Source organism: Schistocerca gregaria, chromosome 1 (genome assembly GCF_023897955.1).
Source record: "Schistocerca gregaria isolate iqSchGreg1 chromosome 1, iqSchGreg1.2, whole genome shotgun sequence".
In the NCBI taxonomy this organism is placed as follows: domain Eukaryota; kingdom Metazoa; phylum Arthropoda; class Insecta; order Orthoptera; family Acrididae; genus Schistocerca; species Schistocerca gregaria.
Window position 1 is genome coordinate 745,218,731 of NC_064920.1, and position 288,358 is coordinate 745,507,088.

Sequence of the window (288,358 nt, forward strand, 5' to 3'; positions counted from 1 at the left end):
GAGAACCGCGAGACCACCGCGGCCGGCACTTCTCTAACAGAAGAGTACGCAGTTGACGACAGGAATCAAGAGAAAAATTATGGCAAGCTATGTAATCATGTAAATAAGGTTCTGCAAAACCTAACATTCTAAAGAATGAAGACACGAAGTACCCAATTATGATGGCACAAAGATGTCGAAATACGTTCGGACAGTAAAAATATTACTTTTTACCATAAAAAACAAAGTTGTTGGGGGAACAAATTTTCGCTACGAGTACTTAGCCGGCAAGGGAGGGAGAAGTTGCTTAAGTTCTTGATTACAAGTCATTCCGCCAGCGTACTGATTTAGGTTCTAAGCCTTCACGTAGTATAATTTAGGTTAGGGCAGGTAAAATCGTTGATTGCAATATGTCAGTTGTGCGGAGTCGAAAGCTCAACAGAATGATGACCTTACATTTAAAGTGTCGTCGACATAGGTCATACTTACACTACTGGCCATTGAAATTGCTACACCAAGAAGAAATTCAGATGATACACGGGTATTCATTGGACAAATATATTTTACTAGAACTGACATATGATTACATTTTCCCGCAATTCGGGTGCATAGATCCTGAGAAATCAGTACCCACAACAACCACCTCTGGCCGTAATAACGGCCTTGATAAGCCTGGGCATTGAGTCAAACAGAGCTTGGATGGCGCGTACGGGTACAGCTGCCCATGCAGCTTCAACACGATACCACAGTTCATCAAGAGTAATGACTGGAGTATTGTGACGAGCCATTTGCTCGGCCACCATTGACCAGACGTTTTCAATTGGTGAGAGATCTGGAGAATGTGCTGGTCAGGGCAGCAGTCGAACATCATCTGTATCCAGAAAGGCCCGTACAGGACCTGCAACATGTGCTCATGCATTATCCTGCTGAAATGTAGGGTTCCGCAGGGATCGAATGAAGGGTAGAGCCACGGGTCGTAACACATCTGAAATGTAACGTCCACCACCATACCATCATGCCGGGTGATACGCCAGTATGGCGATGACGAATACACGCTTCCAATGTGCGTTCACCGCGATGTCGCCAACACGGATGCAACCATCATGATGCTGCAAACAGAACCTGGATTCATCCGAAAAAACGACGTTTGGCCATTCGTGCACCCAGGTTCATCGTTGAGTACACCTTCGCAGGTGCTCCTGTCTGTGATGCAGCCATGGTCTCCGAGCTGATAGTCCATTCCGCTGCAAACCTCGTCGAACTGTTCGTGCAGATGGCTGTTGTCCTGCAAACGTTCCCATCTGTTGACGCAGGGATCGAGACGTGGCTGCACGATCCGTTACAGCCATGCGGATAAGATGCCTGTTATCTCGACTGCTAGTGATACGAGGCCGTTGGGATCCAGCACGGATCCATACTGAACCCACCGATTCCATACTCTGCTAACAGTCATTGGATCTTGACCAACGCGAACAGCAATGAACGGCAATCGCGATAGGCTACAATCCGACCTATATCAAAGTCGGAAACGTGATGGTACGAATTTCTCCTCCTTACACGAGGCATCACAACGACGTTTCACCAGGCAACGCTGGTCAACTACTATTTGTGTATGAGAAATCGATTGGAAACTTTCCTCATGTCAGCACTTTGTACGTGTCGCCACCGGCGCCAACCTTGTGGGAATGCTCTGAAAAGCTAATCATTTGCATATCACAGCATCTTCTTCCTGTCGGTTAAATTTCGCGTCTGTAGCACGTCATCTTCGTGGTGTAGCAATTTTAATGACCAGTAGTGTATTAAGTTATATTTGTTTTAGGATTTTATTGTTTTATCATTACAACTTGGCGTACGAAGTGTGTCACCACTTGTTTCGTACATAATTTATGAGTCGCACTTGATATTCAGTTGAGCATCTCAACAGCACTAGCAGCAAAACAAATGAGTTACGAAATGAAGCGTATTTCACAATACCTTCCCTAGGAGACTAATGTTTAGAACGTGGCCAACAATGGACGACTAAAAATGCAGCAGCGATTGGCACCTGCATTACTATTCACGAAACGAAAAGTCCTGTTGTGACTCAGAGGAGTTTTCGACAACAATTTAAAACGCGGTGAACCCCTTGCAAGAGCACTATTCTAAGTGTGTATCATCAATCTGTAGGGATGGATCAACATTGCAAGCGGAGCGACATCGGTCGATGTCCAGCGGAGAATATTGAAGTAGAACGAGCTGCTCCACAGAGAAGTCCCAGAAAATCGTACAGCACTCAGCAGTCCAACTGGGCATATCCAGAAGCTCCGTTCAATGAGTTCTTGTAGGTGATCTGATGTATCCGTACAAGATGACCTCTGCTCAGAAGCTGCTGAACACAAGCGACAGAGATTACTGTTCGCACGCTGGGCGGAGGATAGATAATCTCTCAACAACGTTCGACTTTCAGACAAAGCGCATTTTCATTTGGACGGTGTAGTTAACGAACAAAATGTACGCTTTTGGGCCACTAAAAGTGCACAGATGCTTTATGAACGACATCATGCTCTGAGGATTACAGTGTGGGTCGCAATTTCCAGTCATGTATTCCTTCGACGTTTTTTTCTTTTACGAATCTTTGAGCAGTGCGCGTTTTTTGAACTTGCTCCGCAATAACTTCGTTCCACAGGTTCTTGCTACTGCGTTGTTCTTCAACGCGCAGTGTTTCATAGAAGATGGAGCAAGGTCACGTACTGCAAACACTGTGCTGGATTTCTCACACGGGCGTTTTGACATGCGGGTCGTTTCACTTAGACAGTTTTGGCCTCCTAGTTGTCCAGACCTCAACCCATGTGACTTGTTACTTTTAACAATTTTCTCTAAAGATCTACTTGATTTAATGGAGCTCAGACGCCTAATTCTTCAAGCTTGCTTTGAAATCACGGAGGACATGTGCCGTAGAATTATCGCTAACATCAGTACTCGTATGTAGGAATCAAAAATGGTTCAAATGGCTCTGAGCACTATGGGATTTAACATCTATGGTAATCGGGCCCCTAGAACTTAGAACTACTTAAACCTAACTAACCTAAGGACATCACATACATCCATGCCCCAGGCAGGATTCGAGCCTGCGACCATAGCGGTCACGCGGTTCCAGACTGAAGCGCCTAGAACCGCACAGCCACACCGGCTGGCCCTATGTAGGAAATTAGGTATCAAAATGGAGGACATATTGAGCATGTGCTGAGTTAGATTAATTCTCCACAGAGTGCTTTCCATGGTAGTCTTGTATATTCCTTTGAGTCCGTCTTGACATTAAAGTGTTTACTCAAAAACAAAATGGTGACACATTTCGTGCGCCAACTAATATTATTTGGGAAAGGCATGCATATAAAATATTAAGATGTTTCATAAAATCACACTTGTTTTGTTTCATTCATACACATACTAGAAGTATTATAAAAATATTTGAGCAATATAAATTTACAAATATGAATTTACTGGACTTGTAAACAGGGTAAAATAAACCAGCTAGACGTATTTTTTAACTGACTATCAGGCAGCAGTTGGAAAGTTGTTTGGAGTAACAGTATTCAGTGTAACCGGCTTGGCGTTCATTTGAGGCAACTGTCGCCATTTACTCAAAACCGATAAGAATAACTTAGAAAAGTTAAAACAAAGAGCATGTGAATACTCTTACTGAAGAATGATTTTAAATACTCTGATTCTGAAACAAACAGTCATCACTAAATTCGCTCTTTGAGTAGGGATGTCTTACCGTCAGAAATTTTATCCATGGTCATGGCACTAAGATGTCGATTGCTTCATGGAGAAACGCACTGTAGATAGAGTGCAACAGATGTGATCGTTCCGTTTCGCCACTTACACATGCTCTCTGTGCAGAATGACGATCACCTTCACAGGGTCATTAGGCGGTTTTCAACCCAATGATCAAGGACCCTAGAGTTTTTCTAGTGATAATCAGCGCTGACTATTTGAAGGGTGTGTTAAGATTAGCGACAACCTCAAACCATCTCCATAACGAGGGCAGGCAGTGCCATAGTTCTGCAGCACTAAATTTTGCAGTTAGCTTTCAATCCACACACAAACTGTCCTACAAATCATGTCAACCGCTTTTTGAAATGACAATGAGAAAAGAAACTGCGTGTTGCGTATGTAGGTAGATTTCATGGAATATTCCTTAATAATTTGTCAATAGATGGGACCTACTAAATGGGCTACACAGGATTAAATCCCATGGCAGAGTACTGGTAATGTAGCAAAAGGTCAGGTGATTCTTGGGTTTTTTATTATATACGAACGCGGCAGTCAAACGTACGACATTAAGAGGATGCGTTGCAGAGCCTCAAACTGTGGAGAACTATACAGCGGTCGGTCACGCCGGCTTCAGGTCAACTGTCGCTCTTCCAAGAAAGGTATGCGACTGCGGCATTCAGTATAACCTGGTGTTTCAAATTTCAATTATACATTACCGGTACTTTTACAGATAATTAGAAGAGGAAGGGGATCTCCACCGTCGTCCTCCGAATAATATTCACTTGCCGTCAACAACGAAGCTGAAAAGTGGACATATTCATGCGACGATTTTTTTAATGATATAAAAGCGTATCTGCGTATCAATCAGAGACATATCTGACAGCAGATAGTACCAGTTGAAAATGAAAGTCGTTCGCAGAGGATACTGTTATACATAAGGAGGTTCTGTTCCATTAGAACTGTAATAATAACTACTTGCCCGCCTCTGTAGCTAGGTAGTGAGCGTGGCTGACTGCCGTGCAAAGGCTCCGGGTTCGATTCCCGATAGCGCCAACGATTTTTGCCTAGTGGGAGGACTGGAGCGGCATCCACTCAGTCTCGTGAAGCCAGATGAGGAGCTAATTGACTAGGAAGTAGCCACTCGACCAAGTCTGCTAACCCGCGAACGGACGAGGGAGCGGTGTGCTGACCCCAAGCCCCTCCATACTGCATCAACATGACACCATTGGTTGATGGGTGACACGGCAGTCGGTAGAGCCCGACTGGTCCATATGTGGCAAAAAGGCATTACTTATCTTTTATCTGTGGTGACACACATATCAGGTCGGACGAACAGAGGCATCGAGCATACACGAAGAAGGCTAGCACGAGTGGTCGTAATCTGGTTTGCTTATGGGGAAAATGTAATCTTAAATAGCAGATACACTCTAAAAGGTGCTGCACATCTCGTAAAAGACACTTCAGTTAGCAACGTATCGATCGCATACACAACGTGAAAAAAATAACACTAATAACAAGCTATAATTCTTGATTCACTAAGTATAGATATAGATCCCTCATAGGATTTAAAGATGATCAGTCTCGATCTCTTGCTCGTTCAACGAAATCAGACACAACAGACACTCTCTTCAAGACTGAAGTCACTTTGGCTGCCGAACACAGACGTTCCGTGACCAGAAAATATTGTAAACTGTTGAGGTCGCCCGCTGCATCAACAGCACACTCAGCGTATCCATGCAATTGGCCTGCAGTCATTCCAAAGATATTACACGGTCAATATCAGAAATATTTTCAGCAGGATGTTATACAACTCCTAATCCAGGAACAGCAAGCTCAGTGCTTGACGTGCTACCAACTGCATGATGGGTTTAATTCTGTCACATCAAATCAGTATTTAACTTCTTAATTGCTCACTCCATGTCTCATTCTGACACAGATGCCAACTAATTATGTCGCGATGATGTCAGTTTTGATAACTGTCGCTTTTTCTCCTGGCCCTAATGAGCCATTCAGTTCCGACCGGCCGCCGTGTCATCCTCTACCAAGGTATCATTCGGATGCGGTACATTTTGATAACTGCCGATGTGAAGTGAAAGTGTAAGTTAAGCATTTTACGTGGTGTTACATTAGGCACGTGTCCGCATTGCACGCAGGGCCATTCTCTTCAAGTTTCAGTCCGTCGAATCATTGATCAGCTTTTATTGTAAAGTCCGTTGTCTACTAACGCCGTATGCCGCCATTCCAGTGTCTTGGTAATTACAGCACACCTATGATAAAAGCGCCTAATGTTGTCGAGAATGCATGTTAGTATAACCCGGGAAAAATAAAATCTATACATGGTTCATAAACTATTCCTTCGAAATCCACACCAATATTTTCATCCTTTCACGACGAATTTTCTCCCACCGCGTGAGGTCGAGTAGTGGTGAAAATACGACTGTTAAATCGCTGTCTCGGCATTAGGATTTAGTTACATCATCGTGCTTTCTCTAAATCAATTAATGCAGATACCGGGATGGTGGCTTTGAAAAGGATACAGCCAAACTGCTTCCCCGATCCGAGCTTGTGCTCTGAGTCGTCGACGGGATGAATTTCTTAATGGACTTCTGAAGCACTTAGGGTAATGTGAACATAATCCGATATGGAGATTATGGTGAAAAGTGAAAGTTTGTTGTAAGATATTTATTAATTTTAACAAACATGGGAGGTCGTAATATCGTCAATATAGATAACTTGTTCCGACTTTACTGTCCAAACGATATCTGGCGTGGTATTCTGTTCTCCTCATGGTGGATACATTGCCCAGTACACAGCTTGATAGATTGCCGTAGCCATGTTCGACAGCTGCCAGAGCACCGTTTCGAGAGGTTATTAATTTTACCGTTATTGTTTATGAATATGTGCACTAACGTTTCCTGTTCCTGGAGACATCTGGTGTTTGCTTCTCGTATGTATGACGCTAGGGTGACGACTACATATATCTACGGACACTCACGCCACATAAATTTAGTATTCTCTCGTACATTCATGGAGACACTATGGTGGAATATTTAATTATTACTTGACCAAGAAGTAGACTCCCGCGTAACCGCTGCGCCATGCCGAGAGTAGATTATGTATTACTAGTGATTTCAAGAATGGACAAAATCTAGCAGTTGAACGCTTTATCCTTGTAGAATGTAGTTATATACATCACAAACATATACAGTCCAATACACTAGAAAATAAAACCTCGTTTCCATAAGCGATAGTTGTTACGCTAGCTGTTTCTTTGCATGTGTCTGCAGGACCAGCGGGAGTGTGGTAGCAGACAGCTATTTACTGTTTATGTTTGGGAGTTTATGCAACATGAGCAGCCCGTGTTGGGCTTCGGTATATATGGCGTTGTTGATAACCAGCAGTTCCCAGCCAAGCAAGCGCAGCGCGTAGAACGTGCAGAATGCGTGCTGTATGTAAAACATAACGACATGCTTCCTCTTTATTCATATGTAGGATTTACAATTTCCCCTCTTTCCTCATTCAGGTACCAATTACCATCGAGTAGTATGTTCGACCAAGATAACTAGTCTACTCTAAAGTGAGCTCCTTTTCAACATTGCAAACTCCTGTAACGCTACAGAAGGTAGCCAGTGACTAAATAACGGTAACACCAAGGTGTTAACACTCCTAAGTAATTAAATCTACATCCGATGATGAAACTGTTCCAGTCGTCGCAATTTGGAAGTGAGAAGACGCGGTAATGAGCAGTTCATAATTACCCAAATGTGCGCCAAATTGGTTAATTAAAACTCAGACGAAGGACACTAGAGGTTTTACATCGCATAAATGTCGATGCCATAAGGTTCTTTCTTAAAGGAAGTAACACATTTGTGGTCGATTTTTCCGTTTGCCTTCTCCCAGTAGCATACGATATTTATTCCAAATGTTTCAGTGTATAGTAAATCCTAAAGGGACGCCAACTTATTAATTTTCAAGAGCCCTTTGTTTTGGTGAAATCGTGTGGTACTTTGTGACACTGTTAGTTTCTTGTGTTTGTCTGCGGATATTTGCGAGAAACGGCAGGCGTGTTCAATGAATTATTCAAATGCTTTCGTTGGTACGTATTGTTATTTTCTTGGTGGCAGAGCCTTAAGTATCTGATGTAGTTTGTTTAGATGTCATCTCATAAAACGTTTGGTTATTAAGTACTTCTTTACATGGGAATTTTCATGATGTGTAGTGATACATAACAACGATGGCAAGAAAACAATCTTCATGTACCTGTTAATGTTAAATCCCAGCAGATGATCTCGTTGCTGAGTTAGGGACGTGACCATAAACGAACGGAATAAATCAAGCGAGACCGAAGACCTGCACAAGGGCACCTGCTAAAAACAAATGCACCCTTTTTATTATTCGTCAAGGAACTGCAGCTTTTGTTAACTTTTTAAAACATTATATGTTTGGATTAGCTGTATGGGTGCAAAACGCCAATAAACAAACAAAAAGTTTCATAACTTGTTGCTGCTACACTAGAAGATTTCCACAAACACGCTCGCCGGATTAAATATTATTCGCCGGACGCCCCCTAAAATGTCTTTAAAATTCTGTGCGCGCGACTCGTTTTTTGCTTATCGCCCTTTTACATTTCCCCGTTCGGCCTTGTTTTTCCGTTTATGTTTCCTCCTGTAGCGTAAAAGACACAGCACCTGCTAGTTTGTCTGCTGTGTCTCAGACCGTCTACAATGTAGAACTTACTGCGAATCTTTTTTTTTTTTCTGATGAGCTCGTATTTATGTTCTGTGTGTTTGTTGCTTCTCGTGTTTGTCTTTCTCTTTGTATGTATTTGTGTACATGCGGTTGGTATGCTGGTTTTCTAATAGTCCAAACAGAAATTGACTATACAAATGAACTCATTATCTACGTGTGATTCGATCCACGGTACAACTTTGTATTTTTCTCATACACAATCATTTCAATCTGCAAAAATCGCGTTTTGTTTAAAAAAAATTCTGCCAGTACAGTTCGAGCTGGCACAGGTACAATGTGGTTTAATAACATTAAAATGCTGTAACGAAGAAAGCTGCGTTTAAAACTTGGCATAAGACTGCGAACAAGCGGAAGCTAAATGAAATCAAAATTATTCCAAGGAGTGTTTTGCAAAAACTTCCGAAGCATTCTGTATACAGAGTAACAAAGAAAGCCAATGGTGAAATCAGTGAGTTGGCGGTCGATAAAACCATTAACGATCATACGACAGAGAAACAGAGGTTGAAATTCTGAACAATCTTTTTGCGATTATTAGTCCGATGCATACTGTCCTTGTCGTATACCGTAGTATGTACACTTACAAGGAAGATGTGGAAATAACTGGCTGCGGTGCTTAATAGACATAAAACTTTTTCCAGGCAGGACCGCAACGAAGACTGTGACAACTATCACGCCAGAATGCACAGGGTGTCGGAACACATTTTACCTAAAGCAACATGGATTTCGAATCCGCGGGTAGATGCAATCGGTTCTTTCTGCATACATGATCGTCGGTGTGACTGTACATTCAGGGTTTCATCTTAATGCTGTGTTCCTTTTTCTTTAATTTTCGGAGGGCTTTTGATGTAATTCCGCATTATTTTTTACCCAGTGAGGTATACACGCTTGCGAAATATTCGATCAAATATTTGAAATATGGCTACTTAATCAAACTAATGAGATTAATTGTTAAACATACTGAATATCATTGTGTGTCCTATCTGAAGAAAGCAACTCTTGTCAAAATGATGAAGATAATTAACCCCAGCTCGTTATTTTGTAATCAACCTTTTAGTCGCAACAACTCAAGATGTTGACAATACACAAAAGTAGTATGGTCTCGAAATAACGTTGCTGTCACATAAAGCAGAGATATCGTGTTCGATTCCCATCTGGGGCATCCGTATGTGTCTTTTAATGCACTGTATCTTTGTGTCCTATATAGCTAATGTGTATGAAATGACAATATGGGAATTATTCATGATGAGTAAAAATGCACATATAATGTGATGATGTATGTTATCAGATAGATGGGTGGCAACGAAGAGTTAATGACTGTCAGGCTACAAGACATTACCCAATATATTTAAAAATACTGATGCTCCCCATTTGATAGACAAATTTACATTCCGTCTTCCATCGGCACATAGGTGGCAGGGCGCAAGGTTTTAATCACATTGTTTGCCGTGAACATTGCCTCAACGACAGAACAGTGATCGATTTCCAAAGCAGGTGATCGTGTACGAAATGCAAATGAGTACCTGAGGGCGAGACTGGAACAGAAGGGAGAACCGATAGAGGTACTCAGGGTACCCTCCTCCACACACCGTCAGGTGGCTTGCGGAGTATGGATGTAGATGTAGATACCTGACACCAAATGAAAGATAAAACATTTTACATACAACGGTAAATCGTCCATTCTTTCAGCACTAAAAATAGCCACGTTAGTATCGTACACTCGTTAACATCGAAGTCTGACAGATCTCTGATAAATCTTACATAAAATACAGCTTTCATAAAAGATATCACAAAATTATGCCAGCAAACGAGAAATGATTTTATAAAAAAATTTAATAGGATATTTGAAACAGTTCTTTTACAGTGTAGTACTATCCTAAGCCAATGAGCAAAGGGAAAGCCGAACGCAGTTATACTCCGAGCCTACTTGGCAATTTAGCGTGTAATAGGTTAATTCCAAAACATATACTATCCGCAACAACACATCCACATCGAAGTTGAACCATCACAGAACGAAGAGGTAATGCTCGAAAGGGGTCACAGATTTAAGGAAGTAAAACTACTCCAACTTACACGTGACTGTCTGCCATCTGTCCAATACAATCTGTAATTCATTGCTGTTCTTCCAGCATATGTGGCTGATTGCTGTCATTCCAATACGACCTTTATTTCAAAACAGTTGTGGAATTCCTTTGTCTAAAATGGACAACATATTGAAATTGGATCATATTAGCCAAAATTTCTTCGAATCAATTACATAGTTTCTAATCCTTCACAAAGACACGCGGAACATCCACAGACTTCCAGAAAAATGTAATAATTTCAAATACAAAGAATGCAAATAGTGACAGTTGCTAACTTTACCGGAGGATCAGTTTAATATACTGGTGTCAAAACTTACGGACGACAGTAATTTTCGCATAATGTGTCATTGCGAAGCTTGATAAACTGGGACCATACACAGAAAGAGCTGCTACAGTACAGTACAGATGGTAAATGAAATAATTAGGCAACGAAACGAACAGAAATGACACTTTTGTTCAAAAATAACAGTTACGTTGAACTCACCGCGATTTATGATGGTCATGTGGACACTACAAAAGGCGTGACATAGTTCTTAACGAGGTGCGTGATCACTACCGACGGCAATACGTGTCTTGCAAAGTGTTCCCATGTTGACCATAAGGTTAGTAAGAAGTTCTTGTGGTAGGGCGTTCCATTCCTCCACCAACGAGACTGACAACTGCTGGATAATCGTCGGTGCATGTGGACGTGCTCCAGTACACCTCCCCTTGTATCCCACCTACGAGTAATCGATGAGATTTCAGTCGAGGGAACGGGCAGGCCAGTCCATATTCGCCGAATATCCTCTTGTTCTAAGATCGCAATTCGATGCGGTCGCGTACTTTCATCCATAAAAATGAAGTCAGGGCCGAATGAACCCCTGAAAAGATGCACATGGGGAAGGAGTACAGAGTCAAAATAACATTGACCGCTGAGTGCACAGTGTTTAAGTAAGGTCAGTACACCTATGCAATATTATCCTAACACTATAACACCTGGACAACCAAAACGTACATGCTCGACTTGTTCCCTCGTATGGCGAGAGGTGGGAACACGTAATGCACCCAGAAACATCGTCGAACATGATCGTTTTGGTGGGCTAAGTGTTATGCCGTTGAGAGACATAATGTTGCATGAGCATACTGACCATCGAATCTTTGAACACGGCATGCTTACCGGCCAACGTTGTAGTGACACTGCACTCGTTGCCAATGTGCCCCTTTTCAAGGACGCGTTCGGCCCTGATTTCATTTTTATAGATGTCAATGCGCAACTGCATCCAACTGGGTACGTACAGGAGTTCTTGGAACGAAAATATATTAGGCGAGTAGACTGGCTTGTCCCCCCCTCGCCGGCCAGTGTGGCGGAGCGGTTCTAGGCGCTTCAGTCTGGAACCGCGCGACCACTACGATCGCAGGTTCGAATCCTGCCTCGGGCGTGGATGTGTGTGATGCCCTTAGGTTAGTTAGGTTTAAGTAGTTCTAAGTTCTAGGGGACTGATGACCTCAGATGTTAAGTCCCATAGTGCTCAGAGCCATTTGAAACTTTCTTTTTTTTTTTTTTTTTGCCCCCTCCCTCACCGATTTAAATCGCATCGAGCATGTGTAGGATACGGTGTGGAACGTACTACAACATGCCCACATGCACCGATGGCCATCTAGCAACTTTGTGGCTAGCATGAGAGCATGTTGCAGAGCATGTCCTACTTCTTGTAAATGTCCAGCGACTCATCACAAATTGCGGATACTTCACTGCAAGTATTGTCCTTGAACAACAAAAGCATCATTTCTATTCTTCTCACCGCGTATTTCTCTCAGTTACCTTCTTTATCATACGGTGCCACTTCTTTCTACACAGGATTTCAAAATACTGATAGGAATTATTTACTGAAGAAAGTAGAAACTGCTAGAAGCTGATCTCTGGGAAGGTTAGTTGGGGTTTCGATGAAATGTAGGAACACGTAAGGCCACACCGACTCTTTGACCTACCTTGGAAGAGATGCTGAAGACAGGCAAACCTTAATTTACAGCATTTGTAGACTTGGAAAAGGTTTCTGACAATGCTGGCCGGAACACAGTATTTGAAATTCTGAAGATAGTAAGGATAAAATACAGGGAGCGAAATATCATCTATAGCCTCTACAGACACCAAACTGCGTCGGGAATTAACAGACTTTGAACGCGGAATGGTAGTTGGAGCTAGACGCATGGCACATTCCATTTCGGCAATCATTATGGAATTCCATAATCCGAGACCCACAGTGTCAAGAGTGTGCGAGATTATCAAATTTCAGGTATTACCTCTCACGACGGACAACGCAGTGACCGACAGCCTTCGCTTAACGATCGAGAGCAGCGGCGTTTATGTAGAGTTGTCAGTACTAACAGACAAGTAACACTGTATGAAATAGCCGCAGAATCAATGTGGGACGTACGATGAACGCATCCGTTAGACAGTGCGGCGAAATTCGGCGTTAATGGGGTATGGTAGCAGATGGCCAGCGCTAGTGCCTTTGCTAATAGCACGACTTCGCCTGCAGCGCCTCTCCTGGACTCGTGACCATATCGCTTGGACTCTAGATGACTGGAAAATCGTGGTCTGGTCAGCTAAGTCCCGACGCAGTTGGTAATAGCTGATGATACGGTTGAGTGTGTCGCAGATCCCACAAATCCAGGTTGTCAACACGGCATTGTGCAATCTGGTGGTGGCTCAACAATTGAGTGACCTGTGTTTACATGAAACGGATTGGGTGCTCTGATCCAACTGAACGGATGATTGACTGGAAATGGTTACGTTCGGCTACTTGTTCCCAAACAACGATGGAATTTTTATGGATGACAACGTGCCATATTATTGCGCCACAATTACTCGCGATTGGTTTGAAGTACATTTTGGGCAATATGACGGAATTATTTGCCACTCAGATCGCCCCACGTGAGTCTCGTCAAACATGTATGGGACATAATCGAGAGGTCAGTTCGTGCCAAAATGCTGCACCAGCAACACTTTTGCAATTATGGACAGCTGTAGAGGCGGCATGTTTTAATATTACTCCAGCGGACTTTCAACGACTAACTGAGTCCATCCCGTCGAGTTGCTGGAGAACGTCGGGCAAAAGGAGGTCCGATGCGATATGAGGAGGTAACCCACGACTTCTATCACCTCAGTGGAAAGTTCACAGGAAAAGGTTAAAATATTTAAGTGAATTTGTAATTCTACCCAAGATCAGTTCAATGGAATGAATAGAGGCTTGTTAATATCAACGAAGGTCAAAGATGGGTAATGGAATATAGTCAAATTATATCAAGTGATACTGAACGAATTAGATTACGAAATGAGGCATCAAAAGTAATAAGCGAGTTTTGCTATTTGGGCAGCAACATAACTGACTATGGCTGAGTGCAGAGGGTGAAAACTACACACTGGCAGGAGCAAGAAAAGGTTCTGTGAGAAAGAGAAATTTGTCAACATGAAACATAAATTTAATGTTAGGAAGTGTTTTCGAAAAGTATTTGTCTAGGCAGTAGCTTTGTACGGAAGTGAAAGGTGGACGACAAACAGTTCAGGCAAGAAGAGAATAGCAGTTTTTGAGATGTGGCATTAAAAAATGCTAAAGATAAGACAGTTGTATCGGATAACTAATGAGGTTCGTCTTGGGGAGAAAAGAAATTTATGATACATCTTGTGTAAAGTAAGGGAACGATTCATAGAACACATCCCGAGGCATCAAGGGATGACCAGTATGGTAATGGAGAAACGTGTGTGTCTGGGGTGGTGGAGGGGGCTGGGGAATGGCAGAGGGAGACCAAGACTTCACTACAGTAGGCAGATTCATATGGATGAAGGCTGCAGTAGTTACGCAGATATGAAGAAGCTTGTACAGGATAGACTAACTTCGACAGCTGCATCAAACCAGTCTTCAGACTGAAGACCACAATAACTCCGTACATTTATACATTACTTTGTCGTCCACAATTCGGAACACATCTCTAGTGGACTGGTACGGAAAAAACACGTTGCCCGTGCATAAATACGTGCCGGCGACGGCGGGGTGTTACCGCCGAGTGCCGCCTCTGCCCGCCTCGCCTGCCGGCGGCCGCTTCCGCGAGCCGCGGACCCCGGCGGTGGCGGCGTTGCCTCGTCTTCTGCTTCTCCTTCTCCCGCTCCCGCGCCTCAGCCACAGGTAAGCCGCAGACACCCACGCGCCAAACCAGCCCGCTCAGCGTACATCCCGCCCCACTCGCCATGAAGACTCTTAACGGCAGCAGTGCAGTCCGACACATCCCTCTCTTCCTACATACATGATGCTATCTTTATCAGACTCCACTTCTTCTGCAATCATCATATGACTTGTTATGCTATTCAGTAAACTCAGACGTTAGCGGATGATGCAGGTTTCTATAACGACGTACGTTCTGTTCAAAACTGCATAAATATCGCCACTTCTCGATAAAATTTCACGATAGTGCATAAAAACTGGCAATTTGCTTTAAATATTTAGAAATGTAAAATTGTGGACTTCGCAATATAAAATAAAAACAACTGGTACCAGTCAAATTATACAAATATCTACGTGTTCAAATTTTGGGGAAATGAATAGGAATGATAACGTACGATGAATCGCCGGTGAAGCAGATGGCTCACCTCGATTCATTGGTAAAATACTGTCAGTATACAAGAAAGACTTCTTAGAGAATACTTGTGAGGTCTATCCTAGAATAGCTCTCAAGTGTGTGCGACCCGTACCAAATGTGACTAGCAGAGGATATTAAATGCATACCAAGACAGGCAGCACAAACTGCCACAATTTAGACTCACGGGGGAATGTCTCCGAACTGCTGAAAAACCTGAAACGACAGACGCTTGAAAATATATTCTCAACTACGATTTCACTGCAGGCCTACTAACTAGAGGCAATTAAACACTCGAGCGGTCTGAGGCGCTGCATTCGTGGACTGTGCGGCTGGTCCCGGCGGAGGTTCGAGTCCTCCCTCGGGCATGGGTGTGTGTGTTTGTCCTAGGGATAATTTAAGTAGTGTGTAAGCTTATGGACTGATGACCTTAGCAGTTAAGTCCCATAAGATTTCACACACATATTTCACACAATTAAGCACTCTTCCCGGGCTCCATACACAAATGAGATGGGAGGATCCCTAGTGTCTGGCACAATGGGGAGTACGCTCTGCCAAGCACTTCACAGTGGTTTTGCTGAGTACGGATGTCGATGTAGATGTAGAAGTTCTTGGCCTTTATAGGCCAAACGTCCAACGCTAAAAACAGTCGCAGAATCTGGAAACGACATAGCTTATCTTCTGTTAACCGATAAATATGACCCGCTGGAAGCCATGTCATAGTGACATAGCTACATGTATTGTTTTATATTTTCTAAGAAATTAATAGAATTTTCTTTTTTTTAATACCATATTTAACAACTGAAGTCAGCAAAGCGAACTTCTGACATGCTAATAAAAATGTAAATGTCATGTGACTAGGGCCTCCCGTCGGGTAGACCGTTCGCTGGGTGCAAGTCTTTCGATCTGATACCACTTCGGCGACGTGCGCGTCGATGAGGATGAAATGATGATGATTAGGACAACACAACACCCAGTCCCTGAGCGGAGAAAATCTCCGACCCAGCCTGGAATCGAACCCGGGCCCTTAGGATTGACGTTCGGTCGCGCTGACTGCTCAGCTACCGGGGCGGACGACATGCTAATGTAATTGGGTTTCTTCTGAAATGTAACATTCTCTAAAGAAATTACTTCATTATCATTGCAAAGAATGCAATGGGAGAGACAAAGCAACGAGCACTGACTGTAGAGTCTTAACAAACGGCCAATCTAGAAAGGGAGGAACAGTTATGAGATTACTACTGATAAGACCGCTATGTATGCGGTGCTGCTGTTTGGAGGAATCCGTGTAACTTTCTGATATGGAGTAAGGTAAGGACTTTGATAGTGTAGTGAAACATATGTCTGCAGATACTAATTCAGACGTGCCAATGGAGCGCCACGATTCTCCTTGAGAGACGCCGATTTTCCAGTTACTGCAGCTCTAAACTTTAGGTCTGAGGTAGTTTCAGAGGAACGATCTGTTAACTTCACTACATAATAAATCACTAGTGGCGATAGCTTAATAATCGTGGCCCAAGTGAAGGTAAGCCCTTGATGTGGACATCAAATTAAATAAAAAAAGAGCAGAGTAGCTTATATTATTACAAAAACAATTTACGTAATGATAACAACTTGTAGCTTTATATCACTACTACTACTACTACTACTACTACTACTACTACTACTAGTAGTAGTAGTAGTATTACTACCACTATTATTATTTTGTTTGTAAGCTGCGTAGAAAACAGCCGTATCAAGTTTGTTCCCGAAAGGACAGAAGCCACGTGCAATACTTCCATGGAGTACTTTCCCCTGTACCGATTAAGATCTTTTTTCGCTATGTAAAACACAATTAGAACGATCGTTAGAGCAGACTAATAGTATGCAAACACACAACAGCCATGTGATATAATTTCTCCTTTCCAGCAGCCAACTGCTTACTGTTTCTGCCTGAGAAATTACGACTACTTCTTTCGATTCTTTTTAATTACATCCTTCGCGAGCACCATGCTTCAGAACCTTGTGTCAAGCACCCGTCTTTTTTTAATAAAAGTAATAAGCGATTCCCAAATGATTCAAAAGTTTGTGGTAAGTTTAAAGATACATTTGATTCTTCATGTAATTTTCGTAACATCAAGGTCTACTTTGTTTCGGTGACAGCATGAAAAACAAAGACACGCTATTAAAAGATACTGTAGTCCTTCAAATGCATAAGCATTTTTGTGTGTCGGAAACAATTTGAAAATTAAGACTAGCCACTTTACAAATCTGTGCTGGACGGAAACTTGCTTCAGTCTGCCACAGGCGTCTATCCATTTCTCCCTGATTCGACAGAACGTTGCACGTTATGCAAGTATCAAGCAAATGCATTTCTTCCAAATTTCACAGAAAATGTGCACATTATATAAGTAAAAAGAAAAAACTGAAGAACATAAGCTTACTTCGTACGACATCTACAGTGCTTCGTTATAAACGTGATAAATCAGCGATACGAAGCAGACAGCCGAAGAAGAAAAACTCATAGATCATAGCGTATTTCATGAGAGTAGTCTGTAATCCATATGGTTAGTTGATCATGTAATACTGTCACGTAGGTGGATAAGGGAGCTATATCAAAAATGGCTCTGAGCACTATGGGACTTAACATCTATGGTCATCAGTCCCCTATAACTTAGAACTACTTAAACGTAACTAACCTAAGGACATCACACATACCCATGCCCGAGGCAGGATTCGAATGTGCGACCGTAGCGGTCGCGCGGTTCCGGACTGTAGTGCCTAGAACCGACTGGCCACACCGGCCGGCGTTAGTAAACAAGTAACGTAAAGTTTCTGTTGGCAAAACCAACACATAAACTGGTTTTCTATTGGTTTATCAGACTACGCATGCAGAGAGCAAACTGCTTGAAGGCCAAATTAGTTATTAAGGCTTTAAATATCAAACATGGACCACCAGCACAAAATATCAAATGCGAACAAATTTGTGTGTCTGAGTGAGAGAGAGATACAGAGAGAGAGAGAGAGAGAGAGAGAGAGAGAGAGAGAGAGAGAGAGAGAGAGAGAGAGATATTACGTAAGTGTCTTAACTACGAAACTCCTCAAAGATATTTTATAAGTTTTCTACAAAAGAGTAACTGTGTGTCTTACCGGGTATTCGGAAATTATCGTAACAAACTTCTACAACATGTAGAGATGAGTTAGTACATAATATTCTGGAAAGGGGCCCAAATCCGAAAACGTACCGTTTCCGTGTACAGTTGCTTGAAAACATGTTTGCTAGGTAGGTAAGGGCAGTCATGGTGGGAGGTGGTTACGTCGGATCGGCTGATGTCATTTGACGTCAATCCTACCTCTGACATAGTTCCAGCCTCAGCCACGTGTCCGTGCATGTTAGTGATACATGTTTGAATATACGTTTGCAGAATAAACCGACTTAATCCTTCTGAATGGCGAAGCACATGGTAATAGAAGAGCTGTTCGTCGCTTTTACCAACATTGTTCTCCACAACATCCGACTCCATCGCATACGGCTTCGAGAAAGGGGAACTTCACCGTCAGCAGACGTGACTGGGGTGCTCCAAGGAGACGCCACACACCTGAATTTGAAGAGGCCGTACTGCATCACGTTGAAGAGAAACCATCTATGAGTACGCGAGCAATTTCTTTGGCCGTTAGTGAGCGGAAATGTAAAACAAGTGCCGCGCGGGATTAGCCGAGCTGTCTCCGGGCGCTGCAGTCATGGACTGTGCGTCTGGTCCTGGCGGAGGTTCGAGTCCTCTCTCGCGCATGGGTGAGTGTGTGTGTTTGTCCTTAGGATAACTTAGGTTAAGTAGTGTGTAAGTTTAGGGAGTGATGAACTGAGCAGTTAAGTCCCATAAGATTTCACACACATTTGAACATTTTGTAAAACAAGTGATGTACTGGGTCACGTCCTATCAGTTATTTGTAAAAGTGGTCGCTTTACCAAAATGTTTTCAAATGGTTGTAGCACAGAAACGGTACATTTCCGGAATGGGTTCAAATGTAAAACATTATCTACTCATTCCCCTCTATATTTCCGAGAAGCTTGTAACTGGAATTTCCGAACATTCTGTATATTACAAATGCGAAAGTTTATATGAGCCTTCACGCTGAAACGTCTGGACGAATTTGGATGAAATTTAGAATGGAGATGGCTTATATCCTTAATTAAAACACAGGCTACCTGATGCATATCTACCAATCAAAGGTGTGAGGATGGAGGTGAAAAAGAAGTGTAGCCCACGACGAGCGAATAGCCAAAATTCATTCACTCAGTATTTGAGAAGGAGCGTACTTAGTGACTTGTAACAAATTTTACACATAATATCAAAAATTTACAAAACTTTTTCTCCCTGACAACCGCCACAAAATGATGAAAGGAAAAAAATTAACACTTATTATATTTTCACCGTTCACAATGTAAAACTGCCACTTCCAGCATGACGTTTCTTTACTATTAATTGTATTTACGACACATTTTGCAAGCAGTTTTCAGAAGTACCACTGATTGTACCAGCATACGTATATATCATTGTACGTTGTATAGTTCAGGAAATACAGCGTCATAAAAATTGAGCTGCGTGGAAATGAACCTGCAAGGTGAATTTCGCTACAGATAAGTGAAATATGTGTACAAATACGTGTGAAACATTTTATACAGATACGAAATATATCTGACATGTGCGTATGCGGGCGAAGCCACGGGTACCTCATCCTAAGCCCCGGAACGATTTCTGCGAAATTTGGTATAGATATTACTTAAGATCTGGAAAGAAATACTGCGTGGGTAAGAACCACCAGCCTTCTCTTGGGGTTAGGGTAATAATGTGGGAAAGAAGGGAGGGGAAAGCGATGAACAGACAAACGAGATAAGGAGGAGATGGGAACTGATAAGGGGAGGAGGAGATGAACGGATATAGGGGGAGGGGGAGGACGACAGAGAGAGGGGGGAGGTGGAGATAAATTGAGTGTGGAGGCTGGACAGGAACATGGAGGAGGGGCTGGAGGAGATGGACAAAGAGGGGGAGGAGCAAGGAGGAAATGGACTAATAGAAGATTGGAATAAATACGTACCGGGCATTTAACCGCGGATAACACCGCGGGTCGCAGCAAGTTGTTTAGAATTTACTAACACAGACAATTTAGTTTGGTGAACAGGCCGTCAACTGACAATCTTTGAATCAAGTGGCCCTGCCTCGCGATGTGGCGCAGTGGTTAAGGCGCTGGACTCTTATTTGGTAAGATCCTGATTGCTTTACATAAATTCACACGGATGCCAAGATGAATTCTCCTCACCTGCAATTCTTATGTGTCTATGTCCATCTCAGCTATTATCCAGTCTTTGTTATCGATGCTTCATTAAATTCTAATATTCCTACAAACTGTCCAGGGAAAGAGTTGTAGAAGAAAAAGAAATAGGGTAGTGACAAGTTTCTATAACGAAAATTCATAATGAAAGCTGAAAACCAGAGAAAGCGAAACTAAATCTGAGAAGAATATTCAGGGTGTGTCGTGATTGATTACGAAAACGGCTACGGGTGAAAGTGTGAGGTGATGGAAGCAAAGATCTTCCAGTAACCAAGAATCGACATACGAGCGGTTGGCGAGGTAACTGTGAATTCACCATTAACTTCAGAACGAAATATTCTCCTGAATAAAATGAACGTATTTGAAATGGGAACTTTTGGATTATGTCCCTATCTAACCGGGCTCAAATTTCACCCATTATCCGCGTCTGTGAATGTAGTAGATGCATGATGGGGCACCGGCACATTTTGTCGCTGCTTTAAGATGGATAGATCGAGTAGGACCTGTACCGCGACCTCCGTGATCACTTCACATCAGTCCTATTGATTTTTGTGTCTGGTGCCATCTCAAATGTGAAGTGTACAATTCCTTCGTCAGCACGGTACACGAAAAGTAAAAGCGTACTGTAGTCTTGTCAAGATATACGAGATAGTTCCGGGGTGTTTGTAAAATTACAAGTTCTTAACCGAACCCAGAGAAGAGTGCAACAGTACATCCAAATCCGAGGGCACACACGTGGAACACTTCATGTGACACGTAGGGGTATGGGTGTATAGTAATTACAACATTTAGCGTTATGGAAAAGTGCTGTATTTCTTCTTAAGGTAGACCATGGCTGAAATTTGAGTTCAATTAGATGGGGGCATAAACGAAAAGTTTCCCTTTCAAATACATTTGTAGCAACTTGGACAGTATTTCATACTGAATTCAGTGACGGCTCATAACCACGCATTCGCAATGAACTCGCGAATAGCTCGTATTCGGACTCATATTTATTGCAACGCTTTTCTTACTGTCGTTGTATAGAAGTGTCAGTTGTCACTTTAATGACGAATACCCTCCATGACGTTCTCGAACTTGTCATATAAGGTTAAATACGATGCGCGCGCTTGAGTGTAATTTCAATATGGGGCCAGTAACTGTTACGAATGCTACTGTTATAGCAATCTGCCTATGGTGGTGCTATGGTCCTTTCTTTGCGTTCCTAATTAAACACAAACGTCTACCGCATGAACTGGCGGGTAATTTTTCAACAACTATCTATTGATTTATGGTTTCGCCAATCCAATTCCTAGCATCCACCCGCACCTGTAGAGGGAATACGGAAGTAGGATAAATCTCGAGGGCACGACTGTAAAACTGCCGGAATACGTATTAGAGGACGCTACGCGGCTACGCATATAGTCGGCGACGGCCAGCGCGCGTCACTTGCTCACAGCAAGAAATTACGTTACGTAAATGGCGGGCAAACACGGCGCGACGGCGATAACTGCAGGCGACGTGCGCATAGCGCGAGGCGGGCCGCTGCGCCTCGCGTGCTTCTGCTATGTGCGCCGAGTTAAGGCTCCTACCTATCTCAAGCACGCCCAAACACATGGCGCAAAATTGCTTGGAACTCACAGAGATTATTTCGAATTTTGCGAAATAGATCGTATAATTAGAGCATCGAGTTAACAATATAAGTTTCAACATTCTTTTCCATTCGGACACGGCCACTGCCTATGCTTATAAAAATGGATTTCGTCGGTTACAGTATGCGTTCCGTATTATACAGTACAAACGTCGCCACCACTGCAAATCACACATGTTTTAGAACTCTGGTTTACTATATCCAAAACATTTCGCTTACTTCTACACTGAAGAGAGGTACTTCGGAATGTTCCGTACTTTTGTGAAGGTTCCTTTTGTCCTGAGTACAGGAGTAATTCTTAATATTTCACTTCGAGGCACAACATGACACAGTGATGCTCTCAGAGTCATGTCACACTCTTCGTTTAGTTAGATTTCACTGTAAAATTAGAATTAGTTGTATGAGGCCTATATTCGTTTCCAAATTCGTGATTCTGAACGTGGATTTGCATGCACGTACATCCGAATGAACTTCGCATCGTACTTCTGAACAACAAAGACACTACAATATCGTGTTTATCCACCGAAAGCGGGCAAGCGACTTTCAATAAAAATGCTTCCCCTGTACGGAAATATACACAGTGTACGTGCGAGTGCAGGTTGTAGAGGCATTGTTGACGACAGATGGAAGTTCGGGTCAGGCCGTGAGCTGTGCTTGGATAGCCTAATGACAAGGCGACTGCCCTCGATAAGCGGGAAATCCGGGTTCGAGTCCCGGCCCGCCACTAATTTTCACTGTCGTCATTCCATGATACAGCTGATGGTTGTCCATATTTACAACTAGGAATAGATTTCATGTAACATACGTCATTTCCACATCCAAATAAACGAACTCATTTTGTATCTACAGCAAAACCAAATTGTACATATGGTGTAATTTTCCTACTACCGATGACTTGCTATTGAATTTTGCTTATTGCCAAACGCACTTGAATAGTCGCCATTTATAATGCAAACATTGATGCCGATGAGATAAAAATAAAGAAATTAATTACATTAATCAAAAATTTAAGGTTGAGCAAAATTTTTGTCTATATATGTAACAGTTTTACCACATTAATGAAAAGTTTCTTCTCCAAATAGAGAAAAATTGGATAGTAAATCAAAGTGTCTTACGGATACAAACGTCCAAGGGGGCGAATGTGTCTTTAAGGAAAGTACTTCATAAAAATTTACAAGAGCTTTCTGTCTATCATTACCGAGTAGCGTGCTACCGATAACAACACAACGACGTACCCATTTGATGGAGAAATTGAATCAGTAGAGATTAGTTACGCTTAGCGTCTAAAAGCTTTCCAATACCCGCACTTTATTTGGAATGAGCAATACGTAAGGAAGATTAGTTTAACGTCCTGTCGACAGCGACGTCAGAAACGGAATACAAGCTCGGATTACGTAAGGATAGCGAGGAAATAGGGCTGCGCCCTTTCAAAGGAATCATCGCGGCATTTTCTGGAGCGATTTAGGGAGATTATGGAAAAACTAAATCTGGATGGCTTGACGCGGATTGGAAGTGCATTTCAAACGTCGTCCTGCCGAATGCAAGCGCAGTGGCCCATACGAAGTAAATTTATGTTGAAATTAAGTGAAGTCTAATGGTTCCTTAAATTTTTTATGACAGTTTTCTCGCACACTAGACAATCTAGAAACATTTTCTCTTGATTAAAAAAAAGGAAGATATGACGGTTTATCTTTCATCGACGACGAGGTTAATAGAAATTAGGTCATTAGGACTGGGGGATGACGGAGAAGGAAATTAGCGGCACCCTTTCAAACGGAATCATCCTTGCATTTGTCCAAAGCGCTTTAGGGAAACAATGGAGAATGGACAAATTCTGTATGGCCGGATGGGGTATGAATCGCTGTTCTACCGAATACGTGTCCTGTGCTTCAACACCTAGCCTCTTCGCTAAGTCCTCTCTTGCGGCATCAAGTGCGGCATCGACAGAGCGAAAGAGTGTTGTTCTGGATAGTGAACCGAAACTGCCGTACTAGTTCACTCACAACTTTTGCAGTAGTTCCAACAATACACTAAAACCAGAAATTATGCCTGTTCTGGCATTATGAAACCCCTAGCTGTTACTGGAAGTGATCTTCAACGTGAAAGTTCCCGAAACCGGTCAAGAATCCACAGATATTCCAGTTATTTTGACAATCGTGTTGCTTTCGATTCAATATTTACTTCAAAATCGAAAGTACGTACAATGACGGCAGTAAAGCAGTGCCTGAAAAAATAATAATGGTTCACTTTTCAGAAACTCTCAAGACTAGCAGTATTTAGACATGTGTAATTTCTTGGATTCTTTGCTCCAAGTAGCGCAATGACCCTCGTGATACAGTTTAAATAAAATATAATATATCAGAGTATATCACCGGATTTTGCGTACACCTTTCTGACTCTCACGTAAGTCAACAAAAATGGCGAACACACATGCAACCACAGCGATGTCAGAAAGTTTCCTCAGGCAATACCAAAAAATATTACTGCGAAAGTATCGGTGATCTCATTCATCTATGTGAAGTACTCTGCAGCACAGATTTTCAAAGAAGTCCTTAGGCTTTAGCTCTATAAACATTCATATCATATCACCGCACAAAGATAAGAACGCCTCCAACAATAGTGAGTCCAGAAAACATAAACATTCCTTCTCGTCTCAGCAGTGTTTTCGTTATGAGTTTTGATTAAATTACCAAATGTCACTGAACTACGAAAGTTAATCGTAGCAGACTAACAGGACTCAGGACTGACCTCTCTCTCTCTCTCTCTCTCTCTCTCTCTCTCTCTCTCTCTCTCTGTGTGTGTGTGTGTGTGTGTGTGTGTGTGTGTGTGTGTGTGTGTGTGTGTGTGTGAGAGAGAGAGAGAGAGAGAGAGAGAGAGAGAGAGCGAGCGAGCGTATTTTGGTCACATTTCTTTTCGATGGGCTATTAACGGCCATAGAGACTAATTTCGAATCTCTTTGTTAAAAAGAAATCACGTATCACAACCAGGTGGAATCAGTTTTCTTTGCATGTTTTCTTATATTGTAAAAGTGTATCACTTGTAACTACTGGCGAGTGTAGAAAAAACCTCGTAGTGTGCAGCCACAGTATATCAATTGTGCTGCTAAATGAGTATGAACACACACTGACAGATAGTGCTTCCCGAATAACGGTAGTGTGTTCACATGTCTATCGGCCGATTCTTCCAATATCGAAGCATCTATGAAAATATCAAAAAAATTTCAGAACCCAAATTCACAGTCACGATCTTCCACGTCGAATGCAAAGCTTCCGGTGAGGAAGAGTTGCTGAAACGACACTGTAGAAGAGCACAATGTTGACGATGCGTGCATCCAAGAGACCCACAGAGACACCAACTAAGCACGTTCCAGAATTCATGCGACTCGCGGCTGAAAGACCTCATAGTACACGTTGCATTAGAGAACAAGATCGAAAATATAATAATCAGACTTTGCAACTCCATAGTTACGTTAGTCTATAAGCTACCAATCTCCGTTTTCTTCTTCAATATACAACTGAACTTCAAGAACAAGATAGTAAAATATGTGATTAGAGATTTTAAAGCCATGGTACGAAATGGGAATATGAACACAATGAAGATAATGGTGACCTACTACAACAATGGGCAGATGCTAGCGAACTATATCTTATTCATGATAGTAAACTGCCACTTTCCTCCAATAGAGGCAGTTAACGAAGAACATATAATGTAGATCTAATTTTCATCTCTTAACAGCCTAATACAACAATGCAGCCCTATTCTTAAGTCTCAACCCAGATCAATGCTGTGTCAGTTTCATTTGGTTATCCGACCACAATGTGTTCCCTTTCGTATGAGACGTAACTTAAAAAAAACATATTGGCCAAAATTCTCTTCTCTACTGGATCAAGTCGTCCAAAACATCAAACCAGCTCCAGAAACATTCTACCAGTTCACCGAGGCTGTTTAGTAGAGTTCCAGAAAGTCTAATCTCTGCAGATGTCGCACAAATTACATCAAGTTTCTCAATGCAGGTGTGGTGTAGCAACTACGAGATTACTATAATCTGTTCGAACTGAACATAATTGGAAAGGAAATAAAGGACGCAGCACATGCCCTAATTTCTCTAAAAGAGTATTCAAAGAAAGAGAGAGAGAGCTGGTCAAAATTGACGGAAGAACTAAGTATGTCGCGGAGTAGTCAGCTGGCCTAAAGACTATTAAAGAAGTTCAATAGAGACATGACTATGAGTTATACCACTTAGATGTAACAGCCAATCGAACTGCCCTTTAACTTCTCATGAATGGCAAAATAAAATAAGAATCTAAACCAGGCAACCTATGTGGAAGATATCTGCAGATAAAAATGGAGAAACATCTGAACTCATCCAAAAGTTTAACATTACTGAATTGGAAAACGCAATAATCCAGTGCAAACAAGGTAAATTTGCTGGTTTGGATGAACAAAGAAATTCGGAACGTCTACAACGAATGGTTGCTCCAGCTTTACAATAACTGCCTAAAGACATCCAAGATTACAAAATAATAGAGGAAATCTCTCGTAATTACCATTCTTACGCCTGGAAAGGATTGTAGAGACCCGAGGAACTACAGCCCAGTATCTCTCCAGTGCCACCTACAAAAGATTTTCGAAAGCTTACTACTCAAGAGACTCATCCAGGCTATTCACCAACACCTCATTCCACATAAAAAGTGCTGTTGCCCAAGTTCTCAACCTTACTCCGCACACGGAGGACGAATTTGCAGACTGCCAAATCACAGGATTAGCTTTCATTGGCCTAGTGTTGCCTATGACACAAACAACCACAGTATACTGTTACAGAAGATGTTTTCGCTCACGAAGGACACCATACTTACCAGACTGATGACAACTATGCTGCAGAACCGCAGGTTTTTCGTTTACTTTCAAGATCAAGAAAGTAAATGTTGAATACAGATAAATGGATTGCTCCAAGGAGGCGTACTGTCTCCATTACTATTCAATATTTACACTAATGACCAACCACTCCCCAACAACACAAGGACGAAGTGGCATTAGCTTGCTGGGGTGCAACCTTCGAAGAAGTAGCGCTCTGGATAGCGTTCTGAAGAAACTTGGTACATGCTATGTAGCTAACGACCTAAAGCCCAAGCCATGTAAATCCCAACTTTGTGCTTTGCATCTTACGTACAGAGAGGCTTTAACAAAATTACATTTTTCCTGGAATGGAACTCTTTTGGAACACTCTTCCACACCAAAGTATCTACGGGTAATATTAGACCACTCCCTCACTTTCAGAACACACTGCTCCAACATCAAGCACAAATTCAGTGCCAAAAATAACGTCCTGAGGAAATTAAAGAGGCGCTAACTATGGCGAAGGAGAGATGTTATGAGAATGTACATTTGGTCAATTCCTTTCTCTTGTTAATTAATTTTCTTTTGTAAGTTATGTACATATAACTATGATTGTTATGCAGCCATGTATAAACGAGGGCTATCCACAAAGTACACTACGTATTGGAATTAAAAATAAATAAAGTATTGGGAATTTTGTTATTATTTACAGATGAAAGCCACATTTATATACTACTTTTCTACATATTTGCCATTTAAATTAAGGCACTTATCGTAGCGATGGACGAGCTTGGAAATTCCTTCGTTGCAAAATTCTGCCGCCTGCGCCTTCAACCACGTGGTTACGTCTTCTTGAAGCTGTGCGTCGTCATCAAAACCCTGCATAGCCAACCACTTCTTCATTGCTGGGAATAAGTGGAAGTCGCTCGGTGCCAAGTCGGGACTGTACGGCGGATGAGGAAACAGCTCCCACTTAAAAGATTCGAGAACTTCACGAGTGGCATTTGCCGTGTGGGCCCGGACGTTATCGTGAATCAGCAAGATCTTTGAGCCCAACTTTCCCCTGCGCTTGTTTTGTATTGCTCTTCTGAGGTTGTGCAAAGTTTGGCAATACCTTTGAGAGTTTATTGTATTGCCTCTTTCCAGGAAATCCACAAAATCACACCTTTTCTGTCCCAAAAGAGGTAACCACGTGGTTGAAGGCGCAGGCAACCGAATTTTACGATGAAGGAATTTCCAGGCTCGTCCATCGCTACGATAAGTGCCTTAATTTAAATGGCAACTATGTAGAAAAGTAGTATTTAAGTGTGGCTTTCATCTGTATATAATTACAAAAAAATTCCAATACTTTATTTATTTTTAATTCCAAAACGTAATGTACTTTGAGGATAGCCCTCGTATTTAACTGTATTTACACTGTGTAGTCACGTTAATGTGACAACCTGTCCAAAACCTGAATAATCACCTTTTGCAACGCGGACCGCTGCGATCGTGCAGCGAGAAAGTCAATGAGGTTCTGGAAGGTACTAACAGGGATGTGGAGCCACGTCGACTCCAGTGTCGTGTCCAGTTGTGCTAAGTTTCTCGGTTGAGGTTTCATGGCGTGAACAGTCCGATCGAGATGGTCCCACAGATTCTCGATTGCGTTTGAATCCGAGAAATTTTGGAAATTTATAGTAAGATCTTATGGGACCAGACTACTTAGGTCATCGGTCCCTAAGCCTACACGCTACTCAATCTAACTTAAACTAACTTACGTTATGGACAACACACATAGCCATGCCCGAGGGAGGACTCGAACCTCCGACGGGGGAAGCCGCACGGACCGTGACAAGGCGCCTGAGACCGCGCGGCGAAACCGAGACGTTTGGTGCGCAGGGGAGTACGGTAAACGCATCCTGGTGCTCTTCGAACTACGCACGTATACTGCGAGCTGTGTGACAGCTTGTACTGGTAGATGTCATCGTGAAGAGAAAAACAATCAAGGGTGGACGCATACTTGTGGTGATCCGTTTGCCTTCCATTATGACGAGATCACCCAGGGAATGCTCTCCGGCCTGGACCCTTCCGACGTTTATTGCAGAGCGTTTGCCTTCATACGTTTCACACCTACATCCTGTCCATCTGACCAAAGGAGATTCTTCTGTAAAAGCTACCTGTCTTCACTCAGTGGATGTCTAGCTGCGGTACTGGTGTGCAAATCCTAGCTTCTTCACTGATGAACAGCACATGGGTGCATGAACCAGACTCCTGCTGTGCAGGCCCATACGCAGCAATGTTCACTGAACGTTCGTACACTGTTGGTAGCACCTTGGATGATCCGGGTAGTCAGCTGCTCAACAGTTGCACATCTATCCGCCCGGACGTATATCCGCAGATGTCGTTCACCCCTGTCATCTACGGCCCGTGGTGACCACAGTTGCCTAGGCGCTGGACTTGAATAGCGCAATTTTGCCATGCACGGTTTACTTTAACGACAGCGGCACGCCAACAGTTTACAAACTTGTCCGTTTCGAAAACTCTTCCACACCCTTGGCAGGAAAGCCAATGATCATTCCCTTTTTTTTTGGACGTCAGATAAATGGCTCCGTTTCCGCATTACGATAACAGTGCAGTGTTTTTTCTGCCCCCCCCCCTCCCTCCCCCCCCCCCCCCCTCCGACTTGCTTTAGATACCCTCCACTACTAGTGCTAACAATTGCAGTCTGTGAGCGGTTATCGCCAAGTTGGCCTCGATCATGGGCGGTGGTCATATTAATGTGATTGGACCATGTATTTAGCTTGCTTCTGACGCAAGTAAATAAATAAATTTGAACTACATAGTAATCTTTGTTACGTCAATCAACAATGACAGCTTCAATATGCACTGTAGTTATATCGTAACAAGTCTACAACGATTGTGAAGTGCACTGCAATAAATATACGTAGTGTGACATTTTTGTTCATCTAAATATTTCATTTTTTTCTGTTCCTTCTTTTTACTGAGCAGCCATTCACAGGTATTTTAGCTTTTACATACACTGTTGCGAATATTTGCGGTAAGATAAACCAACGGATACCATGTCAGGGCACGTTCTTTCATCTGTTACAGCGAGAGACCTAGCCTATTGGGACCACTTGCCACAGAGACGTGTCGCCTACCTCGTCGTCTGCTCCGGCGCCCACGCACTCCAGACTCTGGACAGACGCCGCTTTCGGCTCCACAACACTAGTGAGGCCAAAAACGATGTCGTCGGCATTTTAGGAGCATTCATCCTAGTGTGGCACACATGTGTCGACAACTTCTCCACACTTATCCGTTCCTTAATTTTATTAATTTTTTTAAATTGCTATGGTACTTGCATCTCCACAGACTTTGATATATTGCATCATCTTATGTCCTTTCTCCCATATGAAGTATTTTCTTCTACCTTCAGTTTTACAGCAGTATGTTGAAATGTTAGGATAAAGCACTAAACGATATCTTCTTCTTAAAAAATAAAAATAAAAAGGTGTGCGCGTACGCGTGTGTGTGTCGGAGAGAGGGGGAGTGGGGGGAGGAGGAGGAACGAGGAAAGGTTGGAAAATATAGCTATCCTCAATTCTAAAGTAGGTTTGAATATTACGGGCATAATCCTACTGAGGTGCAGTGCCTTTGCCTTCCTCTTTCCTGTGACTGAATTACCCAGATAATTACAGACATATATATTCCCAGAATGAGATTTTCACTCTGCAGCGGAGTGTGCGCTGATATGAAACTTCCTGGCAGATTAAAACTGTGTGCCCGACCGAGACTCGAACTCGGTACCTTTGCCTTTCGCGGGCAAGTGCTCTACCAACTGAGCTACCGAAGCACGACTCACGTCCGGTACTCACAGCTTTACTTCTGCCAGTATCCGTCTCCTACCTTCCAATCTTTACAGAAGCTCTTCTGCGAACCTTGCAGAACTAGCACTCCTGAAAGAAAGGATACTGCGGAGATACTGTGGCTAAGCCATGTCTCCGCAGTATCCTTTCTTTCAGGAGTGCTAGTTCTGCAAGGTTCGCAGAAGAGCTTCTGTAAAGATTGGAAGGTAGGAGACGGATACTGGCAGAAGTAAAGCTGTGAGTACCGGACGTGAGTCGTGCTTCGGTAGCTCAGTTGGTAGAGCACTTGTCCGCGAAAGGCAAAGGTCCCGAGTTCGAGTCTCGGTCGGGCACACAGTTTTAATCTGCCAGGAAGTTTCATATCAGCGCACACTCCGCTGCAGAGTGAAAATCTCATTCTGGAAACATCCCCCAGGCTGTGGCTAAGCCATGTCTCCGCAGTATCCTTTCTTTCAGGAGTGCTAGTTCTGCAAGGTTCGCAGAAGAGCTTCTGTAAAGATTGGAAGGTAGGAGACGGATACTGGCAGAAGTAAAGCTGTGAGTACCGGACGTGAGTCGTGCTTCGGTAGCTCAGTTGGTAGAGCACTTGCCCGCTAAAGGCAAAGGTTCCGAGTTCGAGTCTCGGTCGGGCACACAGTTTTAATCTGCAAGGAAGTTTCGACATATATATTGTTTAACGTGGACTTAGCATCATGATGCACCTTGGCATTTTTCACGTGTACAACCTATTTCCAGACATGAAAAGCGATACGTCTTCTTTCTAAGGATTTTTAAAGAGGGCTGAAACTAACTGTTAGCTTTCACTCCTTTTTGTATTAGGACTCATAGAAAGTTCTCAATGATGATCTCAAAGAGAATGCCGCCAGTTTCACAATAATGTGTCTTTCGTTTCTGTCTTATTGCAATACATCGCGAAAGAACGAGTGCCATTGAAATACTGGTGTGAAATGTGATTGGCTGAAGACGTCTCAGTGGACTGCGATTCGTGACGTCATGCACATTTTGCTATCGCTACAGAAGAACTCCTGATCCTTCCCTTAACCCATACACTTCTAACAAACGATTGACTCAGTGTATCCCTAACATCTCAAACAGGCAGTAATGTAGTTCTATACACTTTTATTCTTCTAGACATCTCACAGTGAAAGGATTTTGTCGTTGTCTCCCTCAAATTTAAGTGTGTCCTCAGATGATACTGGGGCATGTTACTAGTTTAATGCGTAATAAGAAGCAAAGCACATTTGGCATTCGTCATACATTTGGAAATTTTCTCGAAATTACAGGTAGTTTGAAATTTGCACGAGGCTCAAACGGGAAGCCTGAAACCCAACTGAATGCCTTAGCAACTGATACCAGAACACGCCCGCAAATGCGTAAGTAACTAGTTAAACAGAACTAATTTGTTTTAAAATATAATGAAAGAACCTGAGAAACTACGGAGATAAAATTATTGGATAGCTTTCAGAAAATCACTGTTAGCAAGCGGACAGCGTTGCGTTTGGTCTCCTTCTATGTTCTGAAACAGCCACATTCGGTTGTCTTCATAGTACGTAGGATAACAGTACACACACCGAGTATTTTCCGTGACACATCACCCGTCTCCAACCGGCGGCGCAGCTCGACACTTCTCGCGCTGGCCCCAATATCTTATCTTCCCCCTCCCTGATGGTGTCAAGTGTGGTAATATTCAGAGCGAGCTCAATATATGGCTCCTGTCAACTTCCGTTACAAACTGCAGTGGAAAACGAGGAAAGCTTACTGTCGATTTTAGCTCTGACGTTTTCAATTTTCAAACGCAGTTCGTGTCTCGATAGGCTACAAAATTCTTATAACAACGAAGGGCTCTCCAAATCGACTGAAAATTACACTTTTCCCAGTAATGAACGAAATACCTTAAAATTATGATCTTGTAGCGTTACTAACAGCTCCTGAATATTCGTTTCATTAGTTTGGCTGAAGCAAAATTATGTCAAAACGCCATCCTTCCTTTAATAGAACAGGTCCAAACTATTCTTGCTACAAAAGGCAGCTACAAGAACGTAGGGACCCGTTAACATTAACTACATCATTCTCTGCATCTTTTCTTGATATGAATATTGACTGGGAGAGGGATTAAAGATCGCCAGACAATTTTACACATCTTTAAATGGCTCTGAGCACTATGCGACTTAACTTCTGAGGTCATCAGTCGCCTAGAACTTAGAACTAATTATACCTAACTAACTTAAGGACATCACACACATCCATGCCCGAGGCAGGATTCGAACCTGCGACCGTAGCGGTCGCTCGGCTCCAGACTGTAGCGCCTAGAACCGCACGGCCACTCAGGCCGGCATACATTTTTAAGCCATACCTCTTCCGGCAAATATTGCCATCTCTTTCCTACAGACGTTAATGCACATCCTTATGATTCATTGTCAGTGTAGAGTTATTTCTTTTGATGAGTTGTTTTATTCAAGACACAAAGTAAGTAATGAATTATCTGTCATTGGGCATTGATTTAAATCAATGGAAAAAGTTGAAAATTTGTCCCGCATCGGAATTTGAAGCTGGGTCTCCTACTGCACCACGGCACCATGCGGACACAGAGGCCGTCGCAACTGCACGGACTAAGTATCGTGCCGGTGCTAACATAGAAGTACTCTGTTCGAATCCTGGTAGTGTAAAATATTCTATCAACAGCACTTGGTTGCTATGGGGGGGCATGTAGTTTCTGATCAGTGATCACTATGTTGGTAATACGAAGGTCGGAAATATTAGACTCAACAGCGTGTTTCGTGCAATAGTACTCATCAGTCACTCATATTATTCAACACAATTTAATAGACAATAACGACACTTCTCACAGGGAAGACGCCAGTAACCTCAAAAAAAAAAAAAAAAAAAAAAAAAAAAAAAAAAAAAAAGTTTTCAACTACGCATCTGCATCTATCCCCTAGCGTCTCCAACCTAACAATAGCATATTACCTGACCAGCCGGAAGTGCTTCACAATATTTAAGAATTAGTCTGCGGCACATAATTAAAAAGACAGATTCGTATTCTGGATCACGGTATCAGACTCTAGCACTGTCTGCAGATTAAGTTCATCGTGTGTTCCTTCAGTGTGCCCAGCCACGTTCTCGGATATTTTGTTTGCCCAGTCCATACGCGATGTCTCCCGCTCCTCTTGTCAAAAGTGAACAACAAGTGCGCCATCTCTGATGGACACACTTCCACAGGAGGGAATCAAATTTATTTGTTTACTTAATTCCTTCGATGCCTCACTCTCACCGAGCGAGGTGGCGCAGTGGTTAGCACACTGGACTCGCATTCGGGAGGACGACGGTTCAATCCCGTCTCCAGCCATCCTGATTTAGGTTTTCCGTGATTTCCCTAAATCGTTTCAAGCAAATGTCGGGATGGTTCCTTTGAAAGGGCACGGCCGATTTCCATCCCAATCCTTACCTGACCCGAGCTTGCGCTGCGTCTCTAATGACCCCGTTGTCGACAGGACGTTAAACACTAACCACCACCACCTCACCCTCATAACTAATATTAGAGACGAGCATTTTCTCACGGTGCACAAAAACTGAGAAAAGGGGTTGCGTTCACTATAATGATCTCAGTTCACTATGGAATACCCAAATAAAAATTATCAAAGCGGGTTTCGAATGAGTTTTTCCAATCATTGCTAACTCGTAGCACTGTGGAAACTATACAAAGGAAAGTTATCGACAGTGACTCAATCAAACTTTTGGTAAAAGCCAGCAGTCTTCAACCCGAATGTTGGCATGTACACCACATTTATTTACTGGGGGCGGTCCTACCGAATTTGGTACGCCTCCGATCTGTGAATTAATTTTTCCAGTTATATGTTTAGTTGCACACTGGCTCGGATTCCACGCTAAACTGTATGTCTTCTTATAACAGAAGACACTCGTACAGTTTAGCGTGGAATCCGAGCCACGGTTCAACCAAACGCTCTTCACATACCTCAAAATTTTCCAAAAGTGATAAAAACGGTAAGTGAAAGAAACGATCCTTGAACCGATAGGGGAACGAATCCCCAACCTTGGTATTCGTAGTCAGGCACTTACTCAACTTCAGACTAGTTTAGTGAAAATGAAATGCAAGACTGTTATTGTGTTTTTCGAAAGGGCGCACTATGGTAAAAAAAGACCTTAATTTGCAACGACAAAGCGCCCTACCACAAGGATTTATAGTGATTCATACGTTCCCGGACCGAAATTTTACAGTCTTCTCATTAACTCATTCTTCAGGCTGCTACTGTATAATGTAGTTTGAAAGTGTATGGATGCCTGATGTAGCCTGGTGTTGTCGAAATGTATCTACATCTACATTTATACTCCGCAAGCCACCCAACGGTGTGTGGCGGAGGGCACTGTACGTGCCACTGCCATTACCTCCCTTTTCTGTTCCAGTCGCGAATGGTTCGCGGGAAGAACGACTGCTCGAAAGCCTCCGTGCGCGCTCGAATCTCTCTAATTTTACATTCGTGATCTCCTCGGGAGGTATAAGTAGGGGGAAGCAATATATTCGATACCTCATCCAGAAACGCACCCTCTCGAAAACTGGACAGCAAGCTACACCGCGATGCAGAGCGCCTCTCTTGCAGAGTCTGCCACTTGAGTTTGCTAAAGATCTCCGTAACGCTATCACGCCTACCAAATAACCCTGTGACGAAACGCGCCGCTCTTCTTTGGATCTTCTTTATTTCCTCTGTCAACCCGACCTGGTACGGATCCCACACTGATGAGCAATACTCAAGTACAGGTCGAACGAGTATTTTGTAAGCGACCTCCTTTGTTGATGGACTACATTTTCTAAGGACTCTCCCAATGAATCTCAACCTGGCACCCGCCTTACCAACAATTAATTTTATATGATCATTCCACTTCAGATCGTTCAGTACGCATACTCCCAGATATTTTACAGAAGTAACTGCTACCAGTGTTTGTTCCGCTATCATATAATCACACAATAAAGGATCATTCTTTCTATGTATTCGCAATACATTACATTTATCTATGTTAAGGGTCAGTTGCCACTCCCTGCGCCAAGTGCCTATCCGCTGCAGATCATCTTGCATTTCGCTGCTATTTTCTAATGCTGCAACTTCTCTGTGTACTACAGCAACATCAGCGAAAAGCCGCATAGAACTTCCGACACTATCTACTAGGTCATTTACATATATATTCTGAAAATCAATGTTCCCATAACACTCCTCTGTGGCACGCCAGAGGTTACCTTAACGTCAGTAGACGTCTCTCCTTTGAGAACAACATGCTGTGTTCTGTTTGCTAAAAACTGTACAATCCAGCCACACAGCTGGTCTGATATTTCGTAGGCTCCTACTTTGTTAATCAGGAGACAGTGCGGAACTGTATCGAACGCCTTCCGGCAGTCAAGGAAAATGGCATCTACCTGGGAGCCTGTATCTAATATTTTCTGGGTCTCATGAACCAATAAAGCGAGTTGGGTCTCATACTATCGCTGTTTCCGGAATCCATGTTGATTCCTACAGATTCTTCCTTCGACCTATGTAAGGCTGAGACACCACGCGCTACTGATGAAATGCTACGCGTGAAACGACGTATTGTAACACTGACTCGGTATGGAAACGTTCATCACCGGACTGGCATCAATTCTTGTCACTACTGCACCTGTAAAACAGTCTTAAGAGGCACATTTTACGCATTGACCTACGACTCAGCGTTAAAACAGTCACTAGTTCAACAGCATTCAGAAGGACTAACAGATCTGATCAGGGGACTGGGGAACGCTAACCGCTCACAAATAACACACTTTCTGGAACTTGTTCCTTGCAATTTACGCAGAAATACCAACAAAGATAAAACAGGACAGCAGTTCACAACAGCATAGATCTCCTGTAACACCATGAAAGAACGTAAAATATTCACGGGAACCAACATAATTTATTTACCTTCATTATACCTCGCCAAACCTGTCTCTTACGTCAACACCATCTCCAGCTAGCTAATAGCTCCATAGTCTTATGAAAGGCCTCCACCGACTGCAAACATCTGAAATGACTGGCCAGAACGCAACACCCGAACATCACCTCCATCCCAGAGAGAAAACAATTCGCTTCTTATACACAAGAGCTTTCAAAGGGTACCCACATTTCGCGAGGTTCAAGCGACTCACGAAATTATTTAACCATTCAGGCTTCCAGCCCATCAGCTCAAGATGCATAATGATTGCCATTTGAGTCAAACGCGGGTCTCCTCATTGGTCAGCCAGTTTCTTCCGAAACTTTGTCCCATTGGAGGAATTTCCGAATTATTATTTGTCACCTAATAGACGGGGTACAGCAGATGAATGCCATACAAATATTAATTCGGAGAAGAGCATAGTAGGTTCGGGCCTAACCTTCACTATCTGATTCTCCATGACGATATACTTTTCGTGTGTTAGCTAGCACCATTCTATAACTTCCTGATTGCAGACCAAAGTGAACAGCTCTAGCCCACAGGCCTTAATTATTTCGTGAAAGGTCCACCATCTGGGGAGAGAAGGAACACCATGTGCACTCAGCGTGTGTGTCTGGGAGAGTAGTTCATTCAACATGTTGAAGAAGCTATTCTGGCAACCACCGAGAGAACATGGTGCAACCAACTCCAGATTGTGGGCTCCGACTTCTACTTGGACGACACTGACAGCGACTAGCCGAGAAGTTGATAATATCAGCCTTGCTCATGAAGTTCCAACGAACCTCACTATCTGCATCACTGTCCTCAAAACTGATCGTGGCCACCTGGTCGTGAGTCGAGTGGGATACCTGAACCAGAAATTACGAATGTTCTGTGTGCGCCGCAGGGTCCCTAAATGTGTCAGGTGTGCACTACACATAAGAGGCTGACACGCAGTATAGGCGACTCTCCATCCAATCCAGATAACAATAACTGTAGGAGACCCGAATATAGTGTTAAGATTCAAAGAAATGCCCTCCAAAGGCGAGAGTATTGAAATGCAGAGTTGAAGCGTTCGCAACAAAGTGCCAAAAGTTTGAAGAGCTCTTAAAATGCTGGGAAGCTCACATAATACTAGGTATAGGAATCTGGTTAAAATCAGAAATTGATAGCAGTGATATTTTGGGGGAAAACTGAAGCGTATTTCGAAAGGATAGTCTAATAGACAGAAACTTAAGTTGCATGCGACAATGTTTGGAAAAGAATCAGACTCAGGGGAGGGCATAAAATTACAATTCAATTCTCCTATCGCCCACCAGATTCAACTCCTGAAGTAACCGAAAATTTTGGAAAAAAGAAAAAAAATTCGCTACTACGTAATCAGTAATACTGTAACCATCGGCGGAGACTTCAATCATCCAGCAGTCGATTGGGATGATTATAATTTTGTTAATTATAGTTGTGCTACGACATCTGCGAAACATCTCTGCAAACCCTGAACAGACTGCTCGCAAGCCCACTCGTGATGAAATTATATTTGATCAGATGGCAACAAACAGACCTGACCTCTTTGAGAACGTCCACACTGAAAATGGTACCAGTGATCGCAAGGCAGTTCTAGCAACAACGATTATCGAAGTTCAAATAGCAGCAAAATGTTTATGTTAATAGACTACATAAAGAAGCAGCAGTGCCATATCTCAATGAAGAACTTGAAACTTTCAGCTCAGGACAGGGGCGTGTAGAGGAATTATGAATCAAGTTCAAAACAGTTGATCACGAACTAGACAGATACCTAGATAGTACAACAGTTCATAACAGGACATAATTCCCCATGGTATAGAGTCATTATAAAGCAACTTCCACATAAACAGGCCACTGGATAATAGGTGTAAAACAAAGGACCGTGCTATTGAGAAAAATGTGCTGAATGAAAAACGTTTGGCTGTCGACAGGTCAATCCGTGAAGCCTTCAGTGACTTCCATAGCAGAATATTATCGAAAGATCTTTCACAGAACCAGAAGAAATTCTAGTCGTACGTAGCGTCCGATCACTCACGAACGAGACAGCAATTGAAATACTTTTACAAAGCAAAACCCCAGCGTAATGCCCCAGTTTACTTCTCGTACCACTGTAAAGATAAATGAAAAAGATTTTTGTATCACTGGAGTTGGGAAGCAGCTTAAATCGTTAAAACTGATCAAAGTTCCAGGGCCTGATCGAATCTTATCAAATTCTACACCGAACGTGCGGCTTGACTTAGTCCCTCTTCTAAGCATAACGTAATGAACATACTGAAAGTCGTGGATCATGACAGTCAAGTTAATGCAGGTTTCTTGAGTTCCGAACGGCGTCTGAGTCAGGACCACACATACGCTTATTATCGAAAATACTATCATATGGGGTATCAAGTGTGATTTGTGACTTGGTAGGGAGGATACAGCACGCTGACTTGGATGGAGACTCATCGGCGGATGTAGAAGTAACTTCAGGAGTGCCCCAGTTAGGTATGTTGGGACTCTTGCTGATCATGTTGTATATTAATGACCTTGGAGATATTATTAATACAAGCCCCGGATTATCCGCAGATGACAAAGTTATTTAAATAACGTACGGTTTGAGAAAAGCTGCACAAATATTCAGTTAGTTCTTGATAACATTTCAGCGCGGTGCATAGACTGGTAACTCGCTTTGACTGTTCAAAAAGATAAAATTGTGCACTTCTTAAAGCGAAAAGAAGTAGTATCCTCTGGGTACAATACCAATGAGTCACAACTCGCGTCAACTTATTCAAATAGCTGGGTGTGACCATTTGTAGGGATGTGAAAAGAGGCGCTCACATAGTCCAAGTCATAGGTAAAACAGGTGGCAGACTGCAGCTCACTAGTGGACTGATAGGGAAATGCAATCAGTCTACAAAGTAGATTGCTTACAAAACGCTCGTGCAGCCCATTCTAGAATATTGCTCAAATTTGAGACACAGAGATCCTGAAAAATCTGAACTGGCAGACAACTGAAGACAAAGTACCCGATGAGAGCCTACTTAAAAAGTGTTTGGAACCGCTTTTAAGTGATAAATATTTTGTCGTGTACCAAGCAAGAAGTACAAGTGAGACCGCAATCACACACGCACACCCATTCGCCTGGTCTCTCTCGGTTCCGGGCAGCAACCTCCAGAAGACTCCCACAAACCTGAAACTCTTCCTGCTTCCGCACACTTCCTCCAGCGCGTCGTATGTGTCAGCCGATAGTGTGGACAGCCGTCATAGGGAGCGCTGTCAACCACGGACTATATTGTATCTGCCTTGTACGGGCGAACAAGGGACTTCTTCCATCCACAGACACTAAAATACGACGCGCCACAGATACTCAGACAGTTACGAAGCAGCAGTTACACTGTTCAGTTCAGTGTCTGCAGTCAGCACAAGGCGTACAGTACTCTGAACTAACTTCCGACTTAGCAGTCGCTGTTTATGGAGAAATAGAACCAGTAACAGAGAACCCGCACAGTTAAATTCAGTTATAATGACAAATCCCCCCCTTTTTCTGTGTCCTCTCCCTCCATCGCTCCCCTCCCCCTTTCTGTTTTTCCCACTCATCTGTCCTGGTCCCCCCCCCCCCCCCCTCCCTCCCTCTCCCCATCTGCCTTAGGCCGTGGTGTGTTATCTTCGCACCTAATCTCTGTGCACTGTTTGAGTGTTCAGTGTTGTGCGCCCCCTTTTTAAAGTGTTGAGAACAAAATCCACACTGTCATCGTGTTTTTTTTTTAATTGTGCCTGCCTACTTTCTGTGTGTCTTCATTAGCATCGTCAACCCCGTGTTTTTTTCAATTTTAACTTCCACAACTTTCTACCATTTTACTATTTTTAACAAAGTCACTGTTCTATCACCTTTTTTATATTGTTTCTTATCTTCTCATTTTTTTAACTCTTCTATCGGCTGTAGAGTGGCGTATTCAGCTGCTGTCACCCCATCTAAATTCAATAAAGAAAAAAAATGACAAATCATAGACTGCCAAGAAACAACATAGTTATTTACAGAGTGCTTCAAAAATGACCGGTATATTTGAAACAGCAATAAAAACTAAACGAGCAGCGATAGAAATACACCGTTTGTTGCAATATGCTTGGGACAACAGTACATTTTCAGGCGGACAAACTTTCGAAATTACAGTAGTTACAATTTTAAACAACAGATGGCGCTGCAAGTGATGTGAAAGATATAGAAGACAACGCAGTCTGTGGGTGCGCCACTCTGTACGTCGTCTTTCTCCTGTAAGCGTGTGCTGTTCACAACGTGCAAGTGTGCTGTGGACAACATGGTTTATTCCTTAGAACAGAGGATTTTTCTGGTGTTGGAATTCCACCGCCTAGAACACAGTGTTGTTGCAACAAGACGAAGTTTTCAACTGAGGTTTAATGTAACCAAAGGACCGAAAAGCGATACAATAAAGGATCTGTTTGAAAAATTTCAACGGACTGGGAACGTGACGGATGAATGTGCTGGAAAGGTAGGGCGACCGCGTACGGCAACCACAGAGGGCAACGCGCAGCTAGTGCAGGAGGTGATCCGACAGCGGCCTCGGGTTTCCGTTCGCCGTGTTGCAGCTGCGGTCCAAATGACGCCAACGTCCACGTATCGTCTCATGCACCAGAGTTTACACCTCTATCCATACAAAATTCAAACGCGGCAACCCCTCAGCGCTGCTACCATTGCTGCACGACAGACATTCGCTAACGATATAGTGCACAGGATTGATGACGGCGATATGCATGTGGGCAGCATTTGGTTTACTGACGCCTTCGTCAATAAACAGAACTGGCGCATATGGGGAACCGAAAAGCCCCATGTTGCAGTCCCATCGTCCCTGCATCCTCAAAAAGTACTGGTCTGGGCCGCCATTTCTTCCAAAGGAATCATTGGCCCATTTTTCAGATCCGAAACGATTACTGCATCACGCTATCTGGACATTCTTCGTGAATTTGTGGCGGTACAAACTGCCGTAGACGACACTGCGAGCACCTCGTGGTTTATGCAAGATGGTGCCCGGCCACATCGCATGGCCGACGTCTTTAATTTCCTGAATGAATATTTCGATGATCGTGTGATTGCTTTGGGCTATCCGAAACATACAGGAGGCGGTGTGGATTGGCCTCCCTATTCGCCAGACATGAACCCCTGTGACTTCTTTCTGTGGGGACACTTGAAAGACCAGGTGTACCGCCAGAATCCAGAAACAATTGAACAGCTGAAGCAGTACATCTCATCTGCATGTGAAGGCATTCCGCCAGACACGTTGTCAAAGGTTTCGGGTAATTTCATTCAGAGACTACGCCATATTATTGCTACGCATGGTGGATGTGTGGAAACTATCGTACTGTAGAGTTTCCCGGACCGCAGCGCCATCTGTTGTTGACAATTGTAACTACTGTAATTTCGAAAGTTTGTCTGCCTGAAAATGTACTGTTGTCCCAAGCATATTGCAACAAATTGTGTATTTCTATCGCTGCTCGTTTAGTTTGTATTGCCGTTTCAAATATACCGGTCATTTTTGAAACACCCTGTAGATGCCACTGTATTAGGTGTAGAACATGAAGTGCCACGTATCAGATTGTACGAAAGTACCATTTTGTAACACTTTCTTCTTAAATGTTATTTGTTATTTCTTGTTGTGTTGCCACATATCTGTTTTATTGTGCCATGTAAAACAAGTGCTTAATAATCATAGCACGCAAGGGCTGGCATTAAGGACCCATAGCAGGGAAATATTTTTCTGCTACCGTGGATGTTTGAGCTGAATTAAGAGTAGCATTCAATTACTACATTCCAACAGAATATACTACAACCCCCTACATATTGCTCCCATAGGATTCGTGAAGACAAGATTAGGCTAATTACAGAGCACACAGATATTTTTACGCAATCATTCGTCCCGTACTCGTCACGTGCAGGAATGGGAAGAGCCCTAATAACTTGTACAATGTGACGCGCCCTCTGCCACGCTCTGCACTGGGGTTTGCAGAGTATGGACGTAGATGTTGACACCTGATCTTGCCTCTCTGAGAGCTAAGATCACGTAGAAAAGCGGGACCGTCAATCGATCAACTAAAAAAAAATGTAAAATCAATATTTTAATTACGATCAAAAGCGGATAATTATCCCTCAGGATAACCATCTCTGTAGGTTCGGACATGATAAATTACATTATTTGTGTGTGTGTGTGTGTGTGTGTGTGTGTGTGTGTTATTCAACCTTTGGAACCCAATAAAGCAGCGATTCTGTATAACATCGTCTCGACAAGTCCTTTTTGGGTTTCTGTATATATGTGGCATCGGATGTCTAAAAGGTCACGCAGATCCCGAAATTGCGAGTCGGTGGTTTTTGAACGCAGAGTTGCCACACGATTGCGTCCCTGACATGTTCCAACGAATTTGTTTGCCAAGACATCAATAAGAGTTTTTATTAAGATTTTCAATTTACTACAGCACGATTCTGGCTTCTTGAGGTCGGGGAGGACATCAAGCACGAAGGGATGCAGTTGGTCTGCAATGATGTTCATATAGCCCATTTCTGTCAACGCCTTCGATTACTGTCACAGATCCCTTGGAAACCCAATATAATGACCTTCACAGCATAATAATGCTTCACTAGCAGACGTCCACGGTGCAGCGCATGCTTCGAGCAGCCGTTCTTCGGGATGGCGGCACATCCGGACACGACCACCCACTCAGTGGGACAAGAAACGTGATTCATTCGATCAGACGATACGTTTCCGTTATCCGTCGTCCAATCTCCATCACACAGTGCACACTGCAATCGTAACTGACGACGTCGTTGAATCAACATGGAAACACGATGGAGTCGTCTGTTGTGAGGACCTATGTTCAATAATGTACGCTGAGTGGTAAGCACCGAAGCACTGCATTAGCATTGTATTCTGCCGTCAAATCTGCCACAGATCACTGCCTATCCTGCTTTACAGAGCGGAAAAAACCTTCCTACCTCCGCGTTTCATGATGGGGCCTACACATCCAACTTGGCGCCTACTCGCGATTTCGCTGTCCTTTCAACCACTTCCCAGATACGCACATGGCAGTAACACACGATCAGTTCGCCGTTTGCGAGATGCTCGTTCACAGGTGCCGGGCCATAGTAATGTGCCCTATCCCCTATTGCGGCCCATATTATTTCTACAATGAGTCCCCAGGCGGCATTCAGTCTCGCGGTGGACAGTGGTCATAATGTTTTGACTCATCAGTGTGTATACACTGCCTGTGTCAATGTGATTTCGTACACGTACACATTGTCGGCGAGTATGTAAATATTAGAGTTTTAATTATCTGTGACAGGTAGAACGGACACGAGAGTGCATTAGTGTTGTTCGTGTTCAGTGTTGTTACCGGCCTCGTAAGGTATGTAAAGCGTGTGAATAGCGTCAGCTGTTGAGTGATCACTATGAAGGGCACGAAGATGCCGCACGCTCACGTGAGACAGCGTGACTAGCACCTGACAGTTTCAAATGGGCCTCACTGTGGTCTCCATTTGGCTTTCTGGTAGAACTGTGCACTATCCAGATTTGTTGGTCATTCGGATGTGACAGGGCCCGGATATTGGACTGCACTAGAACGCGAGGGTAGGTTTACTCGTCTTCAAAATCCCGGCTCACCATCACGAAGGAGGATCTCCACACTGTGCACCAAGTACATGCCCCTTCACATCTCACTTGCCGATCTAGAACAAGTAATGGGCTCTCTGAAAGACTGGTCAGACAGCATCGACAGCTGGATAAGGAATTACCATCCCACGCTTAGGCTGCCGCCAAACACGCTTGGAACAGTTCCGTGACTGGGAAGCATTGACTGCTGATGAATGGTATTGTATTGTTTTGAGCGACTAATTCCGATTATGCACTACCACCGTCGTCGAGTAAGGCGGCGATCTGGGAAAAAGCCCCTTTATTCCAATGTTTTGGAGAGACACAGCGGTGAGGGGAGCCAACGGGTTAATATTTCAGGTCACAACTGGAAGTGACTGAACAAACTATGACAGCGCAACGACATGTCACTGACATCCAATGTCCTCATGTGTTATCTCTCATGCGACAGTATCGTGGTGCCATTTTTCAACAGGACAATGGTCTTCCACAATTGGACCTGTCTCTATGAACTGTCTGCTTATGTTGTGGTATTCTCTTGACCAGCGATATCCTCAGATTTGCAACCAATAGTGCATGTGGAGGACCGGCTCGGACGTGAACTCCGTTCCAGTGCCAGTACCCAGGATATCAAGCAACGGGTCTACGACATCCTTCCCATCCGAATTAATGCACGCAACCAGGCAAAGGGGGGGGGGGGGGGGGTTGCAACGTCATACTAACAAGTGAACTCATCATACTGCCAAATTATTAAATTATTTGTAAATTTGACTCGATTTATTATTTGCGTCTGGCAGTTTATATGTGAGGTGGACGAAGAGTAAAATAAGTTTAGTTGAATTCGTTGCAAACGAAACTTTCTAGTGATCCAGACATTTAGACTAATTCAGAACGCCTATGGTGTTGGTTGGTTTGTGGGGGTTAAAGGGACCAGACTGCTACGGTCATCGGTCCCTTTTTCCAAATACTAAAGATACCCACAGAGAATAAAAACGATCAACAGACGATAAGACAGACGACACAGAACAAGAAAAACGTAGACAAAGACCAGACAAGACGAACTAAAATCATACAGAATGTGACGGTGGTTGGCAGACCATACAAACAAAAAGGGAAAAGCCAACCACCGAGAAGCACAGGAAAAAAAATCTGACAAATCGTAGGCCATAGGCCAGAATCAACACAAAAACGAGCCAAAGGCAAGGGCGAGGCACACACCATGGGGGTGTAAGCAGAGGGGCCCGGAAAGGAGGTGGTACAGGGAAACACCCAAGCCCGTAGAGAAGCTGTTTGGCGCGTACGGCGATCGGAAAACCCGACCGGGGCCGACGTTCTGGCAGACGGACGACTGACTGCGGGAACAGGACACGATAATTTGGATGCCTGGGCGAGCTAAAAACATGGGCAGCATAAGCAGCCAGTAATTGTTGGCGTCGTAACCGCAGTGGAGGGACACCTGCCTCCACAAGTATGCTGTCCACAGGGCTGGTCCGGAAAACACCAGTGGCAAGGCGTATCCCGCTGTGGAGGATTGGGTCCAGCAGCCGCAACGCAGATGGGGATGTTGAGCCATAAGCCAGTCTCCCATAGTCCAGACGGGACTGGATTAACGCCTGGTAAAGCCGTAGGAGAGTAGATCGGTCGGCGCCCCACCTGGTGTGACTCAGGCATCGCAGAGCATTTAGATGCCGCCAACACGCCTGTTTAAGCTGCCGAACCGGGCATCAAACACCACTCCCAAAAACCTATGTAACTCCACCACTGTAAGAAGCTCGCCGTCAAGATAAAGCCGCGGCTCCGGGTGAACAGCGCGTCGCCGGCAGAAATGCATAACGCAGGTCTTGGCTGCCGAAAACTGAAAACCATGCGCTACAGCCCAAGACTGCGCCTTGCGGATTGCGCCCTGTAGCTGACGTTCAGCAGCTGCAATGCCAATACAGCTGTAGTAAAGGCAGAAGTCGTCAGCATACAGGGAAGCGGAGACAGAATTTCCCACGGCCGCAGCGAACCCGTTAATGGCAGAACAGAACCCTGTGGCAGACCGTTCTCCTGGACTTGGGAGGAACTATATGAGGCCGCGACGTGCACGCGGAAGGTACGATACGACGGAAAATTGCGGATATAGATCGGCAGAGGGCCCCGAAGGCCCCATCCATGAAGCGTAGAAAGGATGTGATGACGCCATGTCGTATCATACGCCTTCCGCATGTCGAAAAAGACAGCGACCAGATGCTGACGGCGGGCAAAGGCAGTACGGATGGCCGACTCCAGGCTCACCAGATTGTCGCCGGCGGAGCGGCCTTTACGGAACCCACCCTGAGACGGAGCCAGAAGGCCCCGAGACAACAGTACCCAATTCAAGCGCCGGCTCACCATCCGTTCAAGCAACTTGCAAAGAACATTGGTGAGGCTAATGGGACGGTAGCTGTCCACCTCCAAAGGGGTCTTCCCCGGTTTCAGAAAGGGGACAACAACACTTTCCCGCCATTGCGACGGAAACTCACCCTCAACCCAAATGCTGTTGTAAAGGTCGAGGAGGCGTCGCTGGCAGTCCACTGAAAGGTGTTTCAGCATCTGAGAGTGGATGCTATCTGGGCCAGGAGTGGTATCAGGACAAGCGGCGAGGGCACTGCGGAATTCCCACTCAGTGAATGGAACATTGTACAATTCAGGATGGTGGGTGCGAAAAGAAAGACTCCGACGTTCTATCCGCTCTTTAATGGAGCGGAAGCCCAAGGGGTAGTTGGCAGAAGCGGAATTCAGAGCAAAGTGCTCTGCCAAGCGGTTTGCAATGACGTCTGAGTCAGTACAAACTGCTCCATTCAGTGAGAGCGCAAAGACGCTGACAGGGGTCCGATAGCCATAGAGGCGGCGAATCTTGGCCCAGACCTGCGATGGAGTGACATGGAGGCCAATGGTGGACACATACCGCTCCCAGCACTCCTGCTTGCGTTGGCGGATAATGCGGCGGGCTCGCGCACGCAGACGTTTGAAGGCGATAAGGTGTTCGATTGAGGGATGTCGCTTGTAACGCTGGAGCGCCCGCCGGCGAGCTTTAATCGCTTCAGCGATCGCAGGCGACCACCAAGGCACAGTCCGCCGCCGAGGGGACCTAGAAGAACGGGGAATGGCAGATTCGGCGGCAGTAACGATGCCGGTGGTGATAGATTGAACCACTGCATCAATGTCATCGTTAGAGAGAGGCTCAATAGCGGCAGTGGAGAAGAACAAGTCCCAGTCGGCCTTATTCAGAGCCCATCTGCTAGGGCGCCCAGAAGACTGACGCTGTGGCAGTGACAGAAAGATCGGAAAGTGGTCACTACCACAAAGGTCGTCATGCACTCTCCATTGGACAGACGGTAAGAGGCTAGGGCTACAGATCGAAAGGTCAATGGCGGAGTATGTGCCATGCGCCACACTGAAGTGTGTGAAGGCACCATCATTTAATATCGAGAGATCGAGCTGCGCCAATAAATGCTCAACGGTGGCGCCTCGACCTGTTGCCACCGACCCATCCCACAGATGGTTATGTGCGTTAAAGTCGCCCAGTAACAAGAAAGGTGGCGGCAATTGGGCTATCAGAGCAGCCAGGACATGCAGCGCGACATCACCATCCGGTGGAAGGTAAAGACTGCAGACGGTATCAGCCTGTGGCGTCCACACCCGAACAGCGACAGCCTCTAAAGGTGTTTGGAGAGGTACAGACTCGCTGTGAAGAGAGTTCACGACATATATGCAGACGCTACCAGACACCCTTTCATAAGGTGCCCGGTTCTTGTAATAACCCCGGTAGCCACGGAGGGCGGGGGTTCGCACTGCCGGAAACCAAGTTTCCTGCAGAGCAATGCAGAGGAAAGGGTGAAGGCTGATAAGTTGGCGGAGCTCAGCTATATGGTGGAAGAAACCGCTGCAGTTCCACTGGAGGATGGTGCTGTCCATGGCTGAGAAAGGCGTGACGGGACTGGGAAGGGAGATTACGCCGCTGGGTCACCTGCTGCCTCCGATTTCGCACCTGTGATAGTGCTTTCCATGGCGTCTGATGGACTGGCGAGATCGAGGTCCTCAACGGACGCCAGAATCTCCACCGCTTCCTCAGACGCAGAGCTGGAAGGTTGCGGTGGGAGTTCCTTGGACTGAGAGCTCTTCTTGGGTTTCTCACGCCGTTCCTTGGGTCGCACCGGCTGGGAGGACTTCACCGATTCAGTCTCCGGGACAGAGGAGGATCGTGAAGCCCTACGACCAGCGGGCACTTACGCCACTGTTGGTCGTCAGCCTTCTGGCTGGCGGAAACCTGGGGAGGGAGGGACCCAAGGGACCCCTTGCGAGCGTGAGAAGCCGAAGAAGTTGGACACTTCTCCGGCTTAGAAGTGGGGACGGACGTCCCTGATGGGTGGGATGGTGTTACTCCTGAGAAGGTGGCGCAGGAACAACCCGGTGGGTAGAGCCCCCCACTGGCGAGGGGGCAGGAGGAGTTGTACTACTCGTCGATCCGGCCACAATTGGAGAAACAGACGGGGCTAGCACAGGTGTTGTACCAGCAGCGTAGGAAGATTGCATTCTCACAGGATGGAGTCGGTCGTATTTCCTTTTGGCCTCAGTATAGTTTAGTCGGTCCAGGGTCTTGTATTCCATGATTTTACGCTCTTTCTGGAAAATTCGGCAGTCTGGTGCTCCCCGCAGTTGACACAGATAGGAGGCGCGGCACATGGAGTATTGGGATGTGATGGGTTTCCGCAGTCTCGACATGTGAAGCTGGAAGTGCAGCGAGAAGACATATGGCCAAACTTCCAGCACTTAAAGCACCGCATCGGGGGAGGGATATAGGGCTTAACGTCACATCGGTAGACCATCACCTTGACCTTTTCCGGTTATGTATCCCCTTCGAAGGCCAAGATGAAGGCACCGGTAGCAATCTGATTTTCCTTAGGACCCCGATGAACGTGCCGGACGAAATGTACACCTCGGCGCTCTAAATTGGCGCGCAGCTCTTCATCAGACTGCAAAAGAAGATCCCTATGGTAAATAACTCCCTGGACCATATTTAAACTCTTATGGGGTGTGATCGTAACGGCAACATCCCCCAACTTGTCACAAGCGAGTAACCGTCGTGACTGGGCAGAGGATGCCGTTTGTATCCGGACTGACCCAGAGTGCATTTTTGACAAGCCCTCCACCTCCCCAAACTTGTTCTCTAAATGCTCGACGAAGAACTGAGGCTTTGTGGAGAGCCCATCAGCCCTCGTACAAACTGAGAATCGGGGCGAATAACTGCTACTGCCATCCTGAGACTTACGTTCCTCCCACGGTGTGGCCAGGGAAGGGAACGTTTTCGGATCGTACTTCTGAGCGTTAAACTGAGCCCGAGAACGCTTAGAGACTGCTGGCGGCTGGTCACCAGCGAGAGACGATGTACCACGCTTCATTGTGGGTCATCCGCCCTGATGCCACCTACTCCGACCAAGGGCCCTCCCCACGGGCGCCACCCAGCCACGGCAAGAGCCACCTGGCAAGCTGGCCGTTGCCTGGTGTCCCGATACCCCAGGAGGATAGGCATCTACTCCTTGGCATACGTGGGGAGTTAACGGCGCAGGCATCAGTAGCTGTGTTGTCAGGAGGCTACAACCAACAGGGTACATGGCGGCCCCACCACAACGGACTGGCTACCGTGCTGGATGTTAGGTAACATGTGGTCCATGGTCGCCGTCGGTGCAGAAAGAGGCACTGCACAGTGCATGGTGTAATCTGCACGCAGAAACAGACTCATGCCCAAGAGATGGAGAGCGGACAGGACTGCAATTCAACGGTGTATAAGCTGGCGAAAGGTCTGATCGCAAGATGGATACAGTGCACCAAGTAAGGCGCCCTTCCCCAATCGGCTCGCTCTTCGGAAAATTTTGAGAGATGGAGGTCAAACCCAACAGGGGACCATTATATAAGGCCGAAAAGTTTGAGACTCCTTTTAGTCGCCTCTAACGACAGGCAGGAATACCGCGGCCCTATTCTAACCCCCGAACCCGCAAGGGGGACCTATGGTGTGTCGAATCGAAGTCGGACAACTAGTTCTGAGTTACACAAACGTTTTGCGAGAGCCTGGAGGCAATGTATGACGACGAAAGCGCTGGCCGGCAGATACCAACGTGAACATTGGAATTTTCTCTAAATTCGTTAAGGGATATGGAAATTCCAAGTACCCTCTGTGATGAACGACGGTCGACGAGACAATTCAAAATAATCCTGTGGTGTTAAATTCAAATCTTTAATTTGTTACTGCAACAAAAAACATTTTCAACCAAGTCATAAGAGGAACTGTTACGCCTGTAACAATGACTGAACAAAATCAGTCTTCCGTCGCATAATAAAGAAAGGAATGTTAGGGTTTCACGTTCTGCTGTTGAGGTGCTCATTAAAATAGAAGCACAAGCTTCGATTAGCGATGGAAACCGGTCGTTATCATTTTCCAAGTTATCATCCTGGTCTTTGGCTCAGCGTTTTAGGGAAACCACTTACAACCTACATCCATCCCTTGTGAATGCGTTCAATCACTACATTGCCTCACTCGCCACATAACAAACGTTTTCTCTTTATTATTTCACAATGCTTTTCAAACCACGAGTGTTCATCTTTACACGCTGCTTACAGTCATAGCATTCTCTTACGTTAGTTTCTTTGTTTATTGTGGTGCTGAGAAGATTTACAGGTATACTTTTGCACATATTGCTTCTTCAATCGCGCCCACGTGTAACGTAGACAACAAATGAAGCCACTGCAAAGATTTTCTGACTTTTTTCAGCCGAGTGCCTAGTAGGCATGTAAATCGTGTGCGTAAGTTTAGTGATAACCAGTCTATATCTAAGAAACAATCGCGTGGGAATCACTTATCTCGGATTAACCTAGAATAGTACTGAAAAATTGTTCTTTAGAGAGTAACGTATTCGCCACAGTTAAATAATGTTTTGGTTTAGACTGGCGAATTTATCTGCGGTGAATAGTTTTTGTTACTGTGAGAACGTTGGTGAACTTTTTCCCAAACGTAAACTGCTATTGTGGATTTATAACGCCGCCATTAACCCAATTGCACTGCGATATAAACTTTCATTTTTAGTTCCTGTTAGCTCCAAATGTTTTTACATTTTAGCAAACGACTAGGAAAGAATCAAGTGGAGAGAAACAGGTGCATCGCCACTCTATCTGACAGACAGATCCTTGGGTAAGAAGTAAAGAATTAACTGAAAAATAAAGCAACGACCATAGACCCCAAGCAAGTTTCTCTACAATATTCCTATGTCCACGAATTAAGGATCTTCGTGGTCCACAACATGGGGCGCGGCAATAATACAATGAGACGCGCTGACAACGTTGTGACAAGTGACATATGATATGATACCGAAAACTGGCCAAGAGACACACTAAACATGTATGGTCTCCCTCGGCCAGTGGCATACACACAACAATACAGAGTGTGATGGCTAAATAGGCTGCCACCTCAATCCTCCCCACCTCCGTTCCGTACCGGTTGAGGCAAGGAGTGAAGCGTAGTGGCCGTGTTACAACTGCAATCCTTCGGCCAAGCACGTCTCATTGATACTCAGGCAAATACTTGGATGTTGTACGTTTCTCATGAACGAGGTCAGCCCAATGTGGTTTTGCACTGTTATCCACCCCAGACCCCTAGTTCCATCATAAAAAAGATACACATACAGTAGCAGGATGTCATCCCTGTTGCTTGCAGGTGAAGGAATGTACGTGCCTAAGGGAACATTTAGAGAGGCCTATGTTCTAACGAGATGCCATCACAGACGATAAAACAAGAGCAATGAACAGACGGCGAGAATTACTCTGCAGGCTAAAGGGAGAATCATCCGTGAAGGGGATACTACAGTCCATTTCCAGAGGATAGAACACCACATTGGGCAATCCTGCGGCTTTGTGTAACGGGAACGCAAGGGACTGGTCCGTGTGCTTGCAAAGTAGTCTCTCGAAGTTGATGGTAAACATACAAACAACAAAGAAATCTAATCTGACGACACACTGTCTGTAGGGAGATGTGTGACTAGACAGATGCTACGCAGGATCGTCATCTTCGGGCACTTAAGGTTAGATATGGACCCTGGCATGGGCTGTTTAAAGAGGTCCACTTTTACTACTTTGCCGCTGAATGTTTCCTCTCTACAGGAATCAGTCACACTAACCTTAAGGGACATGCGACACTCAACTCCCAGCCAAGCTCGATGTGACTGTGAGCGGTTCCTGATCTGCCGATATCAGCGCATGCTTAATGATCTTCACAGACTTATAAGCCATAACATCATGATCATCTACCTAACAGCCGCTATGGCCACCTCTGGCACGGATAACAGCATCGATGCGTGGTGGCATGGAAGCAATGATGCCTTGGTTGGTCGCTGGAAGGAGGTGGCATCATATCTGCACACACAAGTCATCTAATTCCAGTAAATTCCGGGGAGGAGGGGCGATGAGCTCTGACGCCATGTTCAGTCACATCCCAGGTGTGTTCGATCGGACTCAGATCTGGAGAGGTGGGGGGCCAGCACATCAACTGGAACTCGCCACTGTGTTCCTCGAACCACTGTGTACGATACCCCTTGGCCGTCATGTTGTCTTGCAAATGTTTCCCAGAGCACAATGGAGCCGCCGCCAGCTTGTTTCTGTCCCGCAGTGCGGGTGTCAAGGAGCTGTTCCCCTGGAACACGGCGAATTCTCGTCCTCCCATTGGCGTGATAAAGAAGGAATCGGGATTCATTAGACCATGCAACGCTCTGCCATTACGCTAACATCCAGTGCCGAAGGTCATGTGTCCATTTCAGTCGTACTTGCCGATGTCGTTGGTGATAACATTGGCACATGCACGGATCGTCGGCTGCGGAAGCCCTTTGTTAGGAGTGTTCGGTACACTGTGTGCTCAGACACACTTGCACTCTGCCCAGCATTAAGGTCTACTGTTAGTTCCGCGACAGTTCGCCGCCTGTCCTGTTCTGTCAGTCTGCCCAACCTCCGACGTCCGACATTTGTAATGAGCAGTGGCCGCCCAATCCCACGTCGTCTGGATGTGATTTCGCCGTGTTGAAGACACTCGCCACAGCATCCGACAAGTCGTGCAGTTTCCGAAATGCTCATGTCGAGCCTCCGGGTCATCACAACCTGCCCTTGATAAAACGCAGAAAGATCTCGCGCTTCACCCATACTATATACGGACAACACGCTCACTGATACTATAAGCATCGTGCGTGTCTCTGGCTAGCAGTCATTCCTCGCCAGATGACGCTGCTATCGCCTGGACGGGTTCACAAATGTAGTAGATCGGTGGTCATAATGTCCCGGCTGAACAGTGTACATATTCGTTGTTCGATCCTGTTTTGCGACGATTCTGATACAACGAGACAAACGTATCCAACACACCGTGAGAAGCACTACACCAAGACATCTGCCGACAAGGACTGTGTGGTTCAAATGGCTCTGAGCGCTATGGGACTTAACTTCTGAGGTCATCAGTCCCCTAGAACTTAGAACTACTTAAACCTAACTAACCTAAGGACTTCACACACATCCATGCCCGAGGCAGGATTCGAACCTGCAACCGTAGCGGTAGCGCGGTTCCAGACTGTAGCGCCTAGAACCGCTCGGCCACACAGCCGGCGGCAAGGACTGCACCAGGCACACTAAGAAATAGCGCACCGTCTTGTCATGTATGTCTGTTGTCTCCTCATTGTCCTGCCACAGTGTAGTCTAACAACTTTTGACATCATTTGGGAACAACAGCGATCATACATTACAGATTTAACACACAAAAACTGGAAACGTGCGAGGAGGACTCTGAGGGTTTCATACAAACTTACTTATGTATACAGACAATTCATCCAGCCCGTGAATCAATGGTCGCGACGATTTTTGCCTTTTATCGACCTTGATACTGGCAAGTTACCGGTTATGAGGAATCTCAAGAATTTCGACAATGTTTTAAGTTTGTAGTAAAATAACAAACAACAAATATTTTTGTGTGATATACTTAAAAATTAACAATTTTATGATTTTTTCCCTTTAATTGTACTATTAAACCTTACTCTTAAAAAATTTCATCGTTCCAGGTCAACGGGAAGTACCCTGTAAGTTTTAACGAGTGCGTTTGTGATTATCAAAATAAGTGACATAAATAAACGTGTCCTCTGACTGCGTTTATTTAAAAGCTTAACTTTTCTATACTACCAAAGGAACATAGACCTAAGCGTCTTACACAACATTCAACTTGATACATTGCACTGACATAGAGGCTTCAATTTTTACACCGCCAAGGGACCATAGATCTTAGTACGTGGCATAAATTTCAAACTGATACGACTACCCGTTCCTAAGAGAAAGGGGTCTTAACAGTCGGAGAGAGCGACAGACGGACGGATGGACAACAAAATGATGCAATAAGGATTCCGTTCTTACCAGTTGAGGTACGGAATCCTAAAAACGCAATAAATTGTTTATTTTTAATTCCAGTAACCGGCTTTGGTCTATATTACCATCTTCGGACCAGAGGCTCTGAAATGTATAACGTAATGGACCATGTAAGGCAAAACTTTTTCGCCTTAAAAACTAACATAAAAAACATAGCAAATAAAATAAAAATCATGCATTACGTCACCTGGTAACACAGCATTTTATTTTCTAGGTATGTTGCTTTTATGTTAGCTTTTAAGATACATAAGTTTCGTCATACATCGCTAATTACGTTATAAATTTCAGAACTTCTGGTCTGAAGATGCCCATACAGGCCGAAACCGTTACCGGAATTAAAAACTAATAGTTTATTGCAATCTGGACTGCTTTTTATTACAACAGTATATTCTGCACAGGGCCGACACGGCACGTATTGCCGGCCGGGGTGGCCGTGCGGTTCTAGGCGCTACAGTCTGGAACCGCGTAGCCGCTCCGGTCGCAGGTTCGAATCTTGCCTCGGGCATGGATGTGTGTGATGTCCTTAGGTTAGTTAGGTTTAAGTAGTTCTAAGTTCTAGGGGACTGATGACCTCAGATGTTACACCCATAGTGCTCAGAACCATTTGAACCATTTTGAACGACACGTATTTTGTCGTTGATTTCTGCAATTCTTTATCATATATCCAAGAGAGCAGTACATGAATACCATCGTTAGCTATTAGGCAGCAATGAACATTTAACGAGTGGTGAATAAATAAATAAAACACTTCCCATAGGACAAGCGGTCTAATGACGCCACTTACTTGTTCCCTGTTCCATGGAGAACAATATTTTTCATTCTACACGAAGAAACAGAACTGAGGGATTCTCTCGGATGAGCAACTGGCGCTGCGGCAGCCATTGTCGGTTGCCCAGGCAGTGAGTGAAGCATTCGAGGGCGAGCAGAAAGCGAGCGCGCGGGCGTCGAACTGGGTCACGCGATCAATTCCGGCGCTGACCCTGCTCCCAGGCCGCCGCTAGCGCAGGCCTTGAACGCCGCAACGGGCGTAGGCGCCGCCTTCCAAGCGCCCTCATACACTTACATTCCTCACTGCGGGCATCCTAACAGGAATACCATGGACGTTCTACTAGTCCTCAGCCTAAGGCAATGGGTGTCTCAGATAACTACCCAATAACAGTGAAAGGGAGTTTTATTTAGATAGGTAGACGTAAGAAATGTTGTTGTTTCTGCGGTTTGCTTGTAGAATGTACAAACAAACGAGGTTAGGTCTGTCACATACACTGACATGGGATAAACTCTAAGGAGTACGCTGACATGTTGCTGATGCTCGGCGAATGGTGACACGATGCCAGTTATGCTAGCCCTGATATACCCTGACTTTTCGTTGCGTGACACCAACAACTTTACATCTCGTCCGCAGGTCGTTCACAAAGCTCACTAATGAACATTCCGCCACCGGAAGATCAACCTGAACACAGGCAATTATTTACAGAATGTTGCATTCATCCCTAAAACTTTGAACTTTCCGAGCTCCCAAATTAAAATTAACATGTTTGATTTAAACCGATCTGTACGACGTTAGGTTAATAACACGAATGACGTAATAGAAAAAAATAGTGTTCAATTTAAAAAATTGTAAGTCGTTGCTTTAACTTGCTGGAAAATATCTACGTTCATAGTTGAGAGAGTTCTTGCGTTTACCAATTTAAATAAATTTTCCTTTCACGTATTATTTTGTAAGTTAGGGAGAAAAACGCCTTATCTGAAACATCCTGCACTTGGCATGACTGTGGTTGAAATAACGTCATGTTAGGAAATAATGACTCTTTAGACGACGCATTGTGAGGCTGTACAGGCGTACGTTTACGAGGGAAAGGTGAAACCACTCGGCTTCACAGAGAAAGGTTAAAACTTTGAGAAATTTGCAAAACATCCGTCTATGGGCACCATAACGTAACCATTGAATCGCAAATGTTTCTCAGCTCCAAATTTCTTCATATGCCACAAAAGGCTGAAGCCCGAAAGATTAAGGTTGGGCGCACAGGCATAAAACTGTGCGTGTTAGCGTTAGTTTTACAGGAATTTAAGTGTTCATTTTATTTGTAATACTTATATTTAGAGATGAATACACTAAGCAGATTCAACAGGATGTAGGTTGCAGTAGGTACTGGGAGATGAAGCAGCTTGCACAGGATAGAGTAGCATGGAGAGCTGCATCAAACCAGTCTCAGGACTGAAGACAACAACAACAACTTATATTTAGGGGTTTAACGGGAAAAAATGTGTTACACGTTTTACATAATGCCAGAAACACGAAACACGACAAATAAATTCACTTTCAACAACATCCTTCTACGTTTATGACGAATTATGCTGTAATAGAACCAATGTTTCGGTCGCTACCACCAACATCCCAATTTTGGAATCATGTGGTTTTCTTTTGAAGACACCACCGTGCAATAATCAGTTTCGTGAACAACGATAAAGTGAAATTAAAACTGTTGGCCTCTCCCGGTTTATTTAATGGAAATTTATCATGAAACTACGATTTCACGGGCAAGTGCGGCAATGATTTAGAAACATTTGACTACTTCTGAATATCGTAAAGCAGGTTAAGTGGGAGTAACGTAACTGTATTGCGTTATATTGTTTTTATGACGTTCCCGACTAGATAAAATTTAATTGTACATTTTAAAGGTCCGACTCACTTGCAAAACGAGAGGAATAACGCGACATCGCATGTACGTTGAAAATTGTCCATTAATATTCTTTGTATAATAAGTGAACAGATAATTCCAAACTAGAATTTAAATACGCCACTATTTTTTCAAACAAAATACCGCATCTAACTACATCTGGTATGTTCCACAGTATTAAAATAAGAACCGTTATTCTCACCTTTATCCCACATTCAGCATCAGTAAACTCTCGTGATAATGCAGCCTCATTTCACGTGTCTGTTAATGTCATCCAAACAGTTTGAATTTCGAACATCTTTCTAACACATTTCATACACCTGCACTCTATCACCCAGAAAGGAACAGTTGCCACTCAACAGCGCTTTATCAGCGATATTACTTAAATAGAGCAACAGTCAAATGCAGCCTGCGGATGTCAATCTTTGTAGAGATGATGTGGTCACTGAAACAGCTTCAGCCATATTTCACCACGCACAAGACTCTCTGACAAGCTCTCGACTTGCAGCACTCGACCAAGAGTGGTGCATTAAATATGGTTTCTAATTGATAAAAAGTTCAAATGAATATTTTATTAAAGTGGCAAGCATTATTATGTAAAGATTAGCAGATCACTGTGTGAATTCACTGTGTCGAATAGTTAACTTAAGAGTATATAAGGAGAAAGGATGGAAAAAAGAAATATTAGGGTTTCACATCCCGTCGACGACGCGGTCACTAGAGATGAAGTACACATTAGAACTCAGGAAGGATGGCAAGGAAATTCGACATGTTCCTTAAAGGGCACAATCTCGGCATTTGCGTTAAGTGATTTGGGAAAATGACACAACCCCTAAATCGGAAATAATCGTCTTAACCATTACGCTGCATCGCACGCTGCGAATACTGACAATCTGAAGTTATTGCACTGCCACAGTAAGCTTGACTCTATCTTTGTTAATACTTCGCACTATGTAGATACAATGTATCTTCGACTTTCACACCGAAACCCCCTTTTCCAATCCGACACCTGTGGCCTTAGAAAAATCAATATTTTCTCTTTACTACCTCACGTGATTATCTGATGAAAACGTCAGCAAAAACGTTGTTTGCAGGTCAAGTTAGTCTACGCCAAAAAGCAACCAGAATAATTAGTAAAAGCTTTCTGTAGGAGGCGACGTTAGTACTCTGCTAATGACTCGAAGTTATTTAGCTTACATGAAAGTAAAAAAGCTTCAATCCAAACACGTGCTCATTCATCGTTACTTCACATATACGATAGACGACTGTTTTTCCAGTGGGCATGCATTAACGATGTGACGAAAATGACCTCACTTCCAGCACAGTAAATAAATCACAGAAATAGAAAAGATCTAAATATTCCATTGGAAGTTTACGTAGAGCCAAACATCGACTTCTATAACTGTTAACATGTTATCGGCTTTTACTCAGAATCATTGTCCATTAAAGAGAGTACACACTTCTTTCTGCGCCACAAAAATGAAAACATTCGAATGCTGGTAATGTGCATCTGTTAAAATTCTCCTAATAAGAAAGAGTTGAGTTCAAATCGTTCTCCAGCCATCAGAATTTTCAATTACTTTCGCAACAAACTCATCCGAATGCAGTTATAAAAGAAGGCAAATTATTCTACATCTTGTGATATAGTTTTATTAAATCCTTTTTTCGTAAATTAGAGGTCTGTTATGGGGACCCGACCTATTTCTAATCGAGTATTTCAGAAATAAAGCTCGTTGTTCATCACCGCCTTTGTCGATGATCTACTTTTATTGAGGATTCTTCTAATGAATCTCCGTTTGGCGTCGCTCCACTTCGAATCGCTCCGGACGCATGGTCCTTGATACTTTGTTGAAAGAACTGCTTCTAGTGATTGTTCTACACTCATGTAAGCGTAAAATAACGGGCATTTCTTTCTGTCTATGTACACGCAATACATTACATTTGTTGACGTTGAGGGTCACCCGCCGCTCGCTGCACCAAGCAGCAAACCTCTGGAGGTCTTCCCGTATTTCGTCAGAGCGTTGCGATTTCTCTGTACACAAAAGCATCATCCGCGAAAACCCTCACGGAACTTCCAACGTTATATACATCACAGCTCAACGTATTTTAGAAGCTTTTTCTGAAGCAACTGAAGCATCACAGTCGATGGACAAGGTCGAACTGCCTTGTTTTATTCAAACTAAAATGCCCTAATTAATTACTGAATTGAGACATCATCAAACATATGAGATACTTTGCCGTTTCCGTGTCCATATTTGTAATATACATGTGAAACGCAGTCTTATTTATATGTACCTTATTTAGTTTTGATACTGAAATTTTTGTACTGAATTTCGTTTAAGTTTTTGCATGTTTAAGCCCTGTATCCCTACATCAACGCGATTCAGTTAATTTCATAAAAATTATTCGCATGCATGTAGACCCAGCGAATTGTGACGGTCCGTGAATACTACTCTGATCCATTGCCTGTAACATTTTCTTGTAGATTTTACCGACCTGTTACGATATTGGCAGCACCTCGTTGAATTCTTTTTAAGTCTGCTTTTACAGCCTCTTCGTTACCATCCCCAAACACTGGAAGAATATTCTAGAATAGGTCGCACTATAGATACTGTACATCGTTTCCTTAAGAAATGCGCTGTACTTTTCTTGGATTCTCATGACTAATCCAAGTGTGCCGCTGTCCCGAATAATATGGCGTGTTCGTTATTTTTCATACCGCTCCGAAGTATTTAAATGATGTGACAGTCTCGAGAAGCGTATATATTTATTAAAATCGGATACTATCCAGTTCTTTCCCGTTTGACGATCCAGAGTCAGGTCTTCCTATATACTGATAAACGCGAATACCAGAGTGATGAACTGGAAACGAAACTGCCGTTTTCCTTCCTCTTTTTTGCTCAGTTAGATGTTTTGCCTCCGTCTCTAACAACTACGTTAATCACTAATATGCATCCATTTATTCTTCATCTCGATTGTCCAAAATTTCACTTCCAAGGCGAGGAACCTATGTTTATTAACGTGACGGTGCCAACGGCCTTGTCACTTTGGTAACAACGGTTCCCTCCCGATCACCGCAGTTAAGCAACATTAAGCCCGACTAGTACTTGCGTAGGTGACCTTTGTTTTCAGGACACGCACGTCGCCGAAGTGGCATCCAACTCCAAGACTTGCACCAGGCCGTGGGGCCACACGACATTTCATTTGGTTTCGACGTGACGGTTTGTTTATTACGGTAATGACGGTCATAAGGAGGAAAAGGTTTCCGATCGTACTAGAAAGAATGGGGAAGTTTGGTTAGTTATAGTCTAACATTGATAAGATTTCTAAGTAAAACACAGATTGACAAGTTACTTTATATGTTTAGAAATGTAAAATTTTGCGTTTCACAAAACGCAAAAAATGTGGTATTCTATGACTATAGTATCAACGAGTCATGACTGGAATCATCCAACTTATACGAATACTTGGGTGTGAAGATTTGTAGGGATATGGAATGGAATTATCACATAGTCTCAGTCGTCGGGAAAGCAGGTAGCAGACTCCTGTCTACAAACAGAGGATACTGAAAGCACACAGAGAAGGACAGCACGAATAGGCTGGGTTTGTCCCACTCACGAGGAATGTCATGGGGACGCCGAAGAACCTGATGTGTGGATATAGATGTAGACATTTCGTCGATGTCAAAGTTATCTGGGACGGAACACGCTCAGGAGGATGGACGAAAAAAGTCGTAGTGGTTTTATTACAGAAACCATCCCAGTATTCGCTTGAAGTTGGAGAAGTTAATGCAGATGGTGGTTTATGGGAAACCCAACCCTTCCAGAGACGTATCTACCACGTATCCGACTCTATCGTTAGTTATAGTTGACTACGCTATTTGTGCTATTGCTGACTGACATACTGCGTGAATGCGACTGTGGGATTTGTGCGTGGATAGCTTCCGAATGTTTTGGTATAACGGATCCTTGGTCTCCGGTGACTCGTTAGAGAGTAATAATATAATTACTATGTATTTGGTTTGTTAAGCCAGTTAACGTAGTTTCTGTGGAAACATCTCACCGACGGTGGAAAAGTCTGTAATACGCTATCATTAAGACGTACAACACTAAAACAGAGTAATGCAACAACCCCAGGCGAAATAAGTTCATTTTTATCACAGTGTTCAGTATGTCCTGTCAGGATACGTTACAATAGCAGTACTGTGTCCGTACTGTTACTGTTGAAAATGTTGACGGTCATAATTTCAATAGAGTGTACAGCGATGCGCATTGTCTTACACCACGGTTTCCTAAACTGTGTTCCGTGGGAAGTGAACAAGTGCTCCGCGAAAAACATGGAGTCTTTTCGACATTTTTTCTTTTCTTAAATTTTTTATTAATATTATAGTGTTCCTGGTTATGATTTAAAACTGAAGTACTCACTGAATAAAACAGGTTTTTCTCATTTTTTAAATATCTTATTAATTTTACTAATCGTCAAATAAACAAGATGTTCCATCAGAGTACCAGAACCATCAAATTGTCACGTCTGTGGAAAAGTTTGCGAACCCCTGTCCTACACTGTTAAGAAACGCAGGAGTTTGGTGTACTACTGCCACAGCTGCGACGTCCGGGCCGTGTGAATCTAACACCGTCTCAAAGGAAGGCCTCGGCGCTTGTTGGTGACGTGTCGTGAGCTAGGCACGGCGAACGCCAGGTCTGTTGCTGGCAGAAACGCCTGGGCGTGCTTATCAATATAAATCTCTTATTTTTGGACAAAATGTTTGGTACTGTTTTGGATTCTGCAGTTTTATTTAGATGACAGATTTTCTTACTGTCGTAAAGCTACAAATGAAGATCATAGTTCTGTATTACTGAATCCTGTCGAAACAAACGTAGATCAATATGAGCAGATGCTTTGCCCCATTGCAAGCTTCGGAATTTTTACATTCAAGTAACTATATTTACTTCATCCATTTTCTTATCGAAACTTATCCCAACCCCCTTACTATTAACTCGTTTCTTTTATTTATTTATTTATTTAATTTCGTTTGACATGGTCATAGGAAATGTGAACTAATTTACATGTGTAAATAAATGTCCAACTGTTGCCAGTCATTAGATTACAGTAGTTTTCAACGAAAGGAATTCTAAACAGGAAACAAAATAGCTTCATACATCGAAAGTACTGCTGAGCTTAAACTTTTTTAAACATGCACATTAGAAAAGATAAATATTACTCTCCTTCAACTGAAAGAAACTTTATAAGATTTTTAAAAAAATTATTTGATAAAACAAGTATCTCTCTTTTGCCTCTTCTTCTGTCCCCCATCCCCTCCCCCAACGTGTAAAATCGCAAGATACTTCATTAACATTCAGTGCTCCTTACACCATAGTCAACCAAGATACCTAAAGAAGAGCACCAATATGTTCACAGTTTCTTGTAAAAGCAACCCAGTACAAACGTAACTTCGTCAGATTTACAAATAAGGTAAAGAAGCAGAATTCTGTTGCTGCTGGACCATGGAGTTGTTTTTGTATGTCAATCCTTAAAACAGGTGGAAATTTAAGTTCACGGGTACACTATTTGTTAAGAAGTGTAATGAATTGCACAATCAATTGAGTGCAGAAATCTCTCAGAACAAAGTGTGTTGGTCAACTACCGCCAATAGTTTCACATTTTCCTGTGTCAGAGAGGGAGACACAACCATTATGAGTCAGCCTGCAACAGACCTGGCGTTCGCCGTGCCTAGCTGACGTGACGTCACGAACAAGCGCCGAGGCCTTCCTTTGAGTCAGTGTTGGTGAATCTCGTAAACTTATATATGCTGCAGTATATCACTGATATACAAAGTAACGATTCCGGAAAAACAAACCCGAGACCAAACAGGGCAATACTGAATACAAACTTGAGGGCATTACTGTTGTCAACAACAAATATCGTGAGTACATTAGTTTGTATCAAAACAAAACACACAGCGCACACCGTCGGCAGTCGTACTGTTGTGCAATGCACTGAACATACGTGAATAAACGGTGCTAAGAAATCAAACGAAATGTAGTTACACTGTAACGAGTCCCTTACACAAAAGTACTCGGAAAAATCCCCGAACGGCCTTCAAAATAGTCGTCGGCTGAGTGGAGGTTTAACCCGTGTACTGAACCCCGCTCACTGCCTGCAAGCTTGAATGTAGCGGCCCAGTTTGTGCCCGCGGCTCCACAACAAGGTGGAAGTGAGCCCCCTCCCCTCCAAGCGACGGGAGGACGGGGCCCGCGGCCGCTGGCAGCGTCAACTCGGGGGCCACGGGCGGAAGTGCATCGTAAAGCGGGCGCGTGTGTACCTGCCGCCTCGCCTCTCCTCGCCCGCCGCTGTGACACAGCCTACACGACCCGACACGTGCGATAGCCCTTCCCCTCCGCACCGACCTCTCGTGGCGCCCCGTGGCTCCTGCCTTCCATTGTTCCGTCGCTTCCTTTTGCCTCGATGTCGCCGTCCTCGGAAGCAGTCATAACCCCAGAAGCGAAAATACGCCGACGGAAATGGAAAGTGTTAGGCAATGAACGCCTTGACCGATAACATCAGCCGACGACACGGCTACAGTGCGTCCGATCTCCTTCGTCAGTTTTTGGCGGGATCAAGGTTATTAGGTTAGAATAGAACCTATTTTAACCTCCTCGGGCAGGAAGGATGTCACCACGCCTCTGTGCTTCCAAACGAGCGCTGTATTGCGGCTTTTCCTACAACAAAAGACGCCGAATGCATGTGAATGAGCCATATCTGTTTCGAAAAGAACAGACAAGTTTTACGAATACCTGAGATGAAGAGAAGAACTTTCTATTGGATAGTCGAGATGATTCGTGATTACACTGACAAGCAAGATTACAAACTCTGTTCAAAAAAAAAATTCAGCAAAACACGCATGTCAGTTGGTAAACAAAAAATTAAGGCACATCGTTCGTAGACAGTACGTTTACTCGAAGAAGAAATAGGGTTTCGAAAAGGTAGGTCTTGCTCCAAATACATGAATACAGGTAAATATAAAGATAGAATTTGGGAATATCGCCCAAGGAAATAATACGGCGCTCAGACAAGGGCACCGTATTTCACCGATACTTTATAATTTATACAGGGTGATTTAAGATGAACGTCGGCAAAAGCGAAACAAGGATAATGGAATATAGTCGAATTAAATCAGGTGAAGCTAAGGGAATCGGATTAGGAAACGAGACACTTAAAGTACTAGATGAGTTTTGCTATTTGGGCAGCACAATAACTGACGATTGCCAAAGTAAAGAACATATAAAATGTGGGCCAGCAACGGCAGGAAAAGTATTTCTGAAGAAGAGAAATTTGTTAATATCGAATATAGAATTAAATGTTAGGAAGTGTTTTCTGAAGGTATTTGTCTGGAGTGTAGCCATGTATGGAAGTGAAACATGGACAATCAACAGTTTAGATAAAAAGTGAATAGAAAATTTCGAAATATGGTGTTACAAGAAGAATGCTGAACATTAGGTGGATCACCTAACTAATGAGGAAGTACTGAATGCAATTGGGGAGGCATGAAATTTGTGGCCCACTTTGACTAAAAGAAGGGATCAGTTGATAGGACACATTCTGAGACAACAAGATATCATTGGAGCGAAGTGTGGGTGGTAAAAATCGTACAGGAAGACCACAAGAGATGAATACAGTCAGCAGATTTTGAAAGATGTGCGTTGCAGTAGTTATTCGGAGATGAAGAGCCTCGCACAGGATAGACTGGCATGGAGAGCTGCATCAAACCAGTCTTCGGACTTAAGACCACAGCAACAACGACAAGGTGTCCGGAAATTCCCGTTATAAACTTCTAGGACTTGAAGAGGGGAGTGACTACATAATATTTTGAATAGGAATCCATGTCCGGAAACGTACTGTTTCCGTTTCTGAGAGCTGCTAGCACGAATTCTGGCCATTGTACTAGAAACTAAAGAGACACCATAGGGGATGGAGAGTGTGTACCACAACACGCTTCATAGGTCCAAGACTGTAACAATGTCGGTGGTCGCTCATTGGGCCGCTGTTGTAATCCATCAGTACTGTTCTCTACATGCAGTATAATGTGTTCTTTTTTGCTTTGGAATACTGTAAACACACAATGTTTAAGTGTTGTTACAAACAAATGCGCTTTGGTAATAAATGGATGTTTCGCCGTGTTTCCTTTCGAATTGTTACCTAATAATTGTACTGCGTCACGCCTAATTTAGTTACTCAAGAAAAAGTGGATGAGTTAAACATCTGAACAGTAACCGTCGTAGAAAGGAAACGGTACGTTTCCAGGAATGGGTTCCTATTCAAAATGTTATGTACTCACTCCCCTCTACAAGTCCTAGAACTTTGTAACGGAAATTACCGAACACACTGTGTTTTGAAGACGTTGAGAGCCAATGGAAACAACGGGTTATGCCATTTAATATAGAGGAAAGCTTCAAAGGAGGAAACACTCCGTTATGTTTGCTGACTAGCCGATTCTAGTTGCGGATAAAGCAGCGAATCAACATAATTTAAGTAATTCGATTAGTAAAACCCAGTCCATGACATTCTTAGGCTCACAAACCTTTGAGATGTAAAAAAGTAGAAAGTAAAACTATTGAACGAGTTAACATCGTTCGATTCTTGGATTGTAACGTATCGTATCTCGGCGAAGTAGAGACTGAAAAAAAGGTTAAGAGATTCTGTATAAAGTGTGGCACCATAAAAAGGACGCTTAGTGGAAAAGCACGAAAGGACACCATGCTAAAATTTAATAAAGTTACGGTAGTTACCTGTGGACTATATGGAAGCGAAAAGTGGCTATGAATTCTAGAAGATATAACAGCCGAGATGAGATTTTTTACAGCATCCAGAAGAATGTACGAATTTATAACTTAAATGAAAATGGTAAGGAATACAGAAAAGAATGGAAAAAGGGCATGTAGAAAGAGTGGGCTATGAACGTGTTCCAAGAAAGCTGCTACAGCACACCCCTACAGAAAGAAGGAACATTGACAGACCCAAGAGAAGGTGGATGGATCAAGAAGTCGCAAAGGACCAAATGGTCTAATGTTTGATGGAGAAGAAGAAGAAGGGCAATCCTACAGAAGAAGAATAGTTAAGAGTTCAAGATGGCTGTTAGGTTTGTCTAACGACACCTAAGCTTTTGCGGCGGTCGTCGCAATAAAGCAGGCCCACAGAACGTGCGTGTGCAGCTTATCGCCATCTTTCGGAGACTAGCAAAAGTCGAATCATTGGCACACGCAACACGGGAGCAAAATGTAGAAAGGTTGCAAAGACTTGGCTGCAGAACGAGCGGCGACAAGGCTGACTTAGGACGCTAGTGTGGCATCAAGGGTACACACCGGTCTTTCAGGAAAATAACACACCGAGAATGTCACAGAACTCTTCGACTGGCTCTAACGAAAAAACAGACGGCAGCAGCTGAAATCCGGGCAGCAATTACAGGGTGAATGTCACCACCAATAGTTTACTACAAGCTAGGTTGAGGTCTCAGGTTTTTGAGTCGTTTAGCGATAACACCATACCACAGATAACGAAGACGTGCGTGTTATAGAACTTGATTCAACTGGCACATGGAGTGGCATTCTGTGGTGTGCAGAGATGTGTCTCACCTCTGCTCGTGGAGGTCAGATGGATGCCAACATGTCTGTAGACGCCCTGGTCAGTGATCACTGGAAGCAGCTATTTTTGAAGACCCCTGCCTGTCTGACTCCTGGAATCAAAGTGTGGGGAGCTATTGGATTTGACAACAGGACTGATATGATAATTGTTGAAAGGAGGCTGAATGCTCGCCAGTATGTGGCAGGAATTTTAAAGTCTGTTGCCATACCTTTCACGACCAGTGTATCAAATGACATAATCCAGCAGGATACTGCAAGACTGTACACTGCAGTTCACGCCACAAACGCCTTGGGGGATGTAAAGATCCTTAACTGGTCTGTCAGTCCTCTGGTTTGTCACCCATAAAGCGTGTTTGGGATGTGATGGGACTTTCAGACCAGCCTCCACCCAGTAACCCTAATGGACTGCAGCTGTGAAGGCACGAAATGGCTCAAGACAACATTAGGTCGCTGTTCGCTTCAAAGCTACAACGAATGCAAGTGTGTATACTTGCCTGTGGTGGCCACACCTCGTACTCATGTTGATGACGAACGCTAGTTCTGAATGAAATGAAAGTTTTAATCATTTACCACGAGTTACGATATGAACAGACTCACAAAGTTTGATAAATATCGAGCTGCTTCTTCACGGTGTGGCTACTTCCATTTTCGTCAGTGCATTAACGATTCTTCAATAACCAAGTTTTTTTTTTTTATAACAACAACTTATTTCCAAACACGGCTCGGAGACTTGTACCTAGCTCTTCATTCGCTATAATGTGTTCTGTTTCGTCCGCAAGAATAGGATTCACTGCGGCTCAGCTTCTTCAACAGGGAGTTGGTTATTTTTTCATGAATGTGGCCTCGCCATAACGAGGCGCTCGCTTTTTTGTAGCAGTCGTAGCAAAAAATAATGCAGTATATATATATATATATATATATATATATATATATACGTTTTGTTTGCGCTGACTGCATCAACCATGTTCTGGAAACGGATAGAAGCTTGTTTATGTGAAACAGCACATATTTTATCTACAGTCACAGGTTTTTAAGAATACAACACAGAAAATGATGGTGAAGTGAAATCCCAGAAACTAGAGCAGTGGGGACATAAAAGGATTGCTGGAAACTTGTCTGTTCAGATTTATTACAAATTACCCGCTATATGTCACTTGCATATAACTTCATTAGGTACATATCATCATCATCATCATCATCATCATCATCATCATCATCAACAACAACAACAACATTATCATTATCATCAGCCATTTATCGAGTGTTGGGCAAAGGTCTTTTCCAGACCTCTCCATACATAACGATCTTCAGATTTTAGCATCCAAGCTTTCCTCGCTTGTTTCTTTACGTCCTCAAGCCATCTTCCATTAGGCCGTCATCTAGGTCTTTTCCTGCAGAGGCATCCAACAAGGACTTTCCTTAGTTCAACTGTCAATTCGCCTCACTTACGCCCCAGCCCATCTCCATTTCAGGTTTGTAACTGTCACTCACACGTCCCCAACTCTTATCCAATTTTCCCCCTCTGCACCTTCTCGTGCACCTAAGTGCAGCTTGCTACTGCTAGTTGGGCAACCCTTAATTTTTACTCTATTTGTGCAATTAACTTTCATGATTCAATTTGCTTGCTGATCTCGTGTATATTTGCATGCTGTACCATCTCGTGTATATTTGCATGCTGTACCATCGTTAAAACCGCCGCGTTTTGTGAGGGACAACGAACACACAAACGAAAGGTGTATATACAGTACATGCAGCATTCGACAATGGATTTGCACCCAATATCGTCCAGTGTCAAAGCTATTCATGTAGAAACCTATCATCTAAATCGAAATCTATAACCCACACGCCATCTTACGGTGTGTGGCAGAGGGTGCTTTGTGCTCCACTGTCAACACTTACCCCGTTTAACATGCCGGTTGCGAATGGTTTGAGGGAAGAATGACTAGTTACGAATCTGTATGAGCTCGAATACATATAATTTTTACCTTACGGTCTTTTTGCGTGACACACATGTAGAAAACAACTTGTTGGTTGGCCCCTTTAGGAAAGTATGCTCTTGGAATTGTAATAGTAAACCACACCGATATTCATACCGCTTCTATCATCTGAAGAAAGTATCAAACAAAACATGAGTGTCAGTGAAAGTGACAAAATTATGTGTAAATGAATAGAATATTTTGATGGTAATTGACATGGTTATTGAAAGGAGGAAACAAACGTCGTTATGACTTTATCGATGCACGTCCAGCTCTCAGAGGATTATAAACGCCGAAACAACAGTTGCTCTTGTTATGCACTATTTGTGTGTAGAACAGGAAAGGGGGGACAATGGCAGTGGCACCAGAAGGACCCACTACCACTTACTATACGCATATTGCGGAATATAGACGTAGATACGCTCATCGGCACAGTGTAATTGTTCAAGAAAACTGTACCTACCACCATTCCTTCTTTCAAAGGCTAAATATCCCGAATCACTAAGTTATATTCTGAGCAATGTGATGCTTCATAACTCAGTCGCTGGCTTTTATAATATTCTATTAACGAGACCAATAAAGAGGAAAACTTCGACAATCTTAACGCACAGGGACGAGTGTGCGTAACAGCGACGCGGCTACTCAACAGGTGGCAACCGCACTACGCAGCTTTGTTCAACACGTGGCTGCCTTGCTGCTCCCGTCGTAGTCTCACGTGGAATCCACGTGCGATCTGAGCATAATGTTTACTTATCTGTTGTTACTGCTTTAATTTGTGCTACACCGCCACCTCTTTTACGGGCCGTCTCGTCAATAAAACCATAATTCACGTCACTGGTTTATGTACATTAAAATAATTTACGCTGATCTCTTTGAGTGTAAAGGTTTATTTAGATTAACCACTTAGCGGTAAGAAAATAAAAACACTGGTAAAGCATTTTTATCCATTTATTTTTGACGAAACTTGCTGGTTATGGCGTTTACTACAATGGCGGATGATCCAAAACCGTTGCTTCAACTTTTCCATTGCACATCCACTTGACCTAATAAAATATCTGGGCAGAAGCTCCTCTTTGGAAATAATCTCAATCATTCGACTTCGTATGCCTTCGAATGAACAAATTTTCCAGTAAAACATACTTAATCGGCATTAATCCGGCGAAGAAACCAGTACCTGTAATAAAAAGCAAGACTGCATCGCTGTTGATGACTCATGGGCCATCAGTAAAACTTAAAATTTGTTTCTTTGCTACAGCCAAAATAGCACACAACGAAGTCATGACAAGCTCTACCAACACGCTATAATCATTTGCGTTAACACATTTCAAACAAATTAATCGGTGTAAATATATATAATATTTCGTGGGTGTGATGTTCCTGAATGTTTCTACCTACAGTTGGCTCGTTTACGGCACGCTTCATGCAACATTACTGTATTTCAAACAGTTTTTATTTCGTATTCTTCGACATACAGATTTCCAGCTATTTCTGTAATCCCACCAACTACAGACGCCTTCAGCAGTTTTAAATACTTATTAACTGTAAATAGTTTCTGTAACTTCAAATGTTTGGCGACTGTCTTCAAATTAACATAGTCTTAAAAGCGTTATATATAGTTCTCCTGAACATGGTAATCATTCATCTAAGAGGAATACCAAATCCGCACGTTAAGTACTGAGTACATTTGGCGGTAATCTACATGTGATTTATAGTGAGTGACCTTTAGATTTCAGATACTTTTATACGCTCGACGACGTGTCAAGTAGCATGACGGCACGAAGGAATGGAAACTATTTTTTATTGCCCGTCTAAAACAAAACACCACCAAGGAGGCGCGATAAAGCACAACGCGCTTAGCAAATTAAAACAGGCAGCTCGATGTTTTTATTACCAATAATAGTGAAATAATTACAGTCGTCACATCTCGATGATTATTCTGACGTTCTGAACGATACATACGTAAAGGCGAAATTGGATTCGTACCGTATATCATGTGACACAATTCTTCTGTTTGCACACTAATATAATTGTATGTTTACTTCATTCCAATAATACAAATCCCATGCATTCTAATACAGCTGACATGTTTCTCCTGCGCATGTTACGATAAATTTCTGCTGCAAAGCAAATTCCAATACCTATACACTTATTCACTTCTGATTTTCTTTTGGCGTTTTACACGAGTTTACTAAGCATCTTCTTTTCCACGCCCACCTGGAATGGCAAATTAATGTATATTGATATCCATATTATTTTTGTGTGGACTAACGTAAAGCTGTGGTAACCTTATTGTATCATTTCATATTCAGTGTGATTTCGTGAAATATGTGGAATGCACGAAGAAAATTAATAAGCAACGCATGCGCAGATGACTTCTACTAGTTCGACACTTGAGAAAATCGCACTATTTCTTTCCACAAATGCAAACAAAGCTGATGTGTGTTATGCATTGTCTTTTCTATCTACAGTTTATTTTTGTAATGATACTGTTAAAATCAAGAGGGATACCTCAAACTTCAGCAACATATTACCAGTACAGCTGCATGATGTAGAGTTGTTTGCACCTATAATTGATCGGATACTACTAACACAATGGCACAGTTTTATACTGTGCCACATTTGCGCTCTGCAGATAAAACGTTCACTGATAAGACTTAAGCATATGCTTGTAGCTGACAGCGCTCTGATTATGCAGTTCGCAAACTGTTTTTAATGTCTACGATCCGTGACAATGAAAGTAACTGATGTAATATCGAAGGACATGAACGTTTTACTTTCGCTGAAAGAAACCACTTTCGCGCAGTCACATAACCTGCCTCAACTCTTCCTTTCGCACGGCATGTCCTACTAACACGCTCAAATCGCCAGTTCCGGCTTCGCTTTTCGTTAGCGTTTGTACACACTAAGAAGTACAACACATAGTACGTGCAAATGTTTTGCTTTACAGGACTTCGTTTCAAAATGTGGTGGCGTAAATTAAGAAAATATTTCAAGCGTTATACATTTTTTTCTGCTGGAAATGTGATATCCTAGAAAGCTGTTATAAGTTTCGGTTTATCTGTGTGCAAGATACCCAAATATCCATAAAAGTAGTCACACTTGTTAATTAGACATTTTATAAACAGGTCACTTTGTAAACAATTTCACAACGGTGTCACGACACAGAACCGCCAAATTAAATAGGACGGACTACTGTGAAACACGGCGTCAAGGTTTACGAGAGATCTTGAAATTACCTGCAGAGCTTGAAGAATATGACACTTGTAGCTCGGCTGAATTGTGGTCCGTAGCTGTGGACTGTGTAGTCGTAGCGGCAACGGAGCTCGGAACGCTCATAGGCCTAGTAGCAGTCTCCTCATGCATGTTTTGACCAGTAACTGCACTATGTTGAACAACGTTCTCTTGTTCTTGAGCTTCAGGAAGCTCTCAAAAATGTCTCCGACGCAAAATTTTCACTAAAATATTCTTCGTTACGTAATATTTAAAAAAGTGGAGAGAGGATAAATGTAGGTCTCTAGGACACTTCACTTACACTTTGCATTCAGACATGGTTCCGAAGTCAAGTGAGCTCCTTTATTATAACGCAGTTAATTTGTGTTGACATTCCTTTTTGAAGATTGTATGTCTTTCCTACAATTATCTGTGTTTTCCAGAATTAATTAGTGTTCCATAACGGTCCACATTAAGCCTATGCGTAAAGTAAATTTTGAATTCTGAGCGAAGTTAATGCTCGTCCGGAGATGCCCAACAAAAACTTAAGTAAGAGGAAAAGTGAAATTACAGCACCAGATACAAGACATAACGGCATAGGAGAATTACTTTCAACGAAGATTTCGCTCAGATACTCTCTTGATTAAGGAGTTTTAATTGGTATTGTTAAATAGGTCACTGAATGACTAGAATAGTAATATTTTACCGAAAAGCATTTGCAGAGCTATCTGTTGGTGCACTTCGTAACTCGGCGCCTAGTGAGGAGAAACCAGGTTTGGTTATGAAGGATTGTGTGGGCAACTTAAAATACGATTTTCTTGAGCTTTGAATCGAAACTAATCATCATATCGTTTGATACAGGATATCAAATCGAATAATTTTTCTGCAGTAACAAGAAATTACAGCAACAGTGTTTCCAACAGATAGATGAACTACACAATTTTCCGAGCGTATGTCGATTAGTTTTCTGACGTAAATCCAGGTCTTCATTGTTTACGTGATTGCAATGTTAAAGTTGTGAGTGCCTGCAGTTGTGAAAGTGGTTGAAACATCTAGAACAGCCTGGAAAGACATTCATTCCCATTGCAAAACGTCCAGCGCTCTAATTAGTACTCGCCTTTCAATATATCAGGTTAGATTTGTATATACTAAACGAACATAACTGACCAAAAAGTAGGGTTAAAGGCTACACTTTTATTATTTTGGTACTCAGGTATGTTTAATTTTAATGGTACACTGTGTAATTATACACTGCGAAGAGTTTTGAGAGAACCATTGCAATTATGTATATTTCTCTAGTTGAAGTTTATATGTCATTTCCTTATTGGAAGATCAGTTATGTACACCTCATTAACTATACAACAGATGTTTTTTTTTTTTGTATAGTAGGCCTATACATCATCTTAAAACTGAAAGATGTATCACATCATACAAAAACAGCATTCACTTACCATGAAACAAGTGTTTAGTATCTCCCTTTGCTGCATCTTAAATTACTGAATATAAAAAAATCTTACTTTTCTGTTATTCCTGAATAAATACAATATACCATTTACCCTGTATGTGCATCCCGTACTTCCAAGTGATTAAGTCGCACAGAACTTGGCAATGTTCTGTGGATACTGTTATGTGCACTGCTTATTACATTCATTGGTGGAACAGGAAAAATCTGTTTTTTACATACTTCTGTATGTCGTGTACTTTCGTTGTGAATGTATGATCAGTACAGTTGACTGACATTCAATTAATATTGAGCAAACAAATCCATTACCATCTATAGTGCTCAATTCATTGCATTTTGTTTTGTCGACTCAGTTAAGAAATTATTTGTTTAAGCACCACTTAAGCGATGATACTGTAGGATCTCTCTCCCTCTCCCTCCCCCTCCCCCAGAGATACTAGTTCTTTTGTAATTGTCATTGTACCAGATTGTGTCATGAACTTTAGATATTGAGACAGTTTAGATTTGAACTTTTTCCTTTCTTTTTGTGGAATGCAGAACTGCAGCATGTAATGGAGCTACATGAATATGTCATGTAATGAAGCTGTGCCTAAGAACTTCTTTCACACACTTCTATGACGTGAAGTATAAGAACATGGAGGCTTACATGGCAAGCAAGTGGTGAAAAGAGCAAAATGTAGCATTAGTTGGCTGTCTGCTTTTGGGGCCAGACTTTAGAGTATTTATCACTTACTATAGGGTATGCATTAGGCCTATATATCACCATACGTTATTTAAATGAACTCTTCTTATGTCTTAAACCATTAGTTTGGTTAGCAGTAGTTTGCCATTTGTTTCCGTCTTTGGCCCCAGAGAGGTATAGGTAATGCACCTGGTCTCCTCCATGATCTGATTTACTAATTTTCATCTTATAGGAAGATCTAAGTGTGGTTTCCATATGAACCAGCATCACTTCTGGTTGTTCTGCATCTTCACTCAACACTGTGATGCCATCAGCAAATCTCAGCATGTCTGTTTTCTTGACATGAATTCTAACTCCTCCTACAGCCATTAGTTTCTCCCTAGCTTCATCTTTTGCCCTCTCAGTGTTGTTGTTGTTGTTGTGCTCGTCAGTCAAAGAATAGTTTAATGCAGCTCTCCACGTTAATCTGTCCTGTGCAAGCCTCTTCATCTCCAATTAACTACTGCAACCTACTTCCCTCTGAGACTGCTTACTGTGTTCATCTCTTGGTCTCCCTCTACGATTTTAACACCCCCTCCCCACTTCCTCCTCTTCCCTCCAGTATTAAACCGGTGATCCCCTGATGCCTCAGGATGTGCACTACCAACCAATCCCTTCTTTTTGTCAGTTATAACACAAAGCTCTCTTCCCCCTAATTCTATTCAGTACCTACATCTACATTCATACTCCGCAAGCCACCCAACGGTGTGCGGCGGAGGGCACTTTACGTGCCACTGTCATTACCTCCCTTTTCTGTTCCAGTCGCGTATGGTTCGCGGAAAGAACGACTGTCTGAAAGCCTCCGTTTGCGCTCGAATCTCTCTAATTTTACATTCGTGATCTCCACGGGAGGCATAAGTAGGGGGAAGCAGTATATTCGATACCTCATCCAGAAACGCACCCTCTCGAAACCTGGCGAGCAAGCTACACCGCCATGCAGAGTGCCTCTCTTGCAGAGTCTGCCACTTGAGTTTGCTAAACATCTCCATAACGCTATCACGGTTACCAAATAACCCTGTGACGAAACGCGCCGCTCTCCTTTGGATCTTCTCTATCTCCTCCGTCAACCCGAACTCCTCATTAGTTATGTGATTTACCCATCTGATTTTGAGCATACTCCGTAGCACCACATTTCAAAAGCTTCTATTCTCATCTTGTCTGAACTGTTTATCGTCCTTGTTTCACTTCCATATTTGGCTACTCTCCATACAAATACCTTCAGAAAGGGCTTCCTGACACTTAAATCTATACTTGATGTTAACAAATTCCTCTTCTTTAGAAACACGTTTTTTGCTATTGCCAGGCTACATTTTATATGCTTCCTACTTTGACCATAATCAGTTGTTTTACTTCCCAAATAGTAAAATTCATTTACTATTTGAAGTGTCTCATTTCCTAATCTAATGCCCTCAGCATCACCTGATTTAATTCGATTACATCCGTTATCCTCATGTTGCTTTTGTTGATGGTCATCTTATATTGTCCTGTCAAGATACTGTTCATTCCGTTGAACTGTTTCTCCAAGTCCTTTGCTGTTGTGTACAGAATTTGAATGTCATCAGCAAACCTCATAGTTTTTACTTCTCCTCCCTGGACTTCAATTCCTGCTCCAAATTTTTCTTTTGTTTCCTTTAATGCTTGCTCGATATACAGATTGAATGACATCGGGGATAGCCTACAACCCCATTTCACTCCCTTCTCAGCCACTGCTTCCCTTTCATGCCCCTTGACTCTTGTAACTACGTTCTGGTTTGTGTACAAATTGTAAATAGGCTTTCACTCACTGTGTTTTACCCCTGCCACCTTTAGAAATTGAAACAGAGTATTCCAGTCAACATTATGAAAGTTCCTCTGAGTCTACAAATGCTATAAACATAGGTTTGTCTTTCCTTAACCTATCTTCTGTGAGAAGTCATAGTATCAGCACTGCCTTGTGTGATCCTACATTTGTCCAGAATCCAAACTGATCTGCCCCAAGGTCTGCTACTACCAGTTTTTCATTTCCTTTGTAAAGGACTTGTGTTAGTATTTTGCATCTGTGACTTATTAAACTGATAGTTCAGTAATTTTCACACTTGTCAGCACTTGCTTTCTTTGGAATTGGAATTATTATATTCTTCTTGAAGTGTAAGGATGTTTTGCACATCTCGTACATCTTGCTCACAAGATGGAAGAATTTTGTTATGGCTGGCTCTCTTACAGCTGTAACAGAATGCTGTCTGCACCTGAGGCCTTCTTTCGACTTAAATCTTTCAGTGCTTTGTCAAATTCTTCACACAGTTCATCTTTCTCTTCCATTTCCATAATATTTCCCTCAAGTACATAGTCCATGTATAGGCCCTCTGTATACTGCTTCCACCTTTCTGCTTTCTGTTCTTTGCATAGAACTGGTTTTCTATCTGAGCTCTTGATATTCGTACAGGTGGTTCTCTTTTCTCCAAAGGTCTCTTTAATTTTCATGTATGCAGTATCTATCTTACCCCTAGCGATATATGCTTCAGCATCCTTACATTTGTCCTCTGCCCATTCCTGCTTAGCCATTTTGCACTTCCTGTCGGTCTCATTTTTTAGACATTTGTATTCCCTTTCGCCTGCTTCATTTATTGCGTGTTTATATTTTCTCCTTTCATCAACTAAATTCAATATCTCTTGTGTTACCCAAGGATTTCTACTAGCCCTCATCTTTTCACCTACTTGGTCCTATGCTGCCTTAACTATTTCATCCCTCGAAGCGATGCATTCTTCTTCTACTGTATTCCTCTTCCCCATTCTTATCAATCGTTCCCTAATGCTCCCCTGAAACTCCCTCCAATTTTTGGTTCTTTCAGCGTATTCAGGTACCATCTCCTTAAATTCCTGTCTTTTTCCAGTTTCTTCAGTTTTAATTTGCAGTTCATAACCAATAAATTGTGGTCAAGAGTCCAAATCTGCCCCTGCAAATGACCTGCAATTTAAAATCATGTTCCTAAATCTCTGTCTAATCATTATATAACCAATTTGAAACCTTCCAGTGTCTCTAGGTCTCATCCACGTGTATAGCCTTCTCTTATGATTCTTAAATAAAGTCTTAGCTTTGATTAAATTATGCTCTGTGCAAAATTCTACCAGGCGGCTTCTTCTTTCATTCCTTTCATGCAGTCTATATTCACCTACTACTTTTCCTGTTCTTCCTTTTCCTACTATTGAATTCCAGTCCTCATGAATATTAAATTTTTAGCTCCCCTAACTATCTGAATAATCTCTTCTATCTCATCATACATTTTGTCGATCTCCTCAAAAAGGTGGGAGACAGTGAGTAGCTCTGTCATACCTCCTAGCTAGTAGTAGTTTCTTCTTGATGTTCACCGCACCTTATGACTGTCAGCTCTTCTCTATACAGTCTCTGCATCTTCTTGCCTTGTAGTTTATGCCAATCTCTCTCAGGTTCTTAAAACACTGCCACCAGTCTATCCTGTCAGATGCTTTTTCTACATCAACGAAGGCAATATATGTGTCTTGACCATTCTTTAGTATTTCCTCCTGCATCAATCATAAGCCGAGTAGGTGTCTTGCTTCTCATGTTCCTACGCCTCTTCTAAAACGAAACTGGTCATCCATGAGTGCTGTATCTATCCGCCCTTGTATCCACCTTAGAATGACAGGCTAAGATCTTACGCATGTGTTACCAAAATGAGGGTCCTATATTGTTCACATCTCTTTGCAGATGGTTTGTTTGGTATTGGCACTCTGATACATTTTTTGAAGTCTGTTGGGAGCTCCCCATTTTTGTATAGAACAGTTGTTTACACAGCTGTTCTCCAGCAGCCTTGAGTTCCTCTGGTATACCATCAACTTAAGTGGCTTTTACAGGTTTTAGCAGCCTGACTGCAAGAACGAACACATTGTGCAAGATATAGTCTTCCAGATCGATTTCCTCAGTGTTCTCCAATTCCAGGTCTCCAGTATTTCCTGCAAAAAGTTTTTAAAAGTGTTTCCACCTAAGTCTTTCGAATTTCAGATAATATTTTCTAATCAGTACCAGTGTCTGGACCAGGGTAGCTTCTACAGTGTCTTATTTGATTCCTAAGCCTTTTTGTAATCACACTGAAGTCAATCTGATGACTCTTCCTACCTCCAAGGGCTTTCAGGTATACCTTCTCTGTGGATCGTGTTGCAACCATGTGCTTTTATCTTACTGTGCACTCTTTCCACTTTTCCTTCATCCTTGTAGGTTGTTGTCAGTGGGTCATGTCGAAAGAATTTAGGAAACCTAATGTCAAGTTCTGAACAGTGTAGCACCCATATTAGGTAGCTTACTCCTAAGAGACAAGGAAGAAGACAATTTAATGTTTTTTTGCAAATTGTCAGTTTGTTACAACATCCTCTCCCCCTTTTTTTCCCCTATCCTTTCAGTTTTATATAGCAAATAGGCTGCTTGCTTTCTGAGAGGACATTTCTGCTATTTGTATAATCTTATGTACAAATTTGAAAGTGATTAACCATAGTTTGATGCAGCCTAAGTAACATGTGTCTTAAGTACACTGAGTACTGTAGAGGCTGTGGGTTCAGTAGTACATTGGAATAATACTTATGTCATCCATCTTATTCAGCAATGAGGCTACCTTTACAAGGGACAATATCGTGAATCTTCACAGAAGCTACCTGTGGGCTGTGCAAAATCCCTATGGTAGGGTGATAGGAGGCCATCAGCACTGGTTCAGCCTCAATCTGTGGATGGGTGATATTGGGAAACACCTCTTATGACCAGTCACCCTTTCAAAACACCTCACAGGCTTGGCACTTCTGCACTTCCTGCAGGTGACCCTACCTTCCCTGCTGAAGACATACCTTCGGTGGTACAAAGGGTAATGTGGCTACTACATGATGGTGCTTCAGCTCACTTCCGCATTTACATTGGAGGCATCTTGGCATCTGTAAGTGCCGATGGATTGGACGATGTGGTGCAGTCACATGACCCACCCAGTAGCTGGATGTGAACCCTTTAGATTTCTACCGGTGGGGGCACATGAAAGAAGTCATGCATGCAGAGCCCATCCTAGACATGCAAACACTGGAACAGTGCATTCATCAGCCTCTGACACTATTCAGTTGCAAGGTGGCACATATGAAAAGTTACATCAGTTGGTAAAAATCTAAAAACAATATACTCACAAACATGGCCAAGAACTGTGGGGCTAGAAAAAAAAAAATTCTTAAGCATTTGTAAGTTACAGTACTCTGTAAGTGAAAGGGTGGAAATAGTGAAAGGTAGAGCTGTCCTCTAAAGTGTGTTATTCGCTTGTTTACATTTTTCCTCAATTTCAGCATAAGCAGTTATAAGACTTTGATAATGGATAACACATGTGATGATTGTTCAAATTAAAAAGCTGAAACACATGCAAAAACACTGTACTTGTTTGAAATTTCAGGAGATTTTCGTAAGTTTAATTTAATAACAAAACCTTTAATATATAGCTTTGAGTATTGGATTGCTAGAACAGATATTTAACTAGTGTCAGCTGTAGTCACCTCATTTTGATGGATGCATGCATGCATGCCTTTTTTTCCAGTGTATACTAGAATAGTTTGCATACAGGGTGTTACAAAAAGATATGGCCAAACTTTCAGGAAACATTCCTCACACACAAAGAAAGAAAATATGTTATGTGGACATGTGTCCGGAAACGCTTACTTTCCATGTTAGATTTCATTTTATTACTTCTCTTCAAATCACATTAATCATGGAATGGAAGCAAAGAGCAACAGAAGGTACCAGCATGACTTCAAACACTTTGTTACAGGAAATGTTCAAAATGTTCTCCGTTAGCGAGGATACATGCATCCACCCTTCGTCACGTGGAATACGTGATGTGCTGATGCAGCCCTGGAGAATGGCGTATTGTATCACAGCCGTCCACAATACGAGCATGAAGAGTCTCTACATTTGGTACCAGGGTTGCGTAGACAAGAGCTTTCAAATGCCCCCATAAATCAAAGTCAAGAGGGTTGAGGTCAGGAGAGTGTGGAGGCCATGGAATTGGTCCGCCTCTACCAATCCCTCGTTCACCCAATCGGTTGTTGAGAAACGTACGAACACTTAGACTGAATTGTGCAGGAGCTCCATCGTGCATGAACCACATGTTGTGTTGTACTTGTAAAGGCACATGTTCTAGCAGCAAAGGTAGAGTATCCCATATGAAATCATGATAACGTGCTCCATTGAGCGTAGGTGGAAGAACATGGGGCCCAATCAAGACATCACCAACAATGCCTGCCCAAACATTCACAGAAAATCTGCGTTGATGACGTGATTGCACAATTGCGTGCGGATTCAATTCAGCCCATACATGTTGATTGTGAAAATTTACAATTTGATCATGTTGGAATGAAGCCTCATCTGTAAAGAGAACATTTGCACTGAAATGAGGTTTGACACATTGTTGGATGAACCATTCGCAGAAGTGTACCCGTGGAGGCCAATCAGCTGCTGATAGTGCCTGCACACACTATACATTGTACGGAAACAACTGGTTCTCCCGTAGCTCTCTCCATACAGTGACGTGGTCAATGTTACCTTCTACAGCAGCAACTTCTCTGACGCTGACATTAGGGTTATTGTCAACCGCACAAAGAACTGTCTCGTCCATTGCAGGTGTCCTCGTCATTCTAGGTCTTCGCCAGTCGCGAGTCATAGGCTGGAATGTTCCGTGCTCCCTAAGACGCTGATCAATTGCTTCGAACGTCTCCTGTCAGGACACTCTCGTTCTGGAAATCTGTCTCGATGCAAACGTACCGCGCTACGGCTATTGCCCCAGGCTAATCCATACATCAAATGGGCATCTGCCAAATCCGCATTTGTAAACATTGCACTGATTGCAAAACCACGTTCGTGATGAACATTAACCTGTTGATGCTACGTACTGATGTGCTTGATGCTAGTACTGTAGAGCAATGACTCGCATGTCAACACAAGCACCGAAGTCAACATTACCTTCCTTCAATTGGGCCAACTGGCGGTGAATCGAGGAAGTACAGCATGGAAAATAAGCGTTTCCAGACACATGTCCACATAACATATTTTCTTTCTTTGTGTGTGAGCAATGTTTCCTGAAAGTTTGGCCATACCTTTCTGTAACACCCTGTATATAGTGGGGGTTTGATGTAATGTTGTGCAGAGAGAGAAAGCATAATTTGTGACCGGATCTTGCCCAGGACATCTATGCAGGATTACCGTATTGTGCCCAACAGTTTTGAATGTGGGACATTATGTTTTACACTTCTGGAGAAGACAGGTAAAATTTATTATTTTCTTTTGAACACTTGTCGTATGTGTTGAGTCGCACTGTAGGTGGCATACAATTTCAGCATTCAGTATTCATCTTAAACTAGTAGATTGAATAAATCTGCCCAATTGTCAGTATTTGTTTTGTAACAACCCAAAATGATGAAAACATCATCATGACAATAGGTTACTAAGTGATGCCTCACAAATGTCACCAAGCAGTCATTCAGGCTCTTACCTTATCTGAATGTTATTGTATAGAACTTAACATACATCAAATTACAATTAAAGTAATAGTTTGCCTCAGAATTCAGAATACAACTGCCTTGTGCCCACAGTAAATACAAGAACAAGTATGGCTGTAATTGGATTTTGTAGAGTCTGGCATTTTAAAATTTCCCTGTTGTATCTTGTCATGATTGGACTGATGATCATTGCTAAATCTGTAAAACGCTTTTGCTTATCGGTGCATAACAGTGTTCCACATTTCGCTTGAAATTGCAGAAGAGATAATATGTACAAAAAGTTTCAGTACTTTGGACTGCATCCCATTTAAATTTATCTGGTTGGGCTAAAAAAAGGTGTGTAAGAGAACATTAAAAATGCATTGTCAGGTTTGCCGTATACTATATTACCTTTTTAAACAGAATTATGTCCTTTCACCTGTTTTTGTGGTGGGCTTCAGTCTGATTGTCAAGTTGAGCCATAAATTTCCCCAATTCAATTCAGTTCCTGCTCATTGGTTATTTGATTTATCCACCTAATCTTTGGAATTATTCTATAGCACCACATTTCAAAAGTTTCTATCACCATCTTGTCTGAATTGCTTGGTGTTCGCATTTCACTTACATACAAGGCAACACTGCAGACAAATACCTTTAGAAAATCCTTCCTACATTCCATTGTTCTTGTTTTACTTTAATTGATGTTCATCTTATCTCACTTGAAGTCACTATCCAGTCTTTTCATCTGCTTTTCTAAGTTCTTAGCCACCTCTGACAGAATTACCATGTCATCGGCGAACTGCAAAGTTCTAATTTATTCTCCCTGATACGTAATTTCGTATCGTAACTGATTATCACATTTTCCCTTCAGAATCTTAATTTCATTTGAAAAACTATAAACAAATGAAGTCAAAAACTGATACAAATCTTTGTGAAGTCATGGTCTATTTGACAATTATGTAAGTGGCAGTACATTCAAGATAGGGATATGCATTGTGATGAAGTTTAGAGGCAAGTAAGAGGAATGCAATGGGCCTGAATGTCACCTGATACATCATATTAAAGCATAGATGAAGATTCTTAAGCATCAAATACAAGAAAAATAATGGGTAAAGATACTTCACAACATAATTTTTAAGGACACTTTTTTTTAGTTTAAAAATAAAATTTTATATAACACTGCATATAACTTACCAATTACTATACATTGGAGGCAAGAACTTGTTGTTCAGGCAGAAATCCATGTAGTGATAATAAAGATTTTTATTACTAGTACTCTCGTGCTTGATTTTTGTGTCCTGTTCATGGTTACAGAATTAAATAAGTAGTACTACTGGCAAGAGTGGGATGAAGAACTGATTATGATTGAGTTGAATGAGTGATACACCATTATAAACCAGTGAGAAATATTTGCTTGTAATCAGTTGGTTTGATTGTTGTACTATATTATGACAGATGATGTTACTATATGCCTAACTACCTAGTTTTAGCCATTCTTGTGGATAGCACTGAAAGTGTAGGAAAGGAACTAGGTTATATATATGTTTTTGTGGTAAACTTCAAACAAACTGTGGAGATTTATTCCAATTTGTTCAAGCATCTGATACAATACATCCACAGTCAATCATCTCTCGGTACGTGAGCTGGTAAACTAAAGACACAGCAACAATAATATTTAAGGTTTTGATATTCCGACAACTGATCAGATGTACATAAGGCTGTCAGCACAACAAACCAGCTTTTTACGCCTGGTTGTGCATTTTACATATTACTACCAGAACTGCTGTATTGTCTGCAAGAATGAAAAAAGAAAACTATTCATTACATCCATGATTGATCAAACACTGGAAACATCAGGTAGGAATATCAACATTGTAGGAAAAGACAGACTGATAGTTGTATTCCAACCCAAGATGCTGGAGTTGGCAGTCATGTGCGTGTCTATTTTATTGATGATGGCTGTATCCAAACACTTTAAGTAATTGTCTTTCAACTGTGCCTGTCTGCAACTTGACATGTCTTCTTTATGATAAGTAGCAGTCTGTCTTTTCCTAATTGTTAATAATTAAGTCAGACTTTAAAATTTGGTTTTATTCTTGTATGTGCAGCACAGTCATTTAATGGTTAACTCAGCTTTTCAACAATCATTCTCCCACCTCTTCCTTCTCAGCAATAACAACCTATTGTGTGAGGCTCATGTCATGTTTTTAATGTACACTATACAGGCTGCTAGAAGTAAGTCTCAACTACAAATACATTTTATGATAAACATCTTTCTCGGCATTCAGTCAAATTAAAGAGAGCCCCTGCTCATTGGCTGGCCGTGGAACAACAGGTGATGAATAAGCAAGACTCTGGACCTTGTTGTTGTTGTTGTGGTCTTCAGTCCTGAGACTGATTTGATGCAGCTATCCATGCCACTCTTTCCTGTGCGAGCTGCTTCATCTCCCAGTACCTACTGCAATCTACATCCTTCTGAATCTGCTTAGTGTATTCATCTCTTGGTCTCCCCCTATGATTTTTACCCTCCACGCTACCCTCCAGTACTAAATTGGTGATCCTTTGATGCCTCAGAACATGTCCTACCAACCGATCCCTTCTTCTAGTCAAGTTGTGCCACAAACTTCTCTTCTCCCCAATCCTATTCAATACCTCCTCGTTAGTTATGTGATCTTCCCATCTAATCTTCAGCATTCTCCTGTAGCACATTTCGAAAGCTTCTATTCTCTTCTTCTCCAAACTATTTATTGTCCACGATTCACTTCCATACATGGCTACACTCCATACAAATACTTTCAGAAACGACTTCCTGACACTTAAATCTATACTCGATGTTAACAAATTTCTCTTCTTCAGAAACGCTTTCCTTGCCATTGGCAGTCTACATTTTATATCCTCTCTACTTCGACCATCATCAGTTATTTTGCTCCCCAAATAGCAAAACTCGTTTACTACTTTAAGTGTCTAATTTCCTAATCTAATTCCCTCAGCATCACCCGACTTAATTTGACTACATTCCATTATCCTCGTTTTGCTTTTGTTGATGTACCTTATGAGGTATGTAAAATAAGACGTGGAAAAAGTGAAGGAAACTGTGTGCAGTAGCATCCTGTTGTACTGAGTCAAATCCAGCATAAATGTCGAATAAACTGTGCAACTTCGGCTTAGGGAAGGCAGACCAGTTTAACTGCTTTCAACACTCCAGGCAAATATCAAGCTGTGGTAAGGAGACTGCCATAAGGAGTGGCCTTGCGACAGATATGTACCTGTTAAAACATTTTTCAGTACACGTATTAGTGAAAGATGTATTGGAAGTCTCGGTTGATGCAGTAGGTAATTTAGGAGCAGCATAGGTATGATTAACAACAGTTTTGACATAATTATTCTGGTTCTTACATACATCTACAATTAGCATTATATACACTACTGATTTCAAACAGCTTAATTCAACCAGTACCCAAGAATGAAAAACCAAATGATCATGTGACTAGACTCATCATATGTGCAGTATCTAAGGCCGTAGAGTACGTCATTCATGAACAGCTGATGGACTACCTAAAAAAATATAATATTTATGATAAATAGCAATCAGTCTTGTGCAACTACCACACACGCCATTTACATTAATCAAAATGTCATATGGCATCAAACAAGCTATGGACAGACATCTAGTGACTGTTTTAACAGTGTTGGATCCCAGCAAGGATTTTGATAGTGTTAATTTAGATGTATTATTAATTAAAATAAAAATGCTGAATTTCCCATTGTAATACATTTGGACAACTGCCAGAAATTATGTATCAGTGAATTAGCTGCAGGCCAGAGAAGTCATCATGGAAACCTGCTCTCATAAATCCCTTAATTTTCAGTGTGTGTGTGCTGCTTTTCTCTGTGTATATCAGTTTCGTTTCATCTGGGTTACATTTTGTAACTGTCATTTATATCCCGATGACAATGCCAGTACTAAAAACATTGCTTCTACCACATCATATATCAGGTATGAAACATTAAACAGTGATTCTTTAAAGAATCAAGCTCCCATGTATAGAACAACTTCAAATGCCTGATTACTTCACAGATGAGTTATTTTTTTAAATATTTGACTTTAAGCTTGCAAGCGAGAAAAACTCAAGGAATGGTTCGAAGTTACAATTAGTCTGTTGAAAGAAAGTTTCCAAGTGTTCTCATTATGACACTGGATGAATATAGTGTGGATAATTTGCACTTCATTTTAGGCAAAAGTTGGTTTTCCAGGCATATAAATGTTTATGATGTCACATCTCAAGAACTGTGTGCTGTACAATGATATAATTTTGTGTGTACATTAAGTGATATATTTAGAAACTGCTGGCAAAGTTTGCTGCAAATAGAGTTTATAGTAAAAAAAGTATTGAATTGAAACATTGTGCATGCATGATGAAGTTTGATGGCATGAACAGCAAAAATGTAGTATGCAATAAACCTTTTTTTCTTTCATTATTTTGTGGTGGAGTGTCAGTGAGAGAATTTCATAAAGGTTTAACATTCTGTGTAAAAAGTCTGAGTATCTGCATGACATCAGTTACGCTGCCTCGAAACACACCCACAGAAAATTTCAAACTGTACTATTTGTCTTATTGTGTTAAAAGTTAAAATTCGGTCAATAATTACGTGAAGTACTGAAAACAATAATTTTTTTTTTTTTTCCTTTTCTTTCCCCCTGGAAGCCATTAGATAGGCAAGCTGCAATAAGTACCAGTTTCTGGGACAGTCACTTAGTAATACAGATGATCATTTTTCATCATCCTCAGAGTGGAAAAACTCTACTTTTTAATTTAAGCCCAAAAGTTTCACAGATGATTGCAATACAGTAATGGAAGATGATCAGCAAATTTTTCATGAAACCATTGCTCCCTTATTCCTTGATAGCCATCTAGCAGCAACTGTAAACAAAGTAAAATAAGTTGGCATCACCTCACCTAAAGTGGAAAGAAGAAATTATTGTAGCGCGCAGGATATCTCACTCTCGCATATGTGTGATGTAAATATTTTTCTGAATTTATTTCCACCTAAACTAAAAGCTCTAGTCCAGTCTTTAGTCCTCAGTCTTTACTTCTATGATGTAAATATGATACTGGTAAGCACAGGGTGGAATACCCTGTAGTTGAAGTGCCACACAGTCAACAGGCACAGAAATGAGATATAAAATAGTAATAATAATAATAATAATAATAATAGCTCCATTGACCAAGATGACTACAAGACTCGAGATTAAGAATGAATTCTTGCATAAAATATGTGTAAAACTGGATTTTATCATCATATGAGTCTTTCATACGCCCAGTTGTGAATGGATGTTACTAGACTGACAACATGATTTCTACACACTTTGATTTATTCATTGAATTCTTGATAATTGGTGTCCTTCGGAGGAGTACTATAACCTGTCCTCATTCTGTAACTGCACTGCAAGATCTGATAACTTTAGCTCTTTATTTCATATGTCTAAAACAATCTCATACACTACCTTTTCCACTCCAGCCATATAAAAAACTGTATAGTAACCTGCTTTTGATTTAAATTGGGCTTCATTTAAAATGGGATTTACAGTTTCTCTGTTTTCACTGGTATATCATTGCCCTTTGTATAACCGAGCTGTTTTCATTCCGTCCAAAAGCATAGCTGTACTTTTGTTTCATTATATAGTATGTATGATGTCTGTTCTTTCAGAAATGCATGTCTGACTGTGTGTGTGTGTGTGGGGGGGGGGGGGGGGGGTGCCACATGATGGCATTGCGATATTTCAGCGTGGATGCACAACAGCATCTGAGCCCTTGCGAGAATACAGTTAGGCTGCCCTTGCGAGAATACAGTTAGGCTGCGAGAAAGTAGATTAACGGTTGGGGGCAGTACTCTGTAGTGTGTAGCATATGAAGATTTGGATCACATGTGGGATGCACTTGGATACCCGAGACATTAAAGGTGACCATTTCCAAGAAGTAGGAAACCTGAGTTTGATTTCTGGTCCAACATTAATTTTCATCTGTAGTCATTGTGTTTGCTCAGTGCCCTTCTGCAGCTAAATTTCAGACATTTCTTTCGTCTTCTGTTACATTGTCAGCTTTTCTAATTCCCATCTCATTTGTTAACTTTATTATTTCCCAGTCTTCTTCAGACCAGTCAACTGTTTCTCTAGATCTGATCCCTCTTGTACAGTGGACAAGTTTTCTGTCATTATAGTTTGCACCCATTGACAGAAATGTTATGCCCTGAAAAAACTACTTAATTGAATGTAATTAATGTTGATACATAATCATTATTAACATTAAAAGTTTCTGTCATTAGAAGTAACGGTTTTAAATTAACAATTGAAACCAAGACACTTGTATATTGTGCTGTTATGTAGTGGCAGATCACACTACTACATCCAGCGTGCATCTCAGAAACAGAGTGATGATATTTATTAGAACATTTGATAAGTTGGTAATTATTGAGACAAATGTGTACAGAAACTGGATATTTAGACAATTTTGTTAAGGTCTTGTCTACATTTTCTGTAATTAGTGGCAAGCTGAATGTAAACTGAAACACACTCAGTCATTCTCAAATTAATTTAAAATATTCAAAATAGTTTATAAATTTGTTCTTGTGGTGCAACATAAAACATACTTATAGGAAAATACAGTGAGAAGGATTGCATTTTTATTAGCAGTGTAGCAGTTGTGTAGAAGTAACTCTGTAAATTTCAAACTTGAAAAACCTATTTTTTATTTATTAACTCTGTCTCATCTACATTGTTGTATCATTTAGAACATAAAAGATCTAAATCATTTCACCCAAAATTTTGCATTTTGTAACACACAATCTGCTGAAAAGTGAGTTTGCAAGAAAATTAAAAATCAGTGTGCCAACATTACAAGCCAAGGAAACTAAATTTGCAATGGAGACAAAATTTTTTATGCACTCACATATCAAACTAACTGAACGATTTTGAAACTTATCATTCTATAGGAAAATATGAACACACGGTGTCTGTTCTTTCGGAGATGTCTGAAGGAACAGACATCATGTGAAATCTGCAGGTGTGATACAATTATGTAAATTGAAGGTGGAGGGGAGAGAAAGGAAAGGAAATGTCAGCTGCTTCGGAATGTTATGCAGAATCAAGGGCGCCAAGTGAAAATGTGTGTTGAACGAGGAGTTGAACCCAGGATCTCCTGCATATTAGGCTGTTGCGTCAACCAATGCACCACCCAGACACAGTGCGGATTATCTCAGCACGCCTCTTAGCCGACTCACATTCCCACTCATCATCATCTATCTGTAGTCCCCATCCATGTCCTCCGTGCATGTTACTTTCAGATTCCTGCAGATGGTCAGACATAATTGTACATCCTCACTGAAGTTAGTGGATTCATTGCCCATTGAGGCAAATCAATTATTTAACTAGTTCACCTCTATGGGCAATGAATCCACCACTACAGTGCAGATGCACAATTATGTCCGACATCCTGTGGAAATATCAAAGCAGCGAGCACAGAGGGCATGGATGGGGCTGCGGATAGACGGCATTAGGTGAGAACATGGGTCAGCTGAGAGATGTATGCAAGGAGCAGTGGGGAAATGACTGCTTAAACTACTCTGTAAACAAAATTAGACTAATCACAGCACACACACACACACACACACACACACACACACACACACACACAGTCCCTAAGAGAGCAATATGTATGCAGCTGAAATATCTTCCTTGATTTTTCACTTAATATTGTTTCGTGGAACATTTTAAGTAGGCTTTAATGGGATAATTTGCATCTATTTAAAAGTAACAACGAATTCAGGGTTTTCAGAATTTGTGTTATACTCTTTCTTGCGTCAAGCAAACCTGCAGCCATTTGTGTAGCCCTTGAATAAAATTTTCACTCTGCAGCAGAATGTGTGCTGATATGATACTTCCTGGCAGATTACAACTGTGAGCTGGACTGAAACTTGAACTCAGGACCTATGCCTTTAGTAGACAAGTGCTCTGCTGACAGCTACCCAAGCACAACTCATGACCAATCCTACAGCTTCAATTCTACCTGTACGTCGTCTCCTACTTTCCAAATTTCACAGAAGCACTCCTGCGAACCACGCAGAACTAGCATTCCAGGAAGAAAGGATATTGTGGAATCAGCCACAGCCTGGGGGATGTTTCCAGAATGAAATTTTCACTCTGCAGTGGAGTGCACACTGATATGAAACTTACTAGCAGATTAAAACTGTACCAGACTGAGACTCAAACTCGGGACCTTAGTTTGAGTCTTGATCCTGTACGCAGTTTTAATCTGCCAGGAAGTTCTGTGTAGCCTTTCTTTGTACACATTCAGTACTCTCATCAGTCCTATTTAGTATGGGTCCTACATACTTGGGCAACATTCTAAGGCAGGATGTCTTAAATTATTTACGTTCTGCCAGAACTTTCCATGACCTAGACAGACTGTTAGATTACATCACTAGTAGATTCTGCTCTTATATCAACAGATGTCATTATTGTATCACTCAACCCATTGTGTAATTTAGTTCACAAATCATGCTGATTGTGTTTTCTCCATTTAAATTAAGTAACTTTCCAGTGGACATAATCTCTATTTTCCGTAATATATTGCCAAATCAAGACTTTCATTTTTCTCAGCTCAGAGGGATGATAATTAATGAATTTCAGTGAGCCCAAAATACTTTTATTTATGTGACTATGCGTGGAAACACTGAAATCAGTTCAATAATACAGTCATTGCAATATTATTCATCTATCACGACAGTTTAAAATTTGTGCCAGATGGTATGTGGTTTCTCACCACCAAAATATTTTCTTCCTTCACTGGTGCTACTCTGAGTATACCCATGGAGAACCTCTGATTGTAGTGTTCAGAAAAATAAGAGGGAAACATTTGTGATACTGAAAGTTTGAGTTTGAACCTTTATAACAACAATGAAAGGTAAAAGTAAGGGTAAATACTTCTCACAAATTAGTCCTTAGACTTGTTCCGAGTGACTGATTGTTTCCTGCAAGACAGTACAAAGAATGATATTGCCAATCCCTCCAGCCATTGTTTGCTGGTAGATGAATTCTGATGATGCTGCTGCTTCTTTATTTAAGCAGCTCCTTATTTGGCCAGACAAGGCTTAGTGGACCCCTTCCAGATCTCCGTAGCTCAGAAAAAGTGGAGGTACTGGGAATCAGATCCAGATCCTACACATCACCATTCATAAAAAGCAATCCATGTTTGTACTCCAATTTTGCACAAATTTTCAATTGTTGCAGTGGATAAACTTTTATTCATCCTCAGTAATAATGAAAGTAAGAGTTGCTTCTTAATATACTGGGAGAAGGAGGGAAAAACCATGAAATAACATGTTCAAGATTAATTCAGTTTAGTGATGAAAGCAATCCTCTGTGTAATAGCCAATTACAAAGTCCTACAGCCCTGTCAATACCGTGATGTGATCCTTGTAGAATTATGAATATGATGCAAAAGAAAGTTTCAAATTGCTAGGACTAACAGTTAAGTATGACGTAAAACATGAAAGGAACTAACTCTAAAGAAACTTCACCAATTGGAAAGACAATAATTAACTTAACTGTTTAGAACTAGATTATTGGTGGGGGGGGGAGAGAGAGAGAAACTGTAAAACAATAAAAATGCACTACAGTGCAGTTTTTGGAAGCACTGGCGACACAAAGCAAAGATGGAGGTGGTTGGTTGAACCGGAAAAGAACAGATGGAAGAGTACATCAAAGAGATTAATTCATTAACCATTTTCAAGGCACTTACCTCTTCCAACAAACTGCCAGATTTCCGTCAGTTCTTGCATTTCCATTGCTTGCCTTAAAATTAATGTTTGTGTTTGATTACCTAAAGTGACTTATGGTAGAAGTTTGAACATTCAACATTATGAAGATGTAATACTTTAATGTTATATGTATGTCATATTTATTTAACAATCATTACAGAAACAATACCATGTAATCAACTTTTCCAGATGTAAGTCAGTTGCCATACTTGACTTTTCAAACTTGCTGTTGGTGAACACTCAATTCTTTACTGGGAAAATGAAGCTGAAAGGATACTATATTAAGTCAAATAAGATGAAAAAGGCGTAAATTCTTTGTAATGGGGGGGAGGGGGCGTGGTGGTGGAGAGGAGAAATACAACATAACTAGAACACCCGGAGCTCCACAAGACTGTTTACGGAAAATGCTGTCATCTTTTGGGATGTTGCAACAGCAGAAGACTGTAGTGAAATGCAGGAAGTGTCAACAATTAGGGCAGTAGCAGTCAGCAGACACTCACCGTCAATAATAATTTCCAGTTCCATAAGCTACTTTTAAGTCCACAATAAGTTATTTCTTGATGAAAAAGATCAACTTTTGAAATGCTGTCCATTTCCATCAACTGAAACATTGACTCCAGCACAGAGGTATAGGTAACAATGTACTGAGACTGCATGTAGTTTTTTTGCATTTGTTCACCAAAGACACTTCTTTAAAAACTGTATAATCTTCTAAACCTATTTGCTGTTCCCTTTGCATACTGCAAGTGTTTTCTCTATTTGGTTAGCATTTTAATTTTGACTAACTTAAGAAGGGTAATGTATTAGAATCTCATATACAACACAGAAGTATAAAAATATAAATTTTCTTTAATGACAAGTGTGTCTCAAATACATGAATGCTGAGAAAGAGATTCAGGTTACTGAACCACCAAAATTGTTGTTAAAGTTAAGTGAAGTTTGAAGGTGCAGACACCATACTGATTGCAAATGATCACAGAACAGAGGCAAGAAACAATGTATCATGTTTTTCATCAGCACCTAGTTACACTTATGACTGTCTTTGAGACAGCCTAAAATTACAATGTTTCAAATTTTTTACATGTGATTTCACTTTTAATACTTCTCAGATTCACACACAGTCTCAGGCAGATGTTTTTGCCTTCTCAAAAATATTCCTGGAAACAATCAGGCGCTGAATTTGTGCTGTACCTTCATAAATTTGATATATCTTTGCATCACGCATTAATTTTTCAACAGGATATTCACTGTTGAAGCCATTACCACCAAATATCTGCAAAATAAATAAATACTGTTTAAAGTCAAGGTCAGACAAAGGAGACAATTATTTTAGAATATTTCTTTAGAAAAATTGTATGCCTTAACCCCTCTTTTTGCTATCTTGGCAGGTTTGATACAGATTATGCTGATATTCTTCTTTTAGTGTAAGGATACAAACTACAGATTTCATTTTCATTGGACAACCTGACCGACAAAACCTGCTGCTGTATGACACTGTTAGTATTTTGGTTTCTGAAATGGACAAGATTGTTACACACAGCCTTCCTGTAATTTATGTGCTGTGTTGCCTATCCACCCAAGCTGAGTGACTACTATGACAGGCAAATTATACTCTTCAAATTATGCTATCTAATTTTTGGTTCATCAAGATCAATTGCACCTCCAGATAAAGTAGAAATTATTAACACAAAGTCTTCCCATGTCAATGTACAAAACCCAGCAAACTTTAAAACATTTTCATTTTCCCTCTTAATCGTGAGACTGCAGTTGGCTTTCTGAATCACCTCAAAATAAAAACCTTCCATCTGTGAGGCAAATTAGAGATTTTGAATCTACCAGTACCTTAGTTTGCAGCATCCTTTTTCCTCAAGATTTATCTCTCTTCGTTGGCTTGCTGTCACTAGCATCTAGTTGACTTCAGACAATGTTTTTAAATTAAATGAATGGTCCAAGTGACAGAGAAAACACTATGCAATCCAGTAGAGTAATGGTTGTGCTGGTTCTCTGAATATTTGCTGTGTCTAAAAGTAATACACCTAGAATGCAACTGATCATTCCTCCAAAATTTTATGGAACAAATATGAGAATGGCTTGCAAAAAATTCAGATTTAATACACAGTCCTAATCATTCATGGATGTTCATTCCCATAAATTTTAATGACCACTGCCCTAACATGATATAAAATGCTGAATACTCAGTCACCAGAGTGCTGCTGTTGTTGTTGTTGTTGTTGTTGTTGTTATGGTGGTGGTGGTGGTGGTGGTGGTGGTGGTGGTGGTGGTCTTCAGTCCTGAGACTGGTTTGATGCAGCTCTCCATGCTGCTCTATCCTGTGCAAGCTGCTTCATCTCCCAGTACCTACTGCAACCTACATCCTTCTGAATCTGCTTAGTGTATTCATCTCTTGGTCTCCCTCTACGACTTTTACCCTCCACACTGCCCTCCAATGCTAAATTTGTGATCCCTTGATGCCTCAGGACATGTCCTACCAACCAATCCCTTCTTCTAGTCAAGTTGTGCCACAAACTTCTCTTCTCCCCAATCCGGTCCAATACCTCCTCATTAGTTATGTGATCTACCCACCTAAAGTTCAACATTCTTCTGTAGCACCACATTTCGAAAGCTTCTATTCTCTTCTTATCCACACTATTTGCTGTCCATGTTTCACTTCCATACATGGCTACACTCCATACCTGGTGTTAACAAATTTCTCTTCTTCGGAAACGCTTTCCTTGCCATTGCCATTCTACATTTTATATCCTCTCTACTTCGCCCATCATCAGTTATTTTGCTCCCCAAATAGCAAAACTCCTTTACTACTTTAAGTGTCTCATTTCCTAATCTAATTTCCTCAGCATCACTCTCTGAATGTGTCCTGCATTATTACAATCAGTTGAAGTTACTGCATCATATTGCAGCACTATGTTACCTCAACTTTCTTGAAAAATGAGTTTCCAGCATTACTGGAAAAGGTTCCTTTGGCTAAATGATGGAAATTAGGTGACATCATCTAAACCTAGCATTCCTTGAAAGATGGCTTAGCAGAAACAATCGCATTGGTTGACTATCAAGGTCCCCCAGATTCTACCCCTTATGCATTTTTGCCAGTGGTGACAGTTGAAAGATGCCGAAGTCTATAAAGAAGAAGATGACACAAGAGGAGCATTGATATGAATAATGCTACACCCATAAGACGTTGCCAAGATATCGTCAGACGAACTAGGAGGGCAAGTCAAACGAAAACCTTAAATTTGTAGTAACAAACAAAAATTTTGCACCGTTATCCTGGAAGTTTGTAAGCATGCTACAAACAGCGTGCAGAATGGCCTGTAGGTGGCAGCATAGTATAGATGCACACATACCGTTTGCAGTATCACTATAAAGATGGCCACCCCACATGCGACTTGCACCAGTGAAGGACAGTGTTCTGTTATTCGGTTTTTGCATAGTGAAGGTGTTAAATCTATTGAAATTCATCGAAGAATGAAGGTTCAGTACGGTGATGCACATTTGTCACAGCAGCAAGTCTGCGAATTGAGTATGAAGTTCACAAATGGCGTGACTTCAGTGGAAGATGCTCCTCGTCCAGATCAGGCACAATGAATTACGATTCCACAAAACATTGCAGCATGTTTACAGATTAGTCATGGGTCAGCACACCACATTGTGCTCCAGTTTCACAAAGTGTCTGCAAGATGGGTGCCACGACACCTGACTCCTGAAATGAGGGAACGACATGTTGATGCTTGTGAAGAACTTCTTCGGCACTTTGAACGAAAAGGTGATGGCTTCCTTGCAAGAATCGTTACTGAGGACGAAACCTGGGTTCACTTCCACCAACTGGAAACAAAGACAGCGAGCAGGGAATGGCGCCTTTCCTCATCCAAAGAAGTTTCAAACAGAACCATCAGCAGGGAAGGTTATGCTGACACTATTTTGGGACGAAAAATGCATCATTTTGGAGCATTCCATGCCTAGAGGGACCACTGTCACCAGTGCATCTACACAGATCTCCTAAAAAATCATCTGCAGCCTGCAATCAAATCAAAGCGATATGGATTGCTGTCAGCAGGTGTCTTTTGCAACATGACAATGCAAGGTCCCACACTGCCCGAAAACAGTCGCAACAATCACAGACCTGCATTTTGAGTGTCTTCCTCATCTACTATACTCACCAGACCTTGCCCCCAAGTGATTTCCATATGTTTGGACCACTCAAAGACGCAATGGGAGGAAAGAAGTTCCTTTCTGATGAAGAGGTACGCCATGCAGTGCATGAATGGTTGCGTGGACTACCTGAAGATTTTTTTTCTAAAAGAATTTATGTACTTTGTAAGCACTGGAGGAGATTATGTTGAAAAGTGATATCTCTTTGTACCACTTCTGCACAATAAATAATGTTTAAAAAAATATGTAAGGTTTTCGTTTGACTCACCCTCGTACAAGTGGTATTTCCAAGAGAATTCAAATGTGCATTCAACTCAGAAGTGGAACTCATGAAAAGGAGCTCTGAACTTAATCACTTGCGTTTGTGTTTAATAGTGCATGCGAGTATGTATTTTGGATACATCCTAACACCTGCATCTGGGTAACCATTAAAAACGGGATGCATGTTATACAGAATGCTTAATTCGTATTATTGTATACTACTACCCCCCAAAATATTTACTATTTCTCCCGGAGCACCCTGTATATTGAATTCTGACACTGTTTTCCAGAGGAAGTGACTCTGAAGAAACTGAAGTGGCAAACTCTTGAAGATAAATGTAAACTATCCCAAGGAAGTCTATTAACAAAGTTTAATGAACCGGCTCCAAACGATAACTCTATGAATATATAACCCCTTACGTAGCTCATTTAGGGATCGTGAGGACAAGATTGGAATAATTACAGCACACGAAGGGCATTCAAACAATAATTGTACCTGCGCTCAATACATAAATGGAATAGGAAGAAATTCTAGTGACTGGTACAATGGCACGTACCCTCTGTCGTCAGTGGTTTCCAGAATATGGATGTAGGTGTAGAACACAGTCCGTCCATTCAGTCATAACAGAAAGTCCAAGTGACAGATACTCAGATGCAACTATGATGTAGTAAATGAACCAACACCACTTGAAATTAAAGAAGAATGGGTCTGAATTGATATCAGCATAATCCTCTGGAGATTACCTACGATATCTTTCTCCCCATCTGCTAGATGCATTCCAAGTGACTGAAGAAAGGAGCACGCCATTTCCCTTTTCAAGAAGGGTTGTTTGACAGATGACCAGAACTACAGGATGATGCAGAATTGTAGATCATATTTAATGAACTTTTTGGAGATGGAAAATTTTGTATGAAGCACAAATTTCACATACAACCATCGAATTTCCTTTGTTTGTCCATACACAAGCTCTGTGACTGGGCTGAAGATACCCTACCAGAAGCAATCTTTGGAATGCTTGATCCATGTATAACTGATCCATTGGATAACAGAGAAAGCTATGTAAGTCTGTTCGAATTTTAGTGAGTTGCAGGAAGACCTGTAAGGGATCACTATGCAGGAACTGTACTTGATCCTTAATCATTAAATAAATTTAAGCAAGAAAATTAAGGTTACTTGTTACAAGTGTTGTCATTAAAAACCAACCTGTTTCATAATGGCATGAGTGCTCTGGTCAAAGGAGCAGAAATAGCTTTTGTAAGGAAAGTCGTATGTCGTGTTTAGGGCATGTGCTCAATTTGGTATAAATTTTTTTTACTGCAAAGACTGACAAACTGCCTGAGTTGATTACTTCTAGAAAGCACTGTAATGTTTAAAGAAGGTACAGTAACGAGTCGAGTGCTAAGAAAAGAGTCACATCTTGAATCGATTCAAGAAGTATCCACTAAATAGAACTCCATGTTCTATATGGTTGAAAAAGTTTTACAACTGTGTCCAGTGAATACTAATGCTAGTGCACCACCCATGCTAATAGCCACAGGTACTGTGTATGTCGAATGGTTGTGATTTCTGTGGCCTACAGAAGTGACTACTTATGAAACTTGTATAAGAAAAGTACGCTGCAAGCAGTAAAGTAAGACCAATAACTACAGCAAAGTAAGACCAATAACTACAGCAGTTATGTTGAATATCACAATATCTAGCATGCAACCATTACAGACTATTGGAGAGAACTTTGAGAGCAACGTCAGAACAGAAATTACGAAATTATAGCTATCAACTGAAAACATTAATCCAGTAGTAATGTCAGTGGAGTTCAATTCTTTCAAGATGATTTAGCATATCTGAAAGCATAAATAACCATCAGGGATTTGCTTGCAGCTGTTGAAATGACTGTCAGTGAAGATGGGCAACATACAGAAACCTCAGAGGAAAACAGAGAAACCAAATTTGATTTATGGAATGATCATAAAGAACCACAGGAAATGAATAATTTGGAAACTAGAACAGGAACAGACCTATCATTGCAGTTCAGATTGTTTCATCGTGACCTGAAAAATCACCTTCGGGATTTTACACTGGATCCTATCCCCTGCCACAAAAAAGCACTTAAATATCTGAGATGTATAGCCACATCAGCTTCTGAAAATTGTTCTTAAGAGTAGGATGTACTCTGTAAACAACACAATGGACTGGGGGGGGGAGATCATGTCTCAGAAATGTTATTTTTATAGTCTGCAGACAAAAAATGTGGAATTTGTGTTAATTATTACTGTATTTATTGATTATTAATAAGTATGTTAGATGTATTTGTATATAACTTTTTACACCATTCGACAAATTTATTGTTTAACACTGATGTTTTGAGACTTATTAGCTGCCAGATGTTAAGATGTCAGTCATGAAATTGAAATCAACACTGATGATTTGCCATCCCTAGTACAGATGCAAATCTAGTTTCTGTCCTTTTGTCAATTTTGAAAGATTTGCTGATATCTACAGGTGGCTTGTATTACTGGAGGGCGAAGTACTTTGATCAATGGTACCACAAGAGATTTGAATCTTGGTGGGAGGGGTGCAGTTTCATCACCAGTATTTGACCAAAAGCAAAAGAGAGTCACAGGCAATTAATGTTTGACTGACTACACTGACATTACAGGTTAAACTCCAAACCATGACAAAGTCTCTCATGGAAGGAATACTACTGACACTCGTGACACAACTTTATGAGGAGAACAGTAAGCTCTACATACCTCTTGCTACTATTCTAGAGCAAACACCATGAAGATGCCTGGTTTTAACCTCGATTCGTTTCCTTTAACATTCATAACTACACTACACAAGCATAGTGATATTGATTTTTCATCCAACATACCATGCTAAAAAAAGGAAGAGATCCATGACGAATCACAAGTCAGGTAGCAGTCTGTTGAGTGCAAACTGACAATTTAGTTACTGGTACCTAAGTGTGCATGGAAGAGAGAACTGTGATGAACACACCAACACTCAGTCTAGTTCGATTTTTACTCATGGGTGTATGGTACATTTTCTGACACTGAAGTGCAGTGAAGTATAATGGGTGAGCTGTTACAGGCCAAATCATGGCAGACCAAGCCTTATTTGTCATTAAATGTAGCACACTTGTGTTAACCACTAGTCCATCTCACAAGAAGCCTTTTCATAAGAGGAGAGCTGATATCTGTCACGAATAGTCCAGCTTACTGATCCCTGATATTCCACTATTGAGAAGTGCTGCTGTGCCATGGATCAATAGCAAATCCAGAGGCTTTGCTCCCATGTAACACACGTCAGATTTTCGATGATGTTATTCATGACACAGATAATCTTTTTTTCTTTTTTAAGCTACATTATAATTTTGTTAATAATATTTGGAGTTTTTACAGTGAATCATATGTTTATCACAACAAATTATGAATATTTCCCTCTAATATCCTTCCTTGTCCAAATGGATGGCATGTAATTAAATGGGGTTTTGCTATCAAATAAATCATCATTATTTTCAACCTTTGCCTGTAGTTAATTGATTTTTGCTGAAATCAGTAATCCAAAACCTTTAAAACTTGTGTTTTAAGAAATTAAACAAATAAGAAACATTACATAAAACATGATGCCGCAGGGTGGACAATGGACTCATGTCCACAACGAAACTATCAATGCAGCTATTCTCATTTACAATCTACAATAATTTTGTAAATCACCAAGTAAATGGGAGCATGGTATCTTCAATATAGTTACATATAATTACTAGGCACAGGGAAGAAAAAACTTTGCACTTTTTGTTGATTTTGATGTTATTTGGCAATTCTGATGCTATTTTTTTGGCAATTTTTGTATTAATGCAATGGTTTATTTTTGAAGTACTGTAATTTCCTTTCATTTTTCTTATTTTTTCAGCAGTTTGTTGAAAATGACAATATACCAATAAATTACATTATGTTTATTCACACCACAGATCACATTTATTTACATTATTAAAAAAGAAACAAATTATACCCATTAAATCTAGTCAGTTAAAAAGTCAATCGAAGAACAGGACACATGACACCATGCAAATGGCTTCCTGCTAATTTTTCTTTTTATAAACAGATCTCTCAGAACTTTTATTTCAATTGCAATATTATTTTTACTGTTTTACGAATTATGTTAGTGATTACTTCACGATCTGTTACATAGACTGGGGCCTAGTTTAGGATGAAAGGTGACCAGACACAATGTTGAGAGAATTGGAGAGAGACTTCTGTATTTGATGCTTTTCATATTTTCACTTTTATACTATGAAAATATGTAGTTTAACTCATGCGCCACCTTAAGATCCCTCAAAAACATGTAATTTTTTATGATAGTTTGTGCAAACCGGGAAATGTGACTAAAACTGTTACTGAAATGGAGGTCGCTGGAAGTAGGATATTTTCGTTTAACTTCACATCTAGAGTTGTTGGGTCCAATGACAATCTCCTGTGGACCACAAAAAGCCATAGTTCATAATGCAGGAAATGAACATCTATTTTAACATTATGCTCACTAATGGAAAAAATAGAGTCAAAATTCAATTTTAGCATACAATAACTTATTACTTACACATATTAGCAAACAGTCGCCCTCGGAATTACAACATTTTTACATGGGAACAGGGAAAATGCCCAAAAGTCCACGGTGTTTCATAAAAACAGCTAATTTCATGTTATTACAACATTTTTACATGGCAACAGGGAAAAGGGCAGTGTTCACAGCATTTCACAAAAACAGCTACTTTCATGTTACATCTCTAAAAAAATCAGATTTTGCAATATTATTCTTTATCATTCATGCAAAATTTTCTTGTCTCTAACAATTAAATGAACAGCAACACTCATCCTCATAACCAAGTTGGTTTCCTACCCCAGTAACTGAATATCTCTAAAGATTAATTCCCCAAAAAGCCCAAGTCTAAAACGTACCTGAACAGCATCAGTGGCACACTTGTTTGCAACATCAGCAGCATAAGCTTTGGCAATGGAAGCATGGTAAGAATTTCGACGCCCTTGATCAGCTTCCCAAGCAGAACGCATCCATGCCAGACGAGCAGTTTCTACTCCAATGGCCATATCAGCCAACATGAATGCTACGGCCTACAACAAAAAGAACTGACACTACAAATACTGAATTACCACTAAAGAATGAAACCACTTAAGTTTGGAGAAATATCAGACATACAGAGATACCATTCTGAACTTTGTTGTAAATGAGAACTTTTTTGAATCTTTTTAATAATTGACAGAAATTCAAATCTTGGGCAATGAGAGAAATACAATGTTTATATGAATAACAGTGCATGGATATCTAAACAGAACAATGCTCAATATATTTTCTGAGTTTTCTTCTTACCTGGTGTTGTGCTATGGGTACACCAAATGTTTTCCTTTCCATTGCATATTTTGTAGCTTCATCTAGTGCTCTCTGTGCCAGTCCAACTGCACCTGCTGCAACCTAGAACACAATAATAAGTGCCTTTTATTAGCCACAAGAAATAGTCAAGGTGACGTGGTTCTAGTCGGCCACTTAGTCACAAATTAATATCTTCAACCATATGTATTTCTGCATTCTTAGCAGTCAAAATGGAATTTGTCAATAAGATCCCTCCACCATGATTATGTTCTTGGCATTCTCTCACTACATGCATACTCTGCACCACTTAAAAACATTACAGGACTACATTTCCAATAGACTAAGTGTCTCCATATATCGAATTTGGAGAAGAAAGAGTGTATTCTGAGTAGTATGTTGTCTTTGATAAGAGAGCATATTTTCATGGCTTTCATCTTTCATACACTCTGAAGGAAGAAAAAGAGGAATGAGCTAAGATGACATTCGAAGTTCATACAACATAAAAAATTAACAAAATTCAAGTTAGTTTGCAGAGACTGAGAAAGATTGGAGAAGATAAGTGGACGGCAAAAAAATGTATGTTGGGGTTTGCTTGGGGTAGGGGCAGTGGCAGGGGGGAGGGACTGACTCTGGATTAGGGATCTGTCTTTATCAAACAACTGCATTAATAAAATATTTTTTGTCTACACTAGTTGCATTACATAATATTCCTGGAATTAAACACACATTTTAATTCAGAGAACACAACATTCAAACTGTGTTTTTCCAATCATTGTATGTTCCATCAGTTAATAATATCTGTCTTACATTTCAGGCCACTATGTTTAGACACAAATCTCAAAACGCTAGCTTTTTTCAAAAAGAGGTTTTTGGGAATGCCTTTGTAAAACTGAAGCTAATTTATAGCTGGTTCCATAAGAAATGTGTAGCATCTAGTGGAACCTCTATATATAAAGACTGTATTTAAGTAGGAAACAACTATATTTGCTGTTTCCAGATAAAGGAGTTTGATCACCATTAGTGACCTGCCATTTAACAATAAGAATTTACTGGAAACTGATGTATGGTGCACATCATCTACAGTAATGAGGGACACCTAATGAGCACTGTGAGCAGCAGAGCAAATGGCCACAGGTTTGTTTGATGTCAGTGAGAGCATAAAGGAAGTGCTGAAGTATCTGAAGAGGCAAAGTCATCCAAAATAGTGTTTACTATCTTCCAAATACGCACTCCAGAAAATATAAGAAATGTCTTTTATGTTGGAAAGTGTTTCGGAAGGCACTGATGATAAAATGACCCAATACCTTGTCACAAACAGCCCAGATCCGAAAGGGAATATTAAAGGAAAAAATTAACTCACAATATGGTACAGTAGTAGGTGATTAGCAGAGCAGAGATTCATGTAGATTACATTTTACCAGGTAGTATTACATTACTCAGAATATTGGACATTTATTATGCTAATTTCACAAACTACTATTTATGGCACTTACATATTAAAACACACAAGGAAGTTTTTGTTGCATAAAAGTGTGTAATAAGGATAATATATGTTAGCTAGCTCTTTAAATAGTTGGTGATACTGACAACAGTCTCAGTATATTAACTCCCTTATTAGTGTTGTCAACAATCACCATTCAAGAAAAACAGTAACATTTAGAAATATAATGCCAGAAAGAGCAATGAGTTATACTATAATGCCAGAAAGAGCAATGAGTTATACTATCTGTCATTCAGCCTCAGTGTGGCACAGAAAGAGATAAGATATTCAGACATTAAAATTGTTACTCCATGGAAGTATTTCTCTCTCTCTCTCTCTCTCTCTCTCTCTCTCTCTCTCTCTCTCTCTGTGTGTGTGTGTGTGTGTGTGTGTGTGTGTGTGTGTGTGTGTGTGTGTGTGTGTGTAGGATGAGAAAGTGAGTGAAGGAGGGAGAGGGCGGGAGGGGGAGGGGACAGAGAGAGAAAACAGAAATGGCACAGAAAAACTTACTGGTGGGCGTGTCTTGTCAAATGCTCCCATAGCAATTTTGAATCCAGCACCCTCAGCAATAAGGACATTCTCCTTCGGTACTCTGACATCTTCAAATGTGATTCCTCTCGTATCAGAACATCTCTGACCCATATTTATTTCCTGTAAAAGCAAAATTAAAAAATAAATAAATATTTTGTACTGTCATTTAATCCAGCTCAAAGTATCAGTTTGCTATCAGTAAATGAGTTCCGTTTTCTGTATTACTTTTGCAACTTGAATGTCCATCTTATCTCAAGACCTAGAAATTACATTATTTCTTCAGCTGCTATGCACAACTGTGATTTTCTTTATCCATGAGATCAGTTTTTAAAATGAATGAAATACTTCAATTTTAGATAATTTAGCTTTAATTGTGTTTCACAATCAGTGGCCTCATTTAGAGGAATGAATATAGTATGAACCAAAACAAGAGAGAAATGTTCAGCAAATATGGGTTCTAAAATTCATATCATACCTTATGAGCTATGAGCACTTGTTCATCACTATTGTAAAACACATCTCTTCTACTGTGAGCTTTTGCTTTACAAACTATCCACAGAATTGAGAAAACAAATGATGACACATTCTTCTGTTAGGCCAGTATTACGCTATCAAATTTCTTTGTCTAAGATTTGATCAAAGATGTGATCAAATATTCCGTCAAATATATTTGACAAAGATCTTTGATGTAGTGCTAGAAGGGGTCATCATATTTTTTGTCAAAGTTCAAGATGGCTGATAACAACAATTTGTTATTAACCGCAGCAGTTGCATGTACCACAATTGTACTGTGTGCAGATGCGGAAGAGAAGAGTGTGTGTGTGTGTGTGTGGGGGGGGGGGGTGGAAGGAAACATACCTGGGTGAATCCGTGGGTTTTACGACGACACAATAAAAGCATTCAACAAAACTTGTTACGTGAGCTTATAGTGGAAGACGTCAAGTCATAAATCAATTACTTAAGAATGGATGAGCATACATTTCTGTATGTGCTCAGTGAAGTGTATCCTCATATCACAAAACACAATATTCATTTAAGAACTGCTACATCTGCAGAAGACAGGCTCACTGTAACACTCCAATTCCTTGCTACAGGAGAGGGTTGGGTTGGGTCTCCAATCTTCTTAATCTATTTTTGTATTCAGGGTGCCTCACATTGTAAAGCACCTCATCAGCTTCATACATCTCTATTAATTTTGTAGTTGTCGGCACACACCAATTGTATTTACTATCAATGTTTATAAAAACACAACAGATGACAGAACGCTGCAGCGATGCTAGCGCTCCATGTGGTAACATGTCAGATTGCAGTGAACAGAAGACAAGCGACTTCTTTGATCAAATATACAGTGAGGCCCTAGATTTGATCAAATATTACACCATCAAATAGCTTTTACAAAGATATTTGACAAAGAAATTTGATAGTGTAATACCGGCCTTACTGTCCGAGGATACTGCTATAACAATCTGACACCGATCAGGAATTGTCACAGCTGTCAGAGATTTACCTTTACTCAAGGCCATCACCCACCGCTGTGTTCGATCAATGACAGTTCACAGCATGTGGTGCTGTTAGCAGACACTATTCCCATAAAACACACACCATGTCACATGATGGGTCCCCCTAATTGCTGGCTGCTTTTAATGGCACTCCCCAGCCTGGAGCAGTCACTTCTACTGGGAAAACCCCTATAGAAACATTCTTACACTAGCTTGTTATATTACGACAGTTGGCTATGTTTTTGGGCTTCCATGGACTTTGTTTTAGATGGTTGTATTAACAAAGTGCCAAGACAGTCCTCCATGTACATGGTTTAATCATATGCATAAGTTTTGTGTGTGTGAGAAATTCAATAAATTCTGTTTGTGACTGTGCTGGACATGTGATTCATGTATTATGGAGCTACCAGCCATTTTATCCAGAATGTCCAAGAACACCTCACAAAGACATTTAATGGGAAATGGACTGGTCAGGGAGGTCTAATACAATGGCCAGCTTGTTCATACAGTCTTAACCCCTTGGATCTTTGATTGTGGGGACACTTGAAATCTTTGGTGTGTGAAAGCCCCATTAATGATTTAGTACAAATGCTACAGGTACACATCAGCAATGCTGTCAGTGTATCCATGACCGACCTGGAGTCTTTCAGGGAGTATGCAATAACATGTTGGACAGAAGTATGCCTAACTATGAATGGACACCATACTGCACATCTCCTTTCATGATGGGTCATCAGTGCAGACTGTAGGTAATAGCAAGCAGATTACATAAGAAGCTCTGCTGTTTCACAGTAACAGAGCAATGTGCCCTGATTTGTTTACTGCATTCTTTGTGCTGTTTGTTACAGCAAAGAGCATTCAGTAAAAGAAATGGTTCACGGTACATGAACAAGTGCTCACATCTCCTAAGGTAGCCATTTCAGAGCTTATGTTTACTGGATATTTCTTTGTTATTTTGGTCTCAAATATTGGAATAGTTTGTGAAAGCCATGTATTTTGAAAGTTTTTATAATTTTCCATACTTTTAAACCTTATTTCATTTACTATTTTTCGTTATCATCATTTAATATATACTATGCTGGATAGGTTCCTGAGTCTGTAACACTTCACCACATCAGTGCACCTTTGTATGCACAACTGAATGTTTATAATGCCTTGAGTGACCACCAGGTATACAAATATTTCTATTCTTCCATGTGACCGTATGAACAGCAAAATACATGACAAATGGTACATAAAAAGAATGAAATATATCACAAGGAATAGATCCAACATAGCATGTATTGAACACTGATAATTGAAACCGTACATGACATTGTTTAGGCTTAAGAAAAAGAAAAAAAATAATTAAGAAAGTTGCCAACTGTGATGAACTGGGAGAAATGCAAAAGGACTCTAACAGTTTGCTGGCAATTTAAAATGTACCATCTCTCTTGATATTTTATTAGGAGCAGGAAATGGTAAAAAAATAATGATTACCTGAACTCATCAGGAGAACATATAATTTTATAACCAATATGATACTTAATCTTTAGTCCATGTTCTATACAGCATTAATCATCACTCATATTTCAACAAAATATGGCCTGTATTGCAAAAGATTAAGCAAGTGTTTATCCCCCATATGCCAATACTCAAATTTTCTGGCCTTGAGAAACACGTACAAGTAGAATTAGTTTAAAATAATGTATAATTTACAAAAAACCATAAATGTCTACTCATGTTTGAGAGTCAAGAGAAGACAATTGTCTCCCATGAAAATTAAAATAATTGCTTTACCTGTGCCATAGAAACATTTGAGAAGTCAGATCTCATCTAGTTTGCCAACCCTATGAATGGGTCACATTCTCTCTATCTCTCTCTCTTTTTGTTTATGTGTACAGAGTGTTTCAAAAAGATTCATACAGTTTCACAAGACCATCTTTCACTCAAATGGATAAATTTTAACTTATGCATTGAAATAAAGATTGCCAAGAGGTCATTAGTAAATTGCAAATCCCATTGGGGGGGCGGGGGGGGGGGGGGGTGCTGTCTGCTGTGACTAACCTGCTTGCTCATTCATTACATAATGTGCAATTAGTAGAGACTGCAACGACAACTCAGTACAGTTTTCACCAAGAGTATGTGCAGTGCCATTCTACAGCTTAAAGCCTTCGAAGAAAGCACCAGCGCTTTCAAGACAATGGCTGTTTATGTAAGATGAAATCCAAAATCTCCACACATTCTCATTCAAGAAGTATAGTGCATTTAAAAGTTTTGCATATAATCTGCAAAAGTCAACTTGCTGTGCAAGCCAAGGGTTAGCCATCCCTCATGTGTGCATGACTGCTTTTTGGTGATAATTGTGATTCAGACTATTCAAGTCCTCCATGATGGCAATAAACAACCATGTGTGGAGTGCCTTCTGAATTCATCTTAGGTATGATGGAGATAAGTTTATTTTCACATTCTTTGTTCAATGATGAGGCTATGTTCCATTTAAGTCAAAAAGTGAACCACCATCACAGTGTAACAATATGTTGAGAATGACAGAGACTCTCCAAAGCTTCATTTATTCTGAGCTGACACAAGATTTACAGTCTGTCTTTTGTGGAAACAATGGTTACAGGGATACCTGATTATGTTGTAGATCTGGCTTTTCTGCAATTGTAAAAACAGGCTGAACATTTCATTTTTCCACAGGATGGAGCACCACTGCACTGGCACCATCTTTTAAGAGTATTTCATCGTCCTACATGCTTCCCTTTCCAACATCTTTGGGTGAACTACGACGCCACATAGCAGAATCAGTGAATGCAGTAAATCGACACATATACACAAAGTAAAGAATTTGTTTATCGGCTGGATGTTTTTCATGCATCAGGTGGAGGGCACACTGGAATTTGTGAAAAGTAAATGAAAACTTTAATTCTAAATATAATTTTGAGAAAGTAACAAGTATGTATATGAAAGAGGTACCTATGTACATTGGATGGTTATTTTGAAAATAAAAACTCAAGTTCTACATGTAAGTTAAAATTTTCCCCAAATATCTGTCTTCATCTGTGTAGAAAATAAAATGCTTGTGAAATTGGATGAATCCTTTTGAAACACCATGTATTATATAAAACACAGCTTGCTAATTGTATCATATTCATTCACAGCTGCTGATGTGAGAGGGATGGAAAATGTTTCTAAAAGAAAAATATGGGAGTTATTGCTGGGATCTGCACACCATTTTACACAGAACTTTATTTACCATGGCTGTAATTAAAGTGTTTACATTGAGAATGTTCAAGAAAGAATTTTAAATTCACCTTCTACAATTTTTAATGATACAACAGTATCAAACAGTTAACAGTAAATTCCTTGCCTTTTCTCTTAGTAACATGTTTCTGTGTCAACTTTCTCCATAAATAATTTAAATATAGAATTAGACCTTGTGTGCTTGTTACCTTTGTGAAATCACAATTATGTGTGTGGTATTTGTTCTTTCTAACATGTCCAAAAGAACAGATACTACAAAAATATAATGGTACTATATAACTTGATGGTATCTTCAGTGGCCTTTTAAAGGAATTGTGCGAGATGCTATGAGAAATGAGGATTGTGGACAAGGGGCACTACAAAGTAGTGTGAAGTTGAGAATATGGGTTGGACGGGAAGCATTTTCAGATAGCCGAAGTGGGTCAGGTGACTGCTTGCATAAAGCAGGAAATCTAACTTCAACCCTGGCCCGGCACAAATTTGCTTTGAATTATTTCAATGTCCTCGTCTGGCTGACATCAGTATTTCTCTTTCATCATGTAATTATATAACTGCTATTTTATCATTTTTCACAAGCTGAAAGACTGAGGATGCGCACCATTCGTTATACAGATGCATTTAATGTTTTTAACAACTATCTAGGAACTCAGTGGCGTTTTTTTTTTTTTTTTTTTTTTTTTTTTTAAACCAGATCAGTTCAGCTCAATTAGAATTTGAATCTTTAATAAAGGTGATAAATGAGAACATGCTTTCAGCAGCTGGAGAAAGTCTATGCTCTTTTCACAATGCAAGGCATGTACATCTCATGAGAATATAAGCAAGCCTTTTAAACCACAGAAAAAAATTAAAAAAAATATATAATCTACTTTCTGCCAGTAAGATTTTGCTTTTTAGTCACATGCAAGCAGGTCAGCCTGAAAACATTACATAGTGCACAATCTTATTTCTTTATATCATCATCATTTTATTGGCAATTAACAGGAAAGATCTACATAGGTTAGCAAGTGCCTCTGCAGATATTAGTGTCACTACTTGCTGATGTGACAGTCAAAAGATTCAATTCCTAGTAACTGAACTACATTTTCCTGCTATGGGAAAGTGTGGATTGGGATCTGCCCATCTTTGAAAGAGCAAAAGAGAAGCTGCTTGAGAAATGTAACTGTTGTGCAAGCTGTTTAAGATGTGTCAAATAAAAGGATTGGCAGCAACATACTTTTTATTGTGTAATGATGGCTACCAATAAGAACCCATAGAAGGGCGTATATCTCAAACTGTAATGTTGCAGTGAGGTACTCATAATTTAACCTTCATATTACAGAGAAAAGTTGAAATAGTAATGCAGACTTTTTGCAATATCTGAGTTTGCAGTGTGAACTATACATTGCTTATCTTTTTATCGACTACAATGTGACATAAACAATGTTTAAAATTATAGAAAAATAAAAATACAATATTTCAATGAGTTGAAGACCACCTGCATTAGGCTTGGTTTTATGGCACGAATTATCTAGCCAAGCAGTTTCATTCTTGAAAAGTTAACAAAGTAAAGAAAATGCCTCATGTATGCCTCAGTAGATCTCGGAAGACTATGGTTGTTTGTAACAATTTAATGGCTACACTCCAAGGAGCATTCATAATACTATGGTATAATTTGGTTACATGCTTGTATTCCAGTTAAATTATTTTGTGACTGCTAAGATTGCAATGGTGGAGAGCCGAGTTGCTGACTTTGTATACAACATGCCAAGTACTCATGCGATTGATAGTTGCATGTGCGGAAAAAAAAAAAAAACACCCAGAGAGAGAGAGAGAGAAAATCTACTTACTGACTGTTGCTAACTTCTCTAAAGGTAGTAGGGAGGGCAGTGGTGGGGGCCACTGTTACTGTAGAGGAGGGAATGCATTATGACACTGCTTGACAGAGATTGTGAATCTGACAGATCGCGCAAAAATCATTGTGCATTTGCTGTTTTTTCCACTCCCCTCCCATTCTTGTGGCCTGACCTGCCTGCCCCTTCCCAAACACTACAGGCCACACCACATGGGCAAGCTTGTGCCCGTAGAATATACAACACAACGAGCACATAGAACCTGAGACACACAGTGCCTGACTGATTCCTGGCCCGTGTTACTCAACTCACTGAAACATCTGTCACAAAATAATTTTGATCTAAGTATAAAAATGTGATAATTATGTTATGGAAATGATAAATTAATCACAGCCTTTATTTGCCAGTACTACATTGTGTTGGCAGAAGTCATGGGGTACCTTCTAATATTGTGACAGGCCTCCCTTTTGCCTGGAGTAGTTCAGAAACTCCACGTGGCATGGATTCAACAAACCATAGGAAGTGCCCTGCAGAAATAATGAGCCATACTGCCTCTATAATCATCCATAATTGTGAAACTGTTGCCAGTGCAGGATTTTGTGCACAAACTGACCTCTTGATTATATCCATGAATGTTTGCTGTGTTTCATGTCAGCCGATCTGAGTGGCCAAATCATTCACTCGAATTGTCCAGAATGTTCTTCAAACAAATCTTGAACAACAGTGGCCTGGTGGCATGGCACATTGTTATTGGAACATTAAGTCCATGAGTGGCTGCAGATGGTCTCCAAGTAGCATTTCTAGTCGATGATTGGGTCACTTAGACCAGAGGATGCAAACCATTCCTCATAAATGCAGCCCACACCATCACAGAGCAACCACCAGCTTGCACAGTGGCTTGCTGACAACTTGGGTCCATGGCTTCACAGGTCTGTGCCACATTCGAACCACACCATCAAGACTCATCTGACCAGGCCACAGTTTTTCAAGCAACAAGGGACCAACCGATATGGTCACAAGTCATTATTCAGTACAGGTCTACGTATGCCCAGGTCTTCTATAACAAGACCGAAATTCTCCTCATCATTTTATGCTGCTAACTGTTCTGTACAGTGCTAGCTAGTATTAACAGCAATATTCACTCCTTCAAGATTTGTAGCTACAAAGAAAATCGCCAAACACTGCCTCATTCTATGAGATCAACTGGGGATCTGACATCATGATTTCAGTTTTAGGATCTGCCTTTCATTTTTATAACATAGTTTGGCACAGTGCATTCTTCTATTGCAAAGATAAGAATTTAAGAAATCTAGTGCACTCCTCTTACAAAACAAATGTCTAATTTGTATCAGAGTGCTGTTATTCAGAGAACAGAAGGCTTAGACGAATTGAGGGAAATCTCTACGACAATTTTCTTTGTCCAGACTATGCTACATTACATATAATGGAAGTCGCCCACTTCTGCACAAAACTAGTCCAGTTAACATGTCTATTTCATAACAGCTGATTTTCCTAGAACAGTTATATTCCAGTAACTTGTACTTCCTTTTTCTTTTCTTAACTTGAATTTGATGCTTCTAAAATGAGTTAAAAATTCTATGCCTCCCTCAGCACAGTCCATTTCTGAGGGAAATAAATTATAGAAGAGCTCCATTTTATTAGGATTGAAAACTTTTATGGATTCACATCCTCGTATCAGCCATAGCAATATAATGTTCAGAGAATCACTTTTTTAATTTAAATTTTGGTAAGTGAGGGATACTTTGTAAATCTCTGAATAATGAAGCACAAATTCATTTTCAAAACATGACAACTTCATCATGCAAACAAAATTCACTGGTTTGGTAAACAAGACAATGGTTTACATACATTGATTTCAAGGCGACACGTGTGACACAAAATCTGCTATTTCATATGCCAGACTTATAAATATGCACAGCAATTTTCACCTCAATACCTGCATTTTGATTGGTTTGCCATCTTACCTTGAACCTGTACTCTCTTAATTACAAGTTTTTTATCTAAAGAAAAATGTAAATATTTTACAATTTTCTCAGCACTTCATCTCAGTTCTATTACTGTAAAGACTTTACATTTGATGGTTGTGCAGCTGATTCATGTGATGAAATTGCCAGTATGTAAACCAGTGGTTCCCAAACTAATTTGGTTCCTGGAACAAACACAGCTCCTGCAGTTGGGATAGTTTACTATAATGATAAACTGAACATTTATAATTTTAGAGGTATTCTCGATGTGACTGATTCAAGGTGCACTTTCAGGTGTCCAGCTGAGTTGTTTGTTCCATTTTATGCACTACAATATTATGACAATGAACCTAGCCATCATTTTCAAGTGCTGCAAGCTGTGCTGTTATGTGTACTCACTCAAGCCATTGTTGGAGCTTTGCTGCTATTTGTATTCAAGTTAGACTCCCTGTTCCCAATGCAAAGTTTGATTCTCATTTTTCAAGTGTTTGCATTGTTGTTCCATGTTGTTGTTGTTGTTGTTGTTGTTGTGGTCTTCAGTCCTGAGTCCGGTTTGATGTAGCTCTCCATGCTAATCTATCCTGTGCAAGCTCCTTCATCTCCCAGTACCTACTGCAACATACATCCTTCTGAATCTGCTTAGTGTATTCATCTCTTGGTCTCCCTCTACGACTTTTACCCTCCACACTGCCCTCCAATGCTGAATTTGTGATCCCTTGATGCCTCAGGACATGTCCTACCAACCAATCCCTTCTTCTAGTCAAGTTGTGCCACAAACTTCTCTTCTCCCCAATCCTGTTCAATACCTCCTCATTAGTTACGTGATCTACCCACCTAATGTTCAACATTCTTCTGTAGCACCACATTTCAAAAGCTTCTATTCTCTTCTTGTCCACACTATTTGCTGTCCATGTTTCACTCCCATACATGGCTACACTCCATACAAATGCTTTCAGAAACGACTTTCTGACACTTAAATCTATACCTGGTGTTAACAAATTTCTCTTCTTCAGAAACGCTTTCCTTCCCATTGCCAGTCTACATTTTATATCCTCTCTACTTAGACCATTATCAATTATTTTGCTCCCCAACAAGCAAAACTCATCCACTACTTTAAGTGTCTCATTTCCTAATCTAATTCCCTCAGCATCACCCGACTTAATTCGACTACATTCCATGATCCTCATTTTGCTTTTGTTGATGTTCATCTTATACCCTCCTTTCAAAACGCTGTCCATTCCGTTCAACTGCTCTTCCAAGTCCTTTGCTGTCTCTGACAGAATTACAATGTCATCGGTGAACCTCGAAGTTTTTATTTCTTCTCCATGGATTTTAATACCTACTCCGAACGTTTTCTTTTGTTTCCTTTACTGCTTGCTCAATATACAGATTGAATAACATCAGGGAGAGACTACAACCCTGTCTCACTCCCTTCCCAACCACTGCTTCCCTTTCATGCCCCTCGACTCTTGTAACTGCCATCTGCTTTCGCTCCCTGTATTTTACCACTGCCACTTTCAGAAGTTGAAAGAGAGTATTCCAGTCAACATTGTCAAAAGCTTTCTCCAAGTCTACAAATGCCAGAAACGTAGGTTTGCCTTTCCTTAATCTTCCTTCTAAGATAAGTCGTAAGGTCAGTATTGCCTCACGTGTTCCAACATTTCTACAGAATCCAAACTGATCTTCCCTGAGGTCAGCTTCTATCAGTTTTTCTATTTGTCTGTAAATAATTCACGTTAGTATTTTGCAGCTGTGACTTATTAAACTGATAGTTCAGTAATTTTCACATCTGTCAACACCTGCTTTCTTTGGGATTGGAATTATTATATTCTTCTTGAAGTCTCAGGGAATTTCGCCTGTCTCGTACATCTTGCTCACCAGGTGGTAGAGTTTTGTCAGGACTGGCTCCCCCAAGGCCGTCAGTAGTTCTAATGGAATGTTGTCTACTCCCAGGGCCTTGTTTCGACTCAGGTCTTTCAGTGCTCTGTCAAATTCTTCACGCAGTATCGTAGCTCCCATTTCATCTTGATCTACATCCTCTTCCATTTCCATAATATTGTCCTCAAGTACGTTACCCTTGTATAGACCCTCTATATACTCCTTCCACCTTTCTGCTTTCCCTTCTTTGCATTTTTATATTTTCTCCTTTCATCAATTAAATTCAATATTTCTTCTGTTACCCAAGGATTTCTACTAGCCCTCGTCTTTTTACCTACTTGATACTCTGCTGCCTTCACTACTTCATCCCTCAGAGCTACCCATTTCGTCTTATACTGTACTTCTTTCTCACATTCCTGTCAATTGTTCCCTTACGCTCTCCTTGAAACTCTGTACAACCTCTGGTTCTTTCAGTTTATCCAGGTCCAATCTTCTTAAATTCCCAACTTTTTGCAGTTTCTTCAATTTTAATCTACAGTTCATAACCAATAGATTATGGTCATGAGTCCACATCTGCCCCTGGAAATGTCCTACAATTTAATGTCCATGAAACACACATTTTCTCAGAGTTTTCCAGTTCTGATGGATCAGATGGCCAGCAAGATCTTTTTAAAAAAATGAGTGCTTGATCCCAAGCGTTCTTTAAATTGGAAATTCTGTCACAATTTATTAATTTTCTGTTATCTTTATTTCAAGAGATTCCTTAATTAGACTGGGCCCAGAAACTTAGTATTTCCACCACAATATTTGCCTCACATCAATTCATTTCCTATTATATTCAAGGCAATGCTCTCCAAGAATGATTTGCATAATTGCTTTAGTTAGGCATGTGCCTCATGCTCATTGCACACCTCCGCGACTGTTCTAATAGTCTGCCACATACACCACATGTCACACCTGCATGGAATGTAGTACATACTCAGATTAAGAAGACCCAGATTGTCTTTAAAATTACAAAGAAAAACAGCAAAATACCTGCACGCCATATTTCCATAGAAGTCTACAGATCTTTCCAAAGACTGGGCCAGCATAAGGCAGGCAAGTGATACCTGGCTTCTCTTTCTCGGTCTCAGCCTCAGTCTCAACCACTTTCTCAGCACTGTTAAATTTACTGAAGCTTTTCAAAAATTTGTGAATCTGATTGCCCATTCCTTTGGAAAGCTATTTGTGGGTATTCTGATTCTTCTGGAAGGCACTGTTTGTTTGACAGCATTGAAATCTTCAGCGCTAAATTTGGTGACTGTCGAGGTTCAGAGTTAGAGGTCAGCGTTTGTGGGTTGTCCATATACACGATGATCCATTGATGTATCTAACATGTTGATGAAAGGTAACTGGTCCCCTTTATGTATTTCAGTGTGAATTTTATATTTTTAAATGTTCCAGGAAATGTTGTCCATTCCATGTAACCACATTATGAACACATTGTTCATGTATTGATAAAATAACATTGTGCATAGATTTGTCAAAACAGAAAATAGTGGACTATGCAGCGTTATGGCATCAGTCTGTTCATAATACAAATGGGAAAAAGCTCATGTGGTGGCATTCCTAATAAGTTCAGTCAACCAACTATCAAACATTTTCACCAATATTTCCATGGATGCAGGATGTGGGACTCTAGTACAAAGACACACTCCATTGAAACTGACTATAATATCTGCACCCTGCAGCCACAGTTATAAAATGGAATCAACAAGTTTGCTGATCACCTGTGACAGTGTCAGAATCATTCAAAGATAAGTCCGTGTTCAGTAGCTCGAAAATTGTGCAATCGTAACCCACATTGCAGGTAGTACAGACCGACAGTCTAGTGAAGTAGTTTTGAACACATGTTCCAAAAACATCTTGAGCATTTACTTCAACAGCCCACACACGATGAAAGTATTTTAAAGCTTTTAGATACAAACAGTCTGACCTTAGCGACAATGTCAGAACAGAGGTGGGAATTAGTGATCATGATATCATAGTGGCAGAAGTTACTAATGTTTAATAGATCAATCAATAGGGATAGGAGAATAGTTTTGCTAGAAAGAGTAGATAACCACTTGTCAGTATCCCACTTAAGACAATGAATGGACATCATTTAATTTGAACATGATGGTTGTAGCGGAATTGAGGACAGAGTTTAAACAGTTTGTAGTTTGTGCAGTTGAGAAGAATGTGCTGAGTCGATGGATTAAGAAAAGAAAAGACACACAGTGTTTTAGTAACAGAATTCAGAAAATGCTGAGCAACCAAAGACTGTTGCTCTCTCAGTTTAAAAAAGAACATGCAAATACAACAGCAAAAGTTAGTAGAAATTTGTGCATCTGTAAAAGATCAATGCATACAACAATTACCACTGCCTTACCTTACCAAAAGATGCTGCCGGGAACATGATAAAACTCTGGTCTACGTAAAATCGCTAAGCAGATAGAAGGTTTCCACTTGTTGGTGTGGAAAAAGAAGAAAGGAAGGGGAAAACTAAAGTTTTGAATTATTTGTTTAAGAAATAATTCAAGCAGGAGGATCACACAAACATATCATTGTTTGACCATCACAAAAACCTGTGCCTGATACAGTAACAGGTATCCCTGGCATAGATGAGCAGCTGAAGGAGTTGGAAACAAATAAGTTGCTAACTTCAGACAGAATTCCAATTCAGTTTTACAGAGATTACTCTATGGCATTGGCCCCTTACTTAGCTTGCACTTATCATGAATCTCTTGTCCAACACAAAGTCCCAAGCAACTGATAAAAAGTGCAGGTGACTCCCGCATATAAAAAAGGTAACAGAACATCAGTTTGCTGCAGAATTCTTTAATACATTCTCAGTTTGAGTATTCAAATTTCCTTGAGTCTTCAAATTTCCTTGAGATGGAAAAGCTTCTGTCCACAAATCTGCACAGATTTAGGAAGTACCGCTTGTGTGAAAAGTTTTTGACACAGTGCCCCACTGCAGACTGTTGTCTAAAGTACACGCAAACGAAATCAGTCCCCAGATAATTGAGTGGCTCTGAGATTTCTTGAGTAATAGAACCCAATATGTTGTCTTCGATGGTGACTATTCATCAGAGACAAGGATAACATCAGAAGTGCTCCAGCAGTGTGATAGGACCACTCTTATTCACTGTATACATAAGCAATCTGCTGGACAAGGTAAGCACCAGTCTGCAGCTGTTTGCTTACGATTTTGTGGTGTATGGAAAGGTATCAAAGTTGAGTGACTGTAGGAAGATGCAAGATGAAAGCCAAAATTTTTAGCTGCTGTGTTGAATGGCAGCTATATCTAAATTCAGAGTAATGTAGGATGATGCAGATGAGTAGAAAAAACAAACAAACAAATTCGAATATACAATTTGTAGTGTGCTGCCTGACACCCACAAGAGTTAAATATGTAGATGTAATGCTGCAAAGCAATATGAAATGGAATGAGCATATACGGACAGTAGTAAGGAAGACAAATTATCAACTCTGCCTTCCTGAAAGCATTTTAGGAAAGTGTGATTCACTTCTGTAAAGGCGACTGCATATAGAACACCAGTGCGATCCATTCTTGAATATTGCTCGAGTGTTTGGAACCCCCATAATGTTGGATAGAAGGAACGAATCAAAGCAATTCAGGTGAGTGCTACTGGATTTGTTACCAGTAGGTGGGCGAGTATTACGGAGCTATTTCATGAACTCAAATGGGAATACCAATGGGTTCTTTTCGCCAAACGAACCAGCATTTGAAATTGACTGCAGAGCGATTCTACCACTGACAACATAAATTTCACGTAAGGATCATGAAGACAGGACAAATTAGTGCTAATACAGAGGCATACAGTCAGCCAATTTTTCATTGCTCTGTAGTTGAACAGGAAAGGAAATGAGTAGTAGTAATACAAGATACCCTTAGCCATGCACTATACAATGGCTTGAGGAGTATGTACAACAATGTAGATGAAGGTGCACCATTAATGAAACACGTATTTTAAATTCACACACAATTTACTGAACAGTGTTATCAGTAATATAATCGGTACATGAACATTAATGTATGTTCCAAAAAGATGTGCACAAAAATGTTATTTTTCATGGGGTCATATCTTGGATTCCACTGATTATGGAGATTTGAATACCTGTCAAAAGGACAGGCATACTGTAGCTCTCCTACTGCACATGGTCAAAATTTAAATAGTACATGCTTCCTTCAGCCCAGAAAAACTGAGCAAATCGGTTGTTTCTTTCACATTGGCATTGACACTTCTGTAAATGTCTAAATTTTTACCATATGTTCTTAAGATGATGGTCTCAGGAAATTTTGAAACTTTTTTTGGTATCGTTATCTGTTACAAAGATCCATGGGTTAAAGCTAATGCACTTACTCACATAACATCCTGACAGAAGCATTAATGTTTGAACTAGCGTGGTGAACATGTGCCAAGGTTTCTGGGATCATCAAACTAAGTTTTTAGTTGCCATTTTTCACAAATAAAACTTCATGAGAAACTGCCTCTGTATAATGGCCACTTCACACATATACAAGCTGTCTAGGCCTAGAAATTATCTGATGGTGCCACCTTACAAAAAAATATGTTGTCATACGAAATCTTTTGTACTTGCAAATCAAACACAACATTTTTTGGTACACTGCAGATATAGACTAAAAATGAGGTCCATTTTTATGTAAAGTAGCATAAAGTGAACTTGGGTTGGATGTGTTAAGCTTTTATTATGAGCATTTATTTGTTGTTTAAATGTTTCAAAGTATGTAAACTTGTCTAAATATGTAAATAAACTGCCAAAACTTTACTCACATACACAATTCATTCAACATAAACAGAATACCTTATGTAACAGGTAAAAGAATAGAACCAGCTGAAAAATGCTCCTGTCGGAGCACAAAAAAAGGTGAATATGCACCTCTTTAGAAGACTGACAGAAAAATGGGGAACAAGCTGCCACAGTCCTCACTCTGCTTTCTTCACTAAAAATTTTGTCATGCGAACAGATTCACACTTTTTTGTGCTGGAAATGAGTAGCTGAGAGACAGTGATTGTGGAAGAAAGAGGAGACAGTGATGGTGGAAGAGAGAAGTTGGCAGCGAAAGAGACACAGAGCTGGAGGAAGACAGTAACAGTGGAAGTCAGAGAGAGAGCAGACAGTGATGATCGGTGAGAGATAGTGGCGGTAAAAGAGATGGATGGATATAGTAGCAGTGGGAGCAGAACAGAGAGGAGACAGTGGAAATGAAGGGGAGAGATGAGTGGAGACTATACATAGGTTTGAGGGTGTCCAGACCCCCGCCCAAATTGCAAAAAGTAGTAAACTTTAGTGTGAAAAAGTTTGTGCACTCCCCCCACCCCAATCCGTATAACAATGTCTTAAAAGTTTTCCAGTCTAGGATTCAAAACCCTGAGAAACTCATCCCCAAGGTGTGAGGTGATGGGCGAATTGTGGCGCCCTGAAAATATTCTAAGTCAGAGTTGGTGTGGCCGCAAGGGCCGCTCGGCAAGCTGGGGCTTGTCAGCGACCGCGTGGTGCTGTATGTTAGCCAGAGTAAGAGGGGTACCACAGCGCATGGTCCAGGCCAACCACATGGCTGGGAATTCCAAGCTAATGCTGTGTCATGGAATGGGCTCTGTGTAGATGAAGATTTGTATGCTACGGAGTGCCAAAGATGGCGGACTTTGTGAAACCATAACGGCAGACACTACACAGCGAGTGTAGAAATTAATAGTAGCCAGATGAATCATGATACCTCAGAAAGAAACACGCACATTAGCATTATTTGCACGGCAATTATGATGGTGTAATAAGGTTTTCAATACCTTTATTAGTTTAAAGTTTAGTATCAGATGATAAATTATACAAGTAACACCCAGCAATGAATTTCCAAAATCTAAACAGTTCACCCAATTTTATTGATTGACGTGTCTTTAGAAAGCTATTAGTGTAAACCTAAATTGGTATGAATTACAGGCCTGAAACTTTAACAGTACATGACTTATTGGAGGTCAAAGTGGCCAATTACTATTAATCGTGTCAGGCTGTAAGTACTCCACAGTTACACGAAAAAAACTGAGCAGCATGCTTATAAATATATTTAGTCGGCTGTGTCTTTGTTTATATCAGATATATACTATTCACTAAGAAATTGGTCAATTATTTACTGTGTTTTAGAAAGCACAGAGAAATTAGGCTACTGGCTTACTTCTGTTCTATTCCTTTGATATATGTTTATTTAATCTGTGTATGTATTTAATAATGTCTGTTATAGAGTTTTTGTTGTCCAGACATAGGAATATTTATTTAATTTCAAGTTGTTTAAATGTAAATCCAGTATTTTGTGTGTGTTTCATTATGTTTGTGAGTGAGCATTGGCTTGGAAATAGGGCGGGAGCACTCTAGCCAATCACAGCCATCGTTCCAAAAAGGACACGTGGAAAGAGGACAGGGGAGTTCTGGACAGTACGGGAGAGTGCCAGACAGACGGCGCGACGGACGCACAGTCGCGGGAAGCACTTGGATAGTGGAGCAGTGGTCACAGGTGATAGAAATATTTCTTAGTGCCGACTAGTGCACTTGTGAGATTTCCATTGCTTCTGTAGTGAAGGCATAGTATGTGTTTAGAAGTGAATATCTTGTGAGCTATGTTGTTGTTCATAACTCATTACGTGAAGTAGGAATCTGTTGTTTCCCTGTTATTCAACTTATATTTTATTTAATCGCTGGACCATCGATGCCAATAAGTATTTCACAGTAGTAAAGGACATTCTTAAAGGTATTTCTGCTATCGTACTCATCATTTAAAGTCATTAAAATAGTACGTGCAAAATTTATTTAATTGCAATCTTTCATGTATAAATGTTACATTCAAAATTCGCAATTGCCGAGTGATAGGAATGTTCGACCATTCAATTCTTGTGCATATTCATATTGTATACTGTAGACTCAGCAGTATTCAGCTTCTAATGCGGCAACTACATATCCCAGCCCCTAGACAACGAAACCAGCCAAAACTTTCAATATTTGAACTCTGAGTCTAGAGGGTATGTAGTTGAGGGCCACCACACCACCAACACCTCACCTGCCATTTGAAAGCCCACACAGGACACGTGTGGAGAAGAGACAATAGTGGTTGAAGACAAAGACAGCAGACTGTAACTGAGAAAGAAAGGGATCGTGGTAAGAGAAGAGAAAAAGAATAGGACAAGGACAATGGCAAGGGAGAGGGGGGGGGGGGGGGGTAGCAGAGAGATGTTGAAAGTGACAGAGGAGACATTCTTGAGGAATAATGAGAGAGAGGGATGAAGATTGTGACAGCGGGAGGGAGAAACAGAAAGGCAGAAAACGGAGACTGTGCGAGAGAGACATATACAGACAGAGGCAGTGAGAGGGAGATGCTGAGTGTGAGGGCTTCACTACATGCCAAAGTACTTGGTAGACAGAATTAGGATTGAGACAAGCGGTTCCCCCCCTTTCCTGTCTGAGTATTTCAAAGAGGAGCACTTTTGTCTTTTTTGTGCTCTGACATGAGCATTTTTGAGCTGGTTAATAGTATGATTGAGCCTGTTCACTAGACAAACTTCTCACATCCCAGATTCAACCTAGGTACCATCATTTTCTATCCCATGTTAATTTTTACACAATATTTACTCTTTGTTCAGTGATTCTCAAATCCAGCATTGAGCGAATACAATGTTGGAAATGCAGTTATGTTTCTTGAGCTTTGCTAGTGGCAGTGGATATTTATTTTTATGGATATGAGAAAATCAATAATACATTAAATGTATTTGCAGTGGCAAATATGGACAACCATCAGCTGTATAATGGAATGATGACAGTAAAAATTTGTGCTGGACTGGGACTCAAGCCTGATTTCACACTTATGAGTGGTTGCCTTAACATTTGGCTATCCAAGCGCACCTCACGGCCAAACCTGAACTTCCATACATCATCAACCATGTGTCTACAACCTGTACTTGTCGATCCATTATGTATATTCCCGTACAGCGGAGACATTTTACTTGAAAGTCGTTTGCCCGGTGTCAGCGGATAAATAGAACATTGCAGTGCCTGTGTCAATCCGAATTACGATGCACTGTTCCTTCGGACACACATGCATGTCCAAAGGAACACTGCATCATAATTTAGAATAACACAAGCACTGCAATATTGCATGAAAAATCAATAAGTCCCATACAGCTGAATATTGTTTTTACGGTGCTGTTGCATGACAGCTTGATAAAATTTTGTTCTAAACGAGAAAATTTAGATGCAGCTTCAAATCTACAGGAGTCTTCAATTCCAGGGAAATTTGTACATATTATCTGCTTGACAGTATTTTTTGAATGATTTTGTAAGTTGCGATGTTAAAAAAATACAGATTTCATATTGTACGAAAACTACTTTAGTGAAGATAACTAGTGCAACAATGGCAAGCAATTATCTATACTATTTACAATAATTTTATCCACAATTTTAATTTTTCCTCGCTGCTGAAGTCTTCCTAGTTAATTTTGTAATATATTTACTTGGACCTCAGAAGAAGGGTTTTGCTACATTTATTTTTTCAAAGCTATCATAAAATATACTATTACTAACAAAGAGATAGAGGGGCTGGCCAGTACTTACCTCAGCTCAGTACAGCCGATAGAGACACAAAAAACAACCGAAAATTTAAGCTCCTGGTTTTCGGAATAAATGTTCCTTCATCAGGGAGGAGAGAGGGGAAAGAAAGGGAAGAAGGGAAAGTGGATTTAGTTACTCACAACCCAGGTTATGAAGCAACAGGGAAAGGAAAACAGGGAAGGTAGCAAGGATGGAGGCATGGTTGTCAGAGGGAAGCCAAAGATATTCTACTGCAGGTACTGTGCCAGCTTCAAGCCAAAGAGGATGCATACAGAAGTAAAGAGGTGTATAGTATAAAGATGTAGGATGGAAAGATGCATGAATGGCTAAAGAGGAAAGGGAAAGAGGAGAAGACTGAAAAGAAAATGGGAGTGAGGTTAACCAAAAGATTAATCTTTTTTGCTATTCTCTGTATGTATGAAACTACATTTAAAGCACTCTTGTTGCTTTTGACATCACATTCTTTAAGACAAAAGTAGTGAAATGTGTAACTAAGTCCATGAATGCAACCAGAATTTATGTTACACATCTATCGATGTTTGTTTATGAGAACTGAACTGCATGCAACTTTGAATAGATAGTGCACATAAGTTGATGCTTGTTACCAGTCAACTCTGCATCCATTACTGTTTTAGAATGTGCCTAATATTGAAATATTTTTGCAATATCCCTGTAGCACTGCTGTTTTCTTTTCGGGTGTTATGGTGCACAGTTTGGGAACAAACCACGCAACACAGGCAACGGCAGACAAACTGACAATACTGAAGATGTTACTAGCTTTTCCATCAAACCCACCTTTATAATCAATAACCGCGCGCACACACACACACACACACACACACACACACACACACACACACACACTGTTGTGGAGACCCCATTGCTGCCTCTATCAGTATGAGAATAAATATAGCCTCTGTGAGCTGTAGAAAGATTCAGTTAAGCTTTTCCGGTCACAGCAGTAAGATATTCCGTTGCCTGCTTTTGGGTGCACAGAGTAGTAATGGTTGTTTTTCACAGTGGGCCAGACCCATTAGGCAGAACAGGTAGCAGAAAGTCATTAAGAGCCATCGTTAAAATGGTGCCATAGTGTGTGTTCAACCGTGTGCACATGAAGAATATTTATCTTTGGCTCAAGTGTAGGGAATGCTATCCAGAATTGAATCATTAATGAATGCAAGGTATTATTACAAGCTCTTAACACAATTTCACTATTCCAATTCCATAACTGTCTTTGACAAATGAATGAATAAGTCACTAATTGTATCTTAGTCTGATGCACTTACTGAACTTCATCCATTCATCCATCCATCCATCATCCAACCCTGTTAAAGAAGAGATATGATTCTCAACACAGTAAGGCAAAAGGAAGAGGGTGCCTTACAACTGGCAATGCGTATGTGGGACTAGAATTTCATTGCAATCTTCTGAGATGGCCGATGCAGCAGAACTACAATAAATGGTGAGTGTGCAGAATTACAGCACAGCTTTACTTCAATTTAGTAAAGACAAGTGTTGAAAAGGACTGATATTTTGTGAACTATATACTGCCAACACACTGACTTTAGAAATAACAGACCCATGCTACCATTAATAGTGGATGCTAACCAGTGATGAAACCACAGTGATATCAATATGCAGGCCAGTTCAACCATAAATGTTAATTCTGCAAATGAATTGGGAATTTTGTTAAATAACAGTAATTTAATTTTTGAGAACAACCAACTTGGTGTACCAGTAGCCACCTAAACAATGGATGCTGCTGCATCAACAGTTAGCCATGTACCAGTAATGGTGGAATTAAGCTAACTGATCGTCAATACAATAAGTAATGATCCCAGGCAGAAAAATTATGACCTCAAACAGTAAACTGCTGAAATTGAATAGTACACTAATTGCGTGGAGAATGAAGTCAAAAAGAGTGCACTAGAATTTCGAGAAACATTACAAAACTCAAGAAATGTACTCATTGGTATATTCATGAAAAAACACTATGAATTGTGAAATGAAGTTATGAGGGAACAATCCAAACTCACATTTGAAGTTGAAGAATTAAAATTGAGTACGGTGAAGATAATGCAGCTCTTTAAGCTGCTCTTGATTAGGTGGAAAGTAAAATCAATATGGAGATCATAACAATAATAAATGATAGTTAACAGTGCGGACAGTCAGTCTTTGAAATGGTAATTGGCATTGAAACAATGCATGGCCCAGGTCATAAAAGCTGAAGGCTTGCAGCAACTCACTTTAGATGACCATATGCTGCAGAGGGGGTTACAAATAAAGGTCAGTTAAAGATGAGGGCAACACAAAGCTTGGTTGTTGATATCCCTGTTGGTACACTCAAGTGTAACAAGTTCAAACTGAACAGAAGATTACATCAGTTCACACATGCTTTCTCCATACTGTATTCTGAGAAACAAAAAATAGGTATATGGGTGAGCAGTTTGAAAGACAATGCACATGTGTGTGGCATGCGACTTGCTGACAGTTAAAATAATTTCAGTGAATGTCAGAATAAATTTTCGATTGTAGAAGAACAGTGTACGCTGAAGTCAAAATTACTGATGCTGCCATCACACAGTTGCATTCCCAGTATCATTTGTGAATTTTTGCAGAGGTACTGTGACTGTAACAGGTATTTAGATGAGCCTGTCAAAGACACAATTACTTACTGAGATGTTTATACAGTGATTACCATTGCATGCCCGTGTGAGATTAGCTTTCACAAGATACAAACACATCAACAAAGTATAGTTGAATGCAGATCAAACTGAAGCTCGACACTGAAAAAAGGCAGCATGAGAACAATCATTCTGACATGAGAAAAATGGACAATGAGGCACCACAAAATGGATATGATAGTGAATGGAACTTTAAAGCATTGAATTGGTGGAATGATTGTAACTAATCACAAAGATATGATGACCACAGGCTACCATGTGTCAGACAACTGGGATATTGTGAATTCCAGAGGAATGACGATCACGAGACTTACAATCAATCATAACAAGACAGAAGAAATAATGATACAATTCCAGCTCAGGATTTGCAGGAAAAATGAATTTAGTTTCTGATGGGAATCATGCTGAAACTGAATGTATGGATATTAGGTCATCTACAATTAAATGGATGATACACAGACAATGGATGTAGCATTATGGAAGACTTATTAAGCAGAGACAAACAACGTTCTAAAGGTGTGTCCACATGATGCCTTTTTTGTGTTCAACTTTGAGTGTGCACATAAATTTCCAATAGCGCAACCACGGGTACACATTTGTGCATGTTTAATTTCCTGGAAAAGGAGGCCATGTGTTAAGCACATTTCTACCTGCCTTCAGTGGGAATCTGCACACTTTGGTTGGAATCTTTGCATTTTTTACCAGATGATGAGCAGTGAGGGTCCATGTGTGTTTCATTGTGTATTATGCTGAGGTTAGCTATAAAGCGATTTATGTGCAATAATGTCTGTTGACATCAAAGGAAGCATGGTTAAGCTTGTACATTACAGACAAAGAAAAAAGTTGTGTCTAATGCCACTTCTGAAGAATATTTGAATAAAAATTCAAGATGTGTTGCCCAGAGCATCACATATTAGATTGTTTCTGATCATATTTCTGCGAACAGTAAGATACTGTAAGTTTCAAAGTAGGAAAACTGAGAAGAATAACCCAAAAGTTTAATGAAAGTGTACATGAAAACTGTGGTTGAATATATGTGCTATGGTGACTTACAGCACAACAAGCAGTCTGACATCTGAACAATAGAAGTGATGGGGGATGTGTAGCTCATCAACAAACTACTAAAAATAGAAATGAAGCACACTGAAGATGCAAAAAATAAGAAACTGAAAAACACAACCTCCATTCTAGTGGATTCTGGCATCTATGCAATTCAAAAATTTGTTGAATACTATTATGCTAATCTTATATCATATTTCATGATTAAAAGTAAATTAACCTTCACAAAATGACTAAGACCCTCCCTGGTTCTCAGTTTCAGGAATCATCACCTTTTTATTTGTTTATTCGTGTTCCTTTATTCCAGTAGTCAAAGGAATGCATGGATGTGGAATGACTCATAATTGTACATTAGAGCAGTACTTACAAATGCTAATATATACAAATTGTAATATTGTATACGAATGAAAAATGCTAATAATTACAGGCTTAGGCATTTTCTACAGTGGAAGGAGGTATAAAAACAAACAAATGATAAATTACAATAATTCCACATTACAAGTCATAAACTTGATAGAATTGAAATACTTTCTTTCAAAATAGAGAATAAATAATTCAAACTAGTATATAAGTTGCCAGTTAGTGGCTAACAAAATTTTATTGTCAGCCTTATTGCTGCAGTTTCCCAAGCAGAAAATCTAAAATCTTGTCATGACCACCTTCCAAAATTTGCAGACAAATCATTGTCATCACTTTGTACTTCTCATCGCTCTGTTTATATATTTCTGTACCTACAGACACTTTTGTGTTTTCCTTTATTGTTGCCCTTATATCACAATAAATGCAGTATAAGCTCCCAAGCAATGAAGAACATTTGTTGCAGACTGTTTGCACAATGAGACAAAGTGTGGATATGAGAATGCCCATGTGTACATGCATTCTTTCCACAAATTTCTGTGCATGCCCTTTTATTCCCATGAATCTACAATTGTGCATGACGAAAGAGACACTGTGTGGACATACATTATGGATGTTATCAAATAGATTGTTACAGCCGAAGTATGTGGAATTGATATCAGTATCTTACTAGATTCTGGCTTGGAGATGGGGACAGTAACTGAACTCAATAACGGCATAAATTTCCTAATATTTTCAGTAAATACTGAATACTGCAAGGACATTCTGAGCAGTTTTTGTTGTTCTTTTTTTGAGCATTGGAATTATCTTTGGTACAGACTGCATGACGCAAAGATGTTGCTGAGTAGGTTATGTAGGACGACATGCTTGCATGAATAACCAGGAACAAGAAATGTATATTTGCTTGAAAGGAACTGTAGATGATGACTGTGAAGGCAATGCAGGCATGAACCTTGATTTTGTTAGCATGAAAGAAGGGGAGAGAGCTGTGACTCCACAGTTTTGAGGAGAAGATAATTACGTGAAGACGTGGGATGACACTACTGATTCTGTAGCAGATGTTTACGCGAAACGCAATAAAGTAACGGATCTTGTCGAGTACCGAAGGAAAAGTTGACTGAGGTATTGGGATGGCACCTTTATGATGGCACTCTATCAAGCATTAGCTGGAAATACTTAATTTGATTATCACATCTGTTTAAGATATTTTAATTGTTTCAGCACCGTCGGAGGAACGTTGACATCTTGATGTCGTGTCCTTAGTGCATTTAAGAGAGATGGAGTTACCATAAACTTGGCAGCGTCACAGTTTGGAAGCAAGTAAAGAAGATTTCTCTGACATGTAACTACAAAAGAAAGGCCTGAGTCCCACCCACAGAAGATAAAAGACCTTTGAAAACTTTTCTGTATCGATGTGTGAAAAATGGTTGAAAGAATATTTGGGATTCACTGGGTACTGCTATTGCTTCTTTGCTGTACTCTACTTTGTCATCTCATTTATTAAGGAGAGGAGCAGCCAAAAGTTTTTGAAGATATTTGTTCAAACTTGTTATTAGCACAAATTATGCATCACCCGAATTTGACAACCATTTTCTTAGGCTTGGATGGTACTGAATATGGTATCGGATCCCATCTCCATCTGTTTCACGTGTATGAGGCCATGATCGAAGTGGCATGGCACAAGTGCCTTTGCCAGCAAAGCATTAACGGTGTGGGAAAGGAAATACTGAGTGAGAAGCATTGGCCATCACATGGATTTTGATTAAGTTAAGATTCCATTTGCTTCGAAGACACATCATTGTGTGGAGAGCCTACAAAGTTTTGTTGCTTATAATGAAATGTAAACTCACGCAGGACTGCCTAACAAGTTGGGCACTTGCACTTCAGCAGCACGACTTAGATGTTGAACATATACCATGAAAAGAGATTATTATTCTCAATGTGTTATCATGGTTACCTGAAAAATCAGGAGAAATTAATACAGCACAACCAACGGTTTACAAAATTTGTGTGAACTACATAAAGGCATTAAAAAGCTATCCAGGAACACTAAGAGTCAAACAGGACACAGATGAGACCTTGAGATGATGTAAGACAAATGTGACAATCCCTTAGAAGTGAAGACCCACACCATTTATTGCAAAACATCAGAATGTATTATACCTGAGGGGACAGGCACAATCTGATCAATGGGGATTGTGTACACCCATAAATGCAGAGGATGACTAATTAAATATACAGATGTCAGCTACGCACATTTTAGACCGAAGAAACGTACAATGAAATTGGAAAAACACTATTCACAACTACACAACACAAGGAATTCATATCATTTGATACCTGATAAACCAGGGCAGTTGAGAGTGCTGCATGCTTTCATTGTACTATTGAAAGCTAAAGTAAACTTATGACGAAGAAATTGATGAAATGTATGATGAGATAAAAGAAATTATACAGGTAGTGAAGGGAGACGAAAATTTAATAATCATGGGTGACTGGAATTCGATAGTAGGAAAATGAAGAGAAGGAAACATAGTAGGTGAATATGGAATGGGGGTAAGGAATGAAAGGGGAAGCCGCCTGGTAGAATTTTGCACAGAGCATAACTTAATCATAGCGAACACTTGGTTTAAGAATCATGAAAGAAGGTTGTATACATGGAAGAACGCTGGAGATACTAAAAGGTATCAGATAGATTATATAATGGTAAGACAGAGATTTAGGAACCAGGTTTTAAGTTGTAAGACATTTCCAGGGGCAGATGTGGACTGTGACCACAATCTATTGGTTATGACCTGTAGATTAAAACTGAAGAAACTGCAAAAAGATGGGAATTTAAGGAGATGGGACCTGGAGAAACTGACTAAACCAGAGGTTGTACAGAGTTTCAGGGAGAGCTTAAGGGAACAATTGACAGGAATGGGGGAAATAAATACAGTAGAAGAAGAATGGGTAGCTTTGAGGGATGCAATAGTGAAGGCAGCAGAGGATCAAATAGCTAAAAACATGAGGTCTAGTAGAAACCCTTGGGTAACAGAAGAAATATTGAATTTAATTGATGAAAGGAGAAAATATAAAAATGCAGTAAAGGAAGTAGCCAAAAAGAAATACAAACATCTCAAAAATGAGATCAACAGGAAGTGCAAAATGGCTAAGTAGGCATGGCTGGAGGACAAATGTAAGGATGTAGAGGCATATCTCACTAGGGGTAAGATAGATACTGTCTACAGGAAAATTAAAGAGACCTTTGGAGAAAGGAGATCCACTTGCATGAATATCAAGAGCTTTGATGGAAACCCAGTTCTAAGCAAAGAAGGGAAAGCAGAAAGGTGGAAGGAGTATATAGAGGGTCTGTACAAGGGTGATGTACTTGAGGACATTATGGAAATGGAAGAGGATGTAGATGAAGATGAAATGGGAGGTATGATACAGTGTGAAGAGTTTGACAAAGCACTGAAAGACCCGAGTCAAAACAAGTATCCGGAGTAGACAGCATTCCATTAGAACTACTTACAGCCTTGGGAGAGCCAGTCCTGACAAAACTCTACCATCTGGTGAGCAAGATGTGTGAAACAGGCGAAATACCCTCAGACTTCAAGAAGAATATAATAATTCCAATCCCAAAGAAAGCAGGTGTTGACAGATGTGAAAATAACCGTACTACCATTTCAATAAGTCACAGCTGCAAAATACTAATGCGAATTCTTTACAGACGAATGGAAGAACTGATAGAAGCCGACCTCAGGGAAGATCAGTTTGGATTCCGTAGAAATGCTGGAACACGTGAGGCAATACTGACCCTACGACTTATCTTAGAAGAAGGATTAAGGAAAGGCAAACCTACGTTTCTACCATTTGTAGACTTAGAGAAAGCTTTTGACAATGTTGACTGAAATACTCTCTTTCAAATTCTGAAGGTGGTAGGGGAAAAATACATGGAGCGAAAGGCCATTTACAATTTGTACAGAAACTAGATGGCAGTGGTTGGGAAGGGAGTGAAACAGGGTTGAAGCCTATCCCCAATGTTATTCAATCTGTATATTGAGCAAGCTATAAAGGAAGCACAGGAAAAGTTCGGAGTAGGTATTAAAATCCATGGAGAAGAAATAAAAACTTTGAGGTTTGCCGATGACATTGTAATTCTGTCAGAGACAGCAAAGGACTTGGAAGAGCAGTTGAACAGAATAGACAGTGTCTTGAAAGTAGAGTATAAGATGAACATCAACAAAAACAAAACGAGGCTCACGGAATGTAGTTGATTTAAGTCAGGTGATGCAGAGGGAATTAGATTAGCAAATGAGACACTTTAAGTACTAAAGGATTTTGCTATTTGGGGAGCAAAGTAACTGATGATGGTTGAAGTAGAGAGGACATAAAATGTAAACTGGCAATGGCATGGAAAGCGTTTATGCAGAAGAGAAATTTGTTAACATCAAGTATTGATTTAAGTATCAGGAAGTCATTTCTGAAAGTATTTGTACGGAGCCTAGCCATGTATGGAAGTGAAACATGGATGATAACTAGTTTGGACAAGAAGAGAATAGAAGCTTTCGAAATGTGGTGCTACAGAAGAATGCGGAAGACTACATGGGTAGAGCACATAACTAATGAGGAGGTATTGAATAGAATTGGGGAGAAGAGGAGCTTGTGACACAACTTGACTAGAAGGAGGGATCGGTTGGTAGGACATGTTCTGAGGCATTGAGGGATCACCAATTTAGTATTGGAGGGCAGGGTGGAGGGTAAAAATCGTAGAGGGAGACCAAGAGATGAATACGCTAAGCAGATTCAGAAGGATGTAGGCTGCATTAGGTATTGGGAGATGTTGAAGCTTGCACAGGATATAGTAGCATGGAGAGCTGCATCAAACCAGTCTCGGGACTGAAGACCACAACAACAACAACAACGACAACAACAACAGCGTTAAACTAGTCTGTATTTTGACAAACAATGCCTCACAGTTCCGATCATCTGAATGGAAAACATTTTTAGAAGAAAACTGTGGCAAACAAATTCTAATCTCTGCTTATCATCCTACGTACAATACAATGAAGCTTACAATCCATGGGTTTCTATGACTGTGTAGGGCATATTGTGGAAAGAAAACCATAAAAATTGAGCTGAAAATTTACCCAACTTATAAGTCTTAATTAATAAGCAGTGCCGTTCTACTACTGCTCTTCTGCCATGCACTGTGTTATTTGGAAGAAAACTGAGCACCATTTTTTTACATAACACCAACAGTTTTCACCTGTAATGGAATTTCAGGAAACTGCGTTGGATACTATGGAGGAGGAAAGCTGCTAAACCAAGGATGCCCATGATAAATTATTGTGAGCTATTACATAGGCAATCGGTGATCTGATCCAGGTTAAATTATGTACCAAGTCTTCAAAGGAAAGGGAAGAAATCAAAAAATTCCATGATTATTAAGTTATTCCATTTCGGATTAGACACATGGTACATCTGAATCCACAGAGTACTGTACGTTCAAAATGGCAGATATTAAGAAATGCCTCATGTGGGGAACATTAAATCTTATGACATGTGAGACAATGAGTAATGAAACTGATGAGGTGCCAATAAGTCAGCTACAGAAAATGTTGTACCATATATACTGTTCTTATTTGTAGAATGCATGCCAAGTGTTACAGCCAATATCTGCAGCATGTGAGTGCTGTGGCCGATATATAGCTAATGTTATCAAAATGTGTTAGTCAGCAAGCTGGCACTCTGAGATTGTTTACTCCTGCACCCCATTCTTCCATTATCTATGCACAAGTGCTGGGACAGGTAAGTCACCTGGTGGATACAGGTCTGCTGCCATGCCCACCACCTTCTCTCTGCATGTCTATCCCATGGTATGCCATCCAGACAACATGCCACATCCACCCACCCTGATGGAGACCACACAAACACCACAATAGATCATGCACTTCATGAAGGATTCCCGCACCCCGATGATATCTCTTTGTTACATTGTCATCAAGCTATGAGTATCTTCAGTGGAGTGAGTGTTTAAAAGCAGAGCATAGTGAAATTGTGCATTCCACTGTCCATCACAGAAGTACATGAATATAAAAAAAGAGACTTTACCATTGTTAAAGATATTTATGAAACACGTATCATTTTTGTAAACTTAATGTCACGAAGTTTAGAGTTCTTTTTTCTGATGAGGGAATTTTACCTCACTGCTGTACAATGTTTAGTGATCTTATTTGATGTCTCCACTTATTTTGTTGTTCTATAATTGATACATTACTGCAAGTAGTTTTCTGTGTATTTTGATCTTTTTACTTCATAAAATTAGTGTTATGAGGAAAATATTCTTAGTAAATATTCACAACTCAATTGTTATATCATTACACTGATTCTGACATAACTTTTTATACGTTTCACAAGAGAGACAACCCAAGGGAACTTTGAAAACCTTTGAGGTTAGACATTCCTTTCATGTTACTTAACTACAGAAAAGACTAAGGTGCTTGCATGGAAATAAGAAGAGTGGTTTTACATGACCTTTGTTTGCTAATTTGTATCCCTAGAAGCGCTTTTCTTCTTTATCATTTAATTGTGGCCACAGCTTCAGAGTTAAATTAGATTCCTCTCTTTTCTTCTAAGCTTGTGTTACGCTGACAAGGTTTATGTACATATGTATCATTTACTTATATGTTATTTTAGTAATCGTATGTTCTTGCTGCCAGTATTTGCCCTTAAATTGGTTACATTTAAGCACACAATACATATATTACTGATAAGTGTGCCCCCATGTTAACGATTGATCTTTATTGCCATTTATAGTCTTTCTTGGACGACTCTAATGTTTCTGGTTGGGGTTTTGTTTTGGATTTCTTTCTTTGGCTTTTTCTTGTGATGAGGAATCCAAGAACAAAAATTTAAAGGTGTGATGTCACTGTTGCTACCTCTTTATCAATGGAAGAATAAATATAGCCTCTGCGAGCTGCAGCAATGCACAGTTACACAGTAAGATGTTCGGTTCAACAATGGAAACTTGATGTAGGAATAACAACACTGTAGAAAACAGACTGCTACTTACCATAAAGGTAACATGGTAAGTTGCACACAGGCACAATTAAAAGACACTTACACATAAGCTTTTGGCCACAGCCTTCATCAGTTAAAGGTGTTGAATGAATGATGTGTGTTTTTCCGATGAAGGTTGTGGCCGAAAGCTTATGTGTAAGTATCTTTTAACTGTGCCTGCCTGCAACTTCGCGTGTTATCTTTATAGTAAGTACCAATCTTTCTTTCCCTACACTGTAGATATTCATTTGCTCATTTTTGGACATGCAGTGCAGTAGTAGTAGTTGCAGTACAGAGTCAGTTGAAGCTGTTTGGCAGAATCAGTGGCAGAAAAACATTCAGAGCCATTGTTAAAGTGATGCCATATTGTGCTCCATAGCACACAGAAAGAATATTTAACATAGCTCAAGTGGAGAGAATGGTGTCCAGTTGTGAGTCATTTATGAATGCACAATATCATTAGAAGCTCCTTGCATGATTTCATTATTCCAATTCCATAACGACCATGAATAAAAAAAAATCAGTAAATCAATAATGTATCCTACTCTTGTTGTATGTATTAAACTTCATCCACTTATCATCAAATGCTATTAATTACAATTTTATCACTGACAAGAATAGGTGTAATTCTCAACAAAGTAAGGCTAGAGGAAGAGGGAGGATTTGTTCAAAAACTTGCAGTGTTTTCAGTCTTATTTATGTGCCTGTTGAGGGCTCAATCTCTCAATTATACAATGAGTTCTTATGTTTACTCCTTCCAATTTTTTTATCTACTGTATTTACTTGACTTTAAGGCAATATCAAATAATATAAGAAAATCCCCCATTTTGAACAGGTATATTTAGAATGTTGTTCTTTTAACTAAATACTGACTAATGAAAATTACAAACTGTTTTAATGATATAATGCACTTTAGCTTCAGCTAAAAAACTAATATTACCTGATGTAACAATAGTCCATTTATTGACTTCAGCATGAGAATAAAACAAGAACAAATAATATAAAAAGAAATGATTTGATGCTATTTTACCTTCATAATCTCTTTTTTTCTATTATGTAAGCTAGCAGTATGTGTTATTCATTTCTAGGCGTGCTACTTCTTTATTCTTCCTGACAGTAACCCATTTTTACCGTATTCACCCAATTATAAGACAAGCTTTTTCCCAATTTTGTGATTTGATAAACACAGGGTCATCTCTGCAGATTAAACCAGTGCTGCTGATGTCAACATTTCTACATTGTTTAACAGATTAGTAGAGATGTTGTCTTAGCCTTATAGACAATGCTTCAGCTTTTGAGATCATGTGCAGATTCACTGTGAAGAATTCTCAAGGATAGGCCTGGGCAAACAATACTAGTGTTTGAACAGGCTCAAAATTTCCCAATATGCCGAAGTGCTTGGTATAATGTCAAGCTTACTTGAACAATCACATTACATTTGACTCTTGCAGTGCTAGTGCAAAAGATCCATGAGAAAATAGGAACTACCCACTAAAACATTCTATTGTCCTGTTTAACATTTGGCAGTTTTGTGAAACACAAGAGGAAACGACATTAAATTTTATCATCTTACAAACTCATTCAAAGTACCCGGTAAAAATGTAACCAGCTTTTAAATAAGCTTTCAAATAATGTGTTAACCATTCAAGAGAAACAAAGGAAAAAAATTAATCCAGAATTAAGTGTCTGACAAACAAAATAAATCATATTAAACAGATTATAATTTTTTCCACAAGAATAAATTACAGTGGCAAGCCCCGCACGGAGACATTACCAACAGATGTCACTAGATTGTGACATGAGAAAAAGTTCAAGAAATGGACTGAACCAAGATTGTGATCATTCATCTTTGTATTAGTTGCTGTTGTTACTTGGAGCCACCCCAGAAAATATTGTCCCAACTGCTCAAGCACACACCTGCCAAAGGGTTGGAACATTTGTACTGGTTTGGCTGAAAACTAGGATGAATGCGGGGTGGGGAGTGATGAGCAGACAGTAAATTTCATCGTGCTGCTGACCACAGAAATCTATACCGTGTACTTTGGCTTTCTATGAACATTTGCAGTTTGTCTGGATCCATTTGTAGTCAGAACTAAACTGACTTTAAAACCGAACAAATAGTAACAGTATATATTTCTGCAGGAAATGGGTAAGTCTACACAAGGGCCAGAGGTACACTTTTGTTTCATGCACTAGTGTCGTTGACGCTCACTGCGAGGTACGACAGGAGCGAAAGGGAGTGTGAGAGTTGCTGGTTCCAGGCAGCCAACGAGGGGGCAGTGGGCACATATGTTTGGAAGCATGAGATATTGTAACATTGTCATGTCAGTAAAGAAATGAAAAATCTGCTGTGTATTCAGAAAAAAAAACTGCACCATATGTCCAACCTCAAGGAATCACAGCATATTTGGAAGGAACAACCAAAATTTGTACTAAATTTTGCAGCTGTGCAACTAGGATGATGATGATGTGATGGTGGTGATTTCACATGACAGGCTTAGCCAGCAGAACAGGTACTGGAGACAAAAAATGATACTGGTGCGCTATTTCTTTTTGTTTATTTTATTTCTCTTTATATCATCAAAATTTAGATACATAATAAATAATATAATTTCAGAATCGGCATAACATTAACTTTTTAGGCAGGTATTTTCTCAATAAAACTGTTTCTAATTTTGATTAATCAGAGTATGTTAAAAATAAATGTTTCTCAAGGAGTCTCTTGAAGAAAAGGTGTCACCTTATATTCAGGGTTGTCTTATACTCAGGTAAATATGGTATGTCATTTTCTGAGCCTTCATTGCATTAGATGTTTAGCAATATTTAAATCCTTGTAATGCGGATTTACTCGAGATTCTGTTCCAAGTAGTAAGGGGCCCATTGTCCCAGCATGGACCTTCACTCATCCTTTCAAATTTCACCTAGAGTGAGGGTATGGTCTGCTTGTAGTCACTCTCTGTTCAGCGGTCACAAAAGAGCTTTGAAATGTCTGTTCACAAAAACATCATGCGGGCAATATCTCTCTTAGTGGTGGTTTCCTGCAAAGAACCAAATATGGAGGCAACTTTCTACCTTCTGCCAGAACACACATAACGATTTGTTTTGGCTTTTTCATCGGCATGCCTTCTTGTAACAAGACGTAACACCATTCATGTCGAATGTGCTATCTGACAGCATATCAAAATAAAACAGGTGTCTCATCAACACTGCCCACCACCATAGGTTGATTATATAATGCCAAACTGCAAATAGTTTTCCATCAAATGCTGTGGGAAGTCACTGAGCTAGAATAGTTCTTCACCGTACATAAGCCCGGTCCTCTTGATCGCACACCTGGTGGTACTCACTTTGAAGTCTGCATTGCCTGCTATTGCACAATTCTCTACTTCTGACACCTTCATTCTGTTAACTTAGAGTAATGAAGAAGCCTTCGTTCAATCTCTCCTGCACTTACTGCGTAACATGCTGCGGCAATTCATGAAACCCTCCTTACATCAGTACCACGAAAGCTAGGCATGTAAAATTGGTGTTCTTTAATTTATTCTTCATCCGATGCCACCTATGAAGGTTTTATGCAGTGAAACAAAATTTTTTTCCTGTCACATAATTTTTGTGGCCTCTGCTTCATTATTGACCAATAACTTAAAAATTAGTTTCATACTGTCTACATGAACCCTACATGAAAAGCTAATTCTTAAATTCAACTATCCCAGCAAAGTCAAGGCTGTAATTTGAATCCATCATTGTTCAATTTACTGTTTTTAAATCTTTCACCAAGAAAGCAAACTGAATACTACTGTTACTTTTAACGTGATAATCATCATAAAATTCAAATGCTAATGTAACAGAGTGAAAAATGTAACCATGTTTAAAGCCAAGACAAGAATGTATTGACATCTTGTCTCCCTAGAGCTAAACTGGCAGAAATTGCAACATTTTGAGCATGCAATGTGCTTTCTTCATAATTTATTTCCAATATTAAAGGTAAGCTGGTTGTGGTGTAGCAGCATCAGCTGTAACACCATTACTGAACTCCATGTTTCATTTATTGTACCACATATCAACTGCTCTGTATATTATTCAAGCAGACTGAGCTTTTTGCTGCCCCTTCACTGTTCAGCTGCTCTTGTTCATCATAGCCCAGTAAAGCTGCTCCCTTTACACCCCTGCTTGCACCTCTGAAATCATCCAATTAAACCTGCGTGTGATGTCAACTGCCAAACCATCTACGAATACAAGATAACCTTGTATTTGTCCAATGATGAATTTGTGGAAAAATATTGTCTTATAATCTCATAAATTGGGCAGTTCAGGAACATATCATAGTACAGAGAAAACAACTTGAGTTGCAACTTTTAGAGACACAACACAGATTAATGCGTGCAAACAGTCTTATATAATTTTGTTTCATCTACACTCAATTTATTAGAAACATTATCTGGAAACTACTGACACATTAACAAGCAGCAAAGTACTTCTTACTAAAGGAAGATTGATACCAAATTTGTATACAGTGTTACCTTTCTGCCTGGAGTCAAGCCAGGAGTATCCCTCTCCACAATGAATCCAGTGAATGCTTTACCTGCAGATGCCTTAGGATTGGGATCCGTACGAGCCAAAACAAAGTACCTGAACATAAAGATGGACTATGTAATTGCATGTGCACTTTTCAGACATATTGCAGTAAATCAATACAAAATGTATTTTTTGTCATACAAAACATAATTAATTCCAAGATTCAATTACTTTTGACAAGCTACGTTCACTGAACCATAATCAAAAGAGTAATCTCCATTCTCTTACAAGTACAGAGGATTAGCTCATTGTAAGTAATTGTGGTATTTATGTATAAAAATATTAATTTCACCTGATTCTCTATACTGTGTATCCTTGCATAAACAAATCCTTGTGACAGAAATGCTTCTATTAGAAAATGTAACTTTAAAGAAAGTTACTGCAATTACATCTAGCTCTCCTTTAGGATATTACATTTCTCGCATGGCCACTCCTTTCAGGGCTAAGGAGCTGCCACTCAAAAAATTCATTGTAAGTACAATAAAATCTGCTATTACATTATGAATTAAAATTAATATTTCTCTTTGAATTTCCTATTATTTCCCATTCTCTACACTGTAAAGACAAGTGACACACAGACAGACTCAGGGAGTCTAGTACACATTTTGGCAAAACTCAGTTAAATGCAGTAATGTCTAATCAAAGCACACACAGCTTGTGGCCAAAGGATCTAAATGAGAGTTTGACATGTACTGAGACTAGCGATGATGAGGTGAGATATGGGAAAAAGGACCTCCTGTTTCTTTTCCAGGTTAACACACAATTCTCCGTGTAAAGGCCAAGAAGGATGTCTTGTTTCCTCTTCACTAATCTCTAATCAAACAACTGTGTTGTCTGCAAACTTTGATTGTAGCATGTGGAACAGCTCTTTTCAGTTAATTTCAATTATGGAAAGTGTGGTAAGATATAATAATAGGGACATAATTAAAAAATACTCTAGAGTTCAGATATATATTAAAATTTGTTAATGATATGAATATAATAGAGGGAAACATTCCACGTGGGAAAAATATATCTAAAAACAAAGATGATGTGACTTACCAAACAAAAGCACTGGTAGGTCCTGCCAGCACTTTTGTTTGGTAAGTCACATCATCTTAAAAACAAAGATTCCAAGACTTACCAAGCGGGAAAACGCCGGCAGACAGGCATAAGAACAAAACACACAAACACACACACAGAATTACTAGCTTTCGCAACCGATGATTGCTATTTCAGGAAGGAGAGGGAAAGACGAAAGGATGTGGGTTTTAAGGGAGAGGGTAAGGAGTCATTCCAATCCCGGGAGCGGAAAGACTTCCCTTAGGGGGAGAAAAAGGACAGGTGTACACTCGCGCACACACACACACACACACACACGCACACATGTCCATCCGCACATACACAGACACAAGCAGACATATTTAGGCAAAGAGTAAGGGCAGAGATGTCAGTCGAGGCGGAAGTACAGAGGCAAAGAAGTTGTTGAAAGACAGGTGAGGTATGAGCGGCGGCAACTTGAAATTAGCGGAGGTCGAGGCCTGGCAGATATCAAAAAGAGAGGATATACTGAAGGGCGAGTTCCCATCTCCAGAGTTCGGATAGGTTGGTGTTGGTGGGAAGTATCCAGATAACTCGGACGGTTTAACACTGTGCCAAGATGTGCTGGCCGTGCACCAAGGCATGTTTAGCCACAGGGTGATCCTCATTACCAACAAACACTGTCTGCCTGGGTCCATTCATGCGAATGGACAGTTTGTTGCTGGTCATTCCCACATAGAAAGCATCACAGTGCAGGCAGGTCAGTTGGTAAATCACGTGGGTGCTTTCACACGTGGCTCTCCCTTTGATCGTGTACACCTTCCAGGTTACAGGACTGGAGTAGGTGGTGGTGGGAGGGTGCATAGGACAGGTTTTACACCGGGGGCGATTGCAAGGGTAGGAGCCAGAGGGTAGGGAAGGTGGTTTGGGGATTTCATAGGGATGAACCAAGAGGTTACGAAGGTTAGGTGGACGGCGGAAAGACACTCTTGGTGGAGTGGGGAGGATTTCATGAAGGATGGATCTCATTTCGGGGCAGGATTTTAGGAAGTCGTATCCCTGCTGGAGAGCCACTCTCTGGCTCTCCAGCAGGGATACGACTTCCTAAAATCCTGCCCCGAAATGAGATCCATCCTTCATGAAATCCTCCCCACTCCCTACAAAGATTCCAAGACTTACCAAGCGGGAAAGCGCCGGCAGACAGGCACATGAACAAAACACACAAACACACACACAGAATTGACGAAGCAACTGCCAGTTACGAAAGCTCGTAATTCTGTGTGTGTGTTTGTGTGTTTTGTTCATGTGCCTGTCTGCCGGCGCTTTCCCGCTTGGTAAGTCTTGGAATCTTTGTTTATATATATATATATATATATATATATATATATATATATATATATATATATATTAAATTTGTTAAGGTGAATAAATGTGTTATATTTATATACCTAACCCAAGGAAGATATAATTCTTTGATTACGTTCTTTAGGCAACCTGAATTAATCTGAAGGGTATTTGCACATTAACTAAACATTTGTTATTTTTATATAGTGTAAATGATAAGTATGTATGCATTGACATACTGAATGGATAAAATAGGGGGAAAAGGTTACTGGATTTTGACTTAACTCCTCTGACTATTTTGGATGATAGAAACGACACAAAACATCATTACACACTCTAGGAGATGTATCACTTACCTAACTTCACCAGTTCATAGGCCTATGAATATCAAACCTGGAGAAGTGAGAATTTTTTCCTCATTTATAGAGGTTTCCCAATACACATGCAGTTGCTGTATTTCTCTGTCATGGAGGTTTAAGGAAAGAGGGAAACAGGATAAGAAATGTATATGGAATTACAGTATCTAAAAGAACATTATTTACAAAGATACACTTAAAAACAGAAGTAATTTCAATGGTTCCCAAGGAAAAGTTATAGGTCCTCTGCTGTTCCTAATCTATGTAAACAATTTAGCAGATAGTATGAGCAGCCCTCCTAGAGTGATTGCATATGGTGCTGTTTCTCTACTGCTCATAGGTTTTCAACACATCATTTTCATGTAGCCAGTGGACTTACACTTTCGTGTAAACAATGAGAGATGAGAAAAAGAGTTCATTTATTTCTAGTGACAAAATTGAAACCCTTGTCTTGTTTGCTGTTTATTATTGTCTATTTGTGGGATTTTTCTGTGATTATGGCAGTGCATTCTATGCACTGGAATGACCTAAGCAATTTGGATCACCATGGTGGCATTGTCTGCTGCTTTCATTATCAACAAATAAAAATGAATTAAAGTGATGGAGAAATGACTCTGAAAGAGTCAAAGGTTTCTGTCGATGGCACCGAAAGCCACCATTTTTTGAAATGTTCTAAGCAGAATTCCTGATTTTCTGGGAGCAAGTTAGAAGTTGGCACCATTCTACTATTTATTAAATTGTGGCTTTATGAGTGTATATCCAAAATGTATATTGCAAGAACTTGATTTGACTAAGAAAACTGTGGTTGACTGGAGACAGTTTTGTGGAAAAGTTTGTATTGAAGTGCGCACGAGAAACTTGGTGTTGAAGGAAAAGTTGTCAAGACTGACCAGTCTCAATTCAGCAAAAAGGAGTTTGGAAAAGGGGCAAGAGAAAAGGGGGTGGTGGGAGGGGGCATGGGACCGGTTTTACACCAGGGGCAGTTACAAGGGTAAGAGCCAGAGGGTAGGGAAGGTGGTTTGGGGATTTCATAGGGATGAACCAAGAGGTTACAAAGGTTAGGTGGATGGCGGAAAGACACTCTTGGTGGAGTGGGGAGGATTTCATGAAGGATGGATCTCATTTCAGGGCAGGATTTGAGGAAGTCGTATCCCTGCTGGAGAGCCACATTCAGAATCTGATCCAGTCCCGGAAAGTATCCAGTCACAAGTGGGGCACTTTTGGCATTCTTCTGTGTGTGTTGGGGGGTGGGGAGGGGTTCTGTGTTTGAGGGGATGAGGAAGTGGCTCTGGTTACCTTGGCAAACCTTGTATGTAGTGTTGTCTGAAAGCTGATGCAGTCCCTCAGCCACATACTCCCGACGATCAAGTACCACGGTCGTGGAACCCTTGTCCGCTGGAAGAATGATGATGGATCGGTCAGCCTTCAGATCACGGATAGCCTGGGCTTCAGCAGTGGTGATGTTGGGAGTAGGATTAAGGTTATTTTAAGAAGGATTGAAAGGCAAGGCTGCAAGTGAGAAATTCCTGGAAGGTTTGGAGAGGGTGAGTTTGAGGAAGAGGAGGTGGGTCCCACTGTGACGGAGGACGGAACTGTTCCAGGCAGGGTTCAATTTGGATAGAGTCTCGGGGAGCTGGATCATTAGAAGTAGGCTTAGGATTATTTTTGTTCGTGGCAAAGTGATATTTCCAGCAGAGACAGTAAATCTTTGACGAGGGCTGTTTGGTTGAATCTGGGAGTAGGACTGAAGGTTAGGCCTTTGGATAGGACAGAGGTTTCGGATTGGGAGAGAGGTTTGGAGGAAAGGTTAACTACTGAATTAGGGTGTTGTGGTTCCAGATTGTGTTGATTAGAATTTTGAGGTTTTGGGGAGAGTGGAGCTGGAAGTGGGAGATTGAGTAGATGGGAGAGACTGGGTTGTGTGCAATGAGAGGAGGTTGAGGTTTGCTGGAAAGGTTGTGGAGGGTGAGTGAGTAGCCTTTCCAGAGTTGGGAAACCAGGAGATTGGATAGTTTTTTTTGAGGTGGAGGGTGGCATGTTGTTCTAATTTGCAGTTGGCCTGTAGGAGGATGCTCTAAACAGCCGGTGTGAATGTGGGAGAGGAAAGATTGAGGATTTTTATTAAGGATAGGAGTTGACAGGTGTGTTCATTGGCTGAGTTGATTTGTAGGTGAAGGATTAGGTGGGTGAGGGGTATGGATTGTTCAGTTTGGAACTGGTATAGGGGCTGATGGAAAGAAGGGTTACAGCCAGAGATGGGAACTATAAGTGTGAGGCCTTTGGGGGTAATGCCAAATGTCAGACAAGCCTGAGTAAATAAAATGTAAGAGCCTAATCTGGCTAGGGCAAAGGCATGTTTGCGGAGTGAATGTAAATAAAACTTAATGGGGTCATTGTGGGGATGTTGTGAGGGTGACATGGTATTAGAAGGTGGAAAGTGTAACATGAGGCTGAAATGAAAATAAAAATATATGGGGAGAGAGAAAGGTAAAATAGAAAGCAACTGGAGATCTGGTGTGAAATACTGTCAAACATGGATAAATGAGAAAATAGGACAAATGAGGCTAATCACCATGTTTTGTCATTTTCATCTACTGCAACCACTGTAAATGAGAAGATACAGACACACTACTTTCAGCTAAAGCAGCTTTCAGGAATCAAAGGGAATGTTTACACATAGTTTATGCATAGTTCCACACACATGAATTTCAGTAAATTGAATATTCGTAAAAAGTGTGTTATTCATGTTATAACAAGAATTGAAATTTTTGGATGGAATGATACATAAAATAAAGGAAGACAACCATTCACCTAGAGTTGACTAACATGTGGCACACAGAAACACACGACAGAAAACTGTTTTCTGTTGTGTGTTTCTACGTGCCACACATTAGTCAGTTATAGGTGAGCAGTTGCCAACACTTTATTTACTAGACAAGGCAAACACACGCTTAGGAAACAAAGATGAGTTAGTTGATAAGCTACATATTTTCTTAATGAAACAGATCAGTTTTTGATGTGATGTTAACTTGAAAAACATATTCAGAATACCAAAACAGAAAAGCAAAGGAAGCTGGAGTACACCTTTCTTCCAAATCTACATGACTACTCTACAATTCCCACCGAAGTGCTTCAGATAGAGCTTATAGAACCACTTCCAGAGCATTCTCATTTGTCTTGTATTGTGACGTAGTGGGTGTCAACAAAATATTTGGAATAGATAGTTGGAGATTGTAATGTAGTGAAAATATCTTGCTGCAGGAAAGATTGCCTTTGTTTTAATAATTTATATTCCAACTCACTTCTCATATATCTGTTGCTCTCCCCCTTTTTCACAATAATACAAAATGAGCTGTCCTCCATTGAACTTTTTCCATGTTTCCTGTCAATCCTGTCTGTTAAGGATTTCATACCCTGCAGCAGTACTTCAGAAGATGATGGACAAGTGTAATGTAGGCAATCTCTTTAGTATATTTTATTATGTCAGCAAAAAGTCTTTTATTCGTCTCTGCCACAAAATTTTCTATGTTATGGTTCCAGTCTATGTGTGATTTAGCTGAATCAGCAACTTTAAATCTGGATGATTTATTGTGTATGGGACATATAACATATTTATTTTCATTTCTCATGCAGAGGACATCACTGTTACTATTGTTTCGGGTAAAATGTCACTTTTCATAACATACAGATATTTGTCTAAATCATTTTGATCTGGTGATGACTACCAGGTAGGTCTAGAACAGGGCCAATGGTGTACTCGAGAGTTTCATGCAGCAGTGTTGTCAGCACTCAATGTGATATCACAGGAACAAAAGTGTGTGTCAGTGTCTCACTCTACACAGCCAGTAAGAGAGCAGGAGACACGGTATGTCTGCAAGCAAGAGACAGTTATACATGAATGTACCACAACATCTGAAACCACAATACAGTCGGAAGGGAGAGTGAAATATTTGTGTCAATGAAGATTCTAAACTTGGTTCCTGCTCATTTCACTTGCAGCAGTTTAAGCATTGTGTTTAGGTCCAAACCTAACCACATCATCACCATAATTGGTAACATATTTCGAAAAAAGCAATGAAATGTTTGTAACAAAGAAGGTTTTTAAGGTAATTTCTCCTGCTTTTAATGGTACTAATTTATGCTGTGCTACAAGATCCCCACCTAATCACAATCTTCTGATTCGTAATCTGCTCAGAAAAACTAATGAAATATTTATGGCCATTGAACATTATGAATGTAATTGCTGCTCATTTACGTACAACAATGAAAGCTGTATTACTAGGTCCCAATATTACCACAACCTCAAAATACGTGACAAGTTTCGAAAAAAGACATTTCTGACAGGTAATAGTAACAACTAATTTTCATGAGCAACATAATCTAGACCTCAGTGTAAGCTATAGATCAGACTGTTAGCACTGACATGTGTTTTAGCTTTCAGATTCTTGGCTTTGCCAACTCACAACCAGCTTGACACATCACAACCTAACCTAGAACTCGGACTAAGCTAATAGTAAGTCAGTTGGACAAGAAGGTTTAAGTGTTCAAGTTTGTTGGCTTCGCCAATTGAAAAGCAAACTTTGACATCTAAAACTAAGCGCAACGACATAAGTAGTGACGTAATTGAGAAAAATAGTAAAATATTTGTGACAGCCAATAATATTAATAGAATTGCCGCTTGTGGTAGGAATAACAATATTCTGAATGAAAAAAATATTTATTTGGATTGTAAACTAAAGCAGCAGCCTGAAAAAAAGAAAAAGAAAAAAAACATGAAAATACATCAGATGCATTCTTGTTCCATTTCGTCCACATACATTTGAACAAGTACCTCAAAAAAGGTCTTGCACTTGCTTGTGCCTTGCAGGTACTGTTTAACAGCAGCCCATGTCTCCTCAGTGGTGATTGTATGGGCACCTGTTTTCGCATCCTTAAAAACCTATTTGTGATTGATGATAACTTGGTTAAAATCTTTGTCTCTGAGTCACAAACAATCTGAAATTATTGTTGTGCCTGGAAAAATATTGACCTTAAATATTTTCCAAGAGAACAGCTTGTGAATGGTGAAGCACAACATGGAAAAAGAAAATTGCATAAAAAATGGGTTTTAATCAAGCAAAGGAACAGGTTGGTTTTGGAAGTGAAATGCTGAAGAATATGTACAACAGTCTCATAGCTTCCATTAGACTATCATACTGAGATACTCAGAATTGCATAAATCTGGCAAGTCAATTGCCTATCATTAAAATCATTCTCAGCAGCTCTAAATATCTCAATATTGGGAAATAATTAATTAAAGTTATTTTCCCATTTCAAGGATTGATAAATCATAATGATGTGGCACGACTCATTTTATATTCACATCACAAATTATTTTATAAGCATGTCTACATGCTGATCACTTACAAGGTTTGGCATTTTTAAAGTATTTATTTATTGTAAGACATACAGATGTGAGTTAGTAATTCCTACCCACGACTTTTTACACATTACAATAATTGTAATTGTTCTAAGTAATTTGCATATGGAACACACATGAATGATCTACATGATGTTGATGACATTTTATCTTTGCATTTAATGCTGATAACTTCTATAATAAATGGTAAAACTTATTGCAGGAAGTTTTAAAGTAGGCCTGAAAACAAATCACAGTGAGAGTAAAATAATGTATAACCATTACATCAGAAAGAAAGTGATACATATTAACAATGAGCTTCGAGAATCAGTTATCAGTTTCATATTTGGGGTAGTTGTAGATGAGTACATGTGGCTCGGAGGGATCCAAAGGAAGGGCTGTAACATAGCCATTGTAGTGAAGCATGTTGATATCTGACTTGCTCTGCTAATAGGTGATCACTTATGCTCTTACTTACAATTTGGCAATGACCATTCAATTTGATGGGCAGATGATTTGGGTGACATGACTATTTTCACTCTCTGATTCGGTAGAATATGCCAGTGGCAGGACTGAAATAGGAAATGCTAGATGGGTGCTTGGGATAAGGGGTGGAGAATCCCTTACCCTGCATGTTGCAGGTCTTGTTAAGGCCTTTGCAATTATGTATTAATCTCCAAACTAGTTCACAATCAGCTCTCCCACACTATGTTCATATTTGCTCCTAACACTCCCGCTACTACTACTAACCAGCTGAGACAGGAGTATCTCTTCCTTTTTGCCCAATACAATCCAGTTCTGAAGCGGCTACTTATGCCAGCACTCAGACAACCTTTTATCAAGTCAATAAATAAGAAACATTCTACTAAAAAATCTTCCCATCTCACCTACAGTGATACTCTGCCACTCACTCAACCTTTGAAACACAGTGGTCCATCCTTATGTGATGACTAATCCAAACCCCTTCATTACATTGGGCTTATCACAGTGAATCACTCAGGAGCAAAGTCTGTCTTATGTGTCCACCCAGAATACCTTATTCCAATCTCCCAACAATTGGGGTCACCTGTGAAAGCAATCAACTCTGCTTCAACTTCAATTCCACTTTTTGTGCCTGCTTTTCTTCCAACCAGCTGTGAACAAAACACTTGATTTCAACGGTTATGTCACAACCCATGTCATTTGTGAGCTCTCCAACAACATTGTCTTTCTCCAAAAGCTAAGCAATTTTCCATCTTTTCTAGATCCCTGTTTATTCTTTGATATTGCAATTGTTTGTCGCAACATTTTTTTTTCCTCTGCCCACAAACACCTCCCATGCCTTCTCTATCTCTTCCCTCTCAAAACAGTTCCCATCTCTTCACTTCAGTTTACTGTATATGTCTGTTTAAGATGAGCTCTCATTCCTTCCACATTACTACTATTACTCTGTTTTATCCTTTTAATTTCCACCCCCCCCCCCCCCCCCCCCACTTCACGGCATATTACAATATCTTCCTCTGCCAGCACCAGTTAGTTCACTGATGCCACTTTCCTATCTCCTCCTCCATCAATCTTCCTCTCACATGCTCCACCAGGTAAAGCCCCTCACAGGAGTCACATTCATACAAAATGTACACGATATATTATTTTATACAATGGCATTGGTCATAGAAGAAACTAACCAATTAGCAACTCCTCCATTTGTTATCCACATTTTCTGGCCGTTGATGATGTATTCATCACCTTTCTTCTCAGCACGTGTTTTAACACCACTGACATCGGAACCGGCACCTGGTTCAGTAACACAGTATGCCTGTAAAGTAATGAATTCAGATAGTTTAATTACAAGAGAATGAAAAGCAGCTAACAGGACTACAGATTGATGGAAAATCCATGACAGAATAAAATATATACTTCAAGCTACATCACCACTCACCAAATTCATGTAGGAAAGAAAATTGCTTAGCATTTTACAATGTCCTTTATCAGAGCACTCCCCTTCCCCATACACACAAAACAAAATATTAGTTGCGTGTAAGTTACTCCCCAACTAAGAACTTTCTCCAAAAGCTAAGCAATTTTCCATCTTTCCTAGATTCCTGTTTATTCGTCAGCGTCTACAATTTAGTGAACCAGAAAATGACTCATATAATTCTTTTTTAAATAACCATTTTATTTCAGTCTTTTGCATAAATATTTTTCATTCACATAGGTGCAATAAGTGGAGTGTTATAACTGCTGGACATTGTAGTGTAAGTAAGGAAGAAAGTTTTTTTGTAAGAAGCAAGTCACGTTAAGATCTCTTACACATACAACACTGTACAATATAATTAAAAATGCATAAAATTAAAAAACTGAATGTGAAGAATAACTATCTACTTTCAATGCAAAACTTCACAAGCTGAAATAAATTATAACAATTTAAATTATTAATTACTGGAATTCTAACATTCAATTATTGTAATACTTCTTCAAATATTTGGTTTTCATTACATACTTTCAGAAATTGGATGTTTGTACAACTGGCATATCAAATCATCAAAATCCCAAGGGAGGTAGGAGGTCCCAGCCCATAATGCTAAAAATGTTCTCATCTGGAGAGAGATCCGATGACCTTCCTGGCCATGATGAGAGTTTTGCAAGCATGAAAGCAAATAGAGAAACTTTCACTGTGTGCAGGAGGCATTATCTTGCTGAAATGTAAGCCCTGGATGCCTTGTCATGAAGGGCAACAAAAATGGGACAGAGTATCACTGACATGTTGCTGTACTGTACGAGCGTCATGAATGATGACCAAAGAGAACTTGATATGAAAAGAAATGGCACCCCAGACTATCACTCCTGGTTGTCAGGCCGTACAGTGGGCAACAGTCAGGTTAGTATTCTACCTTTGTCCAGGGCATCTCCAGACACGTCTTTGACCTGGAGTCTCATTCACTGGAGCAGAAATGTCTTCAGTGATGAGCCCTGTTTCAAACTGAGCCCTGACAACCAGCAAAGTACTGGATCTAGGCCATTTACAACTGCCTCTGCCTGATAGTTTAGCCTGCTTTGATCTGGTGTCTTCTTAGGCACAATGGCAACAGGTGTTTATTACTCTCTTCTACGATCGCACCACAAAATTGTTTATCTATAAAGTCTTCCACTGAACATTTATTTCAAATGTCACAGAAATGGCAAGATCCCTCACATATTTATTAAAGAAAGGAGTGAAATGTCAATGATCTCCAGATTTCAAAATATTTGCAAGACTGAAATATTTAGTGACAACTAGTCCAGTTCTTGATTTTCCATACTATCAGAAGCAATTTATGATGTCTTTTGATGCTAGCAATTTTGTCTTGGGCTGCATTTTAAGTCGGGAGGTGTGTGTGTGTGTGTTCTACTTTACAAGAAAGCATTTTGATCAAAAGCTTAAATGCATATCAGTCTTTTTGTTGTGCCCATCTGCAAGTCAATGTCTCCTCTATTTGATGAGTAGCATTCTATTGTCATTATTCCATCCTGGCTTTTTCACTATTTGAAATACTTAATTTGTTTGTTGCCCCTATTCAAAATTCATGATTTTGTTACAAGTTCCATAAAACAGTAATTTAAAGTTAGTTTCATGTTCTTTGAATCATTTGTATGCTTGATTGTAATGATGTGGAATGAGTCATTTTACATTCACCCTGCAGATTTATATGTAAATATGGCTACAGGCTGACCATTTACAAGTTTCTTTATTTCTTTTTTTATTAAAAAAGAAAAAAAATACAGAGGTGAGTATGCAATTTCTACCCATGACCTTTTACATATCATGAAGATATAAATCCTGCTGTGGAACAGAAGGAGTTGTCAAAGAAACTCTTTTCAGTTTGTTTGAATCTTTGTCAGACATTTTATACTCTTGACTACGTAATCAAACTTTTGGTGGTCACACAGTGCACCCCTTAAACTTAATATGGAATACTAAACACCATTTTTCCTTCTGGTACTGTAATTACATACATCATAGTCCCCTATGGACTGTAGCAAGTTATTTACAACAAGCTTCATGAGGGAATAAATATACTGTGAAACAGTGGTCAAAATGTCTAACTCCTTAAACAGATGTTGTTGAGCGGGTATTAGTGTCATCTGTGTAAAGAACACTTTCTGGTTGTTGTACAGGGCCATTCAAATAAAAACCTTACAAGCGCTATAAATTTTTTAATTATAACAATGAACAAAATAACACTTGTGTGGTATTCTTCAATGTACTCTCCCTGATGTTCAATTCACATATTCCACTACTTTGGGAAGTGCACAGATACCATGACGAAAGAATTCTTTTGATCATGCGTGTAGCAAGCCATGCATTGCAGTTTCCAGTTCTTCATCACTTGAAAGTCACTACGAGCGAGGTCTGGTGAATGAGGATATACCAGACATTCGAATTTAATTTCATCAATAGTCTCAGTTGTGTTGCCATGCTGTAGCAATCCTCCTGAAGCCCCGAAGTCCTCGTTTACTCCTGATTGCAGAGCGAAGTTTATTTTTCAGCTCGTCTGAGTGAGAAGTACTGGTTACTGTCACTCTATCCATGTAATGCTCCAAGATTACTCGATTTTAATTCTGAAAGAGAATGAACATTAATTTTCCAGCAGATGGAGAGCATGGAATCTTTTTAGTTTCAGCGATGAGCTGTGATGCCATTCTTTGCCTGGCCTTTTCACTTCTGGTTGGAGATAGTGGACCCAAGTCTCATCGCTTGTAACAGTTTTTCACAGAAATGTATCACCTATGATGTAGAAATGATTAAGACGTTCTTAACAGGCATCAGCAGAATGGTTTTTCAATTCAGCAATTAGCTGACGTGGCACCCATCTTGCAAGATCTTACATTGTGAACAACATTCTGCACTGAACCAATATTAATCTTCAAACTCGTGGCTGTTTTGTTCAGCTTTACAAGTCTGTTGTCCTTTACATGATCCTCCGCTAACACAATGTTCTTGTCTATCACCATACTGTATGGTCATTGTGCGATAAATTTCGATTCGTTTCACATCTTCACGACACAAAAAATGCATCACAGATTGCTACTCAATGGTGGTGCATGTTGATAGTGGGATGCCATCTTGTTGTGGATGTTGCTGCCTTCTCCTGCATTGTAGCATCACTCTGCCACCTGTCTATCACTTTCTGATACTCAAGGAATACTACTGCCACTTACCAAGTTAGTCACACAACTTTTCAAAATTTCACAGAACTTTTCAAGATTTTCATTTGCGTTGCCTTTGTGTATTACATAGAAGGTCACTTACATATACTAGAAACAATACTGCACATAAGACTGAGCATTGTGGAACCTCAAACGTGATTTCCTCTGGTGATTGGTTGAAAATCAGTACAACAGTAATAACTGCAGCATTATTAAGAGCTGTGAAACATAATTTCAGAATCCAAGCACCTTCTATGCCTTAAGCATGGGAAGTCCTGGTGGACGCTTACTTCAAATTTGTGTCTTCCGGGAAACAAGCCTAACACTTGTTTATAGAGGTGTGGAAAACTACCTTACAAGCAACTATCAAAGCTGGCCGGTGTTTCAGGGCAATTGTCACTAATTCACCACACTGGTTCTACTTGGTTCTGGCTCACCTGCCTGCCTTATCTTGCCATCTAGTGTGCTACACATGAAATACATGAAAAGGTTGTGTCAACCTAAGATCTATTTCAGTAATAAATCATAAACATGTTACAATGCAATTATTTCTTCATGGTTATATTTGAGTTTTGTAGGGAAAATGAAGTTCAATAAAAACAGGATATTGCCTGTTTCCCAACAAACCAGTTCATCGAGTCAGTTACGAGAATTTGAAGTTAAAGTGAAGTTATCTAGAACAGACTTACAGCAAGAAGTGGTTCTTCAACCAGGCGCCCCAAATACTTCTTCTGCTGTTCTTTGTTTCCAGCCAAAATCACAGGCATTTGCTGTGAACAGAATAAACAATCAGTGAAGCACATGTAAGGAGCAGCTAAAAATACACAAAGATACCTAACTAAATATACCCAGACATTTGTCAAACAGTCCTGATTAAGTTGTTCATGCACAAGGCACCTTTTCTTCAATTTTACTGTGGGGCATTGAAGGTACACCTGGAGTTGTTATAAATAACATTCTGATTTAAACTTCACTCTACAGAACAGCTCTCAAGCAACTTTTCTTTTGTGTTGTTTAAAGCTTTCGTGATGTATTGACTGTGAACCCACTTCCCTGTGTACCTCTGCCTTGCTCATCGTGTGTAACTACAAATATTTACAAGACTGCAACATCAAAACAAAGACAAACAGAAATTGGACCATGATATGTACCCTCTTTTTTAACAGGAGACTACACACAAGGTGGGTGCAGAACTTAATCAGTTCTGTCGTTTTTGAAATGAGACATTTGATACAGTAAATGTATTTTTATCCAACAAACTAGGGATGTCATTTAAATAGCATGTTGTATGAAATACCACAGGAAGCATTTGCTTGTTCTGCAACATTATGGTGTTAGGTGGTCGTAGCAAGGCTTTAAGAAAAGTGATATTAAGGTGCATTCATCAACAGAACTTGAAAAATTGGAATGGGTTTCTACAAATATATTCTTGAATACAAAATGGCCTATTTTTACAAACTATATTCAACATGAATCAATAACATTTTAAACATTCATATTATACATTATTACAGCTTCTACTTTTTATTCTTAAGTTTACTGTGAAATTATTTTAATTTTAAATATGCCCAGAAAAACAATAATAATTAGCCTTTTGAGAATCACCTAAAAAGCAATCATAACTTTAATTCACTTATGAAAACAAAATACACAGAGCTTGCATTATAGTTTCAAATTTTACTGCTCACAGTCTGAGAGTGATACAGTCAAACTAAAACTATGTTGTTGTTGTTGTCTTCAGTCCTGAGACTGGTTTGATGCAGCTCTCCATGCTACTCTATCCTGTGCAAGCTGCTTCATCTCCCAGTACCTACTGCAACCTACATCCTTCTGAATCTGCTTAGTGTACTCATCTCTCGGTCTCCCTCTACGATTTTTACCCTCCACGCTGCCCTCCAATGCTAAATTTGTGATCCCTTGATGCCTCAAAACATGTCCTACCAACCGATCCCTTCTTCTAGTCAAGTTGTGCCACAAACTTCTCTTCTCCCCAATCCTATTCAATACCTCCTCATTAGTTACGTGATCTATCCACCTTATCTTCAGTATTCTTCTGTAGCACCACATTTCAAAAGCTTCTATTCTCTTCTTGTCCAAACTAGTTATCGTCCATGTTTCACTTCCATACATGGCTACACTCCAAACAAATACTTTCAGAAACGACTTCCTGACACTTAAATCTATACTGGATGTTAACAAATTTCTCTTCTTCAGAAACGCTTTCCTTGCCATTGCCAGTCTACATTTTATATCCTCTCTACTTCGACCATCATCAGTTATTTTACTTCCTAAATAGCAAAACTCCTTTACTACTTTAAGTGTCTCATTTCCTAATCTAATTCCCTCAGCATCACCCGAACATTACTAAAATGAGCTTTAAAAGCTCCCCCTTAAGCACTGCTCAATTGACTATAATATTGCGAGCAAAAAAGCAGCCACATCCATGAGAATACAAAAGCAAACAACAGGACGGATAAAAGAAAGGAAGAAAGCCCCCCCCCCCCCCCCCCACACACACACACACACACACACACACACACACACAGAGAGAGAGAGAGAGAGAGAGAGAGAGAGAGAGAACTGGCAGGCAGTTACATTGTTCCAGCATTGTGACTGACTGAGCTGAGTTGTTATATTGTGTGTGCAGTTGAACGGCTGGGATGAACATGTAAGAGGAGACAGAAAGGGAGGTTCAACAGCTTCTCAGGATAGCAATTAACAGCACAGGAGAAGGGTGAGAATGGAAATATGTACTAGAGAAAGTTCTCCTTGCAGTGGGAAGGAATGGTTACTGCAATGTAATAGCCCACATAAATACAATTTTGAACACTCTGTCACTGTTTACTATTACAGAGGGAGAAGCAACAATAGGTAATTCAAACAATACCCACAGCAAAGAAAAATAATTAAATGTAAAAAAAATAAAAAAAAAATGAAGTGTCTCAATCTTCTTGTCAGAGAAGTACAGTGAAACCTCTATATAATGTTTTTCAAGGGACCACAAATTCTGAACACTGTATAGAGGAAAACACTGTAAATAGGAAGGCTTCCAATAATAACTGTAGGGCATTACTGAAGATAGGGATACCACTGATCAGCTTTGACAAATGGTGCCATAGATGATATTTTAAATTTTCACAATACCGTAATATGATATTCATTGCAAATGATCAGTGTATCAAATGATTAGTTTTTTGTAATTAAAACATGGGAACTGGTAGTTGGATTGGTGAAAGTAAATGGATCAGTTTGTGCTGTCGAAAGTTATAACAGATTCTTAAGATATGACATCATTGTCCAAAGCCGACAGGTAGTTTCCCGTTCTACCCAGTTATAGAATATGAGCCAAATTTTGTTTATGATATACTGCACATATTACACAAAAACAAAGTAAGTGGTACAGATTAAAAAAGAATGAGTTGCAAAAAAATTACTTAAATAATTAAATTATGAAATGGAACTTAAATTTGCACAAAACTCTAGGAACCCATGCGATCTGAAAATCACATACCTATGACTTTTTAAAATATTCAAGCAAGCATGTTTGTTTTCTATTTCTCCTTGACTTTATGGCAATCATTTATTGCTCATTCTGTCCTCAAGTCTATGGGCCATCATATATCTCCCGAATGTTTGAAAGGCTTCAGCTGCCTTAGTATATGAGGGCACAGGGTCATCTTCCTTGTCACTGTCACTGCCACTATTATTCTCCAAGCTTCTCTCTGCAGTCAGTTCCTCAATACTTTGTACTCCTGTGGTTGCCACGTTGTCATTCACAGCCACAAAGTCCTCGAAAGTGACAGAAACACTGCCTATTAATTCCTGAAACTCTTGAAAATCACTTGCAACATCTTCCACAGGAGCTGCCATCTCATTCTTACACAATCCGCTTTTGTGAAACAGTTTTTAATAGTTTCAGCACTGACTTCCTTCCACAAGTACATAATTAAATTCATTGCCTGTAAAACATTCAGCTTCAGTTGTGAGCTCTGCTGACTTCCCGGTTTTCTTTGGTCCATCAAATTCAAGGCCTTTTACACAAGGGCTATATTTAACCTTAAGGGGTGTATTATTCCCAAGGTTGCAGGTGGCTGGTGCAGTTGGGTGGCAGGAAAATTACTTTCACATTTCTCAGAAAGGATACATCTGGGGGATGTGCCGCACATCTATAAAACAGCAGCACTTTTCTTGCAGCACTCCCAATTTGGCGTCAAATTCTCTGAGAAAAGGTAAAAATGTATCACTCGTCATCCATGCATTGGTATTGTTTGTATATTTGCACAGAAACGTGGAGATGTTTTTGAAGCCCCTCAGATTTTTTGGCTTCCCGATAACCAAAGGTTTCAGTTTTCCACTGCCATCGGCGTTTGTACACAACAAAACGGTAAAACGTTTCTTGCTCTTCTTACCGCCATGGCAATTTTCCCCATGAAAAGTAAATGTCCTATCCAGCATTAAACTGAAAAACATGCCGGTTTCGTCAGTGTTATCAATGTCACACAGTCTGTAGCCATGTATGAGATTAGGGAGAGTCTACATCCACTGAGTTACAGTTGGTTCGTCCACACTTTTACTTTCTCCTCATTCCACTTTGTATATAACACCATGATGCTGTCAAAATTTATCAATCCATCCATTGGATGCCTTAAAATTTTCCATTCCTAACTGCAGTGATATTTGAAACACCTTCTCCTTCAGAATAGTTTAGTTTATAGGAATGTTTGCAGCACATACTTGCTGAAATCAAATTAATAAAACTTCCTCCATAAGTCAATGGTTTCACACGCATACATTTCGAATTTCCATAATTCTCAAACCCTTCCATTATCGACGATCTGTTTTTATTATTAGTGTTGAGTGTTTAGGGGGCCAGGTTCAAATTGCTTTGCTAGGTCTACATGACTCACACCAGGAGATGCCTCGACTTTTTTTAATAACAGAAAACTTCTCTTCCAGAGATACGTTCTTCCACTTTTCACTCACGTCCACTGATGAAAGCTTAAAAAAAAGTTATATCAAAGACACACTCTCACTAGACACACAAACTGTTTCCTGCTCAGCTCACACAACAGGCTATAAATACAAAGCATTGACTGAAATTGCACCAAAAAGATCACAAGCGGAATGTGTTTCACATGTCATGTGACTGGGTTCTGCCACTGACATTTGAAACACGCTGAGCGCGGGCTTTCTGAGCTGGTGCAAACTGTGAATCCACAGAACGGAAAACTATGTGTTAACATCCAGTCACTTAAATGTTATAAAGAGGTAAATAATTGACCAGGGTTCCAAAAATATGAGTGTTACATGGAGGAAATTGTCATATAGAGGAAACTCAGTAAAGAGGAAAATTTAACATTGTTTATGTGGGCTTTTAGTTGGGACCGAAAAAAACAGATGTAATACAGAGAAAAACATAATATGGAGGAACGTTATAAAGAGGTTTCACTGCATATTTATTTTCAATCCATGTTTGAATTTAAACACATAAGAGTGTGAAAGAACATCCCCAAGGTTCAATACCACCAATTCGTATTGTAAGAATGCAGTGTCAAGTTATCGGTTTGTGTTTGCATTAAAATTAAAAGTGATGAATGTTCAAAACTTGTAGTGCTAAAAATGAGGATAAAATAACATTTAGAATCCAAGCATGGGGCATGTTTAATCCTAATGTGTTGTAATTTTAGGGATATAAGTAAATGAAAAATTTTGAGACCAAACTTTTAATATCCTAAGTTGTTTCAGATACACTTCTCAAATAATTTCATTCAGCCAGGTGGACAACCGACACTAAAATCAAACTGATGAACAGTATAAATCCATAATACTTATTACAATACATTTATTTTTTGCAAAAAAAAAAAAAAAAAAATGTGAAGGGCATTTCTTAAGGTAACACTTGTCAAACTGATGATGCACTCTATAAAAAGAATGAAGTTATACTCTACGTACACCAAGGCCACTGGCTTCCATAGCTGTCATAATTCCCGTACACCCATAGGCAAGTTCTTCAGCCATCATACAGCCATCAAAAACTCCTAATCCCAGTCCACCTGAAATTACAGTATGCATTATTCTGGTAAACTCATACCAATTTACAAGTTAGTAAGGCCAAGTATGCTTTTATAATCATAAGCATGAACCTGATGAGAAGAGCTGTCAAATGTTGCTAATTTCTTCTACAGTGGAATCTTAATTTGCCAAAAGGCATAATGCAGCTGTACTGGGAAGACAAAAATTGCTACACATGTCAGTACATGCAGGTACAGTAGAAAGAATAAGATGGTTTTAGTACCCAAAAAAAAAAAACCATTTACCAGTACGTTAATTCCAATGTAAGCAAATTATGGAAAATAATATGATTTGCAGTTATCAAAGTTTCAAACAGAATAAACAGCATACAAGTTGAAACTTCCTGGCAGATTAAAACTGCCTGATAGATCGAGAGTTAAATGTGGGACCTATGACTTTTGCAAGCAAGTGCTCTATCAACTGAGCTGCTAAAACACAATTCACAACCCACGCTCTCTGCCTTACTTCTATCACTACCTCATCTCCTACCATACATACTTCACGGAAGTTCTACCTTGAACTTTGCAGGACTAGAACTCTGGGAAGAAAGGATACTGTAGAGACATGTTGTAGCCACAACTTGGGGGATGGGTCCAGAAGGAATTTTTAACTCTGCAGCAGAGTGTACACTCATGTGCAGCTTCTTAGCAAATTAAAACTGTGTGCTGGACAGACTAATTCAGCTTCAGTCTGGCACACAGTTTTAATTTGGCAGGAAGTATCATATCAGTGCACATTATGCTGCAGAGTGAAAAATTAATTCCAGTACAATAGTTTGCTCTGAATTTCGTGAAGCCTCATGGCAGAATATTTTCTTTACTTACTTCCAGGATATTTCAAACCCACAATATTAATGATGACCATAAGTACAAAATACAACTCGCACTGGAAATCTGTCAAAGGTTTAAAATTATCAAGTCTGGCAATGGGAACTGTTAATCATTGTTGGAAGGGCAGGCCATATATTTGAGTAATTACAAGTAAGGACCATTACTTTTCACGTGTGTAACTGACCAAAGAGATGTCAGATGACTACGGAGAACTTCCAACACCAGAACACTGCAGGGAAATATGGGACAACCTGCAATGTATGGTGCTGGGACTGGCAACTGACCCACAACATAATCAAATGTAACATACTACACATAAATAGGCTAAAATACTCATTACTGTATTGATTACATGATTGCAGAAAAATCACTGGAAGCAGTCACATTCACAAAATACAGGGTTTGGGCAAAAAATATAGAAGCATCTGAGAAATGCATTATTTGAACATAAATGTAGATGCTAGCCAAGCCTGCAGGTTACGCAATGTCATATTTAACCATGAATGGCACCTGCATAGTGAACTCAATACACTGTCAATGTCAACTGTATCCAGAACAATGTTCTGTGTAGTTGTGAGTGCTTTATGTAGGAGTTGCATGAAGTCAAATGTGGGCAAGTTGTTAGTGCTCATGGATGCTTCCATAAGATAGTCAAAGTGTTTGGTGTTTCAAAAGACACTGTACCTAAGATTTATACTGCATACAGAGAAGACAGAAAAGCATCATCTGCTAAGTAACAATGCAAATGAAAGAGTGTGTTGACCAGTCAGTGACAGACAGTCGGTAAAAGACAGTTGGTGGCAAGGACTGTGACAAAAAATAAGAGGATGATACCTGCAAACGTCATGCCAGTAATGAATGTTGCATACCAGAACCCTGTAAATGTGGTTCCCAAGCCATAAATCCAAACCAAGTTTAAATCCGAAGAGTGAAACATGGGGGGGACGGGGGGGGGGGGGGGGGGGGTGTTCGGTGATGATTTGGGTAGCCATATCATGGTATTCAATGGTGCCATTGTTACTCTGCAAGGTTGCGTTAATGCCAAGGGTTATGTGACCATTTTGGCTGATCATGACCATCACAAGGTACAGTGTTTGTTCACAATGGTGATGCTGTGTCTATGCTGTGTCTCAAGATGACAGGGCTGCTGTCCACAAAGCTTGCATTGTCAAGGTCTGGTTTTGTGAGCAAAAGGATGGAATGTCACAGTTCTCTGGCTACCACAGTCACTAAATCTCATTATTATTGAGCCTTTGTGGTCTGCTTTGCAGACAACGATGAGTAATCACCACCCACCTCCATCATCGTTACCTGAACTTACCATGATTTTACAGGAGGAATGGTATAAGATTCCCCTAAAAATTGTACAGCACACCTTTATCCATTCTGACATAATCGAAGCTGTTTTAAAAGCTAATAGTTTTCCTACACCATATTTAGGCTCGGCAATAAGTTGTATTTGTGATGTTTCCATATTTTTGTATAAACCCTTTATCTAAGAATATACAGTGATTTGAAGTGGCACAGCCACATAAAACTAATCACAGATAAGGTAGATGGCAGACTGAGATTCACTGAAAGAATCCTCAGGAAATGTAGTCCACCCACAGGAAGAACGTAGTTTACAAAACGCTCATTCAACCAATACTCTAATACTGCTCTTCAGTCTGTGATCTGTACCAGACAGGAGTAACAGAGGAACTAGAGAAGATCCAAAGAAGAAAAGCACATTTCCTTAAAGGTTAATTTAGAAAGCAAAAGTGTCACTGAGATGCTCAGCCACCCCCAGTGGCAGGATCCTGCAAGAGGGGCATTTTACTTCATAGTGTGCTTCACTGAACTTCTGAGAGCATATATTCCCAAAAGGAAGAAAGGCAGATTAGAGTTTAATGTCCCCTCCACATCGAGGTCATTAGTGACAAGATACTAGCCCAGAATGTTTCAAAGATGGGAACGAAGTTGGCCATGCTCTTTCAAAGGGACTATCCCAGCATTTTCATGGAGAGATTTAAGGAAACCACGAAAAACCTAAATCCAGATGGCCAGAAACCTAGTAGAACCATCATCCCCCTCACTCCCTAGTGAGCTAACCTGTGCCACATCTCACTCGATACATTCCTAAAAGAGCCAACCAATATACTGCTTTGTCCTATGTGTATCTCACAAAAAGACAGTTTCGAAGTCACGTGGAGGCTTACCAGCAGTCATACTTCCTGTGGAAAAGGAAAAGGCAGCAGTGACAATGGTACACAAAGCACCCTCCACCACATACCACAAGGTGGCTTGCAGAGTATAGACACAGATGCAGAACAGTATAATATTTCTGCAATTGTGTGACTTGTCATTAGAAGAAAAAATATCTTTAAATATACGAGGGTCGGTCAAAAAGTAATGCCTCCCATTATTTTTCTACTTAAAAAAATTAAGTTAAGTGAAAAATTTGAATTTGGCGCCATTCCTCAAACCTTCTTCTGCAATCCACTGCAGTAGTAACATTCTGTGTCAACAGGTGGCAGCACAGCAGAAGTTTGTAAGCTGGCCGACATCGATGTTCGTTTGAGACAGCGTTGTGTGATTGAATTCTTGAATGCAGAAGGTGAAAAGCCCATACGCATTCATGAAAGACTGAAGAAGGTGTATGGTGTTGTGACAGTGGATGTCAGCACTGTTAGACGATGGGTTCGTCGTTGTAAGGAAGCTGAAGGGCAAACACCGTTGACTGACGAAAAGCGGAGCGGCAGGCCGGTGAGTGCAGTGACTCCACACAACATTCAGCAAGTTGATGACATCATTCGTGGTGACCGTCGGGTGACTGCAGATGAAGTGTGTCGCATTATTTCTCTTAGTAAAGGCAGTGTGATCACGATTATTAAACAATTGGGGTACTCAAAAGTTTGTGCGCGGTGGGTTCCAAGAATGTTAACCGATCAGAATAAAGAGGCAAGGAAAACAATAGCCTCCCAACACTTGCAGCGCTTCCGTTTGGAGGGAGATGAGTTTCTGAAAAAAATTGTGACCGGGGACGAAACATGGGTGCATTTTTTTGAACCCGAATTAAAGAGGCAGTCAATAGAGTGGCGTCACACAAGCTCGCCGAGGAAGAAAAAATTCAAAACTGTGCGATCGGCAGGGAAAGTTATGGCAACAGTTTTCTGGTATACAGAGGGTGTGATTCTGGTTGATTTTTTGGAGCAGGGATGCACAATAAATTCTGTTCAATACGTCACAACCCTCAAAAAACTTAAAGCACGTCTTCAGCGAGTTCGCCCAACAAAATCAATGGCAGATGTTCTTCTTTTGCATGACAATGCAAGACCACACACCAGTCGTCACACCTCTGACGAGATTGTCAAAATTGGATGGGAAGTTTTGCCTCATCCCCCATACAGCCCTGACCTGGCACCATCAGACTTCCATCTGTTCGGGCCACTAAAAGAAGCTCATCGTGGGATTCATTTTGAAGATGAGGAGGCCGTCAAAACATCCGTGCGTCAATGGCTTAGGAAGCAGAGCTGTGATTTTTACCGTGCTGGGACACATGCCCTTGTTCAAAGATGGACCAAAACTGTAGAGATGGGCGGAGATTACATTGAAAAATGACAAAATGATCCTCAATGTTGTGGTTTTCAATCTATGTAATTGCATTTAAATTTCCTGACAATTAAACGTAGAAAAAAAAATAGGAGGCATTACTTTTTGACTGACCCTCGTACAATGGTATGAAAAAATAAACAGAACAATCCAGCTTTCACAAACATTCACAGTTAAGACTCTCAAATAGTTCAAGGAAAGAAGTTCCTGAATTTTTCCTATATTTTAAAATGTACAGTCAGGAAACTGTGTTGCTTAATGTCACAGATGAATAAAAATGAATGCACAAAGTCTCATGCGGACTGGAACTAGAAAAAGTAAACAAAGCATGTGAAAAATGTGGGAGCATAGAGACATAGTTCAAAATAAAGGAAAGGTTACACACACACACACACACACACACCCACACACACACACACACACACACACACACACACACACACAAATTACATAAGCCTATGTACTAAAGCAAAACATATTTCCCATTCTGCGTGCATGCAAAACCTTGGAACTAACAAGGATACAATGATTACTGCTTGCATGTAAACTGTAGAGGTGTGCACGTAAGAAGGCTTCAACGTGAAGCATTCTTTGCAGAAAGATGAGAATGTTTTACCTATAGTGAACTCCGTGTGTGCTAAGTAACCTCACTATGCCTAAACTAACAGGAAAATTAATATTAAATGTTCCACACTGAAGCACCAGATAAACTCGTATAGGAACGCATATTCAAATACAGAGATATGTAACAAGGCAGTACATGGCACTGTGGTCGGCAATGACTACATAAGACACCAAATGTCTGGCGCAGTTGTCAGATTGGTTACTGCTGCCACAGTGGCACGTTATCACGATTTAAACGAGTTTGAATGTGGTGTTATATTCGGCGGACGAGCGATGGGACACAGCATCTCCGAGGTAGTGACGAAGTAGGGATTTCCCTGTACAACCGTTTCACGAGCATACCATGAATATCAGGAATCAGGTAAAACATCAAAACTCAAACACTGCTGTGGCCAGAAAAAGATCCTGCAAGAATGAGACCAACGACAACTGAAAAGAATCATTCAAAGTGACAGAAGTGTAACCCTTCCGCAAATTGCCACAGATTTCAATGCTGGGCCATAAACAAGTGTCAGTATGCAAGCCACTCAACGAAACATGATCCGTATTGGCTTTTGGAGCTGAAGGCCCACTCATGTACCCTCGATCACTGCACAACACAAAGATTTATGCCTTGTCTGGGCCCATCAAGACCGACATTGGACTGTTGATGACTGGAAACAAGTTGCCTCGTGGGACGAGTCTTTTTTTTAATGGGGCCAAACTGCTGAGGTTATTGGTGCCTCAAATTGTATTGATTGGGTGTATGTGTACGGGTATGGAAACAACCCATGAATCGATGGACTCTGCATGTCAATAGGGGACTGATTCAAGCTGGTAGAGGCTCTATAATGGTGTGGGGCATGTGCAGTTTGAGTGAGGTGGGACCCCTGATACATCTTGATACGACTCTGAAAGGTGACATGTACATAAGCATGTTGTCTGATCACCTGCATCCATTCATAACCATTGTACATTCTGATGCACTCTGGCAATTCCAGCAGGATAATGCAACACTCCGCAGTCCAGAATTGCTACGGAGTGGCTCCAGGAACACTCTTCTGGGTTTAAACACTTCCGCTGGCCACCAAATTCCCCAGACATGAAAATTATTGAACACATCTGGAATGCCTTACTAAGTGCTGTTCAGAAAAGATCTCCATCCCCCTAATACTCTTATGGATTTATGGACCACTCTGCAAGATTTAGGGTGTCAGTTCCCTCCAGCTCTACTTCAGACCTAAATTGAGTCCATTCTATGCTGTGTTGCGGCACTTCTGCATGCTCGTGGGGGCCCTACACAATAATAGGCAAGTGTACCAGTTTCTTTGGCTCTTCACTCCCTACAGGCTGCTGTAACAGAATGACACTGCTGGCTGAAATGTCATGTGGTACAGTGGTCATCACCATTGCGCATCACCACACCACCCACCATCTTATGTGCACACCACTATGACTAAGGGTTTCAAATTTGGAGTATCCCAATGTAACATACACTTTTAACATCAAATAGATCACATGCGACAATGCAAATTAAGTTGAATTAGATAATTAATTAGTAAAAATTGTTATTATATTCAAGGACTCACCACAATGTGTTGGAATATGACCATTCATCAGTCCTAAGGACCACGCTTTTTTAACAATATCCCATGGAAATTTCATTGTTCGATCATATTCAGCGGCAACAGGTATCACTTCTTCTCTTGCAAATTTTCGAGCAAGTTCTTGAAATTCTTTTTGTGTTTCATTTAACTCTAAGGCAGAAACAAAGGTTAGCTTCTTGTTGTGTAAGGCTCAAATAGTTGACTGCATTTATTAAAAAGAGGGAAACTAAAGATGTTCGTACAACCAGTAATGACTGGCTTCTAAGCAATATTTTTACTACTTTTTGAAAATGGAAGAAAAGAGTTTACAAACATCTACAGAAGTCTCTTTCATTCGCGAACGCGCACGCATACATGCATACTTAACTATACATACCTTTCGAATGCATGTCCTGTATTGTTATATAAATAAATAAAAGTTTTCCTAAGATGCAACAGCTGTGGTTAAATACTCTTCAAACTCAAAGAAACTTCACATAAATTAATGTCAATAGCTACAATAGTATTACTATGCATTTCAGTTTTTAAGTTATGAAGAAATGGATAGAAATTAGCAAGACACAATGAGAATTATTTAAAAAAAATATTACTTGGTTCTTCAAAATACATGAGAATTATACTCCCATAAGCCATGGACTTTGCCAAGGTAGATGCTTTGTGAGTGTAAACAACACATATAGCTGTACTGTAGGTGCAACTGCAGTAACAGGGTGTGTGTGGAGAGGCCAGACAAATGTGTGGTTCCTGAAGAGGGGCAGCAGCCTTTTCAGTAGTTGCAGGGGCAATATTTTGGATGACTGACTGATCAGACTTTTGTAGCATTTAGTCAACATGGCTCTGTTATGGTTTTGTGAAGGTCTGAACCCAAGAGGAAGCAAAATCTGTTACTATTTCTGAGGGTACGAAGATCTACCGTATCGCTTACTGATGATAGCACCCTCTTGGTTAAAATAACTACAATTCAGATCTCCGAGTGGGGCCTGCTCAAGAAAATGTTGTCATCAGGAGACAGAAAACTGATGTTTTAGGATCAGATCATGGAAAGTTAAGTACGCTAGACAATTTAAAAAGTAAAATGCATAGACTGAAGATAGATATAGTGGGAATTAGTGAAGTATGGCAGCAGGAAGGAGGTTATAAACAGAATATCAAACAGGGGTAATGCAAGAGCAGATCTAACAATTACTAAGAAAATATGAATGTGGGTAAGCTACTATGGACAACATAGTGAATGTTTTATTAACACAGTTGAGTTAGACATGAAGCCAACATCCACCACAATAGTATATGCCTACCAGCTCCACAGACGAAGAGAGAAACAATAACGAGCTAAAAAAATTGTTCCAAAAGTTAAGGAATATAAAATTACGATGGGTGACTGGAATTCAATAGCAGGAAAAGGAAGAGAAGAAAAACCAATCAGAGTGAGAGCAAGTGGACTTGGGGGAGGGGGGGGGGGGGATGAAAACGGAAAGAAGCATGGCAGAATTTTCCAAAGAGCACTAATCAATTATTGCACACACTTGATTTAAGAATCATGAAAGAAAGCTGTGTATGTGGGAGAGACCTGCAGACAGTGGAAGGTTCCATATCTAAAGTATAAAAATAAATATTTGCTTGTGCATTTTCTATGCTTTCCTATGCCATTCATTCACATGTGAAGAAACTTTGGTGAGTTGTTGTGCATAGAACTGAATTAATAATACAGGGTGATTCAAAAAGGACTTTACAATTTTGGAATTATACAGAAATTTATTGAGTTAACTTGCAAAACCAGCAGATGTGTCATTTCGTAGCAAAAATTCCCCAGTTTCACATAAAAGAGTCACTTTGGTACATTGTGGCTACTATTTTTGGTGAGGCAAACATCCCACTGGTAATCAGTTTTTTCCCTCACTTGTTGCAGCATATTGGGTGTGACGTGCAACAGAAGCGTAGACTCAATTTTTTAGGTTGGCTAAATTGTTTGGTAGGGGAAGAACATACGGCTTTAATGAAACCCCAGAGATAGCAATCCAGTGGTGTCAAGCCTGGGGAGCAAGGTGGCCATGCGATTGGCCCTTCACAGCCAATTCACCAACCTGGGATGTGACTATTGAGGAAACCTCCAACTTCCGTGAGGAAATGAGGAGGTGTAACATCTTGCTGGTAGTAAACCATCCCATCCCTGTCATCTTCAACTGATCAATGGAATTAAGAAGTTTTCTAGCATATCCAGATATACAATACGAGTGACAGTTTTCTTCATGAAGAAAGGGTCATACACTTTCAGTCTGCTAATGGCACGTAACACATTAACTTTGGAGCTGTCATGAATGTGATCCAGCATCGCATCTGAATTTTCACTACCCCATATTCTGCAGTTGTGGGATTTCACACGCCACTGATATGAAATGTTGACTCATCATTGAAGATTTTTGTGTTCAGGTATGTCTCGTCCTTCTCCTCTGATGCAACATTTCTGAACAGAATTCCCACTAGCAACCTTACCTGCATCACTAATATGCTGCGCCATTGTGAATATAGTTTCACGTGTAAATGCCCACGTAGTACTTGTCAAAGAGTCTTTTGTCGAATGCCAGTGTTGTCAGATGCACGTCATGTTCATTTTTGTGGAATGCGGGCAAAGCTCTCCCTAACCTGTTTGACAAAATCATCAACAAGTGGACTAGATGGTGATTTATCCTGTCGCAGTGAACAACCATCTCAACAAAGCTCTAATGTCAAGAGTAAATTGTAGGCTTGCTTGGAGGTATTCAGTGCAAAATTTATGCTGAACAGTTGTTGCAGAGTTCATTTTATGAAAATAACACCCACAGTGAGCACTGTCCGCAACAGTGTAAGTAGCCATTGTAACTGAGAACTAGTCTGGCACTCCTGGTGGAGAAACCAAGTACTGATGCACTACATGAACCAAACTTGAGGTTATTTGTGGCAAAATGACAAATCTACTAATACTGTAAGTTAAAAATAAAACAATGGAAAATCCATGATGGAATATAACAATATTATGAAAAGGAAAGTTGCTGCTGAGTCGCAGACAGTAAGGCCTTCATCAAAAATAGACCACACACACACACACACACACACACACACACACACACACACACACACACACGACTGCAGTCTCAGGAAACTGAGACCACACTGTGAGCAGCAACACCAGTGGGGTGGCAGACAGTAAGGTGCTGCAGGTTAGACAGAGGGCAAGGGAGAGGTGTGGAAGGGGGGTGGGTGGGGGGGGGGGGGACAGAAAAGGAGACAAGTAAAAAATTTGGGTGCTATGGTGAAATGAAGGCAGTGTAGTGCTGTAATGGGAACAGGGAAGGGGCTGGATAAATGAGGACAGAGACTATTGAAGGTTAAGGCCAGGAGGGTTATAGGAACTTAGGAAGTATTGCAGGGGAAGTTCCCACCTGCGCAATTCGAAAAAGCTGGTGTTGGTGAGGAGGATCCATATAGCACAGGCTGTGAAGCAGTCATTGAAATGAAGGATGTCATGTTTGGCAGCATGCTCAGCAACAGGGTTGTCAATTTGTTTATTAACCACAGTTTGTCTGAGGCCATTCATGAAGACAAGCAGCTTGTTGGTTGCGTACCCACATAGAATGCAGCACAGTGGTTGCAGCTTAGCTTGTAGATCCAATGACTGGTTTCACAAGTAGCTCTGTCTTGATGGGACAGGTGATGTCTGTGACCAGACTGGAGCAGTTGGTGGAGGGAGGATGTGTGGGGAAGATCTTGCATCTATTACAGGGGTATGAGGCATGAGGTAAGGGGTTGGGAACAGGGGTTGTGTAGGGATGGACAAGTATATTATGTAGATTCGGTGGATGGTGGAATACCAGAGTGAGAGGGGTGGGAAGAACAGCAGGCAGGACATTTCTCATTTCAGACCATGACGAGGGCTAGTTGAAATCCTGGTGGAGAATGTAATTCAGTTGCTCTAGTACTGGGTGGTACTGAGTTACGAGGAGAATGCTCTTCTGTGGCCAGACGGTGGGACTTCGGGAGTTGCTGGGAGACTGGAAAGATAAGGCAAGGAAGATTTGTTTTTGTACAAGGTTGGGAGGATAGTTATGGTCTGTGACGGCTTCAGTGAGACTCTTGGTATATTTTGAGAGGGACCACTTCAGATGCGACAACCATGACTGGCTCAGCTGTATGGAAGGGACTTCCATACAGCTGGAACGGGTGGCAGCTGTGGAAGTGGAGGTATTGCTGGTGGTTAGAAGGTTTTGATATAGACGGAGCTACTGATGTAGCCAGGTCGACATCCAGCAAGATGGCTTTTTGGGTTGAGTAGGATCAGGTGAAGTAAATGGGGGAGAAGTTGTTCAGAGGAATGTGGATAGGACATCCTCACTCTCAACCCTGATTGCAAAGATGTCATCAATGAATTGGAATCAGGTGAGGGGTTTAGGATTCTGGAAGATTAGGAAGGATTCCTCTAGATGGCCCATGAATAGGTTGGCATAAGATGGTGCCATGCGGGTGCTCATAGCCTTATCCCGGAGTTGTTTGTAGGTAATTCCTTCAAAGGAAAAGTAATTGTGGGTGAGGATACAGTTGTTCATGGCAATTAGGAAAGAGGTTGATGGTTTGGAATCTGTCAGGCATTGAGAAAGGTAGTGTTCAGTAGTAAAGGGAAGTGGCATAAATAGTGACAAGCAGAGCTGTAAGTTACCTTAATAAATTTCTACATCATTCCAAAGGTGTATAGCCCTTTCTGACTCACTCTGTATACCCCTACCACCTCTGGAGGTGGGGGTGAGAAAGCATGATTTATCAAATTATATGTGATAACAACTTACATTAACATGAACCAATTGTTTTTATGGTCACTAAACTCATTGGTGACAGCACCAATTACGTTTTATCCATAGGGATGGGAAGGAGATGGGAAAGAGAGGACAAAAGACAATGACATATCAGTATATCACACACACACACACACACACACACACACACACACACACTGCGACATTCTTTGCAATCCCATGGCTTCGGATGGGCGTGAAAAAGGGTGACGAAGGAAAAACTCAGGAACACCTGAAGCAATTTTGACCTAGTCTGGTGTATATATGATTCATTATTTCTATAAAAATACTGTGAGATACTCTCATTACACCCAAGAGTGAGACGGGGACATGAAGTTAGTTTGTTTTTGGAGTACTGTTTTTAAGTTGAAATAAGTATTGCTTTCAAAACTCCTCAATTTTTCATTTAAACCCAGATTCTTTTGACAAACCACATCATGGGAAAACATTAGGAATTTGAGTCAACTTTAACAAATGAAATGAAATACATACACTACTTATTTATTTCATCTTCAAGCACTTTTAATACTACTGATGTTAATAGTTTGCACAAATTGAGTAATACATAATGGCGCATAAAATAATAAAAGAAAACAGTTAAATCATGTAGATTTGCATACAAACACACAGTGAGTATAACTTAAAATTTCATGTTCTTTTGCACACTCAAAAAATTCCGCTGCGCCTTAGAATGCTGTTTTAGAAGCCAATTCTAGAGAACATTTCTGAAAGTTTTTGCTGAGGTAGTGTGTGCCTCGGTGACAGTGAATTGAACAGTTTTATTCCAAGGTATATATAGCTATTGTGGGTCTTGCTTAAGTCTAGTAAAAGGCTGGTCAATCTTTCCTTTTTGATGGGTATTGTGACAGTGAAATGATTAACACAATCTGTAGCTCTCTTGGTTTTCTTCTGTGTACACTAGGCATCGAAGTATGAATAATTATTAGACTGTCACGACACCCAGATTCTTGAAAAGTGGCCTACAAGATACACTGTTTTTGAAAATATCCATTAGACATCTGATAATTTTTTTCTTACACGTAATTACTCTCTTTGTCCTAGTGGAGTTGTCCCAAAGCAGTATGCCGAATGTTATATGGCTATGAAAAAATTCATAATCAAAAACTGAGCATACATGTTTCCACCCTCAAATGCTTTAAGCTTATGCAATAGGTATATGACTCTTAGTAATTTAGTGTATACCGAACCTGTGTGGAGATACCAAGTTAATTTGGAATACAAGCGTACACCAAGAATTTAGCTGACATGCAGTCACTGACATTGCATAAATTAAAAATTATATGTTTGGTTTTATTTTGGTTTACAGTTAATTCATTGTCTTTAAACCAGGTACTTATGCTGGCCTTGCTTTGTTCCTTTAGATCCCCTATGTCATTTCCAGTTCTAGTGAAATTGGTGTCATCAGCATACAGAACAGATTTACATGGCATTATACTAAGTAGATCACCAATATTGATTTTTTACGATAAGGATCAGAGTAAGAAACCTTGAGGCATGCCTTTTGAAACATATAGGAATCGCGCATATTATTAAAGTGTGCCCTCTGCTTCCTATTGTCAAGATACTGTTCTATAGGGGGGAGTTCTGTATCCTGAATGCCTTATCACCCCAATTTATCTATTAGAATCCGACAACTCACAGAGTCAAATGCCTTGCTTAAGTTAATCAGTAGGGCATCAACAGATGATTATGCTTCAAAGGCACCTGAGTATTGCCGAAACAACATTTTCAACAGCTTTTGGTGTTGAAATTTCCCTAAAGCCTGCTGAGTGTCAGTCTTCCATTGCAGGTGATATTTTTGTATATTTGTTGGTATATGTAACATTCTACTATTTTTGAAAGTATTAGTACAAGAGAAATACAACGGTAGTTATCAAAACATGATTTTTCCTCCTTTTTATGTAGAGGGATAGCTACTGCTATCTTTAAGCAGGCTGGAAAAGAAGAACTCCACAATGGGTGTGGTCTGATGTCCACTATCCTTTTCGTAACAAAATCTGTTAGACAAAACAAGTCATCTGATATCGAGTTGCTGAATTTTTCTACAGCTGCTGCAATGTCAGTGACAGCAATTTGTACCCACTTGAATGTAGATGTTGCAGGTTTGTTGTGTGATATGAATATGTCTGTTTTTCTAAATGTTTATTAATGCCTGATCTTTGGCTGTCCTTTTTTTTGTGCACTGGATGTCCTTTGTTACCATAATTAATAAAGAAGCTATTCATTTCATCAGATTTGATATTGCAGTATCATAAATGCTTCTGTTAGTATTACCCAGTTCTCATTTGATAAGTCCCCAAGCAACATTGAATTTGTTTTGTGGTTGCTATATATAGTCATTCGCCAATTTGTTTCTGTTTTATTATTTATAATCTATACCTTTTCATTAGTTGAAGGTACTGAAGTCTTTCTTCTTCAAAGATCTTTGATATGTTATAGAGATTAATGACCTGTGTTCTTAATTTCATGAGGTCCGGTGTGAACCAACAATGTAAACTTGTATGATTACTTTTGCTTGGTTCTCCTCATGTCTAATACTTTGGACAGCACATATTAAACATATTACAAACAAGACCGACAAAGTTGTTAGTAGCTTCATCAACATTTGTAAATCGAGACAGGAAGTTGGACCATTCTATCATACACAGCTGTGATCTGAAAGCATTGATATGAGTATAATTAACAATTCTAATGTACTTGGGTTGTTCATGCACCTTTACAAGATTTTTTTTTTCAGCAATTTTAACCATATCCTTTCATGATCTGATAGATACATAATCTTAAAAAAAGTCATATTTCATACATCTTTCTTTCAAAATTTGTTATAACATTGTCCAGAGAAAATAGCTGTCTTGTTGGTTTGTCATTTGCACAAAACATATTGTGTGACCGGAGGGTGTTAAGCAAGTGGAAGAACTTTGTTGATTCAACCCTAATGTCAATGTTAATATCCCCAAAGATTAAAATTTTATGTTTATTGCATTTCTGAAAGTGGAAGTGTGTTCTCTCTAGTACCTCTGAAGATATCAATGTTTCTGTCATGTGTACATTACACAAGCACTACAATTAATTTGGTGCCTGCCAATAACATAGCAGCTGCCTCAAATACATTTTGAATGTAGAAATTACTGGTTCAAGATTAGTGCATTTTGCCAAACGATCATTGCTGATGTATATCGAAGTACCTTCATACACTCCTGGAAATGGAAAAAAGAACACATTGACACTGGTGTGTCAGACCCACCATACTTGCTCCGGACACTGCGAGAGGGCTGTACAAGCAATGATCACACGCACGGCACAGCGGACACACCAGGAACCGCGGTGTTGGCCGTCGAATGGCGCTAGCTGGGCAGCATTTGTGCACCGCCGGCCGTCAGTGTCAGCCAGTTTGCCGTGGCATACGGAGCTCCATCGCAGTCTTTAACACTGGTAGCATGCCGCGACAGCGTGGGCGTGAACCGTATGTGCAGTTGACGGACTTTGAGTGAGGGCGTATAGTGGGCATGCGGGAGGCCGGGTGGACGTACCGCCGAATTGCTCAACACGGTTGTCGCCAGTGGTCGGCGGAAGGTGCACGTGCCCGTCGACCTGGGACCGGACCGCAGCGACGCACGGATGCACGCCAAGACCGTAGGATCCTACGCAGTGCCGTAGGGGGTCGCACCGCCACTTCCCAGCAAATTAGGGACACTGTTGCTCCTGGGGTATCGGCGAGGACCATTCGCAACCGTCTCCATGAAGCTGGGCTACGGTCCCGCACACCGTTAGGCCGTCTTCCGCTCACGCCCCAACATCGTGCAGCCCGCCTCCAGTGGTGTCGCGGCAGGCGTGAATGGAGGGACGAATGGAGACGTGTCGTCTTCAGCGATGAGAGTCGCTTCTGCCTTGGTGCCAATGATGGTCGTATGCGTGTTTGGCGCCATGCAGGTGAGCGCCACAATCAGGACTGCATACGACCGAGGCACACAGGGCCAACAGCCGGCATCATGGTGTGGGGAGCGATCTCTTACACTGGCCGTACACCTCTGGTGATCGTCGAGGGGACACTGAATAGTGCACGGTACATCCAAACCGTCATCGTTCTACCATTCCTAGACCGGCAAGGGAACTTGCTGTTCCAACAGGACAATGCACGTCCGCATGTATCCCGTGCCACCCAACATGCTCTAGAAGGTGTAAGTCAACTACCCTGGCCAGCAAGATCTCCGGATCTGTCCCCCATTGAGCATGTTTGGGACTGGATGAAGCATCGTCTCACGCGGTCTGCACGTCCAGCACGAACGCTGGTCCAACTGAGGCATGGCAAGCCGTTCCACAGGACTACAGCCAGCATCTCTACGATCGTCTCCATGGGAGAATAGCAGCCTGCATTGCTGCGAAAGGTGGATATACACTGTACTAGTGCCGACATTGTGCATGCTCTGTTGCCTGTGTCTATGTGCCTGTGGTTCTGTCAGTGTGATCATGTGATGTATCTGACCCCAGGAATGTGTCAATAAAGTTTCCCCTTCCCGGGACAATGAATTCACGGTGTTCTTATTTCAATTTCCAGGAGTGTAGTAGTGCTGACTTCTACAAAAACTTGATACTAAACAATAGCCTTATAACTTATACAAATATAGTTGATTCTCATTTAGCCAGTGCTTATTAATACATAGAACAAAATTTTTGCTTGCTCCTAGAAAAACACTAAGATCATCAACCTTACTGTTTCAAGATCAGATACTGACAGGCAAAAATACCATCGACTTACTACAAGATAGGGGGGAGGTTTGTCATGTCTAAATGTAGTTCACTTTGTACACTGTCAACAAAGTCAATCTCCATATTAAAAAAAAATTAATATATAAACATAAATAAAAATGTTGTGACATTGTTGATGTGATTCTAGCATTCTTTTCTGTGCATTTAGAATATAAGGCTCATTTACTACCATACTAAGAACTTTCTTGGTTACTACAAGTTTACTCAATCCATTTAAACATGAACCACAGCTAGCGTGAAATCTGCAGCCAATTTAATTTCCATTTATCATACAAACATTTTTGTAGTGTTTACATATATTTTCAGACTGTTACAGATTTACCGAGTGTTCCATTTTCACACTGTTGTTGTTGTCTTCAGTCCTGGGACTGGTTTGATGCAGCTCTCCATGCTATTCTATCCTGTGCAAGCATCTTCATCTCCCAGTACTTACTGCAACCTACATCCTTCTGAATCTGCTTAGTGTATTCATCTCTTGGTCTCCCTCTACGGTTTTTACCCTCCACGCTGCCCTCCAATGCTAAATTTGTGATCCCTTGATGTCTCATAACATGTCCTACCAACTGGTCCCTTCTTCTTGTCAAGTTGTACCACAAACTCCTCTTCTCCATAATTCTAGTCAATACCTCCTCATTAGTTATGTGATCTACCCATCCAATCTTCAGCATTCTTCTATAGCACCACATTTCAAAAGCTTCTATTCTCTTCTTGTCCAAACTATTTATCGTCCATGTTTCACTTCCATACATGGCTACACTCCATACAAATACTTTCAGAAACAACTTCCTGACACTGAAATCTATACTCGATGTTAACAAATTTCTCTTCTTCAGAAACACTTTCCTTGTCATTGCCAGTCTACATTTTATATCTTCTCTACTTCGACCATCATCAGTTATTTTGCTCCCCAAATAGCAAAACTACTTCACTACGTTAAGTGTCTCATTTCCTAATCTAATTCCCTCAGCATCGACTACATTTCATTATCCTTGTTTTGCTTTTGTTGATGTACATCTTATATCCTCCTCTCAAGACACTGTACATTCCATTCAACTGCTCTTCCAAGTCCTTTGCTGTCTCTGACAGAATTACAATGTCATCGGCGAACCTCAAAGCTTTTATTCCTTCTCCATGGATTTTAATACCTACTCCAAACTTTTCTTTTGTTTCCTTTACTGCTTGCTTAATATACAGATTGAATGACGTGGGGGAGAGGCTACAACCCTGTCTCACTCTCTTCCCAACCACTGCTTCCCTTTCATACCCCTCGATTCTTGTAACTGCCATCTGGTTTCTGTACAATTTGTTAATAGCCTTTTTCTCCCTGTAGTTTCCTCATGCCTCATTTAGAATTTGAAAGAGAGTATTCCAGTCAACATTGTCAAAAGCTTTCTCTAAGTCTACAAATGCTAGAAACGTAGGTTTGCCTTTCCTTAATCTAGCTTCTAAGATAAGTCATGAAGTCAGTATTGCCTCATGTGTTCCCATATTTTTATGGAATCCAAACTGATTTTTCCCCGAGGTCGGCTTCTACCAGTTTTTCCATTCGTCTGTAAAGAATTTGTGTATTTTTCAGCTGTGACTTATTAAACTGATAGTTCGGTCATTTCCACATCTGCCAACACCTGCTTTCTTTGGGATTGGAATTATTATATTCTTCTTGAAGTCTGTGGGCATTTCACCTGTCTCATACATCTTGCTCACCAGATGGTAGAGTTTTGTCAGGACTGGCTCTCCCAACGTTATCAGTAGTTCTACTGAAATGCTGTCTACTCCGGGGGCCTTGTTTTGACTCAGGTCTTTCAGTGCTTTGTCAAACTCTTCACACTGTATCATATCTCCCATTTCATCTTCATCTACATCCTCTTCCATTTCCATAATATTGTCCTCAAGTACATCGCCCTTGTATTGACGCTCTATATACCCCTTCCACCTTTCTGCTTTCCCTTCTTTGCTTAGAACTGAATTTCCATCAAAGCTCTTGATATTCATGCAATTGATTCTCCTTTCTCGAAAGGTCTCTTTAATTTTCCTGTAGGCAGTATCTATCTTACCCCTAGTGAGATAAGCCTCTACATTCTTACATTTGTCCTCTAGCCATGCCTGCTTAGCCATTTTGCACTTCCTGTCAATCTCATTTTTGAGATGTTTGTATACCTTTTTCACACTAACCGAGTTAAACTATTGTCCACAATTTTTTTTCTGGCCTAAGCTGCCAAGTGGGCAGTCTTGTGTGTGAGGTGTGCTTGCTTGTGTGCATGGATGGTGTGTGTCTCTCTGTTTTTCTTTTGCTAATAAAGGCTGTGGCTGAAAGCTTTGTGTAAATGTCTTAAAGGTGGCTGTCTGCAACTTTGCGTGTCTTCTCTATGCTACACAGCAATCTACTATCTTTTTCTACATTGTTAAATACATGTTACATATGCAGACACGGGTCAAGAGCTAGTTTATTATTTAATGATGAGATACAAATTGCAAAACCAGATTTTAAACTGCAAAACACTGAGGTACAGGTGTGCCTTCTGACAATTTTTTGGTCATGACATGAAAATGTCGCAGAAAAGTAGGAAATGAAAGAGAGACCTGAATAAACAGAAATAACTAGAGATTGTCTGGAGTTTCATACACAGCCTTGGGCAGTGAATGATGGAAAAAAGAGAAAAAAGATCACGAAAGTAGTAAGTGTAGCAGAGGATCAGATAGGCATTACAATGAATTTTACTGATGAAAGATGAAAATATAAAAATTCAGCAAATTAAGTGGGCAAAAACAGACACAGACGTTTAAAAAATGAGTAACAACATTAAAAAAGTTAAGGCATGTATAGCTCGAGTACAATTCTAGTGATTCAGAAGCATGCATGACTAGGTGAAAGATAGATAACTCTTTAGGGAGATTAAAGAGACCTTTCAAGTAAGCAGAACAGCTGTATGAACATCAAGAGCTCAAAAAGCAAGCCACTACTCCCAAAGGAAGAGAAAGCTGAAAAGTGGAGTTATATGTAGAAGGGCTATACAAGAGATAGTAACTTGAAGGCAATATTATAGATAGGGAAGAGGAAGTATATTTACATGAGATGGGAGCCATGACAGATCTATTCCACCTGTTGTGCAAGATATAGGAGACTGGAAAAAAAGAAAACATATTTCAAGAAAATACTTCCAGTTCCACAAAAGCAGGTGCTCACAGGCATATTACAGAACTATCATTTTGATAAGTCATAGTTGCAAAATACTGACAAATTGTTTAAAGAAAAATGGGAATACTAGTGTAGGCCAATGTACAAAAAAATCAGTTTGGATTCCACAGAAATGTAGGCCATTTATCCTAAAAGACAGGTTGAAGAGATGCAAATCTACATTTACAACACTTGTAGACAGAGAGAATGCTATTGACAATGTAAATTAGACTACAGTCTTTGAAATTTTGAAGGTAGGCTTAGCAGAGATAAAATACAGGAAGCAAATGTACAACTTGCAGAAGAAACCAAACTGCAGAAGTAAGGGTCAAAGGACATTAAAGGGAAGCAGTAGCTGAGAATGGATTGAGAAATGGTTGCAACCTATCCCCCATACGTAAAGTCTGTACACTGAGCAGGGCATGAAAGATATGAGAGAGAATTTTAAAGAGTGAATTTAAGTGCACAGAGAAGAAATAACTTTGAAGATTGCCAATTGCACTGCAATTGTCAGACAGAAAAGGGCTTGGAAGAGCAGTTTAATGTAATATCTTTAAAAAGTTATAAGATGAACAAAAATGACAGTAAAACAAAGGTAATGGAACGCAATCAAATTAAATCAGGCAGTTCTAATAGAATAGGAGGCACTACATGTAGCAGATGAGTTTTGCTATTTGGGCAGCACAGGAACTGATAGTCATAGCAGAAAGGGTGTAATATGTGGGATGGCAGTGATACGAAAAGCACTTCTGTAAAAAGAGGTATTTGTTACATCCAATAATCTAATATGAACGTGTTAGGAAATATCTTCAAAGGGTATTTGTGTGGCGTGTAGCCTTGCACTGAAGTGAAATGCGAGCAACAAGCGGTTCAGACAAAAATAATAGAACCTTCTAAAATGTTGTGCTACAGATCCATGCTGAAGACTACAGAGGTAGGTCTCGACTGAATAACTAAAGAGTGTGTATGGAATCTAATTGTAGAAAAAAAAACCTGTGCCACAACTTGACTAAAATAAGGGATTGGTTTGTAGAAAACACCCCGAGGCATCAGGTAATTCTCAATATCAATTGGAGGGAAGGGTACAAGGTATAAAATTGTAGAGGGAGACCAAGGTATGAACACAGTAACATGGTTCAAATGGCTGTACATTGTAGCACTTATGTAGAGATGAAGGGAGATCCCACAGGATAGGCTAGCACACGATCTGCAAGGAACCAGTCTTCAGGCTGAAAAAAACCACAACATTCTTCTTGTTCTCTTTCCTGAACTTCATAACAGATGATTGTATTGTCTTCTAGAAACTTACTGCCATACTTTTACAATGAATACTTCATTCTGATACCACAGAATAATAATTAATGAACGTCACTAGAAAGCACAGCACAAACTGCTTAACACGAAGAGCCTTTGAGGGTTACATTAACATTTTAGCCTGTACTTATCTTTTGTCAATAAGAATCAAGAAAATTCGACAGTAGCTGCTTGAGAAAAGACAGTTTCGCCCCCTCGTAATGTACATCCTGAAACATTTATGAGGTTGCTAAAAAGCAAATTATATATTTCGCCTAGTAAAGGAAACATCATGCAGTTTCGTAACCCAAGAAGTTCCACATTTGCATAACCCATTAAAAAACTCTTTCCAGTGCGTAAAAGGCGTTAAAGGTGCTCACCAAACGCGTATCCATTTGGATGGTGTCCTTCTGCTGCAGCTGGTTTTGCAGCAGCACTAGACAATGTCCTCAGGCCAGGTCGTAAAGGAATTCCAGCTATCTAAATAAAGATGGGGCAGATATGATGAGGCGTCACGTAAAAATTCACATTAAGGGTTCTATTCTGCAGCATTCTCAGGATAATGTTTTGAAAATCTTATGCTAGCACAAACTGGCTGACAAAACTGTAAACAAACAGATGATTACTAGCCATTAAAGACGTATAAATACTGATAAGGTAATAACTGCGTACTTTTCTTAGTGCGGACATCCTGCTGTCGGTTAATTTCTCGATTCGACGGTAGAAACTATTCAGCCAATTACCCACTGCCCGACCTTTGTACACATTACACAGCGGACTTTCCCCTCTACAGTCCACTTGCTTTAGAGGTGGCAAAAAATAACGTAACTGATAGAAATAACCGGTTACTGAGAAGTAAGGGTTACTGCTATAACCGTTCCTCTGATTCTGCCAGTTATTTCAATAACTGTTTAATGTAAACAGTGCCTCTCGCCATCTGTTGACCGAAGATCGTACTGCGCATTTGGAAGGCGTTCTATAGACCATGGGAATAACTGTGAGACTGCGCGCCATCTGTTGATAAGAACTGTGTACTATTTCGTGGGCCTTCGTTACTTTTTGCATAAACAATTAAATAAAGTTAATGTCCGAGCCGTGGCTGATAGGAGCTGCAGTACAGGCATTAGCAAGTACAGTCGATCCCTTGAGCCACAGCCTTACGTATTAATTTAGCTTGGACGGGTAGCACAAGGAGAGTTACTAAGAAATTCGAGCGACTATGGAAATAACTGTCAGAGATCTGTATTCTCCTCTGGCAGCTATCGTTATTGGCTCGCAGTTCTAGTTCTCTGTCAGTTATCGGGCTACCACCACAGATAACCTGGAAGTTGGTAATGGAATAACTGTGTGTCTAGATGTTCCTGACTCAGTGACTCCAGTTAAAGGTCGTAGATCTCGGTGATATTTCCAGAGAGGATAGTAACTGGAGCGAACAAATATTTTCGTACTGCTACGGAAATGACGATTGGCCATCGGGGAGAGGGGAATCTATTGTCTCATTTCTCTGCAAATCTTGGTGTTCAGGTGTCACTCTCTTTTCGGCCTTTGGTTGCGTTAGAGGGTATTGACTTCCGTTCTCGTTCTTGTTTTTCTTTGTGTTGTTGCTATTGCAAACCAATAGTTGCCAACATGAAGAGGTCGAGGACAAGCGAAATGTGGTCATATTTCGAAACTCTTGATCGAGAGTTTGCGAAATGTACTTAGTACGGTAAGAAATTATCGTACAAATCGACGACGTCGAATTTAAAAAAAAACATATTCAGAAATCACATTTAATTGTGAATTTCTCTTTACAAAGGCCTTCGGAGCTAGATTTGGGTGAGCAGTGAAAAAAATATATTTATTGCGATTACGGTTATTTCGGTGCATGCATAATCATTTATTTTTATTTTATTATTAAAAAAAATAACATGCTATACAGTGTGGTGCTTTGTGCATTTTTACACGCTAGTTTTCATTTTTCGTGACTAGTTAAGCTGTCGATACCACCGCACCTGTTTGCCTTGACATTTTCAAACATCAAATTATGTTGCATATGGTGCCGGAATACTTTTATTTAATTCGAAGTTATTGTTGCAGGTGTAATAACGATAGTGTCAATAAAATGCCACTGTGTGATGTATGGACTGTCGTCTCGCAGTTATTAGTAACTAATCAGATAGCAGATTGTATCAGTGCTCATTCCTGTGTATCATTTGTTTTTAACCCTGACGATGCCGGGTCCCCCCTGTGGGTTCGGGGGTAAGAATAGGCCCACGGTATTCCTGCCTGTCGTAAGAGGCGACTAAAAGGAGTCTCAAACGTTTCAGCCTTATGTGATGGTCACCTACCGGGTTTGACCTCCATCTTCTAAATTCTTCCGAAGAGCGAGCTGATTGGGGAAGGGCGCCTTACAAGGTGCAATGTGTCCATCGCTCATTACCATCTCTAGCTTGGTTGGTCGTCGTCGCATAGCTGTCCCGCCCACTCACCATCTCTAGAGCGTGGCTTTGTTCTTGGGTGCGGTTTTTGCAGTCTGCTCTGCTGTGTCGCTTTATGCGCCAATGACGATCATGGACTACATTTCACCTGAAATCCAGCACGGTAGCCAGTCCGTTGTGGTGGGGCCGCCATGTACCCTGTCGGTTGTAGCCCCCTGACAACACAGGGATCGCTCTACTGATGCCTGCGCCGTTAACTCCCCGCGTATGCCAAGGAGTAGATGCCTGTCTCCTTGGGGCATCGGGACTCCCGGCAATGGCCATCCCGCCAGGTGGTCGTTGCTGAGGCTGGGTGGCGCCCGTGGGGAGGGCCCTTGGTCGGAGTAGGTGGCATCAGGGCGGATGACCCGCGATGAAGCGTGGTACATCATCTCTTGCTGGCGGCCAGCCGCCAGCAGTCTCTAAGTGTTCTCGGCCTCAATACAACGCTCAGGCATATGATCCACAATCGTTCCCCTCCCTGGCCACACCATGGGAGGAACGAAAGGCTACGGTTGGCAGCGAACCTTATTCACCTCGCTATTTAGTCTGTACACGAGTCGATGGGGAATCGTTTATGGCGACCAAGCCTCAGTTTTTTGTCGAGCACTTGGAGGACAAGTTTGGGGAGGTGGAGGGCTTGTCCAAAATGCGCTCTGGGGCAGTATTGATCAAAACGGCGTCCTCTGCACAGTCACGGCGGTTACTTGCTTGTGACAAGTTGGGGGATGTTTCCGTCACGATCACACCCCATAAGAGTCTCAACATGGTCCAGGGCATTATATTCCATAGGGACCTACTCTTGCAGTCAGACGACGAGCTACGCGCCAATTTAGAACGGCGGGGTGTTCACTTCGTCCGGCGCGTCCATCGGGGTCCGAGGGATAATCAGGTAGCCACCGGTGCCTTGATCTTGGCCTTCGAGGGTGACGTCCTACCCGAAAAGGTCAAGGTGATGGTCTACCGATGTGATGTGAAGCCCTATATCCCTCCCCCGATGAGGTGTTTCAAATGCTGGAAGTTCGGCCACATGTCATCTCGGTGTACTTCCAGCATGACATGCAGAGATTGTGGACGCCCTTCACATCCTAATACTGCATGTGCGCCGCCTCCCATCTGTGTGAACTGCGGCGAACACCATTCCCCTTGCTCGCCAGACTGCAAGGTTCTACTGAAAGAACGAAGGATCATGGAATATAAGGCCCTGGACCGCATGACCTATACTGAGGCTAAGCGGAAATACGAGAGGCTACATCCTGTGGCTCTGACCAGCTCCTATGCCACCGCTGCCAAAACAGTAGTTTTGTCATCTGCTGCACCGATTCCACTGAACACTCTGAGCCGGAATACTACACCTGCCCCCTTGATGGTGGGGGGCACTTCCCCATCTGTTGCTCCTGCACCACCTACCTCAGGAGCAACGACCCCCCAACCATCGGGGACACAAGTCCCCAACTCTAAGCCGGAGAAGCGTCCGACTTCTTCGGCGACTCTCTCTCGCAAGGGATCCCTCGGGTCCCTCCCTTCCCAGGTTTCCACCTCTGGGAAGGGTGACGTCAGCCAATGGCTGAAAAGCAGGCCAGCGGCTGGTCGCAGGGCTTCCCGCTCCTCCTCCGTCCCGGAGACTGACTCGGTGGAGCCCTCCCAGCCAGTAAAGCCCAAGGAGCAGAGAGAGAAGACGAAGAAGAAGAAGGCCTCTAAGGCCAAGGAACGCGCGGTGGCATCCACCCCACCGCTCCATACAGGCTCTGCGTCTGAGGATGAGGTGGAGATCCTGGCGTCCGCTGAGGACCTGGATCTCGCCATACCCTCCGACGCCAAGGACGCCGATTGTACTGGTCCTCGATCGGTGACAGCAGGTGACCCAGTGACGTGATCTGCCTCCTCGGTCCCTTCACGCCTATTTCGCCAATGGACGAAGTGATTCTCCAGTGGAACTGCAGCGGTTTTTTCCACCACCTTGCTGAGCTCCGCCAACTCGTCAGCAGTCACCCTTTCTTCTGCATTGCCCTCCAGGAAACGTGGTTTCCGGCAATGCGGACCCCTGCCCTACGAGGGTATCGGGGTTATTATAAGAACCGGGCAGCTTCTGAGAGGGTGTCTGGTGGAGTCTGCGTCTACGTCCTTAACTCTATCTACAGCGAGTGTGTGCCTCTTCATACACCCTTAGAGGCTGTCGCTGTAAGGATGTGGACGCCTCAGCCTATTACTGTCTGCAGTTTGTACCTTCCGCCGGATGGTGATGTCTCTCGTCATGTGTTGGCTGCATTGATAGGACAACTGCCGCCTCCCTTTGTGTTGCTGGGCGACTTTAACGCCCATAACCCCTTGTGGGGTAGCGCCGCGATTACTGGCCAGGGCAGAGATGTCGAGACTCTTCTGTCACAGCTTGACCTCTGCCTTTTAAACACGGGAGAGGCGACCCACTTTAGTGCGGTCCATGGCTCGTTTTCGGCCATTGACCTTTCTATTTGCAGCCCCGGACTTTCACCATCCATCCACTGGAGGGTCCATGACGACTTATGTGGTAGTGACCATTTCCCCATCTTTCTGTCACTGCCACAGCGTCACTCTTCTGAACGCCCCTCCAGATGGGCTCTTAATAAGGCTGATTGGGACTTATTTACATCTGTCGCAGTGATCGCACCTCCTTCCACTGATCCGATTGATGCGGTGGTTCAGTCGGTCACCACCAGCATCGTTTCTGCGGCGGCATCTGCGATTCCCTGTACATCCGGGTCACCTCGGCGGAGGACTGTGCCGTGGTGGTCGCCCGAGATCGCAGAGGCGATTCGAGATCGCCGGCGGGCTCTTCAGCGCCATAAGCGGCACCCGTCGTTGGAGACCCTCATTGCTTTTAAACAGTTCCGCGCCCGAGCCCGACGCCTTATTCGCCAACGGAAGCAGGAGTGCTGGGAACGTTATGTTTCCACCATTGGCGTCCGTACCTCTGCATCGCAGGTTTGGGCCAAGATTCGGCGACTCCAAGGCTATCGGCCACCTGTCTCTGTCCCTGGGCTTTCGCTGAATGGAGCAGTGTGCACCGACTCCGACACGATTGCGGACCGGTTAGCAGAGCATTTTGCTCAATGTTCCGCGTCAACGAACTACCCGTTGGCCTTCCGCTCCCGGAAAGAGCGGTTGGAAAGTCGGAGGCTTTCCTTTCACACGCGCCACGCGGAGTCGTACAATGCTCCTTTCAGCGAATGGGAATTCCAGAGCGCACTTCTGCTTGCCCTGATACGGCTCCTGGACCAGACCGCATTCACAGCCAGATGCTGAAACACCTCTCAGTGCCTTGCCAGCGATGCCTCCTAGATCTTTTCAATCGCGTCTGGGTCGAGGGTGTTTTCCCGTCTCAATGGCGGGAAAGCATAGTCCTCCCCGTATTGAAACCTGGCAAGAACCCGCTGGAGGTGGACAGCTATCGCCCCATAAGCCTCACCAACGTTCCTTGCAAGTTGCTGGAACGTATGGTGAGCCGGAGGTTGAGTTGGCTCCTCGAGTCGCGGGGCCTTCTGGCTCCGTCTCAGGGTGGGTTCCGTAAAGGCCGCTCTGCCGTCGATAATCTGGTCTCCCTGGAGTCTGCCATCCGTACAGCCTTTGCGCGCCGCCAACATCTGGTTGCCGTCTTCTTCGACATGCGGAAGGCATACGATACGACTTGGCGCCATCACATCCTGGCCACATTTCATGGGTGGGGCCTTAGGGGCCCGCTCCCGATTTTTATTCAGAATTTTCTTTCGTATCGTTCCTTCCGCGTGCAAGTAGCTGCGTCGCATAGTTCCTCCCGGGTCCAGGAGAACGGGGTCCCACAGGGGTCTGTCCTCAGTGTGTCCCTGTTTTTAATTGCCATCAATGGGCTCGTTGAGGCGGTGGGGTCGTCCGTCGCGGCTTCTTTATATGCGGACGACTTCTGCCTATATTACAGCTCCGGTGGCATCGCCGCTGCTGAACGGCAGCTGCAAGGTGCCATCCGCAAGGCGCAGTCATGGGCTGTAGCGCACGGCTTCCAGTTTTCGGCCGCGAAGACCTGCGTTATGCATTTCTGCCGGCGTCGCACGGTTCACCCTGAGCCGCGCCTTTACCTTGACGGTGAACCTCTTGCTGTGGTCGCGACGCATCGGTTCTTGGGACTGGTGTTCGATACCCGGTTGACTTGGCTGCCCCATATTAGGCAGCTGAAGCAAACATGCTGGCGGCACTTAAACGCTCTCCGTTGCTTAAGCCACACCAGGTGGGGTGCCGACCGGTCCACCCTCCTCCACCTATATCAAGCGCTGATCCAGTCCCGCCTTGATTATGGGTGTGTGGCGTACGGTTCTGCCTCGCCTTCAGCATTGCGATTGCTGGATCCCATACACCACTGCGGGATCCGCCTCGCCACGGGAGCGTTCCGGACAAGCCCCGTCGACAGCATACTTGTGGAGGCTGGTGTCCCTCCATTGCGGTTCCGGCGTGACCGCCTTCTGGCCACCTATGCCGCGCACGTTTATAGCATGCCAGGGCATCCAAACTACCGTCTCCTGTTCCCGCGCTCGATCGTCCATGTTCCAGACAGGCGGCCCCGGTCAGGGTGTCCCATTGCGGTTCGCCTCCGGGACCTTCTCCGTGGCCTTGACTTTTTTCCCCTGCCGCCTGTTTTCCGGGCCAATCTCCGTCTGCCCCCGTGGAGTGTGCCCCGACCGTGCCTTCGGCTCGACTTGGCACAGGGTCCGAAGGTCTCAGTGCCTCCGGAGGCCCTCCGCCGTCGCTTTCTTTCCATCCTGGCCGAGTTTCCGAACGCGGCGGTGGCCTACACCGACGGTTCGGTGGTCTCTGGTCACACTGGTTACGCTCTCACTCTACGGGATTATTGTGAGCAACGGTCATTGGCAGCTGGCTCCAGTGTATACACTGCCGAGTTGGTTGCCATCTATCGTGCCCTAGAGTTTCTCCGCTCCCGCTCAGGTGAGTCCTTTGTCATCTGTAGTGACTCCCTGAGCGGTTTACGAGCTCTTGACCAGTGTTTCCCTCGTTCCCGTCTGGTGATGGCCATCCAGGAGTCCCTCCATACTCTCGTCCGTTGCGGCCGCTCTGTCACCTTTGATTGGTCCCCGGGTCACGTCGGCATCCCGGGTAACGAGCGGGTTGACGAACTGGCGAAACAGGCGGTCAGTTCCCCGGCCATGGAGATCGGTCTTTTAGAGAGTGACGTCCGATCCATATTGCGGCAGAAGGTCCTTGCTGCTTGGCGTGATGAGTGGCGCACCCTGCCCTCTCCCAACAAACTTCGGGCAGTCAAGGAGACAACCAGTGTGTGGCGCTCCTCCATGCGGGGGTCTCGCAAGGACGCTGTCGTCCTCTGCCGGCTCCGCATAGGACATACCCGGCTCACGCACGCGTATCTCTTGTGCCGTGACGACCCGCCTCTCTGTCGCTGCGGATTGGCCCTGACCGTGGTACACGTCTTACTAGACTGCCCACTTTTAACTGCCCTCAGGCAGACGTTCGCGCTGCCTGATACACTCCCTGCTCTTTTAACCGATGACTCTACTATGGCTGACTTAGTTCTCCGTTTTATTCGAGCAGGGGGTTTTTATCATTCAATATGAGAGTCCCTTTTTATTTTTTTTTAGTGTCGACTGTGGCTTTTGGCCTGGGGTTTTAGTTTGTGGTGTTTTCATGTGTCCCTTGGTTGTTGGCCTTTCCAGTTTTATTTTCATGGTCGGCCAATGACCGTCGCACTCTGTGTGTCTTTTAATCTCTTTTCTCTGGTCTTCGTCTATGTCTTTCTTGTACTGTGTCGTCCCTTGTCGTCTCCGTTATGTGTTTATTGCTTGTTGGACTTTTCTTCGTGTATTATTATGGTCGTGGAACAAGGGACCGATGACCTAAGTAGTCTGGTCCCTTTAACCCCCACAAACCAACCAACCAACGATGCCGGGTGGCGGAGGGGGGGGGGGGGGGGGGGGAGAAATTAGATACTGTTTCATATTTTAAAACTTTGAAAAGGATAATTGTTTTTAATGGAGTCTTCAACTGACTTCCATAAATGTTTTAAATTTTGTGGTTAAAGTTAACACAAAATTTTGACACGTTAATGATACATGTGACTTTCCTCAGTGACAGTCATATTGAATATTTTAAAGTTCAGGGCCCTACTTATACATCAGTATGTGTTTAAAATATGATATGTCAACAACAATTAAGATATTTTTTAGGGTGGAAATACAGTATCCTCCCTTCCCCCAATACACATTATTGAAAATGTGTTGCTGTTGCTAGGATTAAAGAAGAAACATGAAGCTATAGTCATTACTAAAACTGAGTCAATTGTCAACTTGTATGAAGTAAATATTCAATCTGCAAGTATCATGAAGACTACTTTACGCGAACATTGTAATATATATCATCAAAAATAATATGGCATCATTTCTGTTGTGCTTATGCTGATATGAAACCTATTTTTCTGTAGGTGAAACCCTTCCTGTAGAGGTGATCCTTGGCACCAGCAGTGTGGAAGAGGAGCGAGCTGCTCCAGCCCCCTCAATGCAGCAAGGTGTTCAAAGTTCTATGACATTGTATCTTACCAAAAGGATTGGAGTGAATCAGAAAAAGATAGATGGGCAACTTCAGCTGTTCACTAAAGACTTCCAACCATTTTCAGTCGTTGAAGATTCGGGGTTTTGTGCGGGCCCTTAATCCTGGTTATGAGTTACCAAGCAGGAAGCATATTTCAGATGTAATGCTGCAAGCAGCATACACAGCAGCAAAGGAGAAAGTGGTAGACAAACTGTCAGCTGCGAAGACAGTTTGTTTGACCACAGATTGCTGGACATCGGCAGCAAATGAGTTAAATGGTGGTGACAGGGCATTTCACCTTGCAATCTGTGTTGTTAAGATATTCCCAATTCTCTGGTGCACATACTGCTTCGAATCGTCGGCATCTCTAGTAGGCACGACAGATAACTTCAGGCTGACAGACAGTTTTGCTGGTTGTGATGGATAATGCACCAAATATTAAAATTGCAGGATCCATTTTGTAGTGGAAACACTTTGCACACACACTAAATCTTATTATGCAGAATGCACTAAAACATTTTGTGCCAATCCAGCAGAAAGTAAAAACTATTGTAGCATTCTTCAAGAGAAGCTGCAAGGCAACAGAAAGACTGCTGACATACCAACAAAATAATGGGGCAGGTCATGTTAAAAAACTGGTGCAGGAGGTGCCAACAAGGTGGAACTCTACTCTGTGAATGTTAGAGCGAATAGTTGAAGTTAAAAATGTAGTGAAGGCTTCACTTGTACTATTCACAGTTGATTTTGAACAACTGACAGATGAGGAATAGAACATCTGCTCAGAACTCTGCTCTGTGTTGAAGCCATTTGCACAGGTTTCAACACAGCTTAGTGATGAGTCATATCCTACTGGCAGCCAAGTAAGTTAAGCAGTTTTCTTGCTAAAATGTTAGCTGTGGTATTATGGCGTAATCATTTCTGAGATATTGTACTGTTCGTGTTATGTTGTTGTTGTCTTCAGTCCTGAGACTGGTTTGATGCAGCTCTCCATGCTACTCTATCCTGTGCAAGCTGCTTCATCTCCCAGTACCTACTGCAACCTACATCCTTCTGAATCTGCTTAGTGTACTTATCTCTCGGTCTCCCTCTACGATTTTTACCCTCCACGCTGCCCTCCAACGCTAAATTTGTGATCCCTTGATGCCTCAAAACATGTCCTACCAACCGATCCCTTCTTCTAGTCAAGTTGTGCCACAAACTTCTCTTCTCCCCAATCCTATTCAATACCTCCTCATTAGTTACGTGATCTATCCACCTTATCTTCAGTATTCTTCTGTAGCACCACATTTCGAAAGCTTCTATTCTCTTCTTGTCCAAACTAGTTATTGTCCATGTTTCACTTCCATACATGGCTACACTCCAAACAAATACTTTCAGAAACGACTTCCTGATACATAAATCTATATTCGATGTTAACAAATTTCTCTTCTTCAGAAACGCTTTCCTTGCCATTGCTAGTCTACATTTATATCCTCTCTACTTCGACCATCATCCGTTATTTTACTTCCTAAATAGCAAAACTCCTTTACTACTTTAAGTGTCTCATTTCCTAATCTAATTCCCTCAGCATCACCCGATTTAATTTGACTACATTCCATTATCCTCGTTTTGCTTTTGTTGATGTTCATCTTATATCCTCCTTTCAAGACACTGTCCATTCCGTTCAACTGCTCTTCCAAGTCCTTTGCCGTCTCTGACAGAATTACAATGTCATCGGCGAACCTCAAAGTTTTTACTTCGTCTCCATGAATTTTAATACCTACTCCAAATTTTTCTTTTGTTTCCTTTACTGCTTGCTCAATATACAGATTGAATAACATCGGGGAGAGGCTACAACCCTGTCTCACTCCTTTCCCAACCACTGCTTCCCTTTCGTGCCCCTCGACTTTTATGACTGCCATCTGGTTTCTGTACAAATTGTAAATAGCCTTTCGCTCCCTGTATTTTACCCCTGCCACCTTCAGAATTTGAAAGAGAGTATTCCAGTCAACATTGTCAAAAGCTTTCTCTAAGTCTACAAATGCTAGAAACGTAGGTTTGCCTTTCCTTAATCTTTCTTCTAAGATAAGTCGTAAGGTCAGTATTGCCTCACGTGTTCCAACATTTCGACGGAATCCAAACTGATCCTCCCCGAGGTCCGCATCTACCAGTTTTTCCATTCGTCTGTAAAGAATTCGCGTTAGTATTTTGCAGCTGTGACTTATTAAACTGATAGTTCGGTAATTTTCACATCTGTCAGCACCTGCTTTCTTTGGGATTGGAATTATTATATTCTTCTTGAAGTCTGAGGGTATTTCGCCTGTCTCATACATCTTGCTCACCAGCTGGTAGAGTTTTGTCATGACTGGCTCTCCCAAGGCCGTCAGTAGTTCCAATGGAATGTTGTCTACTCCAGGGGCCTTGTTTCGACTCAGGTCTTTCAGTGCTCTGTCAAACCCTTCACGCAGTATCGTATCTCCCATTTCGTCTTCATCTACATCCTCTTCCATTTCCATAATATTGTCCTCAAGTACATCACCCTTGTATAAACCTTCTATATACTCCTTCCACCTTTCTGCCTTCCCTTCTTTGCTTAGAACTGGGTTGCCATCTGAGCTCTTGATATTCATACACGTGGTTCTCTTCTCTCCAAAGGTCTCTTTAATTTTCCTGTAGGCAGTATCTATCTTACCCCTAGTGAGATAAGCTTCTACATCCTTACATTTGTCCTCTAGCCATCCCTGTTTAGCCATTTTGCACTTCCTGTCGATCTCATTTTTGAGACGTCTGTATTCCTTTTTGCCTGCTTCATTTACTGCATTTTTATATTTTCTCCTTTCATCAATTAAATTCAATATTTCTTCTGTTACCCAAGGATTTCTAGCAGCCCTCGTCTTTTTACCTACTTTATCATCTGCTGCCTTCACTACTTCATCCCTCAGAGCTACCCATTCTTCTTCTACGGTATTTCTTTCCCCTATTCCTGTCAATTGACCCCTTATGCTCTCCCTGAAACTCTGTACAACCTCTGGTTCTTTCAGTTTATCCAGGTCCCATCTCCTTAATTTCCCACATTTTTGCAGTTTCTTCAATTTTAATCTACAGGTCATAACCAATAGATTGTGGTCCGAGTCCACATCTGCCCCTGGAAATGTCTTACAACTTAAAACCTGGTTCCTAAATCTCTGTCTTACCATTATATAATCTATTTGATACCTTTTAGTATCTCCAGGGTTCTTCCACGTATACAACCTTCTTTCATGATTCTTAAACCAAGTGTTAGCTATGACTAAGTTGTGCTCTGTACAAAATTCTACTAGGCGGCTTCCTCTTTCATTTCTTAGCCCCAATCCATATTCACCCACTATGTTTCCTTCTCTCCCTTTTCCTACTGCCGAATTCCAGTCACCCATTACTATTAAATTTTCGTCTCCCTTCACTATCTGAACAATTTCTTTTATTTCATCGTACATTTCTTCAATTTCTTAATCATCTGCAGAGCTAGTTGGCATATAAACTTGTACTACTGTAGTAGGTGTGGGCTTCGTATCTATCGTGGCCACAATAATGCGTTCACTATGCTGTTTGTAGTAGCTTACCCGCATTCCTATTTTCCTATTCATTATTAAACCTACTCCTGCATTACCCCTATTTGATTTTGTGTTTATAACCCTGTAGTCACCTGACCAGAAGTCTTGTTCCTCCTGCCACCGAACTTCACTAATTCCCACTATATCTAACTTTAACCTATCCATTTCCCTTTTTAAATTTTCTAACCTACCTGCCCGATTAAGGGATCTGACATTCCACGCTCCGATCCGTAGAACGCCAGTTTTCTTTCTCCTGATAACGACATCCTCCTGAGTAGTCCCCGCCCGGAGATCCGAATGGGGGACTATTTTACCTCCGGAATATTTTACCCAAGAGAATGCCATCATCATTTAATCATACAGTAAAGCTGCATGCCCTCGGGAAAAATCACGGCTGTAGTTTCCCCTTGCTTTCAGCCGTTCGCAGTACCAGCACAGCAAGGCCGTTTTAGTTAATGTTGCAAGGCCAGATCAGTCAATCATCCAGACTGTTGCCGCTGCAACTACTGAAAAGGCTGCTGCCCCTCTTCAAGAACCACACGTTTGTCTGGCCTCTCAACAGATACCCCTCCGTTGTGGTTGCACCTGCGGTACGGCCATCTGTATCGCTGAGGCACGCAAGCCTCCCCACCAACGGCAAGGTCCATGGTTCATGGGGGGGGGTTCGTGTTATATCTCCCCCTTAAAATGGTGATATAACTGTAGGGCATAGCATATATTTGTTATGCTACATTAAGAGTACTAGTGGTTTTGTGTTGAAGTGTTTAATGTATATTGTCAGTCAGTAAGTCAGAGCACTTTGTTTCAATTATAACTCCTGAAGTCAGTCACCAGCAGCAGATGTCACACAGTTATAAAATGGGAAACATGAAGAATAAGGTACTAGTGCTTTGGATACACATTTGGCAAATTTCACCTTTCACTTAAAATGAAGGTACAGTTACAGTCCTTAAGAGTATACTGGCAAATGGTAACTCAAAGCTCTTTGTTCCTGTTACAGCTCCAGTTAGCAGCATCAGCAGCAGCAGCAGACGTCACACAGCTATAATGCGAGAAGCTCGAAGAATAATGTGGTAGTGGTTTGGATACATAAGACATATTTCACCTTCAGTTTAAAATTTGTTTGTTTATATTGGCAGGTGGTAACTCGGAGCTCTTTGTTCCAGTTATGGCTCAGATAGTCTTCCGGCAGCAGCAAATGTTACAGTCCTATAGAGGCAAGCTTGACCTTTCACTTAAAATGTAGGTACATATGCACTGAGTTTAATGTTATGACACGTGAATGGATTACCAGTGACGTATATGTAAATACAGGAATTTGTAACCGAGATCTTAATTTCAGTATCAGCTTTGAAATTTGGTCACTGGATACAATTATATTCTCTTTCATGTTGATAGCAGCAATCATCAGATTGTAATCCAGTTAAGTACCTGTGAGGCATGAGATGTCAAAAATACCTGTGGGTTATTGGTAGCCTGTGTCAAGGCATGTGGCACCTCAGTTTGTAAGTACAGTAGCATTTTGTTTCCTGCTTTACTTAAAAATTGTTAGCTGTAGCACCCATTCTGACATTAAATTATTTTGAATTTAAAGTTTCTTAAAATGATACTAACATCAGTTTCATGTGTGTTAACACTAATCCATATATTATTGTTAATATATGCTGCTATTTTCCTCAGATGTTATCATTACAATAAAACAATTTCAGTTAACAACACTTCAGCCTTTGCAGACTTACAGTATAGGTTACCTGCTGAGAAATAGTTACTGGAAGAAATGGTTTCTTGAATAGGACCGAAAGGAATACCACTGAAAATGCCAAACGGGAATTGGTGAAACATCTTGTGCTCAATACTAAATTTCATTTGCAAAACACGAAAGTTTTCCTATCTTTGTGGTGGAACACAACAAATTCTCATAATTTTGCTAGTTTGTATTCTAGAAAGGGTGCCAGAAATGGAAGAGTATAATTTTTATTACATCGGGCATTAAATGTAAGTAGGTTGGAGTACAGAAAGGGTGCAACTGGCCTTCCCCACTGTAGCCTGATGTGTTCCAACATGCATTTCTACTGATGCGCAGGTGGTTATAACCTAGTATCAAACTGCATGGTACCCACTTACTAATGTGACCTACCCTTGCATGATCTGTTGCAGACAGCAAGAAATCTGCTACTGGATTTTTTCCCCTTGGTGCTTGCGATGACATGTTTTGCCCTCTGCCCTTTAAATCTCAATTCTTGTCACATTTTTCATCCATTTTCTATCTCCTGATGGACCTGTATTGATTAAAAAACTAATCAATGCAGAGGTGAATGTAGAACTTTTGCTAGTGGCAGTGTGGTGGGGCTCCACTCTTTAAAAAATAATTTCGTTGTGGGACATGGAATTTTATTAGAGGATTTCATGGACATTTTGTTTACTGAAAAAGTCAGTCATTATCTGAGGTATTTAAATGTTAACTTCTAATCTAAAACTGCATCAAAAGATAAATTTCAGTAAGTGTTTAACAAGTTTCAGTATCTTGCTTCACATGCTGGACCTTCCAATTATAAAAAAAGTGTTTCGCAGAAAACATCTATTCAGATGTTAACATCCCAGAATTTGTGTAGAAGATATCCCTTACAATGTTAGTTTCATTGTGGTCACACTCTACAGTGTAGTGTTATCAGCACACTTACAGAAGTTTGAAGAACATATTAAATTAATTGCTGGACATGCCTTAAGTGAATATGTTTACTACTAATGTGAATCAGCTAAGTAGTTGCAAGTTTTTATGTTGATTCTAAAGTGTCTTTAGACAAGAATATTTCTGCTGTTTGTTTCCTGTTCTTCTGTTTCAGGTAACTACCCATATATGCAGCAACTGCTGAAGCAGCCTCTGGCAGTTTATTGAAGTTCCGTGAGCAAAGTGTTGTGTGGTCTGTTTGTGTAAAGTGATAAAGAAAAATGTTAAAGTGTAATTGCATATGTAATTGTGTATATATTTAATTATTATTTTTGCTACTTGTAAGATCTATTTTCATGTAAATCACAACATTGTATAATACATAACAATCGAATGAGGCAGTGTAGCTATTAACATCACTGACCTCATATTCGGGCGGATGGGGTTCGTTCTGTCTGGCCATTCTGATTAGGGTTTTCCTGGATCGCTAAGGCAAATGCCGGGATGGTTCCTTCATCAAGGCCATGGCTGACCACCTGTCCCACCCTTAAAGAGATCCTTTAAACATTGTGTGTATACCCATATTTTGAATTATTGCTGTTTGTTGTATTATGTTGAGATATTCTTGGCTGAAATAAAAAAAGTTTATAAATTTGAATTTGTGGTCATGTTAAATTACTGAGAAAATTGCAGAGTGGCTATGGCACCGATTTTCCATTCAGGTGCATTGGGATCCTTAGCCTGTTCAAACATCCTGATTTACATTTTATGTGGGTTCCCTAAATTCCTTTAGGCCATGGCAGAGTACCTGCCATTTCCAATCTGAGTCTGACATGTTAACTATTTATTCATTCTCTTTATAATATGTTTTAAGTGTTCCATATCATTGTGGAAAATTCAGAATAAAATTGATCATCTCACATGTACATACATTTGTGTTGGTTACCATTTTTATTTTATCTTTTTGTTCCCTGTACTCTTAAGCAATTTTTTGAAAACCCATGAGCTCAAAGACAAGTACTTACTACCATTTTAGCATATATTTTATGTACAAATATGTTAATCTCTCATGTGGCATGGTAATGTGTTTTTGTTGAGGTGATATTACTGTCTCATGAACATGTGTCTTACACAGAACATATAGAAATTAAACAGCTGTGCAGTAATTTTGCAAGAATATATTTTAATTTTGGGGCAGGATAGGAAACTCGTCTCACATCCACCTTCTCAAAAAATGTCAAAATTTGTGGCACTACTGTGAGCACAAACACTTGCTGTCTCATACATAGTATGGAAAGCTATGAGGTGTAGTAGTGTGTATGCAACATGTTAATACTTACTGAAATGCCTTGAGTATTGGCAGTGATCTAAAAATGTAACATAGTTGAGTATCTTCTCCAAGTATACCCCATCACTAATGCTTGGTAGCATCATGATGAAAAAGTGCCAGTGCTACATCAGGTCAACTTGAATACAAAGAAACTTATGTAATTTGGCGAGACTTAGCTTTGTGGCATTAGCAAGAGAAAAATGAGTTCTCAATTTGTACACATCCACTGCAAATAGGCTTCTATTTCATTTAATTAGTTTTTGGCCATTGACTTTGAAACATAGTTTGGAGCATATCACTTTTATGCAGGAACATTGTTCAGTGTACACTTCAAACATGTGTATTGCAATTGAAGCATCTCATGGAGGTATATTTGGCATGAATACAATATGCTTACAACAATAATCACATCAGATACTTGGTCAGTGTATTTAAAAGTATAGATTTACTTACATTTGGGCCTATTAGCACTTGTGCATAATACACGAACGTTTTTGAATAAAATATGCTTTTTTTGTTTTCAAAGAGCTCAAGTCAGTCTATTATGTTAAGCAACACTGAAAAACTGTTAGGTGCACTCATTGCTATGTTGAGGTTGTTGTATGCAAGACTTAGCCCTTCATTTTGAGTGCTCATCTTGTCTTGTTCAGGAATTAGTCTTACATATTTAGACAGTTAACTGTCATGATATTAAACTGCAAAAAGATCAAAGCAGGCAGCTGGCATTGACAGATGAAGTGTTTCGAAAGGATTCGTGTTATTGCCTCATGTGAGACAGAAAAAAAAAGCAAAATGCGGAATCCACAGGTAAAGCATTCCCCAGGAAATGAAATATTGTATTTCCTATAGATGAATATCTTAACAGGGACTGGTAGAGTAACTTATGTAAAAATTATTATTTCAGTTTTGACAGCACTTTACTGCAACAGCCAAGATCAGATTTCTGAAAACTTACTGCAAATTTTTATTACCTACACAATACCATTAATTCATACTCTCACAATCTGGATATCCAAAGAAGAATTGTATAAAAAGATTGAAAAGGTATTTTAATGACATCTGAGGCATTAAGACTTACGAGTTGTTAATCAATCATTCAGCACTGGAATTCTGTATACAATAATGCCAAACATGAGAGATACACAACAAAGTGAAGGGTTGGACATATGAATTAGTCATTCTCCCACCACAAAATCAAAACCCTCACTGCAGATTAAATGAACTTCTTTTTGTCCCAGGGACCCAAAAATGAGATGATTCTCATGGATGTGCAACATGATAAAGTATAACATACAGCACTTGAATATAATACTTACCACCATCATCATCATCTGTCACGAGATTGTCAAAATATATGAATATATTGCAGTAAACTGGAGCTGCTAATATGTACAGTATTAATACACTGCCAGAACAAAACATATTTATGCACTTTTAATAAATTTATCACACCTGATCTTGACTGTTGTGACCAAGTGCTGTCAAAACTTAAATATGCTGGTAGCAGAATTTTTACTTAAGCTGGTCTAACAGTCCCTGTTAAGATATTCATCTATAGAGTAGGAGTTGCCTATCAAAAAGTCTTTCAAACTCTCAGTAAACTGTGCTTTATCTGAAACCAAGTTATGGTTGCTGGCAGTTTATGGAAAATGTGTGTTCTTGAATATTGAACCCCTTTCTGGTCCAAGGTAAGTGACTTTAGATCTTTATGTAGATAGCTGTTCTTATTCCTTGTATTGATACTATGTATTGTGCTATTGGTTGGAAATACTTGCAACAAATTTCATTAAGACATAAATATACTATAAAGCAGTGGTTAGAATATGAAGTTCCTTGAACAGGTTTCTACATGGTGTTCTTGAATTTATACCACAAACGATTTTTATTAGGCCTACACACTTTTACATGCTAAAAACTGTTGCTCCGTTGATGAGTTACCTCAGAATATGATCCCTTATGACATAACAGAATAAAAGTATGTAAACTTTTTTACATTTGTGTCTCCTACATCTGACACCATTCTAAATACAGACTTGTTTAGGAGCTTTAGCAATTCTGTGGTAAGCCCTTCCCAAGTGAATTTATTATCGAGTTATAATCCCAGAAATTTAACACTGTCAATCTTTTCGATCTGCAAGTCTTTATATGTTATGGGATTACAGAACCTTACGTCATAGGTCAAAGCAGACGGGTGGAATCGGACGCTTCCATTCATCCTATGTTATACACATGCTGCAGCTGGAGAAATCGAGCAGTTTTCCAACTAGCGTACTCACACTTTCAACTATATGGCTATCTTGTAGAGGAGTAAATGAATCTTTCACATTACGTATATTTTTGTGTTGTATTACAAAGCAGTACACGTATTCTATTAAGTAAGCAACACAAGAAATTAAGCTTCGAATTTAACCTAAGTATTCAGTATACATATTTCTTCAAACTTAAAAACGCACGTAGTTAATTAACATTTTACTTAAACAGTGCTGTGCCGAAGTTGCGCGTACTTTCTGTTGCAGCTGCGAGGATAATATTTCTAATAGCGACCGATAACCTACATACATATAATATGAAACACTAATAATCGTTCTAACATCAACTAAAATATACCCGGAATTAATTAGCTAAGGTTATGACACGATTCAAATGACATTCCTGCCATTTAACACTACTCGCAGTTATACTGATAAGTGGTGGGCAGGAAATCGCGTATCTGTTAGAAATCACAGTGATTGAGAAGTCACAGATATCACAATAACAACTTTACAAAATCTAACTGCGATTTCAGTCACAGTTAGCAGTCGCAAGTAGCATTTCACATTAAACGCCGTGAGCCATCTGTTGGCCGAATTCCATACTGCTTTCTGCGATTTCAGTGCCAAATCGCAACTAAGAGTCGCAAGTAGCAACTAAAATGCGCAGTTAACAGTGCCATCGTTTGGCCAAAGTTCGTACTACGCTCATCTCTGCAACACGCTATCGTGTCTAACTGCGATTTCCGTGACAAGTCGCAACTAAGAGTCGCAAGTAGCAACTAAAAAGCGCAGTTAACATTCTTTTCCTAGTGCCATCTGTTGAACGACGTACGTACTTCGTTGTGAGAGCCTTGTGCCTCACCAGATCGGTGTGCTGTGTGTGCACATGAAGGACGTATTTCATTAGTGGTACAAGTCCATTTTTGTTCATTTTGAGATACGGAGTCGTAAAGTTAAATGAGCGCTGAAGAATCTACAGTTGACATTTAAAATGTAAACACATTATCTGAGGAGTACCTGCCACAGACAGAAAAATCATAACTGCTCCACTTTCAAAACGACGATTTGATACAGATATCGCGAGAGACACGGTGGCGATCCGTCCAGCCTGTCATCCCCAGCTGTAGAACCATCCAGAGAGGGACCAGAACGAAATGATCATGGAGGCAGCAGCATTGCGGGAAAGCATCAAGATTAATGAAGCTAACCGGGCTGAGTATTTAAAAATTTCATATACCAGCCTTCAGGTACTGAAAGATGAAGTTAATGTAATGAAATGAAATGAACGTATGGCATTGTTGGCCGGGAGGCCCCATTCGGAGGAGTTCCTTGTTGGTTGACGCTACTTCGGCGACTTGCGAGTCAATGATGATGAAAATGATGATGATGGACACACAAAACCCAGGCCCCCTGCGTGGTAGGCGTTAACGCTACCGCTACGCTACGGAGGCGTAAAGTAATATTCTACAGAAGAATTGGGAAAAACAATGAAAGAAAGATGTATTAATTTAATGTGTATCGATCTATCTGTGGTCCCGTTACTTAGTGTGTATTATGATAGATAATGATTTGAAAGTGGAAGTCTATTCAAAATGAGTTTCATTGAAAAAATTCAAATCACTGAATTTGTTTTTGAAATTAAGCTGGTAACAGAGAATTGTGTGGATGGAACTGACTGTGATGTGCATGCCTCAATGTTTTTGTATAACATTTTAGATGGAAATGTGTGAACTTTTTACTATATTTACAAAATTTTCCCAGACGACCCTAGAAGTTTATGTGCAAGGAAATAACACATTTTTAAGGACATCATCAGCTTTGTTTACAAATGTGACACTGTTGGGAATTTATGATTCCTCTTCAATTTAATGAGGTACATTGGCTGTGAATGAACTGTGCATTTTATTTTCACAGTCAATACACATTAACTGAGCAACATCAGCGTTATCCCTCTCACATCTTTGTTTTGAAGGGTGGAGTTGAGAAAAACAAATTTTCTCCAATTTGAATTGAGGCATTCCACATTACTCAGCTGAGATCTGTGAGGAAAACCAAGAGCCCTCTGAATGTGTGGAAAGCGACAAGAAATCTGTGCTATGTCCCACGAAAAAACGACTGGCTGATTTGCAAGAGGGGAAGGAGGAGTGAATGAGCTGACTGAGGTACTTGTGGCATCCATGGGATAACCGTAGAACACAATACTCCTCTGCATAAGTTGGCTTCAGTTGGTCAATCAACACAGCTCTCTGCTTCTGTTTACGTCCAGGACAAAGGTCTTGTCAAATACCGTAATACCTTAAAGAGGCTCCCATATAATGGGGGGAGTGGAGGCCTGAAGCCCCCTCCCTTAGCCAGACCAGAAGGCATGTACATAAACCATTGCAACAGAAAACAGGTTTTGTACCATGATGCACAGGGTTCTGTGGAAAAAAGAATTGCATATGCGATAGCAGCTTCTGTAAGAAGAGTTCAAAGTCTCCAATAGCAGATAAGGAAGAGGGATGGAGGAAGAAATCACCTGGGGCCCTCAACGTTTCTCTGTAAATGAGCTGGCTGTAGATGGCCGTAGAGCAGTTGATATCCTCTTTACAGTGGTTCAAAGGCCCAGAAGAACCTTAGATAAGGTGAACGGGCCAAGAGACAGAATGGCATGCCAGGCCCACTTTCAAAGTATGGGGTAGATGCTCTACCATCCCATTACCGGTGGGATGGTAGCTCGTAATACCAGTGTGACTACACCAACATAGACGATTAATCTCATCAAACAAATGGCACTCAAATTGCCTACATCTGTCGGTAGTAATAATCTGAGGGATGCAAAATAATGAAAACCAAGAATTAATCAGAGCCTTGACATGCAGGGAGCAGGAACGACTGTGACAAGGACAGCCTCAGGCCACTTTGTGAATCTGTCTGTTGTTGTCAACAGCTAGCAGAATCACAAGAGGTGGGAAGGGTCTCAACAATATCCAAGTGGATGCTTGGAAATCTCCCTGAAGCAGAGATAGGCAGAGAAACACAGCGAGCAGTTTTTGAAGATTAATTGTGTGACAATACCTTGTTCACTACCGACAATCCCTCTGCAGCACCATCCAGATGACCTTATTAGCCACTAATTTAGCCCCAGCATTGATACCCAGGTGAAACAAGTTGTGAAAAAAGTAAAAAAATGGGGTAGCGCCATTTAGCAGGAATAAGGGGCGAAACTTACAAGACATTTCACACCATACATTTGGGTGACAACCTCGCAGAGGAAGGAGTTCAAGATGGAGATTTATTGATGATAGATCTGCTGATGAGGGAAGAGATCTGAATCTTGAACAACCAGGGCATCCCAATCAATGGCTGCAATCGACGCAGAATCCTGAGACAAACTGTTGACAATGACATTGTCCTGGCCGGAGATGTGTCACATGCCGAATTTGCAATGAAATCTGCCTACCGACATTAACAGTGGGAGTTTAGTTATGTGATTCTGTGAAACGCTGATGTAAGGAGCTAATGATCTGTTGACACATTAAAAGAGTGCCTGTCAGGTCATAGCTGGAAATGCTTGCTGGCAATGTACAAGGCAACACCTCCCTGTCAGAGGCGTTCCAACATTGTTGTTACGGGGACAGATCTTTTGAGAAAAATTCCAGCCGGTGTGGCCGAGCTTTTCAATCTGGAACAGCGCTACCGCTACAGTCGCAGGTTCGAATCCTGCCTCGGGCGTGGATGTGTGTGATGTCCTTACGTTAGTTACGTTTAAGTAGTTCCAAGTTTTGGGGGACTGATGACTTCAGATGTTAAGTCCCATGTGCTCAGAGCCATTTGAACTATTTTGAAAAATGCCAGAAGTTGCCTGGAAGAGGATACAAGTTGCAGCAAAACAGAGCTGACGCTCGTCTGGGGTGCTTCAATCATTAATAGCGCTGGGTGCCATCACAATTGGATGTTCAAATGGTGCAGCTTTAGCAAGCACAATCTTTATGGAGTTGAAAGCAGTTATGCATGCGAAAATCCATGGGACACGCCAGTTGCCCAGTCTGTTTTTGCCATTTGATAAGAGTTTAATCGGTTTCTGAAGGGCAGGTAGTGAGGCACTTGATGTCTGTGGTAATTAACCATCATGTGGAGACCTCTGAAGGGTGTCGGTGGTGACAGCTGCACAATGTTCACATTTTCAGACAGCAGCTAATGCCAGTAACCAAGTTTGTGCGACATTATACAAACAAAAAGGCATACTGTTGTGCTCGAAAAATCTGAAAGGTTTTGTAATGGCTGTTTTATGTTTGTCCCTCTTAGCTATTGGGCTGAGAAAGAGCTTTGGTGCAATCGATTACAATGAAGACAAATGTTTCGGTCACATTGTTGTTGAAAGTCACTTTTGATACAGTGTATCTGTCCAGGATGGTACAGGCATTTAACCCTCTCTAATCGCCACAAAAACGCCAAGAACCATTCCCCTCATTTACCATGTGTCGTGGAGAAGAAACCACACTGTGGGATCGAACCATTGAACCATCAGAAAGCATTTTATTAAATTCCGACTGAGCCACTACAGTTTATCCAGAGGTAGGCATCTGGGTTTCACAGTAACAGGATGGGTAGTCGTAGTGGCAGCAGTTATGTCTAGCTAAGACTGGGTCTTTAAGTGCTGAAAATTTCCGTAATAGCTGGAGGCTAAAGGTATTGTTTGCCATCTCACCACTGGCCACAGGAGAGGGGGTGTCGGTGAGACACTGGTCCCACATGGGGACCATGCAGCGAAGGTCACGTAGCAGGCATGGACCGCTTCCAGTTGTTTGGAAATGGTGGAGGTCCGCCAATGCAGCGTGGCCGTGTCCTCATGCAACAGCATAGTGGCAAACTGTTCCTCCTTGCAGAGAGCTTGGATCTTCAAGATTTGTACAGTCATTAACCGGCAACTCTGCTGCTACCCATCAACAGCAGCATCTACATCTACATCCATACTCCGCAAGCCACTTGACGGTGTGTGATGGAGGGTACTTTAAGTACCTCTATCTGTTCTTCCTTCTATTCCAGTCTCGTATTGTTCGTGGAAAGAAAGATTGTCGGTACGCCTCTGTGTGGCTCTAATCTCTCTGATTTTATCCTCATGGTCTCTTCTCGAGATATACGTAGGAGGGAGCAATATAGTGCTTGACTCCCCAGTGAAGGTATGTTTTCGAAACTTCATCTCCGCAACGCTTTCGCAATCACTAAATGATCCTGTAACGAAGTGCGCTGCTCTCCATTGGATCTTCTCTATCTCTTCTATCAACCCTATCTGGTATAGATACCACATGGGTGAGCAATACTCAAGCAGTGGGCGAACAAGTGTACAGTAACCTACTTCCTTTGTTTTGTTGTTTGCATTTCCTTAGGATTCTTCCAATGAATCTCAGTCTGGCATCTGCTTTACCGACGATCAAGTTTGTATGATCATTCCATTTTAAATCACTCCTAATGCCTACTAACCAGATAATTTATGGAATTAGCTGCTTTCAGTTGCTGACCTGCTGTATTGTAGCTAAATGATAAAGGCTCTTTCTTTCTATGTATTCGCAGCGCATTACACTTGTCTACATTGAGATTCAATTGCCATTCCCTGCACCATGTGTCGATTCGCTGCAGATCCTCCTACGTTTCAGTACAATTTTCCATTGCTACAACCTCTCTATATACTTCAGCATCATCCGCAAAAAGCCTCAGTGAACTTCTGATGTTATCCACAAGATCATTTATGTATATTGTGACTAGCAACGGTCCTACGACACTCCACTGCAGCACACCTGAAATCATTCTTACTTCAGAAGACTTCTCTCCCTTGAGAATGACATACTGCGTTCTGTTTTCTAGGAACTCTTCAGTCCAATCACATAATTGGTCTGACATTCCATATGCTCTTACTGTGTTCATTAAACGACTGTGGGGAACTGTGTCGAACGCCTTGCGGAAGTCGAGAAACACGGCATCTACCTGGGAACCCGTGTCTATGGCCCTCCCAGTCTCGTGGACGAATAGCGCGAGCTGGGTTTCACACGATCGTCTTCTTCGAAACCCATACTGATTCCTACAGAGTAGATTTCTGGTCTCCAGAAAAGTCATTATACTCGAACATAAAACGTGTTCCAAAATTCCACTACTGATCAACGTTAAAGATATAGGTCTATAGTTCTGCATATCTGTTCAACGTACCTTCTTGAAAAAGGGGATGACCTGTGCCCTTTTCCAATACTTTGGAACGATAAGCTCTTCTAGAGACCTATGGTACACCGCTGCAAGAAGGGGGGCAAGTTCCTTCTCGTACTCTGTGTAAAATCGAACTGGTATCCCATCAGGTCCTGCGGCCTTTCCTCTTTTGAGCGATTTTAATTGTTTTTCTATCCCTCTGTCATCTATTTCGATATCTACCATTTTGTCATCTGTGCGACAATATAGAGAAGGAACTACAGTGCAGTCTTCCTCTGTGAAGCAGCTTTGGAAAAAGACATTTAGTTTTCGGCCTTGTCTGTCATCCTCTGTTTCAGTACAATTTTGGTCACAGAGTGTCTGGGCATCTTGTTTTGATCCACCTACCGCTTTTACATAAGACCAAAAGCAGAAAATCGTGTTAGATTCTTCTTGTGTAGCACACTTACGTGCATTCGACAAGGAGGTGATGCGATAGCATACACTGTTGGCTTGATGCAGAAGGTGCAGTCGATACGGTGATTTGACATGCTGACATCACAAAACACACGACCTGGCGCAGTAGAGTGAACATGAGAGTGTGGCTTCTAACTAGACATTGCTTCACTAAGTCAGACATTGCAGACAAATAATATAAGAAGTAGCAACCAAGATAGCGTCCCTAACATCCATCACAATGAAGGCCCATCTTCGGCAAAATTATCATCCATGTCCAGAGTCAAATTTATCCTTCCAAATCCAGCAGTTGGCGAATTGTTGGCCATTGTGAAAATAGGTGCTGGTCTGGTGCAAGGGTACACAGCTTGTGAATTTGGATAAAAGTTTATCTCTGATCTGGTATCAATTAGGAGGAGGCCACCAACTAGTTTGTCTTTCACAAAAAGCCTAGCCCAACCTGTCACTGCAGACACTGTGTCGTTTTGCATTGGTTAGGCACTTCAACTGGTAGAGACAAGTATGCATACAATTTGGCGCTTATCTTCGGAGTTTGAAAAGACAGATGGCTTGGAACACCTTCTTGCAGCCTTAGCAAAACGTCAGTGAAACGAACACCATTTGCAGCCTTGATTTTCATAGGTGGGTGCACCCACTGCCTCTTCCTGCTTCTGCAGTCTAGCGTTGAGGCGAGTTAATTCATTAACTAAGAAGCTCACAGATGACTCCGGCGTCGAATTGTGAGATGACGGAGTTGTAAGGCATGATGCAAGGCCATCCAATGCAACTGTCACTGCTGTGCATGTTTCGAGGCCGCCTGCCATTATCTCTGATGCACTGACGTCACATTAATGTCTGTATGAGCAATGGCAATAGCATTAGCTTGTGTATGATTTCGTCTCTAGGCAGATATGTAAAGGCTTATAGAATAGCCCAAACTTGCTGAGGTAAACGACGGAGTTAAAACAGTCTGAGGGATTGTTCTGACAGTAGGCCCTGTCCAGCCAGTGCGAGCAGTGAACAGAGCACTTGGGAAGAGAAACCATTTGCACCGCCTTCACTATCAATGATTTAATGCAACTGTGATTCTGCTGGCAACACAAAATGTTGCAAAATTGTTTCTATTAGAACTGTAGGAGACTGTTGATGGAACATGTCTGCTAGTTGCTCATGAAAACTTAAACCCAATAGTGCAATAACTACCATGAGTTGTTCTATGTCTGATATAATACTGTGGGAATGGAAAATGGCTTCTACCTGTGTTAACCACAACTGAGCATTTGTAGGCCAAAAGGAGGGAATCTTGATGTTGCTGTTGTCCATGTGATTGCTGTTCCTTGCAGTCGCCACAGATTTTGTGATAGAATTTTGCTGTTGAGTTTGAGGTTCTTCTTATACAGACGTGAAGTTGCTGTAAGCGATATTGTGAAAGGTTTGTAGCAATATATTTGTAGATAATAATTGTTGAATTTGGTGTCATCACTATGAGAAATTTATTATTTCCTCTTCAATAAAAGGATGAATGCTGGATGTGAGTGCATCATACACTTTATTTTCACAATTAATGCACATTAACTGAACTCATGTATAAACTCCACAGTACAACACAAGACATAGAACCAAACTTGACTATCGAAGAATACAAGATACAAAGATTACATACACTTTTACAAAAGATCCTTACACTTTAATGCTTACACTTTTTCGGCTTGTGTGATGTTGCACAGTAGTCATGTTATATATGCTATGCGCGAAATTAATCAGTTATGCGTTCTTCATTGTTTTTGTTTCAGTTCCACATAAACGACTGTTGAGTGTTTCCTAATCTCATTCCAGCAACGGCTAAAAAATTGCTGATTTTACGAGCCACTCAATTCTTTCGGTGTTGCCTGCTTCATATTACGATCGTCACTGGCTATGATGTCAAGATGCAGTTGTTTGACTTGTCCCTAGGTGATGTTGGGAAATCCAAAATCGCAAGGCGCCAGTTATATTGCCTAAGTCATTACAGACGGTAATGTAGGATGCCAGTCTACTTTTGGCTCCAGATTTTACCCCGACCACTATCCCACAAGTCCCCCATCATGGCCACAAGGTTCACACATTTACTTAATTTAGTTTCAGCTTCGAGTTTGTGAGTGACTATAGTAGTGTCTAAAATGGTTGTCAACACTTGTTTAGCTCTTTCTAGAGCTGTATGAGGAACATCCTTAGTTGTACAAACACAAATGTGTGTTATAGGAAGACAGAAATCAGATAGGTGCACCGTTATCTGGAACAGTGCGTACTAAGAGAGAGTTCGTGGGTATGGATCTCAAGTGGAGAGACATCATCCTCCACAGTAACAGTTTTCATTGAAGTGCTTAAGTTTCGTCCTTCAATTTGAGTTTTAAAGCGAGATCATGAAAATATTCCACCATCTGACTACCTCCCAGCAACACTTGAGTTTACAAATGGCATCTTGGCAAGAAAAAGTCGAAAAATGGCAATTTTTAGTTTGTCACTGATAAATACGTTTGAAGTGCCGCAATATGTACAAAAAATATAAGGAAATTTAATGCCAACAATACTTACTTAAAATTTAAAGGAATCTTATACTATTTCAGTATAATTTTTATAGAATTAATTTTTTAATTCAAGTTGTTTCAGGCATGACATTTTTGAGTTGTGTCACTTTTCTTTCTAAAGCTAGCAAAATGGTACTGAAAGCTCATTTCTAGTTATAAAACGTGGAAACAGTGTTTTGTGGGCAGCAGGTCGTTATGTGCTTCGCATTATCTGCAGTAACACAGCAAGGGAAACTCTATCTTGTGGCAAAACAGAGCTGTTTTCCTCCATTCATTTTCCATGTGAGGCATCTGAAAAGAAAGTAAGAGGCACATATATATTCTTATTGTACTTTGAATGAACCAAATGTAGCACCAAAATATGTTCATAATAGCTGTAAAATGTACTTTTATTTTCATGATAAATGTGATGTGCAGTGTTCTGTACTGAGTACAACAGTAAGTCAGCAGTAACAGTTACTTCAATATACAATGTGTTTAGCTGTGACTGTAACAAGCAAAATCTCTCTATGGTAATTTACTATCTTCCTGTGTTACCGATGTTTAACTTCTTTATTTTTAGGACCTGCAGAACCAGGCTGCAGACAAAAACCAGGACAAAGATAATATTGACGTATTTGAGGTCTGGGTACATGATAGCAGTCCACTTTCATCACCAATTAATCGAAGTGAGGCTCCAGCACCTAAGAAAATGTATAGTGAAAGGTGGGGACCCACACGAAAAGAGAAGCAGAACCACAAATCTGTTTCAGTGAGAGAAGTTCTCTTGTCTTTGCAACAGTTAATTGCACGAAACAACCAAGTCAATGTATTCCAGATTTGGGCAGAGAGTGGGTGCTCGCTTACAGGGAATGCCATAAGGTACTACCCTGGAATGCCAGGCAGACATAATGACTGCTTGATGAAACAAAAGAGTAGGGTACTACAAGAAAAAGCAAAATGTATCCATGCCCTCCACATCTTCTACTGTATAGACAGAAACAGCTGAGGTTGTTCTCATTGGTACATTTTCTACTGTATAGACAGAAACAGCTGAGCTTGTTCACATTGGTGAGCCACCAGTTATGTTCAATGGGAGTGGTAAAATAGTGAATAATTTGTTACTGAGTCCATACAATATGAGAAATGAATAATTTTGAGAAAATTTTAATATTTGTTCTTTCACATTCTTTGTTGCGCACTTACAACCTATAGACATACAGTGCACTGAATTTATAACTGAAAAAAGTAACTGTTTCTGCCAGACAGGTTAGTAAATGAATGCTTTAACTTGTACCATGGCCATTGAGTAGTGCACAGTGCAAAACGATAGTTCTGGTACATTACGTGTGATGTACCCTAGCGTCTTGGAAATATATGTAAAGCATTACAAGGAAAATGCACCTTGAGAGTAAATTATCTTTACCTGTACCTTTAGTGCCTAGTATAAGGCGTCAAGTAGTTCACAAGGAAACTTCGAAACAATTGTTTCCAGGATGTGGTAAGTATATTGCAGTGACAGAAACGAGTCTTGTGTTGAAAGGTATTGTAGCGTCACCTGCAGTTTGATATGTGCAGGAACTGCATCAAGCATGTGCATATCAGCCCTTTGAACTGAGCTGACTAAGGAACTCACTTACCTGTCCAACAGCTATGCTCTCTTTTCCTTTGCTTCAAGCATTCGATAAGTTACTGTATGACAACTTGTGCTACAAGGTGTACACCTGCACAAGCAATTTCCATTGATACTATTTCGAAAACTATGCACAACAGCAGAATCTGTTCCCTGCAACTGTAAACGGCTACTGGCATTGAAACTTTAAGGCACCAGACAAATGGTGCCTCGAATCATAGCATGTGTAGACACCACTTAATGCTCACAGTCATAATTTCCTATACTGGAATCCACACTTTTTCAACCACTCATAGCTGGATGACCAGCTCATGTCAACTTCTACATATATTCTGTGCCAAACACTATCAAGTGCATAGGAAAGGGCTCTTCTCCTTTCATTCACTATGGTAGCCATCTGAAACACACTTACAGCAGAGTGGCACGTCAATGATTTTCTGTGCCCTGTTTCGTTGCTCTTCATCACAAGTCATCCTAGGCTTCCATTTCAGCAAAATAATGCCCACCCACACGTGGAGAGAATTTCTACTGTTTGTCTTTGTGTTTCCCAAACACTACCTTGGCCAGGGAAGTCGCCAAATTTCTCGCCAATTGAGAATAGAGCATTATGGGCAGCTGTGTCGAATACCTCTGATAAATCCACGAAAATTCTGTTCACTTGATCACTTTGGTCCAGTGCCTCAAGAAGGCCTTTTGTAAACTGTTTAGTAGCAGATTCTGAACTTCTTCTGGATCTGAAATAGTGTTCTTCATTGCAAAGAAGGTTAACTTCATTTAGGTACTTCATCAGTCTATTTTTTCGTTAGGTTTTCAGTAATTTTGGAAATGATGAACAGTGAAGAGATTGGCCTATAATTTTCAACATTGTTTGTATGTCTATTTTCCAGTGTATGTGTTACTTTAGCTTGCTTTAGGTACTCAGAAAAACAAACAGATTTCAATCAAACATTGATTATGTTCGTCAATGTAGCTTTTACAGTCTATGCACATTCTTTAAGAACACAAGCTGGGATTTCGTCTAGACCTGTTAATATTTTGCTTTTTGATTGGCATATAACTTGTGCCACGTCTCTCTCTCTCTCGTTACTATATAGAGTACTAATGAGTTTGGTGGCTGGTCCTGGGTGGATAAGACATATGTGGCTGGAAATTTCTGTTGTAATTTCTTAACAATGTTGCTAAAGTAAATTTTCACAAAATTTGCTATTTTTTGAGTGCCTTCTTTGACTGTCTTCATTTTCAATTTGTGAATTCAAATATTTTTTCCCAGCATTTGCTACCGCCCATTTCGTGATATTCCAAGCTGTTTTGCTTTTGTTTTCTGCCTGCAGTAGTACCTAATAGTTAGTACACTTTTTACCACCTAGCAATACCTTCCTGTAAATTCTCCTATAGTTTTTACAGAATTGTAGAAAGGCTTTGTCACTCTGTCTATTTTTTATGTTAGTGACATACCAAAGGGTTCCAGAGGATTTTTTGATACTTCTTGTCGCTACTATATTTCTTTCTAGAGTTTCCATGTAATGCAATGTTTTTGGAATGCTTCTTCAAATTTTAGTTGAAATATGGATATGAAAACATTAAACATATTTTTCACATACACTTCCTGCCACCCTTCATAATGTGTCTTGAATGAAACTTCATGCAGGTTTTACTTTGAGAAAACCCTTTCTACACTTTTAGTTCCAGAGACTTTTCCTCACAAATATTTGCTTTTAATATCTGACACAGATGATCTGATAGGCATATAACTTGCACATGTGTGTAGGATTTTTTCATATTTATATTTGTTGTTATATGGTCTAGCAATGTAGAAAATTTCTTGAGTACTCTAGTAAGGCAATGTAAAAGTGTAGATATCCTAGAACTGTACAGAATATTAAAGTATGGATTGCTGACATCAACTGACTTCTTCATATTGATATTTAAATCTCCATACATGATCATGTTTATTTTTGAACAAAATACCTTAGCTAGTGTCAGAGGTAGTTTTGAGATAAAAATGTCCGTACCACATCTGGGGTGTTGGTACACACAGAATAAAATTAAGTTTTTCGACGTGCTATGTTCTTTTACTTCAACAGTGGATAGTTCAAAATGTCTATCAACACTTAATGCAGTAAGATCATTTCTGTTTTTAAATGAAGTACCTCTTTCCACGTAAATATATTAACCCCACCTTTCATGGAAAGTAAACAATATAAACAAGGAAGACCATATGAGGTTAGAGCTAATTACAGTGTTCAGTAAGGCATACAACTGAGCTGTCTAGCGTTAGCAAATTTGCTTCTTGTTGTGGAACGTTGTTTTTAATGGATGTGGCGCGAATAGCTTAACTTACGATTATAGCAGACGTCGACACAGTACCTCCCACCTTCATCAATGTCAAAACTTTTTCTCTCGAAGCTTGATGATGGCTTGATGTCATGTGAAGTTGTTCTGTGTGGTTCACAGTCTGTGTAAATGCCGCCATTTGAAATGCATTGTGGAATGTTTGGATTGACATGTCAATGTGATGTTTTGTTCCATTTCATGAAGTGTGAATCATACTGTGTGTAGTAGTCTCTCTCTCTTTAGCAGTTCCTTAACAATGATTTTATACTGTGGGGGGTCCTCTCATCACAAACTGTTCTACTAGATACATATCTACCCAGTACACAATCAACTATTCTTTTAATCTTGAGTCTTATTTCCTACTCATGTCCCTGTTCTGAGCTAGACGATTCAAGTTCTACACCATGAAATAACACAACTGTTACTTAAAGCGAAAGTCTTTCTACCTGTTGTAGTTGCCCTTTGTGCTTTGGTAATCACTGTTGCTACAACTGCTTCATGATCACCAATACGAAGTGGACATCCTCTATTTATTGGCATTGTATGAAATATATTTACATCATGAATGAGATTCTGAACCATCTGTTCTAGGTATTTTTCAGAGAAGGCATTTAGTAATGTTTCACAGGAGTCTTGTCTTACCCTCCAAAACAAAACTGTAATTACACTAATTGTTTTGTGGATGATTGAAGTCGCCTCTGATGATTACAGTGTGACTGGGTAACTTACATACTAGTGTATGGACAATTTCTTTAAAGTTGTAGATTACGTTAGGAAATGGCCCTGGTGGTTCATAGATGGATTCAGTTATAATTTTATGCCCACCCCTTATGCTAGTCTTGCCCAAACAGTCTCATGTGCAGCTTTGATTTTACTTTGGTAGATTTGAGTTTCTTGTGTGCAACAAATGTACCATCTTCATTTTCCACTAGCCTATACTTTCGAGAAACACTTAAATTTTCCACAGTAATCTCGCTGCTGTCATCTTCAGCTCTGAAACAGTTTTTACGTCTTGCTAGTCTGCATTTTATTATTTTCCTGATGTCAACACTGTGTACAAGTAGAAATTTTTATTAATAGCCTGTTATTAAGTGAAATCGTTAGCTCTATTGAGGGACAAAAGTATGTTTGTTAGCACTGTTTGATACATAGGGAAAGACATAAAGGATAAGACAACAGACTCTATGTTTTTCTTATGAATATTGTGATATATGTTTGTGTGTACTTCTACTACCAAATAAATGTTCATATTTCGAAATATTTTTTACTTTTCAGAAATTTACCATACAAAATTCATGAAGAAAATCCATTATGAAGTTGGTTTGGCTATTAATAAAGGTTATTGTTGTTAGTTCCTCAATTCCAATACTATACTCTAACTTTTTAAAATCACAGATGGTACCTGAAAACGTCACTTTAAGCATTCTGTATTTCTAGTATGAGCTCTCAATATTTGACAGTGACATAGCCTGATGGTCTGTCTCGTTCTGTTGCTGTCTAGCATGAACTGGCCTTTAGTCAGATTTGGTGTAGAGCTCACATTCTTAAACAGTGTTCAAGATGGGGTCACACCAATGTTTTCTAAGCGAGCTCCTTTGTAGGTTCATTGCTGGTGAACTGAAGTCTACCATTTACTTTACCTGTGATTGAGCCTATGTGGTCATTCCATTTCATATGCCTACAAGATGTTATGCCCAGATATTGTTTTGAGTTGACTAATGCCAACTGTGATGTAAGACTACTTCAGTCAGTATGTACTAGGTTTTAGCGTTTTTTGAAGTGAAAATTTTACATTTCTGAACATTTAAAGCAGGTTGCAATTCATTGTACCAATTTAAATTTTTATTAAATATATCTGAATATTTATACAGTCCTTATAACTGAATAATACGTAAAAATCCTAAGTTAAGTATCAAAGTCGTCGGCCAGGTCACTCATCTACACCTTGAACAGCAACAATCCTTACACAGTTCCCTGGGGCATGCCTAAAGCTACTTCTGTATCTGTCAGTGACACTCCATTCAAAACTCTCAATGAAGCTCCATTCAACCTGATATACTACATCCTGCCTACCAGGGATCTTCAAACCAGTCACAAATTTAGTATGATACCCATACTGATCCTATGACTTATCTTAGAAGCTAGATTAAGGAAAGGCAAACTTACATTTCTAGGATTTGTAGACTTAGAGAAAGCTTTTGACAATGTTGACTGGAATACTCTCTTTCAAATTCTGAAAGTGGTAGGGGTAAAATACAGGGAGTGAAAGGCTATTTACAATTTGTACAGAAAGCAGATGGCAGTTAAAAGAGTCGAGGGACATGAAAGGGAAGCAGTGGTTGGGAAGGGAGTGAGTCGGGGTTGTAGCCTCTCCCCGATGTTATTCAATCTGTATATTAAAATCCATGGAGAAGAAATAAAAACTTTGAGGTTGACATTGTAATTCTGTCAGAGACAGCAAAGGACTTGGAAGGGCAGTTGAACGAAATGGACAGTGTCTTGGAAGGAGGATATAAGATGAACATCACAAAATCAAAACGAGGATAATGAAATGTAGTCGAATTAAGTCGGATGATGCAGAGGAAATTAGATTAGGAAATGAGACACATAAAGTAGTAAAGAAGTTTTGCTATTTGGGGAGCAACATAACATGATGGTCGAAGTAGAGAAGATATAAAATGTAGACTGGCAATGGCAAGGAAAGCGTTTCCAAAGAAGAGAAATTTGTGAAAGTTGAGTATAGATTTAAGTGTCAGGAAGTTGTTTCTGAAAGTATTTGTATGGAGTGTAGCCATGTATGGAAGTAAAACATAGACGATAACTAGTTTGGACAAGAAGAGAATAGAAGCTTTCGAAATGTGGTACTACAGAAGAATGCTGAAGATTAGATGGGTAGATCACATAACTAATGAGGAGGTATTGAATAGGATTGAGGAGAGGAGAAGTTAGTGGCACAACTTGACTAGAAGAAGTGATTGGTTGGTAGCACGTGTTCTGACGTATCAAGGGATCACCAATTTAGTGATGGAGGGCAGTGTGGAGGGTAAAAATCGCAGAGGGAGGCCAAGAGTTGAATACACTAATCAGATTCAAAAGGATGTAGGTTGCACCAGGTACTGGGAGATGAAGATGCTTGCACAGGATAGAGCAACATGGAAAGCTGCATCAAACCAGTCTCAGGACTGAAGACCACAACAGCATCAGCCCATATGGTTGAACTTCCTTAGTAACAGATGGTGTGGTGCTGAGTCAAATGGGTTTCAGATGTCAAAACAGAAAACATTAAATGTTACAAATTTCAGTACATAAATTGCATTTATTTTAAATCTTCTGGATTTTGTTCTTGCAGACTGTTCAGCTACTTTGCTAAAAATTTACATTTATTTTTCTTCCAATTGATAAATTTGCTAGGTTATTTTACCTTTCCTGGTTCTTAGTCACTGTCTGATAGGCCTTTATTAACTTTCATTTGTCAAAATTTCTTTCACAAGTAACATTTGACACAGTGATCGTTTAAAAAATTCTTAGTGCCACAAGAAAGTTAATTATTAAAGTGTTTTCGCAATACAATCTGACAGCCACATCCAGAGACAAAAATCCTTACGAAGACAACGTAAATCAACTTCTTTAGTGAACCCTCTGGTCATTCGGTCCTCTACTAATAAATGTTTAGTATAATCTGATACATATGCATACACACACACACACACACACACACACACACACACACACACACACACACACACACATATATATATATATATATATATATATATATATTAGAAATATTCTTGTCAATTATAGTATTTAATTATGAAATTACTTTAATGTCTTAAGCTATTATTCAATAGTCAAATGGTTCAAATGACTCTGAGTATTATGAAACTTAACATCTGTGGTCATCAGTCCCCTAGAACTTAGAACTACTTAAAACCTAACTAACCTAAGGACATCACACAGAACCATACCCAAGGCATGATTCTCGAACCTGTGACCGTAGCAGTCGCATGGTTCCAGACTGAAGCACCTAGAACCACTCGTCCACAGTGGCCAGCATACAGTAGTCTTTGAAGATGATCATCTTTGGTCTTAACTCTTCTTAATTCAAGTGTCTATATCTTATCATGCTTATGCTACTTGCTACATGTCAGAACTATAACTTTTATTTTCCTTTTTAAATTCTTCCTTTTTTTTACAATTGAGTTCTGAAAGTTCATTGTGGATAAATGTTAACTCAGGGAATGACATCAGTTTTTAATGAAAGAAGATTTATTTTTCTTTCTTTTTAAATTTAAAATCTGTACAACAATCAAACGTTGATTATGAGTGAGAGACTTCAAAAAACTAATATCCCCACACTAAATGAAATGAATAACAAATAACTCGAAATACTAGTATATCCTAGGTACTACCACCACTTTATATCTCACCTTAAAGTTCAGATTTTCAAAATATCAGCTCCTTTAGGTGTTGGACTCTCGTGTACCCACCAGCAAATCCTAAATGTAACTGTCACTCTTCACTTTTACTACAGAAACAATGGTAGCAGCTGGAATTTCCGCTTTGAAATGATTCACCTAGGCGAATGTGGTCTCAATGGTTACATCATTAACAATATACATGCGCCAAATGGGGTATCTGTAATAATTCACTACCTATCCATATGTTACTGTGCGTGATTTGTTGATAAAGAAAAGCTTAAGGAATTCTGCTCAATAACCAATTACTCATACAGAATAATGTTACTGCCTCTTAGTACGACTTTATACTCAAATACTTCAGAGTGTGCCTCCAAAAATCTCCATTACCTATTTGCAACACCCAAATCCACTGGCATTTGCGCTAGCTAATATCCTGGGTAACACAACACAGACCATTTCAAACAAAATTACTGAAGTCAAAACTTCTGTGTCATCATATTTTAAAGACTCACAAATTCTACTATCAAATACTGACACTGTGTACAAATCAGTCTTGGCTAATCCTGTACCAATTTAAAATCAATTGAAATTTTGTCAACAGACACACAAAGTACGAGGAGCCTGGTTTCTTCTGATCCATTCCTCAAGACCATAAGAACCGAAGGAGATGCAGGCAGTTTGTTGGTTTGTGTTATTGCCCATCCTTTCTTTGCATTCCTTCATTTCTGTAGCCCTGTGTTTACTAAAGTGAATGACACTCATATATACTTGCAACAAAGAGAACTCAAACTTGATTAATGAGTTCAAAAGCTGAAAGCACTGACTCTTTTTTTGTTTTGAGGAAATCTACGATTCTCTAGTGACAAAGGCAACTGAAAGACCTGTGGAAATATGCAATATAATTTATACTTGTAATGGATAAAAATTATTGTATTGGTTTTCATGTCATCACATTTTAATTTTATCATTTCAAGGAATTGTCTTAGCAGTCAAAAAGTAAGATAAGTTAAAGAAAAGGATGTGATATTTACAATTTCATTGTAACTAAAGTCTATGTTGATGTATATGTCCTAGACTAAAAATCCCTTCTGTGTCCAACCACGCAATTATTTGTACAGAGATGGCAAAGATCCTCTGTGCATTGTTGGCTGACATCATACCTAGTGCCCGTCAGAGATCATGCTGGGCGAGCTGGCTGCTGGAAGAGCAACTGATGGCCATTAGATTCTCTATTTTAACTGTTATCAAATAATAGTAATGCGCTGCATATGTCTGAATTAGTGGTTCAGCTATAAACAAAATAAATAAAATAAAATATTAATTATTAGTTATATATGATAGTGATTGGTTGTAATTAATATTTTCTTATCTGGAATGTGGACGTTTAATTATTTGGCATCAGACGCTTGACAATGGCTTTTTCGTAAATGCAATGTTATTCGTAGTTGACTGTGAAATAAGACTCAAATAATCGGACTTCGTATTTAAATCGTTTCCAAAGACTGCTGCGGTAGGTGCAGACTCAAAATCTAAATCTCAATATTAGAATAATTTGCCAGCCATGTCAATACGTCGTACAGAGGTGGCTGTCTACTAAACATAAAAAAGTTTACACAGTTAGTTAAATCAGATATATTCAGCGAATAAGCCTTCAGTTACATAATTCAACTTATTTTCATAAATATAAATTCTTTACAGAATCGAGTGCCTAGTAAGATTGCAACTCTCAGTGTTCTTATATAACATCAAATATGGCGGTGTGCCAGTTAATAAAATATATGTGCTTCATGCACCAGTTCTTCTGCTCGATCCCTTCTTCTTCAAGAAACATAAGAGTGTCATAATTGTATTTTGTTTTATCAGCGGCATAGCGCTGCAGTTCTATGCCATATTCTTTATTTATTTGTCAGATATTAATTATTTAACTAAAATTTCGCGTTTCCGAGGAAACTCATGCACGGCATGCAAATGTGCCCTTATAACTACCATTATTTGATAACAGTTAAAATAGAGAATCTAATGGCCATCAGTTGCTCTTCCAGCAGCCAGCTCGCCCAGCATGATCTCTGACGGGCACTAGGTATGATGTCAGCCAACAATGCACAGAGGATCTTTGCCATCTCTGTACAAATAATTGCGTAGTTGGACAGAGAAGGGATTTTTAGTCTAGGACATATTCATCAACATAGACTTTAGTTACAATGAAATTGTAAATATCACATCCTTTTCTTTAACTTATCTTACTTTTTGACTGCTAAGACAATTCCTTGAAATGATAAAATTAAAATGTGATGACATGAAAACCGATACAATAATTTTTATCCATTACAAGTATAAAGTATATTGCATGTTTCCACAGGTCTTTCAGTTGCCTTTGTCACTAGAGAATCGTAGAGTTCCTCAAAACAAAAAAAAGAGTCAGTGCTTTCAGCTCTTGAACTCATTAATCAAGTTTGAGTTCTTTTTGTTGCAAGTATATATGAGTGTCATTCACTTTAGTAAGCACAGGGCTACAGAAATGAAGGAATGCAAAGAAAGGATGGGCAATAACACAAACCAACAAACTGCCTGCATCTCCTTCGGTTCTTATGGTTTCTTCTGATCCATTCCTCAAGACTTATTAAACTTCTATTTTGTTTTCAGCAAGCACATATACGGATTCTTGCCTTGAACTCTATCTTGTATCACAGATTCGCTTCACATTACTTTAAATATGTTGTTGAAGAACGTGCCACCCATGTATGGAGCTTGAGTAAAGTGTGTACACATTTTGCACAGAGCCAAGAAAAGTCGCTGATTTTGTTGTAATCTCTGTTTTTAATTCAAATCCTAATTGTGATCCCAAATTTAATATTGCACTCATCAACTGCTCCTTATTGCCTGGTTTGAAATACTTTTCGCCTCTAACATTTCCTGTAAATCTAACTTCTTTCGTCATAGCTGTAAAGCTATCTGTGTTCCATACTATTCCAGAATCTTCTGTTGTTAATCACGTATTCTGAAAATTTTTTGATTGTGAAAAATTTTGAACTGGTTCCAGACTATTTTCCCGGCTTATTAAATTGTTTTCTAATTCATTATTTATTATACTCTTCTCCTGTGTTGGCTAGTTCGCCATGTTAACAATTTCGTCATTCTGATTATCCATCATTTTTGCCTTTTTCATCGATCTCGTAATCCTTTACAAAACATACTGGTCACTATACGAAAATTACACACAATATAACATTTAATCACCAACAATACCATCCACACGAAATGCTTCCTGACAAACACGATTAACGAACAATTAAAACCTTCACAATTCCACAAAATTGTCAAACCCGTATATGACTCATCAAAAATTAAATTCTACAAAAATACCATCAGAAGAATGACAACACAACTATAAATGTTCAATTACAAAATCTATACCTGCAATGTAGACTACAATCACAAACTACAAATTACCACAACAATACTACTGTCTACTATTTTTACTATCAGAAGAATTTCAAGGGACGATCCGAAGCAGCGGTTGGCACGTGCATGGGGGCTTAATTAAAAACAATAATGAATAAATGCAATAACTTTAGTACGAAGTCTTGTAACCGGTTGGCCCTGATTAGTATTAGGACGCAATCTGACTGCATAAAATAAAAATAAAGAATGACAAGGAATTTCCATTAACACAATTGATTAATTAAGTCCCTGCAACTATAAAAGCTATGAAACAACAAAGCACAAGTGTAACTGTTCTGTGTGTGGTAGTGTGACTCAATGTACATGTATCTGGCTCGGTTCTCCATCAATACGACAAGATATTTTAAACACCATTTACAACGAACTAATTGAAAAACCAGAAGTACTATAATTTCACATAGAAATCTGAGTTACAAGTGTAATCCATGAACACAAGCCAGATGCTTTGTTGACTGAACCTGTGACCAAGAGGCATTGTCATTTAAGAAATCTATAATACTTTTTTTTAATCTTAATATATATTAACGAAAAATACACTGTGATAATTGCAACATCTTCCATCTATACATTACACCAACTGAACAGCATCTACTCTATCGCCGAACAGAACAACAACTGCCCTCGACGTCCTCTGAACTACTACTGCACCAGCGGAGGCGGCGGAATAATAATCTTTGGCACAGTCTCTGGCGCTGTGACTCAGTGTGCCACCTTTCAAAGTCCATTTTTCTGTGTCCTCCATCGGCTGTTATTAGATTCTAAGGTTGCATAGTAGCGTCTGTTCTGTAGAATGCATTGCACGAACATAGTAAGGGTGAAGTCCTTAGTGACATTATACACTTTTTGTGTAAGCAACTTACGGTTAACTGTGTCATATGCGACACTGAGATCCAGGAATGCGACCCCTCTCTCATAGCCATCTTCGATGTACTATGTGAGATTAAGGATTTAGCCACAGCATGATTTTCCTGGTCGAAATCCAGCTTGTTCGTTAATGAGCGCTTTGTCCACATAATCAGCTATGCGTTTGAGGATCATTCGCTCCAGCACTTTAAATAGATGACAAAGCAGTGAGACAAGCCAGAAATTTTTAGCGTCAGCTGGATCTTTCCCTGGTTTTATTAACGCAATAAACCGAGCTTTCCTCCACAGTTTGTGGAAATTGCATTGTTATAATACAGTTATTCATTAGCTATAGGATCCATACTTGCACTCTCGGTCCAAAATGTTTAATTTGCTCAGATCTCAGATCGTCGAGGCCAGCGGCCTTGTTCTTAAAATCGTTGATGGCGTCTTGTAGCTCCTGAATGAAGAACGGACGAGCTAGGAAGCTAATCTCCTCGTTCAATTTTCTTTTGATTTTGTCATTCGTGATATTCCTTTTAGTTTTTCCGTTCATGAGCAGTTGGTGAGCTATCTGATCAGGTGTAACTTCACTGTAAATTAGTTGTGGTTCTGTTGGGTCGTTGCTGAGACTTTTGAGCAGAGTCCATGCCTTCCTACTGCTGTGCTTCTCTTGTAGGAGGTTGCACCACTTTTCCTTTCTCCCTTCAGAGATACCAGACAACAGTACCTCACCTCCCTGGATCGTTACCTCTGAGAAGGGGTCCTTATTGTAAAGTTCTTCATACGTTTTCAGAGCTTCCTTGCTGCTACAACTCAGTCCATCAATATACCGAGTGCTCCACCCTCTAGGTATGCGCCGTCGAGAGATTTTCTTGACGAGATCTATAAAAGTTTCATATGATTGTACTTCTGGTTTAATTTCCAAGATCTCCTTATCAAGGTCCTTTATGAAGTGTTCCCAATGAGCATTTTTGAAGTTGAAGCGTCTCTTGAAGGGCATTACATCTGATTTGATTACTGCCATAATGCAGCAAGTTATTGCTCTGTGTTGCAATATTCGAATTGAGCCCTCGATTTGCTTGACAGTTTGCAGGGATACCTTCTCGGAGACAAAGATGTTATCTGGATTATATACTCGTTTCCATCTTCCGCTGTTAAATGATGCAGGCAACTTTGGGTCATGTATCAATTTCAGTTTAGCCTGGTCTGCCCAGATTACAACATTTCGCCATTGTCATTTGTCTCTTTATAGCCCCAAGCGAGACCCTGACAGTTAAAATCTCCTAGTACAATTTTAATGTTTTTTGAATGGTAATTTCCAGTCTCTGTAAATTTGAACATCGCACTGGGTGCTTTGTACATGGTTGTTACAGTACATAAAAGTAGTTCAATAGTTAAAATTTCTATATTTTCTTCGCAGGTCAAAGCACAGGAGCATGTATCTAAGTTTGGTTTCACAAATATAGCACTTCCATACCTTTCATGTGGTCTCTCAAAAACTAATTTCATCCCCTGTATTTTTAGTCTATGGCTAGTTGGTGCTCTGTGTGTTTCTTGTAACACTAAAACATCACAGTTGTTTCGTTTGCACATTTCAGATAATAAAATTTCTTTATTTACAGATGAGCCTCCAATATTGCAGGAAGTTGTTGCTAGTGACGGTCTTAATAAAGGCCTCTTTTGAGGCTCTTCGGAGAGCTGTTTTGGCATCTTTGGTTTTGGAGCTGGTGCTGGAAATTATCAAAAATGTGGTGATGCTGCATATTCCTGGTCATATATTACTTAGGAAGACGTTAAGAAGAAAATTAGTATTCAACATACAACATATAAGAAGTAGTGATGGCATACTGGGAGAGGGAGGGAGGAGGAAGCAATGAGTCAAATGCCCCAGGGACACAATTTTTAGAGGTGCAAAACACTGTAGGGATAAATTTTTATGATAAAATAATATACGATATTTCAGGGGTTGTGTATAGTCTGCATCGTAATTTATGTCCTATATTAATTTTTTTTCAAGGAGTAATGTTTTACATCTTCTGTCATGATGGTGAGGGAAGTCCTTACCCTTGGAAATGCAGGTCAGGAAATCTGTTGATTGGACCGACCTGCTTTTGCACATGGTACGTGCACAAGACAAGTGCTCTCTCTTGCATCATGACTCCATGTTTTTGCTTGGAAATAAAAGTAGGAGCCTACATGATGACTGAAAAGACAGCAGCAAGAAGTAGACTTTAGGTACAAAACACGGGTAAATAATACTTCTATGTTATAGAATGGTGTGTAAGAAAGTTTATTTAAGAGATAAATTTGTTTGTGAATTATGGGAATGTTAGCTTTTTCATTGCCAATGCTTGGAAATATAAAATCTGCTGTTTACAAAATAGTTTTAGCTAGGTTTCCAAAGGAAACAGTAGCTATTGAGGTTGATCTTAACCCTTACATACCTGAGAGAAGTATCCAAGCTACAACAGGCAAGTATTTTTGTTCATAATTTATTAATTTTCGCAAATAATGGACTATTTCTTCGGATTTGTCCATTGAAATGTCTGTTAAGAGATACAAAATTGTAATATAATGTAAACTAGAAAAATAAATTATATAAAGAAATTATTGTGATAGCATGGACTGACTAAAAAGTTCTACACCTGTTACCTATTAGTTATGTTTATTTATTAATCTTTTATATGCATTTTTACAATTATTTAATATTTTTCAGAGTTTTTCTCATCCATAATATACTTAAAAAAGGAATAAAATGATCAATGCAGGAAAAGTAAAAAACAGAAGGAAAACAGATTGCTTAACCATCTGGGAGTCTTGACACATTCAGTTCAAAAACTACTGATAGCACCAGCTCTGTAAGCACACCAGAATTTAATCTTCAATTAATCCAGAGTCTATAAGCTGCCTGAAAATGCTTCAACATCCACACAGTAAACCACACTCTCAGAGAAGATAGATTTGAAAGTTTTGGCTGAAAGGTATTGGCCAGAAAATGTAAGAAAGATTTTGAAAAACGAAACATTTTAAGAGATGGTCGTGCTGACTACACAATAAATATGCGTTTTTTCTAATGGATATTCACAGATCATTTTCTAAGGATTGATTTTGTATGAAGTTGGAAAACAGTGAGAGAGTTTTAAGACTGATTATGCCTTTCAGCGTTCAGTCTGGAGCATAGCCCCCTTATAAAATTCCTCCATGATCCCCTATTCAGTGCTAACATTGGTGCCTCTTCTGGTGTTAAACCTATTACTTCAAAATCATTCTTAACCGAATCCAGGTACCTTCTCCTTGGTCTGCCTCCTACCCTCTACTGCTGAACCCATGAGTCTCTTGGGTAACCTTACTTCTCCCATGTGAGTAACATGACCCCACCATCTAAGCCTGTTCGCCCTGACTGCTACATCTATAGAGTTAATTCCCAGTTTTTCTTTGATTTCCTCATTGTGGACACCCTCCTGCCTGCAATCATCCTAGCTACTTTCATATCCTTAACCTCAGCCTTACTGATAATGTAACCGGAATCCACCCAGCTTTCGCTCCCATACAACAAAGCTGGTCGAAAGATTTAACGGTGCACAGATAACTTAGTCTTGGTACTGACTTCCTTCTTGCAGAAGAGAGTAAATCGTAGCTGAATGCTCACTGCATTAGCTTTGCTACACCTCGCTTCCAGTTCTATCACTATGTTGCCATCCTGTGATAATATGCATCCTAAGTACTTGAAACCGTCCACCTGTTCTAACTTTGTTCCTTCTATTTGGCACTCAATCCGTTTATATTTCTTTCCATCTGACATTACTTTCGTTTTGGAGATGCTAATCTTCATACCATAGTCCTTACATCTCTGATCTAGCTCTGAAATATTACTTTGCAAACTTTCAATCGAATCTTCCATCACAACTAAGTCATCCACATATGCAAGACTGCTTATTTTGTGTTCACATATCTTCACCTCACCCAGCCAGTCTCTTGTTTTCAACATATGATCCATAAATAATATGAACAACAGTGGAGACAGGTTGCAGTCTTATCTCACCCCTGAATGAACTCAATTTACCGTCAACTCTAACTGCTGCCTGACTATCCATATAAAGACTTTTAATTGCTTGCAAAAGTTTGCCTCCTATTCCATAATCTCGTAGAACAGACAATAACTTGCTCCTAGGAACCCGGTCATATGCCTTTTCTAGATCTATAAAGCATAGATAAATTCCCTGTTCCACTCATAACACTTCTCCATTATTTGCTGTAAGGTAAAGATCTGGTCTTGACAATCTCTAAGAGGCCTAAACCCACACTGATTTTCATCCAATTGGTCCTCAACTAATACTCGCACTTTCCTTTCAACAATACCTGAGAAGATTTTACCCACAACGCTGATTAAAGAGATACCTCTGTAGTTGTTACAATCTTTTCTGTTTCCATGTTTAAAGATTGGTGCGATTACTGCTTTTGTCCAGTCTGATGGAACCTGTCCTGACTCTCAGGCCATTTCAATTATCCTGTGTAGCCATTTAAGACCTGACATTCCACTGTATTTGATGAGTTCGACTTAATTTCATCCACCCCAGCTGCTTTATTGCACTGCAATCTATTGACCATTTTCTCCACTTCCTCAAATGTGATCCTATTTCCATCATCATTCCTATCCCATTCTACCTCGCAATCTGAAACATTAGTGATCGTATTTTCACCTACATTGAGCAACTCTTCAAAATATTCCCTCCATCTGCCCAATGCATCCACAGGATTCACCAACAGTTTTCCTGACCTGTCAAAAATACTTGTCATTTCCATCTTACCTCCCTTTCGAAGACTGCTAATTACACTCCAGAGTGGTTTTCCAGCAGCTTGACCCAAAGTCTCCAACCTGTTTCCAAAGTCTTCCCAAGATTTCTTCTTGGATGCTACAATTATCTGCTTGGCTTTGTTTCTTTCTTCAACATAACTTTCTCTGTGTACCTGAGTTCTAGTATGTAGCCATTTTTGATACGCCTTCTTTTTCCTTTTACAGGCTGCCTTACCAAGCAAGGTGGCACAGTGGTTAGCACACTGGACTCGCATTCGGGAGGACGACGGTTCAATCCCGTCTCCGGCCATCCTGATTTAGGTTTTCCATGATTCTCACTAAATCGTTTCAGGCAAATGTCGGGATGCTTCCTTTGAAAGGGCACGGCCGATTTCCTTCCCAATCCTTCCCTAACCCGAGCTTGCGATCCATCTCTAATGACCTCGTTGTCGACGGGACGTTAAACACTAACCACCACAGGCTGCCTTGACTGTGTCATTCCACCAAGCTGTTTGCTTCATCCTGCTTTTACACACTACTGTTCCAAGACATTCTTTAGCCACTTCTAGTACTGTGTCCCTGTACCTTGTCCATTCCTTTTCCAATGGCTGTAATTGACTACATTCAACTAACTGGTACCTTTCAGAAATCACTCTTATGTTCTTGTGCCTGATTTCCTTATCCTGAAGTTTCTCCACTCTTATCTTCCTACATATGGACCTGACCTCCTGTACTTTCGGCCTCACAATCCCAATTTCTCTGCAGATTAAATAATGATCAGTGTCATCAAAGAATCCCCTGAATACACTTGTGTCCCTCACAGCCTTCCTGAATTCCTGATCTGTTATTATATAGTGAATGACAGATCTGGTTCCCCTGCCTTCCCAAGTATACCAGTGAATGTTCTTATGTTTAAAAAAGGAGTTTGTGATTTCTAAGCCCATACTACCACAGAAATCCAAGAGTTGTTTCCCATTCCTGTTGGCCTCCATATCCTCTCCAAATTTACCCATAACCTTTTCATACCCCTCTGTTCGATTTTCAATCCTGGCGTTAAAATCACCCATGAGCAGAACACTGTCCTTGTCCTTTACTCTAACAACTACATCACCAAGTGTCTCATAAAAACTATCCATCTTATCTTGATCTGTCCCTTCACAATGCGAATATACTGACATAATCCTAATTTTCTTGCTAGACAGTGTCAAATCTATCCACATCAGTCGTTCGTTTACATACCTTATTGCAACTGCGCTGGGTTCCATATCTTTCCTAATGTAAAGGCCTACACCCGATTGTGCTATTCCTGCTTTGACTCCTGACAGGTATACCTTGTATTCTCCCACTTCCTCTTCTTTCTCACCCCTTACCCGAATGTCACTAACAGCTAAAATGTCCAGCCCCATCTTACATACAGCCTCTGCCAGCTCTACCTTCTTCCCAGAGTAGCCCCCATTGATATTAATAGCTCCCCATCTCATTACCATTTGTTTGCCAAGTCGTATCTTAGGAGTCTCTGGTTTGTCAGTTAGAGGTGGGACTCCGTCACCTCCAAAGGTCTGAGGCATTTTGCTCTGATTGTTGCCAGCGTCATATTTAAAGCACCAGGAAAGCAGGTTGCTAGCCTTGCTTGCCCCGAGTCCCATTGGGTTTTACCCCTAATGGCTGAGGGACTAACCGGTGGATTTGGTAGTCTGTGCCATATGAACACAAAGGTGACGTCGACTCAGAATATGTCCGAGATGCCCAGCCTTATTCCAAAGTAACTGGTATCCCGACTGTCGGGACCACTTACTTGGCCACTCATACGTTGCCCATGGTTCATGAACTAGCACATGACTACAGGAACCCACAAATAGGAACAATTAAAACTGATATGGGAACATTGGCAACACGGTTAGACTCACAAACAGGAAAAATTAAAACTGATATGGGAGCAATGGAAACACGGTTAGACTCACGAATAGGGACATGTTTTAAAAACATGAAAGATGAATTAAAGAAAGAAATTAGAGAAGTACAACCGATTTTGAATGCTCACAATAATAGATTAATTTCAATAGAAATTAGACAAAAGGAACAGGATAGAGAACATGAGGAAAGAGATCACCTGATGTACAAACATTTTCAGAGTTAAATTTACAACATGCACACGATAAGGAAGAAATATATGAAAGAATCGAGAAATCCGTACCAAATGACAGAATAAATAACCTAACACAACAATATGAACTGTTAAGACACTTATGGAAGACGTAAATAAACAGAAAGAACAAATAGGCGACTTATCGGAAAGAGTTGAGGAGATTTCAGATAAATTGACAAGTCTTAGTCTAAATGGGGACAGCGATTTAGATGATACAGCTCCATTGCCATTTGCAGAATATAAATAAACATGTTGAAAATCAGGGAAAATTTAATGAACGCATTAAAAGGGAATTTGAGGCGTTACGAAAGCATGTTAAACAAAGTGAAAGCGAAATCGTAGGAAAAGACAGTAGAAGAAATTTAGAATCACCAATAGCTGCGGGTTTTAAGAAAATAATTTATTTCATTTACGAGATGCAAGAAGAAAGCGCCAGGCACGCGAACTTGACAATAATCGACATTCGGACTGGGAGAGTCGCGGTAGGTCTTTGTCGCCATGAGGCGAAAACATTGACTATAAACACTTTTTAACTGTTCGGAAATTTAAGATCTTTCGCAATTCTAATAATGACATACATTCATGTTCATGGTTAGATCAATTTATGTACGCTCTTCCGCCAAATTGGCCACTAAGTCACAAACTGGAATTTATATGTGGCTATTTAGGTCCTCAGGGGATTCACTACACTAAGTGAATATGTGCCGTAGTGTGCACAGGGCCCCAAGCTGTGGTGGTGCTATTTCCCTTTTAGTTTTCTTCACTGCTGCCTACTCTTGTACTACTCTTTGTATCTAACAAAACAACTCTTCAACTATCAATCTATCTAGAAAAGGAGTCATTAAAGAATAACCCAATATGACTATTTTACCCAAAGGTGACAGTTTTCTGGATATTGATGAAAAACGAACCGGCGACGGGTATGCGCGCACTTATTAGAGATTGTAATAATTTAAATGATTTTTATCATGCATTTCTATCGGCATAGTGGTCCGAAAACGCGCAAGACAGAGTCAAACATAGTCATATTGTGCAGCGTAATTTTAAACTGTCTGAGTTCCGCACGCCGGCAGAATACTTTGAAGATATGATTCGAAAGAATCAATTCCTTTCCAACCCTTATAGCCGGACTGAATTAATTCTAATTTGTTTAACTAAGCTGCCACAATCGACAAGACATAATGCTTTAGCCGGAAGATGTAAAGACGACATTGAAAATTTTAAGACTTTGCTACAAGAACTTGAGTATGACAATGACGACGGAACTTCTTGTAATTTTTTCAGTAGCGGTAATCACAATAGATTTTCAGAGAAAAGGGATAACGATCACAACGGACGTTATAGCGGTAATTTTGAAAATGACAGACGAAACAGATCAGGACAATGGATACCAGCCTTATGACAATAACAGATATTCGAACAGAAATTACACAGACAATTATAAAAACAGAAATTTTTACCGTAATGATCAATCATACGGAAACAGCAATCGGTATCATCAAGACAGAAATTATTCATACAATAATAGAAGTTCTTACTACAGAAATAACGAGGGTAGTAGATCTAACAATAATTTCAGGAGTAACAGTCGATATTACACAAGAAGCAGTCATGCAGATAGCCAGGAAAATAGAAATTTTAATAACAGACACAACCAAGAATTTACATGCAACAGACAGGAGGAACCTAATTGGCATCCTCCGCGTGACAGAAATTCAGAGAGACGCGTGCAAATCGTAGAAATTGATCCGCGAAATGACGCGAATACTCAAAGACGTGACGCAAACAATCGACAATGACTTGTAGCTTCGGCTTCTTGCTGCAATAAAGACGGTTCAGAAAGCAATGACACTACGACTTTACACTACTTACGCTTGGAAGACATGAGAGATATTTTGCTAGACGAAAAGGAAAATAATGTAGACGCATTTTTACATGCTTTTATTGAAGTATGTGTGAGTAAGAATAAGTTGAGCACCGTTGTTTCCTATCATTCCAACGAAATCAAAGGAAATGGCTGCAGTCGATTTGTTCGGTGCAGTGGTTCGTTCTACTAATGGTTTTGCGTACATTTTGGTAGTAGTGGAACTGACATCAAAATATGTGTGTTTGACACCTTTACGCAAAGCAACAGCTCGTTCAGTATCTAATGGTTCAAATGGATCTGAGCACTATGGGACTTAAGATCTGTGGTCATCAGTCCCCTAGAACTTAGAACTACTTAAACGTAACTAACCTAAGGACATCACACATCGCCCAGCCATCACCAGGCAGAGAAAATCCCTGACCCTGCCGGGAATCGAACCTGGGAACCCGGGCGTGGGAAGCGAGAACGCTACCGCACGACCGGTATCTAATGCTTTCATCAAACAAGTGGGTCATGTTGATAAAGTTATATCAGATAACGGATCACAGTTTCGCTCTAAAATTTGGGTTCATACTCTACGGCGTAGTAAGATTAAACCAATTTTCATTTCACTTTTGCACCCTCAATCTAACGCTTCAGAGAGATGGGTGAAGGAAATCAATAAATTGTGTCGTCTTTATTTTCATCAGAATCACAGAAAGTGGGATCAGTATCTTCATATTTTTCAAAACATTCTGAATGAACTCCCTAATGATTCAACTTCTTTACCGCCTATATTGATATTAACGGAACTGTGGAAAAGTTGTCAACCTGCCTCTACAAAATATTGCATCTGCGGCTGCTAGAAGAAAGAAATCAGCTAAACGTCCTGGTCGTTTAAAAACTTTGTCAGTTGGTCAAAAGGTGTTAGTTAAGTCTCATCGTTTGTCTCACAAAGGAAAAGGCTTGTGTCGCAAATTTTTTCTGCTTTATAATGGTCCATATAGAGTTCGCAAAATTATTCATGATAACACTGCTGAAGTAGAAACTCTTAAATCACTGCGCTCTAAGGGAATACATCATATATCGAACGTTAAAATTTTTGTGGAATAACATACTTTTGAGAAATTAACAGTTACACGTAAACACGCAGAGAATACAGAGATACCGCTCAGTGTTCTAGCGGCAGCACATACACAAAGCGACAGTCAGTCCGCGCGCCGCACAAGGTAGCCTTTGACCGCAAACAATTACTTCCTACGTTACGCCTACCTACAGCTGATCGAGCGCTCAATGCGAATGCACTGACAGCCGTAGATAAATACACAGTCTAATTTCTCCGATTAGATTCAGTATAAAGCTATAGTGACTTGACAACTTATGTTATTAACGTTCAGTTTTTTTCAGGATACAATTGTATAAAATATTTAAGATTTTCCGACGTTAAGAGGACTTGCTATCGAGAAAATTTCAGGACGAATGTAACTTTGAAGAAGTAAGTAATAAACTAAAAAGTTAATTACTAATTGAGTTTATTTCTCAGGTAACATATTTCTACTTAGATATGTACCTTATACGTAATTTGCTGCTCGCGATTACGTGATTTATACTTTGTGTTAAATTTTATGTATATGAATTTACTTGTGAGGCGACATGCTTGCGTACATTTGCTGATTTTGACAATGTTTTATTAATGAACACGGTTGTTACTTCTGTATATTATGAATCGCTTGGCTGCTATGCTTTTTCACTGATGTCACATTTTTTTTATTATGTGCCTGCTGTGCCTATTTATTTAAATTACAATTGTCACCTGATTAGTTGTGCTGATATGGTTATGTATGTAAGTTATACTTTGTGATTTATCTGATTGCGCCTTCATGTTTACTTATTAAGATTACATATGAACATTTATTTGTTTATGCTGATATGATGCTAATGACCTATTTATTATGCAAGATATATACTTGCTACTTTGCGTATGGGTTGCATATTTACACATTTCTGTTTTCTTGCCATAACTGCTCTTTAATTTATTATAGAGAAATACTTATATACTGTGTACGAACATAGAGTTTACGTTACACTGTGGTATTAATTATAGATTGTTCGTTTGGCAGAGCCTCGTTGTAGGGATTGTGCTGCATCCACTTGTTGACATTCTGTTCTCTACTGGTATATTTTCTCGGTATTGTATGTTTTGCTTACACTCAGTGCTTTACATTTTAAGATAAGAAAATGAACTGCGATAATTCTACAAACTACATGGGTACAAGAAACTTCATTGAAGTCACATGATTGGGAGGTTCTATGGAATCAGTATTAATTCATTATAATAGAAAGGGAACTGACGACATGAAATACCAACACTAGCGTTAGACCATTGACAGTTATTACACTGCATTCACGTGAGCAATTGAAATAGCAAGTGACACTTGACACAAAAAATACTCCACATGCTTGCTTCTGTTTTGCAATGATTCTTGAAGTGGTGTACACATTGTGAAATACTACGGTTTATTCATTCAAATTCTTATGTGATCATTAATACTGTGTACTCGCACCTACTTACTGAAAGCTATGCAAACTGAAGGCAGTTAGAGGTCATGTATGCATTTCTTTTATTTTATGATGGATGAGGTAACCAAAATGTATTTTATAATTCATAAGGAGTAGAAGATTTGGCTCAGGTGGATTACACAGAGGTTGTGTGTGGACAGTGCGTCTTCGGATTGTATGGGAGGATGAATTGAAGTTTGCACTAGGATTTTATCTGTACTTGTTCGAGGATAGAGTTGTTATGGAAGTGAAATGATATTGGTGATAAGGTTTATATGTATCGATGGATTGAAGAGATATTATTGAAGTATTGAGATTGTGTGGTGTTGATGATTATTGGAGTTTTGGTGGAGGTAAGGTAAATAATATTGTTGATAAGGTTTATATGTATCGACATATTGACAAGGTATTATTGTTGAAGTATTGAGATTATGTGATGCTGATGATTATTGGAGTTTTGGTGGATAAGAGGTAAAGTAAGTGAAGAGCATTTTTTTGGTTGGTTTATATGGAACAAGAAGGATGAAGATGGCAGACTAGAACACTCCAGTGGAAGGGAGATTGTCTACACACACACTTGTTAAATCAATAAGCAGTATATACTTTTTTTGGGAGAGAGGGAGTGTTTGCATATCTTGGCACACTGACAGTTGTTCAGCAACCATACATTTTGAGTTGGCTTGGCAAACATTCGTCTTGACATGATGACTAGGAGGTTGACTAACTATTATTGACTATTATACACTGCTGCAACTACTATTTGATACACATGTTGAACATCAAATTTTGACAGAATTGCATTTACACAGTTAACACTATTCAATTACTCAATATTACTTAATATGTGGATGAAAGATGAGTGAGTGTGTTTTGTGTGTTTTCCTTTCCTAATCCCAAATAATTGGTACCGACCTACCTCCTAAATATTATTTTACTTGTTTGTAGTGGCTTGCACTGACACCCATAAATATTATAGGTTTTACTGATGTTTGTGTATTTGTAATAGTTAATATGACAATTATCTGATATCATTTGTGTGTTTATTATAATTTGCATGTTTAGTGTAAGAGCATTGATAATAATTTTGTAAAAGCAATTGTGTGTGCATTCAAACTGTTGTTCGTACTTACACCTGTTATCATTGATGGGTGCCACTTGGAAATGTTTTATTTCTACTGATGAACTGTTTAATTATTTCTGGTGAATATTATGGACTGTTACCTGCACTTGTTCAACATTTCTGGGTGCCACTGTTGGAACTGCTCAACCACTTATGGGTGTTTGCAACTGCTCGTCATTGATGGGTGCCAATGATGGAACTGCTGCTACTGAAATAATGTCACTTGTTGCTGTCTGCACCTGTTCAACATTGCTGGGTGCCATTGTTGGAACTGCTCGACCACTGATGAGATGTCACTTGTTGGTGTCTGCACCTGCTCGCCATTGATGGGTGCCACTGGTGGAACTGCTTTTACTGAAATGTTGTCACTTGTTGGTGTCTGTACCTGTTCAATATTGCTGGGTGCCACTGTTAGAACTGCTACTATTGATATGATGACACTCGTTCCTGCCTGCACCTGCTCGCCATTCCTGGGTGCCACTGTTGGAACTGCTGCTACTGAAATGATGTCACTTGTTGACCATTGCTGGGTGCAATTGGGTTATTGAAGGGTCAGTGCAAAGCCAAAATTTATTTAGTTATGTAATATTTACTTATTAATATCATCTTTTATTTTTGTCTGTGTTTTTTGGACGAATTTGGTGGTATTTTCACCACCAATGCTGGCAAAAGTACCACCAAATTCTAGCCCGTGGAGGAGGGGCATAATGAAAGGTTGCTGCACTGAGTCACAGCGCCAGAGATTGTGCCAAAGATTATTATTCCGCCGCCTCCACTGGTGCAGTAGTAGTTCAGAGAATGTTGACAGCAGTTGTTGTTCTGTTGGGCGAGAGAGTAGATGCTGTTCTGTTGGTGTAATGTATAGCTGGAAGATGTTGCAATTATCACAGTGTATTTTTCGTCAATATATATTGAGGTAAAAAAAAAGTATTTAAGATTTCTTTAATGACAATGCCTCTTGGTCACAGGTTCAGTCAACAAAGCATCTGCCTCGTGTTCATGTATTACTTGTAATTCTGGTTTCTATGTGCAGTATAGTATTTCTTGTTTTTCAATTAGTTCATTGTAAATGGTGTTTAAAATATCTTGTCGTATTGAGAAAGAATGAAGCCAGATACGTGTACGTTGAGTTACACTACCACACGCAGAACAGCTACACTTGTGCTTTGTTGTTTCGTCTCTTTTATAGTTGCAGTGGACTTAATTAATCAGTTGTGTTAACGGAAATTCCTTGTCATTCTTTGTTTTTATTTTATAAAGTCAGATTGTGTGCTAATACTAGTCAGAGCCAACTGGTTATGAGACTTCGTAACCGGACACACAGTTACTAAAGTTATTGCATTTATTCATTATTCTTTTTAATTAAGCCCCCATGCAACTTGCACAGGGTAGCGTCTTGGCTCCAATATTATTTAACATCTATACGAATGACCTTCCCATCAGCCACCAGACGCGAATGTTCATTTATGTCGATGATGCAGCAGTGGCCACACAGGATAAAACCTTTGAACAACTGGAGGAGAATCTCACAGGAGCCTTAACAGAACTTGCTACCTGTTACGAAGGCAATAATCTCAAGCGAAACCCAAGTAAATCTCAAGTATCCGCCTTCCATCTTAGGAACAAACAAGCCAAACGAAAACTCCGAGTCATGTGGCAAGGGGAAGAGCTGAAGCATACAAACAGCCCAAAATACCTGGGAGTAACATTGGACAGAGCGCTTACTTTTAAGCAGCACTGTCACAACACTAAAAAAGATCTGTGCCAGGAACAACATATTGCGGAAGCTAACAGGTTTATCGTGGGGAGCTCAACCACACGTTTTGCGCACCACGGGTCTGGCGCTATCTCAGCAGCGGAATACGAGGCGCCAGTTTGGAGGAACTCTGCTCACACTAAGCAAGTTGACAGCACCGTAAACGAAACTGTACGTATTGGCAGAGGATGCCTCAAACCAACTCCCAAAGACAAAATTTATCCCATCATAGGCATAGCACCACCCACTATCCGCAGACAAGTAGCCGCCGAGATAGGCACCGAAAACAATGTGTCCGGCTGAAATCCCACAAGAGTTACATTGAAACTACTGAAGAGCTCGCCACCAAGCCCGTCGCAAGGCGGCTATCTCTTTGGGACGAAATGGTGGGGCACTCTACAGTGCAACTACTTGAGGAGGGATCTGCAGGATTTCAACTACCTTTTACAACTTGTAGGTCATTAAACTGGCTGCGCACTGGAGTAGCTGGTTGCAAATCAAACCTATGTAAATGGGCTACAGTGATAGCGATAGGTGTGAATGCGGAGCAATACAGGACTTGGACCACCTATTGATTTGCCCAGATGTGTCCAGAACATACATTAAAGACGATATTTTGAAAGTCAATGACAAAGCAACCTATGTTGCTAATTACTGGGAAGGGAAGATATATTTGGTACATCCGGATATGGAAGAAGAAGGAAGAAGAAGAAGTGATCTTTTGTTTTGTGGATGTGAGGTAATCCTTACCCATGGAAAGGCGGGTCATGAGATACAATGGTATAAATTGTAATAAATACTCTTTTTCGCTACACATGCGTGGTCAGACATCAACAAAAAAAAAATGACCACCATTTTTTTTCAAATGGCCTTTCAATCAAATCTTCTCTCAAACACAGTCTATTTTTGCAAACACTTAAAAAAGAGCAGCACACTGCCAAATAAGTGACAAAACTAGTAACGTCTGACAACTGTTTGATTGTTTACAGAGCGCTTCATAGCCTGAAGCGGTTTTTCTGGATTAGTCCAATACCGGAAGAATAAATCAGCTGTTCTTGTCTTCTGATTTAATCAGTACGATGCCTGTTACACTTTAATTAAATATTGGAGGTAGACAACTTCATGATCAGTGTAATGTTCCCACCTCTTCAGTGGGCAGATTAGCTGAAAAATTTTAAAAATAAGACATAACCTAACAACAAAAGCAAATTATTAAAATGGTTGTGTGTTCACTTGGGATCGAAATCGATTCTGTAAGTGGGAATTCGACAGCTAAAAATATGTCATTATTTGCATATATATTACGAAATGTATGTGGCGCTGTACCTTTCAAAAATACACTTTGGCTGTCTCGAAGTCACTGATAGATGCCTCTGTTGTCAGGATGTTGTCTTGACTGTGGCATCCGTTCTAGAAAACGAATTAAAGCAGCAGCTCATTATATCTTCAGCTGATATATTCGATGCAATTCTCGAAGCTTTTTCTGGCTCTTCTGTCTCTGAAAGAGAGAATCTGCCAACTTCATACACATTATTTACTAATGTGCTATGAAGAGTAATTACGCGAAGCTTCAAAATTTTTAATAAGTGTGCTGATTGTGTGTGAAAGGTGTTCTGATTTGTACACTTTAGATAGTTTCATGATGTTCTGATAATTTTTTATTACAGTTGTTTGCATCTGTGGTTGTGCCTAAAGCATTTACCATCTCTAGCTCAACATCTTGTCTTTTTAGTTGGGATTCTAGTGTGATGTTGTATCGCATCACTGCTGGGGAACTGGGAACTCCCTTGTGGGACCCCACTTTGTATTTCAGTATATTTGGTGAAGTGGCCATTGATGGTAATTTTTGTTTGGATTCCTTACAGTATATTAGTAAATGTTGTTGCAAGTAAAATCATCACTGAAACCCATATGTATCAAAGTCTTGACTAAATGTTCCTGGCTCATCACATAAAATGCCATTTAAAAGTCGATAAAATGTATGCTATATTTTGCAGGCGATGTAGACATAATAGCTATTCCTCTTTCTCATGTCCTTGAAATGTTGCATCCAGGGACTCATGTTTTATGACTGATGATGTCTTTTCCAATGTAGGTCAGAACCTAATTTCCATTATTTGAATGAGTATTTTAAAGTCATTTTTCAGTAGGCAAATGGGTATCATTTTTATTTACGTCTTTTAAACCTCTCTTTCTTCCTCTTGGTAATAAAAGTGTGACCCCATTACGGCGAAAACACTGTGCAAGTTCGAAAAATTATACAGGGCTTATGACGAAAGGACTGTGAAAGTTTGAAAAATCGAAGAAAATGCCTGTGAAACGACAAAAGTGGTAGAAACCAGCCTGTTACCACACCAAAAACGAAGGAGACAAACACCACAATATCAAAGCCATGGCAAATTGTATATTGTGCAGCAGACTCACGGCTACCAACATAAACATTCATTAGCTTCATGTAAGAATGAAAATAAAGTAACCTGTTGAAGGCAGCACAAAAAACGCTGAAACATGCCTGGGTAAAACAAAACGCCAAAGGTGTCTTGCATAAGGCAGAATTCCTCTTCTAATTGTAGTTCTAGGGTTACTTATAACTGCTGCTGTAGTTTGAGGATACAGAGCGTTAACAAAGTGGTGCCGACCATGAGATGCTTGTCAACTGAGGCTTGTAGAAAGCGTCAAATTTGCGATGGCATCTTATCATTGAGCTGTTCATCATACAGGGCTTATTGTAATTGTTGCTCCAGTGTTTCTGATAGTCTTTGCAACAGCACTGTCTTAGCTGTGTTGTGTTTATTTTTGGCACGTCGCTACAGTATGACTTCACTGATTAACTTGGTATATTTGTGAGATTACTGATGTGTGTGACTTTTTGGTGTCGTCAACCATAGCACAGGTTTTTCTTTTGTAGCAATGTAAACATCTGAAGTGAGGTGTGATTGCAGTTGGAACGTTCAGTGTTGTAAACCCAGGAGATTGTGTAGAGATCAGAAACACATAATCTGGTACATTGCCACAACCAACAATTTGTATCAGCAGGCAGGAATTCAGACATATTACATGGTACTGGAGGCGTGGACCATTCACGAAACATATCACAATTTGTGGTGAGTTCCACCTGAGATGTTGGTGCACACTGATGCGGATAGTAAATGATTGTTTGGAGATGCAGATGCAAAACATGACAATGTTCAAGTAACATACATGTCGCGATAGGCACAGTAGTGTCGTGAAATTGTTTGTTATAGGACTCAGTTGATTCACTGCGTTTCAGTGTGAATTCAAAGGGTCTTCTTCAAAGTCTAGCAATAGGTTGTCTTTAATAAGCCATTGTCATGATGTGATGGTTGTTAATTTGGCAGTCATACAACATTGTGGCACACTCATGTTTAATCACTGTGGGGCTTAGAGCACAATACTTACACTCTGTGTGCAGTTCACACGAGGTTAATCGAGATGTGGCAGTGCATGGTGCCGGTGGCATTGAGAATTCAAGAAAAAATAGCTGCATTATTAATGTGTAGTAGGCCATTAGTAATGAAAATTTGTGGTTCTATGTGGAGTCACCACTTTGGTTGAATTCACTATGAGATGGGAAGAATATAACAGTAACAACACAAGAATGAAAAATAGAAGCACAATTTACTAACAAGCACAATACATTGTTCAGAACATGCTACAGATTTAGGTCAAGTCACATACTGGGTGATCAAAAAGTCAGTATAAATTTGAAAACTTAATAACCCACGGAATAATGTAGATGTTGAGACTGGTTTGATGCAGCTCTCCATGCTACCCTATCCTGTGCAAGCTTCTTCATCTCCCAGTACCTACTGCAACCTCCATCCTTCTGAATCTGCTTAGTGTATTCATCTCTTGGTCTCCCTCTACGATTTTTAGCCTCCACACTGCCCTCCAATACTAAATTGGTGATCCCTCAATGCCTCAGAACATGTCCTACAAACCGATCCCTTCTTCTGGTCAAGTTGTGCCACAAACTCCTCTTCTCCCCAATCCTATACAATACTTCCTCACTAGTTATGTGATCTACCCATCTAATCTTCAGCATTCTTCTGTAGCACCACATTTCGAAAGTTTCTATTCTCTTCTTGTCCAAACTATTTATCGTCCATGTATCACTTCCATACATGGCTACACTCCATACAAATACTTTCAGGAATGACTTCCTGACACTTAAATCTATACTCGATGTTAACAAATTTCTCTTCTTCAGAAACGCTTTCCTTCCCATTGCCAGTCTACATTTTATATCCTCTCTACTTCGACCACCATCAGTTATTTTGCTCCCCAAATAGCAAAACTCCTTTACTGCTATAAGTGTCTCATTTCCTGATCTAATTCCCTCAGCAGCACCCGACTTAATTCGACTACATTCCATTATCCTCGTTTTGCTTTTGTTGATCTTCATCTTATATCCTTCTTTCACGACACTATCCATTCCATTCAACTGCTCTTCCAAGTCCTTTGCTGTCTCTGACAGAATTACGATGTCATCGACGAACCTCAAAGTTTTTATTTATTTTCCATGGATTTTAATACCTACACCAAATTTTTCTTTTGTTTCCTTTACTGCTTGCTCAATATACAGATTGAATAGCATCGGAGATAGGCTACAACCCTGTCTCACTCCCTTCCCAACCACTGCTTCCCTTTCATACCCCTTGACTCTTTATAACTGCTATCTGCTTTCTGTACAAATTGTAAATAGCCTTTCGCTGCCTGTATTTTACTCCTGCCACCTTCAGAATTGGAAAGTGAGTATTCCAGTCAACATTGTCAAAAGCTTTCTCTAAGTCTACAAATGCTAGAAACGTAGGTTTGCCTTTCCATAATCTGTTTTCTAAGATAAGTCATAGGGTCAGTATTGCCTCACGTCTTCCAATACTTCTACGGAATCCAAACTGATCTTCCCCGAGTTCGGCTTCTACTAGTTTTTCCATTCGTCTGTAAAGAATTCGTGTTAGTATTTTGCAGCTGTGGCTTATTAAACTGATAGTTTGGTTATTTTCACATCTGTCAACACCTGCTTTCTTTGGGATTGGAATTATATTCTTCTTGAAGTCTGAGGGTATTTCGCCTGTTTCATACATCTTGTTCACCAGATGGTAGAGTTTTGTCAGGACTGGCTCTCCCAAGGCCGTCAATAGTTCCAATGGAATGTTGTCTACTCCGGGGGCCTTGTTTTGACTCAGGTCTTTCAGTGCTCTGTCAAACTCTTCATGCAGTATCGTATCTCCCATTTCATCTTCATCCACATCCTCTTCCATTTACATAATATTGTCCTCAAGTACATCGCCCTTGTATAAACCCTCTATATACTCCTTCCACCTTTCTGCTTTCCCTTCTTTGCTTAGAACTGGGTTTCCATCTGAGCTCTTGATATTCATACAATTGGTTCTCTTATCTCCAAAGGTCTCTTTAATTTTCCTGTAGGCAGTATCTATCTTACCCCTAGTGAGATAAACCTCTACATCCTTACATTTGTCCTCTAGCCATCCCTGCTTAGCCATTTTGCACTTCCTGTCGATCTCATTTTTGAGACGTTTGTATTCCTTTTTGCCTGCTTCATTTACTGCATTTTTATATTTTCACCTTTCATCAATTAAATTCAATATTTCTTCTGTTACCCAAGGATTTCTACTAGTCCTCGTCTTTTTACCTACTTGATACTCTGCTGCCTTCACTACTTCATCCCTCAAAGCTATCCATTCTTCTTCTACTGTATTTCTCTCCCCCATTCCTGTCAATTTTTCCTTTATGCTCTCCCTGAAACTCTGTACAACCTCTGGTTCTTTCAGTTTATCCATGTGCCATCTCCTTAAATTTCCACCTTTTTGCAGTTTCTTCAGTTTTAACCTACCGGTCATAACCAATAGATTGTGATCAGAGTCCACATCTGCCCCTGGGAATGTCTTACAGTTTAAAAACTGGTTCCTAAATCTCTGTCTTACCATTATATAATCTATCTGATAACTTTTAGTATCTCCAGGTTTCTTCCATGTATACAACCTTCTTCCATGATTCTTAAACCAAGTATTAGCTATGATTAAGTTATGCTCTGTGCAAAATTCTACCAGGCGGGTTCCTCTTTCATTTCTTAGCCCCAATTCATATTCACCTACTACCTTTCCTTCTCTCCCTTTTCCTACTGCCGAATCCCAGTCACCCATGACTATTAAATTTTCATCACCCTTCACTATCTGAATAATTTCTTTTATTTCATCATACATTTCTTCAATTTCTTCGTCATATGCAGAGCTAGTTGGCATATAAACTTGTACTACTGTAGTAGGTGTGGGCTTCTTATCTATCTTGGCCACAATAATGCGTTCACTACGCTGTTTGTAGTAGCTTACCAGCATTCCTATTTTCCTATTCATTATTAAACCTACTCCTGCATTACCCCTATTTGATTTTGTGTTTATAACCCTGTAGTCACCTGACCAGAAGTCTTGTTCCTCCTGCCACTGAACTTCACTAATTCCCACTATATCTAACTTTAACCTATCCATTTCCCTTTTTAAATTTTCTAACCTACCTGCCCGATTAAGGGATCTGACATTCCATGCTCCGATCCGTAGAACGCCAGTTTTCTTTCTGCTGATAATGACATCCTCTTGAGTAGTCCCCACCCAGAGATCCGAATGGGGGACTATTTTACCTCCGGAATATTTTACCCAAGAGGACGCCATCATCATTTAATCATACAGTAAACCTGCATGCCCTCAGGAAAAATTATGGCCATAGTTACCCCTTGCTTTCAGCCGTTCACAGTACCAGCACAGCAAGGCCATTTTGGTGATTGCTACAAGGCCAGATCAGTCAATCATCCAGACTGTTGCCCTTGCAACTACTGAAAAGGCTGCTGCCCCTCTCCAGGAACCACACGTTTGTCTGGCCTCTCAACAGATACCACTCCGTTGTGGTTGCAGCTACGGTACGGCTATCGGTATCGCTGAGTCACGCAAGCCTCCCCACCAATGGCAAGGTCCATGGTTCATGGGGGGAGGATAATGTAGATACCGAAGTAAAATTTGACACACATGCTTGAAATGACATAGGCTTTCATTAGAACAAAAAAAACAAAGTTCACAAAATGTCCGACAGATGGCGCTGGACAGCAGATAACTGCTTCTGTGACAGGTGAGAGGTTACAGAATCACATCATCCCCAACCTGGCTGATAAACACCTACTGGAATGTACGATGTTTATGCAGGATGGCGCTCCACCCCATATTGCTAGACACTTGAAAGATCTCTTGCATGCGTCGTTTGGTGATGATCATGTGCTCAGCAGCCACTTTCTTCATGCATGGACTCCCAGGTCCCCAGATCTTTGGGGTTACCTAAAGTCGCAAGTGTATCATGATCGACCGACATCTCTAGGGAAACTGAAAGACAACATCCGACGCCAATGCCTCACCATAATTTTGACATATTGAGCATTTCCTGTAAAGAACGTCATCTTTGCTTTGTCTTTCCTTGTTATGCTCATTATTGCTATTCTGATCAGATGAAGTGCCATCTGTCAGACATTTTTTGAACTTTTGTATTTTTTTTTTTTGTTCTAATAAAACCCCATGTCAATCCAAGCATGTGTGTCAATTTGTATATCTCTATCTACATTATTCTGTGAATTATTCAATTTTCAAATTTATACTGAGTTTTTGCTCACCCTGTATATTACATTTATCACTCAGTAGTGGTGATCATACGTATCGATATACCCACACATTTCAATAAACTGTTTGGTACCAGATTGAAAATCTTAGCATATTCCTAGTTCATACAACTTCTATTTTCTGCAAGATCGGTGTCACTTTGAGAGACCTCTTTGTACCATTCTATCACTTCAGCCACATCTTCCAAAATCACAGCTACTTTTATAATACTGTTATCTATCTTCTTAAATTCAAATATTTGTCTTTGAAAAACACTCATCCATCAGCGCAAAAACCATAAATATGACTCAGTTGGAGTATTCCAAAACGAAATTGTCAGAAATTTAGGTGCTTTTTCTGCTGAGAGCAAGAATGACTGAAGGGCAGCAGATAATTTCAATAGTTTCTCTACTGTAATGAACAAAGATAACTTCCTTGTTTTTGTATGTGTCAATGATGCATTATTCCCTGCGTTAACAAATTCACAAAACTGTTTTATGTGCTTCCTTCATACTCTGTATATGAAGAAGTAATTGAAAACCTGAATTACAAATATTTCACATCAACACTCAACATATGAGTGGCTGCCTTATTTTTTATCAGTTTTAATTTTCCCTAAGGCAGTGAAGCAAAATCAACTTATTACAGAGGCAATTTCACTTGTCAGAGAAATTAATTTAAGTAATTTCGCTAGAGCGTAATTTTTGGTGTAAAATACTGACCTGTTAATGGAATTATTTACTTGGCTATGTGATTACAAGCGTCTGTAGCTATACCAAAATAACAGTCCTTTGAAAGATCATCACATATTTATTTGACAGTGTTGGGCGCTAATACTGATTTAACAATTGCTATTGATTTTTTTCTATCCAACATCACCCTTTTTCAGCTTTCTAATCATTTAAGTTTAGAGTTTAGCCTAGAAGTTCAGTCTACTGATTTCAAAGACATATGATTTTTAGCAGTATGACAGTACATTGCCGAATCTACTGCTGTTACTTTTCTGCTCTGTTCAGATGAATTTAAACAAGATAACTATCCATTTTTGAAGTGCTTGCAGAGTGTACATAAGATTTATGCTTTGCACTAACTAAATAATCCTTAATATCTGCTTTTCCTCCATGAACACTGGAGATGTAATGCTTTACACTTGCTAAATAATCCTTAATAGCTGCACTTCCTCCATGTGCAATGGGAATACAGCACATACAAATTACACAATCTAGGGGAGGGGGTTGACTGCAAACACTTGAGGAAGAACTAAAATAAACAAAAACTAAAATAAAACAAAACTGGGTAACGTTACAAATACTATTTATTACTGACAATTTACATAAATAAATCACTCTTAAGTTCGCATAATCAGTGTAGATAAGTTCTCAATGCAGTATCAAATATTAACACAAAACAAAACAAAACCTAGGTGTCTTGGATTAGCCTACAGAGTGTGAGGTACTTATGGATGGTGGGGGGTAATCCTAAACATAGTTTAATCACCACATAAGTCACAGATAAATCCTCCTAAAGTACTTTCATCACTTTTGCAGTTTTTGTGGGCCCATACATTACATTCATAATATTTTAACCAATCTTCAATGGGAAGATCTTCATACTTTTCTTCACGAATAGGCAGTAATACTCATTCCCCGTTACAGCTGCTTCACTGACCTTCTCTTTCTTGTGTGGTATGTCTTTTTCTTGAATGTTCATCTTAATGTTATCATCTGCAAATGTTTGAAGGTTCTTTACACCTTTCCGACCTTTAGTGTAATGTATACTCTTTTCGCTTTCTTTGTTCTGCTCCTTATCGTTTTTTATTTCTTATTTTTTCCTGAAATATCTTTCTTAGAACAACTGGTTTTTATGGTCGAATGTCGTTTTCTCACATTTTCTTTATGTTTTGTATATGACAGTTTGGAAACATTATTCCTAACAGTATCTTCAAGTGGAATTAATTTGTCCAAAACAGTTACAGGGTGTACTGGCCTCTGGTACACATTGAATGCCGATACTAGCCCTGTCTGTGTATCACATGTGAATTATCATTGCAAATTGGACATCAATGCCACCTGTGCATCAGGTATCACTAATGTCACATCTCTGAAATGTTCATCAAATTTAGCCATATCTATTGGCCAAACACCAGCTTGCTGAAAACCATTTGGTGCTTGCTCTGTACTGCTGATGTGATTGAAGGCTTTTGTGAAAAATTCAACAACTTCATACTGTCTTATTCACTGACGTATATTTGAAGCCATGTACAAGTCGCATTCTCTGCTGCATAAAGCCTTGAATGGTCGAAAATGTGCCAGGTCCAGTGGTTGCATATGATATGATGTATACAGTGGAAGAGACAACAATATTATTCCATTCTAACGACAAAGGAGATAGCAGGCAAGACCTACATGACTTTCATGATTGCCTACAATGAGTAGAATTGGTTCTGCAACAGTTAGATTAGTATAGGAGGTGAACTGATGTAGCCAATCTACAATTAGGTTTTCACTGATCCAACCTAAATCACTAACTGCTGCTACCATTTCAGCACTGCCTCTATGGAGTAACTGAGCATTCATGCACTACCTCATAAAATTGAAAAAATGAAGGAACATGTTTTCCTGAAGCACTAAATGTGCAAAAAACTGTTGTTACAGTGCCTCTTTCACCACTTGTTGACATGCCTACTTGTTTCTGTCTCTCTCATGCTGATATTCTTGAATTTCTTTGGACATTAGAATTCCTGTACTTATCAAGAGTTAAATGCAAGAAAGACGAAACTCAGATGCTGGATCCAGAAATAAATTTCACACAGGGATAAAGCAAGGGAAACAAGCACATTTATAAAAGGAATAACACTCGGAGACGGAAATGCTGCCTGCAGTGGCATTCTAACAAACAGCTGGTATGTAAATACCATCTCCTGACATGCCGCACTTCCAAAATTGTAGAATCTTATTCTATTCATTCATATAGGCAGTTCGAGTAACTAATTTTTAGTCTAACAGTTGCCACATCACACTATGGAGCTATTTCCTGAACATAATCCACAATTCATACAATGATTGGTCCCCCAAATCACACGATTCTTTGGTTACATACAGGCATATAAGTTTATTTATTTATTCTTTCGTGGGATACCTATCACACACAAAAACAGAGCTGCAGAAAATCAAACATAGGCTGCTCTTCCCGTAGTTGTAGAAGCCGAGAAAATTTACCTGACCACCCTTGTTTTCATTTTTTTCAGAAATAAAATAAAAACACACTGATAACGAATAGAGTACAGCAGTAATTACAGCACGATAACGGCGACGGAATGCTCGTTTTTCACTTAATGAATGTTGATTATTACAAAGAGGAATACAGCAACCAGCCAATATTAATACTGCTAATTAGTTAAGTAAATAGAGCTGTAACCGGTTTCGAACTGACAAGTTCATCATCAGACGACTCTTCACAAGATTTACAAGATGCTCTTTACATAATCGTTTCACAATACTGACGCCAGGGGGCAGTGGTGATAGGCAAGTGGCGCAACAAAGCACAACCAAGCTGAAATTTTTGTAGCGTGACGAAAGTTGCGTCTCTTAAATTGCGCCACCATAGACAAAAACATGCAACTGTAATGCTACTGCAGTATATCACTATACTCTGTTCATCACAAGAATAAACCTTATGTAAACATTACGCCAAGTGTTCTTTTGCATCTGCTTGAGTCTCATTGGATTTCGTTTCACAAGGAGCGGAAGCCAAGTTGTGACCAGTACAGTCAAGTACAATCGTAAGGATAAGTTTTAGGCTGTGTTACACAGGTATAGATTGAGCGATAATGTGCGGAACAACAGCTTTATCTGTGCATTAAACTTAGTTAGCACTGTCCAACCAGCGGTCCAACTATCCTGCAATGATGTGAGCAGTTGCAGTTCAGACGTAAAAAGAGACGGGCAAAGAAACAATATAGCTTCGAATGCCATTCAATTTTTAAAGAGAATGAAATAATATTCGGCAAAACTCCAGCACTACCGCGCACTTCTTAGGTGACCACACGGAAAGCATAAAATGCTCTGTTTCTCAACTGACTTAATATTATAATCACAAATAAGGGTGATGAAAATTTCTAATTTAAACACGGTGTAACTTTTCTGAGCGAGCCATGTGTGACGCAAAAGTATCTAGGGATTTCACCGTACTGTTGAATACTGAAGACAGTGAAGGTATTATTAATTACAGTCAGTCATCTGGTAATCTCTTAGCTCCTTCTTTACCTGGATCCGAGACAGATATTTCAGTACTGGAACTGTCATCTGATACGTTGATAACGAATCGATTAATACCAGAATCCACGAAGCCACCCAGGTGCCGCATTTTCTCCTCTTCTTTTATGACATGTCATTCTACATCTCGCCAACGTTTGGCAGTGATATGAAAAGGCTACATGCATTAGATCCAGTACGTCTGACAGCTTAACAGTCTTGTTATTTCTCGGGCCAAATTCCTTAATTTGGCTCCAGATCAGTTCTGCTGGGTTCATATCGTGGTGGTACATTGGCAAATGTAGAGACGCAGCATTTGTATGGTGTGCTCGATGCTGTGAAAATGATTGTTTTTCATGTTTTTACGACACATCTGTTGATATAAAACAATGAACTTAGTCCAAATAAAGAGTATTTAGTTTTTTATTTTTGCCTTGAAAAATTAAATTGTTATGTTTTCTTAATTTAAGCAACCTTTGTTAACAGTCTTTCATAAATTATCGGTAATTGAAAACTTATATTTGAAATGAAAACAGGAATTTCGAGTGCAATATGTAATTAAAACCAATAAGACGTGCATTATTCATAAAAAATATGATGAATTTTACAGTTATGAGATGAGGGTAATTCAAATTGAACGAGAAAATAAAAATCTGACTCACACTCGACTTGAACAAATGAACTGTGTGTAAATCAACAGGCTATTACGCTATCGGTACCGATTCTGCTGTGCACTAACTCACACATTCGCTACAACTATATTTAATACAAGGCCTCGTAAAAGTTCAAAGCCGGTTATCTCTGCAAATTTACGACAAACATTTAGAACAACCCATTTCTCGCCACTTATTAACCGTGTTCCACACACGTGTTTCACGATGGAACAGAAAGCAGCCTCAGCCATTTTCATACTAGGTATTAACAACGCGACAATCAGAGACTATAAAAGCTTTTTGAAATAGAAACTTCATAACCAAAGCGCATTTAAGAAAAACGTTGATAGTTATTAATACATTTAATTTAACATAACTTAGTAATAATATATCTAATACATAAGCAAGAGCTACTTCCGCCGGACTTTGTGACTGAGCGGTTCTAGGCGCTTCAGTACGGAACGACGCGGCTGCTACCGTCGCAGGTTCGAATCCTGCCTCGGGCATGGATGTGTACGATGTCCTTAGGTTAGTTAGGTTTACTTAGTTCTAAATCTAGGGGACTGATGACCTCAGATATTAAGTCTCATAGCGTATAGAGCCATTTGAGCCATTAAGACCTACTTCCAAGAGCGTAACAACACCAGTATATGAGCAATAATCGCGTATGTGTTTGTTTTCATCAGGTTTGTTCTTAGACGAACAGAGTGACAATAAAAAATATCGTTATTTAGTTTAACAGCTGTAACTGAAATATGGAGCCACGCAAGAATTTGAAGAAGAAATACGAAATCTGGGATAAACTGCCACCCCGAAGGTATTTTTCGGGACACCGATTTCTTTCATCTGAAATCGGGACTGTACCGGAAAACAGGGACATCTGGCAGTCCTATCATTGACATGTACGTCGAATAAGCCCTTACACTGGAGCGAACGGAAGTAAAGGCATACGATGTGCTTGTTTTCTCGCTCTAAAATGTCGCGGGAAAGTTGAAGACTTGCATTCCGTACAGGGCGAAATGAGAGGGGCATAACGTCAATAAAAGTGAGTAATGTAATGTAAAAATGTACGAAAGACCAGCCTTAGAGGGTGTTTCACAGATTGTGCTTCACAGTTTCTTGGATAAAGAACATCATCAGGAGCGAAAACGATTTCCACTTATTCTGTTTCCGTATTTCAATTTCGTTAAATAGTAGCAAAACTGTGACATTAAGACAGATACCTAGAATGTAAGTCAGGAGAATGATCAGACCTTCCATATATTTTTACTTTACATTAATCTACATTATCTGTTTATTTGATGACTTTTTATAGCAATTATATGAAACAAGCCAAAAGCAAACGAAAAACTGGGACAAGAGTGAAACCAGAAAGACTATGCACCACATAACGTGTTAGTTAAGCAATATCTATTGATGGGTGGGAGGGGGGGGGGGTGGAGGGGAGGGGGGAGGGATTGGCGTAGGGACGATGGGTTTATTAGGCCTACGTCACTCAACAGTTCTCCTTCAGAAGAGCAGGTGAAACTGCTCATATCTGCCAGGAACAAGATTTTCTATAGAAGCAATAAATGAATTTTCACAACAGTTTAAACCAGATAATGTGTGCGTTTAAAGACAGGATAAACATTTTAACCTTAGTAAATACTCTGTTTGTACAGCTCTCATTAAATTAAATAAATGCAAAATACTGTTACTACATGCTTATGACTTTAGTAATCTCTGAACATCTGCTTCTCCTCACTTCACATTACCAAGAAGAAATGACAGCGATTTGAAGGCAAAGCTCTTGGAGTAATACTTTTCCATTGCCCCAATTCCCAAGATTGTGCAGTTTTTGCACTTTTCTCGCCTAAAAAAGGATAGTAGGGAGTTAATTTTCTTCACTTCCTTTGTTGGCATTTTGAGCACTTTTTTGCCAAGTATAATTTTTTTTGCAAAGTATTGTACACTGTAGATCCTTAGGATCCCACAAACAGTGGTATAACCTGTGCTCCTCTACAGGGTGCGGCAAGTAGAGGGGCTAGGAGAGTGTCACCCCACTCTGCATTGTTGCCAGATCTAGCCAAGATGGCGGCGATGACGTCATCCAAGATGGCGGCCATGACATCACTGATGACACAAGTGCCACACCCCCTGTGACACCCCACAGGAGAGAAATTTGAATTTTGGCGGGAAGATAGGTCAATTGGGCTATGTCCAGTAACCTAACCCTTCTCCCAGAAAATGGTGGGAAGTTTAAATTCCATCAGGATAATGCAACACATGACGAAAATGGTGGGAAGCTAGGGCAATTGGACTAACCCTGCCCCCACCCCTCCTCTCCCCCAGAAAATGGCGCAAAGTTCAAATTCCATCAGGACAATGCAGCACACCTAAGAAAAGGGCAGGAGAGAAAGGGCACTTGGACTTCCTCCACTAACCTAAGTCACCTCATCCTAGGAGCTTGTGGGAACTTTGAATTTTTGGTGTATCTCTACTACTACTAAGAAAATGGTGGGAAAGAAAGGGCACTTGAACTAACATGACTCATTTCTTCCTAGGAACTCGAGGGGAGAAAATCCTTGATCAAGAATACACCTAATTGCATCCTTCTCCTCAGACGAGTTCGTAATATACACACATAATGACTTCACATTCAAAGGTTGAATTCAATATCATACATTGTGTATTCCAAATATCTTCTTCACTCATAGTATGAATTATGTTGCAGTAAATTGATAAATTATCTTAGGGTCAGGTCTCCTAGATGTACTGGAAGCATCTGAGTAGTTCTGCTTTCAGTCACTAGGAGTGCTAGTGAACTCACCCCCACTGTGGGCTGCCGCTCTGTTGCAAGCGTTCTCTCCTGCACCATCACATGAGGTATGGCGCGCACGCCTATCCGCCTCACCAACTCTGTCGAATAGTTCTAGTCATAATAGTATTACTGAAGACCCTGTGGCTAGTAGCAGTTATCTCCCCCTCCTTTTAGTGAAGAACATCAGGTCAGTGACACCATACTGCAGTTGCAGTACTCAGTGTTTGCCGGCACCTTTGAGAAGCGAATCTCGTTCACGAGGATCGAAAACCTGGCAGTTGAGTACTGTGATCCTGTCGGATTTCTAAGCGCATGCCTTCCTGTTGTGGAAACAGAGCTCCTCATTGTAGTTAATCATTCTGTCGTTGGAGAGACAGGTATTCGTTATCTATTGCAGGGATAATGGCGTGACAACGTGGAGCACATCAATCACCAAGTGGTTTCGTAAATCCAACTTGAGTGCTTCATTGGATCGATTTTCAGAAATACAATTGAAAGGCTCAGCTAATTCACTCAGGAGGTTTCTACACCTGGACATCCATATACACGTCTATGATCTGGTAAATGGAATGTCTAGCTATATCAATGTCCCTAATGATATAGCTAACAAGAGGACATGCATTAAGGTCGAAATTACAAAAGATCACGCTTGTTTTGCATGGTCAATCCTGGCTTGCAAGAGAAATAACAATTACAGAGATAATCCTGAGCGTCTCAGTACATACCATGTAGGTAATAATATTTATTTGTATTATAACTTTAATTGTATAGAGTTCCCCGTCAAGATCCAGGACATACCTAAATTTGAGGCTCAGAATACTGGCATATCGGTTCATGTTTATGGCCTGGAGAAGAAAAGCAAGTCAGATGAGCAAGACAAGCATATAGTTGTTGGCCCCTTCCATTTCTCAAAATTTGCCAGTGAGCGTAAGCTGCATGTGAACGTGCTGCTCTTCTCTGAAGGTGATAATTATCACTACGTTTGGATCAAAGACATGTCCCGACTCCTTTCCACCCAACTAAGTAATCATAATGGTAAGCAGAATATTCGCTTAAGGTGCCTCAATTATTTCTACTCGGACAAGTTATTAGCTATGCATCTAGTAGAGTGCCCTTCCAAGGATCCCGTACGTGTTATTATGCCAATTGAAGAAAACAAATTCATAAAGTTTAAGAATGCTCACCACCAGGAGCGATGCTTGTTTGTAGTGTATGCCGACATTGAATGCCTCCTCGCTCCTGTGACCCGCTGTAAAGGCGACCCTACAACCTCACACACCACCTTTACAGACAAACACATACCGTATGCGGCACCATATCAAATTGTATCATCATATGACTCCAACCTTAACCAATACAAATCTTACGTTGGGGCTAATCCATCGATTTGGTTGCTCTCTGAGCTTGAAAAATTTTCACACGAAATTGATACGCTGTACAGTGGCAACGTTCCCATGACCAAAAAGAAGGAGAATGAAGATTTGTATATTAGCGAGACTGATTATCATATTTGTGGGCTGCTTTTAGACAGAAAAGCAGAAAGTCCTCGTAGGGACCACTGTCATCTTACAGTTAAGTTCCTTGGTGCAGCTCACAACGCATGCAATTTGGAGTACCAGTTACCTAGACACATATCCGTTTTCTTCCACAATTTAAGTTGGTATGACGCTCACTTTCTAGTTGAGCACTTGGCTGATTTCGGTTTGGAGAAAGATCAGGTGAATGTCCTACCTGAGAGTGTCGAGAAGTATATTTCATTCTTCAAACAAATTACGCCAAGAAATACGCTCTGCTTCCTCAATATGCTATGTTTTATGCAGGTAGCACACCAGAAACTTGTTGAAACTATCCCTTTTAGGGATATACATATCACTCGAGCCGCATTTCCCGACAAGGAAAAGTTGTGACTAGCAAGGAGGTTTTCCCATATAGAGTATGTGGATAGTATGGCGAAACTCAACGAAACCAGGCTACCCGACATAACTGCATTTTCCAGCAACCTCCCAGGCGATGCCATAACGAATGCAAAGTATGAGCATGCCGTGAATGTCTGGCTGGAATTCATTATTTCCACTTTAGGAGATTATGCACAGCTTTACATGGACACAAACGTGCGCTTGCTTGTGGACGTCTTCAAGAAGTTCCGGAGTCTTATGTATGACCACATATTCTCTGGACCCTGCCTTTTATTACACGGCACCTGGGTTGTCTTGGGACGCAATGCTCAAGAAAACGAAGTGTAGCATCGAATTATTGACTGATTCTGACATGCTTCTTTTCTTTGAGCAAAGGATACATGGGGGTCTTTGTCAATGTGTCCATAGGCACCTGAAAGCAGATAACCCACGGATGGGTGACAGGTTCAATGCATCCCTTGGTTCATGTTATATAATGTGTCTCAACGTGAATAACTAATACAGGCACACCATGCAGCAATCACTGCCTACTGTCGAGTTTCAATGGCTGCCTGAAGAGGAATGCAAGGGATTTGGTGAAGAAATCATGGGGGTAAGGCAGCTGATTCTGATGTAGGGTATGTGGTAGAGGCAGAACTCACATACCCTATTAGTTTGCATGATGTGTTTACCGATTTGCCGCTGTGTCCAGAGCAACTAGTTCCGCAAGGAGGGTCCACACCAAAACTGATGACAATGCTGTGGGATAAGCAGAGGTATATTATTCATTAGTGTAACCTTCAGCAATGCATCAGCTTGGGTATGGAGCTGGTTAGAATCAACTGGGCTATCTCCTTCAAGCAGTCCCCCTGGTTGAAGAAGTATATTGATTTGAATGCGAGAAAGAGAGCTTCCGTGACATGTGACTTTGAGAAATATTTTTATAAATTAATGAATAATTCAATTTTAGTTAAAACTAAGGAGAATTTGATGGGATGATGTGAAATTTTTATTAGAACCAAATGGGATGGGCGTTATGGAGTAAGAAAATGCATTGCCAGACCAAACTTTTAAGCAGGAACTTTGTTGTTGTGGAGATGGCTAAGACTGCAGTAGAGTTTATGAAACCTGTCTATGCGGGGGACGTGCATACTAGACCTATCCAAACTCCACATGTACCACTTTCATTATGAGTTGGTGAAAACTCATTTTGTAGATCCTAAATTACTTCATATGGATGCAGATAGCTTCATCTGTTGGGTGAAGAACTGCAATCCATATGAAGTAATTAGGTGCCATGGTAATAAATTTGTCACGTCCTCATATGCGACCTATAATCCTTATGCTATTATTCCACAGAACAAGAAGGTTATCGGTCTTATAAAGGACGAGTCGAATGGATTGCCTATTGTGGAGTTTGTAGGTCTACGGTCAAAAAAGGTATGCATATTGCACATTGGAAGGTGCCACCCAGAGGCGCGCTACGGGTGTGCATTGCATGGTATCAAGAGCTCTATCTATCAAAGACTATTTGCAATGCCTGGGTGGTGGTGTTCATGGTGCTGCACTGCAGCTACTGCATATGGTATGGCAGACCAGTATTCGATCAATAGGTCACAAGGTGTACACTGTACTACAGTCTCAAATCAGTCTGTCACCTCATGACGATAAAAGGGTCATTTGTGATGACGGGACTGAAACTCATCCGTACTCACACTACTCACTTGTAGCGAGAGAGATGGTGGGGGATCTATGATTGAGAGAGAGAGAGAGAGAGAGAGAGAGAGAGAGAGAGAGAGAGAGAGAGAGAGAGAGAATGTGTGTAATATATTTGTCTACTATGTACACGTGTATCATAGAGAGAGAGAATACGTGGAAGAGAAAGGGTAAAATGGAAAGAAAAGAATAAAATTTTATGTTTATATATGCACACCATTTGTATGAAAAAAAAGAAAATATTGAAAAAAAACAGAAAAAATATGTTCATTTGTTGATATAAAAGTATTTCTATGCTCTAAATACATCTACACACCATGTGCATGTTTCTTTTAAATAGAATAGCTTTTATATTGTTCACCTGCCACTAGCCATCCAGTGAAATAGTTTTATCACCATCCAAATAATTCTTTTTCTTTAGCACAGCTGTTTGGTTTGGATGCTTTAGAGCCACCCAATTAATTTTTATTATTAAAGTATTTCAGCTGTCTAGAGCTACCTAGTTCAAAAAATGTTTAGAGCTGTTCAGTTAAGTTGGAACCATCCAATTAAATGTTCTTGTTATTAAAGTATTTCATTGATAAGTGAATATTTCAAATATATATAACTGGTCTCATTAAGTTCGGGGAAAATGTCTACTTCCCCCCCCCCCCCCCCCCCCAAAAAAAAAAGAAGGAACCATCAAGTTAAGTAGGAGAACGTTAGTTCACAGAGCAGCTCGGCTCAATATAGTTTGATTGGATGGAATTTCTTTAGTGATAGTATTTAGCTTGTGAATAAGTTAGTCAATACCTCTTCTTTAATTTTAAGTCTGGTTCTATAACTGACATTCCCTTCGAGCAACCTCCAACATGTGTTGGATTCTAGTAATAATAATAAGTTAAGAGTATCACTGCATTGAACTGAAATGCATCTCAAGATATATATATATATATATATGATGATGATGTAAATAAAACAGAAAGAAACTTCCACATGGGAAAAATATATTAAAAACAAAGATTCCAAGACTTACCAAGCGGGAAAGCGCCGGCAGACAGGCACATGAACAAAACACACAAACACACACACAGAATTACGAGCTTTCGCAACTGGCAGTTGCTTCATCAGGAAAGAGGGAAGGAGAGGGAAAAATGAAAGGATGTGGGTTTTAAGGGAGAGGGTAAGGAGTCATTCCAATCCCGGGAGCGGAAAGACTTCCCTTAGGGGAAAAAAAGTATGTGCGGATGGATATGTGTGTGTGTGTGTGTGCGAGTGTACACCTGTCCTTTTTTTTCCCCTAAGGGAAGTCTTTCCACTCCCGGGATTGGAATGACTCCTTACCCTCTCCCTTAAAACCCACATCCTTTCATTTTTCCCTCTCCTTCCCTCTTTCCTGACGAAGCAACTGCCAGTTGCGAAAGCTCGTAATTTTGTGTGTGTGCTTGTGTGTTTTGTTCATGTGCCTGTCTGTCGGCGCTTTCCCGCTTGGTAAGTCTTGGAATCTTTGTCCACATCACAAACTAAATTGTAAACTCAAGAACTGAATTGAAATCAACAATGGAAAAGAATTAGTTACCCTACATCACTGTTGTTATTAAAAAAAACCCTAATCATTATGTTTTTGCTAAAATACATCTGTGAACATTCTGCAGTTATATGTGCATTGCATGCGCAGCTACATGACGTAGCACCTTTAACACAAACATTTTCAGAGACTTCCCTGCAGGCGAGGGTCGAGGAATGTGAAAGCACACCTATTTATAGCACAGGTACCACTACTCCCCCAGTGACAGCGCACAAAGGCTGTGGTAAGTGAGTCGGTCAGTTCCAGTGGGATGCATGTATAGATGGAGGCAGGTATAGTATCCAGGATAAACATACTTGCTAAGGATGTAGGTGTCAAAAAAGAAAAACTATACAAGCACTGTTAGGGGAAAAATCATTTATTTCTCAACCAACTTAAAAGTAATTTTACATTTTCATAAGCAGATACAACAGGACTTTTTTGATACATGTTCCAGGCACTTGAGTCCGGAACCGTGGTGCTGCTACAGTCGCAGGTTCGAATCCTGCCTCAGACATGGAAGTGTGTGATGTCCTTAGGTTAGTTAGTTTTAAGTACTTCTAAGTCTAGGGGAATAATGACCTCAGATGTTAAGTCCCATAGTGGTTAGAGCCATTTGAACCATTTGATACATGTTCTTGAGTTGATGGATAGCAGGATAGCCATAGAATTCCAGGTCTTGAATAGAAGCAAATTTAAATATTCGATGCATCCATGGTGTCCATGTGATCGAATCATTTAAGTGCAATCACCTTATCTTTATAGGGTACGCCAGGATCATCCCAGTGAATTCCATGGAAGAAATGTGTTAACCACTTTGTGCACTTCCTTCTCTTAGCACACCTCGCATGCTTGAAAGATCTTGCTGATGCAATGTTTGCTGAGAATGTCTCTATTATTCCAGAATCCTCTGTGTACACTACAACTGCAACATCTTTAAATATGAACTGTCTACGCTCACCACCACAGTAACCCTGAGCACCCACAATGATGTTCACAGCATGACACGTCATCATGAAATGCTCTAGGTATGGAGCAGTACCTATTCATTTGTACAGCTCGCTGCACAACACCTGTGAGTGGGCAGTACTTGATCACATGGTCATGTAGAACTAGAGCATACGTGTCAGTGTGTTCTGGGAAATTTGTCAATGATTCAAATTCAATTCGCACATCTATAGGTCCATACTTAATTATCTCATTCTGTTTCGAGCAGTCTATTATGATGATCGGTGAAAGCTCTTTGAACTTACGCGGACCGAGTAGACACCCTCCTCCCTCTCCTTCAGCAATTTAATAGAAAGATACGCGGAACCTTGCTTTCATTTTGATTCCACTGCAGATGTAGATTGTCATATGGGTAGAATTCTGAATTAAGGTAGACTTTGGCATTAGTTAACTTGCAGTTGTTGAATACGGTGGAATAATTTGATATATTACCTCTTCTATCAGTCTGAAATGCAAGTATGATGAATCTAGGTGTCTGTAGATGGCTGGAGGTTTTAATGGCCCATGTTTGTCTGCTTGCAGTTGGGAACACTGGGTACTGGAAAATGTCCATCAAGCGAAATGTCAGTGACAGAAATGTACCTGAATTCAGGACTTTTAAAAGCTTCAAACACTTCTTGTCTGATACACTGATGTGAGGCATTTTCCATATTATCCTGCTGACTGTGATCATATTCTTCTCTACAGCTCCTTGAATGTATTAGTTATTGTCCGTCACACTCTGTACCAGATTGAGTTCCTCTTTAGCATTCATAATAATCTGTCTCATGTTCTCAAAGTACCCATAAGCATTTTTAGACGTATGCATGCTGTAAATCATTTGCACTCTGCAACTGTTCTATCCTCTGGATCGTCTATGAACCATACTGCATTTTCTAAACTATGTAAATCTGCTGGTGATGCCAAGACATATGTTTTAAGGGTTGATATTATGCTGACATTACATGTATGGTCGATCTCAGACCCATTGAGTTCCTAGGGTATCTCTTGGAACAGGAATGCTAAAGCGTTATATGTCAGCTTGGATCAAACTGTATCGCTGCCATCGGTTTTCTTGAATGACCCCTCTAGATATATGAAACTCTTGCATGGAAGCATGAGTGCGTCTTGGTGCTGGATGACAATTCTGATTTCATCGTTCTTGTTAAACATGGTTGAAGTGTAAGGTTTATGAGAGAAGTATTCCTGACGTATAATTCTCTCATCATGCTCTACTGGACTGGTTATATAGAGTGAGGACGTCATTGCACGGCTTCAAGCCAACTGATTTAAGAAAATTGTAGTTTGCACGTGTTATCACTTTGCTTGTTCGGTAGCGAAGTGGCATGCTGTGGATTGTGTGCACTTGTTTTATACCGTACGCCCATCCTGCCTTAGATGTAATCATTCAATGATTTCCTCACCACGAAAGTCGACAAGTTGATTATTCTGGTCCACAATAAGCAGCTCCAAATAGTCCAATGTCTGAGCTGTCACTGTAAGGTATGTTGCATTGGCAGGAGTCTCAACAATCTTATACTCCTTTGCAAGTGAGGGGAAGAACCCATAAATAGTATGAATCAGTCTATCATTGAGATAGGAGTTTGTTGCAATGTTACACTCAACACGGATTGTGCTGATGGGGAATATGTTCACACTCTGATTCAACTTGTAAAATTTACTTGGATCCTTCTCCAAAACCTGTCCTTTCGTGAAACCCAGAAGGCGCAACATTGAAGCTTTCTGGTTAAAGTCAATTGTTGTGTTTACAGTGCTTATTTCAGGTTTAAGTATATTGATGTTTGCACGTAGTTCAATACCTTTTCCAGACTGTTTTAAGACTTCATTTAAATCGTTGATATCATATGCACTTGGTTCTATTCCCACAATATCTTTTTCATCATTAATATCCAATGGCAGTTTATTGTTAGCCGCCAGCTGGAGTGGCCGAGTGTTTCTAGGCGGTACAGTCTGGAACCAGGCAACCACTACGGTCGCATGTTCGAATCCTGCCTCAGGAATGGATGTTTGAGATGTCCTTATGTTAGTTAGGTTTTAGTAGTTTTAAGTTCTAGGAGTCTGATGACCTCAGATGTTAAGCCCCATAGTGCTCAGAGCCATTATTATTGTTAGCCTCAGTGATATTTCGGATGCTGTTGTATGTCTCCAGTCCAATCAATGCAATACTCCATTCACCAACACTCAGATCAATTGGCAAGAAGTAATTTGCATGCAGTAGAGATGATCGTTCTTTTAACGTCAAAGTGCATGGCATTGCATCTGAACCTCAAGTGATGGATGAATGTTTAAACCTCATCCTTATATAGCATGCTTCTTCTTCTTCTTTGTGAACATCAAGATAAACATGATGCATAAATGTCCACAGAAGTGGGTATTAAAGTCGTGATAGTGTCGATAATTGTAGAGCACCCCTCTTCTGTGAGTGAACTATCGTTGTAATTCTTCTGGTGGTTTCAGATCACAAAATGAGTGGAAATAGTAGATGGTATCCGCATTTTTCATAACAGGTGACACCCAGTGGGTGCCAGGGCCTCCAGCAGCATCGAAATTCATAATACCGCATTCACCAGTTTTTCACATAGTCTTCGGTAATGTATCCTGCATAAACATACCACAGAATCTTAGTATCTTGAATTTATCTCTGACCAACCGGTCGGAGTAGCCGTGCAGTTCTAGGTGCTACAGTCCGGAGCCGAGCGACCGCTTCGATCGCAGGTTCGTATCCTCCCTCGGGCATGGATGTGTGTGATGTCCTTAGGTTAGTTAGGTTTAAGTAGTTCTAAGTTTTATGGGACTGATGACCTCAGAAATAAGTCCCATAGTGCTCAGATCCATTTCAACCATTTATTTGACAAACTTAAGAAGATCTGTATATGTGAGTGGTCGATCTAGTAGGACCCCTAAAGTTATTTATTTATTTTTTTAAATTATGAATAGACCAGGCCCTTTTGTGTACGGTTTCAAGTATACTCCTTCTCCAATGGCTGTGGCTTCGATCATGCAGTTATGTCTTCTTGCCTCTTCTAACTGTGCTTGGGAGTTTTGCGCATTCTTGACCATTCGAGCAATAGCTGCAGCACAACCAGCAAGGGAACCTATCGCCGAGAGCGCACAGAGTGTGAGATGAGAAAAGGAATAGAACCGCCGGATGTCTTGGGTATTGGTAGAACTTGAGGTGCTTTCACCAATCCTCTTCTTCTTCTTCCCACATCTTTCTGCTTCAGTGCGTTTTTAGCTGCATACATCGCTGTCAGGATACAGTTCTTCAAACAGCCCTGCTCCCCACCCCCCCCCCCCACCCCCCCTCGTGTTTTTCTCCTTCTTGTTTAGTGCACAATGTGCTGCATTCATAGTTCTCTTGAAATTCGTCACTCCTAAACCCAACTTAATTTTTCCACACATGATTTTATCATCTGCAAATGCTGCGATGCATTGACTTATACCAATATCCTTTCTTCTCCGTATCGTCTTAGCCTTATCAGCTAAAATCCTATCTGCAATGTGACGACTTGATAGATCTTTATTTGCAGTGTATGCAATGTCATGTTCTGTACACACTTTGTCGAGCAGATTAACCTCCTTGTCACCTAGTGCCAAGCGCTTCTGAAGCTTTGTCCCATGTCCACAGTAGTTATACCCAGGGATGTGCAATCCACAGGCAATTTGTGTAGAATACCACCAGCTCCTCTAATGTGTCTCCTAGCACGCATGTTATACTACTTTGATGGTTGTGAACTATGCACTCCCATTATATAGCAAATCATCAGCCATTTTTTCGTTCGTGTGAGGATTTAGAGAAGGAACTGCAGTGCTGTCTTCCTCTGTGAAACAGCTTTGGAAAAAGGTGTTTAGTATTTCAGCTTTACACGTGTCATCCTCTGTTTCAATGACATATCATCCCAGAGTGTCTGGATATGCTGTTTTGATCTACTTACTTTCTAGGATTTTCTGTCAGGTCGGTACATAGAATTTTACTTTCGAATCACATATGGAATGTCTGATATTTGAATGGTAGGTAAAGCTGTGCTCAACTCAGATCCGCTCACGCACCACATCGCTAACTAGACTTGATAAAATTAGTGTGATATACCCTTGGCTTCCTTTGACCTTTGAACTCTGTTACCCAGCCAGTTATAGGGGCAACTATAACTGGCTGGGTCCAACCCATAGTGTAATTTGGAATTTTTCACATTTATACACCAAAGGTGAAAGAGGCAATAAGTGAGAAGAAAATCCAAGTGATTACAGATTACATTTCAGACCTTTGGATTTGTAGTGATGCACTTATAAAATAAGACAACTGCTGTTATTACTAATTCATGTACACTACACAGGTCATGGTACAACCACTGTATAATGTACATGGTCACGACACTCACTACTGTGAAAATAGTTACTGGCTGACAGCTGAAATAACACTAATGCCACAAGTTTCAAAGAAGCCAGCCGTTAAGACTGATTGTTTTTAATTATTTTTCTACTTAATTAATGAAACAATTGTTACATTTTTGGGTTCTAAGTGTTAGTAAATTATCAAGAGACATGAATTATTGTGAAATAAATGTAAAAAATAGCAGCATCTCACTGATTCAGGCACATAACCACAACTTATTCATGAACAAATACCTTCAAATTAGTGTATTATTGCAGGTTACTCAGCTGAAATTGAGAGAATATAAACATATATTTCATGCATAAGAAGTATGTATTACTGTTTTTGTTTGTTCTTATTATGATAGACCCTTCCTTGCCACTTAAGTTTTATATCAAGTATAATAATTCACAGATACTTACAGTTCTCTCGACTTTGTAATGCATGAAAGTGAATGTTTGCCATTTGCAGATGTGGTAGCAACTGTGGAGTTGGTTTCTTCTGTTTTGGTAAACAGTATTTTTTTCCTTATTCTCATGTATGCTTGGTTTTCCCTTCAGCTACAGCTGTAGTGGTGGATTGTTTGACATGTTAAATAACATAGGTATTGTATTCCATACAAGCTTCTTCGATTCCACATTCACGGATTTGGCTGGAAATGTAGCAAAGGAAACTGTTCTTCACTAGATGTACAATGTCCTTCTGCATAAGATCAGGTTTTCTGCTATTTGCTAGCCATTTTTTGTTCTTGAAAGCAACCGACAATCTTCAGTAAATATCCGCGAATAACAAGAGAGTTGTAAATAAATTTTCCTGTCATGTATCGTTTCATATCTCCCAGAGCCTTTAGGAAACTAAAGAAAAATAAATATGGTGTCATTTTTTACTTAGTGCCAATTTTTATGACCGTGCATATGCTCTGTATTGTAAAAACAATGTTACTAATCAATAAAAATGATACTATTCGTACTCATCTAATGTAATATTCAGAAGTGTAACTTCCTGCCTGCTTGGAGTGCTGCTGTCACAGTGTATAACAAAAATGAAAGGGAGTGTTATGACTGTGTGTGTGTTAAACTGTGGTGCAACAAATAGCAGAATACTTGCTACTTTTATCTGTCAATCCCTTTCCTCTTCTAGTCTCAAATGGAGTGGACAAAATGTATATCTCTTTATCTATCCCATTCTTCTTATGGTTGTCACAGAAGATAACATAAAGGCATCTGTAGAACCAGTTACCATCTGTCTTGAATATTGCCCCTATAAATTTGGGAAAGGGGATAAATGAAATCCTTTTGGGCATCAGGACACATAATTCAGTTAAATAAAATAAGATTTTGACTGACTTGCAGCAGTCCTCTTTATAGTGATGAAACTTAAACAGTTTTCGTCAGATAACTTAAGGATCTGATGTCAGTACAGTGTCCTCCCAGGATCAATAATGTGGTCATTGTATGTGGACAGCAGGTTGTTACCAAGAACCTCAGATCAAAACAGCTGATAACTGGGCCACAGCATGGCCAGCTAATTCAGTATGTCAACAGCATGTCACTAACCAGGGCTACCATCATACATAAGCATCACTGATAACTGCTCACCACAAGCAGAGAGATTTGTATGGGTGCAAACCTTTGGTATTGCATGCTAAAACACTGGAAAGTTTGCTTCACTTTTAAGTTCTGGTACTGGGTGGTAGACACTGATGAGATAGAGTAAGTGAAATGAAAAGCAGTGCATGCTTGAGATTTGATGGAGATGTCACTGTATAAGAAAAGTAAATACGAAATAAAAAGGACTCCTGGTTAAGGTGACTCTCACAGAGGCTAGCTGATATATTATTATCCATTGTTTCATTACATACAGAACTGCACTGGTGACTTGAACTCCACTGCTCATGAACTGTATCAAAGTTGTTTTGTGACTACTTCACTGTTATAGGGGCAACCCTTGTTTGAACAGTATATAATGTAAATCCTATCCCTCACATCTACTATGTTTTTACCTTGGCACCTTCTCTGAGCCAATATGGCCCCCAAAGTACCAGATTTCTTGTGTACTTGAGGCCGCGACAAGTGACTGCCATTTTCAGAGCTAGGAGTAATACATACTACCAGGACATTGTTTGTAGTTCAGTTGCTAATGGTTTAGAGGACTGAAAGCTTCAATTAAGCAACTTGTCTATCACTGTCTAATCCTGCCTTTAAAAATAAAAATTACAAATTATACCATTACTTCATTTTTGTGGTCAATAATGCAATGACAATGTATCAGTCAATGGTTAGTAACACTGAGACATTTAATTACAAGAATGAAGCAGCAACACAATGTAAAATTAAAGAGAACTAAAATTACTGAAAATCAAGACACAATAATACTAACAATTATTGGCAGTGTGGCTGATGATCATGTGCTAATGTGATAGAGCACACTGTAAATGTCACATTAAAATTATACAATAGAAAAGGGTAGAGTACTATTCGCCATATAGTGGAGATGCTGAGTTGCAGATAGGCACAACAAAAAACCTGCACTGCAATCAGACAACATATGTGGTCTGTTCAAAAAATTCTGGAACATTTGTAATTTCATGACAATGACATGTTGGAGCAAATAGCGGTTGGCATCCCTGCAGATGTCTGTATTTAATGTGTAACTACTGGAAGTTTCTTTGTTGTACATTTGTTAGTTACTGTTCAGTGCTGTATTGAGTAGAACATTGTGTCGCAGTTTGCGAATTTTGAGGTGGCAGAATTTAGTGGAGTAACATGCCTGCATTAAATGTTGCAAGAAACTCAAGAAAGCCTTTACAGAGACACAGCATATGATGCAACAAGCCAATGGTGATGAGTGCTTAAGTCATACTCAATGTTATGAATGGTTTACAAGGTTCAAAAATGGCCAGACAGAAGTTAAAGATGACTTTTGTTCAGAATGCCCTTCGATGTTTACTAACAACACTCATGTCAGGGATGTCAATGAAGTTGTGCAAGCTAATCGAAGACTGACTGTCCGAGAGATTGCAGAGGAATGTAACATTTCAGTTGGATCATGTCTGAAATCCTGACACAGCATCTTGAAATGCATCATGTTGCTGCCATGTTCATCCCAGGGCTCATGAGCCAAGACCAGAAAGATCTGCACCTCACAATCTGTGAAGAGCTTTTGGATCGCGCAAATGAGAATCAGAAGTTCCTTAAGAGAATTGTACATGGTGATGAGATGTGCATCTACGGTTATGTTGTTAAAACCAAGGTTCAATCTCCACAATGGGTCAGGAAAGGTTCTACAAGACTAAAAAACGCTTGTCAGGTCAGTTCAGATCAAATGTCAAAGCCATGCTGATAGTTTTCTTTGCCTGTTAAGGATTAATTCATCATGAACTGTTCACTTCAGGCAGGCACTTTCCCTGATGTGTTGAAAACATCAAAAGTTATTCCTGTATTTAAAAAAGGGGATAAAGACAATGTAAATAACTACAGACCCATCACAATTTCCTCCTGCATCTCTAAAGTACTGGAAAAAGTGATGTATGAGAAACTTATGAAATTTATTAATAAAAACAGCATCCTATGTAATGAACAACATGGATTCAGAAATAAGAGGTCAACAACAACTGCTATCTATGAGTGCATCAATTCCATTCTAAACCTGATGGGCAAAAAACAGGAAACAATAGGAGTCTTTATTGACTTGTCAAAAGCTTTTGACATGGTGGACCATAAAATTCTGCTATCAAAGCTAGAAAGATATGGTATTCGAGGTCTGTCCAACAAGTGGATCAGTTCCTTCCTGACAAATCGCATGCAGGCAGTGTGTGTCAAGCACACAAATATTGAACTAAAAACTGTATCTAATCACTTTTCTGACTATAAACAAAAAAAAATGTGGTGTACCCCAAGGATCCGTATTGGGACCCCTTCTGTTTCTTCTGTGCATAAATGATCTAAGCTTAAATACTAATGCACACAAAACAATCATATTTGCAGATGACACCACGATTCTACTAAAAGGAGGACGATGAACAGTTACAGCAGACAGTAAACACGGTCACAAAACAACTTAGTAACTGGGCACAGAGTAATCAGCTTGTAATAAACAGTAAGAAAACCATTGCTCTTAAAATTCCACAATGTTCCTAACAAGGACATGTTTATCCCATCAGTCTCTATCAATGATGAGCCAGTTGGTAACAGTACTGAAACCAAATTCTTAGGACTTTGGCTGCAGAGTAACATCAGATGGAATAAGCATATTGAATATCTCAATGCTGAACTGAGCAAAACATATCTTCTTTGTACATTAAAATCATGCTGTAGTGAGAAAACAGTATTGAATGCATATCATGCGTACTTTCATTCTCATCTTAGATATGGGGTCACCTTCTGGGGAAACTCTAAAACAGATAGCACTTTTAAACTACAAAAAAGGGCCATTAGAATCTTGTTTGGGTGCAAGCCTAGAGACTCTTGTAAACCCCTGTTTAAGAAATCTGGTATTCCCCCATTACCATGTATATACATTATGGAAACCCTTTTGCTCTTTAAATTAAATGTAACAGGCAAGGACCAGAGACTACAAAAAAACTGTGATATACATGAGCACTTTACCAGACAAAACAGAAACTTACATATGACTCAAATCAGCACAGCACTGTGCCAAAAAGGTACTTTTCACATGGGAGTTCAGCTTTATAACAAACTTCCTGAAAACATAAAAGCTATCACTGAGGTCAATACATTTGGAAAATCTCTAAAGTCATATTTACAGCATCACTGCTTTTAGTCCATTGAAGAATATTTAAATTTATGAAATGTGTTATATAAATACTTACTTATGTGTAAAGTGTATTATTGTAAGCTTACATACGTATGCCTTGAAATTCCTTTCAGTCTGTATATTTATAACTTGACTTGTCCAATGTCTTATGCATAAGCTGCTATGTAGACAACAGGACCAATAAAATACAATCTACAATGAATTTGTGCCACAGGAACAAACTGTTAATCGATGGTACTATTGGGACAAGTTGCAATGCCTGTGATAAAATGTGAGAAGGAAATGGCCTGAAATGTGGCTAAACAATTCATGGCCTATGCATCATGATAATGCACCTGCAAATTCATCCCTGTTGATGTTTGACCATTCTCTCATCCTTCATACTTTCCAGAACTGGCCCCTCTGGACTTTTTTTTAAATATCCAAAGTAAAAAAAACCCATTGAACGGATGAAGATTTGCAATGATAGACATGATAAAAGAAAATCTGCAGACAGTGCTTTGTGCGATCCAGCAAGAGGCATACCAATGCTGCTACCACAGGTGGAAATGGCATTGGGAGTGCTGTATCAACTGTGGAGGAGAGTATTTTGATGGAGACCACGTACAATAAGAAATAGGTAAGTGCAGCAAAATTTTGTGGACAATGTTCCAGAATTTTTTGCACACACACACACACACACACACACACACACACACACACACACAAACACACACACAATGACCACAGTCTCTAGCTGCCAAGGCCAGACTGCAAGCAGCAGTGCATGACCTGGGCAGTGGGGCTAAATAGGAGGCTGGGGCGAAAGGAGGAGAGATAGCAGGGTAGGGGTGGGGGATAGTGGTGCTCCCAGAAGCAACACTTTACTACCCTCCCCTCCTACTCTGTTATCCCTCCATCTCACTGTCCCAGTCTCCTACTTACCCCAAAACCCAGATTGCTTCTGTCAGCAGGCACTGCTAATCACAGTCCGGCCTCTGGAGCCAGACACTGTGGGTATGTGTGAGTTCCATTTCTCTCTCTGTGTGTGTGTGTGATTCCAATGAAGGCCTTTTTGGCCGAAACCTCAGTAGTTTGACAGTCTTTTTGTTGTGCCTATCTGTGGCTCAGCATTATGGTGAGTAGTAACCTATCCTTTTCATAAAATTGACACTAAAATTATGCAATTTCGCTTCAACTGTAAGCAGAAAAAGACACTAATATTATGCCATTTTGTTTGAATGCTTCCTGGTATGCAAATACATGATGACGAGAAATCAATATTGAGTGCTGAAATGATGATCAGCTGTACTAATTTCACCTATCCGTGTACTGATGTGATGTCTTCCCCTCCGGCACTAAGGCTGCTATGTTGCTCATAGCACCATTTCAGTATTTTTCTTTTGAAGTGCATGTCAAGTATTGTGCAAGCAACATGGCAAATTCTGTAGATGATTTGCTAAAGAGGCCCCTTTCCAGTAGATCTTTGGAGGAGCCCTACTCCAAATGTAAATCTAACAAAGAGAAGGTATGGCTCACCAATTTACCTCAAAACTGTGAGTAGAAGCAGGTAGATGCTCCTTACAAGTTCTTAGTATATTCCACCTGAGTTTCCACCTGCTTAGCTGGGTGGTAACGCACTCACCTCCCATGCAAGTGGGCCTGGGTTTGATTCCCGGCTGGGTTAGAGATTTTCTCTGCTCGGGGACTGGGTGTTGTGTTGTCCTCATCATCATTTCATCCTCATCACCAGTGTGCAAGTTGCGTCAAATGGAATAAGACTTGCACTTGGTGGCCGAACTTCCCCAAATAGCGGCCTTCCAGTCAACGATGCCATACTCTCATTTCATTTCCTACCTGAGTAGACCTTAGAAAAGGGTAAAACACTCTCTAAAGATCTACGAGTTGAGTATGCCAGATTTTTGAGCAATACTATACATATTGGTACAGTGGTCAAGCATGCCACCTGGCAATTCATCGGCTACGATTCAGTTCTTGCTGTTACCATTTTTTCCCATTTATTTTATTCCTTGCTATGTTAAGCTGTTAATCACAAAATTTAAATATACTTGAACACTCCGGTTCACACATATAAAATTAATGTATTCAATTGCATTATGATTACTACCCTTGTAAGTCAAAAGGCTGTAGATGGTGGTAAAAAAAGGGAGTACATGAAGAAATTTAGTATGAAAGTGTATGGAAAGAGGTGGATCTATGGGTACAATGTTCACAATGCACTTTCTTGCTTTCCATGTTTGTTATTCAGGAACAGCGATGTGTGGGGTAAAGGGGGAGTTAAAGTTCTAGGAGACAGTAATATAATAAAAAGAAAAAATCCTAAAATATAAACACCGCAAGTGATCATAGTGTATAACATAAAGCTAATATTGTAACAAAATTATGTTGTACCTATCATGACGACGTACTGAAACACAAGCTGTTTATTTTTGTGATATTAAGGACATTGGTAAAGTTTTACATGAGCCACCATTGATTATTGTCATTCAGACACTACACTGAGGGACAAAAATCATGGGATAGCAATATGCACATATATAGATGGCAGTAACATCATGTACGCATGGTAAAAAAGGGCAGTGCTTTGGCTGAGCTGTCAGCTGTACTCATGTGATGAGGTTTCTGACGTGATAAAGGCTGCACAATGGGAATTAATACACTTTCAACTCGGAATGGTAGTTGAAGCTAGATGCATGGGACATTCCACTTTCGAAATCATAAGGGGATTCAACATTCTGAGATCCAAAGTGTCAAAAGTGTGGCAACAATACGATTTCAGGCGTAACCTCTCACCATGGACAATGCAGTGGCTGATGCCCTACACTTTAACAACCTAGAGCGGAGGAATTTGTGACAAGTTTTCAGTGCTAACAGAGAAGAAACACTGTGTGAAATAACCTCAGAAATCAATGTGAGACAGATGACGAATCTATCTGTGGGGACAGTGTGGCAAAATTTGGCGTTTATGGGCTATGGCAGCAGACGACCAAGAAGAGTATCTTTTCTAATAGCACGACATCATCTGCAGTTCAGTTGGTAGGAGCTGATGGTAGGGTTCCAGTGTCGTTTAGACCCCATGAAATCATGGGCTCACGTTGTCAACAAGGTACTGTTCAAGTTGGTGGTGGCTCCATAACGGCGTGAACTACGTTCACATGGAATGAAGCGGGTCCTTTGGTCCATCTGAACCAATCATTGACTGTAAATGGTTATGTTTATCTACATGGACACTATCTGCAGCCATTCATAGACTTCATGTTTCCAAACAATAATGTGTCATGTCACCGGACCACAATTGTTCATGATTGGTTTGAAGGACATTCTGGACAATTTGAGCGAATGGTTTGGCAAGCCAGATTGCCCGGCATGAATCCCATCACACATTTATTGTACATAATTGAGAGGTCACTTAGTGCACAAAATCCTGCAACAGCAACACTTTCACAATTTTGGATGGCTATAGAGGCAGCATACAGTATGTCGTCCTGAATGGGGTGACTTCAATAGAACCAAGCATGACTTCAGGTGTGCCCCAGAGCAGTGTAATAGGTCTGCTGCTTTTTACGATGTACATAAACAATCTGGTTGACGGTATTGACAGTGGCATTAGACTGTTTGCCGATGATGCTGTAGTCTACAGGAAAGTAGTATCACATGAAAGTTGTGAACAAATCAATGAGAATTTGCAGAAAATAAATGTGTGGTGTAATGACTGACAGTTATCTCTCAATATTATCAAGTGTAACCTACTGCATATAACAAGGCGAAAATCCCCAGTAAAGTATGAGTACAAAATAAAGGCCCAGTCTTTGGAAGTTGTAACATCTGTCAAGTGTCAGGCTGTGACTGTTCGAAATGATCTTAAATGGAATGATCAGATTACACAAATAATGGACAAGGCGAACTCTAGATTGCGGTTCATTGGTAGAATCCTGAAGCAATGCAATCCTTCAACAAAGGAAATTGCTTAAAATATGTTAGTTCATCCAGCCTTAGGGTATTGTTCGTCTGTATGGGACCCTTACCAGTTGGGTCTGATTCAAGAGATTGAGAAGGTCCAAAAATGAGCAGCGATTCATGACTGGTACATTTAGCCATCGTGAGAGAGCCACAAATCTCATAGATAGTTTAAAGTGGGTCACACTTGCAGATAGATGATGGGCTAAACGGAAAGGGCTACTCACTAAATTCCGAAAGCTGATCTTCGCCGAGGATGTAGAGCATATATTATTACCACCAACTTTCCAATTGTGCAATGGTCACCATTCAAAGATAAGGAAAATTAAGGGCTCGTACTGGGGTGTTCAGACAGTCATTTTTCCCTCACGCAGTACAATCCGCGAGTGGAACAGGGAGGGGTATGACTATGGCGTGAAATGTGCCCTCCGCCACACACTGCTTGGTGGCTAGTGGAGTATATATGTAGATGTAGAACCCATATTATTAAAAATGATGTGAAATTCAGTGACTGTATTTTGCTTTTAGGACACTATAGATACCCAAAGTGTCTTTTATTGGCTTAATGCAACAAAATATACAGTTGATTTTTGAAGAAGGGGGGGGGGGATACATGGGAGGGAGGAACAACAGTAATGACTTTAATCGAGTGAGTTTGAACCCATCACATGAATGTGTGTGTTAATTAACAGACTAGCCACTAATCTGCCATAAATGGAAATATAGCAATATAAATACTAATAATTATTACATGCTCAAGTTACTAAGTAATCTTACAGGAATAAGTGACTAAACAGATTTTCAGGGGAAAGATGAATATTTAGAAAAGAGAAAAAATAAAATGTTATTTTAATATGTCATAGTGCTTGCTGCCATTTACAGTTGTGTGTCGATTTTAGAGTTCAATGTGCTATTTAAAAGATTTGAGGCGGTTTTCTTGCTCTTATCCTACCAAAGTACTTAAATTTGTTCTTAGCACAAAAAAGGGTGCACAATGCTCAAACCATAATTTTTGACCACTTACGCAGTGATATACAATGCCTGTTTTCAGATTTAATTTTGATGTCTGTCAAACCGAAAAAGTTTCTCCTTGACAGCTCCTTTCAGTCTACTGAATAATTTTGATTTTTATAATAACTAAAAGGTAGTGGGTAGGAGTCACTAATAGTTGTATAATAAAGGTACTTATAAATGGTCAGCACGCAGCCATGAATGTGTAATGTGAAAGACAAACAACTTGTTTCACATCACTATGATTAATCATTTAAATGATCCATGGAATATGACACCAACTTTGGGTGCAGAGTTAGGGTTCATTTCTGGCCATTAGCACTATGTTGTATATATTCTATACCCTGTGCAAACATGAGGATGTTGGAAAGTAGATTTTCAGGGCTGCCTTTACAACACAGTTAGCTTTTTGAACATAACTACTTGAAAAGTATTATTCACTGTCAGTAACTTCAGCATGATGGCACAAATTTTGTGGTGATTTGGATGCAGATGCCATGCTTTGCAGATGTATTCTTGGACTGACCCATTTAGTGTGCAATCATAACATAACTGAGACCAAACACTGCTTTTTTTTAAAATTTGTATGGGATATGTAGCCTCCTTCCTCGTAACAAAATATAGATGCTCAGAACCAGTCTCAAATGCTTGTACACATGTTGCAGGGTAGGTTGTGCTGAAAAATAAATGTTAAGAAAAAAGTTCGATACACTGCACTGTTTCAGAGTTAATTAGCATCGAAGTCAGTCAATCAAGCCATTGCGTGTGCAAATTCAAGCAGCCTACCGGAGACGGTGTTTTCAAATGTGTTCTTCATTTGGTTTCCTAAAACTGAACAAGAGAGTGATAAAAAAATTGGAATGGAATGGTAGTACAAATGAAACCTGAACAGAAGGCTGGGCAATCTCCTGCACTACTGTGTATGCTGTTAGCTCAACTGACAATAACCGTATTTGCCAAGCCTCCTGAATTCGCACACACAATGGTCTGATTGACTAATTTCAATGCTGATTAACTCAGAAAGGGCACAGTGTACTAAATTTTTATCTTAACAAATATTTCTCACCACACTCTATCCTACAACACGGCTACACTCTTCTGCAAGTGCTACAGTTTCTTATTATGAGACTCCAAATATTAAAGAGCTTTAAAATTTCGTACTTCACATCAAGTTTGTTTATCCACTTACACAAGATGATCACAATGTTGACAATTCCCGTTGCACTGTGGATTGCAGTATAGTTAGTCAAGGATTCATATTTGAATGAAGTAAATAATGATAAGTGATAGACATATGTAGTTCTTTATTACAAAATGAAAATAAGAAAGGAGAGGCAGTGTCTGATATAGTCTCTGTAAGTGGAAGCTTTGCATTTAGTATAACAATATATTTAATAGAGCCATCCAGGATTAAAAAAAAGTACAATGTATCTGAATGTGTTTAATAGAAGCACCATGATATACTCACTACAATCACGTTTAATGCCCGCAATGGCTATGACATTCACAGCAGGGTGCTGAGAACACTACTGACTGTTCATTGGTTGTCAAAGAATGCATGGCATAGATGCGCAGAACAAGTCTAAACTCGACCACCATCAATCATGACAAACTGTAATTGATATTTTTTTTAATCACTTATTAGCAGAATATAAAAAAAACACCTGTTACAACTGAGACCAAACAAATATAAAAAATAATGGTTATTCAGAACTAAAATACTGGTATTGGTTTTAACTAGTCAGTTTTTCCCATCCCTAAAGAAGAGTAGTGTGTATCATGCGTTATCACAGGGGAGTCTTTGAACTTTAGTCTCAAAACCCCTGTTCCTCAAAAAGACAAAAAATCAGTTTTCTACTTCATAAGTGAAGAGGATTCAATCTCTCAAAAATGGGAAGTGGTATGAGGAACAATGCCTGCTCCAAACTAAACATGTCCTTACAACCGTCCATCCATGACCGAGATCCAATAGCGTGTTCTTTTGTTCCAATAATTTCTTGGAAGAACTGATAAAAAAATTTATGTCACTAGTCAACTACAACAAGATACTACCCTATGTCTATGATTTTAGCCCATATGATTTTGCTTTGTTGCCACAACTTAGAATTATGCTGTAACTGCACAAATTTTCCACAGATGAACAGTTCCTGCTGGTGTAGAGGCAGCCATAAAGCACTTAGAAAAAATGTTTAAGAAATGAATCTGAAAGATGAAGAGATGCACTGATTATAATAGAAATTATTCTGAAATGTCATGCAATAAACAACAGAATGGCAACCGACAAGTTACTACCTTATCAGTCAACAAGATGAAAGCTTTCATTTACTTAAAAAGGGAAAGGGTTTTTATTTTATATAAACAAAGTTATTTTACAAAATTAAACATATATTACTGGATTCTGTGTGAACTGCTCAGTGTGTCCGCTGCTGTTATAATAGTTTTAATCTCCTTTTCTCACACTTGGTCGTAGTGGCATCATTTTAAATATTTTAACATGTCTAAACTTACTTCAAGACAATATTAAATCAGCTAGAGGTTCTCAGTACACATACTAATAACGTCTAAATTGTTTTTTAAATCGTTCATAATGATAATCATCTGTTGCCTTTTCAGCATTGTCCCGTTGTCGTTTGCCCCTCTCTTCTGGGTTTAATCCCACAACAACTGCCTTCTTCTTTTCTTCTACATGTTTATCTCTTCTCCTAGGTGGTTCTGGATCTTCAATATTAACTGAAACATTGATGAGAAAGAGATTACTCACTAACTTGTTGTGCTTTAAACATTAAATTAAAAATTGTATGCTTGACTAATTTGAGACTGTGCAGTATGACAGACTCGTTTATTATGCAATATATACTGCCTCTTACATCTGTTATGCTGAACAAAGTTAACAGCCATATTGGTTGGAACAAACTGCGAGGGAGCATCCTTCTTGCTGTGGCGTTCCCAAAGTAGCTTTAGCTTAGCTTCTTCAGTAGCTTCAATGTTACGTATTTTTGCACTGTGAGAAAGAATACATATAATTGTTTCACTGATATCATTTTAAACTGCTTATTCACATAAAAGACCTCAAATCTTTGCTAAATACATTATTACTGAACAAAATAATAGAATAGGTAAGAGAAATAAAGAGAGAAGACACAAAATAAGGAAAAAAATATAAATTGTAATCAGCGAAACAAGTAAAGGAAATGGAGAAAGTAAACAGGATCACAACAGATACAGCAAAACACTGGTTGAGATAAGTGCCTTACTGGAGTTACTAATGCTTAAGTGTGAGATATTAAGCACTTTTTGTCTTAATTGGTCAAGTGTAGCAATAAACAAATGGGCAGTAAGATGAAGATACTGAGCAGGTCAAAACCATAGGAAGGGAATAACTGTGGAATGTACAGCAACAGAAAAAGGTAAGTCCTGGTCAGTAGGAGTGAATTTATATTAACGAGTGCAAATTTGGAAGCAGTGAAACCAGAAACTAAGGGAAATTATTATTATTTGTTTTTGCAGTTCACCCGAGCTAACTGAGAAATGCGATAAAACAACTGACATCAAAAGTGATTGTTAATTTGCAGATGGTACCTATTTTCACATTTTTCATAAATGCCTAATATTCATATTTAGGCTGAATCACCTAAAACTTGCATTGCAAATATTGCAGAAATGGAAAGTGCTATTGATGCTCAATTTTTGCATAATGTATTGATAGTCAGGGGCTCAAATTGTAAGCCAGCAAACAGATTGTAATAATTCTCTGAAAGTACAATTTTTGTGAAAAACACAGGGTGACTCAAAATAATGTACACATAAGTTGAAACAGAATATCTATTGTAATAAAGGAGACAGAAATACAAATTTTATGAGTAATAATTTAGATGGAGGTGAAAAACATAACAATGCTTTCTTTTGTCTCAGGATTGTCAGCAAACATATAGTGTTATTCTTTGAACAATGGAAATGGGTGCTAAAGTGCTACTGGAAAACAGAGAATGTGAGTGTGGTACGCCAATGTTGGAGAGTTGAATTTGGAAGACAAAAGTAACAATTACAATAATCAGAGATAAGTTTGAAGTCGAAAGAATGGTGTACAGTATGAAGAAGGGACATAGTGGATGAAAGAGAAGTTCAACAGACAATGAGAGTGTTGATGCAATAATCTAGGCATGTACACAATCCCTGAAGAAATCTGTGAGGCAATGCTCTTATAAGACTGGGATCTGCAGAAGCAGTGTTCATAAAATTTTGTGGTCTCAGAACTTTAAGCCTTGCATTCCAGGACTTCTTCATGCTCTTAACAAGGATGATCCTGATAGGTGAAGCAAATTTTGTGAAAGGCTGTGAAGAAGAGCAACGTTTCCAAGATCAAATTCTTTAGCCAGATGAAGCGACATTTAAACTTGACAGAATAATTAACTGCCATAATTGTGTGTACTGGGCCAGGGAGAATCCATACGTAACCGAGCAAAGGCATGTTAATCTATCAGGAGTAACAGTCTGTTGTGGTCTGTCTTCTAGAGGGTTAATCGACCCCTACTTCTTTGACAACACTGTCACAGACGACTCATACTTGGAAATGATAACTCCTGGTCTTAGCGTTGTGTTTGGAAATGAAGATTATTACTTTCAACAGAATGGGGTGCCACCTCACTTTCACCTCCATGTAAGTGCATTTCTCAATTGTTCATTCCCTGCCAGACGGATTGGACGAAGAGGGACTATGGAGTATTCCACTCGATCTCCAGATTTAACTCCTCTAGACTTCTTTCACTGGGGTACTCTCAAGAAAGCAGTTTACATTGTGAGACCACACACACTGGATGATCTTAGAGAGCAAATTGAGCAAAGCCTGTGATACTATTCCGTTGGAAACAAAAAAGTTGGCATGTCTCTCAGTTGTATCTTGTTGTCAACGATGTATTGCAATGGCGGACACCAGTTTGTACATTTACCACCTTAAATCGGACCATGAGGCAATATTTCATGTTCATACTTCATGGATGATGTTGTTCCACATGAAAAAGCCAATGGGGATTGTCAACAGACCAACAGTGCACATTTCGGCAGTTTACCTGGCCGTTGTTGGTAAATGTGGTCTCTTCACTAAACAAGATACATGATACATCTGGAGTATCCTGTCTTAATGCCCATATAGAGGGAGTAATGTGAGTTTCAGAATCATTTCCATGTAGCTCTTGAGGGAGAGAGATATGTGATAGGGATTGAGAACGCATAGGACACATGCCTGACTCATGCCACTTCTTTCTGCAATTGCTTGGGAGCTAATGTGCAATTCAACTGTGTTAACAGAAAGGACATTAACTTCCCCCTCTTCTGTTGTTGCTTGTTTCCTTCTGTTACATTGGCTATGTGTTACACTACCACTTTCATGTACCTGATTGAAAATGTTGATAAATAACTGCCAAGATGGTTGATGTCTACTGGGATATCTTGCTTCTTCCTACACCATGAGCATGTCAGCTTTTCAGCACTGGAAAATCACATAGTTCAATCATGATCTACTGCTTGGACTGTCACACACTAACTGACTGGCTAGTCACAATGCACTTAAGGAACACACAAGCACACTGTACGTAAGTATAACAACATTGGACTAAGCAACTACGCAGGTTGAATGGCACAAACAAGTGTTGGTCTGCAAATTTTGCACAATACAATATCTTGTAAACAACTCGCACGAGAATCCTGCAACAAACACCACTGACATTCTAATTTACCCTACTTTTAGTTTGTTAGTGTCAACAGGCACTATTCCACTTAAAAAGTGTATGTTTGCACAAAAAAACACTTTCTAAGAATTATTACAATCTGTTTATTGGCTAACAATATGAGCCCCCGACTACTAATCCATTCTGTGAAAACCACACATCAACAGCACTCTTCATTTTCACAACATCTGTGATGTAAGTTTTAGGAGATTCACCATGTATAGTTAAAACTGTGTGTGGTGAAGTTTCCTAGTGTGAAGAATACAATGTTCCTCTGCACCCCCCCCCCCCCCCCCAAATTTAGCACATGTCTAGGGATTCAACAATTTGTGTCAGTGCTGTTCAGCACTGCAACAAAGCTGAAATAGTGGCAGAGAACAAGAGGGGAGAAAGGAGAAGGGTAGCTTTGAATTACCCACTGACTGGTGGCTGGCAGAAACACTCTCTTATTAATTCATGTCTGTGAATACTCCTTACCATATGAGTTCACAGCCAGATTTAAATTTTATCTTGTTAGACCCAATATTCCCAGTTAAGCTGTATACACCCCATGTCTATTTTCAGTTATGAATTGCATGTTCTGTTAGAAGTTATATTACTTACTATTTCATTATTCAACCAGATTTCTACTTTTAGTATTATATGAAGGCAAAAGGCTTTCACGGATAGGGGCGAGTTCTGAAATTTTCTAAAAACACTTCCAGCAATTACCTAGTGTACACATTTGCAAGCAGAGTGATTAATGAGCCATTTTCAAGGACATTGCTGCTTTACATATTTTGTGGGTAACTCACAAGCCACTGAGTGTGCAGCTGGTTCTTCCAGCGAGCACAAAGAGGAACTCTGGTACAATGGGGATGACATTGCTGAGTGCTGTTCACAATCAGGAGAAAAGAGACTCACAGAACACTAAGGGGAAGCTTGCTGCATCAGTTTTGCCACTGAGTGGTTTGCGAATCACTTGCAAGCATCCTGCTCACAACTATATATGCACCTGAATACTTACTGGCAGTTAGTGTCAAATACTTAGCATTGTAAGTATCATTACCCTGAATATACACTTTCTATCTTGTTGATAATTAATTTTCTGACTGAAAAAAGGAAGTTTATTCATAAATTAAAATGACAAAATTTGGTCTAATAATAAAGGAATTGTCAGTTGGAGGATCTGCTAAATTTCAAAAAGACAACTGAAGGACTGAAAATGGAGGGAGGGGGGCAGAATTGTTTTGAATACTTTGAAATCTGTATAATTACTGCTACAATGATAAAAAGAAGTGCCACTGATATAGTGTATTTTAAGAGACTGCAAATCCAAGCTTCAAAATTGATCATCTGGAAATTAAGGGAAAACCAACAGACTACACCATGTGGTCAACAGTGCCATTTGGAAACAGCAGTGCACAGCATATTTCTGTTTTACAGTTTTTGAATGACTGCAACTAGAAAGTAAACTCTAAAAATCACAAAAGTGAAATGTAACAGTGCTGCAAGTTGTTCATAAATATGGAAAACTAATAGGCTATGATATATTTCAAAGCTTTTCTAAAATAGTAAAATGATGAGTCAGTTCCTACTTACTCAATGCCAAGGTCCACTTCAGGAATGCCACTAAGCATTTGATTGGAAAGCATTTCTTCTGATCGATGTGTTGATGAGGCTCGGAGATGTTCTGGCACAGCAAGGAGTGCAGATTCTTCTGGAGAGCAATACTTTTGATCAGAAGACTCTCCACCTCCTTCTTCTGTCTTTACTTTCCCTTTCCTCTTAGATAACTGTTCTTCAATATATTTCATCCTAGAAAACACAAATGTTGGTGTTATCAGTATTTCAGATTTCGTATCTTTAAATGACATGCTGACTGGAATACAGGAGTGTTGTACAATGTAATGCAAACAATGTCTCATTAAGGAAATAAAACTGAATTAAAGTGACATTATACTGTCTTTCATACATTTTTTGTTTTGTATTTAATTTTCTGTATCTTAGGTGGAAGGTTGTCAAAAATAAGAATTAATACAAAATACCCTAATTGTTATGTTAATTAGCTGTGAAAAAATAAAAAGATTCTTAGTGAATGAAACAGAAGACTACTGATAAAATGAGGGGGGAAACTCATGGATGGAAACACCAGATAAAAATGAGGAAACCCAATAATTCACCTGCAGATAAATGACATAGGGTGCAGAGGTACAAGTACGATCATAAAATCATGCCATACTTTAAAGCAATGAAAAGTAACAACTGTAGTGCTAGTAAGGAAGTTATCCTCTATTCCCTTTAGCCACTAACATATTTGCTTCGGTACCCCTGTCAACTGATGTGACACAACACACTTCAGCTATCCCATACTAGTGGTAACTGTCTAAATTGTTTCAGTGTTACCACATCACTGATAAGCAGCTATGTGGATCTGTTGTTTCCTTGTTATATTACTTGAAGAACAGTCATGATAACTATGGCACAGCAGCAAAAGTAAGCACCTATAGTCTATCAAAGGTAAAAGAGCCACTGACAATTATGGAAAAGGATAACACATTGCAAAAGATGACTGATGTTTGCCTCCCCACAGCCACTTTGGTGGATATTTGGTAAAATTTTAAATCTTTCTTCAGTACAAACACTCCCTCTTATAAACACAGATATTAAATAACCAATTAATATTAAATAATAAAAAGCATACATGAGATCACTTGAAAAAGCAATCAAAACTGCAGTTTCTGTCTGTGACTTATTTCTGGCATTGTTCTACCATACCAAATTAATGCATAGTGCAGCTCGAGGCTTACATTCATTGTTGCAACATTTGCTCCATATTTACTACAAGTAATTACAATAAGATGTGAACTTGCTTTGTTCACTCATTTATAACTTCAGAATGAATCCATCATTACCAACTATCAGTCCATATTTAACACAAGCTTTACAAAAAACTAAAATTTCCAGGTAAATTCAGAAAAGTTGTTTTACACAATGGAGAAAATTCCCAAGTATTTTGGTGCATAATATGTTCATACACAGTACACTAACTATGAAACATAAAAACGTCAGAGAAGAGAGAGCATAATGATTACTTATTAGATTACAGCAGATGTGAGACTATCATGTCATGGAGGAAAGACCATATAAAAGAAAGGAAACCACACAGTAAATATACTGAGTAATTTGGATCTTGAACATTAGATAAACCTCACATAGTGTATTATGCTCTGCCGTCACATGGATACGTAAAATCCATGTACGTCAACCAAAGACAGACTGAAGCACAGGAATTAAAGGCTTGCTATTCCACATGAAATTCAGCCTACTGAATACAAATGGATCAGTGTAAGAGTTGCTATCATCTGTCCACTGAAACACAAATATATCTTCTCCACCTCATTAGTGCGCATGCTGCCCAAGTGCATACCTCTTGCGTAGGGCTATTCAGATATCTTGGCTCATATACAATTCATCGAATATACATTTACATGATGGTAAGTCTGCCCCCCCCCCCTCCCCCCCACCTTCCCTTCATCCAGTCTAGTCACTATACTCAAGTTTCATGCCTTGCACCAACCATCTAGAGTTATTCTCGATAGTGAGCTCTCTTTTGGTAAGGGAGTTGTATTCATATACAGTCTTAACATACTCATTTCTCTTCAACTTACATTTCTTCATCCTCATCCCTTTTATTTGTCTCTGCTGAGAACTGTGTTCCAATTCCAGTGTCATAGGCATCATCAACACGTTTTACTTTTCCACTTTTAAGGGCTTGCATATCCACCATGCCACCAGTCTTCACTTTAAATGGATCCGTCTGGAAATGTAAGAGTCCTTATTTAGCTTCTAATGGTTGACTATAGTATTCAAAAATTAAACCACATAATCACAAGGGCACATAAGTTAAATTTAAAAATTACACTCTAACATCTAACTCATGTAGAACGAATATGAGAAAGGAGGAGCTGTTACACATATATTAAGACAGAAGTTCAAGAATGTTGAAACAGGTAGATTTTGTGTGCTTGTGAATGAATAATGAACAGCAATTCACTTTTAATTGTAACTGTTTATAAATTCCCAATGGGAAATTTTGAACTGTTAATGAGGCGTATGGTTTCCTGACTACTTGATCCGTCACACAACAGAAGACAGTCAGTAGTCTGTGGTGCTCTTAGTAGTTTCTCTAAAAGATTCTGACAGGAAAAAGGATATGGAAACCTCATTTGGACCCTACAACTTGATCTCAGTAATTAACTTTTCAACACGGATTCATAAAGACAGTATAACCCTAACCCCTTATTGATAACGTTTTCTTTGGTGATACTGTTTTAAGTGTACAAGGTAAGAAATGCTCTCTCTGATCATGATGAATAGTCAGTTATGATAAATACGATAGTATGAAACTTCCTGGCAGATTAAAACTGTGTGCCCGACCGAGACTCGAACTCGGGACCTTTGCCTTTCGCGGGCAAGTGCTCTACCATCTGAGCTACCGAAGCACGACTCACGCCCGGTACTCACAGCTTTACTTCTGCCAGTATCTCGTCTCCTACCTTCCAAACTTTACAGAAGTTTACAGAAGCTCTTCTGTGAACCTTGCAGAACTAGCACTCCTGAAAGAAAGGATACAGTGGAGACATGGCTTAGCCACAGCCTGGGGGATGTTTCCAGAATGAGAAACATGTCTCCGCTGTATCCTTTCTTTCAGGAGTGCTAGTTCTGCAAGGTTCGCAGAAGAGCTTCTGTAAAGTTTGGAAGGTAGGAGACGAGATACTGGCAGAAGTAAAGCTGTGAGTACCGGGCGTGAGTCGTGCTTCGGTAGCTCAGATGGTAGAGCACTTGCCCACGAAAGGCAAAGGTCCCGAGTTCGAGTCTCGGTCGGGCACACAGTTTTAATCTGCCAGGAAGTTTCATATCAGCACACACTCCGCTGCAGAGTGAAAATCTCATTCTGAATACGATAGTAATTTACAGGACAGATACTCTTTGGTGGAAATCAGTTACAATAATTAATGGTTGCAGGATAATAGTTTTTAAAAACAAGTTTGCGAAATGTTATCTGGGATGAAATTTATAATGAACCCAATGATGACATAAAATTTAATCCATTGCATGATAAATTCATATCATATTTGACAACAGCTTTCCACATAAGCTAAACAGAAATGAGATTAAACAACCATATAGAAAACCATAAATCACTAGAGGGATTAAAGTATCTTCTGAGACAAAAAGGCAAATGTATCTGTTGGCAAAAACAAGCACAGATCCAACAGCTGAACACCACAGAAACTACTCAAAATTTCTCAGAAGGTATTAAATAAAAAATCAAGTAATTTGATGGTGTGATAGAAATATGCCATTTCTGAACTTCTCTACGAGAAAGGTGACAGGAGAGACGTTTATAACTATTGACCTCTTTCGCTACTGACATCATTTCCAAAAGTTTTGAGAGTATATTGTATTCCAGAATACTATCTCACCTGAGGAACAATAATATCCTCAGTAAATCACAGTTTGGATTTCACAAGAGTTGCTCAACTGAGAATGCCATTTACACATTCACTCACCAAATTTTACCAGGACAAAATAACAATATAGCACCAGATGGTTTTTCTGTTACTCAAATAAGACTTTTGACTGTGTGAATCATAATATTTTTAATTTTTTTATTTTTCTTTAATAAAATGATGTTTTATGGAATTGGTATCACCAATGAATGGATAATGTCACATCTAACAAAAAGAATGCAAAAGTTGTATTTATTAACTCAACCAATGTAACAAGAGAGATTCTTCTGAGGGGGGCGGTGGGTAGTGGAGAGTTACTTATGAGGTACCACAAGATTAAGTCTTAGGTGTAGTATAGTTTCTCCTATTTGTAAATGAATTTCCATATAATATACAACAAACACAGTTAGTTGTTTCTGCGATGACACAAATATTTTCATCAGTCCAAAACATACAGCAACAGAAGAATGGTAAATAATGTTTTAAAAGTATTTATTACTGTGTGATTTTCTGTGAATTACCACACTACCAGTTTCAAAAGGACACAATACATTCAGTTCTCCACATATAGGAGTAGCTACTTCAGCAATCATACAGTATAACAGAGGCTGAGGAAATAATGAAAAGGGTGGTGACTTCAAAAGTTTTAGATGATCATACTGACAAGAATTTAAACTGGAAAAAACATATTTTGGAACTCCTAAAACAGCCACATTTAAGCTTTTTCAACTTTGAATCACTGCAAATTTTGGTTAGTGACAAATCAGTAAGCGACAAGTTTTGCATATTTTTCATTTAATAATGTGATACAGAATAATGTTCTGGGGTAGGAAAGAACGTCTTAATTGCTCAGAACATGCTGTAAATATATTATGTGGCACTCATCCATGATCATCTTGCAGATATTCTGACTACTGCTTCACGGTGCATTTGTTCCCTCATGAAGTTTGTTGTAAATAAGGAACTGCACTTCAAAGGAACAGCAATGTACATAATTACAATACGAAAAGAAAACATGACATTCACTACTTCATACTAAGATTGTCCTTAGCACCAATATGGATGCTTTCATAACGCTGCCATAAAAATTTCTGACCATTTGCATAGTGATACATAATGTCTGTTTTCGTATTGAACTTTGGCCCTCTGTCAAAATGAAACAGTCTCTCCTTGACAACTCCTCCTATTCTGTACAAGAATTTGTGTTATAGTACAGTGTAAAAGATGGTGGTTAGAAATTACTGACTCACCTCTGTATTGTTTTTTAAAGAGCCCTTTCAAACAGTCAGCATGTAGCCGTATTTACATATGACAGTGTAATTTCAATGTATAATGACTCGTACCACATCATTATGATTAATTGTACAAATGATCCATGGAACATGAAACTAATTAAGTTTAAGGAACAAACTTCGTAGGTAATTTACCACAGACGTCTCTTCTTGTAATGTAACCTTCTTTCCAAGGGCTAAGCTGACCAAGCTGACACCATTTTGCCTCTGACGAAGCTTTTGGAGTGTCTTCATTTCTTCTAATTTTTTCCTATTGCATTGAAACATCAATTAAATAAGGCTGTGCTGAAACAAACATCTGAAGAAATGTTGAAGTCTTTACCTTGTATCTTCCTCTTCCTCACTTTCATTGGATTCCATTTCTTCATCGTTGCGTTTTCTTAAAGGTTTTCTACGTTTACGTTTAAAAATTATCGCATCAGCAGAATTTGATTCATCTGTATCTGCACTCATTTCACTACACTTTATTTACAAACTCACAATCATAAACACCACATAAACACAGATATACACGCACAAAGTTGAAAGCAGTCAAAGATCTCAGGGCAAAGTTATTGTTTTAACGAAAACCGGGTCTGTTTCGCGCCAGTAAAACATCTGGTTGCGCCATAGTCTACAAGTGTCTCTGGAATGACGATTCGGATGCTCATAATGATAATTCTATACACAACATTTCCGGTAGTTCAAGAAAAGTGATTTTGGGCAGCTCATTTTAGCCCGTATAGCGCATAGCGTATTTTGAGTGTTATTGCTTCTCTGCTACAGGTAGTCCACCTTCAGAAGTATCGTGAAATTATCTTTACGCGTTTTACATGTATACTAATATTTTGACACCAGGAACTAAATAGGCTTAAATATGTGAAGCGCACTGGTATTGTGCTTTTTCGCCGCAGTATCATTGCTCAGATTCCACTTTATTTACGTTTCTCGGTAAAGTAATAGTAGTAGTAGTAGTAGTAGTAGTAGTAGTTTATTCAGAGATAATGTACATTGCATGGACAAGAGGTGACAGCAAACAATATTTTTTTATATTGTCGAATCTCTAGTCTAATTAATTACTTTTCAAATGGTGGTGTAGACGTTACCAAAGTGTCACTAAAAACAACACATTATTAACTATGAAATAGTTGTAGTAAATACAGTAAGCGATTTTCAGCACCGGCTGTCCATTATTATTTTCAATTTTTCTCTGTTTACGTTTCTGCTTTTATAGATAAGTAAAATGTCTATAACAAATTTTTCGCCATGTCATAATAAAAATAAAACCATACAATATGAACGAAAAATATACAAGATCGGCGCTCGAATTTTCAAGTAATAAAAGAAGTGACAGCCAAAATTTTTCTCTAGGTTTTCTGTTGCACTGATTCCTATTGTTGAATCAATTCAAATGAATTACATTGCGATGGCACTGCGTAGCAGGCAGTCTCATCTAGAAATACTTAGATACAAGCAAGGTTCTCAAAACCTGCATAAACTGGAGGAAATTAATCAGAATTTCATGTATAAATTTTATTTGCATATGACCATAGCACCAATAAGTAAGCATTGACTGGCAGTGAACTTAAACATATTTTCAAATTTATCTTGCACTTGTCTTGTGAAAACATGGCCATAAAATCGCGAAATTATCTTTGCACCATAGAATATGCTCCTCTAGGGAGTATGCATAAAATATCATCTGAACAACATACCAGGCTAGTCACAAAGATGCTTGTGTACAATTTACAGTAACAGTGAAACTCGAATGTTGCACACATCTGCCTTGTTTCATATATGCTGCTGCTCATTTGAGTTTTAGCAACAGCTGTGGTGTAATATCGTTGATACTAAAAGTGTAAAGACAGGCATGTGAAAGTTGGACCAGTTTCTTTCCATAGCTGTATACAACAAGTATGTAATTGTAACTGTCATGCTGATATGAGGCACTTTATATGTTCAAAAATATTGAGACACTTTATTAAAATTCTTGTATTGTAGAGATAACTTCTCTGATTTGATGGCCATTTATTTGTGACACAAGTTCTAGTTAAATTTCCACATTTGTTCGAGTAAATTACCTGTCAATGTATACTTATTCTTGCTACATTCATATGCATACAAAATTTATACATGATAGTCTCGTTAATTTCCTTTCATTTATGGAAGTTCTCAAACCCTTGTATCAAAGTTTTTCGACATGAGACAGTTTACTATGCAGTGTCACTCTAACATAATGTGTTAGAACAGATTCGACAATATGAATCAGCACAAAAGAAAACCTAAAAGAATTGTTGGCTGTCACTTCTTTTATCACTCCAAAATTCGAGTATTTATATTGTATTTTTAATTTTTTTTGTAGATAGTATATGGCTTCACTTTTCTGATTACGTGGCGAATTGTTACAGGTATTTTAACTGTGCGCAAAGAACAGAAGGGTAAATAAAAAACTGAAAATTGTAATGGACAAGCAGAAGGTGCAAATCGCTTACTGTATTTACTACAAGAAATTCTTAGTTCCAAAGGCGTTTTTTTTTCTTTTTTGTGCCACTTTGGCGCCGTCTAAAGTAATACTGTAACACAATCAATTGGAACAGAGATTTGAAAAAACGAATAAGTGCAACAGAAACCGTAAAAAAATATTGTTGGCTTTTCTTCTTATCCCATTACCGAAAAAACGTAAATAAAGTTGAATCCAAACTATGATATTGTTCCGAACAAGCACCATACCTTTGCTCTTTGCATCTTTAGGCCAACCTCAGTTCCTGGTATCAAACTGCTAAGATGTTTGTGAAACGTGTATATGAAGTTTCATAGTACTTCTGAATTATCTGCAGCACCAAAGAAATAACATTCAAAATACGTTAAGCACTATATGGGGTAAAACGCGCCATCCTGGGCTGTGCTGGCGTTTCAGATTGGAAATTGACATCATGCGACCACACTCAGCTTGGATTAGGGAAAGACGGAGAACGGAAGTGGCTGTGCCCTTCCAAAGGAACCATCCCAGCATTTGCCGTAAGTGATTTAGGGAAATCATGGAAAACCTAAATGGAGGTGGTCAGATGTGAGTTTGAACTGTCATCCTTTTGAATGTGAACCCATTATGCTAACAACTGTGCTACACTACTTGGTTTGAAAGTGAGGAAATTTGCACAGGACAGAGTAGAGTGGAGACGTGCATCAAGCTAGGCTTTGAACTGAAGGTCACACAAGCAACAAGAAGAGAACAACAACAAGAACATTGTTATTGTGATGATTGTCACTGTTTAAATAATCTGCTATTTCTTGTCCATTGCATTAGTCTTAAACATGTGTGCTTTCATGAATGCAGAATACCTAATCTCTTAAATAGGGGCGTACAGGTGTTTCTGGTTTACATCTTTCATGACTTTAATGCCCTTTTTCATTTTATTTTGAAAACTCGCTTGGCTGCTGCCAATATGATCCCATACATAAATCAGAGGAACATAGTAAGCGTAATACGAACTCTTCATGCTTTTTTTAAAAAAATGACATACTTATTTTAAATAATATTGAAGTTGATGCTATTTACTTTTTCCATCAAAAACTCAGTGACAAAGCTAATAAGTGTGCTCTGTATGGACAACACTGTAGTGGCCCCTCTTTAGGCGGAAATGAGCGTTTGGTGATGCCATAGGTGGTGGAGAACCAGTGGAAACACTGTGGACAATTTAACAACATAATTTTATTATATCTTCAATTCTACATGAGGCAGACATCCCACTCCTCATGAGCTCTGGATGATGCAGCTGGCGTTGGCTGCTAGGATGGCGCCCCGGAGTGCTGTTCAGGACTCTGGGCTTCTGACAAAGGCAAGACCGTGGTCAGTTGTGACAGCAGCGCTTCCCAACAGAGTGACATGCCAGACAGCGACCCCAATGCGTTCCACGATGGCGGAGGTGGCTGTGCGTGGGTCTCGATCCACACCCATTGGCTGGGCCACAGACAGCAGCAATGTGACGCTAAGTCCCTCTCTGGGCCTCAGCGTTGGCAGCAGCAGGCACAGATGGCAGACCAATGGAGCTTTGGCAACAAGTCCCATGAAGTACCCAGTGCAGCAGCAGATGCAACCTGGTATCGAACCAGAGGCTGCTTCTGGAACTGCACAGTCTTCTCGAGGTCCGGCGGTGCTCCAGTGCTATGGCCTGGCTACTCAGCAATGACCAACTCCCTAAATAAAATGACCTTCCATCCTCAAATTCAGCCTCTTTTATACTCCGTTACTGCCCATTTGTGTCTCTAAAACCTGATGTGTACTCGTGTAGTCCATAACAAAGAGACTCATTCGAGTCAATGACCTGCTTACTAGATCGTTCTTTACTGTGTGAGGCAGTTTAGTTCTGCACTCAGATATCCTCGTTTTGCAACTCACTTGTGCATCTGTTATTGTGCCATACATGTCAACACAGTATGGCTGACAGCCAGTGCTGTTATCACAATACTCTGTGGTAGCTTCATGCTACTTTCAGTCACATACACTAAGGATTTAATACTTTTGTCTAAAATTCTGGGTCGTGCACTACACTGCTTCCCTCGATGGAGAAGACCCAGTCCCTCGGGTCTTACTCTGACCCATTACTCTACTTTGATTACAACACTTCTGGAAGGTGCTGCATCCTGTGAAGATTATCACAAACAAGTGTTATGAGTGACTGGCGTCCGGCACTGTGTGTGATTATGAATACCGCACCTGCTGACGTAATGCTTGGAAAGACATCACTGACACGGGATGGAGACTGAAATCAACATCACTCTCGATAGAACAACAGGGAAAATGCGAGGGTACGCTTGGGGGTGTCAATGAGGGGACGTATTGTTACATTCGATTTGCTCGTCCTGTTTGTACACTATAGCAGGTCCAGTTGAACACTTGCATTGCTGTATTGTGCAGCCATTTACGAAATGAATCTATCACCACTTATGTTCGGAAGTGCTCCTCAGTGCGTTGAAATCACAATTCACCATGTCCAATCTATCCTTCTATTATAACTAGACATACGTAATTTTTTTCGGAAAATAAGCCGTGGTACCTTTACGTTCAAGTAGCAGCATGTCCACCAGCAATTATACCATGCAAAGTGACCTACAGATCGTCAAATATGGAAAGACCCTTACTCAATTACACTGCTCTTCCACTGAGGACAGGAGATTGAATATTAGAGCGTGAAACTGATATCCAATCCAGCAATGTATCACCACGTTCTGTGTCGATGTAGTAAACATACAATTCGTTTTCTGGGCCATACAAAAATCGCTCCTTTTACATCATTCGTATAGTTATCAGCCACCAGACACTCGTACATATACCACGAAGACAGACAGCACTGTATATACTTCTCGAAGCACTAGATATTTTCCCATAGCCAACGGTCACAAGTCATCCACTCCCCATGTGTGACAAGAGCGCCCTCAGCAGACCAAAGTCACTCTCAGAACTGTTCTACAATTCAGGCTAGAAAATTATCCTGTCTGCGAAGATCTTTATGTAAAAACTCGAAAAACATAGAGGAAACTGATATTTCCATTCACGAATACCATTGTCGGTGATGTAACAGATTCCAAATCATCCCTATAATTTAAAAAGTCAGCTCAGGTGTTTCTCATGTCTAGATTACCAGCAAATGTGTCTTCCACTTGTCTTTCACCTGCTAGTTGCACACACCTGCTAGATGCACACACCACCATCAATGTTCCCTAAACTAACTAAAAGCGCGAAATGTGCAGTAGCAGTCAACCAAACAATTTACATGGGAGGGAATAATGGCCAAGCCACAACAAACGTCTATGTTGAATTTTCTCAAATTTCCACGTGATCACGAAAGCTATGCAACAATACTAACCATTAGTTCGCTATTCAGCCGTCTAGAGGACAACACGGTTAAGTCAGCTGCATTCCTACACTCCAGCAGGCCTCTCCGTTTGGACGGCTACTACTGTTAATGGGAAACGTGAATCATTCACGTCATAGGTCACTGGCGCTGTACGCCAAGCACACATAGACGGAATCGTCCTAGGAATAAAAACCGGCCTCATATATATTTGATCCCTGTTCTTACAACTAAACATTAAGATTGAGATCTCAGTTGAACGACATTCAACAATGAGTGATGTATCGGAAATACACCCTGCTGACGGCTCTTTCTCTGGAAATAGAAATATCGGCACCATTCTTATGACTTGACATACTCTTCCCTTTGCTATCACAGTACTACACGTCAAATCCATACCTTCCTTACGACTGGATATAGTCATTTTCTTTGCACATGTCAGAGCACAAACACATACTTTATAAGCCTGAAGCTCAAGGTGAACCTACCCTGCACCCCCTACTGCTAACTATAATACTTCGTCAGTAACTGATTGCTGGTGATACGAAATAATACTGACCAAAAATCAATGATGGGTGGACATGTCTCATACCTTTTTCTTGTGTGTGTTAGAGAGAGACGCATAATCGTCTTACAAACCGCCAGATCTTAAAAAATCACAACCATTATACTATCACAAGCGGTCTTGGTTCTACAGGTGCACACAAGTATCCATGTTAAAAGCTATATCGGCTTTATAAATCCAAGTATGGAATTACCTACAAATGACGTATTTTTTCCAGACAAATATCGTGAAACTGAATATAGACAGTGATAGCTGGAGTGTATATTATCAGAGCAGCAGTGCAGTTACACGTAGCCGACAGTGCACCCTCATAATAAAGTTACCGAATTCTGAAAA

General features: G+C 40.3%; 3 protein-coding genes and 1 long non-coding RNA gene across 7 annotated transcripts; 2 read left to right on the forward strand and 2 right to left on the reverse strand.

Annotated features, from left to right (window-relative positions):
• Positions 1 to 73,081: 73,081 nt before the first annotated feature.
• Positions 73,082 to 108,158, forward strand: LOC126267612 (uncharacterized). The gene is made up of 2 exons (XR_007549047.1): positions 73,082 to 73,481; positions 107,837 to 108,158. It is a non-coding gene; the product is annotated as an uncharacterized LOC126267612 (long non-coding RNA).
• Positions 92,663 to 179,532, reverse strand: LOC126267573 (probable medium-chain specific acyl-CoA dehydrogenase, mitochondrial). Its single transcript, XM_049972877.1, has 11 exons — positions 179,205 to 179,532; positions 178,913 to 179,012; positions 164,439 to 164,606; positions 157,706 to 157,806; positions 152,443 to 152,523; positions 148,252 to 148,382; positions 138,415 to 138,523; positions 103,635 to 103,775; positions 101,645 to 101,746; positions 101,218 to 101,388; positions 92,663 to 93,106 (listed from the first exon to the last, which is right to left on the reverse strand). Exons 1-11 carry the CDS (start codon positions 179,220 to 179,222, stop codon positions 92,957 to 92,959), a joined length of 1,272 nt encoding a protein of 423 aa, XP_049828834.1. The 5' UTR covers positions 179,223 to 179,532; the 3' UTR covers positions 92,663 to 92,956.
• An 85-nt stretch (positions 179,533 to 179,617) lies between these two features.
• Positions 179,618 to 187,845, forward strand: LOC126267587 (uncharacterized). Of its 4 annotated transcripts, XM_049972886.1 has the most exons (3): positions 179,681 to 180,093; positions 187,259 to 187,372; positions 187,449 to 187,845. In XM_049972886.1, exons 1-3 carry the CDS (start codon positions 179,991 to 179,993, stop codon positions 187,673 to 187,675), a joined length of 444 nt encoding a protein of 147 aa, XP_049828843.1. In that variant the 5' UTR covers positions 179,681 to 179,990; the 3' UTR covers positions 187,676 to 187,845. The 4 variants fall into 4 exon arrangements, 1 of the variants encoding a protein (XP_049828843.1); XR_007549044.1 differs by having other exon boundaries at positions 179,618 to 180,350; positions 187,259 to 187,845; XR_007549045.1 differs by lacking the exon at positions 187,259 to 187,372 and having other exon boundaries at positions 179,618 to 180,350.
• An 82,551-nt stretch (positions 187,846 to 270,396) lies between these two features.
• On the reverse strand, positions 270,397 to 282,174 carry LOC126267619 (telomere length and silencing protein 1 homolog). The gene is made up of 6 exons (XM_049972921.1): positions 281,949 to 282,174; positions 281,762 to 281,876; positions 278,490 to 278,638; positions 276,421 to 276,636; positions 271,984 to 272,117; positions 270,397 to 271,846 (listed from the first exon to the last, which is right to left on the reverse strand). Exons 1-6 carry the CDS (start codon positions 282,077 to 282,079, stop codon positions 271,668 to 271,670), a joined length of 924 nt encoding a protein of 307 aa, XP_049828878.1. The 5' UTR covers positions 282,080 to 282,174; the 3' UTR covers positions 270,397 to 271,667.
• Between the last annotated feature and the right edge of the window lie 6,184 nt (positions 282,175 to 288,358).

What these genes read in the sequence shown, in the direction of transcription:
- LOC126267573 (XM_049972877.1), bottom strand. An exon ending in TTGAAGAACCACTTCTTGCT is followed by an intron (nt 148,383 to 152,442) that starts GTAAGTCTGTTC and finishes ATTACTTTACAG; the next exon opens with GCATACTGTGTTACTGAACC. An exon ending in TTGACAAGACACGCCCACCA is followed by an intron (nt 101,747 to 103,634) that starts GTAAGTTTTTCT and finishes ATTGTGTTCTAG; the next exon opens with GTTGCAGCAGGTGCAGTTGG.
- LOC126267619 (XM_049972921.1), bottom strand. Translation starts at nt 282,079, where the DNA reads ATGAGTGCAGATACAGATGAATCAAATTCTGCTGATGCGATAATTTTT. An exon ending in GAGGAAGAGGAAGATACAAG is followed by an intron (nt 281,877 to 281,948) that starts GTAAAGACTTCA and finishes TCAATGCAATAG; the next exon opens with GAAAAAATTAGAAGAAATGA. An exon ending in AGGGATGAGGATGAAGAAAT is followed by an intron (nt 276,637 to 278,489) that starts GTAAGTTGAAGA and finishes TGTGTTTTCTAG; the next exon opens with GATGAAATATATTGAAGAAC.
- LOC126267587 (XM_049972886.1), top strand. Translation starts at nt 179,991, where the DNA reads ATGACGATTGGCCATCGGGGAGAGGGGAATCTATTGTCTCATTTCTCT. An exon ending in GCCTTTGGTTGCGTTAGAGG is followed by an intron (nt 180,094 to 187,258) that starts GTATTGACTTCC and finishes TGCTGTTGCTAG; the next exon opens with GATTAAAGAAGAAACATGAA. An exon ending in GACTACTTTACGCGAACATT is followed by an intron (nt 187,373 to 187,448) that starts GTAATATATATC and finishes ATTTTTCTGTAG; the next exon opens with GTGAAACCCTTCCTGTAGAG.